General features: G+C 39.2%; 3 protein-coding genes, 1 non-coding gene and 4 pseudogenes across 7 annotated transcripts; 4 read left to right on the top strand and 4 right to left on the bottom strand.

Moving 5' to 3' along the window:
• Positions 1–44,792: 44,792 nt before the first annotated feature.
• Positions 44,793–47,310, top strand: LOC142427560 (eIF5-mimic protein 2 pseudogene; annotated as a pseudogene).
• Positions 47,311–51,615: 4,305 nt separating this feature from the next.
• Positions 51,616–51,722, bottom strand: LOC142438236 (U6 spliceosomal RNA). Its single transcript, XR_012782657.1, has one exon. It is a non-coding gene; the product is annotated as a U6 spliceosomal RNA (small nuclear RNA).
• A 5,982-nt stretch (positions 51,723–57,704) lies between these two features.
• NRDC (nardilysin convertase) lies at positions 57,705–138,365 on the top strand. Of its 2 annotated transcripts, XM_075555866.1 has the most exons (33): positions 57,705–58,120; positions 70,224–70,530; positions 73,045–73,178; positions 74,085–74,154; positions 74,310–74,391; positions 75,380–75,533; positions 86,104–86,177; positions 89,905–90,000; positions 97,581–97,703; positions 99,355–99,412; positions 103,057–103,130; positions 103,836–103,905; positions 105,688–105,765; positions 108,313–108,433; positions 108,512–108,570; positions 108,824–108,878; positions 113,638–113,742; positions 116,057–116,180; positions 116,696–116,782; positions 119,289–119,408; positions 120,195–120,246; positions 121,164–121,314; positions 129,715–129,842; positions 130,527–130,689; positions 132,741–132,772; positions 133,009–133,147; positions 135,261–135,308; positions 135,588–135,640; positions 136,132–136,215; positions 136,609–136,699; positions 136,913–137,029; positions 137,626–137,712; positions 137,811–138,365. In XM_075555866.1, exons 1-33 carry the CDS (start codon positions 57,777–57,779, stop codon positions 138,009–138,011), a joined length of 3,681 nt encoding a protein of 1,226 aa, XP_075411981.1. In that variant the 5' UTR covers positions 57,705–57,776; the 3' UTR covers positions 138,012–138,365. The 2 variants fall into 2 exon arrangements, with proteins under 2 accessions (XP_075411981.1, XP_075411986.1); XM_075555871.1 differs by lacking the exons at positions 73,045–73,178; positions 74,085–74,154 and having other exon boundaries at positions 57,706–58,120.
• Positions 83,028–85,261, top strand: LOC142428953 (homeobox protein NANOG-like; annotated as a pseudogene).
• Positions 114,385–114,549, bottom strand: LOC142438095 (U2 spliceosomal RNA; annotated as a pseudogene).
• On the top strand, positions 121,344–129,704 carry LOC142454706 (protein FAM89A pseudogene; annotated as a pseudogene).
• Positions 138,366–138,670: 305 nt separating the features above from the next.
• On the bottom strand, positions 138,671–285,567 carry OSBPL9 (oxysterol binding protein like 9). Of its 3 annotated transcripts, XM_075555882.1 has the most exons (24): positions 285,424–285,567; positions 256,595–256,645; positions 232,955–233,033; positions 206,122–206,198; positions 174,689–174,784; positions 174,425–174,472; positions 173,445–173,474; positions 172,680–172,730; positions 165,837–165,875; positions 161,956–162,046; positions 159,870–159,974; positions 157,343–157,502; positions 152,255–152,367; positions 152,051–152,169; positions 148,031–148,116; positions 146,762–146,933; positions 145,560–145,644; positions 144,885–144,995; positions 144,588–144,651; positions 144,345–144,485; positions 140,939–141,017; positions 140,462–140,553; positions 139,568–139,703; positions 138,671–139,321 (listed from the first exon to the last, which is right to left on the bottom strand). In XM_075555882.1, the coding sequence occupies exons 1-24, from the start codon at positions 285,532–285,534 to the stop codon at positions 139,247–139,249; spliced, it is 2,211 nt and encodes a 736-aa protein (XP_075411997.1). In that variant the 5' UTR covers positions 285,535–285,567; the 3' UTR covers positions 138,671–139,246. The 3 variants fall into 3 exon arrangements, with proteins under 3 accessions (XP_075411997.1, XP_075412000.1, XP_075411992.1); XM_075555885.1 differs by lacking the exon at positions 165,837–165,875; XM_075555877.1 differs by lacking the exon at positions 256,595–256,645 and having other exon boundaries at positions 285,424–285,555.
• Positions 222,344–222,782, bottom strand: LOC142435551 (small integral membrane protein 26-like). Its single transcript, XM_075539776.1, has one exon. It carries the CDS (start codon positions 222,765–222,767, stop codon positions 222,486–222,488), a length of 282 nt encoding a protein of 93 aa, XP_075395891.1. The 5' UTR covers positions 222,768–222,782; the 3' UTR covers positions 222,344–222,485.
• Positions 285,568–288,358: the final 2,791 nt, after the last annotated feature.

Here is a 288,358-nt window from a genome sequence, read left to right as displayed (position 1 = left end):
TTTCCTAGAACTGTAAATCTTTTCAGGACTAGATCTGGCTCCTGAAGTCATGACTGTGAAGCTTCATCATTTCTGAGTTTCTTATGCTGAAAAACAGACAAACACATAACAAAGATTCAAGAAGGCTACTCACAAGGACAAGATACACCAGAAATAACTTCAAAATGGGGTGGGGACAGAAAACATGGCAAGAGTACACCAAAAATTCGCTCCAAGAACTAAAGGCCACATACTCATACCACCTTCTCATCCTTCACTTTATCTGTGCAGAATGAGGGACTTAAACTGAGGGTCAGAAACTGGATCATTCCTTCTTTGTGTGCGGATTCTTCCTGACACCTTGTTGTCCTTTGAGGAGAAACTGGCCTTCTCTGGGAGCTGATGAAGTCTCTTTGACTGCTGAGTCCAGCCTTCAGCTTCAGGACTTGAACCCATAGCAACTTAGCCAACTCACATCTTTAAGAAATTTCTAGTGCAAACTCTTATAGCTGATCTTTCCTGTTTGGTGGTCAATCAATCCTTGCATCTTGAAAAATTTTGATTGTGAAGAAAGAGTGTGAGAAATTAGCTGTTTAAATCCCAACAAGAGGAGTTCCTAAATGCTTCCTCCCCACCCACTGTCATGGTCCCAATTCTACCTTACAAATCTGGCTAGACCAGAGGGTATACACTGGTACAGCTAGGAACTGGAACCACAGGGAATCTAGGACAGATGATCCCTTCAGGATCAGTGGTGAAAATGGGGATACCGGGAGGGTGGAAGGAGGGTGGATTGGAAAGGGGGAACCGATAACAGGGATCTACATATAACCTCCTCCCTGCGGGACGGACAATAGAAAAGTGGGTGAAGGGAGACGTCGGACAGTGCAAAATATGACAAAATAATAATTTATAAATTATCAAGGGTTCGTGGGGGAGCGGGGGTAAAATGAGGAGCTGGTGCTGGGGCCTTAAGTGTAGAGCAAGTGTTTTGAGAATGATGAGGGCAATGAATGTACAAATGTGCTTTGCACAATTGATATATGTATTGTGATAAGAGTTGTATGAGCCCCTAATAAAATGATTTAAAAAAACATAAATGAGTTTTGTATATGGATCTGTCTTGTATTTAGCCATCTATTTGTTTGTAAATACTTCAGAATTTTCTAGAAATGTAAGCATGCCATCTGCAAGTATAGAGCTTAACTTCTGTCGCAAAAAAAAAAAATCCCAACAAGAGGAACCTTACGGTCACATAAAGGAAAATACACGTCAAGGAAATGGGGAAAGAGTCTACTAGCAAATTGAGGTCTAATAAGACAAAAGTCAGTATTTACAGGGACAGAAAAGGGAGCCCCTGCCCTGCCTTCTAAGGGAATGAACAAAAGGGCCCTATGAAACAAGTTATGAACAAAGGACTTTGTGAGCATTGGCTTGGAAAACACCTTAACCTTGAAGTCAGGTCTTAGTGAAAATCCTGATGCAAGACTATACACAGAGCTAAGCCTCAGACCTTCTAAGATATCTGGTTCAGGACTATACTCAGAGCCAACCCTGGGACATTCTGAGACCTACTGACCCAGAGCAGCAACCCAAGTAAAACGAAAATGATTCATGAGAACCAAGAACTGACTGAGTAACTAATTAGAATGTTGATTGACCATTTGAAGAGCAGCAACTCCCTCGCATTTGAAGGTGCCATTTAAGAACTAGAAGCATTCCCTTAGACAATGTCCCCTCTCATCCCCCGAGGGGAACCTGCTTCACATCCAGAGTGAAGTGTATCTTATCTTTGCTTAAGTGGTCCCCTCTCACTTCATTTATTCCTTTTGAAATGACTCTATGTTTTAATAAAACAGTAGCTTAACTCTTAAAAAATAATAAAAAAGAATAGAAGGCCTCATCTTTGTCCTGGCAAAGCTGCCGGTGGTTGTGAACTGCTGACCTTGAGATTAGTAGCCCAACACATAACACACTACTCCACCAGGGCATCTTCTGAAAATCTAATGCTCAGAATTTCTAACACAATTGAAACTCCCAAATTCCTGCCTCTAACCACAGCAATGTACTACCTCTTTTTTAAAATCCCTCTTTAATGAATAAAATCACTAAGTGAAGGGAAAGAGACGGAATCAGTGAAATGACTCAAAGCCAAAACAAGTACTAAAGGGGAATCATAATTTAGGGGTCTCTGAGGAACTGACACTGGAATCTGTACCTGTTCTGAGGAAGTGATACTGGAATCTGTACCTATTCTGAGCTCCTGTGGACTGACTGGAGCCCTGGAGAAATGTCTGTAAAGGCTCATCTACAAAGTAACAAACTAATAAACAAAAGAAAAGACCAAAGCAGTTGACATGAAACTGATTCCAACTCATGACAAGAGCCTACACATTAGGTAAATCTACATTCCATAGGGATTTTAACAGCTGACTTTTTCCTGAAGTAGTCCTTTCTTCTCAGGTACCTCTAGGGGTTTTCAAAGCACCAACCTTTCATTTATCAGCCTAGCATGTTTCCTGTTTACACCATCCAAAATTAAAAATAATAAATAAATGCACTGCCTTTGAATTGGACAAAATAGAACAGCACCCTATAGGATTTCCTAGACTTGCATTGGAGTTATGAAAGCTGACTGCTACATCTTTCTCCCATGGAGTGGTTAGTGGGTTCGATCTGCTGACCTTTCTATTACTAGATAAGTGTTTACTCACTGTACCACCATGGCTCCTTTAGGATCCAAAGTAGATTACCGTATATACTCGTGTATAAGCCGAGATTTTCAGCACAAAAAATGTGCTGATAAACTGGGGTTCGGCTTATACATGGGTCAGTGGTACCCCAGCGAGGTGTAACATCTCGCTGCCCCCACCCCCTGTAACAGGACGAGCGCCCATTATCCCACTGACACTGCAGGGCTTTGAATGTTTGTTTACTCCCATATAACTAATCAGAACCGTCCTATGACGTGTATCTTTGAATAAGCCTTTTAAAGACCGTGTGCGAAGGATGTGGCATGAATGGATGTCATCTGGTCAAGCCCGACTAACAAAAGGAGAAAATCTCATGAAGCCTGACATAGAGTTAATAGCAAAGTGGGTTCGAGATGCATGGGAAGACATTCCAGAAGACATCATGGTGCGACATGCCTTCCAGAAATGTAGTCTTAGTAATGCTATGGATGGCAGTGAAGACTGCGCTTTGTATGAAAATGACAGCAGTGATGGTGATGACGGCAATCTCAGTGAGGACAGCGTCTATGATGACCTCACACCAGCTGAAGCTCTGCATTGGGATACGGATGATGATGAGGAATCCAGTTTTGAAGGATTTTAACTCTTTACATTGTAGCTTGGTTGCTGATTGAGCTCAGGAAATAGTACTCTTAAAGTATCATTGTTGATACCTTATTGTTTTTGTTGAACCTATTTTCCACTTACTGTGCTGGTTTACTAATGTTAAATGGCTTGTTGTCCTTTAATTTATGTTTTTTATTTAAAATAAATATTTAAATACATTACCCCACTGATGTCTCAATTGTTAGTAATTTTATTTTCATTTGTTTTGATTATTGAAACTCACCAATAGCTTCTGCATTTTCCACCCAAGGAGTATACTTGAGTCAATCAGTTTTTCTGGTTTCCCAGGTAATAATTAGGTGCCTCGGTTTATACTCGGGTCGGTTTATATTCGAGTATATACGGTAACCAAACTTAATGTCATTGAGTCAATTCTGACTCATGGCAACCTATAGGACAGGGTAGAACTACCCCTGTGGGTATCTGAGACATAACTCTTCAGGGGAATAGAAAGCCTCATCTTTCCCCTGCAAACGGACATGTGATTTCAAACTGATAACCTTGACCTAAGCAGCCCAAAGCATAACTCACTACACCACCAGAAGTCCTTATAAAGCAGTAAGGAGCAAGGTAAGTCTTAGAGGAATGTAGCACTGGGGTGGGGTCTTATCTTTCTTCAATTCTGCAGCTCTTTTGAGATCTGGGCAGGGGGATTCACTATCACTTCAAGAGCTGAGACTGGTGCTGGAGACGCAGCCCATTACATCACACGAGACAGTCTTCCTAAGCAGTTCGTTGCAGCTCTTGCAGGAGCAGAAGCAGAGAAAAGGATTCTCTCAACTCTTCACTTTTCTGCCCCCTCTGGTTTGGGCAGCTGTTCCAGGCTTTCTGGAACACTACAGAGTTTCTTTAAGAAACAAACTGTTAAGGGTCCTAGCCAGCTCCTTTGTCTTTGCCACCACTACAAAATATGCTCTTGGTAGGGGTGGGGCTGGGTGTCTCATTTCTTTCTCAACCCCCACATCATTATAGATTCTGGCACATTTGGGGTGTTCAATCACTATTTGCTGTGTGAAGAAAATTGGATGCACATTCTGAACAGATGGGATGATGCCTGCAATGGTGTGGATATTTTGGAAGGATGTTGAGAGGATGAGAAACCACAGTGAAGCTAGTCCTGGGGAAATGGGTTGTTTAGTTTCCATAAGTTAAAGCCCAAAGGCCTTACTTAAATGCTTTCCTAAAACCACTGCCATCTGTTTACTGGGAGAAGGCTTATCCTGATTTTCTTCATAGCTAAGTTGGAATCTGTACCCCAAGTCCACTATCAGGAACCTACCGGGACACTGTTTTTCCAAGCACCCAGTTTTGCAAGGGCTGCCTCGATTGTTAAGCCCAGGAAAGGGAGGCCTCTACCCCTTCCTGAATGGTATGCTCCAGCCTTTTAGAGTCAATATACAGAAGGCCATTGAATCAGTTGCTACCTGTCTAAATTAGATACTTAGGTTGTCTCTGTATAACTCAACAAACTGACTTTTTAAAAGAATAGTAGCTAAAAATACTTTCTCTTTCTACATATAAATACACATATATACAGAATGAATATATGTGTGTGTTTGTGTCTAGGTTTTACTCATCATTTAACAGATTTCTTTATAGTATATGAAAAATATGATCCCAGAAATGTTTCTTTTCCACAAACCTGCTCATCCTTAGCAGATTAGATTACAAATAAGTACCTCTTGGCTACTAGGATCAGGATCTTTCTTTCCTTCATCCACTCCCCTTAGCAAAGGATACCTCCTTTCAGGTAATCCAATTTTTCAAGCTTAGAGTTTGGTCAGCATAGAAATAACCATCCTATCAAGTCTTGTTATATTACAGTGTTAATAAACTACTCCCCTATTGAGATGATCTGTAAGATAATGACTTAATATGTCACTCCTCCAGAGGTTCTGATATTTAGCAGAAGTCCTCAGAAGGGGAAATTCCTAATGGGAGACTATCAATCACTGTGACAGACTAGCAGAAAATAATAATGAAATCCTTTGTCAGTACTTCATTAATTTACTCAACAGTGTACTAGGTCTTTTTATTCATTCATTGAATTAATAAGTACTTCTTCAGCAGGCACGGGATTATATGCTAGTGTATAGTGATAAAGTTTCTTTTTTCCCTTAGAAGTAATTTAAAACTACAAGAAGAAAGCAAACAATCCTTAAAAAGACCAGAAAAAAGGGAAAGATCAAAGCAGATATCAGAAGAGACTCTGAAACTTGCTATTATTGTAGAATAGTTAAAGCAGAATAAATGGTGAAGTCTACGAACTGAACAGAAAATTTCAAAGGGCAGCTCGAGAAGACAAAGTAAAATATTACATTGAAATGTGCAGACCTGGTGTTAGAAAACCAAAAAGGAAAAAGACGCTCAGTATATCTCAAGCTGAAAGAGCTAAAAAGCTTGAGATATACTCTGTGTTTTTATAATGCTAAAAGATTCTAAGGGGAAAATATTGAGTGATTCAGGAAACGTCAAAAGAAAATGGGAGGAATAAACAGAATTACTGTATCAAAAAGAACTAGCTGGCATTCAATTATTTCAAGAGGCAGCATATGATCAAAGAAGTTCAAACCTCACTGAAGGCATTAGCAAAAAATAAGGCTCCAGGAATTGATGGAATACCAAGAGAAATGTTTCAGCACACAGATGGAGCTCGGAAGCACCCACTTGTCTATGGCAAGAAATTAGGAAGACAGCTATCTGGCCAACTGACAGAAAGAGATCCATATTTGTACCCATTCCACAGAATGTGTAAATTGTCAAACACTATCATTAATATCACATGCAAATCAAATTTTGCTGAAGATTATCTGAGAATAGTTGCAGCAGCAGTACATTCACAAGGAACAACCAGAAAGTCAAGCTGGATTCAGAAGACATGGAACAAGAGATGTCATCATTGGGTCAAATAGATCTTGACTTAAAGCAAGATATACAAGAAAAAAAATGCTACATTATTTTATTGATTATGCAAAGGCATTCTACTATGTGGATCATAACCATTTATGGATAGCATTGAGAAGAATGGGAGTTCCCAAACATTTCACAGTTCTTATGTGGAATCTGTACATGGATCAAGAGGTAGTTGTTAAAAGGGAAAAAGGAAATATTGCATGCTTTAAAGTCATGTAAGGTGTGTGTCAGGGTTGGATCCTCTCACCATACTTATTCAATCTGCATGTTGAGTCAATAATCTGAGAAACTCAACTATATGAACTCGGCATCAGGATTAGACAAAGGTTTATTAACAACCTGCACTAAGCAGATGACACAACCTCGCTTGCTTCAGCAAGTGAGGAGAAATTGAAACACTTGCTGATGAAGATCAAGGAATTCAGACTTCAGTATGGATTACAATTCAGTGTACAAGGAAACAAAAATCCTCACAAGTGGACCAACAGGTAACATCGTGATAAATACGAGGGGTACCCCCCCCCCACTCCCCGCCAAACAGAATTGTACTGGGCAGAGCAGAGCTTTTTTCGTACCATGCATTTTTCCCATGAGTCAAGAATTGAGCAACTTGCTCTGAGTTAGTGCACCCAGTGGTGTCACCTGGGAAGGTTCTTTCTAGTCACAGTGAATTCTTTTTTTTTTTTTTTTACAGTGAATTCTTTTTGTAAAAGTAGTTTCACTTGAACCTCATTTTTGTGATGGTCAATTTAAGAGAACAACTTGCAGCTGTGAAATTTTGTTTTCTGCTTGGGAAAAATGCTACAGAAACTGTTGTGATGTTGAACACAGGTTACAAGGACAATGCTATGGGAAAAAATTGCTCGAGTGGTTTTCTCCTTTCAAAAAAGGTAAAATGTCAATTGATGACAAACCTCATTCTGACATCTGTCAACTTCCCAAATGGATGAAAATCTTGACTTGTGCATTTGGAGTTTATAGTTAGGGGTTCTGAGAAGATTTCATAACAGTGTGCAACAAAAAAGGCCTCATTTGTGCCAGATAGGCACTTGCTTTACCACCACAACAGCATACCTGCTCATACAGCTACCTCAGTGCACCAGTGTGGCAAAAAACAGCATGCCTCTCTTGCCCTATACAACCTGATTCACCTGATCTCACTCCATGGAACTTCTTTTTGTTTCCGCAAATGAAGAGGGACATGAAAAAGCAGCATATTTGGCGAGGTAGAAGAGTGAAGCAAAAAAATAAAAAATGAGGGAGGTGTTGTCAACTATCCAAACAGATGAGTTTGAAAAATGTTTCCAAGAATGGAATTGCAGATTTGGCAAATGTATTAAGTATAATGAAGGGTACTTTGAAGGTGATAAGGTTGTTTTGTAAAAAAAAAATCTAAATACATAGCTTTGAAAAAAAATTCATTTTGGGGGGAGGGGGGGTTACCTCCCCCTGTAGAGAAAAGATTGAAGCTGTCAATGATTTTCCCTTGCTTGGATCCATAATCAGTGCCAATGGAAGCAGAAGTCAAGAAATCAAATGGCAGATTGCATTGGATAAATCTGCTGCACAAGATCTTTTTAAATAATGATGAAGAGCAAGGATGTGACTTTGAGGGCTTATCTGCACCTGACCCAAATCATGGTTTTTTTAATTGCCTCAAATGCATGTGAAAGTTGGACGTGAGTAAGGAAGACCAAAGAAGAATTGATACATTTAAATTATGGTGCTGGTGAAGAATATTGAAGTACCATAGACTACCAAAAGAACAAACAAACCTGTTTTGGAAGAAGTACAGCCAGAATGCTCCTTTGAAGTGACGATGGCAAGACTTTTTCTCACGTACTTTGGACATGTTTTGAGGAGAGACCAGTCTCTAGAAATGAACATCATGCTTCGTAAAGTAGAAGAACAGCAAAAAACAGGAAAACCTTTGATGAGAAGAATTGATACAGTGTCTGCCACAATGAGCTCAAATGTGGCAACAATTGTGAGGATGGCACAGGACTGGGCAGTGTTTTGTTCTGTAACACATGGTGTCATTATGAGTTAGAATTGACTTGGTGGCACTTAACAACAACAATTAAAATGTCAATAATATTTAACATAAAACTATAACCAAATATAGTATCTTGGAATAAATCTAACAAAAGATGTATATATCCTCTAGGGAGAATTTTTTTTTAATTTTAACAATTTATTGGGGCTCATACAATTCTTTTCACAGTTCATACATATACATACATCAATTGTATAAAGCACATCTGTACAGTCTTTGCCCTAATCATTTTTTTCTCTTTTCTTCTTTTACATTTTATTAGGGACTCATACAACTCTTACCACAATCCATACATATACATACATCAATTGTATAAAGCACATCCATACATTCCCTGCCCCAATCATTCTCAAGGCATTTGCTCTCCACTTAAGCTAGGGAGAATATTATATAACTTTATTCAAAGACATTAAAGACCAAAATTAGATGAAAAGATGCACCACTGGTTCCAAGAGAACTGTGGTATTTAACAGAAATACCACACGTGGATGGCTTTAGTGTAAAATTATTCTCTCACAATTTAGGAGACTAGAAGTTCAAAGTCAGGGTACCACCTCTAGAGGAAGGCTTTCTGTCTCTGTCAGCTCTTTGTGTCCTTTCAACATCTGTGGGCCCTGCATCCCTTGGAGCTTTGCATGTACGTTGGCATCAGTCTTCCTGTGAATCTAGGAGGTTCTCAAAGTAAAGACCTCAGGTTCAAAGGCACACTCTGCTCCCAGCTTTCTTGGTGATAGTCAAGTCCTTTCTTCTCCACTTGCTTCTCAATCTTTTCGTCTCTTGTAAGATATAAAAGGTGATACAGACCACACTCCAGGAACACTCCCTTTATAACTAACTGGCCAGGGTTGTGGCCTGAATAATCTGATCACATCAGATTGCATTTGGGGGGATGATTATATCATTACATAATTTCCAAGGCACTAATTATCATGGTACAGTCAAGTTGACACACAAATATATTTGTATTGTTGTTGACACATATTTTAGAGAAGCACAATTCAATCCATGACAGTGAACTCACTGCTATACATTTTCAGTGATCATATGATTAATAAAAATAATCTAGAAAGATCTAATAATAAAGTGTTAAGAGTGGTAATTTCTTGGAAGTCAAATATGATGCTTATACTTTCTTGTTTCCATTTATCAAGTTTCTTATTTTTCACAATGCACATTTATGTGTTTCTAAAAAACAAATATTTAAAAGACACCAATTATCTTCAAAGTTATGCATAGTTCCAGTGAAATTATAATACAAATTCCAATAGGTTTTTTATGGAACTTAGCAAGCTGACTCTGAAGAGCAAAGACACTCTTAACAAAGAGCTCTACCCTCCAGATAATAAACCTTTATAATATATAAAGCAAAAAATAGGTAGGGAAGAATCAGCACAGATAAAGAAAAACATAGAGATTCCAGGGGAAAACTAATACATACGTGAAAACAAGATTTATGGTATAGAAAGCAAGTGCGAGTCAGTTCGGAAAGTATGAAGTACTAAAAATTGATTATCTATAGGAAAAATATTCATTTGGCTTCTACCTTACATTATACAAAAACATCAAATCCAGGTAGATTTAAGATGAAAATTCGAAAATTCTAAAGCTTATAGCATAATATAAAATAATAAAACGTTTAGAAGATAAAATAAAAGATATTTTATGATCTCAGGATAGATCAGTGTGTTAGTCTGGGTACTTTAGAGAAACAAATCCCCAGAAACTCATGTATAACAGAGAGTTTTATATAAAGGTTAGGTGCGCATCAAGAAAACATCCCAACCCAGTACTGCCCAAGTCCACAAATCTAACATTAACCCATTAACCCATATGTCTAACACCAATCCACAAAGTCCTCCTCCATCTCACAAAACACACACACTATGTTGCCAAATGCAGGAGAAAAGCCAAATCAGTGAATGTGTAAGCATCTCAGGGCTGGCAGGAGTCTCCACACAGCTACTCCAGCACCCAGGGCTGCATTAGGGTAGGTCCATGTGGAGGTCCAACCATCAGAAAGCAAGAGACCCAAGAACTAGAAAGGCGAGGCTCACTGACCCATTTATCCCTCGGCCTTTCAATTAACCCCACATGTGATTATCCGCCAGGTTTGCACAATAAACTACCACACTCAGACTTTCTTAATTAGAGATATACATGCAAATCATAAGGAAAATATATAAGTCCTATTTCATTAAAATTAACAACCTATATACCAAAAGATACCATTTTGATTTACAATACATAACTGACAAGAGAAATGCAGAAAAAAATTAAATAAATGGACAAAAGGAAAAAAAGCACTATTTCTCAGAAGAAGTAACATAAATGGCCCATAAATATCAAAAGATGTTGAATCTTGTGGGTAAACTGAATTAAGTTGAAACCATAGCAAGATATTATCAGGAAGTCTGGTAATACCAAGTGTCAGCGAGGATGTGGAGAACAGAAGCCCTCCCTTTAACAATGATTTGAATATAAATTAGACTTTGGAAAACAGTTTGGTACTCTGAATTAAAGTTTAAATTACACACGTCCTATGACCCTGCAATTGTGTGCACCTATGTGTCTGTAGGCAGGGAACCTGGTGGTGTGGTGGCTATGTGTCTGTAGGCAGGGAACCTGGTGGTGTGGTGGTTACACACTGAGCTGCAATCCGCATGGTCAGAAGTTGGAAACCACCAGCAGCAACTCCAGAAAATGACTGGGCTTTCTACTCCCATATAAACAGTTACAGTCTTGGAAGCCCACAGGGGTCGCTGTGAGTCAGCATTGACTCGAAGAGAGTGCACTTGGTTTGTTTTTGTTTGTTTAATGTGTCTGTATGTGAGGGTTTTTTTTAAAAATCCATGGAATTAAAAGCTAATTAACTATTTCCATGAACTATTAGAAGGCCATGTGTGTGTATGTGAATGTCCAGAGAAACATTGTTTTAAAAAAAACAACATTGAAAGCAGTCCAACTGTCCATAAACTATCCCACCCACTGCCATCAAGCCTATTTAGATTCAGTGACCCTCTCTCTGGCTTCTGATGCTATAAATCTTTATGGGAGCTGATAGCCTCATCTTTCTCCAATGGAGAGGCTTGTGGATTTATAGAAGGGATAAATACACTGTGGTAAATTCATACAATAGGTTGGGCTATTATATAGAACAGAATATGTGTGAACCAGAATTACAGCTATAAACTATTCTGGAGAAAACCAAGAGAGTCAAGCCTCAGAAGCACACAGAGTGTTGTAAACATAAACACGCAAAACTAAACAAGGCATGAGTATGTTTGGGCTGTCTGTCTTGGATCTTCAGAATCACCTTTTCCACACTACTCTAATTTCCAGGAGGCCAAGCTACATGGAACTCCAACAGCCTTCTTGACTCCTGGCTTCTGTTTAAGTTTGGTTGGCAGGAGGCAGCAGCAAGAGATTGGAGAAGTAGAGGAGAAAGGGATTAAGATACTCATTCTATGATAGCTTCCCCTGTGGCATCCTAGGAATCCCAGGGTGGTATAAATTGTTAAATGTACTCAGTTATCAACCAAAACATTGGACATGGGAGAGGGGGACATGGGGGAAAGCACGTGGGTGTTAACAAACCCAGGGACAAGGGAACAACAAGTGATCTAAAATCGATGACTAGGAGGATGTAGGAGGCCTTGTAGGGCTTGACTAAGGGCAACGTAACCGAGAGGAATTACTGAAACCCAAATGAAGGCTGAACATGATAGTGGGACAAGAGGAAAGTCAAAGGAAATAGAGGAACGAACTGGGAGGCAAAGGGCATTTATAGAGGTCTAAATGCAGGCATGCACATACATAAATATATTTATATATGACAATGGGCAAATAGATCTCTGTACATATATTTATAGGTTTAGTATTAAGCTAGCAGATGGACATTGGGCCTCCACTCAAGTACACCCTCAATGCAAGAACATTTTGTTCTATTAAACTGGCATTCCATGATGCTCACCTTCCCAACATGATCACTGAAGACAAAGCAAGTGCATAAGCAAATGTAGTGAAGAAAGCTGATGGTGCCTGCCCAACACAAGAAATAGTTTCTGGGGTCTTAAAGGCTTGAAGACAAATAAGCGGCCATCTAGCTGAGAAGCAACAAGGCCCACATGGTTGAAGCACAACAGTCTGGTGTGATCATGAGGTATTGATAGGATCAGGTATCAGGCATTAAAGACCCAGCACAAAAAATCATATCATTGTGAATGGGGGGGGGTGTCAGAGTGGAGAGTCAAAGCTCATCTGTAGGCAACTGAACATGCACTTATAGAAGGTTCAAGGGGAGGAGATGAGCCAGTCAGGGTGTTGTATGGCACTGTTGAAACATACAATTTTCCTCTAGTTCTTTAATGCTTCCTCACCCCCACCCCACCCCACCCCGCAATTCTACCTCGCAAATCTGGCTAGACCAAAGGATATATACTGGTACAAATAGGAACTGGAAACACAGGGAATCCAGGACAAATGGACTACTCAGGACCAGTGGTGAGAGTGGAAATACCAGGAGGGTGGAGGGAAGGTGGGGTAGAAAGGGGGAAATGATTACAAGGATCTACATATGACCTCCTCCCTGGGGGCTGGACAACAGAAAAGTGGGTTAAGGGAGACATCAGATAGTGTAAGACATGACAAAATAATAATTTATAAATTGTGAAGCGTTCATGAGGGAGGGAGGGAAGGGTGGGGAGGGAGGGAAGGGTGGGGAGGGAGGGAGGGAGAAAAAGAGAAGCTGATATCAAGGACTCAAGTAAAAAAAGATACTTTGAAAATGATGATGGCAACAACTGTACAAATGTGCTTTACACAATGGATGGATGGATGGATTGTGATAAAAGTTGTATGAGCCTCCAATAAAATGAATTTTTTGTAAAAAAGAAAGAAAACCCCATGGAGCTGGTCTCCAGGGACACCAAGGTCAATTGGCATACATGATCCACAAAGACTATGTTCTACATTCTACTTTGGTGAGTAGTCACCGGGCTTTTAAAGTTCATAACCAGCCATCTACGGTACACCTATGGGTCTCTCCCTGTCCTAAGGAAAAAAGAGTGACGAAAATACACATGAAACAGCCCAATGAACTCATGGACCATGCAAACATCAATTTCCATGACCCTGAAACCAGAAGAAGTAGTTGGTGCCCTATTACCACTCCCAACTGCTCTGAAGAATCACATTAGAAAGTCCTGGATTACAATGGAAGAGAAGAGTGTAACAAACTCAAAGTCATAAAAGAGGCCAGGCTTACTGGTCGACTAGAAATTGGTGGAATCCCTGAGACCATGAACATAAATCACCCTGCAGGTCTGCAACTGAACTCATCCCATGGCTCAGTTTTCAGCCAAGCAATAGATGCATCTCTAAGGGGAACACTAATGGCAGTGAGGTATGAAGTGTGAGTACACTTTGGAGTACACAGCATTTGACATCAGCAGGGCACCATTAACCCCAGGACAAAGTTCAGAAGGGTTAAGAAAGAAGGAAGAATGGAAACAGGAAACACGGAGGAAATGGGATACGTTATGTTACATGGCGGGGATTGCAAATGAAGCAAAATGTGTATGAAGTGTTGAATGGAAAGTTGATGATCTACTCTGTAAACTTTCACCCAATTCACAATAAAAGTTAAAAACTAGGAAAAGGAAAACCTGCGGAGCACAGTACTACTCTGACCTGTGGCACTGGAATGGATTTGAAGGCAACTGGTTTGTACCCTCCCAGTCCTGGAAATGGATGGTTACTAGGTGGGCTCCTAACCATGAGGTCAGGAGTTGGAAACCACCAGCTGCTTTGTGGAAGACAGAGGAGGCTTTCAACTCCTGCAGAGTTACTGTCTTGGAAACCCACAAGGGCAGTCTACCCTGTGCTTAAAGTTTCTCTATAAGTCGGAATCAACTCAATGGCAATGAGTGAGTTGTTGTATAGACTGTTGGGTTCGCTCCCCTAAATATGTCAGCTTCTATTATGTCTCTGACATTCAGAAACCAGGTCATCCCCTCCCACTTTAAGGGCTAAAGTGATAAGGATCACTGTTAGTGGCCTCAGGATAATAATCTGTTCCTATGCTTTTTCCATATTTGCTGCCAGCACCTTTGTAAATAGACCCTTTAATAAGCTCTCTTCAAATTACCCTAATTTGAATGTGCCATCTGTTTCCTGCCAGAACCCTGACTGATAGCAATATTGTTTAGGGATACACAGACGGTGTGGTAAACGTACAAAGAAAAGCAAGGGAATTATTAACAAAATTCAGGATAGTAGTTACCTCTGTGGTAGAGGGAAATGCGTTATTAAAAAGACCAGATGAGAGACTCATTAAGTACTGGTAATATTTTATTTCTTTAGCAAGGCAACTTGTAGTTATATATTTACTTTATGGTTATTCTTTAATATGGTCCCATATGTTGTAAGGAATCTGCTACATATGTTTCGCAATTAAAAAAAATACAATGAATTCCCACTAGAATGAAAGCTGTGAGAACAGAGGTGTGTCGTGCTGGTTCACTAGACCAGTACTGGTCCATGGTAAGTGCTTGATAGACGCAGTATGTGTTGAACTTTGACTGAATGGACATCCAAATAGCCCACCACCTCACCAATCCATGAAACAGGATTCAAGGCTCTTCACTCAGATGTCTTAAGAAGTCTAGCCCCCACTGCACTAGTCACAGTGAGCTTCCTTTATTCTTCCTCGTTGCACACTTCACACAGGCACAGGCAACTTCCCTTTCTTCTCGATGGTTGCCACCACGCTCTGTTCTGGGGGTATTCTGTCACGTTTCCACCTCACCCATTTCTCAATCTCGCTGAAAAATAGACATACACTCTCTCTTCACCTTTCTTTCTCCTTAGAGAGCAAACTCAAAACATTTTGCTTAAAGCAAAATTAAATATCCAATCAATTAATTCCCAATTATTGCTGGGAAGCAGAAACGTATAAAAAATAGGAAGATTTACAAAGGTCTTGGTTTCCAGTATATAATATGACGTCCTGATAGGGTATCAACGTTAGATTTCAGCTCTTCTATTTTAATTATTCTTTCTATGGTCTTGGTCAGTTTAGACCCTTCACTCTGGGGTGGCCCGTGAAGAAACAAATGTGGTGGAATGGCAGTAAGCAATTTGCTTTTCTGAGAACCTCTGTTGTTGGTTGCCATGGTGGCAATTTTGAGTCTTTGTGAGCCTCCACTCACCCGTGTGTGCAGAATAGAACTATTTACAGAAGCAGAATGCTTGGTGTCTTCCAAAATGCCTGTGGGTGGGTTCAAACCTCTAGCCTTTCAACTTGTAGTTAGGCACTAAGCTGTCTGTATGATCCAGGACCTCCCCTGAGAACCTCTAGTTCAGCATTTCTCAACCTGTGGGTTGTGAACCCTTTGGGGGTTGAACAACCTTTCACAGGGGTTGTCTGATTCAACAGTAACAAAATTACAGTTATGAAGTAGCAACAAAAATAGTTTTATGGTTGGGGGTTCACCACAGCATGAGGAACTGTGTTAAAGGGTAGCAGCATTAGGAAAGTTAAGAACCACTGCTCTAAGAGGTTATAAATCATTCTAAAAGTGATACATTGTAAACATTTTAATGTGCTTTATACTCCCTTCCCTTGTCTTTCTTCAATATCTATACTCCAATGGTACAGAGCAGCATATTTAAGAACAGGCAGATAGATAAGCATAAGCAAAACAAAACTCTAAATGAGCAGTTTCCAAATTGTTTCCCACAGAATAATAGTCCTCTAAGAATACTCCTTGTCTCTGCTACCTGCCCCCACAAAGAAGGTATGTTGAGTAAGGGGTAGGTAGATGGTTCTATGGTCAAGTGAATTTGTAAAATATTTTGAACTATATTACTGGCCAGTGCTTTTCAGGAGTGGATCACTGGTTCTCCTACTTAGGCTTAGTCTGGAAGCTGTAACTTGTCTATCATGGATGCTCCTGATGGAATTTAAATTACTGGTGGCACACCTTCCACCATCACAGCAACACAGAAGCTACCACAGATCTCACTATATCTATTACTAACAATTATCACTATAAGCAAAGAAAATAATGAAGTTGCTGAGGATACCATTTTACTTGGACCCACAATCAATGTTCATGGAAGCAGTAGTCATGTGCTGTAGAATACTGGGACTTTTGCCCCTGTGTTTTCAGGCTGCACAACATCCTTCATAGGCCACATCAGAAGGACACGATGTGGAAACCCCATAAGTGAATGGGCTGTACCTCAAACTCACCTGTATCCCTTGGCTTAAGTCTGAAACTACATGGTGTGCGAAGAAACAAAAGACAGCTATATCCAAGATATACGACTGGTGGTCCTTGGACTACCACATTATTTATTTACGACTTCAATGCCTTTCTTGCTTTATTAATATATGTATTAATCTGGTAGGCCTGGTTCTGCTACTGTCAATGAATCTTATTGAAAAGTTTTGCCTTATCCCCAAATCCCCACTGCATATATAAAAAGTGTCGATTTAATCTGTAAGTGTCAATAATTCATGTATTGCGGGTTGTAGCTAGCCTACATTTGTATAATCTTCTTTTCTCAACTGTCTTTTAAATCTTTACCTACCATTGGCTAAATTTATGATATTATCAACAGAATGACCTTATAATCCATGGAGAAAATTGATAATGTTCTTTAACATAAAAGGACAATGGTATCTCTAGAGTGAACAGAGGTATATATAAATAATATATATATGAGTATTTGGGGCTCACACTTAATTCTAACCCCAATCTAAGAACAATTAGCTCTGTTTGATATGCACCCTCAGGAAGAGATCACTGAATATATGGGTGCTGCAACAAAATGTGGTGAAGAAACTAGATGTTGCCAGGCTATCAGAAAGAATAGTGTCTGGGGTCTTAAAAGCTTGTCTTCAAACAAGCAGTCATATAAATGAGGTATCAGCTAAGTCCACATGGAAGAAGCACACCTGTGTGATCCAAGGATTGTAAATAATAAAACGCAAATCCAAAGGAGGAGATGGTATCAGAGCTTAAACTGTGAACCCCTGGTTTCCAGAAGGTTATGGATGCCAGTGGAAGCCCCAAATCCATTTGCTGGATCTCTGCATGGATTAAGCCTCCGGTAAACCATAGTCCAGGGATGTGAATAGCCCGGTTACCAGATAAAGAGTATTGCAGAGAGGCTTATAGTAGATTAAAATGTAACATCTGATTTGAATGGTTAAAATGTAGCATCTCATTTGATGCCCTTTTTGACACATCTAAATTTCCAGCGACACATGTGGATGGAGCTTCTGGGGAATCCCCAGTGAACATAGACCAGGGATGTAAGTAGCCCTGCCATCATACAGAGCTCATTGGAAACGGATTCCAACTGACAGAACTAGGCTAAAATGTAACAACTTATCATCTTTTCTCCTTTTGGACTCATTTTAAAGTTGTTCTAGTTTTTATTATTTTCTGTTTTCTTTCCAACTGGGGCTTTTCTCTATTTTTTTTTGTTATTGTTGTTAGTTTTTAACCCTACTTTGGTATTTTTTTTGGTATATGAAATACAGGCTGGGAGAATAGATAGAGACAGTAATTGGATTTAATGGTTTCTTGGAGGTTGGCAGAGGAGGTTGGGGAGAATAGGGAGCTAATAATGAGTACAAGAAAAAATAAAATGTTCTACAGTGATTGTGGTAATGATTGTACAACACTTCTTGATATGATTAAACCACCGAACTGTATGATATTTGGATTATATCCCAATAAAACTTCTATATTTAAAAAATTAAATTTTGCATTGGGAAAATCTGATGCAAAAGATCTCTGCATTGAGCAAATTTCCAGGAGATTTCCTGGAAAAGATCTCTTCAAAGTGTTAAAAAATAAAAATGTGACTTTGAAGACTAAGGTGTATCTGACTCAAGCAATGATATTTTCAATTATGTCATATGTAAATGAAAGCTGGGTAATAAATAAAGAACACTAAAGAAGAACTAATGCCTCTTAATTATGGTCTTGGTAAGGAATATTAAATATATCCTGCATTGCCAGAAGAATGAACAAATCTTTCTTGGAAGAAGTACAGCCAGAATGTTTCTTAGAAGGATGGCAAGACTTCATCTCACATGCGTTGGACATGTTATTAGGCAGGACCAGCTCCTGGAGAAGGACATGGTGCCTTAGTGAAGTAGAGGGTCAGTGAAAAAGAGAAAGATCATCAAGAGGGATTAACACATGGCTGCAACCTCAGGCTCAAACATAGTAACAATTGTGAGAATGGTACAGGATCTAGCGGTTTCATTTTGTTATACAAGGAATCTCTATGTGTTAGAATGAACTCAATGAACCACATTGTCCTCTTGAAGACTCCAAATATATGTCAGCAAATCAAAGAACCTGAGCACAACTTTTACTTTGTTTAACCCATGCTTCCTAAGTTTACTTGATCACTGAACCTTCTTGTGAACCTCATTAATATTCTGCTGAAGTCCTACTGAACACACTTTGGAGAAATACGGTCACAACCTCGCCCTTTCTCTTTCGCCTCATTTACACAATCCATCAATAATAGGCATATCATACTCCCAGGCTTATACATTTATCCAGTGGGACAACAAAACTAAAAAAATATGGATTAGTAAGCCATGATTCAATTCTACATAATTGAGCACTTACTTGGAGCAAAGCATTCTGCTAGGTGTTAGAAGTAGCCCAAAGGCATAGGGATAAAGGCCTAGTAAAGCTTGTAGGGATATATGGGGACTCTTACACCTTTTATAACAATGCATACATCGATTGCATCAAATACATTTGTACATATGTTGCCATCATCATTTTCAAACATTTTCTTTCTACTTGAGCCCTTGGTATCAGCTCCTCTTTTTTCCCTCCCTCCCACAACCTTCCACCCTCGTGAATCCTTGATAAATTATAAATTATTATTATTGTCATGTCTTATACCGTCTGTTGTCTCACTTCACGCACATTTCTGTTGTTCTTCCCCTCAGGGGTGGTGTGTGTGTGTTATATGTCAATCATTGCAATCAGTCCCCCCTTTTTCCTCCTTCTGCTCCGATCTTGCCCCTACCCTCCTGGTATTGCTACTCCCATTACTATTCCTGAGGGGTTTATCTGTCCTGGATTCTGTGTGTCGAGAGCTCTTCTCTGTTCCAGTGTACATGCTCTGGTCTAGCCGGATTTGTAAGGTATTACTGAGGGGACTAGGTTTTAATGAGGACTTTCCCAAAAATTTTGGGTTTTTTTATTGCTATACTTTTCCCACTATGTAACAGAAATTCTGACTCAAAATACTTAAGACTACTATATTCATTTTTAGTCTAAAAATAACATGGACTCTTTAATTTCAAGGAGAAGCTCAAAACATTGTACCATTGCTCTTGAGTCCATTCCATCTCATAGTGACCGCCTGTGTGTCAGGTAGAAGAACTGTGCTCTCGAGGGATTTCAATGGGTGATTGATTTTGTTTAGCAAGCAGGTCACTACAACCCTTTTGTCTGAGATGCCAATTGGTAGACATCAATCTAACCTTTCCTTGTGCTATAGAGCATGTTAAGTGAGTCCCCAAGGACTCACATGATGTAACTTTTGAATAAGAAGCAAGATCTTTGTACTCATAACCCTTTTGGCTTATTGAATTCAGATAGATGCTTTGTAGAAAATAAACTTGGAAAGACCTTAGTTTTGTTTTTCTTTTGCCTGTCACCATCTTGTTTATTTCTTTTTTTTTAAAACAATTTATTAGGGGCTCATACAACTCTTATCACAGTCCATACATATACATACATCAATTGTATAATGCACATCCGCACATTCTTTGCCCTAATCATTTTTTTCTCCTCTTTTCTTTTTTTACATTTTATTAGGGACTCATACAACTCTTATCACAATCCATACATATACATACATCAAGACCTTAGTTTTTATGAACACTTTTCTTTTGAATCCTTTTTTTTAGTGCTAAATAGTTTGACTTTATGACCTGAAGCAAATCTGTTCAGTTAAAGTTTCTTTTTTTTAAAAAAAACCATTTTATTAGGGACTCATACAACTCTTATCACAATCCATACATACATCAATTGTGTAAAGCACATCTGTACATTCTTTGCCCTCATTGTTTTCAAAGCATTTGCTCTCCACTTAAGCCCTTGACATCAGGTCCTCTTTTTTTCCCCTCCCTCCCTGTTCCCCATTCCCTCATGACCCCTTGATAATTTATAAATTATTATTTTGTCATATCTTGCCCTGTCTGATGTCTCCCTTAACCCACTTCTCTGTTGTCCATCCCCCAGGGAGGAGGTCACATGTAGATCCTTGTAATCGGTTCCCTCTTTCAAACCCACTTGCCCTTCCTCTGCCCTCCTAGTATCGCCCCTCACGCCACTGGTCCTGAAGGGATCATCCGCCCTGGATTCCCTGTGCCTCCAGCTCCTATCTGCACCTGTGTACATCCTCTGCTCTATCCAGACTCTCAAGGTAGAATTCGGATCATGGTAGTTGGGGAAGGAAGCATTTAGGAACTAGAGGAAAGCTTTCTAATCTTAAAGTGGCCCTTTGAGGGAATCACAGATGGACAAGCAAGGGAAGAGAGAGGTGTTTGTTTTTTCTCAGAATGAAGACAGATCTAACTAAGGCAGCCAAAGAGGGCTGCTGAGGACGTGTGTATGATGAAAGCAGATGAGGAAATCATTCATCCTGATGGGTGAGAAGGATTTGAATGGACAAAAGCTGGGGAGGTGGGCTGTGGGTAGAGTGGGGTGGGAGAATTCAGGCTGAGGAATTGCCCAAGGTGAGAGGAGAGGAGTAAGCGTGTTACCTGGCACAGGAAACAATGAGAACATATCTAGTGTGGGATTGCAATGCATTTGGCTGTGGAGATAAATGGTGGTGGTGGTGGTTGTTAGGTGCTATCAAGGTGGTTCTGACCCATAGCGACTTTATGCACAACAGAAGGAAACACTGCGCAGTCCTGTGTCAACCTCTGCTGTTGTTATGTTTAAGTCCATTGTGTCAATCCATCTCATTGAAGGTCTTCCTGTTGTTTGTTGAACTTCTTTTTTGACCAAGCATGATGTCCTTTTCCCAGGACTGGTCTCTTCTGATAACTTGCCCAAAATAAGTGAGATAAAGTCTCACTATCCTCACTTCTTAGGAGCATTAAACTGTGATTAAGTCTCAAATGTCAGAAGGTTTAAGAAAAAACAGGAAAGGTGGCAGAGATGGGAGTATTAAATTCCTAGGCCCATTTTGCAGACTACTGCACTAGGTTATTAACAGATCGATTTTATCATTGACTCTGGGACTAAGTTTCCCTGCTGCTTCTCAAGACTTAACCCCAACTTGCTCTAAATTTCAGTCTCTCATGATCTGCTGCATGGCAGTTCACAATACTATCTGTTCCAGCCAGGATAAGGATATGACACAGAATTCGAAGACACTTCTCCTGACTAGTAGATATTGAAGGGGACAGATATATATAAACCTCTAAATCTAATATTAGAGTGTCTGGCTGATGCAAACAGTTAAGTGCTTGACTGCTAATGCCAAAGTAGACAATTTAAACTCATCCAAAGACACCTTGGCTGATAGGCCTGGCCATCTCCTTATAAAATGTCACAACCTGGAAAGTTCTGAAGAGCAGGATCAGGATGGGCTAAAAACGACCAAAGATGGTCATAAAGATGACCACAGTACGGCAGACACCCAAAGGAAGGGAAGGGAAGGCTAGTCTATTCTGTGCAAGGGTCTTTAATCAGACTCTTCACAGAATAACATAGGGAGCTAACATTCCTAAATCCATGGAGTTGTCCCTTGTCCCTCAGGGTTTACTTATTGAATATTTCCTTTGTGCAGGACTGGGCAATGTTTCATTGTTATTCATCAGGTCCTTATGAGTCAGAGCTTAATGGACTCCAAGTTACAACTACATGTACCACACATATCACATATTAAGTTATTTTGTTCAGTTTTCACAAGAACTCCATGAGGTAGCTGTTCCTGGTCCCATTTTACAGATGAGGGAACTGAAAAATTTAAAGCCTCATCATATTTACAAAAAGTGTACAGGATTTAGGGAAACCCTTAAGAGACATTAAGTCCCCAAGTAGAAATCATTGCTTCTCCAAGGCCTGACAGGATGGAGTAATGACTAGAATGTGGACAGGGTAGATGTATGGAGAGGGCTTCCTCAGAGATGCAGACAAAGATCATCACATAGCGAGCCCACAGTGAGGAAGCCAGGGGATCAATATGTAGACCCCTCTTTACCCCTGATACTTGCTGCGATCTCCCAAAGCTAAACTCAACTGGAAGCCAGAGGCCAAAGAGCCTGTTGGGAGCCGTAAAAGTTCAGCCTTCTGAAATAAAGAATAAGTGGAGTAGGATGGAAAGTATGTGTGGAGAAACAAGCAGAAAATCTCCAGTACACCTTCCATCCAACCTTGTTTTCCTCCCTTCCCTAACCTGCAGCCAGAATGATCTCTCTAAAGCATGAAAGTGATCATGTCCTACCCCATCTTAGTACCCCTATCACTCTTAGGATAAGGTCCATAGTATTTAACCTGAAATGCAAGGCCTAGTGACATCTCCAGATTGCCTTCCAATTTTAACTATTTCCATTCTTCTGCCTTCCAGCCACAAGTAATTTCATTTAAATCTACAAGGGTATTGTGTTCTTTCTTTTCTTTTTTCTCTCTACCTTAGGTTTATTTGTACAAATAGCACCGGAGGACACCAGCTCCATGCAGATGGCAGCCCAGGAGTCACACCAGTATCCAGGGGTCATCCTCAGATGGAGAACTCTACTTTGCAGGAGCCTGGGCACCTTTGGGAGCTTGACCGGAGTCTAGGCACCTTTGGGAGCTTGACCGGGAGCCTGGGAACCTTTAGGAGCCTTGGCTGGAGTGTCAGCCTTGCTTTTTGCCTTGGCCTTGTGCTTGGGCTGGCAGAACCTCAGACTTTTGGCAATATGTGCCTGAGCCTGCTTGCCAAACTTGGGTTGGGCAATGTAGGACAGTCGATTGAGCTTGAGGTTGCTGCCCTTTGGATCTTAGCCTTGACATCTGTGGGATTCAGAAGAACCTTAATCGCCTTGGCGTGAGCATCCATGGCCTTGGCATTGTTGCCCTGAATGTTCTTCAGGTCCTTCTTGTGCTTCTTGGCAAAGTACATGTTCCTCAGCAACTTGAGTTCCGCCCTTTTAAGAGATGCATAGCATTGTGATCAGGGCTTTTTGATGCCATTTCTGTGCCATTTTCAAGGATTGGTTGTACATGGTGTGGTTCTTGGACTCTGCAATGTCTGTGCCAACACATTTGCTCTCAGCATCAGAGACCAGAAGAGGGAGAGGCGTGTTGTGTTTTCTTTGGCCCTTTGATGTCCTGGAAATGACCTTTCTTTTTCCATTCCCTTTCACTTGAGTAAGACCTATGCAGCCTTTATTTACCCTTAGAAATGAACAGGGCCTTGTTATTCAGTTGGATTTTGGGAAATATAAACTCTATTTCTGAGGCAACACTTTTCTGCAACCTGTAAGTGGTGGCACATTGAGGCTGATATTTGGTAACAACATCATCTTTTAAGTGGACTTTTGTGATTTTCTTCAAGTGTTAATCATAATAAGCACATAGCTTATAAGATCACGCTTGAAAGTAATAGAGTGGAAAAATTTAAGAACTTATCACAATATTCCTTCAAAGTGATTCTCACAATATTCCTTCAAAGTGGTTCTCTGAAAACAGTTAAGGCTTATTTATGTTCAAGAAACAAGTGCTTGGTTAGCTCAGATGGTTAGAGGGCGGTACTGATAACATCAAGGTCAAGATGTGGTCTCCTGTATGGGCCACATTTAAGTTTTAGGTGACATAGTGGAAACCACCAGCAGTCCAACAAGAAAAAAAATGAGACTTTCTGCTCCTGTACAAATTTACAGTCTCCATGGCCGGGACAGTTCTATTCTGTCCTTTAGGGTAACTATGAATCAAAATCAATTTGATGAGAGTGAATTTGGAGTTTGGGTATATCCTGGAAATACTGAGATGCTAAGATCTGTTGTTGTTGTTAAGTGCCATTGAGTTGGTTCTGACCCATAGCAACCCTATGCACAGCAGAACAAAACACTGCCCAGTTCTGTGCCAGCTTTACAGTTGTTCTTATGCTTTAGCCCACAGTTGCAGCCACTGTTGTTGAAGACCTTCCTCTTTTTTGCTGCCCCTCTATTTTACCAAACATAATGTCCTTTTTTGGGTACTGGTCTCTCCTGACAACATGTCCAAAGTACTTAAAATGAAATTAAGCCATTTTTGCCTCTAAGGAGCACTTGTCTGTCAGTTTGCCATCCTGCCGTGGTTTGTGTACTGCTGTGATGCTGGAAGCAACGTCACTGGTATCTCAAATGCTAGCAGGATCACTCAAAGTAAACAGGTCTCAGTAGAGCTTCCAGACTAAGAACAGACTATGAAGCAAAAATTGGTTAGTCACTTCGGAGGAAGTAGCTGCTGAAAACCTTATGCAAAGAATCGGAACATTGTCAGAAATTACAGACCTCACTAGGGTTGATCATTTGAATGAGATCCTTTGGGATTCTTGGGACAAATGATGAGTATGCCTTTCAAAGAGATGACTGGGTCTGTGAGATAAAAAGTCAGTTGCATGAACACATGAGCAAGAGTAAACAAAAAGCTTCCCCTGGCTTCTGAGTAGAAAGGTCAAGTGTTAGTTGTTATTCATTATTAATTCTAGATTAAAGAATGAAAAGAAAATAAAGTATATTAAAATTTGGGACTCATAACCACACAATTATCTGCACATTTTCTCTAAAGAGAAGTGACATTCATATTATTAAAGAATGTCTATTTGATTATTGAAGATATAGTTAGATTAATATATTTAATTTAATCTAACTATTTAAATGTTTTCAGTTTTTAAAAAATGGCAAACATACCATGAATTTAAAAAATTATTAATTGAGAGTTAATATAGCTATCATATCATTCCATAGTAAGTACACATGAATTGAGCCCCCAGTGCTTTCTCTTTGACCATAGCCAGGGATGTGCACACGTGAATAGCCTTGCTATCATGTAGTGTGCATGGAGAGTGGGGAATGGCCCACGTAGTTACATTGAAATTTAACACCTTAGTTTTTTATCTCCCTTTAAAATTGTTCTAGTTTTTAATATTTTCTACTTTATTTGCTATTGAGGCTTTTCACTATTTTATTTTCTTATTTTTGTTAGTTTTGGGGGGTTATTTTGTATGTTTTTCTGTATATGAAAGCCAGGATATGCAAATCTATAGAGACAATAAATGAATTAATGGTTTCTTGCGGGTAGGGCAGAAGAGTTTTGGGAAAATGAGTACAAGAGAGAAGAAAATATTCTAAAATTGATTGTGGTAATGATGATACAACTTTTCTTATATGACTTAACTACTGAATTATATAATATGCTGATTATATGTCTATAAAACTGTTTTTAAAATAGGTTGTGTGGAGATATTCATTGAAAAATGTCTATTGACTGTTTAAGGAACCATAGAGATACTTTGGGTTAAAATTTGGCTGCTTTCATAAGATTAATGTTCAAACCTACCAGCGGTTCCATAGGTCCATAGGAGAAAGATGAGGCTATCTGCTCCTATCAAGAGGTACAATTCTCAGAAACCTTAAGTAGCAGTTCCACTCTGTGCCACAGGGTCAAAATGAATAGGACCCCACAGCTCATGGATTTGTTTGGGGTATTAAAGGTATGCTTGTATATGTCTGACATCTTGGAAAAACAAAAACAACCCCACTCCTATGCCTAGCCCCATGCCCACACCACCCCATTCCTGGGAAAAACAAAGGCTCTCTTATGGGAGAGCATGGCAGTGGCTTAAAGGGAAATAGGACTTGTTTCGGCAAAACCCCATTTGAAAGACTCTTCCCTTTTTACCTGAAGTCCAGACTCCTGTTGAAGAACAGTATATTAATTCCTATGTCTCCATCTCCACCTTGTGGTTGATCAGGAAATCCTCCATTCCAGGATCAAGGGTTGATACTGAAGGTTTTCGTGGTCTTAGCATTTACTCTTCAGAGTTGACATATCCTTTGTGTCAGGCTCTTCAAGCACTGTTGCACTTAATTTTCACAGCAACTACATGAAGGATATATGCTATACTGAGGAGAAAGCCAAGGTTAAGAAAGTGTGGGGTAAGAGAACTTAAGACTTGTTCAAGACCACTCAACTGGAAGAGCTAGGACTTGAACCCAATCCCTTTTAAGTTTTTCTTTTCTTTCACAACTGCCTGTCTATATACTCACACAAACACCAGTCATATATATTTTTATTTCCTTTTAGAATATACTTGTACAACTATCATCTTTTCCAATCCTCATAAGAATGCTATTAAGTAAGAATATGCCTGAGGCTTAGAAAAATAAAATAACTTTGCCCTAGATCATGACTCTTAAATAGAGTCCTGCCACTACTATAATATGTTATTTCTCAAGTTGCCTTGGGATCACTCCTGACTTGTTCTCACTATTCTAGATCCTTTATGTTATTAAATAATTTATCTGAAGATGCATAAAAAAAGAAGTTAAGCTGTGTCATTACAGAATATAATTTCCCAGAAAGGAAAGAAACCCAAGATAATCAAAGTACTCCTAAATGAGAACATGACCTCAAAAGGCACAGTAGTCAAAAACAGCCTGGTGCAATGATAGCTATATAGTCCATTGGAACAGAGTAGACAACCTAGAAATAAGTTCACCCATCTACAGACAATTGATTTTTTGACAACGGGGTGCAATACATCAATTGGGGTCGAAGTCATCTCTTCAACAAATGGAGCTGGCAAAATTAGATATCCATGTGCAGAAAAATGACAGAACTAATACCTCACTCCTTAAACAAAATTGAAGTTAAAGTGGATCAAAGACCTGAATGTAGACACCAGAACTGTAAAGATCATCAACAAATAAATGAAGACAAACTTAAGGGACCTGATATGTGAAATAAACACACTATCAAATATAACGAACAAACAAATGTCCCATACACTCACAAAAAATTGAGGACTGAGACATTCTAAACAAAAAAGATTTAAGGTGCATGAAAATACTTCATCAAAAGAATCATAAGAGAGTCTAAATGTCTGAGGGAAAAATTAGGGCAATAATATATTGAACAAAGGACAGATCTCTAAAATCTACCGAAAACTATAACACTTTAACAAGAGCAAGGCAAATAATCCAATTTTAAAATGGGCACAGGACATGATAACAGGCAATCCAGGAGATCAACAAACATCAAAAAATGCTTGAGGTCACTAGCCACTCGAGATAAGCATATCAAAACCATGATGAGATACTACCCGACACCATCACTGCAAGCAAAGTTAAAATAAATAAACAAATAAAGGCTGGAGAGGGTGCAGAGTGATGGGAGTCATCTCACACCTTGCTAGTGGGAAAGCAGTGTGGTGCTTCCTCACACAATCAGGAGTAGAAATAGCACATGCCCTAGTAATCCCTCGACTGGGGATAGTTCCTAAAGAAATAAGAGACACGGTACAGAGATGAATATGCACCTGCATATTCATCACACACTATTCATAATAACACAAAGATGGAAAGAACTCAAATGCCCATCAGCGAGAGAATGGGCAAATAAACTTTGGTACACACATTACAACTCAAGTAAAGAAGGCCAAAAGCCTCGCAACTGAGCCAAAAGGTAACATGATAATAAACGGAGAGAAGATTGAAATTGTCAAAGATTTTGTCTTGCTTGGATCCACAATTGATGCTCATGGAAGCAGCAGTCAAGAGATCAAAAGGGGAGTTACATCGGGTAAATCTGCAATTATCTTACTTTGAGCACTAAGGTGCACCTGACCCAAGCCATGGAATCTTCACTTGCTTTATATGAAAGCATGTGAAAGTTGGATATGAAATAGAGAAAACTGAAGAAGGATTGATACATTTGAATTATGGTGCTAGAGAAGAATATTGAATGTCTCATGGACTACTAAATGACAAACAAGTCTGTCTTGTAAGTACAGCCAAAGTGCTCCTTAGAATTAAAGATGGTGAGCCTTTTTACATACTTTGAATATGTTGACAGGAGATACTAGTCCCTGAAGAAGGTCATATTTGGTAAAGTAGAGGGGCAGCGAAAAAGAGGAAGGCCCTCCAGGAGCTGGATGGACACAGTGGCGGCAACAATGGACTCAGGCATAAGAACAATTGTGAGGATGGCACAGGACCATGCAGTGTTTCATTCTGTTGTGCATAAGGTGGCTGGCTATGAGTCAGAACTAAATTTATGGCACCTAACAACAACAACACATATACACAATAGAATAGTATACATCCCTAAGGAATAATGTTGAAACTGTGAAACACCTCATGACGTGAATGAATTTGGAGGACATTATGCTGAGTGAAGTTAATAAACCACTAAGGGGCAGATCACTGTTATTATAGAAGGAAAAAAAAAAAAAGAAGTGCTTTCCGTACCAAAAGAAACAGATTATCATGGCTAACAGAGATGGGAGGAGAAGAAAGGGAAGAGGAAGCAAGCATAGGTTTCTCAAATTACTTGGCCTACCAACCCTTTTCAGAAAAAAAAAAAAAATTCAGCGCCCCAGAGCAATTAAAAACTGAGTAGGAGAGCCCATAAGCCAGGATAAAGTGCTTTTGCTACCCCCTTGAATTGTTCCAGTGTCCACCAGGGGGCGGTATTTCCCACTTTGGGAAACACTGGGCTACAGGACAGACTAAAGTGAAGGAGGAAGACAATAACTACAGGAGAGAGAAGGTATTTTAAAAGGATGAAGGCTCAGGGTAAGCTATCAGAAAGTTTCATTTTAATAAGCTGCTTAACTTATTGAATATAAAAATAATGAAGCAAAATGTGAACATCACCTAATTCACATTAAAGTTGTTTTGTTTTTAATAATATGATTTCCCAATAAGACACATACACAAATGAAGAAAGTACAAAACAAAGAGAAGACTTGGATGCTGGGAGATGAGCCATGTTAAGGGAAACTTTCTCAGATACTAGCACCACAGTGCATAATTTATTTTATTTTTAAACTTTCATTGTGATTTGAGTGAACGTTTTGAGCAAGTTGGTTTTTGATTCAACAATTCATTGACATTGATTGTAAATCCCCACAATGTACCTTTCACTTCCTTCCTGTGTTTCCTACTTCCAATCATCCTCCTTGCCTTCTGAGCTCCATCCCTGGGCAAACGCTGCTCTTTTAGTCTGGTGTGATTGATTGTTCAAGACGTATGTACTCTTCTGGCATTATTGTTAACCGTACTGGCCAACTTGGTACTGAAAGTTGAACTACAACATTGAGTTCACTTTGGGGCATCAGATGCCTAAGAGCCATAGTCTCGGATTTCACCAGTCTGTTAGACCAGGAAGTCTCATCTTTTTATTATTTTGAGTTTTGTAGCTGGGTACCATCTAGTCTTCTGGTTGTGAAGGCTTAGCTTCACATGGTCCATTAGTCCTTTGGATAAGTTGTTTCCAGGTATTCTTGATTTCCTTCACAATGCATGATTTAAATTTGCATTTTAGCATTGTTAAAAATTATTCCAATTCAGAGACTTTATCATTGTTTTAATTAATAAAAACTACTAAGATTAACTCTATTCAATGCCAAAGCTCTTCTGAATGGAATTGCTTCCACTGCAAAGATTTGCATTTTCAAGGCAGTTCATAAGCTTTGGACAATTTAGAAGAACAAATTAATATTGAAATTGCAGGCATTAGATATGGGTCTTAAGAGGAGCTATTACCTGTGAGAAATTGTGTAATGGAAAAGCTATGAGCAGCGCATGGGGCTGAACTTTGAATTCCTGCTCTACCATTTACTAGCTATGTATCCTTGGGCAAGTTACTTAATGTCAGGGGCTTTATTTTTTTGTTATTGTTTAATTTGTTGGATGAAAACCCAGTGTACTTAGAGAATGCTGATGATTTAAAACTTAAACTCTGGAGTAAGTGCGGAAGCCCTTTGGCCCAGGTCTGGGCTGCCGTGCTATCCCCGCTGGGCTGCCGCCTGCTCTATGCTGCTGCAATGGAACTCAGCTCTGAGTAGCCTCAGGAGAAGCAGCAGTGAGAGCTTTTAAGTGGAGCACGTGGTCCAAGCCCTGGTGGCATTCTCTAAGTCCGAGGAGAAACTGCTACTTAGAGATACTGGCTGGCGAATGCATGGCTCACTAAAGAGCTTCAGCATTCAGCACATCCATGCCTTTGAGCAGAAGACCCTGGCCCCAGAGCAGCCCTGTGACCCATGAACAGCAGAAAGATGTGCGGGGGCCTGCACCGCCATGAAACTTAGAATCTGGACACTCCCCACCCACCCAGAAAAAAACCTCTTTTTTTTCAGAGAAATAAAATTGCAAAAGTTAATGACATTAGTAAACAAAATTTTCTGTTGGCATCTGAGGGTTAATTTATAGTAGATGAAAGAACTGCTTATATGGTGACTCAAGGTATGAAAGCCTTCAATAAATCTTTTAGGAAGCTGAAACTTTGAAGAACATACCAGTTCCGACAGAATACTGCCCCTCTTCCAAGATGTCCTCATCTCAATTGCCAGAGCCTGTGACTATTTTAGGTGACAAAGGTGAATTAAGATCGTAGATGGAATTGAGATGGTTAATCAGCTGATCTTAAAATTGAGTATCCTGGTTTAGCAGGGTGGGATCAACATGATCACAAATATTCCTAAAAGTGGAAGAGGGTGTCAAAAGAAGATGTAATCCTGAAACCAAGACACAGAAAAAAATGTAATGTTGATTATGAAGTTGAGTCACAAGCCAAAGAATGTGAGCAGCATCTGGAATGCCACATGCCGGCATGGAGTAGGGAACCAGTGCAGAGGTCTGCAGGGCAGGCCCCAATCCTAACTATGTGGACACCTGCCTCTCGCCCCAGAAGAATTTATTTCAGAGGACAGCACTGAAAGCAAAGCTCAGGGAGAGGGACATGTCTGATCAGAGCACATGGGAGCAAATGAAGGGGGAGGAAGACAGAGTGGAGCACATCCTGACCACCAAGCCTTGAGGATGATATTCCCGCTCAGAGCAGCCAATGCACAGAGAGGACCATGTAGGCACTATGAGACACGACATCCCTCACTGACCCATAGCCCTACAGAAGAAAACACTGGAGACACAGTGTAGGAATTGTGCCTGATCTGATACCATCATGCCGAGGCAAAACACTAAGGGCATGCAACAAAACAGCAAGGGGAACAGAGTAATGAAGTCCCCAGGGAAAACCAAATATAGGCTTTGGGGCTATGGCTTGGCGCCCCATCAGACTCCACCAGAAAACTCCTAAAGGTCAACAAACAGTTCTTGAACTAACTACAGGTTTCTCTTTTTTGTTGTTGTTTTTTTTTTGTCATTGACTTTTTGTTGTTGTTGTTGTTTTCTTTTGTTGCTTTGTTTTGCTGTCTTGTTTTTGTGTGTGTTATTATCTCCGCAATCTTTCTAAATAAGATAAGCTGGATGAACAATCTGGAGGAGAAAACAACGGGACCGACGGTTCCAGCAGGACATGGGAGAGGGGGAGGTGGGGGGAAAGGAAGTGGTGTTAACAAACCCAGGGACAAGGGAACAAGTTATCCAAATTGGTGGTGAGGAGGGTGTAGGAGGCCTGGTAGAGCATAATCAAGGGTAATATAACCGAGAGGAACCAAATGAAGGCTGAGCATGGTAGTGGATGAGAGGAAAGTAAAAGAAAATAGAGGAAAGAATTAAGAGGCAAATGGGCATTTATAGAGGTCTAAATAAAGGCATTGACATATGTAAATATATTTATATATGACAATGGGGAAATAGGTCTATGTACATATATCTATAGGTTTAGTATTAAGGTAGCAAATGGACATTGGACCTCCACTCAAGTACCCCCTTAATGAAGAACACTTTGTTGTATTAAACTGGCATTCCACTATGCTCACCTTCCCGACATGATCACTGAAGACAAAGGGGTGCATAAGCAAATGTGGTGAAGAAAGATGATGGTGCCCAGCTATGAAAATAAATAGCTTCTGGGGTCTTAAAGGCTTGCAGGTAAACAAGTGGCCATCTAGCTCAGAAGCAACAAAGCCTACATGGAAGAAGCACACCAGCCTGTGTGATCACAAGGTGTTGAAGAGATCAGGTATCAGGCACCAAAGAACAAAAAAATCAAATCATTGTGAATGAGGGGAAGTGCAGTTTGGGAACCCAAGACCTATCTGTAGGCAATGGACATCCCCTTACAGAAGGGTCGCAGGGAGGAGGTGAGCCAGTCAGGGTGCAGTGTAGCAATGATGAAACAACTTTCCTTTCGTTCCTAAACGCTTCCTAACCCCCACTCACTGTCATGATTCCAATTCTACCTTACAAATCTGGCTAGACCAGAGGATGTACAGATAGGAACTGGAAACACAGGAATCCAGGACAGATGATCCCTTCAGAACCAGTGCACAGAGTGGTAAAACCTGGAGGGTGGAGAGAGGGTGGGGTAGAAAGAGGGAACCCATTACAAGGATCTACATATAAACCCCTCCCTGGAGGACGGACATCAGAAAAGTGGGTGAAAGGAGATGTCGGACAGTATAAGATATGACAAAATAATAATTTATAAATTATCAAGAATTGTCATGAAGCACAAATGAGATAGTGCATGTGTAGGTGTTAATTCAAAGCACTGGTGGTGAAGTGATTAAAGTACTCAGACGCTAATCAGATCCACTGTTTGAACCCACCTACCACTCTGTGAATTATGCATTGGGCTGCTAACCACAAGGTCAGCAGTTCGTAACCACCAACCGCTCCTTAGGAGGAAGATGGAGCTTTCAACTTCCATAAAGAGTTGAGTCTTGGAAACCCACAGGGGGCACTTATATCCTGTTCTAAAGGGTTGCTATGAGTCCGAGACCACTCTGTGGGAGAAAAATACAGTAATCTGCTTCTCTAAAGATTTACAGCCTTGGAAACCCTGTAGGGACAGGTCTGCTCTAGTTTGAAGGGAGCTATACATTGGAACCAACAAGGCAGCACTGGGTTTGGTTAGAGGTGGTTAATAAAGTAAAACATTATAGGAATGTAAAAAATGTTGTCTATGCTCTGGGTGGGTCAAACAACTATTAGCTGGAGGACTGACTGATTGAACCCACTCAGAGGTATCTTGAAAGACAGGTGTGGTGTTCTACTTCAGAAGGGTCACTGCCTTGAAAACCTTATGGAGCAGTTTTCTTCTGCATACTCTGGGCCACCATGAGTCAGAAAAAGCAATGGCAACAACAAGAAGGAGTTAATATTTATAGTACCTGTTACACAGTTGGCATGCAAGACATATTTGCTAAATGAGGTGAGTTATTCTCTGGCAGACTTTGGGAGGTAGTTATGTGATTGCAAAACTTGTGCTAGGTACTTTGAAGAGAGAAAGAAATCATATGTAGCATTTGTTTTTAAATGGTTGACAGTATAATCAGGGATATAACACAGTTATTAGAAGATTTACATAGAAAATCCAAAGATTTATCAGATAATAATACCAAAAAAAATCAAAAGGCAATATATGATCATGTCCCAAGGAAGAGTTACAAAGCATATGCACCCTGAGTTCTGGTATGGAAAAGGCATGGGCTGGAATTGTCAAAGATTTCCAGAAGCAGACAGGCCTTGAGTATTATCTTGGAAGATGTTGGTAGATGGAAAGCAATTGCTAATATTTGTTGTCTATTTACCACCTCTTTTCTCTTCACATTTTGAAGAATTATGTATTTAGTTGGGGGGATATTCCATCCAAAAAACCCAAGAGCCTATTTTAGTCTGTGAGGAGTAGGTCACAACACGAATTACATTCTTCTCCAGGCACAAGGATGTCCGTGTGTGCATATGTTTTTCACAAAAAGTTTTGTGATCACAAGTGTTGATAACTGAAATTTCATGCCCACCACTCTTAGGCCCTTTGTACTAGTCAGAATGGAAAACACAGAATTTAATCATTTGCTCTCAATGAAATCTCATGAAACTCTCAGGGAAATTTGCTTCTTTGTCTGCTTCATTCACTCATGTTGGTGAATATCTTTCCAGGGCACCCACAGTGCATGCATCTGAGGCCTTGCCACTGCACTACAACAATGCCTGCTCATGTCTGTCTTCCCCAGAAGATGGTGGGCGAGAGTCCAGGCTCACTCATCTCTCTCACTCTCAATGTTCAGCCAGCACCTGAATTCCAGTGGGGCCTCAGAAACCATTGGCTGATCAAATGACCACATCCATTCCTTCATCCTTGGTCTAGGGCAGTGGTTCTCAACCTTCCTAATGCTGCGACCCTTTAATACAGTTCCTCATGTTGTGGTGACCTCCCCAAACATAAAATGATTTTCGTTGCTACTTCATAACTGTCATTTTGCTACTATTATGAATTGGGCGATCCCTGTGAAAGGGTCATTCGACCCCCAAAGGGGTTGTGACCTAGAGATTGAACACCACTTGGCTAGGGGGCCTGAGCTCAAATGTGGGGGTTTGAGCTAATATTTTTAAATGGTGTAAAATATTAAAATTTCTACCAATATAGGCATGGGGTTTAATCATCAGTCTTCTGAAATAAAAAGGTCACTTCTTTTGGGAGAAGAAGGGAAGTTTGTGCAAATCACAGAAAAGCTCCCTTTGTCTGACACAGAACTGGGGCCTCTATCAACTCAATTCTTACATTTTCTCTCTGCGCTATATTAATTCTCCATTCATCCTACACAGTACTCCTCTGCTTAGGACCCAACAGTTCCCCATTGCATGAAGAATAAAATCCAAGCTCCTTTCTAGTGAAAAAAAAAAGACATCGATAATCAGCTCCAATATTTCAGGTGGTACTCTTTTTGCTTTCTTTGGTGATTTTTTTTCCTTTTTATTTGAAAATAATTTCAAACCTCAGAAAAATTAGAACAGTACAAAAAAGTTAATGATTTTTTTCCTGAAATCATTTGAAAGTAGGTTGCTGACATAACTCATCACCCATTAATTATTTAGTGTACATTTCCTACAAGGATATTCTCCCTCATAATCATATTACCCCTTCATAATCATATTATCCATTGCTGTCAACTCAATTCCAACTCAAAGGAACCCTATAGGAACAGAGTAGAACTACTCTGGTAGGGCTTCTAAGCCTATAATCATTACAGAAGCAGACCGCCACATCTTTATGCCACAGAATGGTTGGTGAGTTCAAACTGTCAATGGTTTGGTTCGCACCTGAGTACTTCCAATCAGAAAATTAGCATCAATGCATTACTAACATCTGATCCGCAGACACCATTCAATTTTAGCTAATTGTCCCAATAATGACTTGAACAGTATGCCTTAGTCGTGGCGCCTCATTTATCTTCAAAATGAAGAAGTTCTTTTGTGTTATTTTGCTTATATGACCTTGCTGGTTTGTTTTGTGTCACCAATTCTAGTTGATTCTGACTTATCATGACTGTTTATAAGAATTCCAAGGGTGTACATTTTTTTATGGGAGCAGTTAGTCTCACCTTTCACTTGTGGAGTAGGTGATGAATTTGAACCCCTGACCTTGCTGTTAGCAATCCAACACTTACCGGGTAGTGACACCAGGACTCCCTTTATTTTGTCCATGCCCCTTACTTTGGGTGTGTCTGATGTTTCCTAATGATGATTCAGGTTATGTGTTTTTATCAAGTATTGCACAGAAGTGAGACTGCTGTTTTTCTCTCAGGTTATGTGTTTTTATCAAGTATTGCACAGAAGTGAGACTGCTGTTTTTCTCCTTACATCAGATACCACTCTTTATAGCCTTATACCACTATCAGGTGGTAACAATTTCTATTTGACCCATAACATTAATCATTTTTATAGATTAAGTGGCATTTTCTAGGTCTTTCCATCGTAATTCTTTTCCCCTTTGTAATTGTGACGTCACAGAAGGTGTCATATCTGACCTCCTCTGGCTTCCTTATTGCCATGAGGCAGAGGTCAGATATGCCTCTACCCTCCACTCTTCTTTACCTGATTCTGACACCAGCCACTACTCCCAAGACACTCTACTGTCCTATAAGGTTCAGTAATTCGTAGCAATGGTCACGCAGACAAAATTCGGTTATGGGTTTGTTTGGTTGGTTGGTTTTAAAAGGTTGAGTAATATTCTCAAAGGCACACATCTAGGAATGGGCAGAGCCAAGTTATGGGGGTTTATTAGGAAAGTTAATAGCTATCGATACACAATAAGTCAGCATCAGTAAACAATGAGGGTGCAGTCACATTGGTCCACTGCAGTGCCTATCCTCAGCCAATGGCTAAGTCTCTTTGTAGTCCTCAGTTTCTCAGCATATAGTTCCTTGGCCTCTGCCTCTGTGGTCCAGGAAATCAGCCTGCTGGTCTCACAGTCTTATAGTCTTGGTACTGCTCCTCTATTTTACCTCAAGGTCTCCTTGCTTTGGCCTTCTGTATCAGCCTGGCTCCTTTGCTCTGTCCTGTGGTCTCTGAGTTGCAGCCTCTAGCCTCCACCACTTCAGAGAACAAACACGTTCCATTAGTGGTTCTCCTTCCTTTGTGGTCGTGGGTCTTTTCTATGTGTCTGAGATAGATCTTATACACAAAGAAATGGTTTTGTTGGAAGTATGATGCTTGTCTTTCAACAGGAAACAAAGAAGGGTGACTCGATTCAGATCCTCTAGTAAGGGAGAGCAAGAATATCAGCCTTCAGTATGGATTACACCTCAATGCCAAGAAGACCAAAATCCTCACAACTGGGCTAATAGATAACATGATAATGGAGAAAGGATTGAAGTTATCAAGGATTTCCAATCAATGCTTATGGAGGCAGGAGTCAAGAGGTCAAAAGACACATTGCACATGACCTTGTTAGAGCATTGAAAAGCAAGAATGCTACTTTGAGGACTAAGGTGTACATGACCCAAGCCATAGTGTTTTCAATTGCCTCATGTATGTGAAAGTTGGACAGTGAATAAAGAAGACTGAAGAAGAAACAGTGCATTTGGATTGTGGTGCTGGAGAAGAATATTGACAGTACCACAGACTGCAAAGAGAACAAAAAGGACCAAAAAAATCAGTCTTAGAAGTACAGCCATAGTGCTCCTTAAAGGAAAGGATGGCAAGACTTCATCTTACGTACTTTGGACGTGTTGTCAGGAAAGAACAATCTCTGGAGAAGGACATAATGTTTGGTAAAGAAGAGGAGCACAAAAAAGAGGAGGGCCTTCAAGGACTGACAGAATGGCTGCAGCAGTGGGTCAAGCATAAGAACAATGGTGAAAGGGCACAGGACTGCGCAATGTTTCCTTCTGCTGTGCATAAGGCTGCTATGAGTTGGAACTGACTTGATGACGTCTAACAACAACTAAGGTTGAGACTTAAACTCATCTTAATCCTGTCCATTATCACAGCATAGAACTCCTTACAAAATGGGACTGAAGCCACGGGCACAGAGACCAGAATTGGTAATACATCATATAAAGGATTATGGTTCGAAGGGCTGTAACAATTGATAACACCTCAGTAACTAATAAGTAGTTTGTTGAAAAAATACTTGAGACTAGGTGAATATTACATTCTTCTTCAAATCATCACTAAATATCTAAGTAGACAGATAGTTCCAGGCTAAATTAATTTTACAATTATAGTTAATCCCTTTTATATTTACCACTTGCACTTCATTAAACAAAAAAGCTTTCTCTTTTTCCACCAAATGAATGAAGGGGACTATGCAGATTGGGTGCATTCTTTGGTCCCAGAGATCCTGTCTACTGTAGCTCCTTAATCCAGGAGACAGAGCTATGAGACATGGTATGAGCAGAGGGAGCAGCACCTGGAACACAAGACTGAGCAATGGACTTCCCAGTCCCCAGAGCCAGTAAAGCTAACTGTCTCAGGCAAGAGGCTCCCTCACAGAGTGAGGTGCCTCCAGGCACTTAATTAGGGACCTAAGTTCGATGACCCACGAAGTTAGAGCAGAACACCTTCTGGGTAGGATTTATAGCACAGTGGAGTGTCCTATGGGATTTATCAGCAGCACTAAAAAGTTTTGCAACATTGTATAAGCAAGGCAGAGGACAAGGGTCATGTATATATGTATATATGTATGTGTGTATATGTACATATATACATATCTTGAGAGGGGAATAGAACTATATACTCATATCTATATGTTAAGAATTAAGGTTGCAGATGGAAATTGGGCCTCGACTCACGTTCTCTCTTAACACAAGAACATTTTGTTTTAACAATCCAGCATTCTGTGATGCTCACTTTCCCAACACGATCACTTAAGACAAAATGGGTACATAAACAAAAGTGGTGAAGAAAGACGACGGTGCCCAGCTATCAAAAGATACAGCATCTGGGGTCTTAAAGGCTTGAAGATAAAAAAGCAGCCATCTAGCTGAGAAGCAACAAAGTCCACATGGAAGAAGCACATCAGTATGTGTGATCATGAGATGTTGATGGAATCAGGTATCAGGCATCTAAGACCCAGAACAAAATCATACCCAATGTGAATGGGGCCGGGGTAGGGGGGCACATAAAATGGAGACCCAAAGCCCATCTGTAGAGAATTGGACATCCCCTCAACCTTACAAATCGAATTAGACCAGAGGATGCACACTGCTAAAGATAAGAGCCCACAACACAGGGTTCCAGGATAGATAAACCGCTCAGGGCCAACAAGGAGAGTAGAGATATCAGGAGAATTAGGGGGTTGAAGGGAATCGATCACAAGGATCAACCTATAACCCCCTACTTGGGGGACAAATAATGGAAAAGTGGGTGAGGGGCAACGGAGGACAATGTAAGATATGAAAATAATAATCTGTAAGTTATCAAGGGTTCGTGAGGGAGGACGGGAGGGGGAAGGAGGGAGAAGAAATGGGGAGCTGATATCAGGAGCTCAAGTGGGAAGAGAATGCTTTGAAAATGATGATAGCAGCAAATGTGCTTGACACACTGGATGAATGTATGGATTGTGATGAGATGTAAGAGCCCCCAATAAAAGTATTTTAAAAAAGAAAAATTGTTTTGAAAATTATGGCAACATATGTACAAATGTGCTTGACACACTGGATGAATGTATGGATTGTGATAAGAGCTGTATGAGCTCCCAATAAAATGATTTACAAAAATATTTTGGTGCCATGAGGGAGGGGGGAGAGGGAGGAAGGGGAAAAATGAGGAATTGATACCAAGAGCTCAAGTAGAAAGAAAATGTTTTGAGAATGATGATGACAACAGATTACAGATGTGCTTGACACAATGTTTGTATGTATGGATTGTGATAAGCATTGTATGAGCCCCCAATAAAATGATTTTTAAAAATATTTTTGTAAACCCTAAAATCAACACATTCAGCACTTTTATGGGCATAGGTGAACAGCCTGAAAAAAAATTTTGAGTCTCCCAAAGTGCATATTCTCAGCTGAGGCAGAAGATGATATTGCTCTGCCTTCTTGTTTCATCTCTCATACTGTAAACAGGTGTGTTTCATGGTCTAGTTCCTGCCACATTTTAGTGCTTTTTTGTTGGTTATTTTGCTATTTAAAATGGCCCCTGAGTCAATTTAGTAGTATTTAAACACTGATGAATTGAAGAGGAATGGCATCACATTAATTGTCAAAAAGATTATTTCATGATTTGTCTTGAAGAACAATGCTTAAAGAATCGAAGAAAAAATTCAAGCCTCAATTTAAAATATTGAAGAGGTCTATGGTCAAAATATTGAGCAATACAGGAAGCATCAAAAGACAACAGGGAGAATAAAGGAGGGAAGATAAAACAATGGACTGGATTGTTGACAAATATTAACTTGGGTGAAGTGAACGACAGTCCACAAGAAAGAAGAAAAATCAAGGAACAGGTGAAGGGCAAACTATTGAGGGGCTGATGAGTTAGTTTAAAATGTCAAAGATAGAGTTGATGATATAAAATGTGAACCCGTACTTCATTTGCAATCAAAGTCATTAAAAAAACAAAACGGAATATACAAGAGGTCACATGATCAAGAAGTCATCCAGCTTGCATTGCAGGCATTTGTAAACCAAGCTTCGGGGATTTATGGAATACTAATTGAGATGTCTTAGAACCAGACGCAGCACTACATGTGCTCACTTATCCCGTCAAGAATTTGGAACACAGTTACCTGGCCAACCGACGGGAAGACATCATATTTGTACCCATTTGAAAGAAAGACAACCCAGAGGAATAGGGGCATTATCAAACAGTATTATTAATAACACATGCACGTAAATTTTTGCTGAAAGTAATTTAAAATCAATTGAAAATAGTATGTGATCAAGGAGTTGCCAGAAATTCGTGCTGGATTCAGAAGAGGATATTAAATGAGGAGGATATCATTGCTGACATCAAAAGACCTGAAAGCAGAGAATATTAGAAAGATGCTTACTTGTGTGTGTATGTGTGTGTTTTATCATTTTATTGGGAGCTTGTACAACTCTTATCACAACTCATACATACATTCATTGTGTCAAGCACATTTGTACAATTGTTGCCATCATCACTCTCAAAACATTTTCTTTCTACTTGAGCCTTTGGTATCAGCTCCTCATTTTTTCCCTCTCTTCCCTATCCTCCCTCTTTCCTGAGCCCTTGATAATTTATAAATTATTATTTTTGCATGTCTTAAACTGATCAATGTCTCTCCATTCACTCACTTTTCTGTTGTCCATCCCCCAGGGAGAGGTTATATGCAGATTCTTGTGATTGGTTCCTTTTTTCTTCCACCATCCCCTTCCCCTCCTGGTATCACTATTCTCATTATTGGTTCTGAGGGGTTTATCTGTCCAGGATTCTCTTGCTTCCAGGTCTTATCTGTACAAGTGTACATGCTCTGGTCTAGCCAGTTTTGTAAGGTAGAATTGAGATCATGATAGTGTGTGTGTGTGTGTGTGTGTGTGTGAAATATTAAAGAACTAGAGGAAAGTTGTATGTTTCATTGGTGCTAACCTGTACCCTGACTGGCTCATCTCCTCCCTGTGACCCTTCTGTAAGGGGATGTCCAGTTGCCTACCAAGGGGTTTTGGTTCTCCACTCTAAACTCCCCGTCATTCACAATGATATTATTTTTTGTTCTGATGATGCTCAATACCTGATCCCATCAACATCTTATGATCACACAGGTGTGCTTCTTCCATGTGGACTTTGTTGCTTCTGAACTAGATGGCCGCTTGTTTATCTTCAAGCCTTTAAGACCCCAGATGCTATATCTTTTGATAGTTGGGCACCATCAACTTTCTTCACCACATTTGCTTCATTTGTCTTCAGCGATCGTGTTGAAAAGGTTAGCATCATGGAATGCCAGTTTAATGGAACAAAGTGTTCTTGCACTGAGGGAGTACTTGAGTGGAGGCCCAATGTCCATCTGCTACCTTAATACTAAACCTATAAATATATGCACATAGATATATTTCCCCATCCTCATATATATATTTACATATACATAGGTACATGCCTGTATTTAGACATCTATAAATGCCCTTTGCCTCCTAGTTCTTTCCTCTATTTCCTTTTACTTTCCTCTCGTCCCACTATCATGTTCAGCCTTCATTTGGGTTTCAATAATTCTTCTCGGTTACATTACCCTTGATCACACCCTACCAGCCTTCTATACCCTCCTCGCCATCGATTTTGGATCACTTGTTGTTCCCTTGTCCCTAGGTTTGTTAACACCCACTTCCTTTCCCCATCTCCCATGTCTCCCGGGAACTGTTGGTCCTGTTGTTTTATCCTCCAGATTGTTTATCCTGCCTATCTTATCTAAATAGACCTGCAGAGATAATAATATGCACAAAAAACAAGACAGAGCAAAACAAAGCAACAAAAGAAAACAACAACAAAAAACAAATGACAAAAAAAGAAAAGCCTGTAAATAGTTCAAGATCTGTTTTTTTACTGTTAGGAGTGTTTTCTGGTTGAGTCTGATGGGGTGCCACGTTCTGGCCCCAAAGTGTATTTTCGGTATTCCCTGGGGACTTGGTTGCTCTCCTCCCCTTGCTGTTCTGTTGCATACCCTTAGTGTTTTGATTCAGTGTGGTGGGGTCAGATTGGGCAAAATTCTCGCACTGTCTTCAGTGTGGTCTCCCATAGTGCTATGGGTCAGTGAGGGACGTCGTGTCTCATGGTGGGGCCGGCTTTATGACCTTCTCTGTGCATTGGTTGCTCTGAGCAGGCAAATCATTTCAGGATGTGTTCTACTCTTTCTTCCTCTCCCTTCATTTGATCCTGTGTGCTTGATCAGACATGTCCCTCTCCCTGAGCTGTAGCTTCAGTGCTGTCCTCTGAAGTGAATTCTTCTGTGGGGAAAGGGGGCTGTCCATGTAGTTGGGATTGGATCCGGTCCCTCAGACCTCTCTATTGGCTCCCTGCTTCATGCCAGTACACTTGTATTTTTATTTACTATGCAAAGGCATTCAATTGGTTAGATAAAATAAATTGATATAGCATCTGGGGTCTTAAAGACTTGAAAATAAACAAGCAGCCATCTAGCTCAGAAGCAACAAAGCCCACATGGAAGAAGCACACCAGCCTGTGCAATTATGAGGTGTCGAAGGGATCAGGTATCAGGCATCATCAAAACAAAAAAATCATATCATTGTGAATGAGGGGGAGTGTGGAGTAGAGACCCAAAGTCCATCTGTAGGCTATTGGACATTCCCTTACCGAAGGGTTGCGGGGAGCAGACGAGTCAGTCAGGGTGCAGTGTAGCAACCATGAAATATACAACTTTCCTCTAGTACCTAAAGGCTTCTTTCCCTCCACTATCATGATTCCAATTCTACCTTCCAAATCTGGCTAGACCAGAGGATGTACACTGGTACAGATAGGAACTGGAAACACAGGGAATCCAGGGAGTATGATCCCTTCAGGACCAGTGGTGTGAGTGGTGATACCGGGAAGGTGGAAGGAGGGTGGGGTGGAAAGGGGGAAATGATTACAAGGATCTACATATAACCTGCTCCCTGGGGGAACGGGCAACAGAAAATTGGGTGAAGTGATATGTTGGACAGTGCAAGAGATGACAAAATAAAAATTTATAAATTCTCAAAGGTTCATGAGGGAGGGAGGAACATGGAGGGAGGGGGAAAATGAGGAGCTAATGCCAGGGGCTTAACTGGAGAGCAAGTGTTTTGAGAATGAGGAGGGCAATGAATGTACAAATGTGCTTTACACAATTGATGTATGTATGGATTATGATAAGAGTTGTATGAGCCCCTAATAAAATTATTTTTAAAAATAAAAAAATTACAAATTATGTATAACATTGTGAATATGGGAATTTCAGTACACTTAATTGTACTCATGCGGAAATCCATATACACACCAAGAGGCAGTCATTTGAAAAGAACAGATGATGAACAATGATGAACATATAACCACGACACCCCCCACCCCAGGGTGATGAACAACAGAAACATGGGTGAAGGGAGACAGAAGATGGTGTAAGATATGACAATAATAATAATTTATAATTTATGAAGGGTTCACGAGGGTGGGAAACGGAGGGAAATAAAAGAGGAGCTGATACCAAAGGCTCAAGCAGAAAGAAAATGTTTTTAAAAGGATGATAGCAACAAATGTACAAATGTGCTTGATACAATGGATGTATGGATTTTTATAGGAATTGTAAGTCTCCAATAAAATGATTTATTAAAGTAAAAATAAAAAAGAACAGAGAGATTCTAAATGGTTTAAAATTAGAAAATGTGTGTCAGGGTTATATCCTTTCACCATACATATTTAGATTGAATTCTAAGTAAATAATCCAAGAAGTTGGAATCCAAATTTTCAAGTTGGACTATATAAAGAAAAATATATCATCAGAATTAGATGTAAACTTATTAGCAACGTGTGATAAATTCAGAGGACATACCTCACTTGCTGGAAACAATATTTAAAACACTGATGGAGATCAAAGAGTACAGCCTTTAGTATGGATTATACATCAGTATAAACATAACAGAAATTCTCACAATTGGACCAACAAACAAAACTGTGATGAAGAAAAGATTAAAGTGGTGATGGATTAAAATCCGCAGTCACAGCTCATGGGAATAGCAACCAAGAAATCAAATGAGATTTCATTGGGCAAATCTGCTGAAAACCACATATTTAAAGTGTTAAGAGCAAAGATATCACATTGAGAATTAAGGTGTGCCTGCCCCAAACCTTAATATTTTCAATGATCTGATATGCTTGTGAAAGCCAAGCAATGAATAAGGAAGACCAGAGAAGAACTGATGCCTTTCAGTTGTGATGTTGACAAAGAATACTGAATATTCCATAGAGTGTCAGAAGAATGACTAAAACCTGTTTTGTCTGAACAAAGTACAATCAGAATACTCCTTAGAATTCTCAATAAATGAAGATGTGGAGACCTTGTCTCATGTAGTTTGCACATGCTATCAGGAGGTACCAATCTCTAGAAATGGATATCATGCTTGGTAAAGTAGAAAGCCAGCAACAAAGAAGACCCTCAGTGAAATGAACCAATACAGTAGGTGCAAAAATGGCCTTAAACATGTCAACAATTGTGAGGATGGTAGAGGACTAAGCAGTATTTCTGTTTTGTTGTACATACAGTCTCTGTGATTTGGAACCTGCTTGATGGCACTTAACAACAATAACAAGCACTACTTAGTGTTCCGAAGGGCAAGAGGTTGTGAAATTCCTTGTGGAAGAACACACGTTAAATATGTTTTGTTCAGGCATATAGTGCTGTTAGTCATAAGTTAAATGTTAACGAATTTACAATATATATTAAATTGTCTTTACACAGAAATACAAAGTTATATTATCGTAAAGTAAAACAAAGTTACATTATTGATCAGTTGACAAAAATGTAAGCAGGGTGTGATAATTAAGGTTTTGTGTCCACTAGACTGAGTCAAAATTCTCAGTGGTGTGGTATGTAAGATATAGTAACCTTCTCCTTCAGGGTATGGCTTGCTTCTAATTTAAATGCTTCCTATGGAAAAACTTGCTTGCTTTTTTATTGGATCCAGATCCTGCTTCTTGCTCATCATCTGACCTCCAGTTCTTTGGATTGAGCGACCAGCCTGCTATAATGCCTGGACAGCCAGACATTTTACTTACTAACTTTGGATACATTCAACTCTGCAGTCAAAGCCTGCTGTCTCACGTACCGATCTTGGGTTCATCAGCTCCTGCAGCTATGTGAGTCAGACGTCTCCAGCCTGACACCTGACCCATGGATTTTGCACTTGCCTGCCTCTGTAACTGCATGAATCATTTACTTAATACAAACCTCTCTATATATGCATATAGAAGCTTTACAATTTTTTTCTTTAAAAACCTAGGCTAAGACACATAGAAATTCCCAGAAACCTAACCCAGTGTTTTTCCTAGAAGCAATGGCTTAGAATTTGCTAATTCAGTGTGTGTGGTGACTTTATAGAACATGGCTCACAAATAAGGAGAATCTGCATGTATACAGATTCACACAACAATGTACACACTCACATGCATCCACATCCATATTTGGTTTGATATCTATCTAGAGAAAACTATGAGTTTACCTTGATAACTCCAATTCTAAGTCCAGAACCATAGAATTCAATCTAATTTCCACCCTTTCCATATCTGTAGCTCCCTTTCCTCACAGTGAGAAACTTTGATACCAATAGCCTCAATATCTTTACTTCTTTAAGAAATTATCCTTGACCTGATGCAAGGGGCTTAAGTGGAGAGCAAATGCCTTGAGAATGATTGGGGCAGGGAATGTATGGATGTGCTTTATACAATTGATGTATGTATATGTATGGATGGTGATAAGAGTTGTATGAGTCCCTAATAAATTGTTAAAATTAAAAACAAGTTATTAAGTGCTACAAATACCTGGGAAAAGGTTTTGAAGATGAAGTTAAAAAGCTGCTTCTGTTCTTAAAGGGTTTTTCTGAATCAGAGAGGAACAAGCTGGCTATGTTGACTGGTATTCTTTTGGCTAATGGAACACTGAATGCATCTATTCTGAATAGCCTTTCTAATGAGAATTTGGTTAAAGAAGGGGTTTCAGCTGCATTTGCCGTGAAGCTTTTCAAGTCATGGATAAATGAGAAAGATATCAGTGCAGTAGCTGCAGTCTTAGGAAAGTCAGCATGGTCAATAGACTGGTGGGATTTTTTCCTGCCAATAAGCAAAGCGTCGAACACTTCACAAAGTATGTCACTGAGGCAGGCTTGAAAGAGCTTTCAGAATATGTTCGTAATCAGCAAACCATAAGAGCTCGTAAGGAACTCCAGAAAGAACTTCAGGAACAGATGTCCCATGGTGATCCGTTTAAGGATATAATTTTGTACGTCAAGGAGGAAATGAAAAAACAACAACGCCCCAGAACCAGTTGTCATCGGGATAATCTGGTCAAGTGTGATGAGTACTGTGGAATGGACAAAAAAAGAGGAGCCTGTAGCAGAGCAGGCCATCAAGCACTTGAAGCAATACAGCCCTCTCCTTGCTGCCTTCACTACTCAAGATCAGTCGGAGCTGACTGCTACTGAAGCTTCAGGAGTATTGCTATGACAACATTCATGTCACGAAAGCTTTCCAGAAAATAGTGGTGCTTTTTAATAAAGCTGAAGTCCTGAGTGAAGAGCCCATTCTGAAGTGGTGTAAGGATGCCCATGTTGCAAAGGGGCAAGTGTCTTCCTTGAGCAAATGAAAAAGTTTGTGGAGTGGCTCAAAATGCTGAAGAAGAATCTGAGTCTGAAGCTGAAGAAGGTGACTGAATTTTGAGACTACGTTCTCAGTAAAGCAAACAGGAATTGTTGATAAAATGTCATGTCTCATGTGTCCTGGTTTTTACATCTTCCTACCTCCTTATATCAAGTATGATATAAGGGCTTTCATGGCAAATTTTATTTTAACTGTTTCTATGGTTACTGGAAATGTTGGGTTTAATTTCTAAAACCATGTTTTAAGTAGCTACAGGAGCTATAGATTGGAATCTAATGTTGCATTAGTCTTTTCAGTTCTTTTACCTCCTGCATTTTCTACTATAATGTAATTTAAGGCCTTCCACAATAAACAGTTCACTTTATTCCCTGGGTTTTATATATAAACAATTTTCAAGATATGATTTGGTTAAAAAAACAATTTCTTATAAAAATTCTTTTGGCAACTTAAACTGTAAAAGTATCTCTCTCTCTCTCTCTCTCTCTCTCTCTCTCTCTCTCTCTCTCTATATATATATATATATATATATATATATATATATATATATATATATATATATATATATATATATATATAAATCATCCTTGTATCTAATCACCCTCCTATTGTCACTGGTCTCTTACTCCTGTTTTCCCACCCTGCTGTCTTCATCCTGCTTGAGCTGACACTCTGTATTATAATCTCACATACATGGTCGCCTTCCTCATACCGGTCATGCTCCAACTCCCCTCATCAGACTGCTCCTCTACAACCTGGGAGCAGGTACCCAGTTTGCTTACTACCACCTAATAGTTGTTAGACATACTATTCAGAAAGAAGCAAGCAGGCAAGCAGAGAACCAGATGTTCTTTCAATGATAGTTATGAATTTTATTTCCGAGATATGTTAATTATGGCATTTACTGCTTTGTATATTGCATTTAAAGGCTAGACTGTGATTAGTCATAACTGGAAACCATTATCAAATTAATTATCAAGAGTTGTTTATTCTAGGTACTTGATAACCGGCATGTAAAAGTTTAAAGAATATAATTTTGGGAATGAGATACACATGGTTGGTAATTTTGGTAGACATTTACATGCTGTGCAATTTTGTGCAAGTTATTTAACCTTTTTGAGGGAGTGTAAGAGACATGGGTTGTAGTAAATTAGTTAATCCAAGTAAACTTCTTTGTTCAAAGAGTTAGTTACTCTGGAAATGAAAGCTACTAGGCTTGTCTTCAAAACCCTCTCATTCCAGGAACTGTATCACAAATTTCATGTGATGTTATATCATATTTCAAAGAGAAAATGGAGGCTGGGGGCTGTCAGACAGGCACTCTTAAATTCCTGCTCTTTCCTCCTAACACCATTTAAAATCTTTGCTGCATGCACCTGGACCTGTGTCTCTTCCTCCCTGGCTGGCCCAATAATAAAAGTTTCCCCTCTAAGACTAACCTCTTTCTCTGTCTCAACACTTAACAACATCAAATGCCCCTCTTTTGGTACCATTAATTCATTCAATAGGTACTTACTGAATATCCACTGTGGGAAGCAGAAAGATTTCTCTCAAGTTGTCTCTCCTAAATATGTGTTAGACTTAGGACACTGCTTGCAGCTAATGATAAATGATTGTCAAGTTACCTCCCTGAAGGCAATCAGTTGCTAGACTACAGGTAGGCCCCACTCCCTGCTGTTGTGAACAATGGGCTACTTCTCCTTAAAGGCAGGTCAAACCTGCTCAATGACATTCAAAGTTAGGCTGCCATCCTGAATCTAGGATCCCCCAATCTTGTCACATCTTTACCCCTAGTCCCTCCTCCTCCTATTGCGTGTATATCCCTTGATTGTCCCCCTTCTCATTGGTATAAAACCTATAGTGCAACCCTCCCTGTGACGTCTCTACTTGTAATTAGTGGGTTTGCACTCCCCCAAAGGGGTATAAGCAATAAAGAGCTCTCAAGGGCACCCCTCTTGGTCTCTTGTCAGTTCCCTCTTTCCTCTCGTCCGCTCCCTGTTCCCTTTCTCTTTGTCCTCCTTCCCCTCCCCCTCTCTCCACGTGGACCACCAAGCAGGGCTGAGGTGAGCATGCTACCATGAAATGTGTTTGATTCCACTATTTCAATCTCTCTTCTATCTCTCATGCTCTCTATGACTTTAATATAATATTTACATATCTCAACCATACAATAGTGCCCATTGAACCCGCGATTAGTTGTGGGGTCTGGCCCCTCCAACCACAACCCACCATATACCAGTAATTGTTTTTGATTCTGAGTATATGGAGAGGTATAAGAAAGACAAAGTTCCAATTCTTACAGCAGAGATAGGTATGTAGACAATAAACTAATAGACAAAGAAATAATATAGTTTTAGGCAGTGGGTACTATTTTAGATAGAATTGTCAAAGAAGGCCTCTCTTTTAAAAAATAGTTTTATTGGGAGCTCATACAACTCTTATTACAATCCATACATACATCAATTGTGTCAAGCAAATTTGTTGTCCTCATCAGAAGGCCTCTCTTAATGGGTCATTTAAGTTGAGCTATGACTAATGAGAAGGACTCATTAAGAAAATCAAGAAAATAAAGATTAAGAAAAGTCTGAGGGAAGAACATTCCAGGCAGAGGAGCACAAGTAATGGGATAAAGGCAGACCACCTAAGTGTGTGAAGGACATTAGGAAAGGCCCTGTTCTGGAGTAGAGTGTAGAATGGTAGGTGAGATTGTAACTGTAGATAGACAAATCACTGAACTTTATTAGCCATAGCAAGCAAATATATGTTATTACAAGTGTGAAAAGAAAAACAGGGAGTGATATGACCTAATTTATAATTTTAGAAATCATTTTGTGTTTCTACACTTTCTTACTCAAGCAAGGATCTCTAAATTTGTGTCTTCAGAGCTGAGATGAAGAGCACTTAGCTAGATTTGAGATAAAATAAACTTTCATTTGACATTAAGTATTTTTCAGAGTCACTCATTTATTTTGAAGTTTGAATATTAAATTGTTATTGTTAGCTGCCACTGAGTCAGCTGCTCACTCGTGGTGACCTCATGTTAAGAGTAGAGCCGTTCCATGGGCATTTCTTGACTGTAATCTTAAAAGACAAAACAAAATTTTATGTTGTGAATTAGGTGGTGGTTTCTATATCAGATCATACTTTTTGTTTTCTACTTTAACAAAGTATCAAGTCTACCAATAACTTACTCTACTGCCCCACTTCTGCCCCCCCCCACGCCCCCCGTCTCTCTTTGGTTGGATATGCTACTCTCAAGGTCAGCAGTCTGAAACCACCAGTCACTGATCCAGAGAAAGATGAAACTTTCTATTCCTGTAATAGTTGCAGTCTCAGAAACCCAAAGATGCATCTCTATTCTGTCCTATCATGTGATGGCAGTGAATGTTGAATTATTGTCCCCTTCACTAAATTAGCACCTGTCTACCCTCTACCCTATTATTTTCTCTTCCTTCTCTTCCACTTCCAGTCTTTGTTATTGTTGTTGTTAGGTGTCATCGAGTTGGTTCCAACCCAGAGACCCTATGCACAAGGGAATGAAATACTACCCGGACCTCTGAGTCCAGTGATGCAGCCACTGTGTCAAGCCATCTTGTTGTGGGCCTTCCTCCTTTTCACTGGTCCTGTACTTTACTGAATGATGGCCTTTTACAGGGATTGGTTTATGCTGACAACATGTCCATGGTATGTAAGATGAAGCCTTGCCATCCTTGCTTCTAGGAGTACTCTGGCTGTACTTCTTCTAAAATAGACTTGTTTGTTCTTTTGGCAGTCCATGCATGGTACTTTCAATATTCCAGCATCAAAGTTCAAATGCATCGACTCTTCTTTGGTATTCCTTATTCAGTGTTCAACTTTTACATGTATATGGAGCCTTGAAACTACCATGGCTTGAGTCAGGCACACTTTAATCCTCAAAGTAACATTCTTGCTTTTCAATACTCTAAAGATATCTTTTGCACCCCTAAGCAAACAAAAAGCAAACTCCCATCAAGTTGATGCTGATTCATAGCGACCCTATAGGACAGGAAAAACGGGCTTTTATGAAAAAATTCACTGTGACCAGAAAGAACCTTCCCAAGTGATGCCACTGGGTGCGCTATCTCAGAGTGAGTTGCTCCATGCTTGCCATGCGGTGGGGGGAGTGAGGATGCATACTACGAAAGCTCCGCTCCTTCCAGCACAATTCTGTTTGGGGGAGGGTTACTCCCTTGTATTTATAGATTGCATTGGGTCATATTGACATTTTCACAATGTTAAGTCTTCCTAACCATGAACATGGAATATTTATGTAGGTCTCCATTTATGAAGGTCTCTCTCTTTTCTTTTTGTAGTATTTTATAGTTTTCTTTGTATTAGTCTTTTGTTTTTCTGGTTAGGTTATTCATCTTTTGTGTGGCTACTATAAATGTCATTATTTTCTTGATTTCTTTTTCAGAGCTCTCCTTGTTGCTACAGAAGAATCCAAGTGATTTTTGAATGTTAATCTTGTAGCCTGCCACATCACCAAATCTTTTAATTATTTTCAACCATTTTCTTGTTGAGTGTGGGTTTTTCTACAGAACAACCCCAAACACTTCATGTATTTGCATGTCATTCTTGTGCAGGGACCATGCTTATCTTCTCTATATTGTTCCTATTTTAGTATAGGTGCTACTGAAGTAGGCACTTGGTTGTAATCTTTATGGGAACAAGTTGCCTGGCGTTTCTTCTGTGTTACTGCTGAACCACCAACCTTTAGACTAGTAGCTGAATGCAAACTACTTGTACTACTTGGATTCCTAAATTCTTTCTAAAGGAGTATGCTTAGTAAGCAGAAATGTGAGGAGCCCTGATGGCATAGTGAGTTAAGTGTTGGGATTGTTAATCAGAACTCATCATTTCAAACTTACCAGCGGCTCTGAGGGGGAAAGCTGAGGCACTGTTTACTTAAAGATATAAAGCCTTGCAAAGCATATCAAGCAGTTCTACTTTGACCTGTAGTTAGAATTCACTTGACATGTTTTTAAAGATCGAAATATGTTTTTATAATCACATTAACCTCTTAGTTTGTTGTGAACATACTTGGCCTTTCAAGAGAAGTACTCCATTAAAAACATTCCTGCATCTACATTCCTGCTTCTTGACCTAGATACAAAGTTTTCAAATACAGAGAGCAATGAATGGGTGCAACACTTAATGACTAGAACACCAAAGGTATAATTTCTTAAGAGTGTGTGTGGGTTGTGGACAACATTGTGACCTAGATTTCTCTTCTTTTTATTCCTTCAGTCACAATTACCAGCCTCTTCAACCACCCCAAGCTCATGGTTATCTCACGTTGTCCAGTGTTTGCTTCAAAAAGAGGAAGTAAAATAAATCCATTCATAAAATGGGGTTAACTTTTCACTCCTTCCAAGGGTGTTACTGGAATTTAAGGAGAGGTTCTAGGGAGGAAAATGAATCACTAATGGAGGAATTAAAACGTACGGGAGATAATTTGGGGCTGGAGATTTTAATGAACTCATACCACTCCCAATTTATTTAACCTGGAATCAATATTCCTGATTTAATCTGATTTTTAAGTATAAAGAAGTGGAAAATGGGGTTACGAGTAATTTACCTTTGAATTTTTAGGCATAACCCTCAGATTCGTCACTCTGGGAGGTAGACAGATACTATATTGTCTAAAGTAAGTTTCAGAGGTAGGCTTCTAACAGAAATGATAGGTTTTTAATTTTTGTGATTTATGACCTTTACTAACATTGTAAGGAGGGATCAGTTATCACATTTGATGGGAGGGAAATCCTTAAAGTAAAAATGGGAAGGTTGGTGACATAGTGTATTACAAGTTTAAATTTACCAGTCACTCCATGGGAGAAAGATGATGATTTCTGTTCCCATAAAGATTTACAGCTCTGGAAACCCACAGGGGCAGTTCTAGTCTGCCCTGTAGGGCTATGATGGGAAGAGTTAAAGGGTATCTTCAACTTTAAAGTTGGAATGCAGATGGGAAAAAACCAAACATTTAAATATTCTAAAAGAATTTAGGTGAAAAGTTTATAAATTATAATTCATAGTCTTTAACTTTCTTGGACATCTCAAGATCTTATTAAGTTTCTAGTATGCCGATTTCTTAAAGAATGGCAACTGTTTGTTTCTTGTTTCTTAAGGAATACTCTCTCCCAAAAATGTAAGTACTCAAATAGAGTGTGGCAATTTCTAAATCATTTTCAGTGGAAAACATTAATTCTAGCTTGACAGTTTGGCTGTGCCTTGAAGTCACTGGTGGACTTCACTTGAGTAGGTCTTTATCTTGATATCTGATGGAGATAGACTAGAGGAGTACCTCTGTGGTGTCTTTCTAGGTGCGAACTTTTAAACAGGGAATCAGACATTTCTTACATTTATTATGGGATCAGAACTGCATTTTTTAAAAGTGACATTACATTCCTCTGGCTTTCCACCTACCACCTTAAGAAGGAAAACTTCTTAAATTCTTGTGAGGATTCTTTTACTTCTACGAGTTCCTTGTGGCTCAGTCCTTGGGCTTTTTTCCCCTTCCACTACCACCTATAAACCCATACACCTCAGACTTAAATCTAAAACTTAGGCCTCTTCTCTGAGCTCCAGAACTGATCTTCATGTGTGTGGCTTACAGATGACAAAACATGTCCCAAACTGAGCTAAGCTTCTTCCCCAGAACTTGCTTCTTTGTCAGTAAGGCATTCTAACAATGAATTAGAGATATTGGCATCATCATCTGTCTACTCAGAATTCTGTCTTTTTCATCCCCGACCCCATCAAAGAAATCACTGTCCAACCCCCACTTTCTACATACATCGTCTCGATCTGTACATTCATGTTTCAAAACTAAGTTATTACTTTAATAGCCTCTTTACTTTTCTCTTGAAGTTTTGTTCCCTCCCTCCAACATGATTAATATTTATAAATTAGTTGGAAACAATTTTAGTTATGTCTCCCCCTTTCATTTGTTCATTCATATATCGAGTACCTATAATGTGACAGACATTGTTATGGATGCTGTGAATCCTGTGATATACAAAACAGGGAAAGCAGTGACTTTTTATTCTTAGGAATATTTTATATGATCTTGGCCACTAATACCATAATCCATTGTTCCAAGCTTACAATAGTTTAGACATACAAGTCTACTTTTCACAGCCTTTGAACAACTCTATTCTTTTTTTTGTTGTTGTTTTTAGGGTGTTTTTATTTTTATTTATTTATTTAAAAATAATTTTCTTGGGGCTCGTACAACTCTTATCACAAATCCATACATATATCCATTGTGTCAAGCACATTTGTACATTTGTTGACCTCATCGTTCTCAAAATATTTGCTTTCTACTTGAGCCAGCCCTTGGTATCAGCTTTTCCCCCTCCCTCCTAGCTCCCTACCCCCTCCCTCATGAAACCTGATAATTTATAAACTATTTTGTCATATCTTACACTGTTCAACATCTCCCTTCACCCCCTTTCTGTTGTCCATCCCCCAGGGAGGAGATTATAGGTAGATCCCTGTAATCAGTTCCCCCTTTCTACCCCACCTTCCTTCCACCCTCCTGGGATCACCACTCTCAGCACTGGTTCTGAAGGGTTCATCTGTCCTGGATTCCCTGTGTTTCCAGTTCCTATTTGTACCAGTATATATCCTCTGATCTAGCCAGACTTGTAAGGTAGAATTGGGATCATGATAGTCAGGGTGGGGATGGGAGGAAGCATTTAAGAACTAGAGGAGAGAGCAAATGTTTTGAGAATGATGAGGGCAATGAATGTACAAATGTGCTTTATACAATTGATGTATGTATGGATTGTGATAAGAGTTGTATGCGCCCCTAATAAGACGATAAAAAAAAAGAACTAGAGGAAAGTTGTTTCATTATTGCTACATTACACCCTGACTGGCTCGTCTCCTCCTTGCAACCCTTCTGTAAGCAGGTGTCCAGTTGTCTACAGATGGGTTTTGGGTCTCCACTCTGCACTCCCCCTCATTCACAATGATAAGATTTTTTTGTTCTGATGATGCCTGATACCTGGTCCCTTCGACACTCGTGATCACACAGGCTGGTGTGCTTTTTCCATGTGGGCTTTATTGCTTCTGAGCTAGATGGCCGATTGCTTACCTTCAAGCCTTTTGAAGGCCGATTATTTACCTTCAAGCCTTTAAGACCCCAGATGCTATCTTTTGATAGCCGGGCACCACCAGCTTTCTTCACATCTGCTTATGCACCCATTTGCCTTCAGCGATCATGCTGGGAAGGTGAGTATTAGAACAATTCTATTCTTATAGAATAATTTCTAGAAATAATTTCTATATAGAATGATCTTATAGAAATTATATATTCAAAAAAATTAAAAAAAGAAATTATATATTCAAATGCTAGTTTAAATGTTTCGCCCCCCAAAAGAGGCACTCTCTTGACTACTCTAACTTCTTTAATATTGCTCCTTCTAGAAGGATTTATAATTATAAATTAAAAACAAAAACTTATGCTTGTTTATTGTCCATCTCTCCCATGAAGTCCTTTGGAAGTTCCACAGACCAGGGTCATATGTACCTTGTCCAATACTCTATTCCCAGTGTCTGGCACATACTCAGAGCTCAGTACATAGTTGTTGCTTGAATGAGTAAATTAATGGCTCTCTATGGAGCTTTATCATATTTCTGTAGCCTGGTAATCCTTTCTGTACGACCTAGAGGTGTCCTTTTAAAGTGGAAATACTAACAGGTCATACTAAGGATGTAGCCTCTCACCATGTCTACTTGGAGAATTTTAATGACTGGCTGAATTTGAAGATTTCTTAAGAACGTATGGCATTGCTGCTTTGGACCATAAAAGAAAGCAACAAACTCAAAGTACAGATTATAGTATGTCATTTCATGTATTTATTCAACATTTACTGCCTGACTGATTAATTATGTAGTGAGAAGCTATGCTACTAGAAATACAAAGGAAAAGCACTGTTCTGAAGAAAAGCAGTCTAATGGGAGTTGCTTAGTCTGAAAAATGATAGCTTCTTGAAAGGATAATTGGAAATTTAACCTGAAATACTCATTTTTTTCTTTCCCAACTAATTTACCTCAACTACCACTCTAGTTCAGGTTTTCATCATTGCTTCCCTCCTTCCAACTCCTTATCCTTTTTCAATTAACAAAGTATTTTAATAATTTCCCAGATCCTTATCCTTATCACACATTTTGTCTTCATAGCATTTATAGCTTTTGACTCTACTATTACTTATATACTACTTTGGACATGTTATCAGGAGAGACCAATCCTTGGAAAAGGACATCATGCTTGGTAAACTGGAGGGGCAGTGAAAAAGAGGAAGACCCTTGCGAAGTTATCTATCTCGTGTTTGCAACAATGGTCTCAACACAGCAACAATTGTGAGGATGGTGTTTCCTTCTGTTGTATCTCAGGTCGTTTTGAGTTGGAACTGATTGGACACCTAAAATCAACTAACTGTATAATTTATTTTACCCCCCCCCCCACTAGAATGTTAACTCCAACAAAGAATAATTGTTTTGTCCATCCTATTTCCTGTATATGGACCGCAAAGGACATGTAAGTTAGAGATGTGTAAGGTTGAGGTTTATTGACTGATAGGTGCTGAATCAGGCGTTTGTTAACAAACTTGGAATAACCCCAAATAGATCTCTTGCTTCAAGTTTTCCCCCATTTAGTCACATATAACTTTTATGTGCCCAAGTAACTTCCCTCAAGATGCTTTTGACACATGTCAAAGAAATGTGTGTTTCAAGTTTAGGTCACATTTTACGTGACTGTTCATCAAAATCTAGAAAAGGGTACTTGCGGCAATAACTTGACCTAAGGTAGCTAGCTGTTCAATAAATGTTGGTAGAGCAACGTTAGAAGACACAAGTTTAAAGTACTTTGGTGAAGTCGCCATCGATTCGATGGCACATGTCCGGTTTCAGGTTTTTTAAGTACCAAGGGCGAACAACAGGAGGGTTAGCCAGAGCTATAAGGACCGTAGCTGTTTCCGGCGCTCACCTCAGGTCAGCTCCAGAACAGCTTCCGCCCGGACGGGCAGGGAAACTTCCGGTGTTCGCTTTTTCACGTTAAGCCAAAGATTCTGCTCCGAGTCTGAGGGGGAAAAGTGCCCAAAACACAGCACAAATGGGGGGGGGTGTCGCAGTGGGGATGCATTGTCTGCACGCGCCTCTCGAAGTTCTCAGCTAGAGTATATTCTCTGCCGTAGAACAGTTTGCTCTCAGACGGAAGCTGCCTCCAGCCACCTCCCCTCAAACGTCATAAATGCTGCGCAGCCGTCTAGGAGCGCTTTTCCCGTCGTCCTCCGCTCCATTCCCCGCCTCTTCTTCCCTTTTCCCTCCCCGCCCACCCTAGGTTTCGAAGCGCTTTCTGGGCGCTCCCAGAATCCGGCCTGGCCCCTTCCGTTCCCCTTCGTCCCTTTTCCCATTGGCTGTTTATGTGCGCTTGTCTACTCTCTTGCTTTATGATTGGCTAAAATCAGACGCGTCATCGGCAACTGGGAGGAGGCGGGGAAGGGAGGAAGTTGGCGTGAGGCAGACCGGGTTGGGGGAGGAGCTCAGGCCTGACCTCCTCAGCGGCTGCGGCAGCACCAGCGCCGGCCGCCACCGCCTCTGAAAAGGGGAGGGGGAGGAGCGGCTGGGGAGTCAGAGGAAGGGGAGGACCCTGCGAAGAGGGATGCCGGGCGAGGCGGCCTGGTGGTGAATGCTGAGGAGAGTCACCGTTGCTGTAGTTCGTGCCGCCGGGAAGAAGTTCTGGTGGGAGGCCGGGCGGGAGCTCGCAGCACTGAGGAGAATCGAAGCGCGGGGTCGGTGCGAAGACTCTACCGCCACCAAACCCTCTCGTGCTCTGACCATGCCTGGAAGGAACAAGGCGAAGTCGACCTGCAGCTGTCCGGACCTGCAGCCCAATGGAGAGGATGTGGGCGAGAGCGGCCGGGTTGCCCGCTTAGGAGCCGATGAGTCTGAGGAGGAGGGACGGAGGGGGTCTGTCAGTAATGCCGGAGACCCAGAGATCGTCAAGTCCCCCAGCGACCCCAAGCAATACCGGTGAGGGAGGTGGCGTGGGGCTGCGGAAAAGGGTGCGGGCGCCTCGCCTGTCGCCGCCCTAGCTTCGGCTCTCCTTATCTGCGGAAGGAGCGAGGGGTCCTAACCCACATGCTTCTTGGGTGTTGGGATTAAGGGCAGTTGAGGCTTCCAGGTGGTGCCACATGGACAAGGGGAAGCTCTGGGGCTTCACGGGGAGTTGTCAGAGGCAGACTGGGAAGGGCCGTTCGAGTAGCTTGGACATTCGTTGGAGCCAGAATAGAGCTGTCTGGGAGGAAGGCAGGGCGGCTAGTTGTGGGGAGGGCGGGTGTCTTAGTCCTAGGATGCTATGAGGAGAGGGCACAGGAGTCAGATTGTAAATTTGGCGAAGAGGAGATTTAAAATTCACAAAGCTTTGAGGGGCCGCGTTTGGGATCCTAGTTGGCAGAAGATGAAGTGGATATTGTCTCCATGGAGTTAATTTAACCCCCAGACAGTTGGATGATCTCTTCCCAGGAATATGTTGGAGAGGACCTGGGGTCTCAGTTGGGTGAGCCCCAGAAACTTCGTTAGTTTCTTCCAGTGCTGACCTTCTCTGAGATTTATATAGGAAATCATCCAAACATCTTTAACTGGTGGCTCACTCCTTACCTGAGTTACTCTCCGAAGAGGAAGCTTATTTCACAGAATGTAGACTGTAATGTATTTGAAATAAATGATACATTTATAAGTTCGTATTCATTAAGTGGAAAGGTGGAGGAGGATTATAGGTCTGAATTTGTTAAAATGCTTTACAGTGTTGTAACAGGAAAGAAACGTTGAAAGCATCTTTTTACTCCCCATCTCATTTGAACAAAAATCCAGCTTGAGAAAGAAGTGAATTTGAAGTTTCAAACCAGTTCAGTTTCTTCTTTCACTCCACATCTAGAGAGGGGCAGTACACAGCTCTTATTATTTTCTCAGACTGCAGGGTCAGGAGATTGTTAATGTTTGGGCTTGCTTTTTGGTAATGTATAAATGAGCATGATAAACTTGATAAAAGGTGCCAAGATTTTGCTTTCCAGATTAAAATGTCTACCCCCACCATAAGACTACAAAAATAACTTAATTCTTATTATGTACTTTATATCATACTGTTCTGGTGGTGGTGGTGGTTTTCATACTGTTCTAATGGCTTTCAATATTTTATTTCATTCACTGAATTAAAATTTTCAGCAAATTTAGTTGGCAGATACTAATCCTCTCTATGTTTCAGGTGCTGAGCTATCTTAAATCTGAAATTATCCTGGGCACTAGATAAACAAATATGCTTAAAACTACATACTTTTAAGGCACTTAACAATGTAACAGAACAACACATACAAGACACACAAAAAGTAAAATTAGGGCACCAAAGTTTTCTAGAAGCTATCCTAGAAGGATGCACTAACTATATTGGGAAATAAAGTAAGGAATGATAAATTCCATCTGGGAAGAAAATTAGGGAAGACTTAAAGAGGAAATGATGCTTCCAAAGTGTCCTTTACATAACCTAGGTTTTTGTATTTCTATCATTATGATCAAATTGTTCCTTTTGGAGTCTAAGCTTTCTTTTAAAATGAAGAGAGTTAATTAGCATAGAGAAGTTATTCAATAAACCTCTTTTCAAAAGAGCAGATCTACTTTTACCTGTTTTATATATTAGCATTCCAATTAGATTTTTAAAGTAATGGGTTTGAATCTTTAAAGGTGAAAAATCTCAGGACTAGGTTTGAAGACTTATCTAGCCTACCGTATAGACTCCAACGTACCATATATACTCGTGGATAAACTGAGTTTCTCAGCACATTTTTAGTGCAGTTTTGTGGTAAAATTAGGTGCCTCTGCTGATATTCGTGTTGGCTTATACTTTATACAGTAATTTTATTTCCTTGGTTCTTTGTGACCAGAAATGTATGAGACATCTGCAGCCAGAAAGCTGAATTATCCTTCCAGGACTCACTCAGCTGTTTTATCTACGAAGTCGCTTCAGGCAGAACTAATCTTTCCTTCCACTACTGGTAAAATTAAAACAAAACATCATTCTTAACAAAAATTCTTTTTAATTCAAAAAACAAGATTTAACAAAACATTACGGAGGAATGATAAGTGCTCTTGCCGTAAGAAGCTTATAATCTAAAGTGACTGTCAGGGAGCAGCTACTGAATCTAAAATGCATGTCATGTAATAGGCAATAGGATATGTGTGCAGTTGTGCATTTATACTCACCTGTGTGACTACCTCTTTTCCTATGTACTAGTTGTATGACCTCGACCTGGCTAACGTTTCTCTAAGGCTAAGGACCATTGAGAATGCAGAAGAAGAGCAACCTATAAACAGGCAGTTTGGAAGCAGCAAGAGAAAAGCAGCTGGTAGTGTCTCCCCTGCCCCACCCACCCCCCTTTTTTTTTTTCAAATGAAGAACTGTTGGACTATATTGCTTTAAGGAGTGATCATTGTTACACAATATTGTGATAATGTCTCTTGGAGATAGCACCCAAGAAATTGGTCCCTAGCAAAATTAATTGGTCAGTAGTAAAATTAACTTCAAAGGAATGCTAGAGTGGCAGAAGCCAAAATGCATACAGATAAAGGCGTGAATAGAAAGCAGGAAATTTTATGCATGGAGGTAGACATTTTAAAGTTTGGTTTTAATGGGGAGTGGATGGAGGTTATAGGATAAAGCAGTACAGAGGTCAAAGGAAGGATTTTTATCCAAGATGGAAAAAACAAGTATATTTATTGCCTGAGAAAATCAGGGAGGGAAGATGGAGATACTGAAGATAACGAATAAAGCAAGGTAGGTGGAAGTGAGGTGACAGAATCAAGGACATACAAGGAGCGATTAGTTTATAGACTTTTCCTTTTCTCTCTCTGTAAAGTAGGCATTAATTTCTACACAGTGGTCCTCTGAGAAGTTACAGGAGAAGCCTGGAGTGGTGAAGGTTTGAAATAGCTAGTTTAGAGAATGGGTGAGTTATATACTTGTCTCTGAACTATAAATTGTGACTATATGCTTTCCTGTGCATTTTGAATTTATATACTTTATATGTTTAAAGTGGCATAGATAAAGGTTCTTGAGGAATGGGGAATAACTGTCCACGGAGAGCAAATTTGGCTTCTAATGGGTCGCTGGTGGGTGACTTGGCCTTTAGCTTAACAAGTGGAGAGGTACATGAGTCTTTTTAGCTTGGGCACAGTAGGAATTGGATTCTACCATATAGTGAGGGTTTTATTTAAAGAGTTGTATGGACTGACTGATAGCCAACAACTACTGCAACTTGTGAGTCAGAAGACTTGCCAGCTCTCTGTAGGCTGTATTGGCTTTATTTTGTGGGTTGTTTTAAATTCAGAGCTGTAGTTGGTCTGGGATAATTGGTGAAACTAAGGAATTTGCCCTTTTTTGCTTTTCCTAAATTTTCATCCAGGTCTGTTAGGCTGAAGTTCCAAACATGTTATAGAAGTGATTAGTAACAGAACATGGCCATAAAAGACTGACTAGTTCAAGGCTTGCATTTTGTTTGGTGTCTATTGCGTCAGTGCATAACAGACCAAAACACTGCCTAGCCCTACACTATTCCTCACAATTTTGTTATGTCAAAAGATGGCACTGTGGGGTTTCCCTTTGTCATTATGTAACTTCTCTCGAACAACCCTTTGACTTTAAGTATGTTTGCATTTAATTACGCAAGTCCGTCATGGTTTTAAATTCTAGTGACTGAAAGTGCCTTTTTTACAAAAGTGATTTGTTGTGGGATACTTTATTATAAAGAGAGTAATACCTATACTTATATCTTGGGTATGATTTGAAAAATAGGATTTGGTCTTTACTGTTATGTCAGGAGCATTAGAAGAATAACAATAAATGGAGACAGGTTGATTTAACTGGAGGAGGTGACAGGCATCCTTAGAAAATGACATTTTAGAAGACTAAAAACAAACATCTGTCTGTCTGAAAACGAGGTCTTGAAGACTAGTATTCCTTGGCATGGTTATAATTTGCGTATTACCTGATGGGTAGAAATTTCTATTTCCTCTATCATAAACATTGCTGTAGTAAATTTTATTGGCATATTTTTGCACATATGTGAGAGCATTTTCATAATAGATTGAGAAATTATTAAACTGTAGAATTTATATTAAATTAAGATTGCCATGTTCTATTAAATACTATCTTAGTGAGAATGTATAAAAATATCTTGATCCTTTTTTTTCCCTTATTTTTATTGACTACAAAGGATATTTGTTTGTAGGGAGATGATTATGTGATTGTTAGGTGCTATCTAGTCAGTTCCAATTCATAGCCACCCTCCCTGACCTGTGATAAAATGACACACTGCCTGCTCCTTCACCGTCCTCACAATCACTGCTATGATTGAATCCATTGTTGCAGGCACGGTGCCAATCCATCTTGTTGAGGGTCCTTTTTCAGCATTGGATAGCAATAAAATGAAAAATCTTTTGCTAACTTGCTGACAAAAACAATTTTAATTAGATGATATTTGACTTTCAAGGTACTCTGGTGGTTTAGTGGTTAAACACTTGGCTCTTAACCAAAAAGTTGGTTATTTAAAACTACCTGCAGCGCTGGGGAGAAAGATGTGGAAATCTACTTCTATAAAGATTCTAATGCCATTATGTTGATTCTGACTCATATAGGAAACAGTAGAATTGCCATTTGAGTTTCCAAGGCTATGTAAATCTTTACAGTAGAAGAAAGCCTTATCTTTCTTCTAGGAAGCAGCTGGTGGGTTGGAACTGCTAACTTGTGGTTAGCACCTCAGTGTGTAATGCACTACACTGCCAAGGCACCATAGAGTTCTTATGAGTCAGAATTGATACAGTGGCAGTACGTGGGTTAGTTTTATGAATAGCATCTTTGTTTTTCTTTCATGAAAAAAAGTTGGTCACTGTTGGTGTATAGAAAAGCTATTTGTTTTTGTTTATAGTTCTGTATTTTGACTAAGTTGCCAAACTTTTTATTACTAATAGGTTTGATTTTAGTAACTACTTGCTAGGTGATAATATCTTTTGCAGTGATTTGTTCCAACCTAATATTTGTGCACATATTTTATATGTTAGAGCATTCAATTTGCACTTTCAAAAACTTTTTTGTCATAAAATATTGTCATTTTAACTTTTTGAAAATGTAGCAAATATATATGTTATAAAGACCCACTGCCATTAAATCGATTCTAACTCATGATGATCCTAAAGGACAGAGTAGAACCGCTCGATAGGGTCTTTAAGGCTGTAATCTTTATGAAAACAGACTGCCACTTCTTTGTCCCACTGAGTGGGCTGGTGGGTTCAAACTGCTGATCTTTTGGGTAAGTGCCGAGTACTTTAAACACTATACCACCAGGGCTCTTTGTGTTATAGAACATTTGTGTGTTAACATTTTTACATGTCAGTGGCATTGGTTATATTCACCATATTATACAACCCTCACTGCAGCCCCTAGTATCTCTTTAGTCGACTTCTGTCTTTCTGAATTTGCCTATTGTTAACATTTCATATAAGTGGTATCAAAGTATTCGCCCTTTTGGTGCTGACTTATTTCACTAAGCATTGTTTCAAGATTCCTCCATGTTGTTGTATGCACCAGTACATAATTTCTTTATGTGGCTGAATAATTCCATTCTGTGTGTATTCTCTATTTTATGTATCCCTTTTCACAGACATTTGGATTGTTTGCACCTTTGACTAATGATTAATAATATGAACATTGGCATACACATCTGATGTAGTTACTAGTTTCATTTCTTTTGGATATATATCTAGCAGTGGAATTGATGAGTCATATGGAAATTCTGTGTTTTAACTTTTTGAGGAATTACCAAATTGTTTTTCACAGTAGATGTACCATTTTAAATTCCACTAGCAAAAAATGAGGGTTTAATTTCTCCCTATCTTTAATGCTTATTGTGGTTTTCTTTTATTTTTAAATATTAAAAAAATATGTTGTTATTGTTAGGTGCTATCAAGTCAGTTCAGACTCCAAGCCACCCATAGCACAACAAAACGAAACACTGCCTTGTCCTGTACCAGTCTCACAACCGTTCCCATGCTGAGGCCCATTGTTGCAGCCACAGCATTAGTCCATCTCCCAGAGGGCCACCTTCTCCTTTGCTGCCCCTTTACCAAACGTCCTTCTCCAGGAACTGGTCTCTCCTGACACTATATCCAAGGTATGTAAGACGAAGTCTTGCCATCCTTACCTCTAAGGGACACTCCTGTGCTTCTCAGAAGTGAGCTACCCTCAAACTCAAATTTACAGCCATCGAGTTAATTCTGACTTATAGTGGCCCTATAGGACAGGATAAAACTGCTCCCTCTGGGTTTCTAAGTCTGTGAATCTTTACAGGAATAGAAAGTCTCATCTTTCTCCTGAAGTACAGTTGATGGTTTTGAATTTCTGTCCTTGCCACTAGCAGCTCAGTAGATAATCCACTGTCAGCAGGGCTCCATAGCTACCCTAGTTAGTGTGAAATGGAATCTCATAGTGGCATTCATTTGCATTTCTCTAATGGTTAATGGAGCCTTGGCTGTGTAGTGGCTACTAACCACAAGGTCAGCAGTTCAAAACCATCTGCTATTCAAGGGGAGAAAGATAAGGTTTTATACTATAGTTACGTTTCAGGCACCCTCAGGCAGTTTTGTTTTGTCCTAAAGGATTGCTTTGAGTAAGCGTGGTGGTAGTGAGTTTGGGTTTTTTTTGAGTGCCTAATGTTGATGAGCATCTTTTCATGTGTTGGAAATTTGTATATTTTTGGAGAAAAATCTTAATTTCTTATTTTTAATTGGGCTGTTATGATTTTTGTTTTTGAGGTATAGCCATTCTTTACAGATTCTGCGTACTAAAGTCTTTATGAGGTATATGGTTTGAAAATAATTTTCTATAATTTTGTCTTCTCAATCTCTTAATTGTCTTTAGTTTTCTTGTAGTGTCTTTGAATGGCTTTGCTATTCAGGTATTGCTTCGTAAAATGATTTAGAAAGTACTCTTCCTCATTTGAGAAAGAATTTAATAAACCCATCCGCTGCCATTGAGCAATTCTGACTCATAGTGAGCCTATATAGGGTTCGAAGGCTGTAAATCTTACGGGAGCAGATAACTTAAACTGCCAACCTTACAGTTAATAGTTCAACACTTACCTATCAGCACCACCAGGTTTCATTTGAGAAAGATTGGTGTTAATTTGCCTTTAAATGCTTGGTAGAATTCACCTGTCACACTTTCTGGTCTTGGGCTTTTCTTTTTGGAGAAACTCTTGGTTACAGAAAGGAGCCCTGGGATGCGTAGAGGTTGGTAACAACAAAGTCAGCAATTAGAACCCACCAGCCACTCCTCGAGAGATAGGCGAGGCTTTCTACTCCTGTAACAAGTTATAGTCTTAGAAACCCTCAGGGACAGTGAGTGTGGTTTTTTGGTTTTGATTACAGCAAGAGCCTTGATGATGCTGTGGGATTACTATTGAGACTGCACATCTCAAAGTTGGTGATTTAAATCCACCAGAAAAATGAGGCTATTTGTTACCATAAAGATTCACAATCTCAGAAATCCTAAGGAGTAGTTCCTTTCTATCGTACAGGTCACTATGAGTTGGAATATATTCTATTAACAGTGGGGTAGGAATTTGGTTACTGAGGCAATCTCTAGGATTGTTATAGCTCTTTATTCTCTTTTCTATTTCTTATTGAATGATACTCATATGGCATATAGTCTTCTGTGAGTTTTGCATTCATTATTTTAAAGATTGTAGCTTGTTGCTGAATTATATATATCTGTTTCATAGTATAGTATTGTGTGAAAGAAATTCCTTTGTGAACATGCTGCTGTGTTTCCATTCTGCTCTCTGTGGACATTTGGGTTGCTTTTCAGTTTAATTAATAATTGAGCTTAATGTCTTGAGGCTCTCCCTCCTCATTTTATTTATTGATCTGGAGATTCCGCCTAGCAGGAAAAATCAGTATCTTATCACATGTTTAGGTTTGTCTTCCTATTTTCTTTATTAATCTGATCAAATTTGCATGTTGTATTCTAAATTTCATGTCTGTTAACAGCATTTTTCTGTTAGGATATTAAAAACAATCCCCAAAGAATCATTGTGTTAGTTTGGGTAGACTAGAGAAACAAATCCATGGACACACATATCTGTATAAGAAAGAGGTTTACGTACAAGAGCAATTGAAAACATCTTAGCCCAGTCCAGATCAAGTCCATAAGTCTGATATTAGTCCATATGTCCGATAGCAATCTATAAAGTCCTCTTCATACTCATGAAACACATGCAATGAAGCCAAATGCAGGATGATCACAAGCCAGTGGGTAGAAAGTCTTTGGGTCCAGTGGCATTGTAAGCATCTCAGCGCTGACAGGGGTCTCTCTGACTTCAGAAGTCTGGTTGCATCCATGTGGCTTGTCTTCTGCAATGTCTCCCAGGGAATAGCATAGAGAGAGAGGTGTCTCCTGCCTCCAAGAAGAAAGTACCAGATTTCCCAGAATTCTCAGAAGGCCATGCCCACACAGAAGTCTCATTGGCTATCTCCAGATTGGCAGCCTAGACTCCACTCCTGTTTATCCTTAAATTGACCCCAGATTAGGTGACTACCACAACCATGAAGATATTTTTTGTCATTTAAATATGATGTTTGATATAGAAAGATAATCTCTGTGAGTAGTGCTTCCATCTCGAGCCAAAGGTACCCTTCTGTGTCTTTCTTTGTATGTTATTTTTATTTTACTTGGTTCACTTTTTCTCAATTTAAGGACTCAAGTTAAGTATACTTTCTCTCACAAACCTTCCGAGACTTCTGCTTCCTAACCTGTGTCCTATACTGTATTGGTTTGGCTTGGTTGTCTCATAAAATTGTGTGCCTGGTACTGAAGAATGTCATTTTACTATTGTATTAAAGTATTTGGCAAATGCTTAATGAATAAATCCATGAAAGAATGAGTAGACTGGAGGGGGAAAATGTGGAGCTGATGCCAAGGACTTAAGTGGAAAGCAAATGTTTTGAGACTGATGAGGGCAATGAATGTACAAATGTGCTTTACACAATTGATGTATGTATGGATTGTGATAAGTTGTGTGAGCCCCCAATAAATTGATTTTAAAATATTTAAATACAAAAAAAAGAAAGAATGAGTAGAATGAAGCAAGAAGCAATCTATAATTGACTTTCGACTATCAAACTGGTATAAGAGTTTTACTAATTAGGATAACCTACAGGGCTCCCAGCCTGTGGAATTATATCTTCTCAGAGGCATAGCTGTTTCTTTAGGCTGTAAAAGCAACTTTGAAGACTGATAAAAAACAACACTTTATAGAAAAGGGAATCAACAGGATTTTAGTTTATGAGATTTTTTGCCTTAACAGTTAAAAACTGATCTGACTGTATTGTGTGGGGGAAAGGCCAGCCCCTCCCAACTCATCGCGGGCTCCATAGGTGCAATTATACAGTTGAGTTAAAGATTGCAATAAAGTCTTAGAGCACGAGATAGGAGAGAGTAAAATAAAGAAGTCACACACATTTCATGGTAGCATGCTCACCTCCTGGATGGCCATTATCCTACCAGCCAGGTCCGCACACAGTGTGGGTCAATGCGAGGTGGGGCGGAGACCCCGTTTATTGCTAACCAAGGCTTATATGGACTTGGGGGTGTGATTATAGGTAACCACATGTCACAGGAAGGGGCAGTACAGTAGGCATATCCATAATAGGAAGGGGATGTACAATAGGCATAAGAGTGACGGGATGAGCTAGGGCTGTGCACATAGGAAGGGGAGAGATTAGAGGTATGCATGTGACGAGATGGGTGGAGCCTGTAGGAGGCATCCTGCTGATCAAGGTGTTTACTAATGGGTGACCATTTAGTCTCCTGGTGCCTCTGTGTCTTTGCAGACAAAAGCCTTGCAAAATGACTGTTATTTGTAACTTTGCTGCTAAAAACATTGAGAGATAACTCAGTTATTTAAGATCTATTTGAGGCTCTCTTGAATCTTACATATCTGTGTGATTGTCTTTGAACCTAGTGCTTTTATTATTCTAAGGTTAAGAAACTGTGACTAGTTAAGTAACATTTGCATAGTTAAGAATGTTTTTTAAGTTCTTTGATGTTTGTTTTGTAGTCAATTCCATGTAAGAAGTATAAAAACCAAGCTTTGAATATACTCCATCAGATTGAAGTCCTCCCGAGCCCATGCTTTGTATATATCTCTTTCTTTTCCTTTCATCCGCACGCCTCATTTCGAAGCCAGCTTGATGCGGGATAGCTGTTCTAATCCCCCGCAGGAGCCTATATTAATGATGGTGGGCTAACCTTGGTCACCCTTGTGTGGGCTTGACCTCCCTGGACACTGGTGTCTGCTTGCTCTGGATGGCTGATAACACTTAGGGAGAATAACCCTTGACCTACTTCTGTTGACCTTCAAGTGTATAGTCATTCACCACATGTAGCAAGCAGCTAAGTTAGGCATATATTTGGGGGAGATGAGAAATTGCTCTGTTTCCCACATTGTATGTTGAAGGGTACATTTTTCTTAGGTTAAATGTTCTGGTATGGTTGGTTGGAGGCCAAGTGATGGAATTGGTCCATTTACTGTTTTTCTTCTAAAATTTTATTTTTTAATAAGTGAACATGTATTCATAGTACAAAATTCAAAAAATGCAAAATGAATATATGATCAAATGTCTCCCTCTCTTTTCTCTTTAATCAGAAATTGCCTTGGAGGTTCTCCCCAGGAGCAACCACTTTTATTACTTTAAAAAGAGCACTGCTTTTGTCTATGTCTGGATTTCCTAGTTTGACTGTATGTAGCACAAATACCACAGTTAGATGAAATTACAGAACAGAGATTTATTTACCCATGGTTCTAGAGGCTAAAATTCCAAACCAGGTTCTAAGTTGGTTCCTTGACTTGTAGATGATCTTAAATATATTTTTATCTATGAGTCTTAATCTGCTCTTTGTATAATTCAGAAGTGACTAGATTTATAACTCCCCTTTACTTGCAAGGGGGGCCCCAGTGGTGTAGTGATTATGCATTAGGCTTTAAACCACTAGAGTCTCCGAGGGAGAAAGATGAGGCAGCCTGTTCCTAGGCTTCCAACACATTTTGTCTAAATAAATCATTTTCTTGTGGGCTCTTAGAGCTCTTAAACCAACCCATACAGCAATTGTATCAAGGACATTTGTTGCCATCATCATTTCCCAAACATTTTCTGTCTACTTGAGCTCTTGGTATCAATTAGATTCTCTTTTTCTCCTCCCTCCCACCCTCATGAAACCTTGATAATTTATAAATTATTTTTATTTTAATATTTTACTCTGTTGTTGGTATAAGGGGGTATGGGGTGTTGTATGTTGATCATTACGATCTGTTCCCCTTTTTCTCCCTTCTCCCCCAGTCTTGCTCCTACCCTCATGGTATCACTACTGGCAATATTGGTCCTGAGGGGTTTATGTGTCCTGGATTCTGTGAGAGCTCTTAGCTGTAGCAGTGTACATACTCTGGTCTAGCCAGATTTGTAAGGTAGACTTGGGGTCATGTTAGTGGGGAGGGAGGAAACATTAAAGAATTAGAGGAATGTTGTGTATTTCTAGTCCCTTCCTTGTGATCCTCTGTGAGGGCATGTCCCATTATCTACAGATGGTCTTTGGGTCTCCATTCCAACTCCCTTTGTTCAAAGTGGTAGGTTGATTTGGGTCTTCTGATTCCTGATACCTGATCCCATCGATACCTTGTGCTCATAAGGGTTGGTGTGCTTCTTCCATGTGGATTTTGTTGCTTCCCTGATAGATGACTGCTTATTTAACTTCAGGCCTTTGAGACCCCAGACACTATATTTTGTAATAGCTGGGCACCATCAGCTCTCTTCACCATGTTAACTTATGAACCCATTTTGTCTTCAGCGATCGTGTTGAGAAGGTGAGCATCACAGAATGCCAGGTTATTAGAACAAAGTGTTCTTGCCTAACACATATTTTGAAGGACACAAATTAATTCAGAAGAGTCTCTGTGTATTTGGATTTTTTATTCCTCTAAGCTGATAACGTGATGGTATAGTGACTGACTCAAAATGTTTTGTGATCTTTTCTTAGATACATCAAATTAAAGAATGGCTTGCAGGCACTTTTGATTTCAGACCTAAGTAACATGGAAGGTAAAACAGGAGATGCAACAGATGATGAAGAGGAAGATGAAGAAGAAGAAGGAGAAGAAGATGATGATGAAGATGAAGATTCTGGAGCTGAAATAGAAGATGACGAAGAGGGTTTTGATGATGAAGATGAGTTTGATGATGACAATGAACATGATGATGATGATGATGATCTTGTTACTGAGGATAATGAATTGGAAGAATTAGAAGACAGAGCAGAAGCTAGAAAGAAAACGACTGAAAAACAGGTGTGGGTCATGTCCACTATATCTTTTTCTGATTTTGGAATTAATTTGGGATAAATTCTATACTCATGCTTTATATCTTAATGACAAAAAGGATGCACCTTTTGATCTTAAGTAACAGATCAATTAAAACCATTTTCTCTGATTATAAAAGTAATAAAATGCTTATTAAAGAAGCTAATAGAAAGTAAAGAAAAAAATATGAAAATCACTTATAATTCCATTTCTCAGAGGTAATCACAGATAATATCTAAATTTATGTGCATTTTTACATATTAATATGTTTTAAAAACAAAGTCATGGAGAAAGTTTAAAGAGGGAGGTGAGGAACTTCATGATTCTTAGCCAAGAACACAGTGCTATGCCTGAAGATACTGGAAAAAAGAATAATGTTACTGTAGAATCCTCCCCTGTCCTAGGGTACTTTTTATGTAGGTAAACAATTGTGATTTACTCTTCAAATGGGAGAGCAACAAAGGCCTGGGCAGACTAATAGAGCAAATTGGAAGCACAGAAATAGAAGGGGGAATTGATCTTAGTCTGACATATAATAGCAATCAATGAATAGTTAAATAGGGCTTGATATTGGGAATTTCTCTATTTAGAAGTATTTTGAAGAATGCCTCTTTTGCAGTTCAGAACATCTATATTAGAAGACAATATTTTGGAAGACAGTGCAGTGGAACTTAGGAGCATATATTTATTAAAGCTAGTATTTTCAATGTTGATATTACATTCAACATGTATAGTCTTCACTATATATAGAGCTATGCATGTAGGACTTAACATTTCAGATGGCATATATGATTTAAAAATTCAGATTATTAAGACTAAAGTTTAGATCTCATGGATTACACTTTAAAGTAGTCAATGCTAGGATATAGGGATGTGCAAACAATGTAATTGTTTTAAAATAAATCTCTTGATGTCATTATTCTTGGAAAATATTTTTATGGAAAATTGTGCCACATTTTTTATTCAGCTGTTGGAGGGTTTAAATCAGCTTTATAAGAAGCTAATTATCCGGTGCTACTCATATTATATATGTATAGGTTTTTGTATAGGTTGATTGGCCAAGTGATTTTAGTTTAGCAAGCAAAAGTCACAGAATAGAAAGTACACATACAGACAATGAGGAGATTTGAATTTGAATTCTGTGCTTATCTTTCTAAATGATATCTTCTCATTTTTTCACTTCTAAAACAAGAGGATTAGTTATTTAATTTTTGAGGTCTATTATACTAATTGTATTATAACTTTTAACCTAATATTTCCTATTAGCTTCTGTATCTATCTTTCAATCTATTAATAATTTCTTTTCATCTGTAAGTTAACTTTTTCTAGGCTTTGGAATTAATTCTATCTCCTGCTAACTAAGAAGCAAGGTTGTAGGATTAAACATTTCATTGGCAGTATAAGATTTTAAAATTGTTTTGACAGATGTTTTTGGCTAACACAATAAAACACTTAAAATTTATATTGTAATTTGTATCTCTCATGAACCTTTTGAAGCCCCTTCACACACTGAGTTTTCTTTGTACTAATTTTTATATGCCTAGGTTGTTAAAAATCTGGAACTTTATCTCTTCCATAAAGCAGCAAGGTCGATTCTAGTGACCATTAAGATAAAAACAAGCAAAAAAAAAATAGGCGTTGTTGCCGCTTTTCTTTCAGAAAACTCATTATTATATCTTTCCTTATAAACTATTGATAGCGAATTTTGTGGATCAATTTAGAAAGGAAAGGTGGAACCTAAAGTAGAATAAGAGGAGATCAAATTGTTGTGATTCAGAAGCAGTGGGCACATTAGTGAAAAGTCGGGTACATTAGTAAAGAGTCATGATTTTAACATTAGAAAACAGTTTTTACACATTGACTAAGGAATCACCTGGAAAAAGTACATTAGTCTAAATAGGAGATGGCTTTAGAGTGGTATCAGAGTCCTTGGGTTGAGTTAATGTGTTTGCTGCTAACTGAAAAATTGGTGATTCAAGACCATGTAGACCTTGCTACAAAGAAGTTGCTCACTAGGTCTACTCTGAGACATATGTGATTACTGTGAGTCACAAATGACATGTCATCATGTCAGTTGGGTGGCAGCTGTTTGGGATTTTTTTCTTCTAAGAATGGTACAGGTTTTTTGCAGTGATTTTGTGATTTAATTTTTTGTTTTGAAAAATGTAGACCTTGTGTAATGTAAATATGAGAATTAGCAAAGGAAATGAGAAGAAAACAATTTTGATGAGTTTCTGGGAGTCATTTAACTAAAGACATAAACTAATTTCTAAGCTATCTGTTTAATCCTCCTCCATTGCCCTGCTCCTGATAGGAAGTTGTTCTTGATCACAAAAACATGATGAAAAAGCCAGATTGAAATTTAAATACGGTATATATGACTTGTTCAGGGCTTTCTTAATTTCCAAGTATGAATTTCTTGGGTAGAAAATTCTCAAGTATAAACTTCTCAAGTATGAATTTCTTGGGTAGAAAATTCTCAAGTATGAATTTCTTTTCTAGCCATTGCAGAGCCTGTTTTTGCTGTGGTCAAAGCTGACTGATATACTCTGGTTTAAGTCAACTTATACAAAAATGTCTTCAACCCTGCTGGTCGAGACAAGAAAACTTAATGGGGTAGTTGGAGCTGAAAGCAGGTTAGGCAACTATTAAAAACATCACAGAACAGGTTAGACTGTGGTTTGAAGAAGTGAATATTTCTCTTGTTTTAAATGAGTTTATGGACCCAAGTCTTCAAGACATGGTCTATTTAAGTGAGGCTGTTTGGTTCTTCTAAAGACATTTTTTCATTTTCTGACACATGGTTAGACGTTCTTAAATACTTGCTCCTTTTTAAAAGTTATTTTCCTACGAGTGTAACCATTTACCTAAACAATCTGTTTCATTAAATCTGTTAGTCCTTTAAAATTACATTTATAAAATTGGAAAAAATAATTCAACTTCTTATGCTGAAAGATCCAAATTGACTTTTTTCCCCTTCCTGTCACGTGCCTTTTGATTTACATTGGCGTAATGGTATGTCCTAATCATTTTAAGTGTACAGCTTGGAGCAGCGCTTGCCCATTTGTTTTATTGTACTTAAAACTGATTTTTACCAAGATATTGGAGGACTATCTATTGATAAGTACTGTATGCTTTATATTATATCATCAGTAAGAAGTGAAGAACTAAAAAGCCTCTTTAGAATTTAGTTTTTTAATAGCTAAAGATTTTCTTTTCTAACCATTAATTTATTATTACCTTTGTTCGATAATTTCCTTGAAATGTTACTTTACTCTTTAATTAAACAATAAACATTTCTGAATAACATGTTGAGAGATTTCTCTTCTGGTAACTAAGTTACTTAACACAGAATTTTTAATTGCTTTGAGACTTTCAGAGATAATCTTGTTACTTCTTCAGATTTCCTCAATCTGCTAATCTTGCTAATCTAGGGAACAAACTTGATTCAGACTCCGAAGTGCTGACAGAAAATGATAGTTGGGTGGGCTCCCCAAGTCTGCCTTCCCCTTTTTGCTTTCTCTTTCTGCTTTTTCCATTAGGTCTGCACCTGTTCAGAATTTGGCAGGATGGCAAGAGGAGGAGCAGCAGGGTGAAACTGACACAGTTCTGGTGAGTTTCACTTTGCTGCTCCTCCTGATTCTCAGGGAAAGATTTTTGTTAGTTTCTGTTGGAAATCATCCATCTCTAAACAGATCCTAAAATGAATGAGATGCCAATATTAGTCCTTTAGAACTGATTCATTGTATGTGTTCTACTTACTCCAGTCCGCAGCTGCACTTTGTGTTGGAGTTGGGAGTTTTGCTGATCCGGATGACCTGCCAGGGCTGGCACACTTTTTGGAGCACAGTAAGATCTTTGTAAAATGTCATACCCAAGATTGTTTTCCCCCTCAAATTTGGGTACATTGATTTCAAGGATAGGTAATTGATTGGTAGAGGTATGGTACATTTACCAAGAGGGCTAAGAAAAAAACCTTTCATTTATGATTATCATAGTTGAAAACTTTAAAACTCTTGAGTATTTGCATTAAGTGAGGATTAGTATGAAGCCATTTAGAAAACAAAACAAAATTTGAAACCCTCAGTTTAATTACTGTATAAACCCTACTGCCTCAGAGAAACAGAGTAGAATTGCTCCATAGAGCTTCTGAGACTGTAAATGTGTACAGGAATAGCCATCCCCAACTTTCTCTTGCAGAGCAGTTGGTGGATTCAAACTATGGGCCTGTGGTTAGCTACCCAGTGCTTAACTCAAGGCACCAACAGGGCTCCTTCAATTTAATTACAAATATACCTGAATAAAACTTGTGTAGTGTAATACAGCTAAAATATTTCAATTTATATTTGTTTTTCTGAATTTTGTATTCATTTTTGATTGTTGTTGGTTTATTCTGTTTTAAAGTTTTATTGTCACATAATCCATATAATATACTTCAGTAGTTCAACCATAGTGTATTCCATTTTTATAAGGTACTTGAGGGTTAAGCTTTTTACCTTCTATGCTTTATAATAGCAATTTAATCTGAATATATGCCTGTTTACATTTTAATCTTTTTACAAATAAGTTTTATGTTTATTTGCCTTTTCATATCTCCTTTTACTGGTTTTTAAAAGTAATATGTGAGCATTATAAAAAACTCTCCATATAGAAACTTAATGAAGTAAGTATTCTTCACGATCTTTTTTTCCCCTTCATGATCTTATAAGGAAACAAAACCACTGTTAATGTGTTAGTCTGTTTCCTTTCAGCACTTGAACATTTTTGAGAAAGTTCATACTTATTAATAAAATATCATGGTGTCTTGTGTCTTTGACTTTGTGTTCTTTCCACTTAGTGGTATTCATGGGTAGTTTGAAATACCCCGATGAGAATGGGTTTGATGCCTTCCTGAAGAAACATGGTGGTAGTGACAATGCCTCAACTGATTGTGAACGTACAGTTTTCCAGTTTGATGTCCAGAGGAAGTATTTCAAAGAAGCCTTGGATAGGTAACGAATTCAAAATTAATTTCTTATTTTTTAAAAATCATTGGGGTCTTGTACAACTTATCACAGTCGATACATCCATCCATTGTGCCAAGCACATTTGTACATTTGTTGCCCTCATCATTCTCAAAACATTTGCTTTCTACTTTAGCCCTTGGTATCAGCTTCTCATTGTTTCTCCTCCCTCCCTGCTCTCCTCCCTCATGAACCCTTGATAATTTATAAATTATTATTATTTTGTCATATCTTACACTGTTTGATGCCTACCTTCACCTACTTCTAGGGAGGGGGTTATATGTAGATCCTTGTAATCAGTTCCCCCTTTCTACCCCACCTTCCCTCCATCCTCTTGGTATCCCCACTCACCAATGGTCCTGAAGGGTTCATCTGTCCTGGATTCCCTGTGTTGCCAGTTCCTCTCTGTACCAGTGGACATCCTCTAAGTCTAGCCAGATTTGTAAGGTAGAATTGGGATCATGATAGTGTGGGGGAGGACGCATTTAAGAACTAGAGGAAAGTTGTATATTTCAGTTTTGCTACACTGCACCCTGACTGGCTTGTTTCCTCCCTGCAACCCTTTTGTAAGGGGATGTTCAGTTGCCTACAGGTGGGCTTTGAGTCTCCACTCTGCACTCCCCCTCATTCACAATGATAAGATTTTTTGTTCTTTGATGTCTGATACCTGATCCCTTCAACATCTCGTGATCACACAGGCTGGTGTGCTTCTTCCATGTGGGCTTTGTTGCTTCTGAGCTACATGGCCGATTGCTTACCTTCAAGCCTGTAAGACCCCAGACACTTTATCTTTTGATAGCTGCGTACCATCAGCTTTCTTCACCACATTTGCTTATGCACCCGCTTTGTCATCAGTGATTGTATCGGGAAGGTGAGCATCACAGAATGCCAGTTTAATAGAACAAAGTTCTTGCATTGAGGAAGAACTGGAGTGGAGGCACAATGTCCATCTGCTACCTGAATACTAAACCTATAAATATATACACATAGATCTATCGTCATATATAAATATGTTTATATATGTACATGCCTTTATTTAGACTTCTGCCTTTTGCCTCCTAGTTCTTTCCTTTATTTCCTTTTACTTTCCTCTTGCTTCACTATTGTGCTCAGCCTTCATTTGGGTTTCAGTAATTCCTCTTGGTTACATTGCCCTTGATCAAGTTCTACCAGGCCCCTTAAACCCTTCTTGCCACTTATTTTGGATCACTTATTGTTGCCTTGTCCCTGGGTTTGTTAACTTCATATCCCCCACCTCCCCCTCTCCAATGTCCCCTCGGAACCGTTGGTCCCGTTTTCTCCTCCAGATTGTTTATTCCACCTATTCTTATCTAGATAGACATGCAAAGTGTATTTTAATTCTCTAGTATAACTTACAGATAAAAATCTTGGATGTATTGTTTGTTTTTAAATCATTTTATTGGCTCGTACATCTCATCACAATTCATACATCTATTGTGTCAAGAACATTTATACATTTGTGCTATGACTTTTCTTTTTAAGGAATACTAATACATAAAGGAAAGAGCAAACTATTAAAATACTTTTGTTCTAGTTTTACTTAATTATATAATAAATCATTGAGTTGTGAAAATCTATTCTCTGTGGACTCCCTTTTGGAGTTATTTTTTTCCTAATTTAGTAGAAAATGTGGAAAACAGAAGCAAAATAGTAAGATTACTACTAACTTTACAATCAAGAGATAACCTTGGTTACTGTTTTGCTACATCAAAGGAAAACAAAAAAAACCATACTCTCAAGTCGATTCTGACTCATAGCACCCCATAGGATAGAATAGAATTGCCCCATATAGTTTTCTGGGAAGCAGAGCCACATCTGTCTCCCATAGAACCTCAGGTGGGCTCCAGCCACCGATCACTGTCACTTCATTTTGTAATATTCAAAACAAAATAAAATGCATTGCCTTCAATTACGATTTTGACTCCTGCAACCCTATAGAACAGATAACTCTCCCATACGAGTTTCTAAGATGGTAGATATTTTGAGAAGCAGATTCTCCTTCAGAGTGTTCTTGGGTTCCAGTTAGTGAATGTTTGGTTAGCAGCTGAGTACATTAACTACTGTACCATCCTGGTTTTTTGGGTATGTAGCCACCTATATCTCTTTAATGTAATCATGATATTTTTAGTATATTTTGGAGCCAGTGTTTTTAGAAAGGTACCATAGCTTCAAATTGTCCATGGAAAAGTTCCCATATCTTTTTAGTCTTTCCACAACTTTTTGAAGCTTCCTCATAGAGCATTTTCTCATATCATTATGTAACTATTAAAAACTTAAAAATGACTATTAAAATATTTTAAATTATTGTATCTATATTATATGAGGTGCCCTGGTGGTGTAGTGGTTACGAGTTGGGCTCTAATCTACAAGGTTGGCAGTTTGAAACTACCAGCTACTGCTTGAGAGAATGACAGGTTTTTCTACTCCTTTAAACAGTTACAATCTCATAAACTCACAGGGGGATCACTATGAGTTAGCATTGACTTGATGGCAGTGAGTGTGGAGTGAATTACCACAGACTTATCACAAGTTTGCAGAACATAGTGTACACTGGGGGAAAAAGAAAGGAATGACTTTATACTGCATTCTATATGATTGTAAGATTGGAATATAAAACGAATTCTTGAGTTTGATCATCATAATATAAGTTTCTTAAGCACGGGAATTTTGTCTCTATAGCATTGAGAATTTGGTAGGTACTCAAATTAATATAATTTCTTTGTAGCAAAATTAGTATAAAATCACAAGACAAAATCACCAAAACATTTTTTAAGGCACAACAAAAATCTAATTTCTTACAGAAATTAATTGCCTCTTCCTTTAAAAGATGATTAATTAATTTTACTCTGAGAAATCTTTTGGATGAGTTCCTATAAATTGAAAGGGTGTGCTATTTATCTTTTTTTCCCCCAGAGATTATCATATATTATGTTTTTTTTCGATTAACATTACAGAACAACAATCAGTTTCATATACCCACTGAGAATTGTAGCCTAGTTGGCACATAAAATTATTTTTGTCACATACTACCCTGAAATATTTTATTTCTACTTTAGAAAAAATATTCAAGATGGATCCATTTTCTATTAAGTTAATATATACAACAAACTTTAAATTCATATATTAAATAAATAAGATAACTAAAATTAACTATCTTCTTGAATATAACAAATTAGAGTCCATAAAAATGAATAAGGACATAGAGAAGTGAAAATTTTGAATTCACCTGTGCTATGAGAAATTTGTTGTAATTTCCTTCATTGGAAACTAACATTAAATAAACTTTAAAGTATTCCCATATAAAATTGGTAAGAAATATATGCTCACAGTTAAGAAAAAAACACATAATTTCTTATCTTGAATTGATTGATTTTGTGTTTGTAAAAATTTTTCTTTTGCTACTCTGGAAGCTATAGTTAGCATTTCTAGAATTAGAAAAAGTGATCATTTCCTTGTTAAACCCCTCAAGTAAGATTCAGACTCAAGTTCTGGGTCTGCAAATTGTTGTTTCATAATATCAAGGCTTCTTTTTGACATGTCTTTTTCTTTTTAATGTTTTATATAATTAAAAAATAGATTATTCTAATGTTACTTACACTATTTTTTATTAAAGATAATTTTATTGGGGCTCTTACAACTCTTACTACAATCCATATATCAATTGTATCAGACATATTTGTACATAATATTGTCATTTTTTTCTAGACATTTACTTTCTATTGAGCCCTTGGTATCAGCTTCTCCTTTTTCCCTCCCTCCCCTTTGGCATTACTTTTAATGGAATAAATTTTCATGGGTTTTTGAACCTCCACATTCCCACTTTTCATGCTAAAACATCACAGAACCTCATTAAAATTGGCACACCTGTACTGATAATATTATTTATAAGAAACATGGCAGTTTTTCTTCATCAGTTATTCTATGAGTGTGTTCAATCAACTATTTTATAGCTTTGTGGATTGTATGCTTAGGGATATATTTGATGCTAGTTTATGCAATTAAACCTTTTAATTTCAAAATACCAAACAAGTACAGAGACAAAACCAGTGAAAGCAATGAAAATGAAGCTTCACATTATCTTTAGAAGATCAGGAATACTAAGAAGGGAGAAATTAGCTACATAACTATACAGATCATAGCGTGTGCGCTTTCATTTTTTAGTTCTTAACTGCCTCTTGTGTAGGTACCTTTCAATGGTTTCCACTAATAACTGTGTGCCAGAGTAGAGTAGAACTTCCCCAGAGTTTTGTTGGAACTTTCCCGTGGAACTACTGAGTGGGTTTGAACTGCCACTCTGTCAGTTAGCTTAACTATTATACGACTGGTCTTTATATGTGTGCACTAATTTTAAGCAGTAGCCATGTTGAATTCTTAAAACATTAAGGGAAACATTTGAGGAACTTTTAGGGCTATATCCACATATAAAGAAGGCAAAACGCCTCCTCCAAAAACCTAACATATTATTGGAATAGGAAAAGAACATGAATATGCAGTTCATATAAAAATGCTACTTAAACTGATGAAATACAGAGTACAGTGCATTACTGTTTTTCAACTCTCAGGTACAAATACTTTGATTATTATTAAATGTGTTAGGAAAGGTGTGAAGAAGGTGGTACTCATATACTTTAGGGGGGTTTGTAAATTGATATAAAGATTTATGTCTCTGAATCTCAGAGACTGTCACTGTTTACTGGAGTAGAAAGTCCTAACTTTTTTCTCAGGAGCAGCTGGTGGTTTTGAACTGCAGACCTTGTGGTTAGTAGCCCTACTTGTAACCACTAAGTCACCAGGTCTCCTTTTTTTATAAATAACTATGTTTTAAAGGATAAAATGAGCAACATTAATGGGATACTCGTTGGTATTAGAATAGCAGGAAGCCTTTAAAAATCTCGTTGTAAGTAAGTTTAGAAATTTATCTAAACAAAAACAGGATTTTATGTGTTTAATTTCTGTTGAAAAAAAGAATGATGCTTTCTTTGAAAGCATGACCATGCCAATTCTCTGATACTAAATCACTGGCATAATAGCATCTGCTTTCTAAGCTGTTCTTATGCCAGAATGCAGAAATGACACTGCTCAGGGACAGAGCTCAGCATTAGACAAATTAAAATTTTAATTTAATAAAAATTTTGAATTTTGATGTAGTGAAAGCTGCTATAACATCAGGAAAACTAAAAATTGAGCTAATACACACAATAGGAAAATAGGTCTGCCAATTCAGGGAGAGAAAATAGTCAGAAAAATTGCCAAGGATATGAAAAGACATTTCAGATGAAAGAAATAAAAATGATGATTTAAAAAAATACTCATAATTAAATGAAAATGAAAAATTCATTACATTAAAAAAATAGGAAAATAGGTCTGCCAATTCAGGGAGAGAAAATAGTCAGAAAAATTGCCAAGGATATGAAAAGACATTTCAGATGAAAGAAATAAAAATGATGATTTAAAAAAAATACTCATAATTAAATGAAAATGAAAAATTCATTACATTGAAAAATCATTTTATTAGGGGCTCATATAACTCTTACCACAATCCATACATACATCAATCGTGTAAAGCACATCTGTATATTCATTGCCTAAGTTCATTATATTTGTCGATTTGCCAAAGTTAAACTTTTTCTTGAAGAAGTTTGATGGAAAAAATATGTGTGTGTTTTTCTTTTCTTTTTGGCCACATATACCTGAGATTGTCATTCTCTTGAAATAGCAATAAAATTACTACCTGACAAAATTTTTTATTACGTAGTATATGTTTTCTCTTTGTGTTTTCCCTGATGACATGAACACCACATACATTGAATTGTTTTTGAGATCATGAACAATAATATAGGATGTCTGCAAGATTAGTCTTACTTTCTGTTGATTACTTACCCTAGAAATCATTGGAAAAAGATGGTCTGCATGTGCCTGTTAGATGTCATTAGCTGCCTTGTGGATGTTGTGTATTTGATCCTTATGTGACGAGTTTTGAGAATTAAATAAAAACAGTTACTATACTATTTATTCACGATTATTCATTTAATCATTACAATAATCACTTGCATAAAAGCCGACTCTGAATGACTACCTAGTAGCTCCAAAACCAAATTGTCATTCATTTGGTTCCAATTCATAGCAACCCTTTAGGACAGAGTAGAACTGCTCTTTTGTGGATTTCCAAGACTGTAAATCGTTATGGAAGCAACCTTCTGTGTAATGGTTGTTGAGCTTGAACTGCTGATCTTGTTGTTAGCAGCCTAATGAGCCACTCACCAGGTCACTGTATATCATCAGGACTCCATTTACCTTGCAGCTAGTTGTTACTTCATATCAAGCAGAAGTTAAACATTATTGGTAGTTTACTGGCTAGTCAATATCTGATTCATGACAGATATAATATGTGCACAGCAAAAGTATTCCATAGAGTTTTCAAGGCTGTGACTTTTAAGACAAAGCTCAGCATGTCTGTCTTCTGAGGCTTTTGGGGGTGGTTTTGGACTGTCAGCATTCTGGCTAATAGTTGAGTGCTGCTCATTTGTGTCACTTAGGGACATCTCTTTGAGAGTACCTCATATGCTAGTATTTTAGTTCACTTGGGGGCCCTGTCTAGCCATTGCAATGGATATTAGAACCTAGAGATAAATTATAAAACATTTAGGCAGCACAATTATAATGAAATGTACAAAGACCTAGAGTTAGAAAACCAAAAAGGAAGAACATGCTTAGCATATCTTAAACTGAAAGTACCAAAGAAAAAATCCAAGCCTTGGGTTGCAATATTGAAAGTTGCAGAAAGCATAAAAGGAAATGGAAGGAATGCACAGTCACTGTACCAAAATGAACTAGGCGACATCCAACCATTTCAGAGTTAGCATATAAGCAAGTGTCAATGTTATTAAGGGAAGAAGCCCAAGCTTCAAAAAGTATTCATCAAAAACAAGGTTACCAATTGAAATGATTCAACAAGCTGATGAAGCACTGGAAGTACTCACTTGTTTATGCCAAGCAATTTGGAAGACAGCTACCTGGTTGAGTGGAAGAGACCCATTATTTTTACCCATTCCAAAGAAAGGTGACCCAGTTGAATGTGTGAATTATAGACAGTATCATTAATACATATGCAAGTTTTTAAAATATTGCTGACATCAGATGGATCTTGGCCGAAAGCAGAGAATACCAGAAATATGTTAATATGTTTCATTGATTATGCAAAGGCATTTGACTGTGTAGATCAAAACGAACTATGGATAACTTTGAGAAAAATGGGCATTTCAGAACATTTCATTGTGCTTAAGTGTAATCTACACGTGGATCAAGAGTCAGTTGTGTGAACAGAACAGGGAATACTGCATGGTTTAAAATCAGGAAAGGAAAGATGTGCATCATGGTTGTATTCTCTCACCACACTTATTCAATATGTATGTTGAGCAGATCATCAGAGAGGCTTCATTGTGTTAAGAAGAATATGGCATCATGATGGGAGGAAGGTTTATTAACAATCAGCAATATACAGATAACGCAATCGTGCTTGCTGAAAATGACAAGGACTTGAAGCATCTGCTAATGAAGGATTGCTGTCTTCAGTGTGGATTACAATTCAATATAAATAAAACCAAAGTCCTCACAACTGGATCAATAGGTAACATTATAATAAACTGAGAATAAAGTCAGGAATTTAATTTTGCTTGGATTCACAATCAGTGCTCATGGAAGCAGCATTTGAGATCAAGTGATGCATTGTATTGGGTAAATCTGCATAAGATCGCTTACTGTGTTAAAAAGCAAGGTTACTTTGAGGACTAAGATATATCTGACTCAAGCCATGGTAATTTCCGTTGCCTCATATGTATGTGAAAGTTGGACAGTAAATAAAGAAGACTGAAGAAAATTGATGCACTGCCGTGCTGTTAAATAATATTGAAAGTACCATGGATTGCAAAATGAATAAAAATCTGCCCTGGAAGTACAGCCAAGAGTATTCCTTATAGGCAATGATGGTGAGACTTTGTCTCACATACTTTGGACATAGTATCAGGAAAGATCAGTCCCTGGGGAAGGCCATCATACTTGGTAAAGTGGAAGGGCAGCAAAAAAGAGAAAGACTCATGATGAGATGGATTGACACAGTGTGTTCAACAGTGCCCTCAAGAACAATTGTGAGGTTTGCACATGACTGGGCAGTGTGTCTTTATGTGGTATATAAGTTCACTTTGAGTTGGAACCTACTTGATAACATTTCTATAAATGAGTAATCTGATTATGTGATATGCATCTCAATCTATGTAAATTTTATAACATTGCTCAGAAAATATAGCTGTAGCCATAAATTTAAAGACTAATAGCTGTAACATTTTGATAGCTTAAATGTTTATTTACATTAAAAAACTTTTGAAATAACAATGTATAAGTTACCAAGGGCACATGAGGGAGAGGGAAGCAGGGAGGGAGGGGAAAAAAAAAGAGGACCTGATGCAAAGGGCTTAAGTAGAGAGCAAATGCTTTGAGAATGATTGGGGCAGGGAATGTGCAGATGTGCTTTATACAATTGATGTATGTATATGTATGGATTGTGATAAGAGTTGTGTGAGCCCCTAATGTTTAAAAAAAATAAAAAGCTTTTGACTTAAGTATAAAGCATTGATACATAAACGGTATATAAACAGTATATAACATTAAAACTGCATGGGGGCTTGGGATTAGGAAAAAGTATATGGACAGGCTCCTTAAGAAGCTCTTTTTTTCCCCTGGATTGGACTGATCCTGATGCTGTTGAGGCATTTTCTCTTCATTTTTCAGCTCTTTAATGCTTTATTTGGAGATTTTTATATTATCCATCCAGGAAGCCTTTAAGTCTAGAGTGTTAATTTGGTTGTTAGTTTATTTGTTTGGGTTTCTTTCTTTCATTTCCTTCTACTCAGCACCATCAATGTGGATGGAGCTTCTCCCCAAAGCCTTCCTGAAGCTTCTGACTCTAGAGACTCCACCAATAACTATGATTTTTGAGAGCTGAAGAAAATTATACAACCTTGCAGATGTCATCTGCTGAGGCACCTACTCAGAGACTGCCATCTCTTCTCTTCCTTCCTCCATGGGCCTGCTTCTTCAGGATAGCCCAGATCCTTCACCAGTCCCAGAGTACAACTGAAGAGAAGAGCCCAGTGAAGAAGGAAAGTAAGGGCAAGAAACAGAAGGTCTGAACTATGTTCTTTTATACCCAGCTGTGTATACTCAAAGGCCAATTTCAGAAACAGATGTTCTTCAGCCTCCGGCAGATAAAAGAACTTTCCAAAGTTCTGAATCTTAGCTACAAACAAGTTAAGTCCTGAGAATGAAATGTAAAAGATGGCAGAAAACTACCACCTGGTCAAAGAATGACCATGATGTGACTCAGAAGGTCTCTTCAACTACAGAATACCTAGATCTCTGTACTTCCCACCACCAAGGATGCTTGCTTTCTGGAAACCTTCTAATGTGGAGCAATCAGAGCTGGAATGACCAGAGTTGGAATAGTTAGGCTTGGAGCAACCAGACCTAGAATAGCAGCCAGGTGTGGAATAGCCATACGTGGTGCACTCAAGCCTGGGATAACCAATGCTGGAACAGTGTGTCCTGGAACAAACCTGTTTCAGAACTGTGGAAAGGAATTCCTGCTCTCCAGTTCCTGTCACCTGGAAGCTGTAAAAACTTTAGATTTCTTTTTAAAATGAGTCCATAAGCATACAGTCTGAAGATGTGTGAAGGTAGACATATAGTTCAATGTCAATCTGGAGAGTAACTACATTACTTCCTTTTTTGTAGGACTTCTCTCATAACTCTGCCCTGATAGCCTGGCTTTCCTTGTTCCTATTGTATGAGCTGATGGGTGGAGATTGTGGGTACAATTTAACCTCCCTGACGGTAATCCTGAGTGTGGCTTGGGGTAAATGTTAACTGTCAGAAGTGGTAACCCCGAGCCACACTCGGGATTACACTGCAGAGAAGTCCCTTAACCAAAGTTTAAATCACGGCCTCCTGACAGTTTACCTCGGTTGCTCTGGACAGCAAGATAAAACATGTCCCTGCCTATAAATAACTATATATAATACTACCTTGAATATCTTAACGGCGACCCATAGGATGGAGTAGAAACCTATGATTTCTAATCTTCACACAAGCAGTCGCCCTCACAGTGACTGGTGGCTTCTAAATGTTGACATTATATTAGCAGGCAGGCAGGCAGATAGATATTTTAACCACTTAACCACCGGACATTTATACTTAGGCTTTTTTTTTTTAATTAAAAGATCATTATTTTTTTATTGGGGGCTCTTCCAGCTATTACAACAAACCATACATCAATTTTATCAAACATATTTGTACATATGTTGCCATAATTATTTTCTGAACATTTACTTCTATTTGAGCCCTTGGTATCAGCTCCTGTAGGCTTTTTTTAAAAAATCTTGAACTTAATAAAAAATTTTAATTATAAAAAATAGATGTTGATTGATTAGAGGCTTTTACTGAACAGAAAAAGAAATCTCAGGGTTTTTTGTTTTGTTTTTTTCAGGTGGGCCCAATTCTTCATCCATCCACTAATGATCAGAGATGCAATTGACCGGGAAGTTGAAGCTGTTGATAGTGGTAAGAGAAATGCTTTATGTTTTCCCATAACTTTTAATTTTATTGAACTTCATTAACAGATTTACCATTCTTTCTTACTCCAAACTATTTGTTTATATCTTAAAGGATTGGATTGGACTATATGGGCCATGTTTATTGTTGAAGTCATTGTCTAATTTATGAAACCATTAAATGTAATGGAAGTCACTCAAAAGAATGATAGATTATAGTTTTCTAATTTTTTTAGGGTTCTACCATAATGTCTAATTTTTGGGGAGACATTATTCTTTAAACTATACTAGGTGTCAGAACTTTTTGTTCATTTATACTTTTTTGGTAGAAGAGAGATTTTCTCCGAGACTCTCTTTTTTCTTTTTAATCATTTCATTGGGGGCTCATACAGCTTATCGCAATCCATACATACATCCATGGTGTAAAGCGCATTTGTACATTTGTTGCCATCATCTTTCTCAAATGCTTTCTGCTTGATCCCTTGGTATCAGTTCATTTTTCCCCCTCCCTCTACTCCCTCCCTCATGAACCCTGGATAATTTATAAATTATTATTTTGTCATATCTTACACTATCCGATGTCTCCCTTCACCCACTTTTCTGTTGTCCACCCCCCAGGGAGGAGGTTATATGTAGATCCTTGAGATTGGTTCCCCCTTCCCACCCCACCCTCCATCCACCCTCGGTATCGCCAGTCTCAGCACTGGTTATGAAGGGTTCATCAGTCCTGGTTTCCCTGTGTTTCCAGTTCCTATCTGTACCAGTGTACATCCTCTGGTCTATCCAGATTTGTAAGGTAGAATGGGATCATGATGGTGGTGGAGGGGCACGGGTAAGCATTTAGAAACTAGAGGAAAGTTGTATGTTTCATCATTGCTACACTGCACCCCGACTGACTCATCTCCTCCCTGTGACCCTTCAGTTGCCTACAGATGGATCTTGGGTCCCCAATTTGTACTCCCCCTCATTCACAATGATTTGCTTTTTTGTTCTTTGATGTCTGATACCTCATCCCTTCAACACCTCGTGATCACACAGGCTGGTGTGCTTCTTCCATGTGGGCTTTGTTGCTTCTGAACTAGATGGCCGCTTGCTTACCTTCAAGCCTTTTAAGGCCCCAGATACTATATCTTTTGATAGCCAGGCATTATCAACTTTATTCACCATATTTGCTTGTGCACCCACTTTGTTTTCAGCAATCATGTTGGGAAGGTGAGCATCATGGAATGCCAGTTTAATACAACAAAGTGTTCTTACATTGAGGGAGTACTCAAGTGAGTGGAGGCCCAATGTCCATCTGCTACCTATTTCCTCATCCTCATATATAAATATATTTACATGCCTTTATTTAGACTTCTATAAATGCCCTTTGCCTTCTAGTTCTTTACTCTTATTTCTTTTTACTTTCCTCTCGTCCCACTATCATGTTCAGCCTTCATTTCGGTTTCATTACCCTTGGTCACATCCTACCATCCTCCTACACCCTCCTCACCACCAATTTGGGTCACTTGTTTCCTTGTCCCTGGGTTTATTAACACCACTTCCTTTCCTTCCACCTCCCCCTCTGCCATGTGTCACCCCGGAACCATTGGTCCCGTTGTTTTTTCCTCCAGATTGTTCATCCAACCTATCGTATTTAGACAGACCCGGAGACTTTCTTTTAAGTACCATCTTGATATTTTATAGCTTATTCTTTGTTACTTGTATGTATTGGTACTGTGTGGCTTGAATTTTGGTATTTTTTAAAATAGTTGTGGTAAAGGTTAAATGAAGAAACTAAACCCCTGCAGCTAAATGGATATATTGGATGGTGTAAGATATGCCCCCCAATCTATATATATAATAATAATAATATTTAATATAATAATAAAGGTTGGGGGGGCTAGCGTGAGGGTGAGAGGGGGGATAAAGGGGAGCTGATATCAAAGAGTTCAAGAAGAAAGAACATGTTTTGAAACTGATGATGGTAGCAATTGTACAATTATGCTTGATCTAATTGAATTATGAACTGTTACACCTGTAAGAGCTCCTAATAAAATGATTTATAAAAGAAAAGAAACTAAACACATGACCAGAAAATGCGTTTAATCTTATTTTGTGGCTGTTTCCTTTTTCTTTGGGATAGAAAAAATGATGATCATAAGGAAAAATGGTGTACATTACTGATGAGGCTTCATTTAGAGCTATATTACTAATATTCTCTAATTAGAGAATCCCAATATGTAATATTACTGTAGGTTGACCTGGCTTGCCTTATTTTAATATTAGATACATGCCATACTTTATGTGCTGGTGGTGGGGATTTCACTTTATATAGAGCAGACTTTTGACATTCAAATCGAGGCAAAATACTTGTGTTTATTCCTCCTTTTGTACTGTTTCTCTTCTTGACTAGATCAGTTGCCTCATACTAAATGATGTATTTATATTCACTAAGTTATAGATAGCTAGAAAAAGCAGCAGGAATTCAACAGATCTGTGTTGTACTTAGAAAATTGTTACTGTCTTTGGGCCTTAATTTATTGTAAATGTATTTGTTAAAGGCAATAAGGTGATTTTAGACTTTTCCTAACTATTAGTTCCTTGAAGTCAAGGACTATGCTTTCTTAAAAGAAAAACCCAAAACAATGGCCATAACTTTGTGAGCTGACCTCTTGCTTTGACATTAACTGGTCAAGTATATCCCTTTGGAAGCCACCATTTTTTTTGTTGTTGGTGGAAGGCACCCTTAACAAGTATATTACTGGGAGAACTTGTCTATAACCCATTCACTGATTGCTTTGTTTGGAGTAAACCCATAAATACATGAATAAGATCCTCAGTAGCAAGACTTTTTTATCTTAATACAATGTTGTATATCAATCACTATTGATCTTAAGAAAAGGAACTCTGTAACCTTTAAGTAGTAACCCAGTTCATTCCTTAGCCTTTGGTAACCTCTAATCTACTGGACATTTTATATAAGGATCATATGATATTTGTCCTTTTGTGCCTGGTACATTTTGTTTAATATGTCTTTAAGATTCATTCATGTTGTAATATATCAGAACTAAACTCCATTTTTTGATGGGCTGTATAGTATTTCATTGTATATGTGTACTGTAGTTTGTTTATTCATTGATCTGTTACTGGATGCTTGGGTTGTTAGTCCCTTTGGCTTTGGGATTAGTGCTGCAATATGCATTGTTGTATCTATGTCTATTTGCATTACTGGTTTCAATTCTCTTGGGTACTACTTGCCTAGGAGGGGAATTGTTGGGTCATGTGGCAGTTCTGTGTTTAGCTTTTTTAGGAACTGCCAAATTTTTGCACAGCTGCAGAGCTTTTGTTTTAACTGTCATTTTATTATCAACATAGTTGGCTTTGGAGGAAATTTAACAAAGTATATAACAAAGTTCCCAATTTAAAGAATTTGCTTTAACATAGTATTAACACTTTTATAATTAAGTCTTGGACATAGCAACTTAAAGCTGACATCTTTAGATATTAACTACTTTGTTTCATTTGAAAGATAGGCGGAAACCCCTAGAAGGTGAGTTTTCCTTCCCAAAGATATATAATGTGTTAAATCATACAGTCAGCTACTTAGATCAAATTCTCCATTTTAGCCTTATGATATTTTTCACCAAGTTAACTTTTATTATTTTCTTGCTTTACATCCCATAAACTTGAATTTCTAGGTAATAAAGCAGATGCTAAATTTCATTTTATTAATACTGTTCCTTTAAAATTGACAGAATATCAACTAGCCCGACCTTCTGATGCAAACAGAAAAGAAATGTTGTTTGGAAGTCTTGCTAGACCTGGACATCCTATGGGGAAATTTTTTTGGGGTAAGATGCTATAAAAATGATCCTGTTGTCATGTTTTCTAGCTAGGAAGATTGAGAATTAAAAAAAATTGATTAAAGAATTGAAAAACAAAGCAAAGTAGTTAGCTAGGTTTTAACTTTTTAAAAAATTATTATTACAAGATCATTTTATTGGGGACTCTTACAACTCTTGTTACAATCCACACATCGATTGCATCAAGTGTGTTTGTACATATGTTGCCTTCATTCTTTTCTACACATTTAGCTTTCTATCAAGCCCTTGGTATCAGCTCCTTTTTTTTATCTCCCTCCCCTTCCCACCCTTATAACCACTTGATAGTTTATAAATTATTATTATTTTCATTTCTCACACTGACCATGATCTCCCTTCCCCCATGTTTTCTGTTGTTCTTTCCTCTGGAGAGGGGTGTATAGTTATGTGTCGATCATTGCGATCAGTTCCCCCTTTCGCTCTTCCTCCTCCCTCCTTCCCCCTACCCTATCCCACTCTATTCCTGGTTTTAATCCCTTAATAGATCTTCAAATAGATAGCCTGCCTATATTAGGTTCAATTAGCATTGGGTTCTTAAATAGCAAAAATAGCACCTAGGGCAGGGCTCCTCAGACTTTGTAAACAGGGGGCCAGTTCACTGTCCCTCAGACTCGTTGGACTATAGTTTAAAAAAAAAACTATGAACAAATTCCTATGAACACTGCACATATATTATTTTGAAGTAAAATTAAAAAACAACAGGGCAAAAATACCCAGTGGCACGAATAAGTGTCCTCTGCGGTCCACAGTTTGAGGACCCCTGACCTAGGATGTGGTGGGTTAATGCTTTTAAGGCTCTAGCTATATTCTAACACAATGTTAATTATCTCATTTGATTATCAACAGCTTTATGAGAAATAGACTCCATTATTATATGCACTAGAGATAAACAGGTTTACAGAAGCTATGTAAGTTGCTTAAATCACACAGATAGTAAGTGGTAAATGTGGGATTTAAACCTCTGATGCTCTTATTATGGAGCATTTGTATTTATCAACAAAGATGTAGCAATGATTTCTCTAATAGTTTTTATCTATGACCTAATTTTTATTTGCTTAACTGATAGCTCTATTATTATTATGACTTTTTATTAAGAATTATTTAAGCTGCCATTGAATCAATTTTGACTCATAGTGACCTTATAGGATACAACTGCCCCTGTGGGTTTCTGAGATTGTAATGATTCTTTCCCCAAAATTAATTTAAAAAAATTTTATAAATCATTTTATTGGGGCTCATACAACTCTTATCACAATCCATACATACGTCAATTGAGTAAAGCACCCTTATACATTCATTGCCCTTATTTATCTCAAAATTCACCTTCCACATGGGTTCCTGGAATCTGTTCATTTTCCTTTTTTCCCTCCCCCTCCCTCACCGCTCCCCCCTCCCTCATGAACCCTTAATAATTTATAAATTATTATTTTATCTTATCTTACAAAGCCCGGCGTCTCCCTTTACCCACTTTCCTGTTGCCCATTCCCCCAGAGAGGATGTTATATGTAGATCCCTGAGATCGGTCCCCCTTTCTACACCCCTTTCCCTCCTGGTATCGCCACTCTCTCTGTTGGCCCTGAGGGGTTCATCTGTCTTAGATCCCTGTGTTTCCAGATCCCAACTGTACCGCTGTGCATCCTCTGGTCTAACTAGGTTTGCGAGGTAGAATTGGGATCACGATAATTGGGGGGAGGGAGCGTTTAAGAACTTGAGGAAGGTTTTGAGTTTCATTGTTGCTACACTGAACCCTGAGTGACTCAACTTCTCCCCACTATCCCTCTGCAAGGGATGTCCAGTTGTCTACAGATGGGCATTGGGTCCCCATCATGCAACCACCTCATTCACGGTGATGAGATTTTTTTTTCCCCTTGCCTTTGTTGCTCGAAACCTGGTCTCCTCGGCCCTTCATGATCACACATGTTGGTGTGCTGCTTCCATGTGGGCTTTGTTGCTTCTGGGCTAGATGACTGCTTCTTTCAAGCTTTTAAGTCCCCAGATGCTGTATTTCTCAATAGCCGGGCACCATAAGCCTTCTTCACCACACTTACTTGAGACTTGTTTGGAGGTTCTAGCAGGGGAGCGCAGCTATTCATTTATCCTTGACCGAAGGACGGTCTTCCTTCTTATCGGGGAAGGTCGTCCTCTTCAACCGAGCGCGCAGCTTCGGGAGGGACGCACATGGAGCGGTGAGGGAGGAAGGGGACACCCGCCTAGCCAGCCAGATATCCGAATCAACCCTGGCGATCAATGGGGTGACAGATGTCGCAGCCAGATCGCCCTCACATCCGCACCACACTTACTTATGCACACATTCGTCTTCAGCGTTTATGTGGGGAAGGTGATCACACAGTGATGGTTTTTGTTCTTTGGTGTCTGCTCCCTGATCCCTTCAATGCCTCATGTTCACTTAGGCTTGTGTGCTTCTTCCATGTGGGCTTTGTTGCTTCTGAGCTAGATTGTCGCTTGTTTGCCTACGAGCCTTTAAGACCCCAGATGCGATATCTTTTTGATAGCCAGGCACCATCAGCTTTATTCACCACATTTGCTTATGCACACGTCTGTCTTCAGTGATCATGTTGGGAAGGTATCATGGAATGACGGTTTAGCTGTACAAGGTGCTATTGTATTGAGGGAGTGTTCGTGGGGAGGCCCAATGTCCACCTGCTACCCTACTACTGAACCTATAAATATATGCACATAGGTTTATTTCCCCCATAACCATAAATATATTTACATATGTACATGTCTGTATTTAGGCTTCTTTGTATGCCCTTAGCCTCCTACTCCTTTCCTCTATTTCCTTACTCTTTCCTCCTGTCCCACTTGTCAGGGGAAGCCAGTCCCTAACACATCATTACGGGTCGGGTAGGCGCAATTGTACAGCGATAATAAGTAAAGATCATAGTAAAGTTACAGAGAGCATGAGAGATAGAAGTGAAGTATTGAAATAAATGGAGTCAGACACGATTCATGGTAGCATGCTCACCTCAGCCCCGCTTGATGGTCCACGTGGAGGGAGAGAGCTCTCTTTAATGCTAGCCCCGGCTTTTTATATTCTCCAGGGATGTACAATCCCCCTAATTACAGGTGAGTACATACTTCACAGGGAGGGGTTGTGCCATTGGTAATATCGTAATGAGAGGGGGTGGTCTAGGGACATACATGCAATACATGTGATAAGATGGGTGGATAACTTAACTTTGGATGTCACAGAGTCAATTTGGCCTGTTTCCTGACTCAGCTGATAGAGATCATTATTGGTAGGGTGAGAACGCTTGGTCGCAGGCCTCATAGAGGAATAGTTTATTGTCCCCAGTAGCAGGGAGTGAGGCCTGCCATATAGTCTGGTGACTAACTGTGCTTGGGGAGGATGTCTGTAAGTGTCTGACCTCCCCCCACACCCACTACCATGTATTGCCTTCATTCTGGTTTCAGTAATTCCTCTGTTACCTAGCACTTGGTCACTCCCTACCAATCCTCCTAGCCCCTCCCTCCACTGGTTTTGAACCACTCGTCGTTCCCTTGTCCCTGGGTTGGCCAATACCTCCTCCCTTCCCCTACTTCCTACACTCTCATGTCCCTCCAGGACTGTTGTTCCCACTGTTTTCTTCTCACATTGTTTGTCCAGCCTATCTTATCTAGGTGGACCTGCAGATATAGTAATATGTGCAAAAAAATGCAGATGGCTTTGACAGCACCCAAGTGGCACATAAGAACATGGCGTCGAAAGCAACACTGACACGCTGACAAACAAAAAAGCCACTGACATACAAAATTTAAAAGAAGAGAAAAATACAAAGCAAAAAGACAGCAAAAAAAAAAACAGAACAAAACCCAGAACAAAAACCTGTTAGCAGTTCGAGGTCTGTTTGTTGACCTTCAGGGGTTTTCCAGACGAGTCTGATGGGGTGCCTTGTCCATCCCCAAAGTCCATTCTTTATACTCCATCAGGACCTCCTTGCTCTGCTTCCCCCGACGCTCCATTGCACTCCCCCAGTGTTTTGCCTCAGTGTGGTGGAGTCATCTCAGTCGCACATCCCCCACTGTGTCTCAGGTGCTGTCCTGTGTAGGGCCATGGGTCAGTGCAGGATGTCACATCTTGCCGTGGGGCCTGCTGTATGGTCCTCTCTGTACAATGGGCCCTTTGAGCTGGGCTATCGTCCTCTGAGCTTGGTGGGCCCAGGTGTGCTCCGCTCCGTTCTTCCTCCTTCTTTGCTTTAGCTTCCTTCTGGGTGTGGTGTGGTAGGGTAGTTCCTTTCCCACACCAGACGATCAATTTTCATTTTCTGAGGTATTCCCTTCGATTGTGGGGGTCAGACTAATTCTGGTTGGGGTTGGCGTGTGGTCCAGTCTCTTTGTATATTCCTCTGCACTTTACGTTGCCCTCCTGGTTTGGCGTGTCATGGTGGGGTCCATATGCTTGTTCCAGTTCTGTGGGGATACAACCAATACTCTCCCCCAGGTGAGTTAGTACCTTGTTCCCCCCATGCAATCCACTCGGTTTCTCCCCACCCCGCTTCTCCCTCCATCTGCCCCACTTCCTCTTCTTTATGCTGGGCTCTCATGTACCTCCCTAGGTGTGGCCTGCCCTCCCTCCAACTATATATGCTTCCACCTATTTATTGCGAGATAGATGTTTATTCTTCTATTCCCGGCATGCTGATTGTACTTACCTCAGGGGACTCATGTTATACCTGTCCTTTTGAGTCTGGCTTACCTCGCTTAACATAATTCCTTCCAGCTCTTCCTACGAAACAACGTGTTTCATGTGCTCGTCCGTGCGTTTCAGTGCTGCATAGTACTCCAATGTGTGTATATGCCAAAGTTTACAAATCACCCATCTATCGATGGAAACTTAGACTGTTTCCAAGTCTTTGCGATTGTGAATTGTGCTGTAATAAATATTGGAGCGCATATGAGTGGTAGTGTTTTATTTGCTGCTTCCACCGGGTATATGCCCAGTAGAGGGATGGCTGGGTCATATGGTAGATCAATTTCCATTTTCTTTAAGTATTGCCAGATTGCTTTCCACAGTGGCTGTACAAATCTACTTGACCACCAGCAGTAAAGGAGGGTTCCTACTTCACCACAGCCCCTCCAACACTTGTTGCTCTCTGGTTTGCTGATTTGGACTAGCCTCAGGGGTGTTAGGTGATATCTCATGGTTGTTTTGATTTGCATTTCTCTGATGACTAAGGACCTGGAACACTTTCTCATATGCTTATTGACCATATAGGTTTCCTCCCTAGTGAAAGTTCTTTTTTTTAAATCATTTTATTGGGGGCTCATACAATTCTTATCACAATCCGTACATACATCCATTGTGTCAAGAACATATGTATATTTGTTGCCATCATCATTCTCAAGTGAAAGTTCTTTTCTGTTCTTTTGTCCACTTCCTTAGGGGGTTAACTGTTTTCCTCTTTTTGCAGGTCATGATGGTATTGTAGATTTCAGTAATGAGCCCTTTTCTGATGTGTCATTACTATAAATCCTCTCCCAGTCTGTGGGTTGTCTTGTCACCCTCTTGGTGAAGTCTTTGGAGGTACACAGGTGCTTTATTCTTATTAAATCCCATTTGTCGATTTCCAGTTCACCTGTGTGTGTACCCTTCCCTATTGCACTGAGCCTATGAGCTTGGTTAGTCCCAGTTTGATGGTCTTGATGGTTTGAGGCTTAACTTCTAGGTCTGTGATGCACCTTGAGTTTATTCTTGTGCATGGGTTGAGGCAAACGTCTTTTTTCATCTTTCTACATTTGGATATCCATTGTTTCCAGCACCACTTGTTAAAAAGGGCTTCCACTTCCCACTTGATGGTTTTGGGACCCTTGTCGAAGATCAGTTGTCTATATGCTGATGGTTTTACTCTTGGGCTTTCTATTCTTTTCCACTGGTCTGAGTGTCTGTCGTGCCAGTACTACGCTGTTTTGACCACTGTAGTTGTGTAATAGGCATTAAAATCGGGTAAGCGAGTCCTCCAACTGTGTCCTTCTTGAGGAGTTCTCTGCTAATTCTGGGTTTCTTCCCTCTCCGTATGAAATTGGTGGTCAGTTTTTCCACCTCTTTGAAGAAGGTTGATGGTATTTGAATTGGTGTAGCATTGAACTTGTAAAGTGCTTTAGATAGGACTGTCATCTTTACTATGTTGAGCCTTCCATTAAATTGTAATTCTTAACAGGAGTACAAAGCCTCTCATTTTTGTCCCATGGAGTTGCACTGGTGGTCTCAAACTGCTGGTTTTGCTGTCAGGGTTCCTAGAATTCAGTTATCTATATTAGCTATATGTATGTACTTTATAAATATAATCTTCTTAACCATAGAGTAGAGTTTAGGATTAATTTTTCTAAATTGTACATTATTCAAAAGGAATATTTATTTCCTGGACATTTTGTAAGGAACCCGGCTTGCACATTGACTGAATACTTGACTAAAATGTTGGCAGTTTGAACCTACCAGCCATTCCTCAGGAGAAAGATGTGGTAGTTTACTTCTCTTAATTCTGTGGCCTTGGAAATCATATGGGCCAGTTCTACTCTGTCCTATAGGATTGCCTTGAGTTAAAATTGACTTGATGGCAACTGTGTTAGTCTGGGTTGACTAGAGAAACAAATTCATAGCCACTCGTGTATAAAAGAGAACTTTATATCAAAGGGAAAATTGTACATTAAGAAAACATCCCATCCCAGCTCAATCAGGTCAAGTTCATAAATCTGACATTAGCCCATATGTCCATTATCAGTCTATAAATTCTTCAGATTCACGCTGCACATGGAATGCCACTGAATGTAGGAAGAAAGATCACAGGCCCGTGGGTTGAAAGTCTTGTTGATCCAGTGGTGGCAGAAGCCTCTCAGTGCTGGTGCGGGCTTCCCATGGCTCCTTCAGCTCCAAGGCTTTTGCTTAGCTCCATGTGTCTTGTCAGCAGGATTGTCTCACAGGGAGTATGTCTCTGTCCCACCTCCAGCGAACTATTTATCTCCTTAACTCCTCCAACCTGATTGACAGGCTAAACTCCACCTTTTCACTCTTAATAGTCTCAGATTGACAACAGATTGTGTAACTACCCCAGCTACTTTTTTTTAAATAACATTTTGTGGAATTCCATACATCTCGTATGGCTTCTTAATTTTTTTAAAAATTAAGAAAAATATTAAAATGACCAAATAAATAATAGTTCAATACTAGATAATTATTTAAACAAGGAATGCTTAAGTTATTATATTTGTTAAGGTATTATCAACCAGAATTAATCCTGTGTTAATAATAGTTGAATACTAGATGATTATTAAACAAGGAATGCTTAATTTATTAAATTTGTTGTTAAGGCATTATCAACCAGAATTAATCCTATGTGTTTAAAAAATACTTAAGAATTGTTTCTTGACCCCAGTAAACTTTTGTTTTATGGTAGTATTAATATTGCACACTGGTTCAATATTGTTGAGTCATTTGGATTATTTCATTGGTTATTTTTTGTACTAAATTATGCATTGTTGATGTAGATAACTTTGAACAAAGTGAATTTAGTTATTTCTGTATCTCTTTGCAGGAAATGCTGAGACTCTCAAACATGAACCAAAACGGAATAATATTGATACACATGCTAGACTAAGAGAATTCTGGATGCGCTACTACTCTGCTCATTATATGACGTTAGTGGTTCAGTCTAAAGGTAAATCAGTAGTGGCCCTTGGAATTAAAGCAAATGCGACTTGGGACATTTTCGCTGTGTCACAAAAGGTTGCTGTGAGCCAGAATGAAATCAATAACACTAAACAGCATTTGCCCTTACCTAGCTCCTTCATGCAGAGCCTCCTCTAACCCCAGACATTGTCTCTTGTCTTCTTCCCAGCAGTATTTCTACTGTCTGGAACTGTCCCTGGCACATCTGACTCCTCTTCTTTACCGAAGGCCTAGTAAAATAGCATGAGTAATTGCTGTAATCATGGCGATGACGACAGTATCTTAAATGTAAATGATAAATGCTACCACTCTTTGCCCTCTTTTATCATTCTCTTCATTGTCGTGCCGACTTTTTTTCTAGAAAGGAGTCATAACTTTCTTTTAACATTTCAACTTCTTGAAATTCAGTTGATTGCTAAACTATTCCTTTTTACATACCCTCTTTATAGTTTGCACTTAAAAAGGAACAATCCTCTTATCCTAATGTGATTCTCAGTTTTCTAAATGTTTGCCTGTACATTGTCAAAATTGAGATAAAAACTGAATTGACAAATATATAAAACATGTTTACATTTAGGATCAAAATGAGTCCAAAATTGACTTGAATATTAAGTTGTAGATATGCAAGGTAGATTACTGTGTTCAAATGTTGGATGCATATTTAGATCCCTTCTGCAATATTTGTTAAAATGAGAAGTATATATTCTTTATGTAATGTTAATTTATAATTATGTTTCTGAATAATTTTAGCCACATGTATTTCTGTTCAAGTAGGTATTTTATTTCTTTTGCAGTTTCTTCCTCTGTGATGACAAGTGCAAGATATTATTAGCGTTTCTTACATAATCCCTAATTTCTAAGAAATTATGTAATTTCTTACATAATTCATGTTTTATTTTTGATAAAAGAACTTTGTATAATCTGGATAGAATAGAATTTGGAGTTTTAACATTTATTGTGCCATTTAAGTCAAATACCTATATATAAATAGTATAGCTTTATATGTAGTATAATTTGCATCTTATACAATGGCTCTTCTTTATTGAGAATTAATAAAATTCATGTGCCTGGTAGAACTTCCAGAAATATTAATGAGTCTCTGGGATGAGCGGTTTGTTTTCCTTTTGGTTCATGTTTCACCACACATTGCAAAATAGTTTCTTAGATAGTACAAGAAACGTATCAAAAGGAGGTAGAGTCATGTACATAAAAACATTTTTTGGAGAAAGACATCAACAAATGCAAATGTGAAATTGCTGCTGAGAGACATGTGAAGAGGAGCAGTCAGTCTCGCGTTAGTCAGAAGTAGCCTTCCTTGAGGGAGTTTTAGAATAGGTGCAGGAGTATGGTGACATATTCTTTCTATTGGTTAACCCTTCAATTTAATGCTAAAAAGCTTTTTATAATATGTTGCTTTTTGTTGTTACCTGTGTGCTTTTTCTGACTATGCTAGTCAAGTGTTACTTGTCTTAAAATTTCTTACCTGCTTATAGCTTTTCTTGTTACTCATTACTGATTACGAAATGGCAAAAAATTCCCAAGTTAAAGTACCCCTTTGCTTTGTAGCTGAAGGTCTGTGAAAAAGCTAATGTTTTACGTACTTTGAATAATGATATATTTCCCTGTCTTCCTATCCCAAGAAACTCTGGATACTTTGGAAAAATGGGTGACTGAAATCTTCTCTGAAATACCCAACAAGTAAGACATTTATGTTTATAAAGTTCACACCTTTACAGCTAAGTGTGTGTCTTAGATAAACCCTAAAGGTATTTGCCTTGTTTAGTCTTTTAAATGGGTAATAACATTAGTACCTAAAGATCACATGACTTTTGAGTGAGATAACTAAGTCGCGAACTTGGATATCCTAGATTTAGTGATGTTCTTTAATAGTTTCTGTAATTCAAAAATAATATACTTTTAAACTTATAGTTAACATTTTGTCTTAATAAAATAACATATTTTATTAAGTCAGTTGTTGGGAACTTTTAACACTTTTCTCCTTCAAAGCATTAATCTTATAGGTGAAGGCTGATTTTCCATACTTTGTGGAATAGTACATTTTAGGTATACCAAATTACCTTTCATTAGAAATCATTTCTAATGAAAACTATTAAATAAAGAATAGCAAGTGATCTAAAATTGATGGCAAGGATGGCTTAGGATGCCTGGAGGTACTTGCTCAAGTGCATTGTAGCTGTGAGCAATTAATGAAAGCTGAATGAAGGTTGAGCATGTTAGTGGGACAAGAGGAAAGTAAAAGGAAATAGAGGAAAGAACTAGGAGGCAAAGGACATTTATAGAGGTATAAATCCAGGCACGTACATATGTAAACATATATCATTATAAACATATATATATAATGATAGGGACATAAATCTGTAAATATATGTTAAATATTAAGGTAGCAGATAGACCTTGGGTTTCTATTCAAGTACACCCTCAACACACGAACACTTTGTTCTAATAACCTGCCATTGTGTGATGCTTACATTCCTGACACGATTGCTGAAGACAAAATGGGTGCATAAGCAAATGTAACTGAGAAAGCTGATGGTGTTTAGCTATCAAACAATATAGATCTAGAGTGTTAAAGGTTTGAAGATAAACAAACAGCCATCAAGCTTGGAAGCAACAAAGTCCACATGGAGGAAGCACACCAGCCTGTGTGCTCATGAGAACTCGATGGGATCATTAATCAGAAGACCCAGAACAGTCATGTCTATGAAAACAATGGGGGGGAGGGGTTTGAGGTGGGCAGAGTTGAGATCCAAAGCCTATCTGTAGACAATTGGACATCCCCTCACAGAAGGGTTACAAGGAAGGGACGAGCCAGCCAGGGTAAAGTATAATACCAATGGAACATACAACATTCTTCTAGTTCCTTCATGCTTCCTCCTTGTGTTAGTCTGGGTAGACTAGAGAAACACATTCATGGACACTCATATTTGTATAAGAAAGAGCTTTATGGGGGAACCGATTACAAGGTTCTACATATAACCTCACTGGGGGATGGACAACCGAAAAGTGGATGAAGGGAGACATTGAAAAGTGCAAGATATGACAAAATAATAATTTGTAAATTATCAAGGGTTCATGAGGGAGTGGGGAGCAGGGAGGGAGAGGAAAAATGAGCTGATGCCAGGGCCTTGGGTGGAGAGCGGATGTTTTGAGAATGATGAGGGCAATGAATGTACAAATGTGCTTTACACAACTGATATAAGTATGGATTGTGATAAGGGTTGTATGAGCCCCTAATAAAACAAACCAAACAAAACTTAGAAAAAAGAGCTTTATATACAAGAATTGAATATTAAGAAAACATCAAGTCCATAAGTCTGATAATAGCCCATATGCAGTACCAATCTATGAAGTCACATGCACTGCCACCAAATGCAGGAATATCACAGGCCAGTAGGTTGGAGGTCTTGTGGATACAGTGGCATTGTAATTATCTCAGCACTGGCAGGGGTCTCCAAGTGCTTCCTTCAGCTCTGAAAGTCTGCCTCAGGGTACCTTCTCTTCAGAAATGTCTCACAGGGAGTGATCCTAGAGAGAGAGTGTCTCCTGCCTCCAAGGAAGAAATAAAGGAGTTCCCAGAATCCTCAGGAGAAGACCATGCCCACACAGAGGCCTCATTGGCTATGACCCTATTGACAGATTAGACTCTACCCCTTACACTCTTAATCCTCATATTGACACCAGATTATGTAACTAACACTTCCCCCCTCTATCATGATCCCAGTTCTGTCTTACAAATTGGCTAGACCAGAGCATGCATACTGGTACAGATAAGAGCTCTTAACACACAGAATCCAGGACAGATAAACACCTCAGGAACAATAATGGGAGTAATGATACCCATGAGGGTAGGGGGATCATGGGGGGAGAAAGGGGAAACTGCCCCTTCCCAAAAGGATTAACAACAGAAATGTGGTTGTAGGGAGAGAGTGGGATGAAAATAATATGTTATAAATTATTATGGGTTCGTGAGGGAGGGAGGGAAAAATGAGCTGATATCAAGGGGTTCAAGAAGAATGAAAATGGTTTGAAAAGAATGATGGCAACATATGTACAAATGTGCATGTATGGATTGTTATAAGAGCTGTGAGAGCCCCCAATAAAATGATTTTAAAAAAATACTATTAAGTGTTTTTCTTAATTGATCATTTTATTGGGGAGTCTTACAGATATTATAACAATCCATAAATCAATTATATAATGTGAACTTGTACAGATGCTGTGATCATCATTTTCTAAACATTTTTCTCCTTGAGCCTCTTGATATCAGCTCCTCTTTATTCCCTCCTATACTATTAAGTATTTCTTTGTTAACTTCAAATTATTAATCAAAATCATACTGCTACATCTTTGTTAACAAAGTACACACAACTTTTCATCATGAAAAACTTTCTTCTCACCCTTAGCAGTTTGTGTTTTAGTAAAATAAATAAGTTACCTCTGTGAGTTTTACTAGTTCTTTATTGTAAGATATATTTTATTTCAAATTAAAGGAAAAAAAAGTTAGAGTAATTTATAATAACACTTGATTGGTTGTTATTTTCTTGGTTTTATGTGAGTTCATACTAATATTTGGCAGACGTTTTTATGTATAGAAAAGTAAAGAAAACTTTGCCAATGTGTGCTATTTTTTTTACTAGAAAGTGAATATGACTCATGGAAATTTGAAATGTCAGATTAGAATGTTTTACTGTGAAATTTTACTAATAAAACTATAGAGGTACATTTAATAGCAGGCTTCATTAGACTCTTGTAATCCCTGATGAGCATTTAAATTTTTTCTCCAATATTGTTTACTATATTTAATACTAATTTGTATTTTTTTTCCCAGATAATAATTTGTGTTTTTTATGTGGAAGAAATTTTAAAGTTATAATATCTGTCAATCAGATTGGAAGTGCTTTTAGAGAGAGATCAAATCTTTTAGATAGCAGAGGACCCAAGATAACGCTTTATGTTTCATATTGTGCTTTATACCTTATAACTATTTATTGAATACATTTTTCCCTTCCAGAGTATGTTTTCTTTGGGAAATAACTGGAAGGAAAACTATAGTTGAAAGGGGCTTATAAATGCAGTAAATCTTGAGTAGGTCACATCAATCCATATCTTCGTTATGTTTTAAAGCCACTTGAGTTATTGAGACTGAAGTTAAAAATAGGTGTGGAGTAAGGATTTGAGGAATTTGCTGCCTGGAATACTTTCAAGCTGTATATCTATAGAATAGATTTTAAATACCTGTTGGCTAGATATCCCTAAAGATAATGTTTATAAAGGTGTTTGTTAATTGTAATCTATTTGCTTTTTGTTTGTTTTTTTTCCAGTGGGTTATCCAAACCAAACTTTGGCCATTTAATGGATCCATTTGACACACCAGCATTTAACAAACTTTATAGAGGTTCGTTTAAAAAAAATCCCCAAAGCCTTAAAATTGTTTGAAATAACTTTATTACAGTCTGAGGCTGCTTCAATTATGGCACTTTTTGGTCTCTCCCTCAATTGCCTAGCTGTTCACCTCTTCCTGTTGCCTGTCACTTTCTTCCTTTGATCAAGGACTGTTTTGTCACATCAGTCCTAGTCCATTCTTTCTAGGCTTCTTCCCAGAGACAACCTTATCCTGGATTGTACAACTTTGGATTTCATACTTATATAATCAAAGAATAATTGCACAGGGAAGAATCTTAGAGATAATTTAGCCCAACGCCTTTAAGGAACAGATTCAGAAACATTTCATTGTAAGGGATTTCCTTAAAGTAATTTAAGCCCCTACAGTAAGATGGTTGTAGGGCAGGATTTAGACTGGGTCTCCAGACTCTTTCTTGGTGCCAGCTTCTTTCTTGCAACAAGATATCCACTCTTAACAGCATTATATACTCTCATAGTTCTTTAATCCTTGCTTCTACTCACCTAAAAGAATTTTATAAAAATTGCATCATTCAAATTGGGAAATTGGCAACTTGAAATACATAATAAGTGCATTGTATGTATATCTTCTGTGTAATGGTGGACAAAATAAATTAGAAGAAGGTAATGGAAACATTCTGCAATACAGTAAAAGTAATAGAGGAATACTTATATCTATTTTCTTGAAAATATTTTTTAGTGGTTCCAATCAGAAAAATTCATGCTCTGACAATCACATGGGCACTTCCCCCTCAACAACAACATTATAGGTAAGTATTCAAGGACATGTTTATTACTTCAGTAGTTTTCTTAAAGCATGCTAAATATTTTAAATTGGGGGTTCTAAGTTTATAGATGTAGGTAATTTGATTAATTAGGACTTAACTATTGTTGGAGCTTTTATATATTTTAATTTTTATAGCAGAAGTTCATTATTTAAAACTAGTTGCCTTTTTCACATTGAAATAAAGTATCGTATTGTCAATACTAATGTTGCAAGTTATTTTCTTTAGTATTGGCAGTACAAAAACATAATATTAACTAATGCTTTATTAGGGTTGCTATGTATGGGTCAGAGCCAACTCAATGGTACCTAACAACTCCGATTTGACAGTGGCAACCATTTGATTTAATCTTATCAACAGTAAAATTGAGTAGTTTTGAGGCTGCCAAACAATTGGAATATATATCCCAAGAACTTTTTTAAGTTAGGGTAGGTTTATAAAAATTAGGAAAATGTTTTAATTTATCTATTAAAAGAGGACTTCAAACATTCTTAGAGACCGAATTCTAAATGGTGTTTTTTCTATAAACTTTTTAAAGATGATTTTCTCATGAGAAAAATGTTAATAACTTGAATACACTAATAAAAATCTGTAACAATTTATGAAACTACTACCAGTAACAACTTAAGGACACATGTACAAAGAAAGAGTACTATGTATTACTTGAGCCCAGAAAAAAACTTTGTTACTTGTATGTTGGAATATTCAATCAAGCTGAAAAAAGATGAAAAAAAAATCATGATTCTTCTCTCCAAAGATGCTTAACATTTTTGTGTGTTTCTAATCAGACTAACTTTTAAAAAAATGAAACGATAATTTTGTTGTTGTTTTCTTTTCAAGTGAAGCTATTATGGATTGTTGTTTTGTTTGGGATTTTTTTGTTTGTTTAACATGACTTTTATCGTGAAGCCATTTTGAATCCCCAATTGTGTGAATTTCTAATAGATTTTGGGGGATTCACCCTCCCCCACAAAGAAACACAGTGTTCATCCCTCCAAAGTTATTTTGTGTAGTAAAATTAGTTTCCTTCAGATATAATCATTGTATGTCTAGGTTCATTCATCATATTCTTTGTTCTTTTACACTAGTCTTGGTACATATATAACTAACACTTCTATTTTAGCAATTTTATGTAAGCTTTTGGAATCACTTCAAATAATTGAAATCATAATATTATATCTTGACTTTCAAGTATTTATCGAATTTAATTCTCTAACCTAATTTTGAAATTTAAGAATGCTTAGATTAAAAACTTTAGTTTTTGAGACACTTCTATTTTAATAAGCATGCATTTCCAAAATTATAGTGGAAGCCAATGGGAAAAGACATTTGGAATAATATATGTACAGCTACTCAGAACCATTATAGAACATAAAATAAAGCATTTTCATAAAAACTATACGAGTAGGTAGGCAAGAGAAGAAAAAGATTAAATTTCCTATTCCACATCTTTCATTTATTTAAAGGAAAATAAACTAAAACTAGAATCTAGGTTTTCTGACTCAGCACAGACATTTTACATGACCATAGAATAGAGCCTACAGTACTAGAAGTCTTTGCAGACAAATGGAATCATTTTTCAGATGAAGGAAGTTAAAGTTTACCACTTTTTCTAATTTTAGCTTGCTGATAAATTATTAAACTTTTGTTTAAATGGATTTGTGTGTAAATTTATTTTATTCTCAAATATATTTTATTAAGGAGAACATTTTTATGGTGCATTTTTACCTTAATTTTTTATTTCTGACCTTAACATTTTTTTTTAAGGGTGAAACCACTTCATTATATCTCTTGGCTGGTTGGGCATGAAGGCAAAGGCAGCATTCTTTCTTATCTTAGAAAAAAGTAAGTTTTCAATTAACAAGTACTTTTTGTTTAGACTCCTCAGAAAATATTAAACAATATTATTATATGTAAGTCATTCTATTCTCTTTTTATTATATGATAAGAAGCCTAGAATAAAATTTAATGCTTAATTCAGTCACTTTAATAGCCTAGACTAGCTGATGGTGCCTTACTATCAAAAGATATAGCATCTGGGGTCTTAAAGGCTTGAAGGTAAACCTGCAGCCATCTAGCTTAGAAGCAACAAAGCCCACAGGGAAGAAGCACACCAGCCTATGTGATCACGAGGTATTGAAGGGATCAGGCATCAGGCATCAAAGAACAAAAATATCATATCATTGTATGTTCACTTCCTTCATACAATGGATTGCTGTAGAAAAATAGGCGCATGGGCAAATGTGGTGAAAAAAAGCTGATCATGCCTGGTGATCAAAAGGTACAGCTTGTCTTAAAGGCAAACAAGCGGCCATCTAGCTGAGAAGCAACAAAGTATACATGGAAGAAGCACACGAGCCTGTGCGATCATGAGTTGTCGAAGGGATATCAACATCAAAAAACAAAAAATCATATCATGTGACTGAGGGGGAGTACGGAGTGGAGACCCAAAGCCCATCTGTAGGCAACTGGACATCCCCTTACAGAAGGGTTGCGGGGATAAGACGAGCCAGTCAGGGTGCCGTGTAGGAATGATGAAACCTACAACATGTCTTAAGAAAGTTCCTAAATGCTTCCTCACCCCCCCACTGCCATGAACCCAATTCTACCTTACAAATCTGGCTAGACCAGAGGATGTACACTGGTACAGATAGGAACTGGAAACACAGGGAATCCAGGACAGGTGATCCCTTCAGGACCTTACTGAACAGATCATTCGTGAAACTGCAAACAGTTTATGCAGACATGCTAGCAGAGTATTTCCTAATGCATATGAGTACCACCCACTTAAGTTGTCTGTAGCGAAATAAGTGAATATAACTTTGGGATTAAGACTAATAGATTCGCTGCTTGATTTTATATGCACGAATTAATTTGAGTATTTAAAGATAGATTAGTAATGTAAATAAATACTTTGAAACATTGATGTATATTAGAACATGTCAAAGAAAACTGAGCGCACATATGTCTTATACAAACTGCACAAAATACTTTGAGTTGTGCCCTATCTTTCTACCTTACTGAACTTCATTCGATTTTTGAATTTCTGTTATATTATCCATTAGTGATAGTCTCAAGGAACTCAGTTGACTGTCTAAATAGGAAAGGTATTTAGATATTTGAAGTATTTTAAAGCTATTCCTTAAAAAGCCTTGTTGTTCTCAATTTTAAACTGAAAGAACTACAGAAAAAATTCAAGCCTAGAGTTGCAATGTTGGAAGATTATGGCGACAATATTGACCGATGCATCAAAAGCAGATAGAAAGAATAAAGAAAATGACTGTACCAAAGAGAGTCTACACTCAACCATTTCACGAGGTAGTATGTGATCAAAACCCAGCAATACTAGAGAAAGACGTTCCAGCTGCATTGAAAGCGTAAGCCAAAAACAGGCCCTAGGAATTGATAGAACAGGATTGTTGAAATGTTTCAACTAGCTGAAACACTGGAAGCATTCACTGATCTATGACAAGAAATTTGGCAGATTTGAACCTGGCTGACTGGAACAGATCCGTATTTGTAACCATTGCAAAGAAAGGTGACGCAACAATATACAAATTCTAGAACAATATCACTGATGCACATATAAGTAAAATTTTGCTGCAGAGCATCCACCCACAGTTGCAGCAGTACATTGACGGAGCTGCTAGAGTTCAGGCAAGCTTGAGAAGATGACTTGTAACAAGGGATAGCATTGCTGTTGTCAGAAGGATGTTTGCTGATACCAGACAATATCATAAAGATGTTTACTTGTGTTTTATTAACTCTGCGAAGGCATTTAACTGTGTGGAACATAACAAACTATGGATAACTTTGAGAAAAATGGGAGTTCCAGAGCACTCCATTCCTGTGCCATGTGGAACCTGTACACGAATCAAAGTAATGCTGCATGATTATAATCCTGATAGGTGTGCATCAGGATTGTATCCTCTCACCATACTTAATCAATTTGTATGCTGAGCAAATCATCAGAGCAGCTTCATTACATGGAGAAAAATGTGGCATTAGGCACAATCTGCAATATGTAGATGTGTTCAGAAAAGGATTCTAAAATGCCTCCCAGCGATATTATTAGTATTTTTTGCTATTCATTTGTTAACAAGAATTACTATGGCTTCATAAAACTGGTAATGTTTTACTTTGTCATAATGAGTATTAGTGTTTCCATTAAACAAATAGGAATTTCTGCTGGCTTTTGTATTTACTACAGTTCCTTGGGAAGCTTTGTGTGTTTTTCTATTTGTCCATTTAAACTTACTGTCAAAAAGATTTTTACATCAAAGGCTTTGGGTTCTAGATTTTATATAGACAGCTTATCCATTTTCTAATTTGAAGAGTTTGTAGATTTATCAATCCCAATATATTAACCAGATTATTTTTTTCTTTCTGTAGGTGCTGGGCTCTTGCACTTTTTGGTGGAAATGGTGAGACGGGATTTGAGCAAAATTCTACATATTCAGTGTTCAGCATTTCTATAACATTGACTGATGAAGGTTATGAACACTTCTATGAGGTAAATAAGTAAAATGGAGGGTTTAAAAAATTTATAGGTGTCACACTATAGAAAATTAACCAGATGTTTTGTTTTTAGGTTGCTCATACTGTCTTCCAGTATTTAAAAATGCTACAGACGCTAGGCCCAGACAAAAGGTAATAAATACTCTTAAAATGAAGCCAGGAAGTACTTTTTAATTTTAAGACTGTCAGTAGCCATGCACTTATCCAGCCTTGATGGTTTTCAGGCAGTTTTATTTACCAGCTCTATATCCTTACCTTTCGACATGTGAGTGTGCACTAAAGATTTTGTTTACTTGGTTCGTTCTTATATTTTCATACCTCTCGCTGATGATTCTAGGGAAAAACTTCAATATGTCTGCCATTTATAATTTTACTTCTCTCACAGAATTTTTGAAGAGATTCAGAAAATTGAGGATAATGAATTTCATTACCAAGAACAGGTACTGAAAATCAAGTTCTTATCAAATGTATAACTGGTATGGATGGACTTTGTTTCTCTCCTTTTGAAGTTTCACTGGAGTTTTAATTCTGCTTCTCTTGTCATGTTATTTTCAAGCCAACCATAAGGCTTTTTGAAAGTGTTAACTCTTGTGTTTTGAGTATTTATATTGCATATCCGTAAGAGGACTAAGCATATAAACATAGATCATATTGTGTGACAATCATCTGCTCATCCCTGCATTAAATATTTATGAAGACTGACTATGGTATTTGATATTTGGGGAATTAAAATATTTTAAAGATATTCCACAAGGTTATTTATTACCATATGTAGTGTTAGAAACAGTGTATTTTGGGATTTGAGGAAAGAAGATAATTTTCCCTGAAGTCTAGCAGTAGGCCTAATCATTATCACTATTTTGAAATAGCACTGAATATAAATGATGTTTTAAGATAACTGCTACAAATACATTATGATACAAAAATATTTTTGATTCTATTGGCAATAAAGTCACAGATACAACTAATACGATGGTTTATTGCTTATATTCATAAACAAAAGAATAAGTAAATAAGAGGTCACTGAAAATAAAAAATGTAATTTCTTCCCAATAAATTCAATGACCCCTTGAATTTGTCCACTGACAACTTTATGTGGCTGTGTATAGTCTCTCGATTATGAACTCCTGGTTTATAACCAGTTTATAAAGCATATTCACATATCTATGGCTCATCACGGGCGACCATTCCCTGAATACATATTACTACATGAAAACAAGGTCAAAACTAAGCTTCCAGTTGCCGTTCACTCCTGTGCTGTCTCCTCTGTTGGATGAGTCTCTCCAGTTCCTTCTTGGTAAGACATTTCAAGGTCTCTTTATTGACTTCACCTCATTAGTAGTTTTTAATTCCCAACTCCCCTGCAAGTCTACAGTATCCCTTACTACGGACCTTCATTGAAAAGAATGAGCGCAAAACTTCATAAGCTAAGCCTATTACTAGAAAGTTAGAACAAATTAGGAGAATCTTTCTCTGCATGAAACATTAAATTCACTACAGTAGCTTAACATTTCTATTTTATAATTTCTGTGTGAAGCAATTTAAGAATTTCTCCAGACTTTTTTCTGGCATTCAGCAATAAAGGCAAATAGGAATGTGTTATTCAAACTATTCTATAGTATTAATTCTCAATTAAGAAATTTTAAAGTTGTATTTCCCACAGGAACTTGGCTTCTCTTCCAGCTGCATGTAGTAGTAATAAGCTATTTGAACCTAGAGAATGATGAGAAAGTTATTTAGTACTTTTCAGTAGGCAGAGAAGCAGGAATAATAATGTAGTAATTAGTAATACAAGGCATTGAGAATTTGTAATGAACACAAAAAATTAGAAATTAAACAAGTATTAGAAAAGTTGTAAAGAAATTAGAACCCTCACACATTACTTGAAAGAATATAAACTGGCACAGCATCTTTGGAAACTGGCAATTCTTCAGACTCACAACTTCCATTTCTAGTTATGTCAATAAGAGGATTGACAGCATACTCTTATGTCTACCCAAAATCTTGATGTAAGTGTCCCTAACATTATTATTCATAATTTGCACTATGATTATTCATAGTAGGTAAAAGTGGCAGCAACATAGTATCATTAATTAATGGGTCATTCTGCTACAACATGGATTAACCATGATAACATGCTAAGTGAAAGAAGCAAGGCATAAAAGGCCACAGATTATATAATTCCATTTATGTGAAATGTCCAGAACAGGAAAATGTATAGAGATATAAAATAGATTAGTGGTTACCAGTGGGTGAGTGAAGGGGAGAATAGGAATGACTTTTTATGGGTACAGAGTTTTTTTGGGTTGATGAAAATTCTGAAAGTATTGTTAAATTGGTGCAAATACATAATTTTGAATGTAAGTCAATTTTAGTATTTTAATTTTTTCTCAAAGGATTGTATTGAACCACACCACCCACACACAATATGTCTTCTCCATTGCCTTGGCACTACATATCTGTTTTTGGTGAGGGTTTTTAGTGTTTTCTTATAGGAAATACTTTGATCTCAGTTTTATAGCATATTGATTAGAGCAGTTAATGTAGAATGAAATGACTACTGAAAATAATTGGTCAAAGAAATTAGAACAGGATAGGAGTCATTTTAGAAAGTACTAACACATTAATTACTAGTTAACTTGTTGATTCAGAAATGTTTACTGAAATAGAGCAGAAAACCTATCACCAGCAAAACCCAAAAAGTAGCAGTAAATCTTATCTTTCCTTACTTTTTTCATTACTCTGTTATTTGGTGATAAGTAGATCTGGTGGCCTTGTCAGGTAAGGATTGGACTGCGAATCACAAGTTGGGTTGTTCAAACTTACTAGTTGCTTCACAGGAGAAAGATTTACAGACTGCATAGGCTTGCTATGAGTTGGAATTGGCTCAATGGCAATGGAGGTTTAGTGGTGGTTGTGTTTTTTTTTAATGTGCTTATATGGTATAGTAGTTAATGTGTACCTATGACCTCTAGTTTACCTCTCATCTCTTCATGAATAGAGTAACTTTGCTATTTTTCTATTAGATGAAAACAACTCACATTGTCTAACTGGGCATTGTGGTGTCATGGAAAGAGCACTTGCTGTTACTTTCAAACCAAGCCAAATCTATTACCATAAAGTTATTTGAACTCATAGTACCCTATAAGACAGAGGAGAACTCCACAGTGTTCCAAGGCTGTCACTCTTCACAGAAGCAGACTGTGTCATCTTTCTCATGTGTGGAGCAGTTGGTGGGTTCAAACTGATGGTCCTTCAGTTAACAGCCCAAAGCTTATCGTAGGCCACCAGGGCTCCCAACTAACTGATTATTTTAGGAGACTAGAATTTTAGTGTTTGTTTAGCACATCACTTCATTCTGCGTGTATGCCTTCACTTGTGAATCATAGAATTAGGTCCTTGATTTCTGAAAGACCTGTCATTTTAAGGTTCTGTGTATCTGGGAACCCAGTCAATACTTGAATTATTACTTTTATGGGGTGAATAATTTCATTTTAAGTCAGAGAACTTATAGTCACTGACTTTTAAATTAAGACAATATGCTCTTTATGACTGTCAAAATACTCAAAATACTCTAAAATACTCTAAAAGATACAGTTATTTGGTTCATGCTTACAAAAGGTTTTTAGGCGATAGGACTAATTTGTTGTTGAAGACCCCGTGTTGGGTACTTCACAGCCCTGTAGGGGCTCTTGGCATGTATTTACACTTGAATATGGTAATTGTTTCATGAAGAGGCTGTGACATATCTGAAACCTAGGGTCTTATAGAATTCAGACTGGGTGTAAGGAGGTTAAACTTAAGTTAATAGCTAATGTTTTTTGTTTAATTCTTTTTTTTTAAATCATTTTATTGGGGGCTCATATAACTCTTATCACAATCCATACATACATCAATTGTGTCAAGCACATCTATACATTCGTTGCCCTGATCATTCTCAAAACATTTGCTCTCCATCCAAATCCCTGGCATCAGCTCCTTATTTTTCCCCCTCCCTCCCTACCCCCCATGAACCCTTGATAACTTTATCAATTATTTTGTCATATCGTACATGGTCTGATGTCTCCCTTCACCCACTTTTCTGTTGTCCATCCCCTAGGGAGGAGGTTATATGTAGATTCTTATAATCGGTTCTCCCTTTCCACTCCACCCTCCTGGTATCACCACTCTCACCACTGGTCCTGAAGGGATCATCCATCCTGGATTCCCTGTGTTTCCAGTTTCTATCTGTACCAGTGTACATCCTCTGGTCTAGCCAGATTTGTAAGGTAAAATTGAGGTCATGATAGTGGGGAGTGAGGAAGCATTTAGGAACTAGAGGAAAGTTGTATGTTTCATCATTGCTACACTGCACCTTGACTGGCTCATCTCCTCCCCAAGACCCTTCTGTAAGGGGATGTCCAGTTGTCTCCAGATGGGTCTTAGGTCCCCAATCTGCACACCCCCTCATTCATAATGATCTGAATTTTTGTTCTTTTGATGTCTGATACCTGATCCCTTCGACATCTCGTGATCACACAGGCTGGTGTACTTTTTCCATGTGGGCTTTGTTTCTTCTGAGCTAGATGGCCAATTGTTTTACCTTTAAGACCCCATCTTTTGATAGCCGGGCACCATCAGCTTTCTTCACCACATTTACTTATGTATCCATTTGTCTTCAGCAATCGTATCGGGGAGGTGAGCACACAATGATATGATTTTTTTGTTCCTTGATACCTGATAACTGATCCCTTCGGCAACTCGTGATCACACAGGCTAGTGTGCTTCTTCCATGTGGGCTTTGTTGCTTCTGAGGTAGATGGCCGCTTGTTTACCTTCATGCCTTAAGACCCCAGACACTGTTTCTTTTGATGGCCGGGCATCATCAGCTTTCTTCACCACATTTGCTTATGCACCTGCTTTGTCTTCAGCGATCGTGTTGGGAAGGTGAGCATCATGGAATGCCAGTTTAATAGAACAAAAGTATTCTTACATTGAGGGAGTACTTGAGTGGAGGCCCTACCTTAATACTAACCAATAAATATATACACATTGATCTATTTCACTATCCTCTGTTTAATTCTTAATATCAGATTCTTAAGCTGTAACTATTGAGGTATTTGGTTATATTTATTTGGAAACGTTCAGGTTTTGTTTAATGCTTTGTAATTTATGTATAATTATAAGGGCCTGTTGTGACATAAGTTTCCCTCTTTATAGACAGATCCAGTTGAGTATGTGGAAAATATTTGTGAAAACATGCAGCTGTACCCAATGCAAGACTTTCTCACTGGAGATCAACTTCTTTTTGAATATCATCCAGATGTAAGTAAATTTCTAAAATTTGCTCTTAGGGATGAGGATGATGAAAAGTATAGGGACGTACCTATGAACTATGAAATGACGAAAACTTGCTTATGCTTAACCAGTTTATTTTGTTTTCATGAGTATAAGAACTATTAATAGTTTTATGGATTAGTTTCCATGATTCTTGCACGATACATTTTAGTATGAAAAGGGGAAAATCAAATTTTCTTTTTGAGTGTTGAAATATCTAAAATAGTTAAAGTAATTCAAAAGAATTTTGCGATTTAGTTGATCATACTCAACAGCATTTTAAATTTACCTTTTAATTTAAGAGGAGATTAAGAATAATCTGAATGTAAAACAATCATATTGAAGATATTTATCAAATAAGAAAGAAAAAAAACCAACTCTGAATTAGAAATAGTTGGTCAGGGTCTTCACTACACTCGAGGAGTAGGTCATATTACTTCATAAGAATGGCTTCAAATAGTTTGTGGAAGATTTTCATTATCATTTAATTCTATTTTTCCATGAACTTTTAAAATATTCCTCATTATGGGCCAAAGACCACCCAAGATAGTTTTACCTTTTAAAGAACTATTTGTCAATGTCTGGGGATAATTTTAGGTAGATGTACCTCAGTGGGTGCTATTAGCCTTTAGTGAGTAAAGGGTGAATATTTTACAATGCAGAAAATAGTCCCCCACAACAAAGAATTATTCAGCTCCAGGTTTTAGTGGTGCTGTGACTGAAAAACCTTGGTGTAAGGTATTCCAAAATGGTTTTATTTTACACTTGATCTTAGCCAAAAGGCCGAGAAGCGATTCAAAATGGTTTTATTTTAAAGTGAGGAAGACACATTATTCCCCCAAATGGTTGTGCCCAGGGCTCTACATTTTTGCTTCCAAACCCACCATTATTTTTTTCTAGATGAAATAATGTTACATGGTCATTGACATCTAAATCTAAGCCATAAAATCCTGAGTTTAGTTCATTTCATAATTAAGAGATTGTTGAAGGAAGGCTTTCAATTTGAGATTTAAATATTTTTTCTAATCTTTAAGTATGAGGTACAAGCAGTATCCAGATTATAAATAAGGTCAATTTGTTTTTCAATCTACAAGTTCAATATTTAAGTTAATCTTTATGATGAATCATTTCATATCTTCATTAGTCAAATGTTTGTCTTACTGGATCATATATAGTGTACCTTTCTATGCATTAAAAATACTTCTAGAGATATAAAACACTAATAATACAATAATAATAATGTTTTGACGTGTGTTAGAAAGTAACAATCATTTATTATTACTATTGATTATATGTTGCCCAAGTATTTTTGGTAACCCAAAAAATTGGTATCAGGTTTAGGCTTGAATTTAGGCAGGGGAACAACCAGACCCATCTCCTTCAGCCTCTTGGTTGTGGTAAAGTGTTGCCTGGCCAAGTAGTTCATAGTGAATTTGGGTCCTTGCCTGCCACCTTGCTTACTACTCATCCACAGGAAGGGTGTTGCCATCCCAGAGCTGGCCTAGAATGACAGCTGTGGGAGAGGTGCCAACCCACTGCCTGCATTACATGTCCTGTGTGCCCATCAGTAGGCCCCCTGCCTCTGAAGTGGGGTAGGGACCAGGTGGGTTCAGAGAGCATCTGCTTATCTGCTGCTGGCTGAGTCTGGAGTTAGGCCACCATTCCACCCCTTCCTTTGCACCACTCCTTGATTTGCACTGAGGAGAGACATAAAGGGTCTAGTTTAGAACTTGGGTTATATGGAAGTCAGAGTTTGTAACCCAGAAATTGCCTGTACATACCCAAGAATTAGTAAAAATACATAAATAATATATAGTGGTTAAGAATGTCTTTTTTAAAAAAAACCAGTATCTAAAACTTAGGTAGAACTATATTCTTGCCACTTCTGTGTTCTGTTCAACTTAATCTTTAAGTTAATTATTTCAACATTTACCTCTGAAGCCAAATGCCATTTTCTATAAAATGAGTATACCTTAGGCTTTTTTATTTTTAGGATTTTATGAAATAACATGTGCTAAATACTGCCTGGTATATAGCAAAGGTTCAGTAAATGACAGTTTTTGCTAATACTGTTGGTATGTAGAATTTGAGTTGAACCCTGTTTGTGTAGCATTATTATGAAATATGAAAACATTGATATATTTATGAAGCTTTGAGAATTTGAACACCTGACTATAGGTACTATGAGATCAAGTTGCTAAGATCTTGGGGTTACGTAACATAATTTGGCTTTACCATTCAGATAGAAATGTGTTGGATTAAAATTGTTTTGTGTTTGGGTCCTCTTCTACCCATATATTAGGTCATTGCCGAAGCCCTTAATCAGCTAGTTCCTCAAAAAGCAAATCTTGTTCTTCTGTCTGGTGCTAATGAGGGAAAATGCGACCTTAAGGAGAAGTGGTTTGGGACTCAGTATAGTATGCAAGGTAAAATAGTTTAACAATTTTCCTACACTTAGATGTGTCGGACTCGCCCGAGAATTTTCACATTGCAATAATTTTTACACCTTAACAAAAGTATAAGTTTTAAAAAATGTATTTTGACATGAAAACTATTTGTATTACTTTGAAGTAACTTGGTTTTTACTCTTTTTATATAACATATAAGGAGTGAAAAGGTTCTGTTTGTTTCCTTGACTTTTTCGTGGCAGAATTTTTAAAACTATTTACTGAGAAAAATGTCTCAAATGTCAGTGTGCATATGTATTTCCTGAAGACCTTATTAAAATAGAATCCAATTCAGTAGGTCTAGCGTGGGCCTTGAGATGCTGCAGTTCTAACAGGCTCCAAGATATTATCAATGCTATAGGCACCACACTTTGAGAGCAAGATTTTATTCAAAAGAATTGGTTTGTGAAGGCCTTTTGATGATTGGATTGTTATTAATTAAGAGATAATTGCATCTTTTACTAGGTCAGTTTTTTGTTCTTAATTCTCCACAGAAATTGAAACCTCTTGGACTGAACTGTGGAGTAGTAATTTTGAATTGAATTCAGAGCTGCATCTTCCAGCTGAAAACAAGTACATAGGTCAGTGAAATAATAATCATTTCATATGAACCATCTGGATACTGAAAAGCACCCACTTACATCATATATTATGTTTTATGAAATGTAAATTCATAAAATTTATATTTGAGCTTGTTAAATTCAATTTTTTTGTTTCGTTTTGTTGTTTACTTTTCCAAATAAGGAAACTTAAAGTTTAGAAAAGCAAAGTGATTGTCCAAGACTATTGAATTGATGAACTGAGGAATCAGGGCTTAAAACCTAATTCAAAGATTCTGCGAAACTCAAATTTTTTTCTTCCCCATCATTGATGATCCCTTCCCATATGCAACTTTCCTTAGGAATTGTAATTATCTTATCAACTTATTCTAGTGTTTCTAAAACTGCTGTTTGTAACCCCATTAAAGGGGTTAAATGTATTAAATAGGATTCTTTAGAGAGATAAAACCAGATTGCTTGTAATTATATATATATTTATAAAGATAGCTAACACAAGCAATGAACTGTTAAATTGTATATAGATAGTTAGATATATAATACAAGAAATGAATAGTTAAATTATAAAGTAGTAAAAATGGCTCAGTGCAACTCACTCCCATGAGAGAGTTGTGAGACACTAGCAGTCTTTCAAGTCTTGAGAGCTTCCAGGTTGTCCTCTGTAGAGAGAGAGAGAGAGAGAGCTAGGCTATCCCAGCACATACAGCAAACAGCAAGGCAGGTCACCAAACCGTCAGCCAGGTCACCAGTTGTAATGGGTTATACAAATAATGTTTAAGGTCAATGTAATTGAGTATGAAAAGTATTTTTAAAAACCCAACTAGACTGGAAAGTTGCAGAATGTTTCATTGTTTGGGGCAGGAGTGTACAGATTTGTAGGGGGTGGAGTGGGAGGGACTCCAAAAACTATGTGGACAAATCCCATTAGTTTGTAATTTTATTTTATCAATTACTTTTTAAAGTTCTTTCATATATTGAATGGATATTATTTTAAGAACTTTGTTTTAAAAAAATCATATCAATGTGAATGAGGGAAAGGGTGGAGTGGAGATCCAAAGCCCAACTGTAGACAATTGGCCATCCCCTTACAGAAGGGTCACAAGGAAGAGACGAGCCAGTCAGAGTGCAGTATTTAGCACTGATGAAACACTCACTTTCCTCTAGTTCTTTAATGCTCCCCGCCCCAACTATCATGATCCCAGTTCTACCTTAGAAATCTGGCTGGATCAAAGCATGTACACTGGTACAGATAAGATCTCATATAACACAGGAATCCAGGACATAAATCCTTGAGGACCAATGAGAGTGGCAATACCAGGAGGGGAAGGGGAAGGCGGGGGAGAAAAGGGGAACTGATCACAGTGATCGACATATAACCCCCTCCTAGAGTGATGGACAACAGAAAAGTGGGTGAAAGGTGGAAAGTCAGTGTAAGACATGAAAAAAATATATAATTATCAAGGGTTCATGATGGTGGGGGAGGGGAGAAATGAGCTGATACCAAGGGCTCAAGTTGAAAGAATGTTTTGAAAATGATGACGGCAACTTATATACAAACTTGACACAATGGGTATATATGGATTGTGAGAAGAACCCCCAATAAAATGCTTTTTAAAAGTGATTTGAAAAATAATACAATAAAATTAGAGGTTAAAACTTAGGAAAAGAAGAAAGAATACCCTGTGCTTTGTGTACTGTCACACATGGGAAATAATAAAGTCATTTAAAATCATCCTGAGGGGGAAAGAACTTTGTTTTAGATGGGTTATATGTGTGTTATCTCTCCACTATTTTGTAATGTAGAACCTATACTAACTGTGGTCTAGAGAGAAAAAAAAGGAAGACACTGAGTTAGATAAAATAATTCAAAGTTGTATATTGCCATATTAAATTTTTTTCTTAAAAATTATTTATAGATAATACAATTCATTTCTTAGACTTCAATCCTAAGTGACCCAGTTCTTTTTTTAATGTATAAACGTAGCCAACAGCTCCCCTCCTTTGCTTTTATGTTTCTCTACATTAACTTTTTGTTCCATAAATGTTGATGAAACACTTTGTTTTTATTAATTGAAATGCCAAGTTGGGGTTTGAGACAACCATTTCTAATTTTTCAAAATAGCCATGTAGCTGCCAGAAGACATTCCCATTCAAGAGTGTATTCATTCTTAAATTGCTCAATGAGGCCAGGCTTCAAAGAGTTCATGGAGAAATTGAATTAAAAGATAATTAAATTTTCTGTGAACCCTTTGAAGTCCTACCATACAACTGTCCTGACCAAAGAAAGTCATTCTCTGAATATTTTCTTTGAGAAAGGGAGCGAAACTTAATGTGAAAGGTGACTCAACATGACAAATTATGAACTATCAAGAGTTCATTTAAGGACAGATAATTTTTCTACTAATTTATTGAACTACAGTATTTGAGTTGCTTATTTTTGTCACAAAGACTAAGCCAGACTTCTGAAACCATATAAATCATGGGAATCCTCTTGAAATACCTGAATTAATAATTACTCTTCTTTTGGTAGCCACGGACTTCACATTGAAGGCTTTTGATTGCCCTGAGACAGAATACCCTGTTAAAATTGTGAACACACCAAAAGGTTGCCTGTGGTATAAGAAAGACAACAAGTTCAAAATTCCCAAAGGTAAAAAAAGGTTTTATTTTCCTTATGGAAGTGATATGAGTGTAGCAAATCTTTTGTATGTCATAGCAGATCTTTCCCTGTATCTATCTACCCTTTTACCCTTCCTTTTCTATTTGAAATAAAGACGTTTTTCTAGGCTTATCTATATTATTTATCCAGATACATGCTGCTCCCTTACTGTCACAGAAATTCGTGTAGACACTCCAGATTCCATTAAAAGATTAAAGATTCTAACCTAGAATGAAATTATGTTCTGTTATTTTTCTTTCAGTTATATGAAAGTAGACTGAAGTATCAGGCGATCTTAAAGAATTAGTGGTGTTATTTGAGCATTATTTATAAACCAGCTATGATAAATGCATCCCAAAGGAAATATTTCTTAGGCATTATAGTCTAGTCCAGCACTACAAATGTGAACTCTCTCCTGTTACCCTCTACCTCTTTTCTTTGCAGTTTAAAAGTTTAGGATATAGCTAAATGGATTCTAAAAGGCCTAGTCATGTATCATGATGGTTCAAGCTTTCTATTTTTTTGGGTTTTTTTCTGTTCTTATTTATGAAATGAAAATTTAAACAATTTGGAATTATATAAAATGTGGTTTGATGCCATTTGTTGGATATCTACAATCTCAAACACATCTTGAATTTGGAAGGTATTTCTAATATTTCCTGACTAGCTTACAAAAGTTTCTGAAAGTGTTCATAACTATTCCGCTTTCTTGGAAAGGCTTGCTATAACTTTTCTGGCATTATTATGTTTTCTTATTGACTTTCTGTTTTCTCTCAGCATATATACGTTTTCATCTGATCTCACCTTTGATACAGAAGTCTGCAGCAAAGTAAGGAATTGGCTTCTTTTTTTTAAAATTAAAACATCATTTCATTGGGGTCTCTTATGACAATTCATAAATCAATAGTATCAAGCATATATGTACATATGTTGCCATCATTATTTTCTAAACCTTTACTTTCTATTGAGCCCTTGGTATCAGCTCCTCTCCCCCCACCCCACCCTAGTGACCCCTTGATAAATTATAAATTATTATTATTTTCATATCTTACAGCAATCACTGTCTCTCCCTTCCTCTGCGGTTTCTGTTGTTCATCCCCTTAGGGAATGGGAGATAATGCGTGTATGGTTATGTGCTGATCATTGCAATTAGTTCCCCCCCTCTTCCCACCTTCCCCCTACCCTCCTGGTTTAGCTATTCCCATTCTTGTTCCTGGAGGAATTGCCTTATTTTCTAGGAAATAATTTTTTATTAAAAAACTAAATTTTGTTTTGTTTTATTTTGACTTATACTTTTTTCTTGTCATTGTTAATGCTATATTGCTTACTGGTTTGTTTTTACTTTTCCCTCAAAGCTCTGTGTATTGTGTACTAAACATTGACATGAAACATTAATGGAGTTTTGTTTACTCCTTTGTGTAGTACAGATATCATTTTCTCTGTAGGTATAGCATGGAAAGGATTGGGAAGCACTACAGCACGTCTCGAGTTGTTTCCAGCTCATAGAGGCCCTATAGGGTAGAATAGAACTGTCCCTGTGGGTTTATAGGCCTGCAGAAGGTAGAGTTCTAGAACTTAGTCCTGAGTAAGGTGCATTTACCTTTGAACTCTTAGTTTACAGTTTTATATACTGGAGTAGAAAATTAAAACTTTTCTAAAAGTGAAATTTCTTGCTTTAAATTGAAACAAAACGTCTTTTTTATTTCTTACCAACTGCTGATGTTATTCCCATTTTATACTTCCCAGTGTGGTCCTCTTTGATATCTTTGTCAACATCCTTACCCACAATCTTGCGGAACCAGCTTATGAAGCAGATGTGGCACAGCTGGAGTATAAACTGGTAGCTGGAGAACATGGTTTAATTATTCGAGTGAAAGGATTCAACCACAAACTACCTGTAAGTACAAATGCTCTGTTCCCTTATATAGAGCTCTAAGATACATTTGCTGACTTTCTAGCACCAAGAATGGCAAGAAGTAAAAGGTAATGTTCTTTAATGTGGATATCATGAGTTTTCTTGACCGTTGACAGCTGTTCTCACTTTTATGGGCAGTACATGACATACATTTCATTAAATGTTAGCAGTGCATGCAGAAATAGCCCCTGGTTTTGGCTTACTTTCACTTCTATTTCCTATCAGTGAAGCCAACACAGATATTTAGGACAGGTTTGAATTTAATTTCATACCATGCAACAATAAATTTAAAGTACCTGCGGTATTAATAAGGGACCCTGGTGGTGAAGTACCTTAGCATTCAGTTGTTAACCGAAAGGTCAATGGTATGAATCCGCCAGTTGCTCCATGTGGCAACCTATTTCCATAAAGGTTTACAGCCATCGATAGGTAGAAGCAGTTCTACTATATCCAATGTTCATTTAAACTTAACATTTTCATTTCCATGTTTTTTTTGTACTTTCCCCCATTGTTTTCAGTACTTGTATTTAGTTTTTCCAACAAGTTTATGAGCCTTTTAAAAAGCATATCTTTATCTTGTCTGAAATTTATCTCTTGACAAGAAATGAGCTCGAGAGATGCTTCATAAAAGTTCATGAGCAGGCAAACCTCTGAGGGGAACAATAACTTGAGTGGGCCATGCAAACCTTAGAATAGTCAAGTATATAAAATCAAAAGGGCAGCATTCACCCAAGGACAACTTGTGCAAGGGTTAGGAAAGAAGGGAGGAGGGGGATAAGTGATGGCACACTGAGAGAATTTCAATGAATAGAATGAAACAAAAATTGTATTAGATGTAAAGATGATGATCTGCTCTCTAAACCTTCACCCACTTCACACTATAAACTTACAAACAAGCAAAACGTAAAAGTTTAGAAAGCAAATATGTGGTGTACTAAGAAACTTAGACCATCAAATTCCAGGTAAAATAACATATTGTATTCAACAAATAAACTTATTACCTAGGTTTCTTGAGTAAATAGTTATTGTATTAATGTTTGAGGAACTAGGTTTGTACCTGAAAGAAAGTTCTAGGTGGAAAGGACCTTGCCAGAAGTTAGACATTTGCTAGGTGGGGATCAGTTCTATATTTTACCAAAAACCATAGACAAGAGTAAAACAATCACCTTAATAAAAATACTTCTTTTCCAGGAAACGAAGATTAGTCTTAGGAGGAGGCAGCACCATAGACTATTTTAATTTTGCCAATATAATGTACTTATTTGTTATTCATTTGAATTATTGAAAAGCAAAGAGGTTCTTTTGAGGATTAAGGTGCACCTCACCCAAGCCATGGTATTTTCAGTTGCTTCATATGCATGTGAAAGTTAGGCATTGACTAAGGAAGATTGAAGAAGAATCAATGCATTTAAATTATGGTGTCGTGAACAATATCAGAAGTACCGTGGACTGACGAAATAACAGCCAGAATGTTCCTTAGAGGCAAGGAAAGCAAGACTTTTTCTCACATACTTTGGAGAGACCAGTTCCAGGAACTGGTGATGCTTGGTGTGAAGTAGAGGAGGGGCAACTAAAAAGAGGAAATTTTTTGACAAGATGGATTGACATGGTAGCTGCAACAGTGGGTTCAGACTAAACCATTGTGAAGATGCTGCAGGACAGGGTAGTGTTTGGTTCTGTTATAAATAGGGTGCTATGCATCAGAACTGACTTGATGGCACCTAACAAGAACATTCATTAAATATAATGTGACTTAAGATATTAACCAAGTAGAAGCTTAATACAGTAGTTGTCATTTAGGGAAGTATGTTTTGAAATTACTTGGGAGAGCTTTTTAAAAATACAGACCATTAATATGGTTCATTTTATGAATCTTACCTACCCTTGACACTAAGTGACGTGTCAGCTAAGTCTGTATGGAAAAGGCACAGCAGCCACTGTCATTAAAGGATATTAACTATAAAATCCAAAATCAGAGGGGGAAGCTATATTAGCACTTAAATTCTGAGCATCCAGTTTGTAGAAGGCTGTATGGCTAACAGTGAAAGCCCAAAATCCATTTACAGAGTCCCTACACGGACTAAGCCACCATTGAATTCACTTAGTCTTTGACCAAGATGTGAATTTTATTGTCCCCAGATTTAGTTAGGTTAGAATTTAACATCCTACCATTTGTTTTCCCCTTTGGCCCATTTTTAACTTGGTTCAGGTTTTATTGCTTTTTGTTCTCTTTTGGGTTGAGGCTTTTCAATGTCATATTTTGTTGTTGGGTTTTATTTTTTAACGTGAAATTTCAGATAGTTAAACCTATAGAGACAGAAATTAGATGAACAGTTTTTTAGTTTGGTGAGAAATGGAAGCTACTAAAACCAAGAAAAAAATGTTCTAAAATGGATTGTGATAATGATTGCACAACTCTTTTTAATATATTTAACCTGTTAGATTATGTGATACATGAATCATATGTAAATAAAAACTGGTAAAAATAAAACCTCTAGATAAAAAAAGAGTGCTGTTTCACATAAAGAATGTAGATGCAAACATTTTAAAAGAATTAAATCCAACAATATAGCAAAAAGATTAATTCACCATGACCAGATATGCAAGAGTGATTCAATTCTAGGAAATTGATGAACATAGCTCATTATAAAGCAGTTTAAAGGAGAAACACAATATGCATAAACTGACAAATGTGAAATATAATTTAGTAAATTTCAGTGTCCATTCCCAATAAGTAAGGAAAGAGTAGTAGAAAGAGATTGTCATATATACTCGTGTATAAGCCAAGTTTTTCAGCACAAAAAAAATGGGGTTCAGTTTATACATGGGTCAGTGGTACCCAGTGAGGTGTAACATGTTACTGGGGTCCCCTGAGATAATGGGATGAGCTCCCGTTATCTCGTGGGTGATTGCCATTTCTCCGCTGTTCATTCAAAACCCTGCTGACACTGCAGAGCTTTGAATGTTTGTTTACTCACATCTAACCAATCAGAGCCGTCCTATGATGTGGACGGCTCCAATTCGCAGAAGCATCCGTAGTGATTCACTTAGCCAGCAGCTGAACTGGTAAGGATGTGTCTGTGGCTGCGCTCTGTCTCTCCCCTCTGGTCTCTGTGTTAATTCACATCCTGCATCCCCCTGTCCCCCCCTCATCCCCGCTAACATGGGTGGGGGGCATTACCATGAAAGTACTTTTTCAAAGTCTTTCTTTTATCCTATTAGAAATGGATACTCTTGAACCAGAACAAAAACGCTGGCCATATGAGGCTGGTTTCAAAATGAAGGTTGTGTCAAGAGCAGACGAGAGCAATAACAGTATTGCAAGTAGGGAATTCTGTGTTGACAAAAAGCAAGTGAGGGAGTGGCAGAAAATGAAGGCTGACTTGGAACAGATTCCAAAAGCTAAAAAAGGCTCATCATGGTTTAACGACTTTTTATGGGGCTCTAGAGAGTGAATTGCATAAATGGGTTATGGAGTGTCGTCAAAATAGTTACTGCGTAACACGCATGGGAATCCGCATCCGTGCTCTACAATGGCTAAGGATGACAAATATAAAGCACCAGGCATTGAAAAATTTTCCGCGTCAGCAGGATGGTGTACCCGCTTCATGAATAGGTTTGGCCTACTATGTTTGAGACAAAGAACAAAGATTTCCCAGAAATTGCCACAAAACTTTGAAGAAAAAATTGTTATTCCAGTCATTTATTATTAAACAAAGAAGGGTTTATAATTATGACCTGGAAGGTATTGGGAATATGGATGAAACTGCCATGACTTTTGATCTTCCAAGCAACAGAACTGCTGTGGCAAGTTTAGGAGAAAAAAACATTTTTCTCAGAACCACAGGAAATGAAAAAAAAAAAACAACACTTTACAGTTGTTCTATCATGTTTGGCTAATGGAACTAAGCTGCGTCCTGTCATTATTTTTAAAAGAAAGACCTTGCCTAAAAAGACCAATTTCCCACCAAGAATTACTGTGCGTGCACATGTTAAAGGCTGGATGGATGAAGACTGAACAAAAAAATGAGTGAAGAAATTTGGAACCGACGACCAAAACCAAGCAACCTTAAAAGAAAAAGCCATCCTTACTTGTTTGGGATATGTTCCGAGCCCACCTATCGGATTACATAAAAAAAATTGACAAAAGCTAGTAAAGTTACTTTAGCCGTTATTCCAGGTGGGCTTCCATCTGTACTGCAGCCTCTGGATGTATCTTTGAATAAGCCTTTTAAAGACCACGTGCGAAGGATGTGGCATGAATGGATGTCATCTGGTCAAGGCCGACTAACAAAAGGAGGAAATCTCAGGAAGCCTGACATAGAGTTAATAGCAAAGTGGGTTCGAGATGCATGGGAAGACATTCCAGAAGACATGGTGCGATGTGCCTTCCAGAAATATAGCATTAGTAATGCTATGGATGGCAGTGAAGACTGCGCTTTGTATGAAAATGACAGCAGTGATGGTGATGACGGCGATCTCAGTGAGGACAGTGTCTATAATGACTTCACAGCAGCTGAAGCTCTGCATTGGGATACGGATGATGATGAGGAATCCAGTTTTAAAGGATTTTAACTTATTACATTTTAGCTTGGTTGCTGATTGAGCTCAGGGAATAAGTACTCTTAAGGTATCATTGTTGATACCTTATTGTTTTTGTTGAACCTATTTTCCACTTACTGTGCTGGTTTACTAATGTTAAATGACTTGTCATTTTATTTATATTTTTTATTTAAAATAAATATTTAATACATTACCCCACTGATGTCTCAATTGTTAGTAATTTTATTTTCGTTTGTTTTGATTATTGAAACTCACCAATAGCTTCTGCATTTTCCATCCTAGGCTTATACTCAAGTCAATCAGTTTTTCTGGTTTCCCAGGTAATAATTAGGTATCTTGCCTTGTACTTGGGTTAGCTTATATTCAAGTATATACGGTAGGTACCTCGGCTTATATTCGAGTATATATGGTACTTAAAACATTTAATTAGAGGCGCCACAGCTGGGGCTTGCAGTGGAGCCCGCCTTCTGGCAAGTTCAGGTGGAAGCGGGATGAGCAGTTGGGCACTGCCAGCGTTTGTGGGCGCAGATGGCCCGGGAGGTGTGCAGGGTCTGCGGGTCCACGGGCTGCCACTGCTGCCCAAGAGCCTCAGTGGGCTTCTCCACTCTGCTTCGGGCGTGCGTCGCCCTCGTGGCTAGCAGCATCTGGAGTGGCTATGCGTGCAGAAGTCGTGCATCCCGGCCACGCTGGCCAAGCCCCCCAACTTGGATATGGCCTTGGCGCTGCTCTGCCAGGAGATGGTTGGACTCCCTCAGCTGGACATGTCCCTGCTTTGTCAACTCTACAGCCTCTATGAGTCAATTCATGAGTACAAAGGAGCATGCCAGGCAGCCTCCAGCCCAGACTGCTTGTACAAATTTGAAGACAGCTTCTTTGACGAAGAGGAAGAGTATTTCCAGGAGCAGAACCAGCTCAGTGATAGCAAGGAGCAGGAAGTCCTTCCGGATGGGATGTTGCCGATCTCGCCCATGTCCAGCAGTGACTGGATCATGGAATCCATTTAAGTTCCTCAGAACTGTGACTGGGGGGAAACCTTATGGTTGGACACACATCAGTACTTGCTTCTCCTCTTATAGATACACCTTTCGGGGCCCTTCTGTGCTTCTCCAGTGGATAGCCTGTGGGTTGGATACTGCCAGGTTAATAAGTGAGCATGCCCTCTCCATTAGCACACGTGGGCAATCTGCTTGATGGCTGGAGTTTCTGCTTAGGCGGACCTGGGTACTTGGCCATCAGTGTTTGTGACTGCATCTTGTTGGGAATCATCTGATACATTGATGAGAGTCTCCCCAATCTGCCTTAGTAGTGGGTGTTGGACTAGGGTGGTTATTGTGCCGGATAACTTCCTTACAACTTGTTGGACACCTTCTTGCCTCAAGGTTTGGATGTATGAATAGTAACATTTCACTGGTTCTCTCTCCTCAGGACCTTTTACAGCGAGTCTTACTATTTAAATGAGTTTCCAAGTCACTGTTCAGCTGTACTTATTTGTAAGCTGCATTACTAACTGTCCAAGCAAATCAGTGAAGGCTTTTTGCTCAAAAAGTAAACATCTCAGATTAGACCATTCAACTATTTCCCCCCCTGTTCATCAGAAAACTGAGGTCATTCTTTGTCCACCAGATATATGTAGGTGGAAAGCAAATATATTCAATGAAAAACTTGGTCAAACCCGTGTTTTTTCTTCTTCGTGGTAATACGGTAAATTTTTTGTTTTCAAAGATTCTGATGTAAACTAGTATATTTTGGATGTACTAGGATGTAAACTACCCTCCTCTTCATAAAACAATGGTTACCTTAAGCCTTAATATATTTATTAAACTACGCTATAGGCTAAAATTACTAAAAAAAATTTTTTTTCATTAAGAAATCACAGTTGCACCTATTACACTCAGTGTTGAAATGCTGAATGTTAATGCCAGGAACAAGCCAAGAATACTTACAGAATCCTTTATTCATCCAACATTTGGGGGAGGGGGGGCGTGGTGTAGGCTAGTTCAATAAAATGAAATGTTTGGTAATTTCTTTTGAAGAGAAAATGTGTTTTCCACTGCAGATTATATGATTGTATTGCTAGAAAACATAAGGTGGTGCTACTAAAATTTTTTTTTCTACTAAAATTTTTAAAGAGGGTTTGGTGTGATATATCTGGATGCTAGAATCAATATATCAAAAAATAGTATTTCTCCCTATATGAAGCCCTCGTGGTACTGACAGGTTGGTATTTCAAATCTAACAGCTTCTCTACAGGAGAAAGATATGGCGATCAACTTTTTAAAAATTTACAGCCTTAGAAGTCCTATGTGGTTTAGAATCAGCTTGATGACAGTGAGTTTCCCCCACCCCCCCACAGTTTGATTGGCAAATAATTTACATGTCACATAATTAAATAGTTCTATCATATCCCACAGATGAGTTTTTAAAAGTTCATATGAAAAGAAATGCCCATAAAATTATTTTAAAGGGGAAAATTGTTATTTTAAATTTGACAGTTTTTTTAAAACATTTTATTAGGGGCTCATACAACTCTTATCACAATCCACACATTACATACATCAATTATATAAAGCACATCCGTACATTCTTTGCTCTAATCACTCTCAAAGCACTTGCTCTCCACTTAAGCCCTTTGCATCAGGTCCTCTTTTTTTTTTTCCTTTCCTCCCCCCTCCCCCCTCCCTCACGAGCCCTTGATAATTTATAGATTGTTATTTTGTCATATCTTGCCCTATCCGGAGTCTCCCTTCCCCCCCTTCTCTGCCGTCCATCTCCCAGGGAGGAGGTCACATGTGGATCCTTGTAATCAGTTCCCCTTTTCCAACCCACTCACCCTCCACTCTCCCAACATCGCCCTTCACACCCCTGGTCCTAAAGGTATCGTCCACCCTGGATTCCCTGTGCCTCCAGCTACCATATGCACCAGTGTACAACCTCTGCCCTATCCAGTCCTGCAAGGTAGAATTCAGATCATGGTAGTTTGGGGGAGGAAGTATCCAGGATCTGGGGGAAAGCTGTGTTCTTCATCGGTACTACATCGCACCCTGACTGACCCATCTCCTCTCCTAAACCCCTTTATGAGGGGATCTCCAATGGTAGACACTTGGGCCTCGGGTCTCCACTCTGCACTTCCCCCTTCATTCACTATGGTATATATATATACACATATATATATATACACACATATATATATACATGCATATATATGTACATATTCTTTTTTTTTTTTTTTGCATGATGCCTTATTACCTGGTCCCTTTGGCACCTCGTAATTGCACCGGCTGGTGTGCTTCTTCCATGTGGGCTTTATTGCTTCTGAGCCAGATGGCCGCTTGTTCACCTTCAAGCCTTTAAGACCCCAGACACTATCTTTTTCGATAGCCGGGCACCATCAGCTTTCTTCGCCACATTTGCTTATGCACCCGTTTGTCTTTGGCGATCGTATCATGGAGGTGTGCAGCCAATGATATGATTTTTTATTCTTTGATGCCTGATAACTGATCCCTTCAAGACCACGCGATCACACAAGTTGTGTTCTTCCATGTGGGCTTTGTTGCTTCTGAGCTAGATGGCCGCTTGTTTACCTTCATGCCTTAAGACTCCAGACACTGTTTCTTTTGATTGCCGGGCATCATCAGCTTTCTTCATCACATTTGCTTATGCACCTGCTTTGAAATTTGACAGTTTTTTGAAGATATTTTTCCCCCCAGACACCTGGACCCATGTGGGATCCCCTGGTAAAACTAAAGGGAAACATTTTTCCCTCATAAAACTGGATTTCCATATTTTACCACTTAAAATGATTCTTTCTTTTCCTCTTAGCTACTGTTCCAGCTCATTATTGACTATTTAGCTGAGTTCAGTTCCACACCAGCTGTCTTTACGATGATAACGGAACAGTTGAAGAAGACGTACTTTAACATCCTCATTAAGCCGGAAACTCTGGCCAAGTGAGTATAAATGGTATCAACTTATGAGGGCCTGAAAGTATTTGTCTTCCTAAGGTCAGTGCAGGAGCCCTGGTGCCAAAAAGGGCTTATGTTGATGGTTCTAACCTACCACTGACAGAGTTCTACTCTGCCCTTAGGGGTGCTGCTGTCGACTCTGGTCAGAATTGACTTGATGTCAGGCTTTGAGTTTTGTTTGAGGGGTTTAGTGCGGGAGATGGGCCTGCAGTTTCCGCGTTGGTTTCAGACATGTTAGAATTGGGCTATTGTTTGGGGATTTAGTTCATAGAGTTAATTGGCTTTCTAACTCCAACTTAGTCTGTACGTAGGACTGCTGAAAGCAACCTGCTGGAATTAGTAAGAAGCTAAGAGTACAGAAGGATATTAGTTTAAATCGGTGTATGACTGGGCAAACTTGATTTTTCTGGCAACTTGACTCTTGTATTTAACATTTTACTTTGATTTTTTTCACTGCTACAAGTATTCATGAACAGATCAATAGAGAAAGCATGTAATTTAAAATGGGTTGTTTTTTTTGCAATTGGTGATATTGTTTTCCCATCTTAAATTGTGATGGAAATTGTCTTTTTTGAAACAGATTATATACAGGAAGTTGACCAAATAGTTGTTTATTCTGAAATTTTGTTTCTTATAACAAATACTAATTTTCTTTTTACCTCTGTACAGAGATGTGCGGCTTTTAATCCTGGAATATTCCCGTTGGTCTATGATTGATAAGTATCGAGCTTTGATGGATGGCCTCTCCCTTGAGTGTCTGCTGAGCTTCGTCAAAGAGTTCAAGTCCCAGTTCTTTGTTGAGGGCCTGGTACAAGGGAATGTCACAGGCACAGTGAGTGTGAGGTGCTCTGTTGCTCTCAGCCAGGTCTGAAGGCAGTTGGAGGTCCTGGAACTGCCTTAGTTCTTCCCAAAGGAGAAGTTCTTTATTTATTGCAGGCAATATTATTTGAGTCTATTTAGGAGGCAACCTGGCTATTCTGACAAAACTTCCTGTTACTGAAGGAGAGTGCCAATAACGGACCAAGACTTTGAGTGAAATGAGGCAAATATATGCTATTTATTGAAGATTGTGTATGGAAGCCAAAAACAGTTTAATATTGTTTAGACATTAAGTACTAGCAGATTGATTATCAGTTTAAACCCACTCAGTGGCACCTGAAAGACAGGCCTGGCAATCTGTTTGCAAAAGCTCACAGCCTTGAAAGCCCTGTGGAGCAAATCTCCTCTGTACATTTGGGTCACCAGGATCTATTTGATGACAACTAACAATATAGCAAAGGTTAAAGTGGGGGGGGGCACTGGTGAGAGAAACATACGTATATAAATTGGAAAAAGCTGTATGTCAAAACAAATAAGGGCAAAAAATTAAAAGATAATAGAATTTTCCCGTGAATCTTTTGAAACTCCTTTGTGTGATAAGTTTGTGTGTCAAGCCAAATAGCTTTGACTCTATCCTATAGATTTTTGATTAATAAAGATGACAGGGATGCCAGTTAAGAGACTTAAAACAGATGAAGTGAAAATGTAGCCTGGTCTAAGGTAAAAGAAAGGAAAAATTGGTGCTTAAGAAATAATGACGTATAGAAGGTGGCCGAAACTCACTGACTGATTAGATAAAGTAATAATGGAGAAGGAAGACTTTTATGATGGTGCATGGATTTCTGACTTAAACTATTGGGTTGGTGAAGGATTAGGAATGTGGAGTTTGGTCAAGTATTGAGCTGGGTTTATATCTAGGACCATGTAGCTAACAAGCCTCTTCTAACCAAGAGTGCTTGGGCTAGAAGGTACTCTCTCTAAGGTTTTTGGTAGTTGGTTATTTTACTTCATGGTGTTCCAGTGTCTCAGTACTGGGTTTTTGTTAGAACATACAAATGATCACTTGAGACTATGGCTGCAATACTTCCCACTTTCTTAAAATTCTCACTTCCTAAAACTTAACCACAGAAAAAAAGTTAAAAACCCACAGAAAGAAGTGTAGGAACTACTACATGCTCCTTCGAGCATAATGATAATTCTAGGCAGAGACTATTGGATCAGAGGACATCATAAGATGAATTTTGCCCGAAGTCAAAACCACTTAAGAGATGAGGTCATCTCTCCATTTCTTTAAAAAAAGACAAACCAAAAGCTGCCTTCTAGTTAATACTGACTTTACTTAATGATCCTATAGGACGGTGGTTCTCAACCTGTGGGTTACGACCCCTTTGGGGTTCGAATGACCCTTTCATAACAGTAGCCCAATGAAGTAGCAATGAAAATAATTTTATGGATGGGTGTCACCACAACATGAACTATATTAAAGGGTCGCAGCATTAGGAAAGTTGAAGACATCCTAGGTACAGACTATTGGACCAGAGGACGTCATGATGGATTGTCCAAAGTTGAAACCACTTAAGAGGGTCGTCCCTTGATTTCTTTAGAAAAAGACAAACCAACAACTGCCCTCAAGTTAATCCTGACTCAGCCCCTAGGGTTTTTGAAGCTGTAAATCTGGAGAAGATAGCCTGATCTTTCTCCCTCTGAATGGTTGGTGGAGTCAAACTGCTGATGCCAGCCTCTGATAATAATAGGCCCAGATTTCTAAAAGACACAATCACAATTGTCCAAGAGGTAAACTGGCACTCAACAATTATGTTGATCCAGTGGGGGAAGTATTGCAATGTATCGGTGAACAGGACACAGAGAAGGAGCTATTTAGTTTAAACGCTACTTAATATTCAGCAAATATAATCAACACTGAGTCAGTGAATGACTCGCCCAATCAATGAATGACTTGCCTAGTGTATTAATGCTGTACGAGTTTCCTCAACCATTAAAATATTAATAGTAGTTGGTTTTGGGTGTAAGGATGACCTAATCTAGTTTTCCTTTCCCTCCTAGGAGTCTATGGATTTCCTGAAATACGGTGTTGAGTAAGTATTAGTTTGAATTTTCTCTCTGGGAGTTTTGTGTTCTTACTAGTGGGATTCATTGAGTTACTACTGAGTTAATTAGTATTAAACCTGCAATTGAGATAATTCTTTTGGTAGATTTTCTTGAGGATGTATGATTCAGAAGAAATGGTGGAAGGGCTGGCCCTTCTCAACCTGTGGGTGTGGGTTAGAAAAGAAAGGCACAGTCTCAGAGACCCACCCTGATTCTCTTGCAGCAAGCTGAACTTCATCCCTCTGGAACAGGAGATGCCTGTGCAGTTCCAGGTGGTAGAACTTCCCCGTGGACACCACATATGCAAAGTGAAAGCCCTGAACAAGGGTGATGCGAACTCTGAAGTCACTGTGTACTACCAGGTCAGTTGGCCCCATAGCACCCAGCCATCCTCATGGATGCTTTTAAGCCTGGTGGGAGGCAGTACACCTCAAGGCCTTTTGTTTCAGGTTATTTGTCCTTTTGTAGCAGCTACATTTAAAAAGGTTGTTCCTGTAAGTGAAAAATAGGTTCTTTTCAGTCACAATGAGGTGTTGCTTTACTAGTCACCTAACCACTGATCAGAGGAACAGAGGGCAAAATGTGGATGAAAAGCAGCAGAGCATATTTTTTTGGGGAAAAAAAGAGACAAAAGTATATACCACCAAAAGCAAAGTCAACTGCTATCGAGTCATTTCTAATGCATAGTGACCCTAAGGGACAGGGTAGAGCTGACTCTGGGTTTCTGAGACTGTTCCTTTTTATGAGAATAGAAAGCCCTTTCTGACAACAGACAGATGAGCTATCATAATTAAAGCACCTGAGAGATAGTATTGTGACTTATGTTTTTGGCTGATAAATCAGAGGTTTAGTTCCTTACTTGCCTGAGGTCTTATCACCTGCAACTCTACTCCTTTTGCCCTTAGATCCTGTGCTTTTTCCACACCTGAACATTCTGAACATTTCTAACATTCTGAAAGGGTGGGATGGGACGTAAGATTTTTCCAATGGATCTCAATTTAGCCCATAACCTTCGTGTAAGCTGTATTTAGCCCCACCCACTTATAGGACTCAAGAGTATCTTTCCTAATTGTATGCTTGCTCTCAGACTTCTAAAATTCAGGGCTACTATAGTTGCTCTTACAGTACGACTTTCCCTGCACTACCCTTTCAGGTTCTGTAATGAACCCCTAGTTTGGACTTTGGTCACAGCTACATGGCCTCTATTACAGTGGGTTTGGTTTTTACTTAGCCTGTCACCTTCCTCATCATTTTGTTGTTTCTGACCCTGTTCCTGAGTGTTTTCCTCATTTTGTCTTGGTTCGAGTGTCAGAAGCAAATACTGTTCATCAAAGTTTAGCTGTGTCCAAGTTGCCTTAATGAATCCTTATTTTCAGGAGTCACTTTTTTGAAGTTGAGATGATCACATTTTAAACTCAGTGCTCTCAGTTGGGGCTCTTCTTAACCTGGCTTACATTTCTAGAGTCTGTGACTGCTTGCAACCCAAAGAAGAGTACTTCTCCAGAGTTTCCTACAAGAATGTCTATGGAGATGTTGCCTAATGATAATTAATTAGTAGTTTCTAATACAAACTGCTTTCTTTAGCAAACCATGTCTCACCGCAGTTTAAACTGTGAACTTTTCTGACAGGGTTTTGACTGGTTTTATCACAGGCCTTTTAATTAGTCAAACAGGAAATCTCTGTGTTGTCCAGTCAAGGCATCTAAGACACTTCTGAAGTAGGAAGGAATAGTCTGTGCCAGAGGCGCTGACACTGGAATGCATGAGCAATAACTTTGTTGGCTTCCTGTCTGCTTTCATTCTGGGGTCATTATTTGCTCTTTCCTCCAGGGCAACCAGTAGGTTTAGGCCCTGGAGTGTTTTTCCCTTCTATCAGCTGATTTAAGGCCCACGTGTGTGACTGCAGCAGCTCACTTTCCCCACCTAGGAATGGATCCAGATATTATTCATGATCCCTCCCCAAATATTTCCTGCTTTCCTCCTTTAGGACTTTGAACTTTAAAGTGTTTGATTTTAGAATGTGTCCCCTAAGAGTTACAGGTCCCATAAGAGTTAGGACAAGAGTTGAGAGGTCTAGGATTACTGGACTAACCTTCATGTCTACCTGCAGTTCTGTGCTAAATTGGGAATGTAGATGATCGAGAAAGATCCATGACTTCACAGATAATCAGACTAATAGGGAAGCAGATATGGAACCAAATAGTGACATATGGCAGTTGAGGGTATGGTTAACTCTTCTGAAGGAGTGAAGGTGGTGGTGGTAAAGATGCTTGAATGTGTGGTTCCCAGAAATAGCTAGAGTACCGTATACACTCGAGTATAAGCCCACCTGAAGATCAGGCCGAGCCACGTAATTGTACCACAAAAACTGTGTTAAAAATGTGCTGAAAAACTCGGCTTAGACACAAGAATACACCGTATCTAAAAACCCTATTAGCCACTTTTTCAGGTGTTCTGATCAAGTTCTCCTTTCAGTCAGGTGCCAGGAGTCTGAGAGAATACACTCTTATGGAGCTGCTTGTGGTAAGTGAGGAATTAAGAATCATGCTGTTAGAAGCCTGGCCTTTCAGGCTGGAAGTTAGGACTTCTTGGGGTAGTCAGAGTGCTATGATTGGGAGGAAAATAGTGTTCAGTGTGTCAGGTGGTCATTTAGTATTCTTACCTAGTGTCAAGTGTGGAGAGGGCGCATAGGCCACTTAGGAAGACATTAAGGGAGGCTAGAGATGGTGGGGCACTGTGGGAAAGACATACAGGTTTCTTTGCTGGGGAGAGTTAATTGATGGGTAATATGTTGAATTACAGATGCACATGGAAGAGCCTTGTTTTGACTTCCTTCGAACCAAGCAGACACTTGGGTAAGTCTTGTTAGCAAGGACAACTGTGCTCAAATAATGAGTCTAGAGTTGGCTTTATGGGCTGAAGCTTGTTTGAATAACTGAGCAGCTTCACTCAGTCTTTGGTGTTTTCATGTTTTAGTTGTGCCTACTACTATGTATACTCGAGTATAAACCGAGAGTATAAGCCGAGGCACCTAATATTAACTACAAAAACTGCATTAAAAATGTGTTGAAAAACTCAGCGTACTCAAGTATATACGGTAGTTAGAACTTTGGGATTTGGTTAGTTTTCAAGATTAGCAAGAGAAAATGGCTAGTCTGTGATTCTTGATGAGAGTATACCTTCAAAAAAAAGTTCACATATAGAACTCTGGTTTTCAGGTATAAACGGGATCCTCTCTCAAGACCTTCAAATCTAGGAAGGACATACAGAAACCTTCTTCTCACTCTTTTCTATTGCCTTTAAAGGTAGCGTCCTGAGCTTATAGAATTTATCCTTCTGGCTGTAGGTATCATGTCTACCCTACCTGTAGAAACACATCTGGGATTCTAGGATTTTCTGTCACCGTTGGGACTCAGGCAACTAAATACAAGTGAGTAAATGAGTATTATATGGGCCCAATTTGTTATTCCGGAGTACTCTAATACATAGAGGGTACATGTACTTATGGTATAAACTCAAGACCTTAAAACCCTGGTTTGGGGCTTTTATATGAGCTGGCCTCTAAGCCTAGTCCCCTAGGGGCGGACATAAGTCTTGTGGTCATTGTGTGGGGCAAGGGCCTGCCAGATACTGGGCAGGATATGGGTAAGAATTCCTCCCCATTCTCTACCAGCCTGGGAGCAGAATAATGAGGCTTGCAAAGAAAACATTTTAAAATAACTCTTTGCTGGAATACACCTTTACTTTCCTGGAAAAAGCCTTAACTCTCTTTTGCCTTCTGCTCCAGGTCTCTGATGACTTTTAATTGAATGTTTTATTTCAGCTCTGAAGTTGTTGATAAGAAGATAGAAGAGTTTCTTTCTAGCTTTGAGGAGAAGATTGAAAATCTCACCGAAGAGGCATTTAACACCCAGGTCTAGTTTTTGGCCCTTGGCGCATCAGTACTGGACACCTTTTTAAAAGCACTATATTGACCTGTTTTGGAACCTATGGCCCCCTATAATCTGTCATCTCCCAAACTTCCTCTATTGTGGGTCTATCACAAGCCAGCCTGGACAGTACCAGTGTCTTCCTGTGGGAGCTGTGTGATGCCATTGCCTGAAGGTCTGTCTTTCTGGTGACAACAGGTTACAGCTCTGATCAAGCTGAAGGAGTGTGAGGATACACACCTTGGAGAAGAAGTAGATAGGAACTGGAACGAAGTGGTGACACAGCAGTATCTCTTTGAACGCCTTGCCCATGAGGTAGTAACGCCATTTTCAAAACCAACCAGCAATGTGTGGAAGAGAAATCCTTTCCCAATTGTTAAGGCAATCTGGAGCTTTCAGACTGGCCGTGTTCAACCTTACACCCTTCTCCCCATCTCGAGGCAAAGCACTCTCACTTTGTCCTTTACCACAGCTGTAGAGCCCTCCCAAGAGTTCTGGGTCTTGGTATCCTCCAAGAATACATATAGCTCTGATAATGTTGATTAGTGATTAATAATTTACACCACATAAATTTGTAAGGTACAGAGGCGTTAATATCTTAACTCACTGTAAGGCAGTTTCATTAGCAGGACAAAGTTGTCTTCATCTGTTTGAGTAAGTTACCATGTAACTGAGGTGACACCAAGGTGGCTCACATTGCTTTTAGTAGTACTCCTAGTCATGTACGGAACCTACCTGCTCATCTGCTTTGATGGATCATTTCTTTAGAAGGTTGGGGACAAGTTCAAACTTGGGAGAATAAGTAAGCGAGCAGTACCAGGTTTGCCCGGTTGATCTCTCAAAAAAGATGCCCTCCAGTTGCGTTTTATAGCTTCTGTTTCTTTTTGTCTTACTACCCTGCCCCTTTTAAGATTGAAGCACTGAAGTCATTCTCAAAATCAGACCTGGTCAACTGGTTCAAGACTCATAGAGCAGGAAGTAAAATGCTTAGTGTTCATGTGAGTATGCTTAACTATTTCTCACCTTGCCCACTTAGCACTCATCAGGGAACTGAAACAGGCCTTTGTTCTCACCTTGAGTCTTTGAACCCTTTCAGGTTGTTGGGTATGGGAAATATGAGCTGGAAGATGACAATGCTCCCTCTGGCGAGGATTCCAACTGTTCTGATGGTGAAGTGATGCAGCTAACCTACCTGCCAACCTCTCCTCTGCTGGCAGATTCCACCGTCTCCATTACTGACATCAGGGCTTTCACATCAAGACTTAACCTTCTCCCCTACCACAAAATAGTCAAATAAACTGCAGTCTCGTTGGCCTGAAGCAATGTGTATTTAAAAATGTGTTTGTATTTTACAGTTACACTACTTTGCCTCAGGGCTTCTGTTGAATTTTTGCACTGGCTTCAAAGCAGTTGCTTGTCCCCACATTTTCTGTAGAGTCTTAACGATCCAGGGTAGCAGCTGGAAGAGAAATTAGCAGTGTGCCCACAAGAGTCCTGGCCTGTGTCCTCTCAGTTGAGAATCAAGTTGTGTGGGCCATCCTGGAGGAGCCCTATTGAACAGCTAAATTATTAACACCCAGCTACTCGGTACTAATCATTAATACTTGTTCTTTTAAATGTATTTCTAAATAAAGATAGTTCTGTATCTGTATTTCTCCATCAGAATGAGCCACTTGCTTCCTTTGCATTCCTTATTCTTTTAAGTGTGACGTTGGAAACAGCATCTACAATATCTCTTCTGGAACCCTGTAAAGCAGTAAGATGCTGTGTTTTTTAATAAATGGTGGTGAGCTCAATGAAGACTTGAGAACAGCTTGGTGTAGGGGTAAAAGAACCCAGAATCCATTAAACAGCGCTATTGGAAAGGGTCAGGGATGTATTATGATGACAAGCTAGCTCTGCAAAATAATTGGCTTGATGTTTAAAAGAAAAGAAACACATTAAAAGATTGGAAAAGTTACTTTATGAAGCCTTAAGTAGCACTGAATATAATTAAGCTGTGATCCAGAGTAAGATACAATGTAATAGTTCAATTCCAAAATAAAAGTTATAGATGAGTCTCATGAAATTTCCTAACACTTGATTTTAATAACCACTAATTTTCTAAAACAGAGGAATCATTATTTACAGATGGAGTATTATGCACAATTTTGCATCAAGTATACTTTGTGTGTATATATATATATGTGTGTGTGTATATATATATATATATATATTATAACCAAGATGATATGAACTAGGAAACGTCATATCAATAGCAGTACTAGAGTGCAGAGTTTGAGATAGGATTATAAATGCTTTTTCAAAGCTTAGGCATGTCGCCTGAGTTTCTTCTCAGGACTGAAGTCAAAATCCTAACTGTCAAAGAGAGCTTTTCTTGCTTTAAATTGTTCATCTGCTTCGGCAAGTCCAGTATCCCTGAGATAGGAACCACTGCAATAAGAAGGGAGTGAACAGCTTCTCCCAAAGGAAGATTGATTGATGTTTCATTATGCCTACTGCCCTGGTCACCACGGGTAAATGTTTCCCAATCTAGTGCTTGGCAGCACCCAGGCGCTTCAGTAATGGTTCATCATAAACCCAACATTCTCCATCTTCATGAAATAACTGTAAGAGAAAGGAAGAAAGATTCCATTACTCTTGTTATTCTGTATCCACAACCACCACCACCCCCCCCCCCACACACACACACACTCTCTCTCTCTCGACCTCCCTTCCTTCTTGAAATAAGCTTCAGGTAGGACCAGAGCTCATCCTGTTCATCATAAGTTATAGCTCAGGGCCCGGGGGAAGGGGGGGTGCGTGGGAGAAATGATTGGGAGATTAAAGTTTAATTCCCTCAAACTAACTTACCCTTGTCTCCCATTGAACTTCCTTCTCTTTCCTTTCCCGGGCTTCTGCTCTTTGTCTTTCTTCAAGCTTATGCTTTGCTTCAGTTGCTGCATCGATGTCTCTGATTTTTAAGTTGAAAGTGACGTCTTTCCAAAGGCTAAAGAAAAGAAATCAAGGTGTTAAGAACCTGATGAACAGAGAAGTTACAATCTTGAGAAAGAAAACCTAAAGCCAGTAGCTTCCAGTGCTGTAGCTCAGATGAACAATGGGCGAGACCCCAGAGAAAGAAATAGGGATGACATGTATATTGGATAGTGGACATAGAGATACCATAAAGACTATTAAATTAAGAAACAAGAAGTGGTGTAAAGATTTGTCAGACTCCCTTCACATAAGAGATCCTTTAACACTCAAAATAGGAACTTTAGCACATGACTCCTCATACTGCCAATGAGGGGGCTTACCAAAATTGTGGAACTATTCCATTTTTAATTCATTTTTTCCCATGAACTTTAAGCAAGCTCTGGATTTTACTTAGATCCTGATTCAAACAAAGTGAAAGAAAATTTTCTAACATTTTAGAGAATAGGAAAATTAAATGACAATTAGATAACTGGTATCAGTATTATTACATTTTATAAAATGCATGATAGTGAATTTTTAATCATACAGGTACAGAAATATTTAGGGGTAACAGATGATTTAAGGTGTTAAACAAAACATTAGTCCTCACAATTTGGTTAGTGCCAATTTCCCCCATTATCAGAAGTGAGGTGACTTAGTTAATTGTTACAGAACTAGTGGAGTGGAGGTAATGCACCCCACTTCTAAAAGCTGCCCCTGTCCTGTATGCAGGCAACAGGGTAAGCACCGCAACAGACAGCTTGCAATCGTCTAGTTACTATTACTCCTTACCAGCGGGATTCATACTCATTCTGATCTTCAAGCTTCCTCACTTTCTTCTTTATTATAGGCAACTTTTTGGTATCTATAAAGACTGTATTTTCCTAGAAAAGAGGTAGATGGATGTTTTATTCAAACTGTTTTTGTAGGAAACAGAAATTATCCAGACTCTTAGTAGATCTAATAATGAAGGTCCACATATGTAAACAATGAGTTTCAACAAACATTTCATTTTATAAACAGATGACACCTAATGATCGAGCTAACATTTATCGAATACTTTCTATGTTAGACACATTGTAAAGTGTTTCGAGAGTAAGCAGTGGAGTGACAAGAAATTCCACCTGACTAAGGGGGGGTGGGGTTGAGGGACTGCCTTGGAGAGATGACACTAAAGACGGTCTTACAGGTTAAAGGAAGGAACCAGAGGAAGGGATAACTTACAATTCAAGGCGGCCTAAAAAATGTGGGCAAAGTACAGATTCTTACCCCTGTTGCATATTTTGCGTACATGACACCATTCCATTCTCCTTCAATTGAGCAAAGAGACTTCTTATCATTTGGAGGACTAAACAAAAAGGGAAGCATTCATGTTAGTCTCAAACTGAGAATTACTTGAAGAAGCTTGTCAGGGTGGCCTACCCAGACCTTAAAAAAAAAAAAAAAATCCCCCAAACGCATTGCCACTGAGTCAACGCTGACTCATTAGCAAACTTATAGGACAAAACTCCCTCATGTGAAAATTAGTAGAAGAGCAACCACGAAGCCTTTGGCAAACGTGGCTTTAACAGAATGTAATTTCTTAGAACCGGTGGTTAGAATGAAGGTCCTGGGCAAGATGCTAAAGAACTCTAGGCCCCATGAACACAGTGGTATGGGTTGGGCAAGAGAGCCCTGTGCTGGGGCCATAAAAGACTGGGTATGGTCCTTGCCCTTAAACTATATAAAACCTGGGTGAGGAAATACTAAGACTCTATGGTAAGTGTTGTGGTAAGCATATGTGGGTGCTGGAGAACAAAGCCCAAACTGCTACTGCGGAAGAAGGCTTGGTTTAAGAATGTAATGTTAGATGCAGGTGTACCCGGCTCACGTTGAAAGGGAAACTAGGTCAAATGATGTAGTTTGAATTCTTTCCCTTTCCCTAAGAGAAGATCCACCCCCCTTCCTTAATAGCCCTGAAAGGCTTCAACTTGGATATTACAGCAGTCATTGAATTTGATAAGATAAAGCATTATTACATCAAAAGATAGGTTAGGAAGAGCAAGGCATATTAACAAAGGGCAGAAAGAAGTCAGAGACAAATGGGGGAGAGGGAGGAAAGCGGCTATGACTGGCTGAAATGCAAATGTCCTCCATGACTAGAGTTGGGGACAAGGGAAATAAAATAGTAGGAACCGAGGGAGAGACTATCTAGTATAGAGGACCTCAAAATGGGCTAACTCTTGGGGTTTCCCAAGACAAGCATCTTGAGAGGTCTACAAAATCAAAACTATTTTTATAATATTAAGACAGTCATCTGTACAGTGCTTTGCTGGGGCTATGTCACATGATACAGCAAGATTTAAATGAAAGAATTGAATGGTGTACCATTCAAGTCAGCTGTTAGATATCTGAAATAGACATTATCTCCATCACCGCAGTTACAAAAAGTTTTAGAAAATATCTGTACATAGTACTATTTTGCTACTTCTATATGAATTAATATTTTATATCTAATTTATAATACAGAAATATTCATGTAATTCACACACAACGTCATTGGTGGTCCTTAATAGATTTTAAGTAGAAAAGACTCATAAAAAAGCTTGGAGAGACTGGGTTAGTGCAACCAGGTACTGAAGTACAGGCCTCTAACCCACAGCCCTTTGAGGGTCCCTTTTCACTAAATTGTTCTGGTAGAACGTTCTCCTGTCACGCGGAGCACTGCAAAGCTGACATGCCCATGCCTCTGTGCTAGAAATTATTCCATCTTCTGCTTGGAGGTGGGGGCAGTGAAGTGGGGGGAGCACACCTACATTATGGAGGTTAACCTGTGCTGCTTGTTCTCTAAGTCCTGCTATTTTCTGACTATAACAAATTTCTAGATTTTAAATTGGTCCTTATTAAAATTCCTCTTGTGTGTGTGTGTGTACAATTGTTTTGGATCCTAACTCATACAAAAAGTGTCCCTGGAAAACCAGTTGCATGTCTGTCATGTAGACACGTTCCCAAAAAGGCCTTCCAGGGCAAAGCAAAGTCCCATGGGCTAGAGACCTAGATATCCCCCTTTCCAGGGAACCTGTCCAACTAGTTGCCCAGACAGCTTAATTTTTTTTCTGGCCCAAGAGCATCAAACAGAGCCAAGCAATTGCCTGCAGGGTATGCTGGCTACTAGCTTTTAGTGGCAGCTTGGGCAGGGGGTAGGGGAGAGGGGCAAAGATGAGGGGCAGTGAGTATGGCTATGAAGTTTGGGTGGGGAAGTGTGTGTCATAAACTTCATTATAAAGACTAGCTCATGGTCTTATCTGGCAAAAAGATCCAGGAACTCATGAACTATATGTTAGCTAGTTGCTGTGAGTGGCTCCGAGTCATTTCCAAATCTGTACACAACAGAATACAGGACTTGGTCCTGTGCCATTTCCAAATCTGTACACAACAGAATACAGGACTTGGTCCTGTGCCATCCTCGGAATTCCTGTTTCAGTCCATTGGTGCAGCCACTGTGTCAGTCCATCTCCGTGACAGACCTCTTTCACACTGACCCTCCACTTAAAGCTTGACTGCCCTCTGAAAAAGGGACTGTCACCTGCTCCTGGCTGTCTGTCTTTCAAGAAAGATTTGCACGATATTCTTTACCATCATAATGCGAAGATATTCAATCTTGATCCTCTTCTTTATTCATTGTCTAGCTTTTGCTGATTGCAAATAAGATAGTTTAGGCCAAGTCCTCGACGCATTATCTTTGCTTTTTTACATTTTAAAAGAACTTTTATAAAGAGATGGACCCAATGCTTATGACACTATTTCTTGACTGGGCTTCAAGAGCATTATAATTGTAGGTCCAAGTTAAATGAAATTCTTGGTAACTTCAATCTTCTTTCCATCTAACCGGATTTGTTATTTGCGGGTCCAGTTGAGGATTTTTGTTTATGCTGTGGAATAATCTAAAGATTTAGTCGTTGATCATCAGTATTTCAAATCCTCTTCACTTTAAGCAAGCAAGGCTGCGTCATCTGCATATTGTAGGCTAGTGAGACTTTAACTCAGATACTGAATTATTCATGTAGGTCTGCCTTTCAGAATAACAGCTCGTTTTACAGACTGCGTATGTACGATGGAAGGACACAATCCTAACACACACCTTTCCTGATTTCAAGTCACATCAGTTCTCTTTGAACAATAGCCTCTTTGTCTATGCACAGCTTCAGCATGAGCACAATTCAGTGTTTTGGAATTGACACTGTTGTGTTATCTCTAACAAATTATGATACACGTTGTTGAATGTAATTCCAGCCTGAAAGTCTGGTCTGGCAAATCCCCTGCCAATGTCCTGCTGCAAGTATTCTTGAATTATATTCAGCAAACTTTTACTTCTATGCAGAAATGACTCAATGACATTGAGTATTCCTCCCGTTTCATTTTGATCCTTTTTGCCCATTTACTCCTAGAAACTAATTAGGAAGGAGTTCACTAACCTGGAGAAAACCCTTTTAGTTCCCCATTTGCACATCAAGTTCCTGGTTAGAAGAACCCCAGTTCTGAATCCAGACATTAGGAGGACAAATGCCATGCATGATAGAAAGGAAATTTACAGACAGTATTTTTAAAACAGCCCATTTCTAATAGAAGTCATAGGTCAAGAGAAAGGAAAAGTATTTCAGAGAAGAGAGCGAAGGCAGAAAACCAAAATACCTACAAAATCTCAGCAGTAATTCTGTGCTTCTTTCCTCCATAAAAAGGTTTAGTGTGGAAGACGATGTTTGCACTATAGCCTGTTTTGGAACAATTAATATTGCATTCTCCTCCTAGCTCCACCCAGGGCACTGTGAGGATGGACCTGCAAAGTCACAAGTTTCCATTAAGAATGGTGGTTCAGAAGAAGGGTGGAAGTAGGAACTGCTCGTCATCAGAGGAGGCAGACACCGCACTCACTACTTGCCTTCCGTAACCATTGGGGAATGTGAGAATGTAGTGTTCATCATAGTCTAGACAAGAGACACAGCCTGTGGAGAGAAGGGATAGAATCGCTGGTGAATAGAATTAACAGGAGGCAAGTTTCCTTTGTTCAGTTGAGGGGATATTTTTCTATTTAAGGACAGCAAATCTTACCCCCTTATCCCAATATTTGCATGTATATATAACAATAACATAAAACTCTGGGGCCATTTTCTCTTACTAAACAAGTGTTCAGCATATACTAGAATAACTGCCGTCCACACCACATCCACAGACTCACCTTGCCCTATGTTGTGCACCCCAATTGACATCCCAAGGAATTTTGACTTGGTCCATATATGCGCATTGAATTGTATCTTCTTGTTAAAACACTCAGCATAAAAAGCTGAAACTGAATAAAAATTCTTTTCACTTAATGCACTCTACAACTATTGCCACCTTCCCAACTCCCTTAAGCCTGGGAAAAATTGGTTAAATAGAGAATCCTTTATCATTAATGCCTTTGCATCCAATACAAGAATTCACACAAGGCCATGTAGGCAGGAGCTGCCTGGAACATTAGGCAATGGCCAGTCCAGGAGGCTTAAAATCAAAAGGACTACTAAAGATTTTCCTGGGCAGCAAGTATGCCCTTTACCAACCTGAACCTGGGGCCTTAACACCAGACTGAGCCAACACAGTGTTGATGGTATGTACTATGTCTATTACACCAAGAATACACGTATATACCCTGTGCAGGACCTATACCTCAACTTTACAAACGGTCTCAATGTTGCTGAGGTTTCTACAGGGTATAACTCATACATGTCATATGTGTAAGATGGCTTTAAAGCAATAAAAATTGATTTGGGATTTCCCCTCTTATTTTGATAACCATCTTGCTTGATCTCAACTATGGACCTTTTAATGACCTATTTTAGACACACTTTGAGAGTAGAGGCACTCTGTAACTTACTGGGTGGATGATGGGAAACCTGTTCAGCCACAAAGGTTACACTGTTTTTAGAAACCCAGGGAACTGGTCCTTCTGAAACTAGTTCCTGCAAGCAAATAAAATAGCATTTTCTTTTTTCACATAGCAACAAAAGTAACACTACAGAGACTCAAATCACTGAGTCTGGCTCCCAAGGTAACTTTAATTTCTCCCATCACACTTCCAAAGCATCAGATACATATGATGGCACTGGATTATATCACTGGCTAGACTAGACGTGAGCGATTCTTGAAAGGACGGCTCATGGGCCCAGTACTGGGCAATTGCCAAAGAGTACCAAATGAATAGGAAGACCCAGCTGGCACCTGTCTTTAGAAACATGGGGCTCAGAAGAGGAAAGGTGGGGCTTCATGGTACTGACAGACACCAGGCACTGTGAGTTAGAGGGTTTTAATTTTTAAATAATTTCCTTGGGTCTTGGCAGTCAGCTTCCTGAAACTAAACCTCTAAATTTGGGAGCTTTGGGGCTCAGTTCTGGGTTACCTACTCTTCAGTAATGCGCCATCTTCTTGATGTGATATCATCCAAGCACAGGACTTAAATGGCATTAAAAACTACAAAAATCTCTGAAAACCGTATCCACACACACTTTAGATCTCCTGAAGTGCTTAGGTGACAACTCTTGGTTTGAAATCCCCACTTTTATGTTTAAAAGATTCTTCATGCTTTGTACTTCGCATTAATACTCTTTATTTTCCCTTCCCCAAATGGAATCGTTTAGTTTCAGTAAATGGCACCTACTGCAAAGGGCCCATGCAAAGACCTCATCCCTGATTCCCCACCCGCTTTTCCTTTACTTCCTCCAATCTATGGGTTCTATCTCCAGCTTTCTCTTGAAATCATGCTAACGCCATATCTATGGTCTCCTGGGTTTTTGCCCCTTTCCAAAACCATCATATTATTGTTTTCTAAACAAAACTGACAAAACATTAAATTATCATTATGCCCTGCAAGATCTCATTTAAAAATCACCACCCTCATCTCTTGACGCCCTTTTGTTTTGCTCACTATTTTGTTAACATGCTGATCCAGCAACAGTGCTCTATGGCCAGTGAGCATATTTACATCATTGCCTACATCGGTTATAATGTGCCTGCAAATGAAATTAAATCTTGAATCAGTATACAATGAAAGCTAATTTTAAAATGATATGTAGTACTCACTGCGTTCTCTTCAGTGTCATTTGGTAACGTCCAGTGACACTGAAAAATCTCACCCAAAATGGGGTTGTATGGTTTCTTGGCAACAGACCCTTTCCTTCCTGCGTGAAAGGCTGAGAGATACCACTTTACCACCTGCACCATACGGTCCTTGGGATCCTTCTGGTCACTAATGCTTAAGTAGAAAAGAAAAAGTCAGTGCCCTGCTTTGGACAGTAACCAAGCCTATGCCTCATTCCCCTGTGCTAGCCAGAGGTGCCAGGACAGGTGGAACCTCCAACTTTCTACTGTAAAAGACATACATGCAATTAATATGTATACAGTTAAATGCACAGACCCTAAGTTTGATGTTTTAATACATGTAGTTATTAATGAAATTAATAACCACTCCAGATAGGATTTATTTCCATTGCTGCAAAGTCTCTCTGAATGCCCCTATTCGAGCAATTCCCAATCCTTACACCTTGTGACAATTATTGCATAGGACTTCTAGTACCAGAGATTATTTTTGCTTGTTCCAGAATCTCATGTACTTTTAAATTGCCGACATTTGGGGATTTCCTAGATATTTCTAATGTGTTGACCTCTAATTTGGCCCTTTGCGATGATCACATATACTCTTATACTCTATAGTATTGCATTCATTTTAAGACTTGTTTTATAGCCCAGTACATGAGTTGTCTTGATGAATGTTCTATATGTATTTGGAAGAAGCTTGTGTTTTACAGTTGTTAAGTGTCATGTTTAGAAGGGTCAACTGAGTCAAGATGATATTTTTCTCAAATGTTCTCTAGTCTTCCTGCCTTTTCTTTTTTCTTTTTTTAAATTTTGAGGGCGCTATTTATTTAATCAGTTCCTTATGGATAAATTTCCAACTATAATTTTAGATGTTTTCTTTTTTTTTTTATTCAATTTTTGTTCTGCGTCCTTTAAAGCTTTGCTACTGTGTGCACAGGCATTTAGGATTCTTCTTTCATTTGGGTTTCAGAATATTTGGATCTCATTGAATGCTACGTTTGCTTTTTTTCCCTGTTTAGAAAGGCAGAAATCATCTTCATTATCTTCCTGTTAATGATAACAGGTCCTAACTGTCAGTCTGTTATAAAAGTCATGTAAGATGTGCTTTTGAAAAGTGGAGACCTATATAAGCAAAAAAAAAAAATCCAACGTTACTTTTATCCAGACAAAAGATAAGGAATTTGTCTGTTCTATGTAAGAAGAAAACAACTGAGAAACATCTTAAATAAGAAAGTACCGTGATAAGTCAAATACCTGACAAAGAGGTCCGGATGTGCAAAAAAGTCTGCATACATTTCTAAAAGAGATCTTCTTTCAAGAATAAATGTTGGAAGAACTACCTGAAAAAGACATAAATTTAACATTGATATCCCACTAAAGACAGACTGCTTAACTCTTTCTTAAAAATTCATAGTAATCAGTCATACCCACCCAGTATAGCCAGACTTACTATGATAGCTACTTTCCAAATGGTTCGGGATTCTTAACTTCCCATTCATCTGCCCAGTTGGAAATAAACAGCGGACCACTAAATTCAAGGTTAGATATCAATTAGGGCCCAACGTTAAAAGCTATGAGCTAAACGTGAGAATAATCCCTACATTTAAGTTAAATGTGGCATCATGCAAGAGATGTTCAAAGTGATCTGAACGTTTAAGAGAGGGAAAGATCATGTTGTGTTAGGGGGTCTTAAAAATCTTTTTAAAAAAACAACCAGACTCACTGTCAGCAAGTTAATTCGGACTCATAGTAACACTCTGACGGTGGCTTTCCAAGACTAGAAATCTTTATGGGAGCAGATGGGTTTATCTTTCTCCTTCAGAGTGGCTGGTAGTTTTTGATCTGCTAACCCTGTGGTCATCATGGTAACCCACGTAAATTGTCACTGCTTCTCTTAGAATGAGGCAGAGGGAGGATTCTTCCTTGGGGTGGCATTAGAGAAATGGAAGAGTGAGACTCCAAGTAACAACCCTATATAGGGTTTCCAAAATAGTAAATCTTTACAGGACAATGTGGTCTTTTGCTCATGGATCAGCTGGTGGGTTTGAACCACCAACCTTGCAATGGGCTCATTCTACCAGTTGGTGGACAAAAGAACTAGAAATGGGGAGTGAATGGCGTTAACCACTGGACTAAAGAGGCTGGATATAGAGAGAGTGCTGGTGGGAGAAAGATATGCTTGGAGGACAGATACCAAAGCTATCAGCTTTCAAATCTCTCTCTCTCTCTCTCTGTGTGTGTGTGTGTGTGTGTGTGTGTGAGTGAGAGAGAGAGAGATTGTGTCAAGCACATTTGTACATATGTTGCATCATCATTCTCAAAACATTTGCTTTCTACTTGAGCCCTTTGTATCAGCTCATTTTCCCCTCCCTTCCGGCAACCCCTCTCTCATGAACCCTTGATAATTTATAAATTATTTTATCATGCCTTACACTATCTGACGTCCCCATCACCCACTTTTCTGTTGTCCGTCCCCCCAGGGAGGGTATATATAGATCCTTATGATCAGTTTCCCCTTTATACCCCACCTTCCCCTCCTGTTATGGCTACTCTCATTATTGGTCCTGAGAGGTTAATCTGTCCTTGATTCCCTGTGTTTCCAGCTCTTATCTATACTGGTGTACATCCTCTGGTCTAGCTGGCTATATAAGGTAGAATTGGGATCATGATAATGGTGTGGGGGGGGAGAAATGCATTAAAGAACTAGCAGAAATTTGTATGTTCCATCACTGCTATACCCAGTAAATATTTTCCTTCCATAGAACATGGGTATGCATAACCGGAATATGGTTAGATTGGTGGGTAAACTTATGGATTGACTCCTACAACTTTTAAAGAACATAGAATCTATAAACCACCAAGGTAAGAATGCAAAAGAACAAAACCAGAGGCTTGTTTCTTTGAATGCAATAGAGAAAAATACTTGTAAACACAACCCTCAAAACTCAACAAAAAATGGTGCCTACCATACTTTAATGCACACAGTGCACCCCGCTGATGCCTATTTGCCTGAATCTCCTTACTCTGTGAGGGATTTCTGTGAGTGCACTAAGTAAGCCAAGTTTGGGCATAGCAGCGCTCCTGGAGACACATTCAGTTGACAAACATACAGAGCGCTTGATATCTGAGTAAAACGATGGTATGCTAATAGAAAAATAAAACAGGAATTGAACTGGCAATGCTCAAACAAGAAGGAACAAGTATATACACACCAGAGTTCCATTTCACTTATAATCAAAGGGAAAAAACATCCCACACACAAAGTTATACTTGAGTACAGTCATTCAGAAAGTAATCTTCAGGATCTTGTCAACTGTAGTTTTAGCACTACACTGTGTCATGTCAATTCTGAAAAAGCGGCTCAAACAGTGGGGAAAGGACACTGGAGTAGGCTGTCTCTCACTGGTTCAAGTGCTCTCGCTTCTGTCAGGAAGAGCAGTTAATTGCTCTGCTTCATTGAGTTGTTCTGAAGACAAAGTAAGATAAATGGCTGCGACGTCCCAGGTCTCCCAAACACTACAATGTTTGTGGAAAGTTTGTCTTTCCAAAAGGAGTAAGACATAAGAAAATATTTCCATAGATGGAAAACATGAAAGGGCTTCAAAAAGTTCATGGAAACACAGAATGAAATAGCAATGAAAATTTTTCAGAGCATTTTGAAACTCATACACAGGAGCTCTGGTGGCACCGAAGGTTAAGTTCTCAGCTGCTAACAGAACACATTATTAGTTCTAAATCGCGGCTCTAGTGTGCCATGGTGTACTGCTGTCCTGGCTCCAATGGAATGAAATGTTGCCTATCCTTTCTCATGGTTATTTGAGTTGTTTCAGCCACTGTGTCCATCCAGCTTGAGGTTTGTTTTTTTAAACTCTGACGCTCCAAACCTGGTGTCCTTCAGGGACTGGTACCTCTTGATAACACCTTCAAAGTGTGAGAGCGTTGCTATCCTCCCTTGTAAAGAATATTCCAACTGTACTTCTTCCAAGCCAGATCTGTCCTGTCTTTGGGTGGGCCATGGCATATTTAATATTCTTTGTCAACACCAGCAGGCTGCAACATCTTTCTCCACAGAGCAGCTGGTGTGTTTGCTAACCCCTTTTGTTCAGAATTTGCGTTTTTTAGCTACTGCAAGACCCTAAAAGATTAAGTGACCTTTTGGGAATTTAAATGACTGTGTCTGTTGAGGGGGACCTTACTACATCAAGAAGTACTTAAAGCAGAGAGTACATATCCTTTGGACCTGGGGACCCTGTGCAGAAAACCTCCCGAACAAAACCTTTCTCACACTGCTGCTGACCAACTGAATGCTGGATGGAACTAGTCTCCCTCTTGGCCTCCCATCATAGCAGGCTCAGTGTTGCTTAAGCAACTTTTAGATTGGTCTTGGACACTGGGGACTAAAACCAACTTAGCAGGAAGTAAAAAGAATAGCTTTTGAAGTTTTGAAGCGACAATTCTGCTCTAGCCAGTTAAGTAAGCTCAGCATCACTGAAACAATTCTGGGACAACCTCCTGCAGAACACTTTCCTGGTGCCTTCCTGGCAAGAATGTTGGACTTTTAAAAAATGTAATACTATCCTGGTGTTTCTGTCCTCATTTAGTTTGGGGTAAAATGTTTCATTACAGACAGCTGCAAGAGAGTGTTCTGGGTCAGTAATTGTTCAGAATGGTACTCTAAATACAAAGCCCAAACGAAGCTCGCTACTGATAACAAGACGACATCTAGCACGAGCGCCCATTGGGCAGAACAAAAGAGCCTAAATTGTGTTTAAAACTTGAAAGCGGCTACAGCTAAATGAATATTTAATTAAATAAATAGGAATGGCAGCTATTGATGCTGAAAGGTCCTTGACAAGTGACAAGATTGCAGGTGCTGAAATCTTAGTTCTGTCCCACAGAATAGGATCTTGAGTCTAATCACCACTGTAATTCCTGACCTATAAAATAGAGTTAACAGTAACAGATACTTTTCAGTCCTGTGGTAAGAAATCAATGGGAGCCTCCGATAAAATTATTAAAAAAGAAAAAAAAAATCAATGGGAGGATGAGGCTTCTAGCACAAAGGCAGAGGTTCAAAGGCACCACACATCCCTCTTCCTCCAGATCAAGTGGGGCTTCTTTAGAGGTGCAGACTGCAATTCCAGTTCAGACCACAGCATCTCCTGAACACACACAAGGGGGCTTCAAAAAGACCATTACAGTGTAATGACACGACCTCTTCCAACCCCCACAAATACTTTTTTGAGTTGGCAAATGCCCACTTTTGACTCTTACCTTAGTAAGATCCATTCCAAGCCGAACCTGGGACAAGATGTGCATGATAACACTCTTGTGCTCTTCCACAGAACCTGCCTCCCCTTCATCATCTCTATCGTCATGGGAATCAAAAAGGTCTAAAATAAAACAAATCTAAGATTGGTGATGAATTGGAGAAGTTTTTAAGGGGAAGAAAAATTTGAGTTCTCAAAAACCACTTACCAGCATCGCTGGTTCCGTTGGACAAGGAAGAATTAAGGGATTCTGTGGTGTCTGGGCGCTTCAGACTGTTTCCCGAGCTGCTGTGTGTCAAGACTGAAGCAGATCCAGAGGAACTAAAAAAATAACCAATTTCTTAGGAGATTCAGAATCATCAAAAAATGTTAGCTCTCACAGCTACTTAAAAGCAAGGTATGCAGATAGAAACACAGTAGACACTGAAGAGTTAGCTGGTTACATAAACTCACACTTATGTTCTCCACTGCCCTCCCAGTGCCACCCTCATCCCAGGACTGTCGATTGGTGTAAAATCTGGTGATCTGATCTCTTGTCACGTGCTCTGTGCACAGTGTGTACTCACCCCATGCCATACTGCAAAGGCAAGTCATGAAGTTCATTAAAAATAAGATTTTCCCCTCTGTATTTAAAACTAAAAATTCAAGTTAGCTATTGCGTTCTATTACCTAACGATAGCTATGTGAAAGTTCTTGGCAACAATTGCAGAACCGCAGCGCAGCAACAGCCTATGACTTAGTCTCATTTACGTCTTTGAGATCCTTTGGTAAAAGTTCCCCATGGAATTAACATTCTTCCAACTCATTAAAAAAACTGCATTTGAAATTATAAAACAAGAAGACATACAATTTTTACAACTAAATGTTTAACAAATTGCATTGTAAGCTGGTTTACAAGATCTAGGGAATCGTCTTCTGTACTCTGTCATACCTGTTATATAACTTTCCTAGGATTAGGGTCGCTATAGGGTCATTAGGAACCAAAGTCAACTTAATGGCAGTGAGTGAGGATTAATATTTACATATAAATATAATAATCAGAAAATCAAATCGTTTATGTATAAAAATAGAAACCAAACTTCTCCTATTACAGGTGTTATTTGGAGCAGTACATAAACATAACAATCAGGCTTGGTACAAATCTATAGGTGGGAAACATTACTATGTATACTAATGAAAACATCGTTTGCCCTGGTTACTTACCTTCTTTTGATCTATTTTTCAAAAATCCTTAGGTAACTAAATATTGCTTCTTTGATAATTTAGCAGTATACATCACAAGGCACTGTAACTAATGTCTACCTCACCAGTTTTGAGAGCCAATGGGAATATGAGTAAAAGACCTAGGTAAGAGAAATCAGACGACTGTTAAAGACCAAGGCTGCAGGAAAATTGTCTTTAAACTGTTTTGTGGCTCTTTGACACATCATCAAAATAGAATCAATCTTTTAAATAAATTGCTCTAAACCCCCATGTCCTATAAAACGTAATGCTTATTTTAGATGCAATTCCAGACCTATTTTTGCTGTGTTTCCTCCTTATCCAGGATTTGAACCCAGAGCTAGGCCAAGTGAAAGAAATGTTTCATAGGTTCAAATGGAGGGGTGTTTGGACACAAAAAACCATGTAAATAGGAAATTCCCAGACATTCTGTAAATTAACTCATTCAGGCCAAGTGATTTAAATAAGGTCACCACATGACTTCATTTACCACAAAAATTTCATGTAGCCAAAGACCCATCTTTATTGATCAATAAGATCAATCAAGATCATCAATAAGGTCCACCAAAAAGTTTAAAGCTTCAAACTTAGTTACAAAAAATAACAAATTATTGAGTACCTAATAGATGCCAAACACTTATGCATGGATCTCGATCCTCGCCTGGAACCCTATATGAGGTCCCTGTGAGAGCGCCGCTAACCTGATGGCAGTGGGCTTGGTTTCCAGTACTCCACATTACATTAAAAAACAAAACACTGCCGGTGACTCAATTCTAATTCATAGCGACCCAATAGGTACAACTGCCTCAGTGTGCATGTGTGGTTCAGGGACGGAGGTGGGTTGAGAAAGAGAGAGAGGACACTGAGAAATAGAAAACTAGTGGGGTGGCAGCTAATGGCCCTCCAAGTGTCAGAAATTCAAATGCCTGTAGAGGGCAAGCAGAAAACATAAATATGTGAACAAGGCCAGGTTGTAAGACATTATGGAACTAGAGCCAGTGTATCTGATTAGAAAGAATTTAGGCTCACTGAAAACGAAATAAAGTAAATAAATTAATAAAACATGGTGCTAACCACATAAAACATCTTTAGCCCCTACCAGTTTGGGAATCTGGATCAGTGCAGAAAGGAAGAGGGATTAAGGGAGAAAGGGTACCCACTGGGACTAACTGGACATAAAATGGGTTACCTCTGACTGAACGGAGGTCTGTGAACTGGGTATTTGCTATAGGACAGGTACTGAAGCTCAGAAGAGCTTCATGAAAAAGAGAAAAGGGAATCGCCTGAAAGACTGTGGACAAGCCCACTGTATGTACAAAGGGTAAGCATTAAAAAACAAGCATTTACTTCATAAGGATTTTTTGAAAAACCCTGACACTGGAGCCAGAGACTAACAGAGATGTACCAGGCCTTATTACCACGCTTTCACCGAATACTGTTAAAATAACTTTTAGAGGAAGGATAAAGTAAGTAGTAAATTTCCTGGCAAGCTATTTATGATAGTACTTTGTTCAGAATAATAGTAGTCTAGCATAGAAACTTGCCCTTAATTCTGTTGAACAAAAAAAGGCCATTAATAATTGCACTATCCCAAAAATTCAAACACTACACAGGACAACACTGGAGACACCAAGCGGGCAGCGTGTCTGGTCTGACCCCCTCCTCACAGTGGGGTGAAAAGAAGAGAGCATAGAGAGACTCGTGACTCAGGGCGCAGCACTTGGTACGAGAAGGGGGGGGCTGATAGTAATGAAAGCTGCATAGCCCCCCTTGAGGGGGACGGATAACAGAACTGTAGGTAAAGGGGTACATCAGACAGTGTAAGATATCAAATAAAATAAATATATATTAAGGGTTCACAAGGATGGTAGGGTGGGGAGGGAGGAAATAAAAAGGATCTGATATCAAGGGACTCAAGGAGAAAGATGTTTGAAAATAATGGCAGCACCTATACAAGTTCACTTGATATAATTGATTACAAATTGTTAAAATATTTGTAAGAGCCCTCAATAAACTGATTACAAAATTTTAAAAAATTAATAAAAAGTTCATAATGAACTAGAAGTACTAAGTGGAAAAAAAAACTTTCAAAATTGGAGTAGTCTATTACTGTTAGCAATTGTCAAGGACCTACACACAGCAGAACAAAACTCTACCTTAGTCTATGTCAACTCCATGATCAGCTGGGGAGCTAACTGTCCTACCACTTAAAAATTACAACCATCAAACTCACAAGTAGAGACCATGACATCTGAGCAGAGACCTGCCAGGTGGGAGGCACCAGCCAAAGGAAAACCTGGAGGAAGATAGATCCAGGAGGGGCCAGCCAGTGCAAAGTATTGGGGTGGGAGATGTGATGTGTCCAACGAATAAAACCAAATCCAAACTCACTGCCATTAAGTCTGTTACGACTCATAGCAACCCGACAGGACAGAGTGGAGCTGCCCCTGTGGGTTTCTCAGACTGTAAATCTTTATGGGAATAGAAAGCCTCATCTTTCTCCCGTGGAATTACTATTGGTTTTGAACTGCTGGCCTTGTGGTTAGCAGCCCAATGTGTAACCCTTACACAACTGCTCCTACAAAATTTCTATTAGTAAATTGTTAACAGTGATGTCATAACAGTTTACTTCCCTCCCATCACACTATATTAAGAAACCAATGAGCTAAACCAAATCCCTTCTGTTAAATTGACCTTGAAGTTGTAGGCTGACACCTTCATTTCTTAACTCAATACCCATTTAACAGTATGCATTCAACTAGACCACATTCCCCCAATGGAAAGCTGAGTTTGCGCTGCCAAAAAAACAAAAAACAAAAGCCATGAACCAATAGTCATTTTCCTTATAAATGGCTTTCGAGTAGTTGAGATGTGATTATATAAATTGAACCATGAATAAGGAAGAATGCACAAGAATTGTGCATCTGAATTAGTTTGGCATTTCCCTCTAACCTAATGCTATGATTTCGGCTCACCAACTTTCTGAATATACTACTAGGTTTTGGCTCCTCTTTCTACCTCTACTTTCACATCACTATACTTATGCTGTGGATGAAGGAGCTGTCTCAGAAACCCTATCGAAGGTTCCTCCCTGTGAGTTGGAATCAACTCGATGGCAGTGGGTTTGCTTTTGCTTTTTTGGGCACTCAGTGCTACATTTAAAAACCAAATACTGCCTCTCTTAAGTCAGTTTTGATTCACAGCAAAGCTGCAAGACAGAGCAGAACTGCCCCAGAGCATTTCCAGGGCTGTCGACCCTTCCACAGACTGCCTATCTCCCTCTCTCCCCCATGGAGGGACTGGTGAGCTCCTTGCTTCCAGCAAAACTGTCATCCTCAAATGCAAATCTAACCAGCAACTGCTATCACTCACACGTTCAAAATGTTTAGAGTAAAAGACCTTTAATGATCCGGCTTTTCTCAACCCATTTGATCTCACTTTATTTTTTAGTTCATTTCTTTTAAACAAACATAACATGCAAACGTTACAATACACTGCATGTATTCCCTCACCTTTAAAAAAGGAAAAAAGTTCAAGCTCCTTTCTCTTTCTGAAACAGGTTTCCTCCCTATATGCCTCCATTCCTCCTCTTTCGACTCATCCACACATCTCACCTTAGGATTCTATCTTTGAGGCACCAAGATGCTGCGCTAACTTCTCAACACTTAACAATCCTCCCAAAGCTTTCTGGGCTTATCCTTACTCCAGCGACTATTATAAAGGTTGTTCCCACAACAGCACAGGGACTAGCTCTTTGTCACTACAGTGGCTTCCCAGCTAATGACCTCACATTGGACCTGCTCCTAAGGTTGGTGCTGGAGAGTACTAGCCTGAGGTCAGCACATGACATCCTTGAAGACACTACCTAGTCCATTTGGGTGATGGCAGAAGGAAAACTACTCCTTACACTGAACTGATCGGACTCAATGTGCCCATTAAAACGAAGTTGTCTTTTTTTACTTTCCAAAATAACAGCTATTAGAGCAGTTTTGTCATTAACACCCGTCTCAAAATCAAATTACATTTTTAAAAACTAGGAGAGTCATTTAAATACATACTTTGTTCATCTACTTACTCTATTAAGCGCTTTGGGGAGGAGCCACTTTGATGAAATTCATCAGCATCATAGAATTCATCCTCACTGCTAGAGTAAGAGAACTCTGGGACTGTGTTTGGAGACAAGTTGACATGACTGGGAGAGGTTAGACTGCTACTAGGTGGTGAGTGTCCGCTGCCTAGGAGTTAAAAGGGTCTTCATTAGGGGTAAATGACAGTGGTAGAGGGAAAGACATTTCATTAAGATGACAGAAGTTTCTTCTTTGTAAAGAAACCCAAACCTTTAGCAAAGGGCAAATATTATGCATGCATAGGGACAACACCTTCGAAATAAATGAAATAATCCTTTGTCCTTATTCCATAGCTAAAGATCAATTTATCCTACATGAAGAAGGAAGCGCTCAGTTATATGTAAATTATGTGGAAATCTAGTGTTGGGCAGTCAATTGTGGGTACTAAGCGCCAGATGACAAGCCTCTGGTTTTATACCGCACACAAGTTTTAAACTTCATTATTTAAATTGCTTTATCAACACTTTCCCAAGAACTTCAAACAAGACAGCAATTGATTTTTTTCCTTTCCAAATTAAGACAAACTGTTTACACTGTTAAGTATTAAAGACCAAAAATAAGACTATCTTTCTTAATTCAAATTTTACAATGGGCTATTAGCTGAAACCACATGGTGATTTTCCCTAACTCCACATAAGCTCTACTCAGGACAGACAGTGCTAAGGCTGCCCGATGTGTAGGTTGGGGTCAGGGTGTTAGGTGTTATCTATCCCTTACCTCCCTAAGAATAGTTCTGACTTTGGTCCCCAAAGATAGAGACAAAGATGCTCCCCCTGCTCCCTGGTTTTTCACTGTATAGGTAACTCAGTATCAATAAAATTAGTTTTAAAACAAGAAATAAATCTAATAGCTGACACTGATGGTGTATCCCTGTAAATTAGAAGAAAAATAAAGACCACAAGTCTAAGCCAGTTAGGGCCCTGGTGGCACACTGGTTCCATCACCTGACTGCTCCTTGAAAACTCCACGCTCACACCCACCAGCTGCTTTGCATGAGAAACCCATTGCAATGTGCCTCTATCAACATACAGCTTTGGGGTCCACTAGGGTAGTACAACCTCCCCTACGTAGCTAGCATGAGGAGTCAACAGCATCCGGTTTGCAGCTGTTTACACCAATTACAAATAAATTAAGATGCAGCATCTTGGTTTTTATAAAAATTGGCAAATCAGTAAAAGAGGCACACATCTAACCTAAAGAAATACAGTTGGTCTCCAGGTTACAAACGCCAATTTACTGACGAGGACTTACCTTTTAATGCGGGGTTTTAAACTGGAACTAGAACCTTTACAACCTGGGTGATTCCTTCAAGTCAGTAACCGAATTATGGATTAAATCACAGATAGGTGATCCGATTATTGGTAAGGCTGTGGAAAGCCACACACATTCAAAGCACTGTGGTTTCACTATGCTAGGGTGGGGGAGTAGCTATCTTTGAAGCTATTCTTAAGTGTTCTGTTAATTTGCCCTCTTTTGGAAAAGATTGAACCAATCCCTACAAGCAATAAATTCCTAGGCACAATCACATTGACTTGCTGCTTCAGGCTTCAGACCTTTTTATTCCAAAGAAGAAAGCAAACAGAACTCTAGGCATCTGGTTTGACCTACAAATTCTTAAAGATACAGCTAGGAACGGGTCTCAGGAGTGGTAACCCAGGGGCTTTCTGTACTCCTCTTTCAAAAGCATTGCTTATAATAGAAAAATATTCAAAACAGGCGTTGCCTCAAAACAAAAACTCACTGCCATGAATCAATGCCAACTCAGAGTGACCCAATAGGACAGGGTAGAACTGCCCCTGTGAGGTTCTGAGACTAACGTTTTACAGGAGTAGAAAGCTCCTTCTGCCTCCCATGAAGCAGCTGGTGACCCTGTGGTTAGCAGACCCAAGTGTAACCAGTACACCACCAGGGCTCCCAGTAACACCTAGTCAAAAGAATCCTGCAGCCAAGTGTATCAACATGGGAACTAAAGTAGCTCACTTACGTTAAAACAACAATAAAAACACACAGCACAGAGGTGTATGTGGACATCTGGGAATAGAAATGCAGGGGGGGGGGGGGTAAAGAGGACGTTCAGCGTTTATTTTGTGTGCTTCTCTATTGTCTTGCCTTTTCTACAAGACGTATACAAAGGGCTTCAAAAGGTTCATGGGAAAATGGAATTAAAAGTTAATAGAATTTTTCCATGAACTTTTTGAATCTCCAGATATAGACAAGTCTGACTTTTCAAAAAGTCAATATGGATTTCCAAAATAAATCTTACAGGTAAATAAAATCCTCAGACCTGCTGTGTTTTTATTTAAATTATAATTAATTACTAAAAGTTTCTGGTTTACAAAGTTAGTTTTCCTGTGTCAAAGTATAATGATAAAACTAAGATATTTCCAACAAATGTATACAACACACTTCCCCATCATAAATCTCAAATGCTAGTTAGGGATTAAGAGAAGTAAAAGAATCACACAAATCTGATACCTGTACTATTTGGCGTTGGAGTCTGATGACGTCCCAGAGTAGCCAATACAGGTCCAACTGGTAGGGAGGATGGACGCTGCTCTGACTTACACAACTGAGCAGGTTCTAGAAAATGTGGACAAGTGAAAAATGTTAAGAGAAACAGCAAAATACACACAGTACTGACTATGATTGGTTGGGATATAAAATCCTAGAGATCAGTAATTTCTGAAATTACATTCCATTCAGCCAAGTTCCATGTTACTCTTTACTCTGACCTCTCAGTGATGATGTGCTACAGATTACTGTGTAAAAATATAAGCAAGGCACCAAGCGACTAGCTAAGGTCAGCCAGCCTGGCAACAGCTCTACAAAACCAACAAATGCTCTGACAGCGTATTTCCGAATCTCAACCACGGAAAATGTGAGATGAGGCACATGCCCACTCTATGATCCCCTGTGAACGATTAAGTTCACTCTAAAGCCGTAAAAAAAATAAAACTTTTTTTTAAAAGACAAACTTTAACTATTCATTGAAAATATTTGCTCTTTTATGTTAACTACCTCATTGTTAAGAACACAGAAATGCAGGCTGAAATGAAATGATAAAAGGAGCCACCGTGTGGAGTGTTAGACCCTCTTTACCAATGCCGATAGAGTATGCATCCCTCTGTAAAGAGCCCTGCCCTGGTGGTGAGGCAGGTTAGAGGCAGGTTAGGGACTGGGCTGCTAAGCACACACTTAGCTGTTCCAAGGGAGAAAAAGATAAAGTGATCTGGTTCAGGGAAGACTTAAAATCTTAGAAAGCCCTGTCTGGGCTGCTACAAGCTGAACTGACTGAATGAACAACAGGGGGCCGGTGCCAGGGCGGCATCCTGGACTCAGGGCCCCCCTGCCCCTCAGATCAGCGTGGGACTACACTGGGTCTTTAGTAACGCCTTTTCAGAAGACTGCCAGCTCTTTCTTCTGAAAGGCCTCTGGCTGGGCTTGACTCTTCCTTGTGGTCAGCAACAGAGGCATTGTGCCATCCAGGGTCTCCACACTTGATCACTGAGCACGCACACATTTCATTCTGTCCTTTCTCTTAAATATACATAAACCATTTATATTATTTAGATATGTAAAGGGCATCTTAAATAATGAGTACCTTAATTACATTCAAGTAGACCAAGGTACATCAATTATTCCCCAATTTTGGCCCACAATGAATTCAAATCTCAGTAACCGTATTTCTCTTCTACCTCAGTTTGAAAATGCAAACTCCTTTGATAGTATTTCAAAAGTCAATGCCAAAAAAACACCTATTTTTTGGCCAGTTCATTTTTAACGACAGGAGGACAAGCAGTATTGCTACTAAGGAGTCCAGCTCATGCACTCATGGGTTGATTTATTTATTAAAGTGTTAGACATGTTGCTGGCTGTCAGCAAGTTCTCTCAGTAACAAACTTGTGGGAAGTTTGGCTAAAGTGCCATTAAAAAAAAGGGCGGGGTGGGGGCGGATCTAATCAAAACAGCAATTTGGAGGGGATCTTCTAGGCCCATTAAATTCACGGTGGAGAGGTCGTTCATGTGATGGCAAATGCTTTTCTTGACAGATTTTCTCCAAGGACACAGGATGAACAAAGGAGCTTGTTATGAATTTTCACAGAAACTGGAAAGTTGAATTAATGAGAAAATGGCCAAGAGAGCTGGGCTGAGGAAGTGCTCCATCGTGACAACGTGCCTGTTCATTCTTTGATGGTGGCCAGGGATCTGTCCTCGGAGAATCTCACTGGGAAACTTTACCCCATCCACCCTGAGCGGTCCCGTCTGGCTTCTTGCCCTCCACCTGGAAAACTCAAAGCACCTTAAAAGGAAGACAATTTGAGTCTCTCCTCAAGGATGCTAAAACTGATATTTGGACAGGGTGTAATTTCAAAAGTGCAGAATTCACTGGGAGGGAAAGGTTGGACAGATGGGAACTATTCGTAGCAATACTCTTTGATCGCCCTCAAACACATTTTATGATTCCTGTTTAAAAAAGATTAAAAGATCTCTTAAAGATAGCCACACACATTAATTTTTCTCATCAATGGATCTTATGAAATATTTTTTACAAATACTACACCTGAAGGTAAGACCGTCTGGGAAGGCATTGTGCTTATCACAGGTTCCAAGGGACTAGGTTGATAGATTGCATCTACAGGATTGATAGTGCTCTGAGATAAAGAAACACAGAATGGTTACTTTTAATTAAGTGTCTGTTTTAAGCTGACCCTCCCAAACCTATGAAAAGCTCACATTTGTCAGCAAAATCCTGAGAGTAGCGATCGAGGTATGTCGGTCAAGATGCAAGAGAGACATAAAACATCCTTTCGAACACAAGTCTAAGAATTTCTTTCAACTCCATCACATAGCATGAAGAAGGGTAAGCTGAGTGGGAATCCTGTAAGGAAGCTTTAGAAGGTGTGGGGAGTCTTTAGGAAGCCCAATCAAATCATTTCTTGCTTCAATGCAATGCTTCTCAAAATGTTTAATTCACCACACACGTGGTTTGTCTATTAAACATGGAGAAGTTTTCTCTTGATTTGGTGTTAATGAACATTAGCCTAGTACTAGCTAATGTACTTGCATAATAGGATCTTAACTTTCCTTATCTATTTCAGCACTGTGCTATGCCCAGAGCCCAGTTTTAAGGTCACTAGAGGTAAAAGATGTACTTCCTAATTAAGAGTGGGAGACCTTCTGTCGGAAGATTTAGAACATGAAAAATATACATCCTAAACAACGTGTATGTACAATTTTGGGGAGAGGGGTGCATACATTTCTTTAATTACAAGGCAAAATTTTTTCTGATGGATGACAACATTTTAAAAACAAGAGTTCAAAAATGATTATGCTTTTTTTAATCAGGGGTGCATGGAGTGGGGATGGGGAGGAAACAGCAGAATTTCAAACTATGGGTTTTACCACTTTCAAACTAAACAGGACATAAACCATGAAATAAATATAGGGGGAAAAGTAAAAAAAGAGTTCTTCAATTATTCATGGATCTGGGCCACTGAGCTTCAGATAAATATGTGGTAGAGTTTAATGGCAGAAAACAACACATTATCTTGGCTTCAAAGGAAATACTTGATGAAGAAGGACAAAATGTATATGTATAATCCTGGAAGTGCCTACAATGAAAACTGAGAGAAAGTTGGTCTTGTAACAGCCTCATTGAACGTGTACGTTAGACAATGAACCTGAAGCGCAGGTGTCCTCAAACTGTGTCCGCCACGGACACTGATCCGGCCCGCCGGGGGTTTCTGCCCCGTTTGTTTTTTTTACTTCAAAATAAGGTATGTGCAGTGTGCACAGGTATTTGTTCATAGTTTTTTTTAAAAAACTATAGTCTGGCCCTCCAACGGTCTGAGGGACAGTGAACTGAACCCTGTTTAAACAGTTTGAGGAGCCCTGCTGTAGAGACTGGCACAAAGCCACTTCCGGAGATCTGTCAGCCAAATAGTAGATTGGTTTATAAAAGAAACAATGCCTGTGAACAAGGTCTTCCTTAAAATAATCATCTCTGAGACCAAGTGGTCCACATTTACCCACAACAAAGGTGGAAGGGAGCAGAAGGGAGATGAATGGAAACACAGACTGGAGATGATGGGAAGACAACCCGTGAAAACAGTTAACTATGTCACAGAACCGTCTGCAGAAACCTGATCAACTGGAACCTAATTTGCTATACAATCTTTCACCTAAAACACAGTAAGTAACCATCTACACATATTATGTTGAAATCATTAAATTACATCTTTTAGACTAAGCTATTCCAACACAAGAATTCTGATTCATGTCACCATAATATGCCTGGCCTAAATATTGACACTAGAAAATAAACTAAAAATACTAGTAATCAAAAAGTTAGTAATGTGAAGTAAGGCAGGCTTTGAAGCATAACGAAGAGCACAGAAACTGGAACCCACCACATTCCCAGTTTCTTTGACTGCTCTATCCAGACCTTGATATGTCCTTGTTATAGACGGCCCTCAGTTTCTCTCTTGTGGCTTTCCAATTCTTAAATAAGATCATTCAAAAACTAGACCTCCAGATGCCAGAGCAGCTGTAATAAGGGAACCAGTGACTCTGCAAGCCCCCGAGCTATTCTTAAAGCTAATCCTGTGTTGTACAAATGCTTGAAAAACACCAAAGCCCACCACAAACACTTTGATCCAAAGGAATGAAAACTTATATAAGGAAAATCACTGAAGAGACTAAGAAATAAAGTAACTGTTACCAGAATTCTATTTTGGACAAAATCTTTTGTTTTGCAGATAAGATATAAGCATTTAATTTTTTAAAAAATGGAAGAAAGAAAACATGCCCTTATTCTGTATTCAGTCTACAATCCATGGCCATACAACTTCAGGATAATATGTCAAATTACATTAATTTTGCTTATAAAATGAGTATACAGAGCCTAAAAAATACAAGCAAATAATAACCCTTGATGCTAATCTGCTGGGATAACATTAATAAATAAAATTTACAAGTATACAACATTGCCATGTATAACATGTAATAATTATAAATATCTATGTGTACGCAAACCTAGCATTTATTTTCTGACTACTAGATGCTCTATTCTTTACAAGCAACCTCTGAGGTAAACGAGTCACTTTTCCAGATGAGGAGATCATGCTCAGTAATTTGTCCAAGGGCCCACAGCTACTGAGCAGCGCAGTTATACCCAGGCAGGCTGGTCCAGGGCTTTTATCAGGAACAATTCCTTTAAAATAAAGGGTTTCAACCAAGAAAACCCTATAGTTTCTGATCAAATAATCCAAGGATTTTGTTTACTACAAGTTTAGATTTTCCAATTGTAACGTTTTCAAATATTTTTATGATTTATAAAATATTACCCATTTTTAAACATAATGTAATGAACTTTGCACTAAAGGATAAAAAAATCTTTCAATTTTCCTTAAGAGACTGTAGGAACTAGACAAACCATATACAATCCTTTCCCTGTGAGGCTTACATAAAATCCAATGCTGCCTGGGAAGAGAGGTTATATCTATATTATATATTTGTATTATACTGTATGTTGAACTCTCTTTGAACAGAAAAATGAAAATTCCAATGCTCTTAATTCAAATGTTAAAATGCGTTTAATAGTAATGCAAACCAGAAAGATTTGTTTTTCATTTCAACATGCTCATTCTTTGAAGCCTAATCACGAGCTGGCTCTGAAGATTTTTTTCCACATGTACAGAAGTCAGTGCTACTTCTTACCCATCCCGGCTTTAGAGGTAGGCCAGTTTAACCCCTCAGGGATTGGTACATCTCAGGGAAAATAGGCCACTTCCGTCTAAGCATCAATCATTCGGTTCCTATAAAACTAAAGCACTCACATTCCAAACCTTCAGAGTCTAACTTTCCAGCTGGAAGATTATAAGGTCAATAAAGTAATAAAGGAAGAAAGAGTAAATAAGCAAATGGCCATAAAAGTGAGAGAATTCACACTGTAAGTAATTCCAAGAAAAATGGAGTTACACCACACAAATGAGTGCTGATAATACACAAAATCAAGAAATAAGAGAAAAATAAGTACACAGATTTAGATATAATGCATTACAATACTATGCCCTTGCCCCTTTGCTTGCATCTGAGAAAAAGGCTTGCCAAGAAACGTAGCATTGTGAATTATGCCTGATTTAGTCACAAAAGCTGAGGTTATTATACCATGATTAACTTTTCGAGTTAACACATGCAAAGTGATTTAAATGGGACAAATGCTCAGAAAACAAATTTAAGACTGTCATTTCCCTCCAAGTGATTGCTGAAAGATGGTCACTTGAGCAAAAAGAAGATTGCAACAGTCGATAACAAAAAGCAGTGATTAAGTGGAAAGAGGAATTTGCGTTGAAAATGAGGAGAAACTCAGGCCTCTGCTGACATGACTGGTTAAATGTGCTGCAGAAGTCAAGGGAAACAAAGAGATTAGATTAAACTTACTATAATTCCATCTGCGTGCTGTTCCGCATTACACTGGTCCTTAAGGAAAAATGTTAGAAATATTAACTTCATTCTTTCATTTAAGGAACGCCTAGTGTACTTTCTTTCCTCTAAAGAAAGCGTATTGTACTCATTATACTAGTGAATAATGATTTTGGAACACTATTTTTCCACTTCCACTAAGCTGTTAATTCTACTGAACATTCCTAATCAATTATTATTAGATAGGTATGCAACAATGAACACCAAAAATTATCTCATTTCTAGATAGGCATATAAATTATGTTCACTTGAAAATATTGAATTGCCTGGTGCTGCCAGTTATTAAACTGGAAAGAGACAAGGAGCCCTGATGGCTGAGCTTGGGCTGCTAAGCACAAAGTCAGCAGTTTGAAACCACCAGTCTCTGTGAGGAAGAAAAACAGGGTTTTCTATTCCATAAAGAGTTTACAGTATTGATTTATATTAATTTAGGATTATGCACCGCCTAACAGACTGTCATGGAGTAAATTCTGGCAAACTGACCCTACAAACCCAAACCCAAATCCCTGCCTCCCTCCGGGTCAACAGCGGATTCTGAGGAGGGCTGGTCCTAGAGAGCAGGGAAGAACAGAGGAGCATGTGTTTCCCACACTGTAACTCTTTACAGTTTGGTCTTGCTCCCACAGAGCGGCTGATGCAGTTTCAAACTGCCGACCTTGCAAGATAGCAGCCCAAGGTGTAACCACTATGCCACCAGGGCTCTTTAAAGGATAGAACAGAATGGCTCCTTAGGGTTTCCGAGACTCTGAACTTGACAGGAACTGGAAGCCTCACCTTTTCCCCAAGGAGCAGCTGGTGGGTTTGAACCACTGGGCAACCTTGGGGTGAGCAGTTCGAATGATTAAACTGCTATGCCAACATGACTCCTTCATTTAGTACTAAAGGCCCAAGACTTCTGCATCTGACCTTTACAGTAAGCTATGCCAACTCGCACTGGACTCTAACGGGATTACAACCGAATAGCTACTGGGCACAGAATTTTATCAATGTTTTCCTAAGCATGTGCTCATTCCAGTAAACACAACCGCTATCTAGATGGAATGATGATACAGTAGCTAACAAGGCTCGGCAGACATTTCAGATATTAATTCATTTGCACAATGTGGGTACATTGCCATTATCCCCATTACCAGTTGATTCTGACTCATAACAGCCTCTCTGGGTTTCTGCAAGTTTATCCTCAGAGGGGACACACACATACACACACACACACACACACACACACACACACACACACAGAGACGCTTTACTTCCTCAACTCCCCACTTGCTCTGTGTACAGTGAGGATTCTCTGTAAGCCAGGAAGAGCCAGTATAAATTGGGTATTAGCTAGAAGCATGATATAGCAAATAGCTACATCCAGTCCTTTCCCAATATGAATGACAGAAAAATTAAACAAGCACTCCAAAGCAAAAGAAAGATCATGTGGACAGTTACTATTAATCTATGTCACGGATTCCTTAAGGGAAATCCTACAGAGAGGAAAACAACTACTACTGGTGGGTGGAAGGGATCTTTCCTTTAGCATTATACGGAAACACTATTGGGAAGTTATTGCCTTTGGGTGGAAATCAACCTTTGGTTTGGGTTTTAAACATAATACCAAAGTTATAGGTATTGTATCTTTAACTGCCAACATTAATCAAAAATGTACAATTTGAAGGGGCTAATTAAAACAATTTAGAGACCATTTTCTTAGAATTAACATAGGCTGAAAACTCCTGTCCTTAAATAGACCTGTTTATAAGGCTGGCCCTTGCCTGGCACCTGGGAACTTGGATTTCTGAAATGAAAGAGAGTAGCTCATTGTGCCTAACCTGTGCAAACACTGCAGCCTGTCCTGCCGACCTGTTTCCTTCGGGAAGCCTGCACTCGTGGTAAGTGCTAGGCAGAGTGCCTATGGAACAAGCTCCAATTAAGAGCGTGCCTCTGAGTTTCTAAGCAGCTTCTTTCTCGGCACACTCCAGTGTACTTCTGCCACTGTCTTAGGGTACTTCCTCTTGAGACCCAGCTACCAGGCTGTGTGAAAACAAACAGGTTGGAGGAAGGCCTTAGGGAGAAGCAGCTCGGAGTCCCAGCCCAACAAATAGTCATCATTACACAAAAGAGCCCTGCTCAATAAAGGGAAACATGCAGAGCAGGTTTCTCATACACTGCACTTTCTGGAGGAGCCGTGGAGGCAGGGCGGATGGATAGTTGCCCCCTGCAACTACTACTCTGAGAAAATCTTGACACTGTAAGCCAAAGTGTCCCTTGAAGTCACCGTAAAACCAGTCACTAGTTAAGCTCGCCCAGTAGACAAGGCCTGCTGCTCTTTGAGATGGGTATGGGGTCACAGGGACCACAGCGTTCATGAGGTAGGAGCAACTCAGAAACGGAGCAGGACCCGCAGAATGGAATCACACGCAGTGAAGGCCACCAACAGAAACAAAGCGGGAGTGTACACAGTACTAGCAGACTACACGGGACTCTTTTTGAGTTTGGATCACTGAGGAAGGACAACTGAGACAAAAACGGAGAGAGGGGTTGCACACACACTGGAAGAATGGAATCCACATCACTGAATTGTACAAGGAGAAACTTAAATCAGTGTACAAATATTCTCAACAACAAAATAAAACTTAGATTAACAGTGGCTAGCCTCAACAAGCCGCCACAATCAATAGAATACACAAAATGGATCCTCATGTTTTTAACGAGGCAGAATATTGTTGTTAGGTGCCCTCGAGCTGGTTCCAATGCACAGCACCTCTACAGACAGCAGAAGGCAACGTGCCTGCCCGGCACCACTCTCAGTCTGCTGAGCCCACTGCTGCAGCTTCAGACGCTGTCGTGCAATGAGCTTTCTGCTATATACCCAGCCACTTTCAAATCATATGAACCAAAAATAAATACATGCAGTGAGGAAGGAAAATTTCTAATTCAAGCCTGGTGTGACAATAAATAAGTCTGGGATAATGTCGAGGTTGAGAAAGAAATTGGATGCTTCCCTCATAAAACACTAAAAAAAGTGAATTTATCCCATACCATGATCTTTCAACCCACAACCGTGAAAGAATTTACAAATTCTGTATCAGATTTGTGGCTTGTATCCAGAATACAAGGGGCTTCATCAGAAAGTTTGTGGAAAACATCTAATATCTTTGATTCTATTTTTCCATGAACTCTTTTGAAGCTTATTATATAAACAACTCTCATAACCCAACAATAAAAAGCTTAATTCAAATAAAATAAGGGCAAAGGAGGTGCATACACATTTCTCTGAAGAAGGTCTCTGTCTCTGGCCAGAGAACTCACAGTTCTGGAAGGGTACTGCCGACCTGTGTGAGTGCAGCACCCACTAATCATGTGGACGCAGTTACATCCCAAGCTTATAGGCAACTAACTCCTACTGGCCCTGTAAGGTGATGCAAACTTGCCCTCACTCTGAAATGATTGAACTAACCCTCCTTCCCCACCTCCCAAATAACCAAAATCGCTGTCATCCAGTAGATTCAGACTCATAGTGGCCTGCATGAAATGGAATTTCTCTAATATCAACATGTGAAGTTGTTGCTTTAAACTTTAGATCCTCCCCAGTTATTTTCAATGCAACAAATATGTACTTAGGTTTTATTACACACATAGTACTAAGCGCATTATAAATAATACTTGCTGTAAGCCTAACAAAATCAGTACAAAGCAAGTACTACTATTTTCCCCATTGTGTGTAGGAGGAAATCAAGGATCAGGCAGGACACAGACACCTGCTCAAGTGGTAGCGCATGGATTCAAACCGAGGCAACCTGGTTCTGAGCCCCTGCTCTTCAAACATTATGCTGTCCTCTCCTCTCTTCATTATCTTAATCACAGATTAACTGTGATTTCTGAAAGATTCATTTATTGGGATGTTCATTACATCACACTCCAAGTTATTATGGAGATGGCAGAATTTTAAAAAGCATACATATAAATGTTAAACCACGAAACCATTAAAACGTATACAGCAAAAATGCACTCAAAATTCACTATTTATCTAATAGGCGATTATAATAGGCACTGAAGATACAATGGTAAATAAGATGAAGTTTCAAGGAGAGTACATCTAAAGAGTACACAGGTAATAAACAAATATATACATTAGGCTAGTAATATAAAGCCATAGGAGAAAGGGAGACAGGGGTGGGGTGGTGGTAGCGAAAAAGTCTCTTCAAAGAGATGGTCTGTGGGCAGAAATTTAAGTCTAATGAGAGTGGGAAATACACCAGGTGCAAATCCTAAAGCAGAAAAAGACAGGGCCTACTTGAGAATAACTAGATTAGGCAAGAGCAGAGATTCTCAATTGATGTAAATCTTTATATTTCATACCAAGTACAGTGACAGGACCTTTACAAGAATCGGTTCCCCAAAAAATCTGACCTACGGCCTCCTTTTCAGAAACAAACAAGTTAACAAACTCAACATCCCCGACCCCTGTCAATTAAAATCTTTGGTACCATAAGCCCATATCCCGGATAAAATAAAGGTACCTGCTTTCCCAGCACCCCATCTGGTTAGGAGTATTGCCCACCTTGGGAAACACTGATGAAGAGGAAGTGAACAGGCAAGTGACATGGTAAGATTTACGCTTAAATTAAGTTCATAGAAATACTCATGTGGGAGAGGGGGAATAAAAAAAAAGAAATACTCGTGTTTGACCTTGAAGTTAGCAGCTACATGCTTTAATCATGGTGACAACAGACTCTAGTTCAGGGTACATACATAGTTTGAGGGTTTCGTTCACACATAAATAAAATTTCCCCTGGAAAAACATAAAAAGCCAAACTCCATTTACCTCGCCCTAGGAGTTACCTAGGAGTGATGACGGCACGGTGGTTGCTGATAGCAAACGTCAGCAATTCAAAACCACCAGCTACCCAGAGGGAGAGAGATGAGGCTTTCTATGTCCTAAGTGTTAGTCTGGGAAACCCACAGGAAAGTTCTTCCCTGTCCTCAACGGTCCCTCTAAATAAGAATCAACTCGATGGCAATGAGAAAGTAGTTACCTATTCTGAAGAATGTTGAAATGTACATTAAACGAGACTAAAATAAAGAGGTTAAACTATAGAAAGTTCTAAAGATGAGCATCAGTTAGTTTGAATCAAAAGTCATTCCAATGACAAGATGAGCATGATCTACCTTATGACTTTATATTCAAGGAGCCCTGGTGGCATGGTAGGCTAAGTGAGCTGCGAATAGCAAAGACAGCAGTTGACATTCACCAGCCATTGTTCAAGCAAAGGGAGACATGCTATCTCCATAAAGATCTGTTGTAGCCTTGAAACCTTACGCTACCATCCTATAACGTTACCATGACAGCTGTAGGTTTGGCTAATATCCCAATATATCAGTTATATTCTTTTATATTCAAAGATCTTTAGATATTTCTAATTTAAAATATTTAGATTGTATTCAAAATATTTAGAATTTGAGGGTCAAGATGCACCTGGACCCAAACTATGATGTCTAATGTGAAAGCTGAACAATAAATAAGGAAGACCAGAGAAGAACCCATGGTTCGGGTTACAGTATCAGTGAAGAACACTGAATACCCCATGAACTTCCGATCAACAAATCTGTCTTGGAGGAAGTACAGCCAGAAAGCTCCTTAGAAGCAAGGTTGTTACCTTGATGACTAAAGCGTGACTGACCTAAGCCATGGTATTTCTAAGAGTTTCATATACATGTGAAAGTTGGACACTGAATATGAAAGACCTAAGAATCGATGTATTTGAATTATGGTGCTAGTGGAGAATACCGAAGGTAGCATGGACTTGCAAAATAAAAATAAACAGTCTTGGAAGAAGTACAACTAGAAAGCTCCTGAGGAGAGAGGATGGCAACACTTTGTCTCGAGTACTGTGAACATGTTATCCGAGGCCGTCCCAGGAAAAGGGACTCCTGCTTGCTAAGGTAGAAGGGTGACAGTAAAAGGAAGACCTCCGATGATAAGGATCCACAGTGACTGCACGATCAGCTCCTTCGGTTTACAAGCTGCTTGTGCATTTGGACTAAATCAAATGCATTACCCTGTCCTATTACATCCTTAATAATGCTAAGTAAAACACTTACATGCAACTGATTACGTAAAATGGGGTGGTAATTAAAAGTCCAAGCAAGCAGTTTTCTATCTTGGATGCTCAACTGCTCACCCACAGCCATCTAGTGACTAGCTACAAACACTGATGTACAGTCAAGACAGAAATAATGAAAAATAATTTTAACTCTTAAAGTCTGTCGAAAAAATTCAGGCAGCAAATTGTGCAATTAAGTTAATTAAAACAAAATTTCTCAGAAAGCTAATAATACCCAAACATTTTTAAAACTCAAAATTAAAAATATTTTATTTAAAAAATAAGAACAGATATTTAAGTACTTCATTAAAGTATACAGCACCAGAAAAAACTCCATCAAAGAAAACATTTCAAAGCATCTCCATTGTGTACTTAGAGATAAATAAAAGAATGCCACCAAAACACAGTCTTTAGATTTGAGATAATTTTTCAGTATGAGTTTTATAAAATGTCTGTTTGAAGCAGTACTAAAAATTCATAAAACAGAAGGAAAGGACAAGCCACTCAAACACCTATGCACATTTCTTTCCCAGCTTGAAATTCTCTTGTCGAAGCCGACACACGCAGGGAAGAGACCAGCTAAATCTCATACTTGTTCTCTTGTACAAGAAACCTCACAATACAGATCAGTAGGGAAACAGACACTTCAGAACTGAAGTTTTTAAATGTTCAAATCCACTAAGTGAAATCAAAAGAAAAATTTACTTACTTTAGCAATCTGCAGCAACACAATGCAGTGTTTGATTGATTCTACCATGCTCTACAAAACCAAAACACTCATTAGAATCTTTGCACATAGGATATGTTGTTAAAGCTTAAAATATAAAAGTTACACAGTACAAGGTTTAAATTTATATTAGGTGAGAAGCGTTCAATGGCCAATGTTATTCATTAGTAATTCTATGAAATGTTAAAGAATGACAAAACAGTACTTATTTTACACAGAGTAACATCAAAATTGTTTTTCAACACCTTTAAACAGAATGGCTTGGGAGTCTGGCTTCCAAATTCTTGTATCAATGGCAGCAACCAAAGTATAAATTTATAATAAAATTACTCCAAACACGTAAGTATGAAGAATGGAAATGATCCTGGCAAATTATGTGGAGGCCTGAAAATGTTTTGCCTGTTTTCAAATATTTTCACCAAAATACAAAACTCATTAGCAGCCCAAAACATAAATTCAGAAGGGCAGTACAGTAGAAAACCTGAATCACTGTCTAATGATAAGAGAGAGAATATACTTTGGGCAGGGATGCTGTCTTTTATCCAAAGACCTCAGACAAGAGCACAAAAAGGTAAAATGATACGTACATAAAGTCAATGTCTGCCAATTAAAGGGATTATATTGTTTAAATTTCTTTGGAAAATAACACAGTTCTTAAAACACTCTAGATAAAAAATTGCAAGATAATTAAAATTTTAATAGCTCATGGTAATAGCAGCAGCTTCCCAAAATCAGTTGGGAACTTACATTTGTTGTCTCTTTGAGAGTTTCAATTTTCTGTAAGAAATAAGTTTAAGCAAAAATAATTAGAAGCACAAAAGGCTATCTTTGTTTCTAACTGGTAATTCATCTAAAGAATTTTGCCAAAATACACTCACTACTATATGTAAGCGTATGCAAGCTCGAATGGGAGGTGATTTTAGTTAATTTCAGTATCTATTAAATTAAAAAATTATATATCCAGACATTTTATAGATTAACCGTTCTTTGGAAAATTCATGTGAGTCAATTCAAGATTTGTAAGAATTAAAACCTCTTATTTTTTACTTGAGGAAAAAGTACCTCTCTCTATAAACATCACTATATGATTTTTAAAATGCTCACATTTTCGCAAAGGAGCCCCCAGTAGCACGGCCACATAAGTGCTGAATCGCTAACTGCGATGCTACTCCCCAGTCACTCGAAGAGAGCGGAGGCGGTCTGCTCGTGTAAAGAATTAGAAAGCCTTGGACATTGTGGGTAGCATGGTCACTAGAGTTCGAATAGGCCTGAGAATGGTGAATTTTATATTTTAGTATCTTCTTAAGGAGGAAAACAATGCGCTGACTAAAAAATTTTTTTTTAATTTAAAGGCAGTGCTTAAACTGTGTAATAGGTAGCTGAGGAGGACTATTTAAAAGCAATATTTATTTTTGATTCTTTATCGGTGGCTACTTACTATGTTTATTCTGAATATTCTTAACAATGGGTTTATTAGTATCTGAAAAGGTTATCAATAAAATTTAATAAAATTGGTAGTTTAAATTACAAAGGGCAGTGAGTGAAAACTTTGTACATTACCCTTTGAAGCAGAAATCTACCAGAAAACTCTCATTAAGGTCCCGAGAGCAGTAGGATTATAATAGATCAAACAGTCAAACACTCAACTCTTTGTTATTTCTGCAAAGGACTCTTGATTTAAAAAAACTAAACAAAAACAAACCCAAAGTCATGATTACATAAGTTACCTTTCTCTGTTCATCATCTTTGCAGTTTTGAAGTTTGTCATCAAAAAGCTACAGAATAAAAAAAGTTAGCAGTGAGATACATGACTACAGATATGCATTAACAATGAAAAAAAAACTTTAGTTCTTAAATTCATGTATTCCAGAGATGCTTTATATGTATTTTCACATTAATTATCAAGCAACTATTTTTGCGCAAAATCAAGCTTAGGTAACAGTATTTATTATTCTTTATAGCAATCCAATATATAAACTAATCTGCCATACCTTTAATTGTTCTATCAAAATTTGTAGGTAAGCATCCGCCTCTGTAAGTTTCTTATCAAAGTCTTGGACACTAGGAACAAATCCCGAATCTAAACCCTAGGAAAAAAGAAAAAAATGTAATTAATCTCGCAGTGTACAGAAAACATTTAAGGATACACAAAATCCCTTTATAGATAGATATTTCAAGCTGTAAAGGGAAAACAACATTTGCATACCAGAAAAAAAACAACAACCCCAAAAAGGTCTATTTTAGGCTATCTAAATTCACCACAAATTTCCTGGCCCAACTTCTAGCACTACTTCCCCTTTTCATCAATCGGAGGCTGCCAAGCACCTCCACAACAACAGGGATAATTTAACTAAAAGGATATATACAAAACAATCAGGATTCCTTCCTGTTTTATCTTTACATTTTATTAACTCATTCTTCCAGGCCCTTTAAATACTAATTTTAGAGTCTCAGTATGTTGGCCTGTTCTCTTAGCACGCTAACCTGTTAAAGTTTTTCTCCCTCCGGCCCTATAGGCAAAGAAAAATGGAGGGTGGGGATGATGAAAAATCAAGTCGATTCTGACTCAAATCAAACCCTATCAGGATTTGCTCTGCCCCTGTGGGTTTGTGACTGTGAACTCTCTGCAAAGTAAAAAAGCTTCATCTTTCTCCTGAGGAACAGCTGGTGGTTTCAAACTACTGTCCTTGTGGTTAACAAGCCAACATGTAACCCACTACCCCATCGGGGACCTTGAACTTCCTACTTCTTCTCTGATGAAGCCAGCACTTCTCCTTCAATTTCTCCAACTGCTTGGCTTGAACATTACACTCGGGACACAGTGTGAATGTTCATGTATTGATCTAAAGGATCCCCTAGTTCTCGTTCAGCAGTCCAGTGTTTACATATACCACTCTTTTGGTAACTTACAATTTTTAGCTTCAAGAACACAAAATTCCTGTTTTAATTTTGTTCAAAATTAAATGAAATGATTTCGTTTTCAATTTTCTCTGACTCAAAAGCAAATATCCTAGATGTCAACAGCAAAGTAGCTTAAGAACGGATGATTTTTATTTATTTTTTAGTTATGCAATTGAGCAGGAAAAAAGTCAGGACCCAAAACATCACAGTCTGAACCCAGCGTGGTTCAGCATACTCCCTTCAAATGTGACCCTCACTAACCTTATCTCAATGGCCAGAGTATACCCATCAATTTCACACTCTCCATTTAAGTCAGCTAAAGTCAAGTATTTTACATTGTATCTACACTTCAGATCTGCAACACTTTTTAATCACTGTGAAAAAACACTTTCACTTCCAATTATCTCCAAACACCAAATGGAGACTGCATGATATTACGAAAACAACAAAGGTTAGCTGGCACACACACCGAGTTACAGACTGCAGCTCAACCACTAACAAGCTGTCTGACCAGGAGCAAGATAAGCAATAGGTCTCTAAGATTCTTGTCTCTCTTACCTGCCATTATTAGTACTACAGTTACTATACTTCTATTAGAGACCTATTCCTGATACTATCAATCACTATTGCTATTTCTCCTAAAATAAAACTCAAATTCTGAATCCAAATCTTAAAAACCCAAGTTCTATGATGATCAAGTGAGAATTCAACTTATATCTTGCAATTTCTCTTCACCCCCATCAAAAATTCAAAGGTGATAACGCCATAGCATCTTAGGATTTGCTTGTTATAATTTTACACTCATGTAAAGAGAATTCATGAAGTGAGTACTGAAAGTCATTCCAAGTAAGAGATATTATGTATAAAAACAATGCTTGAAAGAAAAAAACACAATAATGTAAGCAAAATTCAGACATTTTTCTAAGAGGTAAAGAATCTGAATGGGGCAAAATTATCTTTTAGTATCTTCCCTCTTTTGAATAGAATTAATTAATCTAATTAATATCTCTTTTACTAAGTTGCTATCCAATTTAAAAGCTTCTAGGAATAATGGTAATCAAATTTAAATTACTGGGATATGATACCCACCAAAATTAACACTTCCATGTTGCTGCATCATATGAATTGACTGTGGTTTTTTTTCTTGATCTGTATCTAAATAGTCTTCTATGACCCCCTTCACATCACCTACGTCCGAGATCTACTCACCAATCTACCTTTCGTTAGCTGAAGTATATGAGGAACATTATGATAACTTATAATAGTCCACAGTAGTCCACAAATCTTTAGTGTACTTAGAAAATTTATCATTGTTCAGGTTAGACAGTTTTTCACCTGAGACCAAATCAATAACCACACTCACTATCATCAAGTAGATTATGATTCATGGCTACCCTATTGTAATATCCCTTCTTTCATCCCTCGTTCTTGCTACTGAAATTTGTTCCTTCCTTTCTTTGGTTAGGTTTGCCAGTGGTCTGTAGATTCGGTTTATCCTTTCAAAGAACCACTTTTAGCAACATTTTTCCCATAGTTTTCTGATTTTCCCTCTCCTGAATCTCAGCTCTGATTTTTATTATTTCTTTTCTTTTGCTATTAGTAGGATTGTCCTGTTAACTCTGCTCTAGTTGTTGTAAATTTTAAGCCAGCATATCAACCATGAGTCTCCCTTCTTTTTTCAGGTGTGCATGTATTGCTATGAAACTGCCTCTGAAAACTGCCTTTGCTGTGCCCATTACACCGTGTTCGCATTCTCGTTTATAGAAATTTCCTAATTTCATCTCTGATCTGGGCCAGTATGCACTCCTTTTGCAGTAGAGAGTTATTCATCCTCCAATTGTTTGCTCTTGTTTTCTTCATCTTCCTTTTGTTGATTCCCAGCCTTATGGCACAGTGGTCAGAGAGAGATCTGTATATCAATGTGCTTAAATTCGTGTAGATTTGCCTTATGCCCCAGCATGTGGTCTATCTTCGAATATGTGCCAGGTGGGCTTAAGAAGAATGTGAGGGTTTGTTTTATCTGGATGAAAAGCTCTGTAAATATCTATCAGGTCAAATTGTCTAATTGTAGTGTTTAGATCTCTTCTTGGCTTCCCCATAGGACAGAGTACAACTGCCCCTGTGGGTTTCCACGGCTGTTAATTGTGTATGGGTATAGAAAGCCTCATATGGAGGAGCAAGCTGGTGGTTTTGATATACTGATCTTTCAGTTTGCAGCCCAATAAGCACCCACTACACCACCAGGGCTTCTGCACTAGGATACAGGTTCCCAAATTTATTTGACCTACTGCTCCCTTTCATTAAAACAAAAGAAAAAATTGCCCAGCATACCCCTAACAATAAAACCCTTTTTGTATTGCAGCCTATAATCCAGAATAAAGAATAAAGGTATTTATTTCTGTAGTCGAGTCCCCTGCCCTAGGTACTGCCCACTTCTGTAAACACTGTAGCAGGAGAAAATACCATAAAGTTTAGCTTTCAGGTAAGTTTCGCTATACTCATCTTCTGTGACTGACAAGGAAACAAAGTCACCTAGGCCAATGTAGCAAACTCACAAAAGGAGCTACTACTAATCTTTAACGTCATTTCATCATTCCCTGAATATCTCCAGAGATGAGGCACTTATTCCTTTCAAATATACTATTTTAAAGAAATTTCCATAAAGCCATACTGATTCCTCTTTCTGTTTTACCAGTCAGAATATAAAGGCACTACATAGTCATATGAACGTGTTTAAAAGTTTTATTTTAAAACATCATAAAAGTAGGCTTGTCTTCCTTTGAAAGGACCTGAGAGGGAAAAGCAGATCCTTTAGGATGCTTGACTTCATACTCTTACAGTGACACCTTACTCCAGCTCTTAAGAACAAGTAGGCTAAGAGGCCAGCAGCTCTGCATGTGCCCTATCTGACACTGACAGCACTTGATCTTAATTCTTGAACTGGCTGACTTCTCCAAAGTACTAAAAACTCCAGGGAGGCAGGAACTGCATCAGCGCGGCTAGCTCGGTGTGGAATGAATACAGCAGGCACTGCTCAAAGGGCATTTGTATCATGGCAATTGTTGGTGCAGTTAATCAGTCTTTCCCAAGACCTCTCCCTGTGTCCTGTCTTTCTGTTTTGCTTTCTATCCCTTTCCAACTATTCCCTCACTCTCTTTTTCCTCTTCTTTTTGCCCATGTCCTTCAATAGCAACCAAAGTGATTACCACAAAAACTGCACTTTTCACTTGGAGGCAAAGAGGCTGCGACCCTAATTTACTATGTTCACTGATGAGTCATAACACTAATAATATTGGATGATTTCTGTAGGAATTCATTTAAAGCATAAGCACAACTGTTGTAGAGAAATAATAGGATGTTATCAGAATATATACAGTCTGGAAAATAATAACAGAACAACAGGATAAAGCAGTCTGTGAAATAACATAAAATAAGATTATAATGGAACCAATATTATAAAATTTGGCAGCTATGTAAAGAAAAATATCACCTTATGTGGCACATATGCTAAAAGCAATAGTTTTTAAGAATATTTTGCCACTTAAGAAAGTAGATGCACACAATTAAAACTGTCAAGTCCACACTGTTAGAATCTATGTATCGTATACACTTGAGTATATGCCGACCCGAATATCAGCCAAGGCACCTAATTTTACCACAAAAACTACATTAAAAATGTGCTGAAGAACTCGGCTTATGCACGAGTATATACAGAATCTAGTTTAAAACATGGATGTGTCTAGCTAGATAAAAGCATCTGGCCCACTGTACGGGGGATTCATAAAACAATGCCTAGACTGGTAGAAAATGTCCAATTACCTGGTGGGACTTCTTGCCATATTTCGAGTACTCTAAGTAGTACCGCGTTTCTCTTCTAGAAGGTGCTTCCAAGCTAACAAATGATAACTAAATAAATTCCTACTGCTGACTTTAGATAGGGCAAGGGACTACTTATACGTTATGTATACACAGCACAATGCTGCACCCCATTAAAAGAATAGGACAGGGAAAATTCTTAAAACAGTCAGAAGTACACTGACTTTCAGCTACTTTTGAGAGACATGGGGAGCAATGTCTGAGGCAGTAAGAACATTTAAGAAGATGAGTAACAGTGGAGGGATAGCTGTCAAAGGGGGTCACAGTCTTCTGGAGATCAGAATCAGGAAATTAATAATTTATGATAACTCAAAAATTTTAGAATAATGTACACTGGAAAAGACTATGGCTGTGTAATAAATAACATTGTCCAAAAAAAATCACAAATGCTTTCATATCAAATTTTATTTCACATTAAAAACTTTAAAGGACCTCGTACATAGTCTGTAACTCAGTGTTTCTTTATGCAGGTCAAGGTAATGGGACAGAAATAAATTACTTCATGTAACTCTTTTAGGCTAAGCTCAGAATAAGAAAACAGTGAATTATCAACAGAACTGTACAAGAAAATAACAGTTTAAGGTTTTATTTAACAAAGGACAAATCCCAAAGAAAGGAAACCTCATAATGAAAAATAAATGGCATGAATCTGACAAAAGTCGATGATTAAAAGAAAAAAATTTTTCATAGCACATGCCCTGTAATTAAAGTAATGAGAACTTTGCAGAAAAGGCATTTTTGGTAAAATATAAATGTGTCTGGAGAGCTGATGTTCACAATTAGCAATTTGAGATGACATGCATCACAGATAAAGCTTTCATCTAATGAAAGAAATAGAGGGCATACTTACAATTGAATGACTTACAATTATTTTTGAAAATTCAAGAACTGGAGAGATACCAGAAGACTGGAAAAAAGCAAGTGTAGTACTGATCTTCCATAAAGGTAAGGAAAAGAGAGAATAAAAAGTTACCATGCTGTGAGTCTGACATCAATCATAAAGTAAAGGAATAGGAGGGAGGGGACACAACACACACACAAAATAATTATACAGAGGAAAAGCAAGTACATGTGCAAGTTAGCAGGCTTTAAAAAGAGGGGAGCAGGGCGGTGCTATGCCAAAAGAAGGTATGATCTTTCTGTTCCTTAGAAATTTAAATTTAGCAAATTCAAGCTCTTAGAGTAATAACTCCATTTTATCTCCTTGCCAAATGACTTAAAGTTGGACTAATAAGGAAAAGATATATTCAGAAAACTTCAAGTATTAAGACCAGGACACCATGTGAGGTGTATGCGTGTGTGATTTTCCTGGACTACTGAAAATGTGGAAATCTTTTCTAACCTCTCTTGTCCTTGTGGCTTCTCCATGTCAGCCAAGGGAAGAACAGGATTTAGTGGTTGGTACAGGGAGGTTGGGAGGGTCTGAATTTCTCTCGATTCTTAATCTTAAATAATCAATTGGACTAAGGATTGTCACTTCAAAATTAGGCCCATAAAATTACTAAACCCTTTCCTCCACTATACCTTCAAGAAGGTATTTTTACACTTAGATCAATGACCTGATAAACTAAGGCAACTCACCAATTAGGTCCTTTTTTCCCTTTTAAATCATTTTATTGGGGGCTCGTACAATTCCTATCACAATCCATACATAGCTCCATTGTGCCAAGAATTTAGGTCCTTTTTTGTAGCACCGTAGCTACAAGCTATTTTACCAAAAACTGCTATGCAGGCCACAAATGCCTTAAAAGGCAAGGTCTTTTTCTATAACTTCAAGTGAGTACTTTTAATAGCATGGAAGCACACACAACATGCGTTAAAATGCATGTTCAGATTAGTAAGCACACCGCTAGTCACTATCGGGTAGTTCATTTCCCCATCACAACGTAAGTAAAATACATAGAAAGTGACCCCGTTTACTTGGGTGTGTTTCTCGTTGAGATTACAACCCAACTGAACTTTTCTAGTTAATCAAAGCAGAAGTTGACAGAAGTCCTGGATAAGGGCACTAACAGGAAGCCAAAAATATCTGAAGGAGCTTGACTGAGTGAAAATGAATACAAGGTTTCTACCAGACTCGTGAATTTTAAAATTCTGAACCTGCAACTTAATTACCCAGGTGATGTGACCAGGTTACATGATTAGCCATTTCTATTTTCTCATCTATGAGGTAGATATAAAAATAAATGCCAGGCAAGATACTGGCTAGATGAAATCGTATCATGTAAAGTAACACACCGGTCGGTGGTTTGCCTCCCTTTCTAACTTGGAACCTTACACAGCCAGGGTTTTCCACTGTAGCCTCAGGGGGAAAACAAACAGTAAATGAGCGCTGAAGAAAAATAGTAATTTTTAAAAGAATAACAATAAATCAAAGAAACTGAAAAACAGCTAAAAAAAAAGTCTACTATGAGATATTCAGAGAGACGCAGCCTTAGCCACAAAACCAACACAGTATTTATTACCTTGGTAACAAAAGAAGTGTTCTTTTCATTCATAAACAACACCAAAAAAAACCCTGGTATTTGAACACCCACTTATTCCTTGATAAAACAGAATTGCTTTCACCTTGAAATTAATAAAAAATAATTTATGCATATTACATTTCAATGTTTTTTATGTGAATTGCTCATATTTATTTGTGAAAGAAATTTGATGCTTTGCCAAACAGGAATCAGACACAGACACCAGTGTCAAAATTCACATGAACTTTGATTGTAGTTCTTAGCAATTATTTATTTTTCATCTGATACGGACACTCTTGTGTAATCTTTTGATTTAAAGAACAAAACATTATTGCTTCCATACAATGATTTATTTACTCAAACAACTCAACAATAAAAGCTTATGACTTGTACCTTTTTCCTTTATCTAAATCTTTTGATGGCTTATCTTTCCAAATGACTCTCAAATTATTCAATAAGTGATATAAATTTGTCAAACTAAAAGCAGTAATAATTATGGGTGATGTTTGCATAACATGGTTAATGTAATTGATATCACTATATTAAATGTAAAATTGACAAATGTTACATCATACATATATATATTTACAACAATAAAAAAATTAAAAATCCTAATTTGCATGGGGAAATCCCTGATTGTGCTTGTCATCCCAGCAAAACTATTAGAAGCAGTCTCTCATTCTCAAAGGCACCCATATGTGTACAATAAATTATATAATCATCGACTCTATAATGGATGTAACTAGCATTCTGAAGATGCCTCAAAAGGCATAATATATTAAGACTGCCTGATGATTCAGAAATGGAGCAAATAACTTTTAAAATAACAACATCCAATGTAAAGCATGTATTTACAGGATCTGAACTCAGGAGCAAATTATAGGAATAAAACAAATACTAGACTTAAGTCAATTAACACTGAATGCTTACCTTATGCTAGATAAGCAGGAACACAAAGCTGCATTTTTAAAGTTACTTTACACACACACACACACACACACACACATCTGGAATAAAACACCATTGCAGTAGGGAAAGGGAACATCTGAAACAGGGATCCTTAATTTTTTTAAATAAACTTTATACATTGATGTCTTTTGTCCTTTCACAGGCATACCCTTCTTTTACAATTCAATTTCACAAGCCTAATGTGTAAAATATTCCGAGATTTTGCAAGGTATAAATGTTTTTTTCAAAATTTTAGGTGTTTTGGCAAGCACATTCTTTTAAAAATGTTAGGGTTTAAAAATAAACCCTAAAATGCCTCAACAGAGTTAATTTGACAATAATGCAACTACTCAGACACACGGCCTAAGCAAAATAAAATACAAAACAATTTACCGCAACATTTAAAAGGTAAAGCGCATAGTAACCAAAAAGTACTTAATGCAGTAATCACCACTCTGCTAAAACAAACGAAAGCTAAGACGAATGGTCAGTATAACAAAACAGAATAGCTAAGGTTTCTGTACACATCCTTCTTTCTGCCAACATGATCATGACTCAACATTCAAAACAAATCCATATAAAGAACCAAACCGCCTCCATCACTCCATCTAACAAAGCATTGTTTTGTGCTCATGTAGAGCTGGCACTCACCCAACACTTTTCCTGAGACATTCCAGTTGGTATGACTACTAGCTGTACTTTTCTTCACTGTTCTAAATAAACGATCTAAATAAACTGAAAAGGTTCCTAGTATGGAAGGAAAACATGAGGTTCCTCCTCAAACTCAGATTACTGCTCACCATGCAGTTTAACAACATCGCAGAAAGCAAAGCCTCACCATTTAAAAGAATATACACACACACACACACACCCAACACAAAAGCCCCAAAGCTTTAAAGTATGTTTACTGAGAAATTTGCTATCCAACTATAAGAGAAAAGTATATTGAACAGGCAAATTCTTAAACTAAGTCTTTTTATTTAATGGTGAAGACTTTTAATATAACCACAAAATTCTCATAGAACTGTGTGAAAATTTTGATAATGAAATGTTTTCAAAAACAAAATTTGGTGCCCTGTATTGCACAACCTGACACTTAAAATTAAACAATGCCCAAAGGGAGTTGGCTGATAAACTAGTCAGACCAAGAGATAATCAATACTAAATGGCATGTACTCTGCACAAAACAAACAAAAAAATCTGAACTGAAAGCAGGAGATTCCACAAGTGGTTATTATTTAACCCATAGATATTAAATATGCCAGTGTGGGGTTTTTTGTTTTGTATAGTTGAGTTTAACAACTTGTGAATATAAGTTAAATGGAAGGAAAAATAGGCTTCATTTTTGCTAAAGTTCTAAGAAACTACCCTGATATTCTAAAACAGAGCAAGAATATATGCTCCAAAGGACAAGATTTTGCATTGTTCACTACTGTCCTTTCCCAGGGCATGCTTGGTTTATAGTGCGCACTCAATAAGATGCTAGACTGAATTAAGGGAGTCTGCATGGTGTTCTTTGGAACTGAAGCATGTAAAAGTAAAAAGAAATCAAGAATTATTAAGTTCTTTTATAAATGAGAGTACTAATTTTAAAAATCATAAAAATATTATGTTTTATCCCCACATCATGAGTATCTTTTACCACATCATGAGTATCTTTTAATCTAACAGTTTTTAAGGGGATAAAGAGAAATATATTGAAATAAATGGTAGTTGATTTTTGACCAAGGATAATTGATTTGTTCCTCTAAAAACTCATTCTTTCAGGCCACACTTGTCCACAAGTACATTTTCCCCATCTGTACACATACTACCCAGGGCTTTCCAGAGCCCTGATGGTGGTATTATGGGTAAACACTGGATTGCTAACTGCAAAGTCAGCGTTTCAAGCCTACCAACTGCTCCTCAGAAAAAAGATAAGCCTTTCTTCCCCCCTGAAGACTTACAACCCCCAGAAACCTTATATAGGGCCAATATGTGTCAAAATCAACTTGATGGCAGTAAGTTTATCATCACTCTGAGCCTTAAAATACATTGTTACAGCAATCATTAATCCACTGGACATTTCTTCTGTAACACTGTGCTGGATGCTTCCGCGATGTCCACATGAAGCAAGTAGATTCCGTTTCAAACCCCGTAGAGATAAGCATACCTGTGTCTAACATAACTGATTCAGTGTGTAAAAATAAATACCGTATTAGAAGAAAAGTACTAAGAGATCCAAGGGGGGGAGTTCAAAGAGAAGTTTCACATTTGAGATTGTAAAATTTGGAGACTTGAGGAGGGGAAGAACCCTGCAGTGGTGGGGCTCTGGTAAGCAACAGCTAAGCCAGCAGGCTATTTGCACTTTTCTTCAATGAGGGAGGACAGTATGCATCCACCAAGGGATGCTAAGGCACCCGGGGATTAGGAGCGCCCTTTACCACTCCAAACCTGAAAGAAACCACGGCACCATAGAATAGGACATCAGGGGTCAAGATATCGCCACTTCCAGACTGTATGACGGCAAGAAAGGCACAGGAGAAACACCCCCAAAAGATCTGTTTCCACTGCCATATCTTGCTGCTGCTTTCCATTGGCTAAATCCAACCAGATTTGGCCAGCGGTCAAATGAACCCCATGTGAGCCAGACAGTGGAGGTCAGCTTCCTAAAGCACAGAGCAGAGACAGGTGGGGAGGGGAAAGAAAAATGGATAACCAGAAAAGGCACGTCGCTACACTGGGCAACTGGTATAAGCAGAGAGGTTGAACAGCACGAGAGGATCATATTGGAACAATATTCTCTTAGACAATTATGTAAGATGATCCAGGTGCTTGGGTATGAACCGAAATCAAAATCTGTGGCTGAACTAAAAAAAGACCTGGGGTTTGGGGGGCAGGACAGGCAACTAGCAGAAAAGGGCTCACCAGGAGGGCAGCGCTTTGATTCTCTTTGGGAGCCATCTGGGCTGTATTCTGCTTATTCTAATCTCTAGCTGTGTGACCTTGGCAAGTCACCTTGCTTTCCTGAGGCTTTTCCTCCACAATAAAAGACACTACACTTTGATGAGAAGTTTAAGGTACCTTCCAAGTTCTTAGGATTCTGCAAAGGGTGTATTTCCAGATAAATAGCAAATGTTCACTAGGGTAAGTAGATGCTTCACTGGGATGGGGGGGGGGAGGAGGCACTGGAGTTCAATTTCACTTACATAGAGACACCACAGGGTAATGACTGTGCAAACTCTTCTTGATATGATGGAACTATTGAATTGTGTGATATGTGGATTAGGTGCCAATAAAACTTTGTTTAAAAAAAAAAGACACCACAGAACTCAACTTAAAAATGCACCCAGATACTTCAATACTACGATGGCAAAGAATGCTGAAACACAAGCAAAGCTGTATCATTTAATGTAACCTTGAAAGGGAAAAAGACTAATAAAGCCATATATTTTTTTAAAATTTTAAAAAAACACAGGAGTAAGCGAAATAATTTGGTTGAGGCAGCATATTTTGGAAGAAAATAAAATGAGTGACCCAGTCAATATGGTACAGAAATAAAGTTATTAAAGTGTCTCCAGAAATAATGAACTCCCGTGCGAGAACTACAGCCCTATCATTGACTATTTCTTGTGTATGCATGTGGGCACACAGACACACTTCCATTCATTCGTGACACAAACATTTATTGAATATTATGTGCCAAGCACTATGGTGGGGACTTCAAAGAGTTCATAGAAAATGTACTTTATGGCAAACTATGACCAAGTATTGATTTTCTTTTTTTGTAAAAAATAAACTTGTTCTAATTTTTTATAATATAAGGGGGTACCCCAAAACAAAAACAAACAAAATACATGGATTTTTTCAAAGCTATGAATTTTTCCCCCCCGAAAACAACCGTACCACCTTCGAAGTACTCTCCATTACACTTAATACACTTGTCAAATCTGCAATTTCATTCTTGGTAACATTTTTCAAACTCATCCATTTGGATATCTAACAAAGCCTCCCTCGTTTTTTCTTCACCTCTTCTATGTTAAATAGCTATTTTTTCATGTCCCTCTTCATTCACGGAAACAAAAAGAAGTCATCAGATGAAGTCAAGTGAGTTAGGTGTGTGGTGCAATAGAGGTTTGCTGTTTTTGTTTCTGCCAAAAAGTAGCTGCATGAGCAGGTACAATGTCATGGTGGCAAAACAAGTCCCCATTTGCTTTTTTGCTATCTTTTCAAAACCTCTGGCTAGGAAAGCTTGATGAGCAGTTTGACCTGGTGGAACAAACTCCAAATGCACTACAGTCAACATTTTTGACTATTCGGGAAATGACAGTGTCCAGAATGAGGTTTGTCAATCGACATTTCACCTTTCTGAAATGAGAAAACCATTCCTACACTAGAGTTTTTCCCACAGCGCTATCCTTGTAAGCTGTGTTCAACATCACAACAGATTCTGCGGCATCCCCCCCAAAAAAAAGCAGGAAAAAAAATTCACAACCACATGTTCATGCTGCTCTCTTAAATTGACCAACACAAAAAAATGAGGTCTGAGCAAAACTGCTTTTACGAAAAAATTCACTGTGACCAGAGATGTCACTGGGTGCACTAATTCAGAGCAAGTTGCTCAATGCTCACACAGTGGGGGAAAAGTGCACACTATGAAAGTTCCGCCCAGCAGTTTTCCGAATTTTTTTGGGGGGGGTACAGCCTCGTATGTCTGAACAGGATCGAGTTTCGGGTACTAAAAAGGAGTATGGCATCAGTTTGAAAAGAGCTATCAGAGCAACCTAAAAAAGAACACACCTCTGCCACCAAGTCATTTCTGACTCAGTGACATTAATATAATTTCCAAGACTATAACCTTATTGGAGCAGATAGGCTCTTCTTTCCCCAGAGGGCCAGGTGGTAGATATGAACCACATATCTTTTGGTTAGCAGCCCAGCACCTAACCCAAATTGCCACTAGGGCTCCACATCACAGCAACCTAAATTCTGCTGTGATTGTGGCAAAACAAACACCAAATTTATAATGATGCTTAGGTGAGAGATTGGTCAAGTCACTGATGTGTTACGGGTGCAATGCTTCAAGGAGATAGGTTTATAATGGACACCTCATTTTATGATGACGATGTAGAAGATGAAGGCGGCAGCAGTAAACCATCCTGATCAATTCATAAGCAGACAATTAACCTTGTTACACCTTAACTGGGGAGGACCACCAATTTACAGTGGAAACAACCAACATCAGGGACATCTCCAATCTCCAATTGGTTCAGCTTAGACAATTTTGACTGGAAAATTAAAAGGAACATAAACTTTCCACTCATGGGTGCCAAAACTGTTGTGTCCGTATCAGCTGCTGGGAAGAACACAAGAGGTTTTTCAATTTAAACAAGTGGACCAAGAACCTGAAGCATTTCTTGGAAAAATGTAACAGATAAAACGGCTCTACCAATGCATTCCTGAAGACAGAGCACAAGTAAAACAATTCAATAGTTCAATCATATCAAAGAGTTCAAAGCATTTTGGCTGTTGACTTTCTGGAATCAAAGGACAATAAGATCTGATTTTTACAGGAGTGTTTTGCGAAAGTTAGCACTTCTCCACCGAGACAATGTTCATTCCTTTCACCCAAGCAGGGCAATTGTGCAAGTTTCAATGGAAGATAATTAAGCATCCACTTTAAAATACTAATCTTAAATCTTTACACCCAATTGTTCTTCAGTTCAGATTTAAAAGACTGTATTGACCTGGTTAAATTCTCAGGGCCTTCAGTTCTTAATGATAGACTAAATGGCTAGAACCATTGAACTTGGCTAGTCTTGAACTTCACAGCACTTCTGTTGAGAAAAAATGTTTATACACAACCCATATATTTATATATACCTATCTTTTAATTCCATTGTCCATGAAATATTGAAGTCTTTTGTATCATATTCAAAGGACATTCGTAAATACATTAGATAGCAAATCAGCTAAAATTTCACCCCTTCCCTCTCTCTAGCTAGCAATACACTATTTTTTCCTGATACTAACAATATCACAGAACCAATTTATACCAAGTCAGAAGAGACTTAATGGCAACAGGGTTTTTTTGTTTGTTTGCTAATGTTAATATTCTTACAACTACATTAGAGCTACCATATATACTCGAAAAACTGGAGTTCGGCTTATACACGGGTCAGTGTACCCCAGCAAGGTGTAACAGCTCGGTGCCCCCCACCCCCAGGTAACGGGACTAACGCCCATTATCTCCGCTGTTCATTCAAAGCCCCACTAACTCTGCAGGGCTTTGAATATTTGTTTACTCACATCTAACCAATCAGAGCCATCCTATGACGTGTATCTTTGAATACGCCTTTTAAAGACCATGTGCGAAGGATGTGGCATGAATGGATGTCATCTGGTCAAGGCCGACTAACAAAAGGAGGAAATCTCATGAACCCTGACATAGAGTTAATAGCAAAGTGGGTTCAAGATGCATGGGAAGACATTCCAGAAGACATGATGCGATGTGCCTTCCAGAAATGTAGTATTACACTGGTGCATATGGGAGCTGGAGGCACAGGGATCCAGGGTGGACGATACCATCAGGACCAGGGTTGTGAGGGGCGATGTTGGGAGAGTAGATGGTGAGTGGGTTGGAAAGGGGGAACTGACTACAAGGATCCACATGTGACCTCCTCCCTGGGAGATGGACGGCAGAGAAGGGGGGGAAGGGAGACTCCGCATAGGGCAAGATATGACAAAATAACAATCTATAAATTATCAAGGGCTCATGAGGGAGGGTGGAGCGGGGAGGGAGGGGGAAAAAAAGAGGACCTGATACAAAGGGCTTAAGTGGAGAGCGAATGCTTTGAAAATGATTAGGGCAAAGAATGTATGGATGTGCTTTATACAATTGATGTATGTATATGTATGGATTGTGATAAGAGTTGTATGAGCCCCTAATAAAATGTAAAAAAAAACAAACTGTAAGAGCCCCCAATAAAATGATCTTTAAATTAAACAAAAAAGAAATGTAGTATTAGTAATGCTATAGATGGCATTGAAGACTGCACTTTGTATGAAAATGACAGCAGTGATGGCGATGACAGCGATCTCAGTGAGGACAGCGTCTATGATGACTTCACACCAGCTGAAGCTCTGCATTGGGATACAGATATAGTTTTGAAGGATTTCAACTCTTTACATTTTAGCTTGGTTGCTGATTGAGCTCAGGGAATAGTAAGTACTCTTAAGGTATTGTTGATACCTTATTGTTTTTGTTGAACCTATTTTCCACTTACTGTGATTTACTAATGTTAAATGACTTGTCCTTTTACTTATGGTTTTTATTTAAAATAAATATTTAAATACATTACCCCACTGATGTCTCAATTTTTACTAATTTTATTTTCATTTGTTTTGATTATTAAAACTCACCAATAGCTTCTGCATTTTCCACCCTAGGTTTATACTCAAGTCAATCAGTTTTTCTGGTTTCCCAGGTAATAATTAGGTACCTCGGCTTATACTCGGGTTGGCTTATATTCAAGTATATACGGTATGTAGACTTGAGGGTATTTATCTGGGAATCTGCCTACCATTTTTAACATTGTTTCTAAACATTTTCTCCAATCCCCACTCCTTTCCCGTAGCAACTAGTGAGCTAATTAGTGACACAGAGACCATTTCTGATTCTCAGGATATAAACCTGATTCCAGCACAACTAAGCCAAATTTGCACACACTTAGAATATTACCAAATCACTTACTTTCACCATTTAACAAGTATCTGTTGACCACTTACTTAAGCACTCGACTAGGTGCAATGGCCTAGTACTACAAAGATTAGCAAAAAGCCCAAGATCTATACTGCAAAACTTACACATATGACCAAAAAAATTAGTTTCAACCAGAGCTAAAAGGGGGTAGGGAGTCCTGGTGGGTTGAGTTGGGCTGATACGTGCAAGGTCAGCTGTTCAAAACCACACGTCTCTCCATGGGAGAAAGCTGGGGTTTCTACTGTAAAGAATAGCAGTCTCAGAAACATACCGTGCTGTCATTTCCCATAAGGTCACTGTTGTTTGGAACGGACACTCTGGCAGTGATTTGGGGTTGGGGTATGCCAGGTTCTAAATAGGAAACAGTTCAGGGCAGAAGTGGATGACTTGGGTGGAGCTCCAGGGGCTGAGGGCATGAGTTCAGAGAATCCAAGAAGCTGGACCACACAATGAGTCTCCAAGGACAAGCTAGGCAGTTGGTGACGGAGGACACTAACAAGAGATTTTGAAGCACGTCTGTGACGGAATAAAATTTGGGGGAATAAAGAGTAAAGCAAGTCCAGTGATTACAAGACTGTTGTAAAAGTCTAGCCGAGAGGTATCGTTTGTGGGGTCAACTAACACAATATCCCCCGGGGTGGAGCTTGAAAAAGGGAGAAATAATCCTAGAGCTAATTCAACAAGATTTGGTGACTGGACATGGAAAATAAAGGAGATGGAAAATAGTTTTCATCAACTAACTGCCTGCGTGAGCGGTAGGACTTTTAAGGAGTGTAGGACTTTTTCTTCATTGCCATCAAGTGGATTCGGACTCATAATGACCCATTAAGGCAGGGCAGGCAGAACTGCCCCTGTGGGTTTTCTAAAGCTTCTTCTTAACTTCTGCATAGAGGCTGGTGGTTTCAAACTGTTGACCGTATGGTTAGCTAACAGCCTAACTTGTAGCCACTACGCCACCAGGGCTTCTTTAGGGAGGGATGTCAACTAATTTTGTTTTCCATCATAGTCGTCTTTATTTGTCCTCTTAAATACAACCTTCTGCTAAGTATACTGTTATAGCATACATAAAGCTATGTCTTAAGAATCACTATAAATGTTATTCCTGGGCAGCAGAAAGTTGAGATAGTGCTAGAGCTCAGTATCTCCCAAAGAACATCTAGAATCTGCCTTTTGGAATAAAAGCCTAATTTCAGTTTGTTTTTTCTTGCCTTCTTATTTCAATCAACAGAGTGCAAATGAAGCAGGCTGCTTCTTCAGGCGCAGGGCATAGTGCTAAGGTAATGTGTTCTGGCCGAATCAGTTTCACAATCTGAACTAAATTCCCTACTGACCATTACTGGAGCTGCCAGCTAAGTGTGAGCTGCTAACTTCAAGGTCAGGAGTTCACCCTGAAGGAGTAAAGGAGGCTCTGCTCCTGTGCAGATTTACATCTTCCAAAACCGTCTAGAGGGGTCACTCTAAGTGACTCAATGGCAGTGGGTTGGATTGATGGCAGTGGTTCGATGAGTGTTAAATACCATCGTTTACATTAAAAAGAAATCATACCATTAAGAACTTTGGAAATACCAGTGATGTAAGCAGTAGCCTTTGCAGTCTATTTATTAAAGAACAGTGTGGTCTCGGTCAGAACCAAACTCAAGGCACTTTAGAAACCGATACTGCTTCTCAGTTATCTCCTGTTTTCCACTCTAAGCTCTCAGACTAAACACCTGGTCCTCAGTAACGTATACCTTCGCTCCACATGGCAAGGTATTGGGGTATTTTTGCCTCGCTGCACTACACAAAAAGTAAAAGTAAATGAAACGACACTAAGGCTTTAACACCTACTCAGTTTTATACAGGCAATCAATCCTCTGAGAGATGACTCATGGCTAACTGCATGAGAATTTTCAATTTTAAGGTTCATTACAAAAGCTCTAAACCTGTGACTCCCTCCTACTATCCAATGATCCCCTCTCGGGTTTCTCCTCTAAGAAACTAGGAAACCACTACTTTGTTTTTAATACGACCAAAAGTAAACCGTTTAAGGGCAGGCCATCAATAAAACAAACCTAATGTTACCTTAAATTAGCAAAAATAAGTTTCCTTCTTTAAAATACTTCTCTAACACACTCAACAAAAGTACTTGTGTAGTATGAGTGCCGCAACAAGCGCATACGGTTCTATTCAGCGGGCTCAACTCTCCATACCTGAGCTGGGCCAAACCTAAACCTGTCCCTTATTGATAGGAACCCAGATAACTATTTCCAAGTTCTCACTATTTTAGCATAAGATATCCCCAAAGCATAAAGTCACTTCTTTCTCCATACACAGACACAGATAACATCCACAATTTCACGCAAACACAGGGCCAGTCAAGAAGACAGTGGCAAACAGAACAAACACAAATGATGTCTGGCCTGCAACTCCAGATTCTATTAATGGGCAATTGATCAAAAACAAACTTTTCATATTACGAAAACGCTTAACTCTGCGTTTAAAAGCATAACATGCGACAGTTTTCTAAAGTCAAAAAGAAAGAAAAGAGTTTTGCGAAAGTGATTCACTTCCAAGTCCGGTTTGGCAGTGAAGGGACTCCGGGGGAAGAGAAGGCCCCTACCCTCACGCCGCCTCCGCCTCGTCGCGGCTGAGGAAGTGGGAGCTCCCGCGCGGGGGGGGGCCGGGGCCGCCGACGTCCTACGCACCCCGAGCGCAGCGAGGGAGGCAGAAGCCGCCGGCAGACGTTCGCGCCCTGGCCTGGCCCGGGACAAGCAGCAGCAAGCCGCCCCTCTCCCGGCCCCGGAGGGTACTCACTCCGCAAGTGGCCAGCAAGAAAGCCATTCGCCAGGGCCCCGGCCCTCCGTGCCTCGGGGGAGCACGCCTCTTCCTCCCCGCACCACGGGCCCGGCAGAGGGACAGTGGTCCAGCCGCAGAGCCGGCCTGCACCCTTTCCCACCCCTCGAGTGCAGGAGCCGCCCCGATTGGTTAGCCCTGCCAGCTTCCGGGCAAAGAGACCCCTGGCGATTGGCCATGGGTCACCTGCTGTAGGGAGGTGAGCGGCCGCCCATTGGCGGTTGGGCCAGTTTTGGGTGGAGAGGCTGAGGAGAGCGGGCGGGAGTGGCCCTCCGATGGCCCCACGCCCGGACCCGACTGCGCCCGCCCGCCGGCCCGCGAGGACCCGACCTCACCTACCCGGCCGCGTCCTGGCGGGGCCGGAGCTCTCACCTTGGGAGCAGGGGGCTGGCATCACGCGCGCTCCGCCAGCACGGGCTCTTCCAGACACTGGGCCTCTGTCCCGCCGCGCCGGCCCCGCCCCCAGGATGGGAGGTTGTTAGTCCAGGGAGCTGAGCTTGGCAGAAAGGCTCAGGTCCCACAAATTCCCAGTGGGTTGCGACTGGGGAAAATCCTAGTCCCAGACCTAGCGTGCACCTACACACTGCAGCTTCTAGCTCATCATCACCGATATTCTGGCCACTGTAGAGCCTGGGCCAAGAAATTTCATCTTGCAAAGTGATTTTACTTCCTGAAAGTTGTTTGTGTCGCACTGGGGAAAGGGAGGGGGTGGGGAGGTTGAGAATAGATATATCAATAAACAGCGGGGGGGTGCGTTTGTTTTTATATTATTTATCAGGTGAGACATCGTGGGCCTGCTGTTGTGCTTCATCGGAATAAGGAATGTGAGTGGTTCGTTAAGATGCTTCACAGATAGATTAACTTCAAGTTAATCCTCTTAAAGGATCTAAGAGGGCATAGAAATAAAAAAAAATCGAAAGTGGAGGAAACCAGAGATAACAGTGATAGGTCAATTAATCGGGAAAAGTATCTTTTTCTGCTTTTGCTAGTTTTCCTTATGGTTATCTGTAGTTTTAAAAACCTGTACCCCCTACAAAAACTAGCATAGTATATACTGTATAAAAGGGTCAATAAATGCATTGTGCTTACATAAATTCAACAATATTGTTTTGTGTAAATGCTTCAAAATATACAATGCCACGGGACCCACTCAAAACCTGGTCCCTATAACTCAGTATACGAAACCAACACGATCTTCAAATATTCAAACCCACTGCCATCAAATCCATGCCAACTCATAGCCCTGCATAGAGTTTCTGACTATTTGTAAATCTTTAAAGGAGCAGACAACGTCCTTCCCACAGCACAGCTGTTGGTGGGTTTGAACCATTGGCCTTGTGGCCCAGCAACAGCAATGGGCCCCTTCCATCCTAATATGCAAAACCATAAATTTAGCAGTTCCCCTTAGCACAGTCCTCACTCCACACGAAACTCGTCAAATCCTGTCACTTTCCCCTTCCTAATACACAAACCTCAACTCTCAATTCTATTTCTCTCCATCAACACCTCCCTACCATATAACCCAGCCTCTTGCAATCGCTGACGTCTTCTTGAATCTGCTACCTTGACCCCTACATTCAATTCTCAGATCTGACACAGTAGTTACACATTTGGGGTGCTGACTGAAAAGTCAGCAGTTCAAAACCAGCAGTAGTTCTGTAGAAGACAAGGCTTTCTACTCCTGTGAAGTCACAGTGTAGGGCTCAACGGCAATGAAAGTAGCCAATAGTAGTATTCCCCAAACCATTTCAAGACACCTCATTACTGCCCATCTTCAGTTAAAGAACTTCAAGGGCACCATCCAGTTGGGCTTAGCAAATAATTTACAATCTCTAACAATGACCTGCAAGGTGCAGCCCCTTACCTAACCCTTAACTCCCAAATACACTGCCAAGGAGTTGATTCTGACTCATAGTGACCCAGAGGGCAGGTTGGAACTGCTCTTGTGAATTTCCAGCTGTAACTCTTAATAGAAGTAAAAAAGCCTCATTTTTTACCTTGTCAGTCCTCATTTTCCACCCTCCACACAATGGCTATTTTCCAAGTTTCTTTAATTTGCCATGCACCTTCCAACTTCAGGGACTTTGCATGTGCTTTTCTATTATTCCCTTGACACCAATCCCAAGTCTTCCCTGAGTTAACTTCTACTCAGGGAAGGTTCTTCATAATGGGTTGTGTGTTGGTCTGCTGACCCTAAGGGCAGCAGTTGGTGAGCTCCAGTCACTCGGCGGAGACTGAAGACTGAGTCTTGGAAACCCACAGGGGCAGTTATACTCTACTCTGTCTTATAGGACTGCTATGGATCGGAATTGACTCGATGGCAGTAAGTTCGGCCTATTTCAAATCTTTTTGTTATATGCATGTCCTTACAGATCTTGTAACTTTATGGAATTTATAACAGCTGTGGTTTTACATCTGTCTTATTCTTTCTAATCAACTTTTTTCCTTTTTAAGCTAAAGATCCTATCTCATTCTGTTTAACCCTATATTCTTATTATTTCATAGGATGCCTGGCACATAATAGGTGGTCAATACTGAGTTTCCTACTATAAATTACTCTAGCACTCTAGCAATAAATATCAATTGTGATAAATATACAATGAATTATAAATAGAAATGGAGAAAAAATACAGTAATGTTACCAGGTGAACAAAGTCAGTGTCTAACCTTCACTAAAGCCCTTTAAATTTTTCCTTTAATATTTGCTTTTATAACAGTTAATTTTATACATGGCAGCCTTAGGGACTTGATTCCATATTAGCTGATCAAACAGTTCTCCCGGCCTGAAAAAAGCCTACATCTCAAATTCCATATTGTTTGACCCTATAAAAGGCATAGTACTTATGTAATCCATGTTACCACTCCTTCCACACGCTATTTCCTATCTCCCTAGCTAGACAGAAAGACCCATGAGGGCATCCAGGGTTTTGTACCAACAGTGCCTAGCAAAATGTCAGATTTTTTAAGTGTCCACCAATCTCCTACCATTAGTAGTTTTAAAATGGAAAGCACTGTCATTTTGACAGTATAGAAAGTCAAATAAAAAAATGAGTCGCAATTGGCCCAAGGGTTCAGAACCGTGGAGAGTATTTTTTTATGACTGCCTCTGAACAATGATACTGAGTTTTCCTCAGCTGCATCCAGCTGACCCTTGAGCAGTGCTGGGTTGATTTGTGTTGCCACTGCAGCTAGCTCGTGTTGCTCAAGCGCTGTGCGCCAGAGGTTCGGAGGGATGGTTAGCATCACCTGGCCTGGCGTGAAGCTGCTACTCGTAAAACAAGGGGGCACCACACAAGTAACGCACAGCAACTCTACAAGACGGCGTAGAACTGTCTTGGTGAGTTTCTGAGACTGTGACCCTTTAAGGGAGTAGAAAGCTGTTTTCTTCCTCAGAGTGGCAAGTGGTTTCGAAACGCTGTCCTTGCGATCACAAGCCAACACATAACCAACCACTACGCCACAGGACTCCCACCCTATCAACAAGAGGGGTGGAGATGGAAGCAGGGGGAGATGGCAACAGAGTTACACATGTAGTCACACAATTGAAATCCACCTTGTAATACGTGTTAGGCTGCTAATCACAAGGTCAGCTGTTTGAAACCACCAGCTGCTCTGAGGAGAAAGATGAGGCTTTCTGTTTCCAAAAAGATTTCTCTGTCCCATAATCACATTGTATCTGAATTGATTTGATGGCAGTGGTTTATGTTCGACTTACTTATCTAAAGAGGTTATGGTCATAGTCCAATGTTCATATTTTCAGTTTAATACTATTTCAGGTAACCTATTTGTTATAGCTGTAAAATTCTCAGTTCCCTGATCCTAGTGTCCAAGTCCACTGCCAAAGGTGACCTGTGTGTTGCTATAATGCTGGATGCTAAGGCACCAGGATTTGGGGTCACCCATAGTGGACAGGCTCCAAGATAGATTAGGAAGAAATGCCTAGTAGTCAACTTCTGAAAATCAGTGAAAACCTTTTGCAGTCTCAAAAGAGCATTGTGTATGGTGAAGGGACAGTCGACAAATGCATGGGAGTCCCACCCTTGGTGCGGTACACTGATATAGCAGTGGCCACAGAGGAAGGGAGCATGTTGAGAATGCAGACAAGGCAAGACAGGCAAGGCTCCATTGTCTAGTGTAAAAAACATGGAGCATTTATTATGAAAAGTAATTATATAGCTCAAAAGAATATTTTGGTCCAAGCAGCTATGGTACTTCGAAACAAATTTGGCAACTCAATGTTTTACATAAAATTTATAAGTAATTTTAGTAGAAAACAAAATAATCATAAATCTATATAAGAAAACTGATTTCTAACACATTAGTAATCAAAAGAATCATTGAACAGCTTAACTAAGGCTGTAGTGTAAACTCCCAAATCAAATCCACAGCTATCAACTTGATTTTGACTCACAGTGACCCTACATAGGGCTTCCAAAGCTGCACATTTTGGGGGAGCACATAGCCTCATTTTCTCTTGTGGAGCAGCTGGTGGGTTTGAACCACCAAACATGTGGTTATTAATCCAATGCTTGCCTGACAGCACTATCAGGGCTCCTTAAACTCAAAAACCAAACTCCTTGCCATCAAGTTATAGAACAGAAAAGAACTGCCCCGTATCGTTTTCAAGACTGCATACCTTAATGGGAGTAGAAAGCCTGATGGTTTTGAACTGCTGAAATTGCAGTTAGTAGCCCAATTCATAACCTACTCCGCCACTAGGGCTCTTTAGATAGCTAAGTTAATGATTACCTAATTTCTTTGTTCAGGATTTAAAAGCATAAAATGTAGTGATCAGAAAATATAAACACAATTAAAAAAATCAAAACACGAAATTCAATAGGAATCGAGGGAGGTCTTTAAAATGGCAAGAAGCCCTCAGTCAAAAGCAGACAAACTCTACCAGCAGCTACTAACGTGAAAAGAAAACTCTACAGAATACAAATGCTATTTTCAGAATTCAAGTTGCTTCCAGACAACCCAATGATGTTAGCTAAGAAAAGTCACCGTCTCCTCTGATGTCATCTTCGCCATTGTGTCTTTAATATCCACTGGCACGAGGTTGGCATGTATTAGGTGATTAATAAAGTGGCTGCTGAATTAATGAGACACTAGGTACCATGCTGTGAAAGTAGCAGGATACGCGATTAAAGAAGTTGAAAATGGCTTCTGTAAACTGCAAAACAGAAAACGGAAGAGCTGGAGGGGCACTGCTTTTCTATATGAGCCTCTGAGTAGCATTCAATTAAAAACATTCTGTAGGTATTGTTGCCCTGATTTTTATAGGTAGAAATCTGAATTAGTTCCTTAATTTTTTTCTGAAACATCTGTGTTTGCAAATTTGGCTCCTCACCAAAGGATGGGTGAAATTCCTGGGTATTTTAATTAGTTTCATTGTAAATGCTCCATCTTTTACCCACCCCTTCTTTCAGTACTAGAAAAACATAAACTCATTGTTATTGAGTCCTAGCGTACTGTAGGACAGTGTAGAACTAACCCCCATGGGTTTCCAAGACTGTAACTCTTTACAGGTGTAGAAAATCTTTCTCCTGAGGGGTGGCTGGTGGGTTCGAACGGCTACCCTAATGGTTAGCAGCCTAACTGGTAACCACAATGCACCAGGGCTCCCTCAGTAGTTGGACAGAAGTTAACAAATGAGAGCTACATGGTTTATCCTTAGGGAGAGAATATGGAAATGGCTACTATTTTTATTTTGTGTGTGAAAATAGAAAAATTAATACAATACTAATCCAAGGATGTGAAGATTAAATATATTCCAAATACCAAACTTTTCCAAGATGTAATACCACCCCATTTACCCATTTAACCACCTTTCTTCCCCTGAGTATATGCCTTCACCTCCCCGGGTTCTGAAATTCGCTCCAAGCACCCACAGAACTCATGAAACAGTAAGGAGGTGGCTAACGTCGTTGTGGGTACTGTTAGTCTCAAATCCCAAGTTCAGATGTCCCTCCGGAGGATCCTGCTCTTCCACCAGGCTGCAGAAGCTGGTGAGGTCAGGTTAGGTGGTCCAGCACAACTCAAATCCAAGAACCAGAGCTCAGGCAGAGCCAAGCCAAATGCAGGGTCCAGAGCCAGAAGCGAAATACGTTCTCAAGTTAAAGCAACTCTCCTAGCTTCAACCAATGCTCAAGCAGGAAGGCGAGTCACAACTCCTTGAAGGAGTTTGGTTCTTTCAGCAGACCATGCTCCCAAGGAAGCAAATAGGTGGTGACTGGAGTCCTATGCTCCACTAAAGAGAAGACTCCAAATACATCCCACCTCTCCAGTTCATTAGCATATAAAGAACGTCCTCTAAAATGACAATATGGCTGCAGACATAGAGGCCAGAGTTCACAAAACATCACAAAATGGGTTAATTTTAAAAGGGGGGGAAGGGAAAGTTACTGTTAGAAGGATCACATTAAGTCATATTCTGCATTTCAATGATTCTACATTGTAAAAAAATGTAACAAGTATGTATTGCTTATGTCATTACTTTATTGCCATAAAAATTAGAACCCTCATGGTTTTTATAGTTTCCTTTCTACTAGACTGAATTCATAAAAGGATAATGTATAATATATTCACATTTATATCCTCTGCATCTAATGAAGTGCATGGAACAAAGTGCTCAATAATATTTGTCAAGTAACTGTCTGAATTATCTGTAGGTTCTGAATTGAGCATGCATTACTTTAAGATTTAAGCTTTATTTTTATAAAGTGGAGGCATGAAAATATACAGTAAATTGATAAGATTTCTTTAAGAACATATGAGAATAATTTTTGTAAAGAATAAACTTCAGTTATTTATAAAACAGGATCATCTATTCTTTATTGTTTCCTAAGAGTTCATGATGAACAGGACACACTGGCACCTAAGAAGAAGGAATCCTCGCATGCAATATCTCAATTTAGGGGCCAGAAATTCCTCTGGCCTCCTTAATAGCAATGACAGTGTCAGCAGCTCTCCAGGGAACTTTTCTTTGTTACTTGGAAACCCAACTTATGCGGCCAGTTCTCCCTACCACTTTACCTGTGGAAGAACTGACACCTCTAAATTACAATCATTCCTTTGGGAACCGAGTGACTTCAAGGGAGAAAAACAAACACATCTATTTGTCTAGGAGATATGGAACAAAAGAAATCTAATGAAGCCAAAGGAAGCAACATGGTAGTAGTTAGCAGATCTTTACAGCCTGAGAAATTGAAATTTTCAAACTGCTAATCTTCAGAAAAACACATAAAAGTCTCCATTAACCCAAGTTACCTGGACACTGAAGCCAAATGAGGGTAAAGTCAGGGTATTTTAATATTAGAGATTAATTCCTCAGCTTTTCTCTCCTAAATTGTACCTTGAATATTAAATCTTTCGCTGTCATAAATGTTCAGCAGGTATGTAATTATCATACTATATTATGTTCTTTGGGGGGGAGGGGGCCTTCAGAATGGCTCTACTGGTTTTCTAGCTTTGACAATGATTTGCAATATGAATTACACCACATCTCCTTTATGTTTGTCCCAAAGATTGAATGACAGATTTGGTTGGTATGACTCCTCACAGCCTCTCGTTTCCCTGTAGCACCGCTGCTGAGCCATATTCTTACACAAGCTACCATGTCCTTTTTCTCTAGGGCAGCGGTTCTCAACCTGGAGGTCATGACCCCTTTGGGGGTCGAACAACCGTTTCACAAGGGTCGCCCAATTCATAACAGTAGCAAAATGAGAGTTATGAAGTAGCAACAAAAATAATGTTATAGTTGGGGGTCACCACAACAGGAGGACCTGTGTTAGAGGGTCTCGACATTAGGAAGTTGAGAACCGCTGCTCTAGGAGCTTAAGCTCAATGCCAGTGGCTAGTAAACAAGTAGTAGAAGGGAAATTATAAAGTAATAAGACAGTAGCAATGAAACTCCAAATGGAAAGTCACCCAAGATAGAGTCTATAGTCACCTATCTAAACTCTTCAAAATGCTTAGTCCTATTTCTTGGTCCAAAGAATAATCACAGAAACCATTTGATATGAAATATTTAAACATCAATTCATTTACAGCATAAAGCAGAACACTTACGCTCTATAACTCAAAGCATGTACAGTAGTGTTGTCAAAGGAAACTATGTCACTCTAAATTGTTGTTTAATTCCTGATAATCTATGAATATTAATGAAACTATACACTGAATGAGCTTAGAAACAACCTTAAAACCAAGTACCAATCAATTCATTTCCATTGTTTGTGTTTTATAATCAACTTGGCACCAAGCACTTTAGTTGTCATAGAAGAGTTTGAGAGACGGCAATGAAGTATACTGAGAAGTGAATGCCAAATGACTTAATGGTATGTCAAGTTCTACATACAACTGTATAGAAGTTTCCCAGAAGTTAGAGTAGATGGAAGTGAGAATATGATGGAGTCACTGCATTCCACATAGGGCAAATTGAAAAGAACCTATATCCTTATAGTACCGTTTCATACTGTAGGTTCAAGTTTATTGTTTGCTCCAATCTTATACCATTGATCCCCTAGGCAAAGTAATAACATCATATCCAAATCAGATTAATGTTCATTTAATTCCTTTGTGTTTTTGTATTTTTTCTTTTGTATATAAACCACAGTTGCATAAAACTATAAACATAATAAAATTTATACCTGCTTTTATGTTTGCCACATTTCAGTATCCCACTTTGGTGCAAAAAAAACACGCATTCTCAGTTTTGGTTTTTTTTGGCCAATTACAACCTCCCTGCCACATGTATTTTCTGCAAGCTCACTATGTGAGTTGTGGTCAATTGATTAAGATGACCATTGTACCCATAATCCCTTGTGTGATGTCAAGTCTAGCCTCTATGCCTTTGGCTAGAATCCCATTTTTGGAGGGAGTTCTGTTATGCTAATGTTTCCTTCTGGTTGAGCATAAGTCCAAACCTACTCCCTAGCATCTAATCACAACAAAGGATAGGCAGAAGGTAGGATATATTCTGAGTCTCACTTTACTGGTAGGCATGACTAAATCACAAACCACCTTTGGCTTCCTTGGGGGTATGGTCTGCTGAAAGACAGATACCCTACGTTGATCGAAGCCATTCCTTTTGGGACCTGCCTTTCTAAATGAGCACTGGTGGAAGGAGAATTGATTTCATCTGTTTTGCAGTCTTGTGAAAGAGTAAGTAAGATCTTAGGGACGGTTATTGAAACTTTGGATTTTGGAATGATTGCACCCACAACCACATGAGCAACTTCCTTAAAGTGTCCTGAGCTCTGTGAGCTGTTGTATCCAATCTCAGAACCCAGGGAAGTGAGGACATATACTGAGAGGAGTGGGGTGGGAGTTGGGGATGGAGTAGGGAAGAATGGTACAGTATCTTTAAAAAGTTTGACATTGGGAACCTCCCTGGGACTACTAGTGGCATAGTGGTTACATGTGGGGCTGCTGGCCACAGGTCAGAGTTCACAACCATCAGCCACTCTGAGGGAGGAAGACAAGACTCTACAGAGCTATGGTCTCAGAAACCCATTCGGGCAATTCTGCCCTGTCGCTTTTGAGTCTGAATTGAATCAACGATAGTGAGGGTGGTGGTGGTGGGTTGTTTTTAAGCTAAAAGAAAACAACTTTGCGGATAGTACAGCACCAGGTAGTGTTTGATTTGGTTGTACATAAGGGGCACTAGAAGTCGAAACCGATTCCATGACACCTAATAACAACTTAAATAAATATATAACAATAGCTTTAAATGATTAGGGCAAAGAATGTACAGATGTGCTTGACACAATTGACGTATGTATATGCATGGATTGTGATAAGAGTTGTATGAGCCCCTAATAAAATGTTTAAAAAAAATAGCTTTAAACCCCAGCTCAAGGCCCAGGATATCTGTTACCTTACAGCTTAGCAGGCTTATCAAAATGGTGGGGGTACAGGGAAAGGTAACCGATATGCTGGGCCTTGAATGACTGGAAAGGGCTAAGAGAGAGAAATTTGAAGACTGGAGCAGGTGCAGGCTCGAAAGCAACAGCATGGATCCAGAAATAGCACAGGCAGTTTGCACTGAACACCTGAACTGGGGTTGCGGCAAAGATAGCCCAAGTGAGAGATGGCAGCAAATGATTCTGTAACTGCAGGGCCCCCAGGTCTGGCAGGTCGGAAGGGATCACCTATAGAGATTCTCAGCTTTCAAACCTCAATGGCTCAGCGAATACTGCTGTCATGAACAGAAACAGAAAACATTAGGTAAAGAGGTGGGGACAGGAGAAAAGCTCAGCATTGGCCATGTTCAGTTTGAAAGAGAAGGAGATAGCTAACTGGTAAAATGTAAAAGGTAAAATTATAGGTCTAATGATGCAAATCCAAAGAGATAAAGCAATGGGGTGGGGTGGGGTGTCGACGTCATAAAAGTGCTAGGTGAACCCATCGCAGTGAGGGCTGCTAGATGGAGTAAAGCTGCAACCTAATAGGAAGCATCATGCAGTCAAGACTATAAGTGAAGTGTTAATACTGGGCAAGAGTAAGAATTTATTTTTTCTTTCAAATGTAAGGAGAGGGGAGGGAGGGGAAAAAATGAAGAGCTGATACCAAGGGCTCAAGCAGAAAGCAAATGTTTTGAGAATAATGATGGCAACAAATGTACAAATGTGCTTGACACAATGGATGTATGTGTGGATTGTGTTAAGAGTTGTACGAGCCCCCAATAAATGATTTTTTTAAAAAAACATTTTATTAGGGGCTCATACATCAATTGTATAAAGCATATCTGTACATTCTTTGCCCTAATCACAATAAAATGATTTTTTAAGAAGATAACAAAAGAAAAAAATATGGGGAGAGAAATTATAGGCGAAGTCACAAATTTTTTTCCATAAAGAAGGGATCACATTAAAAAAATAGCAACAACAAAAAAAAGGAGGGATCAGGTTGTGCAGTAATTTGATAAAGTAGTACTCATGAGAAAGATCCCACTGTGGGGATTCAGGGAGCTATGGTGGTGTGGTGGGTTGTGCATTAGGCTACTAACCATAAGGTCATCCGTTCGAACCCACCAGCTGTTACGCAGAAACCAGATGAAACCCAAAGGGATAGTTCTACTCCATCCTATAGGGTCACTATGAGTCAGAATCAACTCAATTGCAGTGGTTTTTTTTTTCAGTGGTGGGGATTCAATTAGAAATCACCAAGACGTCAATAAGACTTTTGAAGTAATGGATATACAATTAAAGTCACACAAAACTGCAATGAAGCCTTATTGATTTTGTGACCCCTGTATTGAAGCCCTGGTAACATAGTGATTATGGGCTGGGCTGCTAACTGCATGGTCAGCAGCCATTGTGAGAGAGAAATATAAGGCTTTCTACTCCCGTAAAGAGATACAGTCCGAGAAGCCCACAGGGGCAGTTCTAGCCTGTCTTACAAAGTGGCTACCTGTTAGAATCAACGCAATAGCAGTGACTTTAGGGTTTAGTATGAGAGTCAGGAGAGCTGATGGAATTACATATTAGACTGCTAACCTCAAGGTCAACAGTTCAAAACCACCTGCTACTGAGGGAAAAAGATGAGGCTTTCTATTCCTATTAAGTCTATGAAACCCACAATGGCAATTCTACTCTGTCCTACTGGGTCACTATGAGTCATAATTGAATCCATAGCAGTAAGCTTGAGTTTTTGAGTATTTGTATTTAAATTAAAAACATATATTTTTAAAATTCTGTGCACTAGTTTTACCATTTTGTCTTATCAAACTAATTCCTGGTATTGAATAGAGAGAAAAATGGTGTTCCGGACGTTCCTGTTGTGTCAGCCAGCACTTTCTTTCCCCATTCTGACCTTGAATTGAGGGAATTGCCTATTAACTAACCAGCAATGTATTTGCTAATGTGACCACAATGAATGGACTTCTCTGGGCTTGGGAGTCCTTACAACGTGAAACTAAAATGGCTGCAATCATCTTGCCATCACAAGAGCAGAATTTATCTGAAAATTATGTCAGCCAGAGACACTAGAACCTAGAAATAGAGATTGATTATCTGGGTCTTCTAACATCAAACCATGCCTAACTTGTTAAACTAGTTCGGATTTTGTTTTTTCTCCCTGTCATCCCCTATGGTAACAGCCAACTCCTAGAAAAAGGTTAGCTCGATGTTTTGGCAATTGTCTAATGTTATGCATAATCATATAGTTCAGATGTGTCAATAAGCAACTATGTATCCACTGCCTTTCTAGCGTATAGTGAACCTACAAGGCAAAAAAGAACTGCTCTATAAAGTTTCCAAGGCCATAAACCTTTACAGAAGCAGACTGCCCCTCATCCTCCTGGAGCACTGGGTGGGTTTGAACCACTGCTCTGTGGATTAGTGGAACATCTAACCTACTACCTCACCAGACTTCTATAACCAATCACAGACACTAAATAAACAAGTGACACTGGCACATTTTGTTGTGACATTTCATTTTCAACATTGCCTTGAGTAATCTTGTCTCTGGACAAAAATCATTATTTTACATTCCAGAAAGTAAGAATGACATTACTATATATAATCATACTAGAGAAAAGTTAAAAAATGAACAACTCAGAAATTGAAAGTTCTCATCACACCTCATCACAATTATTTAAAAAACTAAAGAAATCAATAAAAACTAACAAGTTATTCAGAAGTCGCGTAAAGACCCTTACTTGCAGCTGGAGAGTATGTCGAAGAATTGTTTCTTCTAAGGCATGGATCCACTTCTCTCGCTCATCAGCATCACGAGCTGAAATAAAAGAATATAAAAATTAAAACCTTCCTTTTTCCATGTCTCCATGTTTGGAAGTAAAATTTTAAAACCACGAGGCTAGCAGGAAAGTTTTCAGTTGTACCATTTCTTTAGTGTGATCTATTGAACTATTCTTTCCAGATTAATAATCTACTTGCAACAACTTGTCTCAAAAATAGTAACTTTTTCCAGAAGGGTCCAATCTTGCCTCCATGCCATGCTAAGCTGGTATGGGGGCTTCTGCACTCAGGTGCTCCTCTCCTCTTCCTCTGCTGGTCCTACATGTTGGCTGTGGAAACCCTGAAGCCCAACACTGAGAGCTGGTGGCTCACATAACAGCACCATCTGGGAGCTGCAGGCCACGTTCAAAATCAACCTAAGGACCGATGGTGCCCAAGGGCACCATGAAGATGTTTATTTCTGGTATTAGAGACTTGAAGCTTACTAAAGATGGCAATGTGCCACTTCATGAAATTAAAATTCAGCATCCAGCAGGAGAATAGTGCTGGACAAGGCAATTTTCTGCTTTGCTGAACATGCAGTTTCCATGAGTCAGAGTCTACTAAACATCAACTATCAACAAGCCACAAGAAGCAGACTCTAAAACCACTACAATGTCTTACCATTCTTGACCCATTGCTTAGAAATCAGTTCTACTAAAGTCCCATTTTCTTCTCTTTGAAGCAAAGAGCAGCTATGAATAAATTACTGCTTGTTTGCAAAAGGAAGTGGTTACCTGCCTGTTCTGTAATGGATGTAAAAAGAAGAATTACTCCCTCTAATCAGGAAGACCTACTTTTCTCTGAAAGTTATTGTGAAACAAAAACATTACACAAGAACCATGTTTACAAGATTAAGTGCTGAGACACTTTGTTCAAATGTCTATTTGGCTCCAATCAGGCACTCTGTTGGGTACAGCATGGAAAAGACAATGCATGATCTCAAGTACCTTGCCGTCTCGTGGGTAGTACAATCACTTGATTGACTAGTGCACTGCTTAGTGATACAGTGCTTCATTGATTCTAATAGTCTCTAATATCTTTACTAAGTAAAAACCTATTCATTCTTCTAGCTTTAGGTCACTTTCTCCAACAAGTTGCTCAGATAAAAGGACAGAATTCCGTTCTTAAAATTAACTCAAATATTCTAATACTCAAGATAGTAATACATAAGTACACACCATTCATAAGTAACACCTACTCCCCATTTAACCGACTATCTGGTTATCTGATAGAATAAAAATCTATTACCCAACTATCTGATTCATTAGCAATATACATTTAGCAAAAATGAATGTCAAAATGCAAGGCAAGGAGAGGATGTGATGGTTAAGCTTATGTGCCAATTTAATTTGTCTGGCCCATGATACTCAGTGGTTATAAAAACGTTTAAATTGGCAGTTGTGTAATGATTTAAATTAAGTACTGATGTAGTCGTCTTCCATTTGGTGATCTGGTCTTTGGAAGCTAACTTTATGTGTCCATAAAGGAAGGTATACTAATCAGTATCCTAGGTAGTGTTGTTAAGCACCATTAAGTCAGCCCCTGACCCATAGATATCCTATGAACAACAGAATGAAACACTGCACAGTCCTGGACCAACCTCACCATTGTTCCTATGTCTGAGCCCATTGATGTAGCCACTGAGTCAGTCCATCTTGTCGAGGGCCTTCCCCTTTTTTGCTGTCCCTTCCCTATACCAAACATGATGTCCTTCTCCAGAGACTGGTCTCCGAGAAGATGTCCAAATGACATGACCACAGCATATAAGACAAAGTCTTGCCATGCTTGCGCTCTGCCCTTACTTTTCCCAAGACAGACTGAGTTGTCCTTTCAGAGTCCGTGGTACTGTCAATATTCTCCAGCACCACCATTCAAATACATATTTATTTAACAGTCTTTCTTATTCAATGTCCAGCTTTCACATGCACATGATGCAATGGAAAATACCACGGCTTGGGTCAGGCTCACCATAGTCCTCAAAGTAACATCCTTGCTCTTCAATACTCTAAAGAAGTCTTACGCACCAGATTTACCTAAGGCGATACGTCTTTTGATCTCTTGACTGCTGCTTCCATGAGCATTGATTGTGGATCCAAGCAAGACAAAATTCTTGACCACTTCAACTTTTCCTCCATTTATCATGTTATATTGGTCCAGTTGTGAAGAGTTTGATCTCCATACATTGAGTTGTAAACCGTACTGTGGGCTGCAAACCTTGATCTTCATCAGAAAGGCCTTCACTTCCTCCTCACTTTCAACAAGCAAGTTTGGGACATCTGCATACCACAGGTTAATTAAGCCTTCCTCCAATCCTGATGCCATACTCTTCTTCACATAATCCAGCATCTCAGATGATTTGCTCAGGAAGTATGGTGAGAGCACACAAGCCTGGTGCACAGCTTTCCTGATTTTAAACCATGCGGTGTCCCCTTACTCAGTTTGTACAACTACCTTCTGATCCATGTACAACTTCCGAATGAGCACAATGGAGAGAATGGAATTCCCATTCTCTGCAAGGTTATCCACAGATTATTACGGTCCACACACAGTGAAACACAAGTAAACATCTTTCTAGTAGTCTCTGCGTTAGGTCCTAGAGATACAAATTTTATACTAGTTTATAGCTTTTTAGCAATATACTGAGTCCCAGAACTACTTTTTCCAGTCTTATTTCTCAATATATTTGTCCATGAACTAATTTTTTATTAAAAGATCATTTTGTTGGGGGGCTCTGACAGCTCTTTATTACAATCCATACATCAATTGTATTGCACATATTTGTACATATGTTGCCATCATTATTTTCTAGAGTTATTTTCTGTTGAGCCCTGGATATCAGCTCCTCTTTGTTCCTCCCCCCCTGTCCATGAACTCTCTTATGGGAGCTATATTGTGCATACTGTTCACACAACTCACAATTTCTAGGTTTATGTGCAAGTTGTTCTCTCAGCTAGAATGCCCGAGCCCCAACTCTATTTGTGTAAACAATAAAAGTTAAATCTATTGGGCAGTCCTTTTGTGACAGTATAGGTCCAAACACATAACACATATTAACTAATTTAATTTTAGAGTATTATAATTACTATGATCATTGCACTGGGAAAATCTGCTGCACAAGACCTCTTTAGAAAAGCAAGGATGGGAGCATAGACGGTGAGTGGGTTGGAAAGGGGGAACTGATTACAAGGATCTACATGTGACCTCCTCCCTGGGGGATGGACAACAGAGAAGGGGGTGAAGGGAGACACCAGATAGGGCAAGATATGACAAAATAATAATCTATAAACTATCAAGGGCTCATGAGGGAGGGGGGAGCGGGGAGGGAGGTGGATAAAAAAGGACCTGATGCAAAGGGCTTAAGTGGAGAGCAAATGCTTTGAAAATGATGAGGGCAAAGAATATACAGATGTGCTTTATACAATTGATGTATGTATATGTATGGATTGTGATAAGAGTTGTATGAGCCCCTAATAAAATGTTTAGAAAAAAGAAAAGCAAGGATGTTACTTTGAGGGCCAAGGTGCACCTGAGCCAAGTCATGGTACTTTCAGTCAACTCACATGCATGTAAAAATTGGACACTGAATACAAGAAAGGCTAAAGAAAGGTCAATACGTTTGAATTATGGTGCTGGTGAAGAATATTGAAAGGACCATGGGCTGCCAAGAGAACAAACAGAATTTTCTTGGAAGAAGTACAACCAGGATGCACCTTATACAAATTGGGAAGGTTGGAGAGACTACATCATGTACTTTGGACATATTCTCAGGAAAGACCAGACCCTGGAGCAAGACATCATGCTTGGTAAAGGAGGAAAGCAGTGAAAAAGAGAAAGACCTTCTACAAGATGCACGGACACAGTGGATGCATCCATGGGCTCAAACATCAGAACAACTGTGAGGATGGTGCAGGACTGAGCAATGTTTTATTCTGCTGTCCACAGGGCTGCAGTGAGTCAGAACTGATTGGAAGGCATCCAACAACAATGACGTTATTATGATGGTGTTTATTTTATAGAAAAGTTTCATAATTGTCAACTGTATCCCAGCATACCATAGCAAACAGCAAATAGCTCAGTAAGCTTCAAGCAATCTGGTAAATAAGTTTTACCATACTCTTCTTTAGAGAATGTAGACCTTTCCACACTATGGAGAGTCTATGAAAAGAACAAAACCCTAGGCTCGGGAAACATAGGTACAAACCCAAGCTTCCCTACTTGTGCTAGGCTGGGCTGTGTAGGCAAACAAAATCAGCGACACTGATATGTACAGGTAACAAGCAGGAAGTGGATGGAGCCTCCGGTGAATCCCCTCCGACCACAGAGCAGGGGTGGGAGGAGCCTTGCTCTCGATCATGCAGGGGCAGTGGAAAGTGAGTTATTGCAGAGGCAGTTAGATTAAAATTTAACACCTTATCATTTTAACCCATTTAAAATTTGGTTTACTTTTTTGTATTTTCTACTTTCTTTTCAATTGAGGTTTTTTGCCGTTTTACTTTGTTATTGTTGTTTTGGAATGCTTTTCTGTATATGAAATCTAGGAGAAGTAAATCTACAGAGATAGTAACTGGATTAATGGTTTCTTGGGGGTATGGAGGGGGAGCTGGGGGAAATGGGGAGCTAAGAGCAATGAGTACAGGAAAGAAAATGTTCTAAAATTGATGTGGTGATGATTTTACAACCGTTAATATGATTGGCCTATTGAATTGTATGATATGTGAATTATATGCCAATAACGGTGTTTTAGGGAAAAAAAGTAATTTTATATTATGAAGATGTCCCATCCCAGTCCAACTCAAGTCCATGGGTTCAATGATAGCGAATCCCTTTTCAGACGCACGCAGCTACAAGGCAATGAAACCGAAAAGTAAAGCCGGAAGCAGGGATCTCACAGGTCAGTGGGTGCAGTTGCAAGGTTGGTGGAAACACAGCAGGGCACTGACATCTCCCAGAGTCGATGACCTACATGGGGCTGCCCCTGAAGGCAGACGCCGAACCAAGCAAGCGGGGAGGCAAAGGGAGAGAGAGAATGAGAGTTTGCAGTGTTTCTGTGCTGTGACCTGATAGAAAGGTTGGACTCCACCCTTTCCCTTTCATCCAGGTACAAGCTGGCATACAATCTACCTGCCATGCTACTTTATTACTAGTTGACTGCAGGCAGTTGGTACTCAACAGCTCTGAATTGTAGTCACTTATTTCCAAAGAGGCTCATAGTGGCTGCAGTCTCATAGATCTATTGTGAAAGTTAAGTGAAAGAAAATACATAAGACCAATGAGGTCAAAAGGCCCTCGAGGGCCGAGGTATTTGTGTGAGCACACTAGGCCAGTATCTGCAGGGTTCTGTGCTGACACGTGCACTGAAGATGCAGCGCGATGGTGGTCAAACAACGGGCACCTCACCACAAAACCAGCAATGGCACTAAAACTTGCAAGGGTCACTGTGTCCTTCACCATTAGCTCCGTGTAGAGGGGGAAATGCCTGCTTTGCTTATGAATGCCCTTGGAGAAGCTGTAAACTGCATCTCCACCCAACTTACGGACATGCCTTTAAAATATCCTATGTGACAGAGGGAAAGGAGGCATGAAGCCCTTGCCCTACATATTAAGTTACTTGTCTCAAAGAAAAGCACGGTGCAATTGTCTGAATTGTGAACTCAATTGGCCTTTTTTCCCTCTCTCTCCATAAAAACACTTTCACTTGAAAGAACTGCCAAACTATATTTTTCACATTTTGGAATTAACAGACATTTTCCTGAAAATGAACGGTTATTCTGTTGTCTTAAGGAAAACTGGCAGAATTTTTGCCAATTACGTAATTCAAGCTTCCAGGCAAGCATTAGGTTTTGAGATACTTGTATTCCCCAGCTATAGGACCTTAACAGATTCCCAAGGATCCTTAAAGACTGCTCTGATGAGATCAGTGACAATATCAACAAATTTAACTTTTTACGTCAAATGCCATTGTTGTTAGGTGACTGTGTTAGGCCAGGTTGACTAAAGAAACAAACCCAGTGATACTCATATATGTGTTATAAGAAGAGTTTTATATGAAGGCGTAATTGTGTATTAAGAAAGAATCCCAGTCCAGTCCAAATCAAGTCCATCAATCCTATACTAGTCCATAAGTCCCTCTAACTCACACAACCACATGCAATGAAGCAGGATACAGGAAGATCACAGACCCGTAGGTGCAAAGTTGCAGGGGTGCAAGGTCAGTGGAAACATGACAAGGTTCTTCCCCGGCAGCTTTCAGGGTCCTCTAACAGGAAAGGTGAAGTCAGAGAGAGAGCAAGATTCCCTGAGTCCTTTTAATGAGAAGGCCATGTCCATAAGGAGGCACCATCAGGCTATGACCTGATTGACAGGTTAACTATCACCCCTACACATTTATATATCTTCAAGTTGACATGTGAGCTAGGTAGTTTATTGTGCCAACCTGGCCGATAAACAGATGTGGGGTTATAATTGAAAGGCGGAAGGATAGATGGCTCTATGAGCCTCACCTTTCTAGTTTTCAGGTCTCTTACTTTGTGATGGTCGGACCAGGGTGTAGTTGCCTTAGCCTGTTCCCTGCTTCAGCTGGCAAGGCTCACTTCCTGCAAGATATCCGCAAGGAGAAGCCACATGGACTTACACCAATGCAGCCCTGGTGCTGGAGCAGACGTGTGGAGACCCCTGCCAGCACTGACATGCTTACGTGTTCATTGATTTGGCTTTCCTCCTGCAGCCAGCATCACTGCACATGTTTTGTGAAACGGAGGAGGACTTTGTGGATTGGTGTCGGACATATGGGTTAATGTTGGACTTAACTTGGGCAGCATTGGGTTGAGATGTTTTCTTGACGTGCACTTAACCTTTATATAAAACTCTCTTATACGTGAGTTTCTGTGGATTTATTTCTCTAAAGTATCCAGACTAACACAATATGAAATTATGTAACTCAACAAATGCCACTGAATACATTCCGACCCATAGTGACTTTATGCAAAACAGAACGAAAAACTGAACAGGCCTTCACCATCTTCACAATTGTTCCTATGTAAGAGCCCATTGCTGCAGCCTCTGTGTCAATTTCTCTTGAGGGCCTTCCTCTTTTTTGCTGTCCTTTTATCAAGCATGATGTTCTTCCCCAAGGACTGGTCTCTCCTAACTACATGTCCAAAGTATGAAAGACAAAGTCCAACCATCCTTGCCTGTAAGGAGCCCTCTGACCTTTCTTCTTCCAATACAGATCTGTTTGTCCTTTTAGCAGTCCATGGTACTTTCAATATTCTTCTCCAGCACCACAATTCAAATGCATATATTCTTCTATGGTCTTCCTTATTCAGTGTCTAACTTTCACATGCATATGATACAATGGGAAATACCACAGCTTGGCCCAGCCTCACCTTAGTCCTCAAAGTAACACCCTTGCTTTTCAATACTCTGAAGAGCTCTTGTGTGGCAGATTTACCCAATGAAGCTCATTTTTTGATCTCTTGTCTGCTGCTTCCATGAGCACTGCTTGTGGATCCACGCAAGACAAAAATCCTTGACAACTTCAACCTTTTCCCCACTTATCATCATGTTACCTATTGGTGCAGTTGTGAGGGCTGTGATCTTTACACTGAGTTGTAATCATACTGAAGACTGCAATCTTTGATCTTCATGGGCAAGTGCTTCAGGTCTTCTTTGCTTTCAGCAAGCAAGGTGTCATCTGCACATATCAAGTTTTTTAATAAGCCTTCCTGCAGTCCTGATGCCACGTTCTTCTTCATATAAGCTAGATTCTTTGATTATTTGCTCAGCATGCAGACTGCATAAGTACAGTAAGAGGATAAAACCCTTATGCACACCTTTAGGGATTTTAAACCATGAAGTATTCCCTTGTTCTATTCCCACAAATGCCTCTTAATCCACGTACAAGTTCTGCTTGATCAAAATGAAGCCCCTACATGAGGAAAGATTCCAAGGTGTTTAAATTCCGTTTTCCACAGTCCTTTTGAAGCCACCTTGCATAATGAAATTTATCAATGTTTAAAAGAGCTTTATAAACTCTCAAAGTCAAATATTTATCAAATGACCAATCTATGATATTACAGAAACATACACAGGGTAATATGTCTATTCAAAGTATAAAACAGACACATGAATTTTAATATAATGAAAGTTTGAGAATTTCATTGAAATTTTGTCAGAATCCACATAGAAACCAATCTTTAATAAACTATCTCTTGTTATGAGACTACACACACAAATGTGTAAGTTGGAGAGCTATATTTCTACATATATATTTGTGTGTTTGTATAACCATAATTGTAGTGGAGTACACGGGGAAACTGTAAATGTTTCCTGGCCATGACTATAGTCTTGCAAAACACCAAGGTCAACTGGCCTAAAAAGAGTCCACAAGGGCAATGCTCAGCATCCTACTTTAGTATGGAATGACGAGGCTCTTAAAAGCTTGTGAGTGACAATATAAGGGGGCATCTGTTGGTCTCTCCCCTTTCTGGATAAAAAAAAGAGTGAAGAAAATTAAAAAGATACAAGGAAATACTTAAGTCTAAAATACTAATGAACCACATGGATCTCAGCTTCCAAGACCTTGGGGCCACCAAAAGAAATGCATGGTATTCAGCAACCACTGCTGATCACTCTAAAAGGAATCACTGAAGGAAGCCCTGAATAGAGTGAGAGAAAGGCATGGAGCAAAACTCAAAATACTAGAAAGGACCAGGCTTGCGAGTTTGATGGAGACTTGCTGAATCAACCCAGACAATGGCTCTTGAAGCCTGGAACTGAACTCACTAGTGCGGCTCAACTCTGAGTTGTCATTAGATAGGCCACTAGAGTGAGCGATACCACCAGTGAGGTGCACTCTTTGGAACAACCAACCACATGAGGTTGGAAGGGCAGGATTTAACTAAGGCAGCACGCTCAAAAGGATAAGCAAGGAGGACAAATGGAAACCGTGAACACAGAAAGTGAGAGGGGTGTTATTGCATCATGAGGTTTGCAATCAACGTCATGAATCAAAGTGTGAATGAACTCTTGAATGAAAAAACAATTTGCTCTGTAAACTTTTGCTTAAATCATAATTTTAAAAACAACAAAGAAACTACCACTTCTTGAATTTTGGTGAAATATCAAAGAATAGCCACAATTATATAAAAAGGTTTTAAAACACGACTCTCTTTTCTAACTACTTATCTGTATGAGGACCTGTGGTGGTTACATAATTTCATGCCAACTTGATAAATAAGTATAGAGGTGGAGTCTAGCTTGTCAATGAGGTCACAGCTTCATGATACCTCCCTGTGAGTGTGGGCTTCTCTGGAGAATTCTGGGAACTTTCTCTCTTTTGATTCTGCCATAAGAAGAGGCAGATCGATCTCTCTCTCTCCCTGTTGAGGAGTCACACAGACACCCATGCCAGCGCTGAAATGCTACCACCGGCATTGGATCCACAAAACTTTTTCACCCACTGGCCTGTGATCTTCCTGCATTCAGCATCATTGCATGTACAGTGTGAGTCTGAAGAGGAATTTATGGACTAGCATCAGACATATGAGCTAATATCAGACTTATGGATTTGATCTGGACTGGACTGGAATGTTTTCTCAATATATAATTATTCTTTGGTGTACAGCTCTCTCTTATACACGAGTCTCCCTGGATTTGTTTCTCTAGTCAACCCAGCCTAAGAGGACCTATTTTTCTTCATATACTTTAACCTAAACAAGATATCATAATAGGTTGAATGCTGCAGTAGTTAGGGAAATAAAAGACATTCTATGTCCAATGATCTTCCATTACAATAAAGAGCGAGACAAAAATGTAAAGAAAGAGTCAGGAGGAGGAGTGAAGGTAGGAAACACAGGTAGATGGGATAAATGGTGTCACATTGAGGGTAATGCAATGAATGGGATCAAGCGAACTATGGATGAGTTGTTGAATGTAAAACTGATTATCTGTTCTATAAACAATCACCCAACACAAAAAAAGGCTTTGCCAAATGTTATTTGTGTAATAGGCTTGTGATTTTTAAATAATTAAAGTTTCCTCTCAATAGTTTAAGATTTTTTATTTGAGATTTCCTTGACAAATTTTAAAGAAAGTCCTGAAACTTTAAAAGTTTGGAAATTGCTGGTATATATATAGCATATTATTTTTTATTGCTTCCTCCAGTAAGACATAAACTCCTAGAAAGAAGAAGCCTATCAGACTCGTTATTTGTTATATTTCTGTTAGGTGCTGCTGAATCAGTTCTAATTCATAGCAAAGCAAACCTATATACAACAGAACAAAGCACTGCCCGGTCCTGAGTCAACATTGCAATCGTGTGACCACTGTGTCAATCCACCTCATTGAGTGCCTTCCTCTTTCTCAATGACCCTCTACGTTAGCAAATAGGATGTCCTTCTCCAGAGACTGCTCTGTCCTGACAACATGCCCAAAGTATGTGAGAAGAAATCTTGCCATCCTCGTTTCTAAGGAACATTCTGACTGGACTTCTTTCTAGACCGGATTGTTTGTTTTTTTGGCAGTCCATGGTGCTTTCAATAGTCTTTGCCAACATCATAATTCAAATGCACCAATTGTTCTATGGTCTTCCTTAGTAAATGTCCAACTTTAACATGCATGAGGTGATGGAAAATACAATGCCTAGAGTCACACACACCTTACTTCCCGTCCTTCCTCAACACTTTAAGAGGTTTCGTGCAATATATTGGCTCCAGTGCAATCTGCCATTTGATTTCTTGAATGCTGCTTCCATAAGCATTGCCTGTGAATCCAAGTAAAATGAAATTCTTGCTGTTGTATCTCTAGCACTAACAAGATGTCTTACATGTGTTGGATGCTCTTTATCTTTGGGGGAATACATAATGGATGGATGTTGAATAGAAACATAACATTCAAATAATTAGATGGTTTGAAGTGTCACTGCCTGTAATTTGGAACAGGTTTGAATATGTTGAATAGTAGTGGGTATGTTTTAAATAGAGTAAGGAAGAGGTGAGCTGTAGAGAGAAACGGGCCAGACGACATCACTCTAAGTCTGAGATAATCTAAACCAATGTTTTGGGAGTCAGAAGGCTGAAAATTCATAAACAGAGGAGAGAGAAATACGTGTCTAGGTGCCTTACTGTGCTTTGCACAGACTTTTAAATAAAATTTTGTTTACATTCTTGTCCACTTCCTTTGCTCAGTGATGAATCCTTGAGATGTGGGATGAAATCTGATCTATATTTTCTTAATTCTCAACATATGCTTGGTACTGATAATCACAATTATTGGACAGATGGTTATCTCTTCAGAGAGATTTCCCTACCAGCATACACTAAAACCTGCCCCATATTCTCCGTATACAGTTTTCTTTCCTCCATTGAATACATTCCTCCTAACAAATGTATTTATTTAGGTTATTATTTGTTGTTTGTCCTTGCCTCTGTAAAGTAAGTGTCACAAGGACAGGAGTCTTTATTTATTGACTGATGTATCCGAAGTCCCTAGAGTCTTGCCAGGTAAACGATGCTCAATAAGTATTTGCTGAATGAGGAAGGAAGATACATTGATGTAACTCTCCAGTGCACATCTCTTTCTTACATTTGGAGTTCAAAAATAGGTTGGGATTCCTAGTAAATCACTATTTTGGTTTAATAGTCTATTAAAACTATAATAATTGGCTCAATCAAAGATTTATAAATACTTTTAGCTAAAGGCTCCAAAACTGTCTAGTAAAACACAAGCAAATATTTACAAATGTGTTTCTTCCCCCACAACTTCTGCTTTGACAATCTGAAGCAATTTTGTGCTTCTCCTGGACAGAGACAGCATTGTATTGGGCAAAGCAGATACAGATTAATGAGTTCTCTTCCAGTCATTCTACAAAAAAATTGTGTTTCTAAATCAAACTATCCCCAGTTGATGAAAATCTTCACCAAATGTAGTCTAATAATTTTAGCTCATATAGGAGATGTTTCATACTTCCAGGTTTTAGCAAAGGCATAATCTTAGATGATCCAATGCTCTTTAATATTGAACTTCAGGAAAAAATGGTTTTTCAAAATTCAAGACTTATACGGAGGATGTAAGAAAATGAAGTCATGAATAAAAGGTCTTTAGAGAGCATACTGACCAGAGTGATTTGGCACAACAGAAAGCAGGAAAGGGGACATTTAGAAGGTATAGGAAGAGTAAAGGGAGAGAGTTCCTAAAAACTTGAATCAGACCAAACTGGGTAAACTGAGTGGATGGAAAAGCTGTTCTACAACCTAGAGACTCTAAGAGGAAAAAAACGTTTGGGAGACGGTGGGTTGTAAATAAAAATTATTTTAAATTTTTTTGAAGATTCTCAGAAGGAAAAACAGAGGAAGAAATGTGGTTTATACATCAATAGACAAGACTTTGATTACTACAGAGGGCAGGGATGGGTGGAAACAGAGAGGGAAGGGGTAGTTGATAAAATGCTTCATGGGGTGTGGGGTGTAACCTCCATATTCCTTATACCTCAGATTTAAATATTGGTCTGAGTGGCTAAAAAAGGAAGACAAGTAAAACTGAAGTGGTCTTGGAGTCTTTAATGACCTACAAGTTCATTTCAAACATAGAAAAAAGATAGGATTCTCAGCATCAATTAATCCTGAAATTTGGTAAACCTAACCTCCTAAAGAATCATGATTATCGGAAATGTAGCAGAGTTTATTAATTAACTGTAACTGCTCAAATAAATGTTATTAGATGTTATTCCCTTTCCAGAAAACAATAAATTATATCTTTACCGCATACTGGGCAAGATGGAGAAGGGACAGAAAGGATGTCCTTTCTGAGAAGCCAAAGCCTAGTTTCGGTTCATGAGGGGAAATATAGAACCTCATATACACTTTCACTATTTAACAAGATGAAGACTGTTCGAAAGAGAAAAATGATGTTACAGAATCAATCAACTTTTGAGTGAGACAATGAAAGAAAAGAAAATGTAACACATGTTGGGAAATTCAGGAAGAAAACCAAAGCAAGGGAAATAAAATCTATTCATAAAACAGGAGAATTCGCTGGCTCACTCTCTTGTCCCCTCCAGGGCATGTACCAAAATAGATGTGACCTAACAAAGAGACAGAACCATATTAAGAATAAAAAATTATGAGTAATTTGTATTACTTTAAATAAAATGCTTAGAGTTTTCTGAAAATAGATTCTATTCCTTACACACTGGGAGTGGGAGGAAGCCCATATTAAGTATAAAAACTATGATTGGCTTGTTACTTAAAATATTTCAGAGTTTTCTGAAAATAGATTTTATTCCTCACACACTGGGGTGGGAAGCCCTAGACAAAAAACATATGCATGTGCAAACATCTCTTCAAGGAACAACGTGGAGTGGAAGCACGTCTGCATGTAATGTTCCTAATGGGCCTTTCCAGAGGTTGCATTCTTGGCCTCAGTAGTTCTCCGAGGTATTTACTCAGAGCAGAGGGCTGGCAGTAAGGCTTCTTTCTTCCTTCTCTGTGTTTAGTCAGAAGCCATAAGTTCCTATCTTCTATTTGCTTCATAAAGCATATATGAGGGGGTACCCTCCAAAAAACAGATTATTTTCAAAGCTATGTATTTAAAAAAAATTTTTTTAGAACCTTATCACGTTCAAAGTACTCTCCATTACACCTAATACACCTGTCAAATCTGCTATTCCATTCTTGGAAACATTTTTCAAATGCATCTGTTTGATGGCTGAGAGCACCTCCCTTGTTATTTTCTTTACCTCTTCTACATCGTCAAATTGCTGTCCTTTCAAATCCCTCTTTCTCACAGAAACAAAAAGAAGTCACACGGAACAAGGTCAGGTGGAGTAAGGTGAGTGGGGCCAAGAGAGGCATGCTGGTTTTTTTTTTGCCAAAAACTGGCACACTGAGATGGCTGTGTGAGCAGATGCATTGTCATGGTGGCAAAACCAGTCCCCCATGTGCCACAAATCAGGCTTTTGTCTCACACTGTTAGACAATCTTTTCGGAACCCTAAATAGAAAGCTGATTAACAGTGTGACCTGGTGGAACAAACTCCAAATGCACTATCCCCCTCACATAAAAATTTTTTTTTTTTTTTAAAAAGCATCATCATGATCTTTGATTTCACTTGACAAGCTTTTTTGGGTGAGGTGAAGATGGCATCTTCCCTGGCTTGACTGATGTTTGCTTTCGGGGTCATAAGAACAGCACCATGTCTCCTCAACAGTAATGACCTTGGGGAAAAAAAAGGCTGGGTTGCTCTGGAGCTGTTCTTTCAAAGCCCAGCATGTGTCTTCTGTTCTTTTTCCTGGTCAGTCAGAACCCGAGGCACAATCTCACAGCAAGCCTTCTCCTTCCCAAATCTTCCCTTACAATTCGCTAAACTGAGCTCCAACACAGTCCAGATCACTTCTCCATCTCTTCACTGGTCTGTTGCTGCCAGTCTTCGAGTACAAGTGCACAGATTTTGTCTACATTTTCATTGGTTTGGGAAACTGATGGACGTCCAGCATAAGGTTTGTCAACAATCAACATTTCACCATTTTTGGGATGAGAAAAACCACTCGTACACTTGAGTTTTTCCCACAGTGCTGTTCTTTTAAGTTGTGTTCAACATCATAACCGTTTCTGTGGCATTTTTCCCAGGCAGGAAACAAAATTTCACAGCCACATGCTGTTATCTTAAATTGGTCATCACAAAAAAACAGGTTCTAGCGAAACTACTTTTATGAAAAAATTTACTGTGACCAGAGAGCGCCTTCCCAGATGACGCCATTGGGTGCACTAACTCAAGAGTGAGTTGCTAGAAGTTCTCTTAGAGGGAAAAATGTACTACAAAAGCTCTGCCAGTGGAGTTTTTTCTGGTTTGCTTTGGGGGGGTAGGAGCCCCCTCATATTCTAAAACCAAGAATGCAGTATAAAACTCAGGTCTAACCCCATACTTTAGCCCTAACTAATAAAGTATGATTTAGATACAGTAACATTTAGCTCTTCATTTGAAGAGCAGTTTTCATGTAATTATTTGAATATATATTCTGTCATTCTTTTAACTAGTTAACAACAAAAAGCAACAGAAAAATTAAGTTTCAATAAGTGTTTATAAATAAGAAAAAAGATACACCAGTGAAATCCAAACTTTATAATAGGACAAGTTACCAATTCATGCAGCCAGTTACATTTGTTCATTTACTGTCCTAGAGGTGTAGGGGTTATGTGTTTGAGTCCATCAGCTGCCACATGGGAGAAAGATGAGGCTTTCTGCTCCTGAGAAGATTTACAGCCTCTGAAACCCTAGGCAGCAGTTCTACTATATCCTATCAGGTCTCTAGTAGTCAGAATAGACCAAATGGCAGTAGGTTTTGGTTTAAAAAATTATGACATCTAATTAGACAAATATACACATGCATACACACACACACGAGGGGTCAAACAAGTGACTGAGATACAAGGCCAGAAAATGTTCCAGAGGAAGAAATGCTTCTAGAAATACCTGAAAATAAATTCATTCACTTTATATGTAAGTCCCTTCAGTAGTTTAAGAAAGAGATGAAAGAAACTACAGACAAAATGAAAGTAAACACATACAAAACCCCAGAAAATTAAGGAAAATAATACAAGAAAAATTAACAAACACCCCTCAAAAAAAAACACAAATTAGAAATTAAGAATATTAATACTAAACATTCACAAATATGAAGTATAAAAACAAAGGCATAGGATTAAATCAACATGAGACAGAATTTGCTACATTGAAATGTCAAATGTCTTAATAATAATCTTGTTAGAGGAAAAATCAGAAAAAGAATAGCAATATCAAAAATGAAACCAAAGAAAGTCTAAGAATTATGTGGCAAACCATCTAGAGAAAACAATTTATATATGACTGGAATTCCAGAACAGAAGAGGCAAAAGAAAACACCAAGGAAAGTATTGAAGGTTTGTTGGAAGAAACTATCCTAATATGAAAGACAAGAAGATATGCATTCGAGAGGCTCAATGAGCCTCAAATCGGTCAGAACCCAAAAGAAAATCACTAAGACATAATCACACTTTCCAAAACCAAAGATAAATCAAAAGTGTACAAAACAGATTCAGAAAAGTTACCTACAAATAAAATCCTAGAAAATGAAACTCTGATTTCTTTTTTTTTAGTGTTCTTCAGGAAATATTTATTGAGTATTATTAGATTACCGTTTACAGCTAAATTAGATGTATGTACTTCTTACAACCATAAAACTGTTTTCAAAGCATTTATCACATTTGCAGGCTGAACCACTCGTCAGGTTTCAGAATTCAGCCATCAGTCATGATTCTGCACCAGGGCCACCAGTCCACGATTTCAAAGAGTTGTAGATTCTCTCAGGAAGTGGAACAAAATCGTCTCTGTATGTGACTATCGTCTCCACATAAAACCCTTTTGGGGGCTCAGGTAGTTCAACCGGCGAAACGTCCTTTTGCTCAACTTTATCTGGGAGCTTGTTCTTTTCCCGGCCAAACAAAAACATGGAGCCGAACACAGTCCAGGCGCCCATGCCGTAGACTAAGGACATCCGCCGGTACCAGGCTAAGGCCTGGTTGTTACGCATCGCTGCGACCCGGACAAACCTTGAAACTCTGATTTCTTAACAGAAATCAAGGAGGGAAAAAGACAATGAAATGTCACTATGAAAAACCTGAAAGAAAAAAATAATTATCAACCAAGAATTATATATCTGGTAAAACTGTCCCTCAGACATAATGGTAAAATTAGTGCATTCCCAGATAAATAGAAATTATAAGGATTTGTAAAAAGCAGACCATCCTTCAGACAGAGAACCAACAATGCATGACAGGCAACAACTGGAGATTAAAACATGTGGCAACATCACCTAAAAATCAAGCTAGATATAAAACTGAAAAACCAAAATCACTGTCATCAAGTCATTTCTGGCTCACAGCGATCCCACAGAGCAGAACAAACACTGCCCAGCCACGGCCCTCAACTGTTCCCACATTTGACCCATTGGCGCAGTCACTGTGCCATTCCAGCTCACTACAGTCTTCCTCATTTTTACTGACCCTCTACTGTGGGGCATAATGTCTTCCTCTAGGGACTGGACCCTCCTAATGACTTATTCAAAGTGAGCATCCTTGCTTCAGAGGAGAATTTGAGCTCTACTCCCAAGACAGATTTGTTCATTTTTCTGGCAGTCAATTGGATATTTAGTATTCATCACCAACGCCATAATCCAAAGGCATCGATTCTTCCCCAGTCTTCCTTATTCACTGTCCTGGCTTTCAAATACAATATGAGGTGATTGGGGGAAAAAACCATGGGTCAGGTGCACTATAGTCCTCAAAGTGACATTTTTGTTCTTTAGCATTTGAAAAAGTCTTACGGAGTAGATTTGAATTGTGGTGCTGGAGAAGAATACTGAAAGTACCATGGACTGCTAAAAGGACAAACAGATCTGTCTTGGAAAAAGTCAGCCCGAGTGCTCCTTAGAGGCAAGGATGGTGAGACTTCATCTTACATACTTTAGTAAGGTGACCAGATTTTAACATTGGTAAAGCGGGACACCACTGACCGGTGGGGGGAAGGGGGGTGTTCTTGATTAAAAATTTGGTCTATATGGAGCAACAAAAATTTTCATAGAATGCAAAAACAGTATTTTTAAATTTCAACATAAGTATAATTTTAAAATATAATACATTAAAATTATGTATAGTATTTTATTCTTTGGCATATTTCTCATTTGAGTGAATTTTTAGTAGATTGATGTCATTGTTTAAAAAAGGTCATGACATTTTTCACAAGAATTTGTTAAATTATATTTCACACATAAAATGGCTTTCAAAGTCTCAACAGTTAATTGTGATTTTTCTGATGTCCACAGGTTGTTAATGAGTTTTCCTCTAATCCTCTAATTGTGTTCTTGTTCCTATAGTCCAATTTCTTGGATTATGTGCTTAGCATATATAGTTTCAATAAATATGGTGAAAGGATATAATCCTGGCACATATCCTTCCTGATTTTAAACTATGAAGTATTCATATTCCTTTGTTCTATTAAAATGACCACTTCTTGTTCTAAGTACAGGTTCTACATGAGCACAATCAAGTGTTCTGGAATTTCCATTCGCTACAAAGTTATCCATTAATTGGTTATAATCTACATAGGAGAATGCCTCTGTGTAGTCAATAAAATACAAGTAAATATCTTTCTGATATTCTCTCTTTTCAGTCAAGATCCATGTGATAATAGTAAAGATACCTCTCATTCCACATCCTCTTCTGAATTTGGCTTGAATTTCTGGCAGTTCCCAACTATTTTTAATTATGTTAATGAATCAGAGGAAACTAATATACCACTTTTTTGTTGGTGGTGAAATTTTATAATATTAATTCTACAACTTCAGACACAGGTCTAAGATAAATGACTCAAAAACTCATCAGACCCCACTTTCCATGAAAGACGGAATAATTAGACAGAACTCAACAAATATACAATCTGAGCAGCACAAATAATTAACTTGACTTCATAGACAGATACGTAACATTCCACTCATCAAGAGCATAATGTTCATTTATTTCCACTATACCTTGAACATTCTACAAAACAGACCATATGTTAGGTCAAAAAGCAAGTCTACGTAAAAGTTAAAACACAAAAATATTACAAAACACCTTCTCGGATCACAATACTATAAATTTAGAAGTCAACAATGGAAAGATCAAGTGGGGGGAAAAAATCAAAGACATGGAAACTAAATAACATTCATTTAGTCTGTAATAAAAAATAAATAACTCCTTGAATCAAGTGAGAAGGAAAACATAAAATTTCTGGGACACAGAAAAACTGTGCCAGTAAATAATTTATACCAATATATGCATACACCAAAAAGAAAGAACCAATAAATAAAACAAGAGAACAAATCAGTAATAGCAGGAATTGGTTTTTTGAAAGGATTTTAAAATTAACAATCACTGGCAAGTTTGGTTTTAAAAAGGAAAAGATGCAAACAATACAAGTAACAAATGCAAGAGGTGACAATACCATAGATCCAACTGAGATATAAAGGATAATACCAGAATACTAAGGAGAATTGTACTCCAAAGATTTGAAAACCTAGAAGACACAGAACAATTTCTAGAAACACACTGCCTACCAAAACTAACAGTCTTGAAGTAGATAATTTGAATAGACTTAATCAAAAAAGAAGTAATAGAACAGGTTACTAAAACAACATAAATAAATAAAAATCCCAAGTCACCAACTTTATATGAAGAACAAAATAGGCTTCAATTCTACCTGATGTCAAAATCACAGTCACAGTAATTAAAACAGCCTACTTTTGGTGCAATGGCAGACACAACGAGTAACAGAACAAAATTTAGACCCAAAGAGCCAGACCATATACTTATGAACAGCAGGCCTTTGATAAATGGCCAAAATCCATTAAATGGAGAGAGTCCCTTTAACAAATGTGGCTAGCAAAACTGAATATCCATTTGCAGAAACATGATATAAGATCAATTTAGCTATTATTACATTTGGTCTTTAATTAATCTAGAGTTAGTTTTGTAGATGGAGAGATAAATGGTTCTATTAGTCTATGTGTTTGTCATTATACCAATATCAAACTGTTTTGTTCTTCATATAAAGTTGGCAATTAGTGTTTCCACCTCTGAAGAATAATATTGGACTCGGGATTTGGATTGCCTTATATCTATACATTATTTCGGGTTGTTTTGACATTTTCACAATGTTAAGACTTCCTAAAATGTAATAATAGATACATGTATAATATGCCCTTCTATTTTTTGTATGTTTCTCTTACTTTCTTAAGTGTTTTGATGCATACATACACTTAATTTTTAGGAGGTCCTAATTTATGCCATTTATTAGGGCCTCAGAGTTTGCCTTCTATTTTTTATCTGTTGATCTTAATATGCTCTAATATATGGTATAAATACACTATCAAACATGTTTTAGAATCCACACAAGCAAGAGACAAACTAGACTGAGACCTTCTATAAATTAAATATCTATGTACATCAAAAGTAAAAAGAGAACTTAAAGGCTGAGAAAAAAGCATTTGGCAATAACATACCAGAAAATTCCTAAAATTCATAGAAAACTTCAACACCTCAAAAACAAAATAAAACTATTTGAAAATGGGCAGATGACATGAACAGACGTTCACCAAAAATGATATTCATGCGGCCAAAAAATACATGAGGAAATGCCCACAGTCATTAGCCATTAGAGAGATGCAACTCAAAACAATAAGAAGTTATTTCAAACCAGTATTAATAGCAAAATTAAAAAAAAACAAACAGAAACCATGGATGATTAAAAGGATGTTATGAGACAGGAAACCTTATAGATGGCTGGTGGGACTACAAAATGGTGCAGCCACTATGGAAAATGGTATGGCATTTCTTTAAAACTTGGAAACAGACATACCATATGACCCAGCAATACTTGCTATGTATCCCAAAGAAAGAAAATCCACAACACAAAGGGAAATATGCAGGCCATGTTCACTGCAGCACTAACCACAGCAGCAAAAAGACAGAAGCCGTCTAGATGCCCAGCATCTAGAAAGGATAAACAGACCGGCTCATACACTAATATTACGCAACATTAAAGAACAATGACAGATTGGTGAAACACCTCATAACATGGATGAACATGTAGGATATTATACTGAATAAGATTAGTCAATTGAAAAGGGGCACATATTGTATGAGACCACGATTGTAAAAAATCAAGAAAAGGTTTACACACAGAAAGAATAATTTGTCAAAGATTACCAGGGGTGAAGAGGGAGAGAGGTAACTAGAGGTTAGGCATATATTAACTTGGGTGAAGGGAAAGGCAATATATAAAAAGGGGGAGGTGAGTGGAAAATGATCAAGCAAAGGAAACACTGGGAGGAGCTTAAGAGTTAAAAGCAACAAAGGTAAGTACTATTGCACGAGTATGCAATATATGCAATAACAATACTAACACATGGATACACAGTGGATACATGGATACATAGTGGATGCATGGATACATAGTACTAACAGTACTAACACATGGATACATAGGCACATATAGAACAAGGGGAGAAAACGGAATGGGATTTACATCCACAAATATACAGAGATCTGACAGACAACATTTGTGTATATGCATTTATATGTGCTGCTAATACATCCACAAATACAGTAGAGCATACAAGGGGCAAAGTTATGAAAGCATATGAACTATAAGCAAACACTCTGAAGGACTGAGTCCCTGGGCTTAGAGGCTCACGGTTATACTCTTGGGAAACACCCCAGTCAACGATGTGGCCTAACATAGCCCACAAAGACAATGTTCGACATCCTATTGTGGTGAGTAGTGAATGGGATCATGGAAGCTTGTGAGGGGCCAGCTGAGGCACAATTACTGGTCAGTGTGTGGAGAAAGGAAAAAGCAAAGAGGCCAAGAAACCAGGAGTACAGAAGACAAATGGACCACAAGGAAAATTAAAGAGGCAAGGAAACAATGAATCCAAAAGACAAAAGGATAATGTGCACCCCAGCCTCCTCAACCCTGAGCTAGAAGAACCAGCTACTACTGATGATAACTCAAAACCAACAGATCCTGGATAAAGTAGGGAGGTGGCGGGGAAGGGGATGTGGAACACAACTCAATAAAAAAAACCAGGCTTCCTCATCTTCTGCTTGTAAAATATCCCCAGGACTAGAGCTGTGAGATATCCCTCATGCTTGAAACTGAACTCTCCCCCATAGTCCAACTTCCAGCCAAATGACAGGCCTGTAAGGTCAACAGCAATAAGGAGCTACACATTCCTTAGGAAAATCAACTGTAAGAGATCACAGATGAAAACAGTCAACACAGAGAAGAAATAGGAAGACCGCTGTTAAACTGTAGGGGTTGAAACCAATGTTATGAATCGAAACATGAATTTCTCTCTGTAAACTTTCAGCCAAATCACAATAAAAAGTTTAAAAGTTAAAAGAGAGAGAGAGAATGGAATCAGTTTAGAAATTATAATGCTGAGGTCATTTTTCAACCAAGACAGAAAAGTTCTGTTGATTGATGTTAATGCACTAGTTACCTTATACTACTACACTGTTCAACAGAACTTTTCTGATTTACATACTTTCTTTCACCATAACATCAAACACTGAACTGATTTCTAGAAAGTGTGCATTTTAATAGATGAAAGAACTCTAATGAACTGAGTTGAAAAAGTCTCAGACTGACGACAGATGACTTCCACTAAGTACTTCCTGAAAGTACATGTAAACATTTTCCCTGTTAGCTTGTTATTTTGCCTTACAAGACTTGTGTTTTGAGTATGTTCAACTAAATATGCAAACAAAATTCCACACTGGAAATTATTTTGATGAACATACTGCTTAAAGTATGCCCTCAGAAAAGTCTTTGGAAGTGAAGGATTATCTTATTAAATAATTACATACATGTTCTTAATTTTCATCTTTCAAAAAACTCAGGTTGTTTCACATACCAGGTTTGCTTAAGGTAAAAACACCATTTCTATAGGCATTACCAGTTAGACACAATAAGACCCAAGCCCTGTAGGGCAAACCATACTGGGTAAAAGGGTGATAGGCAATCACCTACCTATAGACCTTTCCATACACTTCTTGTTCCTATGGATGAAAGGCCCAGGATCCTAGCAAAGGGAAATGCCTTAGCTGTGCCTTATGTTCTCTCCTCTACTCTAAGTTGCCTTCTCAAGGTCATAGATCCTACAGTTCTCCTCCTACTCTCCCGCATCACCAATTTTCCTCATTACTGAGCCCCCACCAACAGCGCGCACCTGCGCGCGCACACACACACTCACCCTTAAAACACAATCTGAGTTCCTTCTGCAACTCTCTCCAGCTGTTTTGTCCCTTACCTTCCCTTGACAATAGAACATGACAGCCCTATCTATACTATCTTAAAATTACACTGTTGGTGGTTGCCATGGAGTTCATTCCAGCTTCCAGCAAACCCCTGTGTGTAGAGGGTTGTGACATTAGAAATAATCTCTAGGCCTGTTCCCGGAGATGCCTGCCTCTATGTGGGTTCAAACTGGCAAGCTTTTGTTAAATTAGTAGAGAGCTTGACTATTGGAGCCACTTAGGAACGCCTCTTAAAATTGCACTGTTTTAAAATTACCCCTCTTAAGCTTATTAGTGAGTTCCTTTGTTAAATCCTGTGATTGCTCCTCAGTCCTCTGCCAGCAGCATTTGGGACACTTGCTAATCCCTCTCTCCTCTAGAAACACTTGGCTTTCCCTGGGTTCCTCTTCCTTTGTGGTTGTTTTTTTATCTTGATGGCCCTGCATCACCTTTCTGCTTTCTAAACAAATGCGGGAGGGCCCCAGGACTCCATACTTACATCTCTGCTGGATGACCATCACTCGCTAAGTCTCCCGGCTGGAAATACCAAGCATATGCCAATGCCGCCCCCAATTACTTCCCCAGCTCAGATTTCCTGGAACTCCAGGGTTCAGCTGCCTACTTGACATCTCCATTTGGATATTTGATAAACATCTAAAACTTGGTTAATATATATGTCAAAACTAAGTTCCTGGTTCCAAGCTCCCTCCCCTTACCCCCACCCCACCCCCACCAAGCAGTTCCTCTTGAAGTCTGTCTTGCCCATCTAATTAATGTTGCTCATACTCTATAAATTCCTGCTATCAGTCTTAGACCTTTCTGTCACATGCTTCAACTAGCTTCAAAACAGATACACCATCTTTCAGTGGACTATTACTTAGCAAAAGAAAAGGGAAGTAACCACAAATAGATGCAATGATATGGATGAATATTTCAAAATAGTACATGGAAATTCAATCAGTGGTTGCCTGGGCCTGGGAGCAGGAGTGGGGATTGGTTGAAATGAGCATAAAGGAATCTTTGAGGGTGACAGAAAGGAAAAAATTAAAAGTTTTCTATTTTGATTGTGGGGGACACCTACATGAGTAAATAAATGGCAAAACTCATAGAACTATATAATACTTACATTTAATTATATGGTAACTATACCTCAATAAAGTGGGATAGATACACACTACCTTCCAACACTCACTGACGCAGCAGTGAGCGCTCCAACAATGTTGAACAGCATCTTCCTTCTGGATTTCAATACTAGTTTCCTGACTAGTTTCCCTGCCTCTGGCCTTGCTTGCCCTGCCTTGTACACTCAGCACAGTGGCCAGGGTGACCGGGTTAAAAGCATAAATCACATCATGTCACGTCTCTGCTCAGAACCCTCTAGTGGCTTCTCCTCTCAGATAAAGTCAATGTCCTCATTGTGATTTATAAGGCTCTGTCCCTGACGGCTAGCTGCACTCCAACCAGCGCTGTTCTTCCACTACTGCGTGCTCCCTTTGCACTTACTGGCCCCTCTGGCTTAGATGACGCAATCCTTCCTTCTCTCCCAACATAGCCACGTGGTCGGTCCCTCATTTCCTGCGGGTCTCTGACTTAAAGGCACCGTCCCAATGAGCCTGTCCACCTTATCTAAAATTTCAGCACCCCACTTTGGCCTTACTTCTACTTAATTTTCTCCTTTCCTGCTTTTCCCCCTTCTCAGCACATATAATTTTCTAATTTACTTATATTTTACTAATTTTCCTATTTATTGGCATTCTCCTGTACCATAATGGGTAGGCTACGCGGGAAAGAAATTTTACTTGTTTTTTGACCACTGTATCCCTAGAGCTTAAAATAATATCCAAAATAGATGTAAATGAATAAATTAATGTAACTGAACAAATTCTAGCTTTCCCTTTAACATTACTGACAGTAAAAGGAATTTGTTTTATAGATGTAATAACTGATATTTGCTTTCAAAAATGATGGCATATTAATAAAAACTTTTAACACATTTAAAAGAATGTAATATATCAGGCAAACTGTCTTCAATTCTAATCAAGGAAATAAGATCCACTATCACTGAGAACTTTTTACATTTGCATAGTTTTTTTTAAAGTAAGGGCTGAAGAAAGTGAAATAACCCTTATGATTATCAAAAATTAGATGCAGTCTTTTTGGGTCCTTTGCAAAAGGCAGATAACCTCATGTCTCCCGAGTGGCCCATAACTATGACAATAGAAAAACAACAGCCTGGCAGTCTCAGATTTAATTTTTTTTTAATTTGCATAACTCTTGTTTATCCTTACCATTGAAAAGTATTGCTTACAGGAATTGCTCACTTTACCTGCAAGCCACATAAATAAAGTAGCGTCAAAGGGGAAGTAAGTTTAATATGAGCTATTTAACAGTAAATCAGAAGGGAAAGGTGTCCTGCTCTATAGGTCTGAGTCTCTTCTTTAAAGAAGCAAACAATGCAGCTCTTGGAGTCCAACGGAGGTGTCTCCTTAGTAACTGCAGAGGAGAGGATTCATATTGCAGCCCTCACCTGCATCCAGCAGCTCTTATTTGAACACGTTAAAGTGCTCCCCTTCGTTCAAGGAGAGTCCCAGTGGGTGGGAATAGAAGCAGCACTACATATCGGTCATCAAAATAAGGAACTTAAGGTTTCACAAAAGGATTAGAAATACTTTATGAAGTTTAAATGGAATGAAAATTTGGGGGCAGCATCACTATTTAAGCAGCTCTAAATAAATTCAGCATAAATGTTAAGGAAAAAATACTGCAGCTCTCACTAATTTTTATTACATAAAAGCTGTCCTTTTCATTTCTATATCAATTTAAGCACAGACAATAAAGAAAATAACTATAATATACTGTGCTAGCACAGAAAGATAATAGTTGCCTGAAAACCTGGCATAGCACTTTCTAACCAAAAACATTTCAAAGCTAAAATTAAGCAGCATCATTTACTTAGTGTTTTTTGGGTTGTTGGTTTTTTGTTTTTTTTTGAATACATAGCATCTATCACTTCATTTCTACTTCAAAGAAAGTAAAACCCCTCCAAACCTTCTCATTTCTAAGTTTTTTTTTTCTGGACTGCTTTGAATATATAAAATAGTTTTTTCTAAATAAGCAAATTAAAAAAACATTGGTACTAAAGCTAGCAGGCACTGGTACTAGAAGAGAAGTACATGAGAAAAGGAGCAATAAAATGGGGTTTTAGTCCCTGGTTTCGAGTTCTCAAAGCAAGATTAAATGAGAATGATCAGACAGAACCTTACCCTTTCTACCGGTGAACCATAGCATGCAATGCCGAAACACAGCAGTGACAGATGGCATTGGTGGTGTTAACTCTACAAATGGATAACAGCAGAGAAATGACGACTGGCAGACAAGACACAGAAATGCAGGTGAAATGAATGCAAACTTGCAGTTCTTGAAGCAAAGCAAGACCTTTAAACTAAAGGTTGCCACTAGCTTCAATTGAATTTCTACTTCAAGTTTACGCAAATACTGCAACCTTCTCAATCAGTCTTACTCTTCATGCAGTACAGACACAGACTCCTCAATAAAGAAGATCAGCAACCTTCTGTAAACATAAGCCAGCAGCAGCAGCAGCCCATTACTCTCCCTTTACTGATTTTTATCCTTTAAATTTTTAATCTCCAATTGCAGTCACATCCACAGTCGTTTCAAAATAGATCTGTATCCACTGCAGACGGATACAAATCCCTGCCTAACCTGCAGTACCACTTCATCCAGAATGTTCCTGTGCACTCGTTCATGCAGGATCTGGTGCAAAAGCATTCAAGTAATCCACAAACAACCCACAAGAGAAGGACAGAAGCAGTTGGGGCTATGAACAGAAGAAGAAAAAAAAGCTTTCCGTTCAGCTCACCCTGGAAATGGAAGGTTTTCTGATCAACAGTTATTGTGAAGGTGCTGTCGTCCTCATCGTCTATACCAATCACAGCTCCCTGTGAAACAAAGAGCAAAATCCCAATAAGGCAAACAATGACATCAGCAATTTTCACTACTGCTACAGCCCTGGAATGTTCAATGCACCCAAGACACTGGAAGCCGGCTAGACGTAGTAAAGGGGAGTCAGAGACTCTAGTTTTGTTTGAGGAGGAAGAATTAACAGGGAGGGGATCACAGAGCACCATGGTACTCCGCATGTAAGCAGTGGGCGTGAGGGGGGGATGGGGGCTGAGGACACACACAAGGTGAATCTGGAATGTGAGAGGCAGCCACTAAGCCTTTCTCTGTTTAGACTGCTCTCTAGCACACGGCTCAGAACCTGCCCCTCACTCCATTGTTGTGAGGCTCAAAGGAGGCAGGTGCTCTTCACTGGACTGCTTCTATGTCATGCCTTCAGGGCAGAAATGCCAGGGGACACTGGCTTTAAAACACTCCCCCAATCACATCTTCCAGTGCTCCCATCACCACTCAAACATCCCTCCACTCCTGTAGCTTCCATACTACACTGTCATTGGTATGTTTATATATATGTTTGTTTCCTCCCACGAAGTGCTATAGGGTCTTAGAAGCCAAGTGTTATTTTATTTATCTTGACACACGGTCCCCAAATGTACACTCAATATATTTTAAAAATAAAAACATGAACAACTCTCAGGGGGCACAAGGGATTGCTGAACCACACATACAAATTGTTTGTTTGGGGAAGATGACTCTCAAAACCAAACCCTTACTGCCAGCGAGCTGATTCCAGCTCATAGTGACCGATAGGGCAGAACAGGACTGTTAACTTTTGGGTTTCAGGCTGTACATCTTTTCGGGAGCAGAAAGCCTCGTTTTTCCCTCAAAGTGGTGGGAGGGTTTAAACTGCTGACCTTGTTGATAGGGTAGATTTTAAACCTTTTTTCCCCTCATATTCAACAACATGTACCCTATTAAGACAGTGTAAATCAAGAAGGAAGATAGGAAGCTACGCAGAATCCTGGTGAGGGTAAAGAATAAGTGCCTTAAGCACAGCAGCCTAGCAAACAAGGAATAGGACAAGTGTCCAAGGTTGGTGACAAGACAAGTCATATGCCACATACCAAAGACCTTAAAAATAGGGGGGGTGAAAAGACTCGAGGGGTCAAAAATGCCCAACCCTGTGGAAAAAAAGTTAGAGGACTCTTCCTGTTCCAAGGAGTCCTGATGGCAGTGTGGGTGGCGTGCTGGGCTGCTAACTGTAAGGTCAGCAGTTTGACCCTGCTCGGGGCTCTGTGAGAGCAAGATGGGGCATTCCGCTTCTCCACCCTCGGAAACCCACTGGCAGTCCACTCTGCCCCGTGGGACTGCTGTGCGTCACATGGACTTCATGCCACTGCTGCTGTTATTCCTAGTCCAGGAAGACTCGGCAATGGAGCCCAAACAGTCCGTCCGTTTTCACAGAGGCTGCCTGGGTGACCCCCAGATCCTATCAGTGTGAATTATCTTAGTTATTCTTCAATTCAGATTAGTTTGGAATTTGTGCCTCCATTGGAAGAAAAGTGTTCCCAGAGAGTATTATGATTGACTGGGGGGTCACACAAGAGTCAATGGCAGAACTAGGAGCCGATCACCCTTGGCAAGCTGCCTCCCTATTCCATGACACCCAATACATGCATGGGGAACAGATAACTTCATTATTATAGTTAAATGAATTAACCTACTAGCTTATGATATACAAAATATCTAAAGGTTCACAGCTAAATACCAAAGCATCATGCTGGATAAAACTCTAGACTATGGAACGATCATCCCTGCCCTCCAGGTACTCCATTCCAGTGCCAAAGACAGACAAGCAAAGAAGCATGTTAGGAAAAAGTGAACTTCACAGAGATGAACCTTAGAAACACTGCACTCTATGAGAGAAGTGTGGCACAAAGGATGCCATACGGTGTCACTCCATAGCTATTAAATGTCCTGACGAGGCAAGCCCATAGGGGAAGTACAGCCAGAATGCGTCTTAGAAAAGAGGATGATGAGACTTCATCTCACATATCTGGTACATGTCAGGAGAGACCCGTCCCTGGAAAAGTCCGTCATGCTTGGTAAAATAGAAAGTCAGCAAAAAAAGGGGGGGGGGGGGAGACCCTCAATGAGCTGGACTGGTACAGTGGCTGCAACAAGGAAGTGACAACCGTGAGGATGCAGTAGCAGCAGTTTCGTGAGGTCGCTGAATTGGAACCACCTTGACAGCATCTAACAACAACAGGGCTGGGAGCCAACACTGGGTGAAATGCAGAAAGGCTGCTAATATTTTCTTTAAGCAGTCATGAAACGTTCTAAGATTGTGGTGATGCTTGCACAATTCTGAGTATACTAACACTATCCAATTAAACCCTTTAATGGGCTAACTGTGTAGTATGTGAATGATGTCTCAATAGATTTGTAACTCACTCGACCCCTAAATGTCCTAAGATAAGTTCTCTCGTCAAGGAGACTTGGTGACAGTAGTAGATAAGCAGTGGATGGCTAACTGCAGGGTCAGGGATTCAAATCCACCAGCCACTTTGTGGAAAACTGCTGAAGATATATGCTCGTGTATAAATTTACAACCTTGGAAACCTTAACAGCGTTACTATGAAATGGAGTCAATGTGATTGCAGTGGGTTTTACTTACTTAGTCAACAGATAGAAAGTTCTAAGTTCTATGCGTGTCCTCTCTCACTCCATTACCACAAGTGTGCTCATGACACCTCTGAATTACTTTATCAAGTTCACGAACTCTTCTTCATCCTCACTGCTACTGCCCTAGTGCGGCCTCTCCTCACTTCTCACTTAATACCACCATCGGTCTGCCTTCAGTCTAGCCCCCTTCTAGTCTGTGGCCCTTGCTATTGCTAAGGTAGCAGTTCCAAAGCACAGACTCTTACAGGAGACCGAGATGTTTAGAATCTTCATTAACACTCTATGAACACTTAGATAAAGCCAAAATTCCTTCATGGTGGCTGTCAAGACTATTCAGAACCTGCATGGGGCTTAGGATCATAGTCTTGGGGAAACAACTATGTCAAATAATGTAACGCTGTTTACGAAGACGATGTCCTACATCCTACTGTGGTAAGGAAGGGACTGGGGTCTTAAAAACTAGTGAGAAGTCATCTCAGGTGCAGCTAAGAATCTTTCCTATGCAGAATTGAGGAGTGAAGAAAATCGGGCTCAAGAAAATAACCAATCCAAAGCTTATGCAACAAGGCCAGAAGAACTAGGTGGTTCCTGGCTACCTCATAGAGACCATGTAATGTCCAGGGCAGATGGGGAAAATGTAGAACAAAAACCATATTAAAAAAAAACAGACTTATTGACTGTGGCCCTTAAACACTCCTCAAACCTAGAACTAGAGCCACCTCCAAGGACCACTTTGAAACCAAACAATAGACAGGCCTGGGAAGTGAAAAATATCACTCAGGAGAAACATGCTCTTTAGAACAATTAACCATATGAGACCAAATGGCCTCAAATGCTCCACAGCATTTGCCCCCAAACAAGCTCAAGCAGGCAGGAAGCAGGCAGGAAGTACGGATGAATAGGGGACCAGGGAGGAAGCATGGAAGGATGCTATTACACTGGGGGGCTCTGTAACTAATGTTGCAAAACAAAATACTTAGCTATTGTTGATCAGAAAACTTTCACCCAACTCCATCATCGACAAAAAAATCTTTCCATTGCCACTACCACCATGCTTCTTTTCCATCTCACAGAGGCCCCATTTATACTCAGCCTCAACAATCCTTTGACACCCTGAAAAAATAACCACTACATAATGTCCCTCTTGTACATCCTTACCTCCTTCAGCACAATTCCCTGCCAAAGCAAAACCTCATGGCTCTCTTTAGTCGCCATCTCTCCCTCCAGCTGTTTTCACAAGCGCTTTTTGAAAACTGGCCCAGCTCAAGGTCAATATCCTAACCTTTCATCCACTCCTGCAATCCGGCTGCGTTCAACACTGCAGCAAACTGCTCTCACACAAGTGTCCCACCAGCACTTCAGCCATTCCCTCAGGCATCTGCAGCTGCTATTTCTTCCCCAAGCCTTCTCCTGGTCTTACTTTCCCGGCGCTCTGTCTGGTCCCTCTCAGCTCCGACCATTCCTTCTTGGGCTCCTGAACAGGTTCTCATTCTCCTCTCATCCTTTGGTTTGTCCTTAACTTGTCTTCTCATTAAATTCCTGGCTGCTTTCAATCCTCAGTTGGCCTCAACTACTTTGGTATCCATAGTTTTTACTTTTACAGACCCGAAGACTCTAACAACAACAACAAAAAATCCTTTCTGCAGAAAAAAACACGCCCACACTGCTTTATAAACAAGGAGGATGGCAGACCCAGGAAGCCTGGTCATGGACCCTCAGAAGGATCACAACAGATTGAGGATTCCCGATTCATACTGTTAATGATTCCAAAATTAATTCCTCCTGCGTTCCAGTCCTCACAGGAGTACTCAACTCCGTGTGGATGTCTCACCACCCAATCAGCTCTTGCCGTTGGATGAACTCTGACTCAGATGTGTCAATAGAACTGTGTTTCAAAAGGTTTTCAATTTGGGGGGAAAAGATTACCAGGTCTTTCTTCCAGGTGCCTCAGCAGGGGCTCTCACCTTCAATCTTCCTAAGTACATTAACGGTACGCACCATCCACTGTCTCTAAAGCGTTGATGGCTATTCAAATTCAACACACCTGAAAAGGAATTAATTCCTCTCTGCAACAAACCGTGTTCCTTTGTTTGTGGTCTCTTATACTGGTTATGGTAATAACACATTCCAATTACATAAACTAGAAACATGAGCGCTCACCCTTGCCTTCTCTGTTTCCTAGATAGATACCTGGATGAAAAGCAAACTCATGGGCTCCCACAAACACGCCCCTTCTCTAGTGTTCTCCAGCTCTTTAAAGAGCCTGATTGCTTCTCAATTTCCCTAATTGTAAATGCGGGCAGTGACCCCAATACCTTCCTGCTGCGTCTCTGTTCACAATCAGTACAACGCTGACATTTTCGACTCAGTTACTATCAAGTTCTCAATTAGGCATATTCTCCCTAACCCATAGAGTTACCACATGGCCTTCCTAATACACGAATATTTGATCTGTTTTCCTGTTTAAAACCCTGAATGACTCTTTATTAACAAGCTGGACTTCAGAAACATTTCAATCTCCATGTCCTTCACAACCTATATGGGAAACAATATTTCATTCTGGTCTGTGCCCCTTCCTACTCAAAGGCTTCTTTGAGGAATTTAAAACTTAATGGTGTTCCATGCCAACTGGGTCTTGACATAAACTGAGGGTTCTTCAAGGTATATATGCATAATTCATCTGACACGCTGGCCTTCCAGTTTCTTAATTTCTTCAACTCCAGTCACGCATTTCTCATGGCAATACTACAAATTTGTACTGTTCAACTCAACAACTACGAGCTATACAGACATGTTAGAATTTCAACTAAGTAAAATTTAAAACTCAGTTCTTTAGTCACACTAGTCCTATTTCAAGTGACTAGTTTACTGGAAACCACAGATAAAGAACATTTTCATCACCACAGAAAGTTCTACTGAGCAACACTGTCCTAGGCTCTGCTATCACAGAGAACTCAGCCAATTATGACACACTGAACAGAGTAGAACAGCCCCAATGGGTCCCAAGACTGGAAATCTTTACATGAGTAGTTAGCCTCACTTTTCTCCCTCAGAGCAGCTGCTAGGTTTAAACCAATGACCTTGTGATTACAGCTCAAAGCTTAACCCACGCTGCTAGCAGTGCACCATATCATAGATAACTTGGCCATAACAAATAACTATTACATTTTACATATACTCTCTCATTTTAAGCATACAATCATAGGTATACAGCTAAATGCACAGAAAATCTCCCTGCAATTCTTTCTAATCTTTAACCTAGCACTTCATCCAAGAAGTAACTACTAGCATGGGCTCTAACATTGCAAGTAAGTTTGTTTTTTTGTCATTATGCTTAATGCAAATACTCATATCACATACTCTTTTTTGTGCTTGGCTTCTTTCACTCAACATAGTGTTTGTGAGATTCAACCGTGTTGTTGCCCATAGTAATAATCTGTTCATTTTCATTTCTATGTACAGTATTCTTTGGTATCGATACACCAACTTACTTATCCATTGTATTACAAATGGACATTTAGGTTGTTTCCAGGTTTAGATTATTAAGATAATGCTGCTATGAAAATAGCCTGATCATATCTTTTGATCCATCTATCTTACATATATTTCTATTAGATACAAACAGCGGTGAACTTGCTAGGTATGCATAGGTCATCTTTACCAAGCACTATCGAACAGTTGTCCTTAGTGAGTGTGCCAATTACACTGGCATCCACTGAAACCTCTTCCAGCAAGTTGGTTCTGACTCCTTGAAACCCTACAGGATAGAGTAAAACTACTCTGTGTGTCTAAGACTAGAAATCGTTACAGGGGAAGGCAGCCTCCTCATCACCTTTGTCCTAGGAAGCAGCTAGGGGTCTGACCACAGTGCACAAAAGTTTCAACTGTTCTAGTTCTTTACTAACATTTTACTTCAGGCATCTTGGCAGGCAAGTAGTGGTATCTCATAGTGATTTTAATTTGAATTTCCCTGAAAATTAATGTATCATTTCATGCTTACTGTGTTATTTAAATATTCTCTTTTGTGAAATAAAGCTTCTCACCTACAAATAAAACTGCACTTTTTCTAGTGATTTATTGAAATTCTTTACATATTGTGGATATAAACAGTCCATTGGTCTTGACCGCCTTTGAACTCTCACAGTGATTGGGTTATTCTTCTTATTGTCATATAATTCACATATCACACAACAGTTCAATCACAGCAGGAGTGGTACAATCATGACCACAATCAGTTTTAGAATACTTTCTTCACGCTTGCACTCGTCATTAGGTCCCCATTTCCCCCAACGTCCCTGCCACACCACCAGTTACTGTCTCTATAGATTGACCTAGCCTGGATTTTATATGCAGAAAATATTAAACAAAAACTAACAAATAACAGTAACAAAGTAGAACAGATAAAAATAGAATCTAAAAAGAAGTAGACAATATTAAAAACTAGAACAAATTTAAATGGATCATAAAGGAGATCAAAATGAAAGGTTGCTAATTTTTTTATGGGATAAGTTCTTTTTAAAAATTGTTTTATTAGGGGCTCATACAATTCTTATCACAATCTATACATACATCAGTTGTGTAAAGCACATTTGTACATTCATTGCCCTCATCACTCTCAAAACATTTGCTCTCCACTTAAGCCCCTGGCATCAGGTCCTCATTTTTTCGCCGCCCTCCCCACTCCCCCTTCCCTCATGAACCCTTGATAATTTATAAATTTTTATTTTGTAAAATCTTGCCCTGTCCAACATCTCCCTTCATCCACTTTTCTGTTGTCCGTCCCCCAGGGAGGAGGTCACCTGTAGATCCTTGTAATCGGTTCCCTCTTTCCAACCCACTCTCCCTCTAGGTTCCCAGTATCACCACTCACACCCGGGGTCCTGAAGGTATCATCCACCCTGGATTCCCTGTGTTTCCAGTTCATATCTGCACCAGTGTACATCCTCTGGTCTAGCCAGACTTGCAAGGTAGAATTGGGATCATGATAGGGGGACAGGGGGGTAAAGGGAGGAAGCATTTAAGAAGTAGAGGAAAGTTGTATTTTTCATCATTGCTACATCGCACCGACTGGCTTGTCTCCTCCCCAAGACCCTTCTGTAAGAGGATATCCAGTGGCCGACAGATGGGCTTTGGGTCTCCCCTATGCACTTCCCCGCTCATTCACTATGCTAAGTTTTTTTTGTTCTGATGATGCCTGATACTTGATCCCTTCAACACCTCGTGATCGATCGCACAGGCTGGTGTGCTTCTTCCATGTGGGCTTTGTTGCTTCTGAGCTAGATAGCCGCTCGTTTACCTTCAAGCCTTTAAGACCCCAGACGCTATCTCTTTTGATAGCCGGGCACCATCAGCTTCACCACATTTGCTTATTCACCCAGTTGTCTTCAGCGATCGTATCATGGAGGTAAGCACACAATGATATGATTTTTTGTTATTTGATGCCTGATAACTGATCCCTTCAGCACCTCATGTTCACACAGGCTGGTGTGCTTCTTCCATATGGGTTTTGTTGCTTTTGAGCTAGATGGCCACTTCTTTACCTTCAAGCCTTTAAGACCCCAGAAGCTATATCTTTCGATAGCGGGGCACCATCAGCTTTCTTCACCACATTTGCTTATTCACCCGCTTTGTCGCCAGCGGTTGTGTCAGGAAGGTGAGCATCATAGAATGCCAAGTTAATAGAAGAAAAGTACTCTTGCACTGAGGGAGCACTTGAGTGGAGGCCCAAGGTCTCTCTGCTACCTTAATACTAAACCTACAAATATAGACACATAGATCTATTTCCCCATCCTCATATATAAATATATGTGCATATGTACATGTCTTTATCTAGACCTCTAAAAATGCCCTTTGCCTCCCAGGAAAGGGTGCTAAATTTTAACCTAACCGCATCTGCAACAATCCACTTTCCAATGCATTCTGTATGACAGCAAGGATCCTCACACCCCAACTGGGCTATTCTTGGCCATTTATAAAATTTAAGAGTCAGCTCGATAAATTATACACACAAATGTAAACTTACTAAGAGAGTGGCTGGACTAACTAGGAATGAACAGGAGTAAGTCATATATTTAGGTCTTTAAATTAAAATCAAATGAATGGGTTTGGTTTTTAGTTAATTACAGTAATGCTTTTTTTTCCTGGTCCTGCCTTTTATTAAGATTTGTTCTTAGGTAAGTGGTGTTTTAAAGAGGTTGCCCAAGCAATTTAAGAATTCTTTGTTTTTAAAAATATTTGAAACATAATTTTTATTGTGATTTTATATCTATCAATTTTGCTAAACTTATCAATTCTAATCATAAATCTATAGGTTCTTTAGAATTTCCCACATATCTAATTACATTGTTATAATGTAATTTTTTCCATTCTATTTTTTATATCATATTTTGTTTTCCTGCTTTATTCATTGGATAGAATTGTCACTATACCCATGGCAAAAAAAAGTGGAACACAAATGGTGAGAGTATCCTTTTCCCATTATTGGCCTCTCTCATATTTCACATTGTAGCTATGTTAAAAAAAACAACACAAATCTACTCTCCTTGAGTCATCGATAACACCAACAATCAAAAACAACAAAAGCAAGCCTAAAGTAAAAACTCTACCCTTATTGTTGTGCTTTCTTACCTAATGATTCTCCTACATTCAAACCCGTAATTGGTTCCTTTCCCCTTGACATGATGAAAAAGAATCCATTCTTCTATTAAAAATCCAGGTTCCTCACTCATGCACCATCTCCTGGCATCTTTCCATGGATCTCCTACTCTACCAATCTCTTTCTGCTTTTTCCCAATATTTACACATGCTCAAGTCTGAACCCTTTTTAAGGATAAAAACAACAAAAAAGCCCAACAATCTGAATTCCATGTCCTCTTCTAGCAATTGCCTTTACTCTCCACTTTTGGGAAGGATATATGAGGAGTTACCCCCCCCCCCCCAAAAAAATTGAATTAAGTTGGGTGGAACTTACATAGTATGATTTTTTTTCCCACTAGGTGAGCAACTCACTCTGAGTACACCCACTGGTGTCGCCTAGGAAGGTTCTCTCAGATCACAGTGAATTTTTTCGTAAAAGCAGTTTTGCTCAAACCTCATTTTTTTTGGTGATGGCTGATTTATGAAAACAGCTTGCAGCTGTGAAATTTTGTTTCCGGATCAGGATAAATGCCATAGAAACTGTTGTGATGTTGAACACAGCTTACAAGGACAGTACTATGGGAAGTGCATGAGTGGTTTTCTCTTTTCAAAAAAGGTGAAATGTCAATTGATGATAAACCTCCCTCTAGATGTCCATCAACTTCCCAAATGATGAAAATATTGACTCCTAGTGCATCTGGAGTTCATTCCATCAGGTCAAACTGTTAATCAAGCTTTCTAATTAGAGGTTCTGAAAAGATAGCCAAACAATGTGGGACAAAAAAAGGCCTGTTTGTGGCAGGTGGGGACTGGTTTTGCCACCACAACAATGCACCTACTCACACAGCCATCTCAGTGTGCCAGTTTGGGGGTGAGGGGACAGCATGCCTCTCTTTCTCCAAGCACCTGACTTCACTCCATGTGACTTCTATTTGTTTCTATGAATGAAGGAGGGACATAAAAGGACAGCAACTTGATGACATAGAAGACAAAGCGGGGGCATAAGCAAATGTGGTGAAGAAAGCTGATGGTGCCTGGCTATCAAAAGATATAGCAAAAAAAAAGAACAGAAAAAGATATAGCATCTGGAATCTTAAAGGCCTGAAGATAAACAAGCAGCCATCTGGCTGAGAAGCAACAAAGCCCACATAGAAGAAGCGCACCAGCCTGTGTGATCATGAGGTGCCGATGGATCAGGTATCAGCCATCAAAGACCCAGATCAAAAATTAATGTGACTGAGGACGGCAGTGTGGAGTGGAGGCCCAAAGCCAAACTATAAGGAATTTGACATCCCCTTACAGAAGGGTTGTGGGGAGAAGACGGGTCAGTCAGGGTGCAGTATAGAATGGATAAAACATACAGCTTTCCTCTGGTTCTTTAATGCTTCCTCCCCCCAACTATCATGACTCTAATTCTACCTTACAAATCTGGCTAGACCAGAGCATGCACATGGGTACAGATAAGAGCTGGAAACACAGGGAATCCAGAACAGATAAACTCCTTGGGACCAATATTGAGAGTAGTGATATCAGAAGGGGAAGGGGAAGGTGTGGGGAGAAAGGAGGTACTGATCACAATGACCTACCTATAACTAACCCCCTCCCAGGGGGTTCAAGACAGTTCAAGACTATCTGATAATAATTTATAAATTATTAATACAATGGCAGCATATGTACAAATGTGCTTGACACAATGGATGGATGGATGGATTGTGATGAGTTGTACATGCTCCCAATAAAATGATTTTTTTAAAAGAGGTGAAGGAAAAAATGAGGGCAGTGCTGCCAGCTATCCACACAGATGAGTTTGAAAAATGTTCCCAAGAATAGCAGATTTGACAAATAGTATTAAGTGTAATGGACAGTACTTTGAAGGTTATGTTGTTTTGTAAAAAAAATAATTAAATACATAGTTTGAAATTTTTTCTGGGTTTTTTTTGGAGAGGTATCCCTTCATATAACCACATAAATGGCTCCTCTCCTTCACCTCCAGACACAGTAACTATATGTCCAGATTTGCCTAGATTACCTCTGATAGTCTAGTATAATGATGAACAAATCCTCTCTTTCATAATGGTTCTAGTTTAAGGAACAGAGTCACCCTACCGAAGCCTACCATAAAACCCCTCAGTGATCTGCTCTAAACCTACCTCTCCAGTCTCAACTCTGACCAAATTTTACAATCGAGACCGAAAGAATTGCTTGAGGCTTACCAACTGCCCCAAAACTTCATGTTTCCTTTGTCTGAAAAATCCTTACTTTTTCTTTACCTGGGGTTAGACTACTTTTTGTATCAAAGAAAGCAAAGTTCTCTTTGATAGCCTTATATGGAATGGTATTCTATTGCTAAGCAAAATTCTCTGCTAAGCCAACCTACCAAAATAGCAGAGGTTTTTTTTATTTCAAGTTCTACTTTTATGACCTATTTTGCAAACATAATGAACACAGAGATGACTTTCAGTGAATTCTCAAGGCTTCTATTCTGATGTTCCAGACGGCCAGCCTTTCACATTGTTAGCCCCTGGGCTCAGCAAGGTAGCTGCTGCGCCAGGACCACATATCCGGGTTCCAGGTAGCAAACAACTGAGCTACACCATTTTGTTCAGCCAGGTAAATTTTATGACTTGCCCTCTTCCTTCTTCTACACAAATCGACATATTTCAGACATGAATCATACTTTTGGTGTTAAAGATAGAAAGATAAATTTGCTTTCATGACATGAAAAACAAAATATAATTTTGGCTATTTTGAGGCCAATTTCCCTTTAAAAATTGAAAGAGGGAAAAAAGTGGGCTGGTGAACCAACTCCAAAGCTAACAGAAAAGGAATGACACCCCCTTCTGGACAGAGATTGCTTCTGCAGCTCCTCAAGGGTGTTGACAGTGCTGAGAACACACAAGCTCGGCTATTCCCTCTGGCATTCTGCTGCCAATGGTTTCCCTCGCTGCTGAAATAGCTAAGATGACTCTACACTCACATAATGAAGGAGTTTCAAAACGTTTGTAGACATATTGAGTTTTTCCATGAAGTTGTTGAAGTCCCTGTGTATATTTTAATAAACAGATTTAGGCAGAACAAATTATTCTTGTATAAAGAATAGGATGTTGAGGTTTAAAGAACTGAAAATATTTACCCAAGGCCCTACTCTTAAATGGCAAGATAACTTAGGTCTTGCAACTCCTGATACTAAACTCTGTCTAACAGTCATTGTAACCAAAAGCGATAGGTAACACATTTATTAAATACCTCATAGAAAAAGTCAAGAAATTGAGCAACATATTGCAAATCTGCTGCACAAGACCTCCTTAAAAAGTTTTAAAGCAAAAACATGTCACTCTGAAGACGAAGATGCACCTGACCCAAACCATGGTATTTCGGTTGCCTCTATTAATAAGGAAGACCACAGGAGAACTGATGCATTTGCATTATGTGATTGGCAAAAAATACTGCATAAACCATGAACTAGCAGAATAAACACAACTGTCTTGGTAAAAGGAAGGACCACTTCTTGGTGAAGGACTTTGTGCTTCCCAAAGCAGAAGGTCAGTGATGAAGAGGATGCCCTTCAATAAGGCAGATGGACCCGATGGCAGCAGCAAAGGACTTAAGCACAATAACCTTATGAGGATGGCATGACATCACACATTTCAATCTGTTGTACAAGAACCCACACGGATTCCACAGCACCTAACAACAATCATTAGGTCAGAAGCTATAAAAAGAAAGGATAATAAGCATCTGTGCCTTAAGACATAAGTCTAGATGCATAAGAGGTAGGTCAACAATATAGTAGGAAGAACTGGGGCTACAGGAACATATGGAAGGCTTGAGGCCCAGTCAGCTCACCACACGGAAGAAGCTTCTGCTTTGGCCATACCTAAGTGAAGGCCATGTGTCCCCATCCCACTCTTCCTCCACAACCAGAGGTGATGGCTCTCCTGGAGCTGGTACAATATGAATCTCGCCATGTATGAACACCATAGAACTTGTTTTTAACTTAGGCCTGCCGTTAGTCTTTAAATGTTTTACAATTTTTCTCTTTCAAAGGCATGCATTTATCTTACAAAATATATAATCAGGCAATAAAGTTGTTATTATTAAGAATAGAATTATTTTTAATAACTTTTTCAATTGGGTGGAAATAGGAACACAACTACATCTTGCATATTGATCTCATATCCAAAATCTGTGGTTTGTCATTAAAATAGCTTTTCTGCAGACTTTGTCCATTTTCTTTTCTGTTGATAGTCATATCATACGCAAATACCAAATGCCTACTAATTTCTTCTAATGCTATTTTTTAATACTTTTTCTTGTACCCAGTTTGCTAAGAGTTTGAGTACAGTGTAGAAATACCATATGCATATAATGATAATTTTGATTTTTCCTTCTAAGCCTTATATCTTTTGGATCTTTTTTTTCTTCCAAGCATCACTAGGACCAGTACAATGGTGCGCAGAAGCAGACACCTCTATCTTACTGCTGATTTTCAAGAGAATGCTTCTACTCTCACACTATTATGTATATTCAAGTAATTTAACAAATATCCTGTATTTAATAAATATCAGGTAAAAGATGTTCTCTTCTATTCCTTGTTTACTTAGATCTTAAATGTACATTTCATTTTATTCACCTTTTTTTCCTGTGTTTATTCAAATGGTCATATAATTTTTCTTACTTTGTCAGTATGTTAAATTCATTTTAAAATGAGCATTGTAGTATTTACAAAATAAACCCAATTTAGTCATTACACTTTGGCTTATTAAACATTACTGGGGATGCTTTATTATAGTTTGTTCAGCACTTTGGTATCTGCAATAAGGGACACTAGTCTTAAAATGTCCATTTTTATAATGACTCTGTGTGAGTGATTTTATATCAAGGTTATAACAGCACCATAAGATTAGTAGAGTTCTCTTTATTTTTAATCTCAGAAAAGCATGGTTTTCTTTTCCTAGGTTTGGCAAAACTTAACTAGTACTTTTTTGTAAATCATTAGAAATATATAGTGATACAGTTTTTTTAATGGTTCTGCCGTTTTAAGTTTTCTGTTTATCTTTTAGTTAATTCTAGTGGTTTGTAGTTTTCCAGGATACTATACATTTTCACATAAATTTTTAATTTACTGGCATAAAGTTATACAATTTTTCATCTCTACTACTTTTTTCATTCTTTATCTTATTTTCGTATATATTTGTTTTCTCTCCAAAATACTCACTTGTGTTATTCTTCCAGTTGGTTCCTACCCCTAGCGACCCTCTGAATAAGAGAACAAAGCCCTGTGTGGTGCTGTGCCATCCTTGCATTTGTTCCTAACCCGGGGCCCAGTTTTTGCAGCCATGTTGTCAGTCCAGCTCATTGAGCGTCTTGCTCTTTTTGCTGCCCCTCCACTTTACCAAGCATGATGTCCTTCTCCAGGGACTGGTCTCCCTGACAACTTATCCAAAGTGTGTAAGACAAAGTCTTGCCATCCTTGCCTCCAAGGAGCGCTGTCCATTCTTCCAAGACAGATCGGTTTGTCCTTTCAGCAGACCATGGTACTTTCAACATTCTTCTCCAGCACCACCATTCAAATGAATCGATTCTTCTTCAGTCTTCCTTATTCAATGTCCAGCTTTCACATGCATGTGACGCAAACCACAAAACATCCATGCACTGATCAGAGATTAAACAGATGTTGATAAGTTGCCAAAGAACGGATCTTTTCAGTGTCAAGTTTAAAGAGAAGAAATGAAGTTTGCAAGAATGACATTGATTGTACATCCTGTGCCAAAAATATTAGAAAATCTATACATGCTATAGAGCCACTGAAACTAGGTACTAGCAGAAGTCATTGTTAAAACCATGAACAATTTGTCATGGCATACTGATGACCCATTTTGTGAAGGATTGAAAGAACAGCGACCAGTTGGCATATTCTTTGGGAATGATAGTCAATGCAATGCCCACCAGAATGGGTAAAGGGAATACACAACTTCATCAGTCTGGGTCAAAGAGTTATATTAAGGCATATACAATTTAGTAGCTTTCAAAAACTCACAATACATTAAACATTAAAACTCTGCTGCTCACAAGTAGGAGAACTTGGAAAAGGGGGAATCATTGCATAAGCATTACTGAGTTTCAGTTAAGGGTGATTGAAAGAGTTAGCCTGCTATGAATCAGAATGCTGGAAGTATAACATACCGTACATACTCGACTGTAAGCCGACCCAAGTATAAGCCAAGGTACCTAATTGTTACCTGGGAAACCAGAAGAACTGACTGGCTCAAGTATAAACCTAGGGTGGGAAATGCAGGATGTGGATTAAGACAGAGACCAGAGGGGAGAGATGGAGCGCAGCCACAGACACATCCTTACAAGTTCAGCTGCCAGCATAAGTGAATCACTACGGGTGCTTCTGCGAATTGGAGCTGTCCATGTCATAGGACGGCTCTGATTGGTTAGATGTGAGTAAACAAACATTCAAAGCCCTGCAGTGTCAGCAGGGCTTTGAATGAACATCAGAGGAACGGCAATCACCCACAAGATGTTACACCTCGCTGGGGTACCACTGACCCATGTATAAGCCGAACCCATTTTTCAGCACATTTTTTGTGCTGAAAAACCTCGGCTTATACATGAGTATATACAGAAATTTAAAATTTAACTTGTTAAAACCCCAAAATGTAACAGCCCTCTCCTGTGCTGTAAAAAATTCTTATAAGCTGAGTCAGTAAGGATGTTCTTCCTCAAGAACACAGCAAGCAAGGGTATTAAGATAAGCAGCCAGGAATGTTTTAAAAAAAGATCCTAATAAATTCCAAATCCTGTGTTTGGGTACTGTTTAATCAATTAATTTGTTATTCAAGTTATGAGTAAATAGCATGATGCTCATTTCTCAGATAGGAAACTAGGGTTTAGTGCTTTATAAATGAGTTGTCCATTACAGTCATAAAGTGAGAAAGTTGGCAGAATCCAGATTTGAAATCCGTATTTTAGACACTTTTTTGCCACTAATCCCCCCTAACTTTCCAATGTTGCCATTTTTACTATTTTGCAAACATTTCCTAAAATATTTTATTCTGACAGGTATGTGTGGGGGTGGGGTGGGGTGGGATGGGTTGGGGTTGGAGTATCAGATTCAAGGAGTAAAGCATTAAAGAACCAGAGGAAAGCTGAAACATACAGCTTTCCTCTGCCTCTTTAATGCTTCTTCCCCCCACTATCATGACCTAATTCTACCTTACAAATCTGGCTAGACCAGAGCATGCACATGGGTACAGATAAGAGCTGGAAACACAGGGAATCCAGGACAGATAAACTCCTCAAGACCAATATTGAGAGTAGTGATTGAGAGTAGTGATACTGAGGACCAATATTGAGAGTAGTGGGGGCAGAAAGGGGAAACTGAATTGATCACAATGACCTACCTATAACCCCCCTCCCAGGGAGATGGAAAACAGACAAGGGGGTAAAAGAAGACATCAGACAGTGCAGGACATGAAAAAAATAATAAGTTATAAATTATTAAGGGAGGGAAGGAAGGGGAGGGAGAAGAAAAATGAAGAGCTGATACCAAGGGCCCAAATAGAAAATGCTTCGAAAAGGATGATGGTAATATATGTGCAAATGTGCTTGACACAATGAGTGGATGTATGGATTGTGATGAGTTGTATGAGCCCCCAATAAAATGATTTATAATAAAAATAATTAAACATCAACTTTCTGTTAAGGCAATGGCACCACCTAGTGGCCCATATTTTCACACTTTGCAGTGAATGGGGATAAAGTGGTTCTTTAGCTTTTTCTCCACTGCATCTGGACTATTTTACAAGGTACGCTGTGTCTGCTCTCCTAGTCGAGAGGAATGGTAGCTTGGCAAAATTAAGAACAGAGTTTGGGAAGGAGAAAGACCAAGCTTCAATATTTAATATGTGTCCTGGATAAATTACTAAAAATGGCTTGAGTTCAAATCTCATTCATAAAATGAAATAATACCATTTACAGGAGAGGGTTTGAGCAGTGTCTGAGACATAGAGTTGTTTCCTCAATAACTCCTGGCTCCGTTCTCTATTCTTTTACTGGTCTTTCGCTTTGTTTCTTTTTTCCTAGAAAATATACCGTACTACTGATCATATGTTTGCAATAAACAAATCTCATCCTTTAGCACAGAAACCACAACTCTCTGCCATCTAGTCAATTCTGACTCATGGCGACCCTATAGCACAGCATACAACTGTCCCTTGTGCGTTTCCAAGACTGTCACTGATAATTTATGGCAGTAGAAAGCCATGCTGGACCTGATGCAAGGGGCTTAAGTGGAGAGCAAATGCTTTGAGAATGATTGGGGCAGGGAATGTATGGATGTGCTTTATACAATTGATGTATGTATATGTATGGATGGTGATAAGAGTTGTATGGGTCCCTAATAAAATGTAAAAAAAGAAAAGAGGAGAAAAAAATGATTAGGGCAGGGACTGTACAGATGTGCTTTATACAATTGATGTATGTATATGTATGAACTGTGATAAGAATTGTATGAGCCCCTAATAAATTGTTAAAATTAAAAAAAAAGAAAAAGAAAATGATTAGGGCAAAGAATGTACAGATGTGTTTTATACAATTGATGTATGTATATGTATGGATTGTGATAAGAGTTGTATGAGCCCCTAATAAAATGTTTTTTAATAAAAAAAAAAAACAAAAAAAAAGAAAGCCATGCTGAGCAGCCCAATGTGTAACGCGCTAGGCCCCCAGGGCTCTTCATGACAGTGAACTCAAATTCCCCAACATTTAGTCCGGGTTTTTATACCTATGCAAAATCAACACTAAGCTACATTGGTTTTTGCTTTGCTTTATTTTCGATACCTTCATGTGCGTGAGGAAACAAGTTAACACATAGTACAATGTTATAAGTGCTTTCATGGCCAAAAGTGACTAATGTGAAAGGTACATGGGGGAGAGCCTAACTTGTTAGAAGGATGAGGATCAGGAAGACTTTCACAGAAATTACATTTTTAGGGTGATCTCATTCCTGACATAGAAAAAAATAAGTCAAAAGCAATGAGTGATGAACACAGCGAAAAATCAGGAAGAAGTGCAGTATGAATATAGGATAGCTAGATAGGGTTTATTGTAGGGAACCAGTTCTGTACTGTTGTCACCAGTATATCACTAAAATATACTCCATGCCAGACTCCATACATGCATAATTGCTAATCCTCACTACAGCCCTTCAATGTGATACAATGTTATCTTCATAGAGGTTAGGAAATGTGCCGATGTCGCTGAGTCGGGGAGGGGGAGGGAGCGGTGGGGACAAGGGGAGCAAGATTTGGTTCCAGACCGCTCGGCTTCCTCTTGCCACACTAGTCTTTACCAAATCTGGCTGCACGACTCAGTCCCCTGAAAAATATGTTGAAAAATAAGGGTTCCAGAAGCCACCCCTAAAATAACAGGTCTAAATGGTAGGGCTATTTTTAACAAATTCTCTAGATGTTTCTTAAGCAGGAAAGCTATTTGGCTTTTTTGAAATACCACAAAACCTCTTAAAACATATGCTAACCTCGACTACACTGCTGCTATTATGTATCAACTATGCGCCAGGTGCCTACTGTCCACAGTTTTTTGCAAGAAAAGTATTGTAATCCCTACTTCAAACAAAAGGAAGCTTTCAAGCTCAGGAAGCTGGGCACAACATGGGATTCTGAGACAGGCATATCCAGTTCCTCTGGCATACTACATATATGACAGGCAGAATTCTGATCTCCAATAACACATGAATCTGTATAATCTCCCTTCTTGGGATAATGACTACTACTGGGGTGATTATGTTACATTATATGGCAAATAACCTAATCTAATCACGAGATGCTTTAAAAGTAAAAGTTTTTTTCCATTTGCTACCAAAAAGGGAAGCAAAAAAAGAAGGAAAATATTGAGGTGACCATGGACAGCTGACCCATTCTGTCTCCTGGTGATGCTATAAAGACACAAAAGAACTGCCTCATAGGGTTTCCCAGGATGTAAATCCCCACAGGAGCGAGCTGCCACATCTTCCTTTCACAAACCGCTGACTTTTCAGATGGCAATTGAGTGCTTAACAACTATGCCTAGGCTCCATAGTGAGAGCACAAAAACTCACTCCCACTCATGTGTGTTTGGAGACCGGTAACTCTTTACTATAGGAACAAAAAGCCTTATCTTTCTGCCCTGGAGCAGCCAGCTGGTGGTTTCAAATTGCTGACCTTGTTGTTAGCTGCCCAGTCAATGCATAACGCACTATGCCACCTGAGCACTCTCATCTGATCTCACTGCCACCGAATCAATGTTGACTCAGAATGACCTTATAGGACAGGGTAGAACCCCTGTGAGCTTCTAAGACTAACTCTACAGGAGTAGAAAGTCCTATTTTTCTTCCCACAGAGCAGCTAGTGGTTTCACACTGCTGACCTTTCAGATCACAGCCCAACTTGTAACCACTACGCTACCAAGGCTTTGAATGAAAACACTAGCAGAATTCAATTATTATCTTATGAGGAGATGGCAAGACACATGGCTGAAGTAAGTGCACCTTATGGAAGCTTAGAAGCAGCTAATAGCCAAGACAGGAGATGGGGACCTCGGTCATAACAATTACAAGAAATTAAATTCTGCCAACAACCTGGATGAGCTTGAAATAAATTATTCTTCAGAGCCTCAAGACAAGACCCCGTCCAGCAAGGTCAACATCTTGGTATTAGCCTTGTGAAACACCTTATGGAGTGAACACTGACTTCTGACATTCCCAACAGTGAGATAACGTGATTTTGTCTTAATAGAATGCATTATCTGGAAAACTGCAAAGTATAAGCAAAGAATCGAGCATGTATCTTGCCTACTTGACTGTACCCCCGGGTAAACACATAATAAACGGAGAAAAGCTCTCCTTACCGAATTATTTCTAACAGTATATTTTGAACCCCCAATGAATTTGGTAAAAAGGAACCCTGGTGACAAAAGTGTTAAGTCACTGGTCCTCAACTTTCCTAATGCCAAGACCCTTTAGTACAGTTCCTTGTGTGGTGGTGACCCCCAACCATAAAATTATTTTCCTTGCTACTTCATAACTGTCATTTTGCTACTGTTATGAATCGTCATGTAATTTGATATGCAGGATGTATTTTCATTGTTACAAATTAAACATCATTAAAGCATAGCGATTAATCACAAAACAATATGTAATTATACATTGTGAAATATTTATTTCTAAAGACAAAAAATTAAATTTTGTCTTGAAGCATGGTGTAGCACGGGTAACAGTCTTCACACCGGGTACTCGTAGGTGGGCATATCTGCGTGTGATGGACTCACCCGGAGAAATATAGAAGAGCAGAGTCTCGGTTCCTAAGACCATTGAAGTAAGTGTTTTCCAATGGTCTTAGGTGACCCCTGTGAAAGGTTCAGTCAGCCCCCAAAGGGGTCGTGACCCACAGATTGAGAACTGCTGGGTTAAGTGGTTAGCCTTTAACCAAAATGTTCTGAGTCTTTATCCACCCAAAGGCTCCCTGGGAGAAGTACCTGTCATGTACGCCTGTGAAAAATATCTGAAGGCAGAAAAGCAGTGGAGTCAAGAACAAGCAGAAGAAATAAAAGGTGTAGCTAATTACCTCCGTGAACAACCGCTTCCTTTGCCATGAGTCCAGAAGAAATAGATGGCACCCAGTTGCCATTACTAAACATTTTTGTCAAAGAATCCATAGAATACTGATCAAAAGGGAAAAAATTACAATAAAATTTCAAATTCTCAGACACTATAATTTCTGGACAAAACAACTGCCACGAGATAATCTTTAAACCTTAAACCAAAAATATCCCCTGACGACATCTTAAAACTGAACAATAGTTTAACTAGTAAAAAACGGTCTGCCTTGAACATTTTAAGTCTATTTATAGGAGATCAAACTGACAAGAGTAACTCATAAGACAAGGTGCCTTAGTGGGCAGCCAGTTGATATTAATGACGGATGGACTCAAAACGGAAAGGGAGAATTGGCTGCATAATTCCAAGAATATAACAAGTCACTAAACTGTACAAACTACAGAACTGATGCATGCTTTTCTGATTTTATTTCTTGTTCTTTTCTCAATTAACAACAAGTAAGATCTAAAAGGAAAAAAATTATTAAATGGGACCGTTCCACTCCATTACATAGGTCTAAATCAATGTTGACGGCACCTAACAATAACAAATTGAGTATCAAAAATCAGACACATGTGCCTCTCAATAAAAGAACATACCTCTACCTATTGTCTTGTTAAAAGTCTTTTAACAAAGCCTCTAATCCAGTCTTTGGATCCAGCTGCAATATGCAAGAAAAACAAGAGAACAGAGTAGGGGAATGTGTAATTGTACCATGAGTACGTAATCTCTAAAATTCAGACTGACAATCTCCTACAAAGGATGTGCATTCTTCAATTAATAAATTGTAAAGAAAGCATCAAGCTCTTTAATGGACAAATAACAACAACAAAAATAGGCGCCCTTGGGTGATGAATTTATTTTAAAAATACAAGAAGTGATTATTCTGTCAGAATAGTGGTTATTTTAGGAGGGAGCTGTCATTTGAATAGGGCACCTGGAAAGTCTTCAGAGTCAGCTGGCAAACTTCTATTTCTTAACCTAGATGGTAGGTTTAATAATTAATTAAGCAATATTTAAAAGCAAAAACAAAGCTAGTCCATTAGATGCAAGAACGAGACAGTGGCCCAATTCCAGCTTGAATTCAACTGTAGATCAAATTCAATACAACTCTGCCAAAGTCTTCAACTGAGCCTAGCGCAAGCCAAAAAAGCAGCTAATACCAGACTGAATGGTAACTTGGGTCAATAGCAAGTGCTTAGAAAAGCAATTAGACCAAGAAGACAAAGAGAAACAAATAAAGTAAACTGTAGAGAATAACATGAATTTTCAAAACTCTGTATGCTGCTGATGACCATCTGTTAAAAACAGACCTCATTTCCGTCCTACTCATCAGTCATATTCCTATTCAGTGCCCGAATTTTTCCATTATAATTTGTTTACTTTCTCAGAGAATTTTCTGAATTCTACAGAGACTGCTCATAAAGGCAAGAGTATGCTTACCAACCATATCACATTTTCAGAAATAAGGCTGTAGGAAAAAGATGGCAGCAAAACAGCCAGTGGGACCTGAAAAAGGCTACTAGAGGCTGGCTCATCTGGTTGTGACAGAGACAGGGCCTTCTTAAAAAACCCCAAACTCACGACTATTGAATCGATGCGGACTGATAGCAACACCCTGTGGGTACCTGAGACTAACAGTCAGTCTCCTCGGAGAGGCTGGGGGTTTCCAACTGCTGACCTTGTGGATAGCAGCCCAATTCGTAACCACGATGCCAACAGGGCTCCTTTTCCAAGACTTAGTGTAAGAAACAAAAAAGACATGCTTTTGTACACCCCCTCTCATTTATCAACAATCTTGTTACCCAACATTTCACTTTTACAACAAAACTTAAAGATCTACTACACAACTATTTCGCACATTAACTACGTATGTCAGGCACTAACAAATGCTGAGGTGCCAGATGAGAGTAATAGGGGCTGTGAGGAGTAAGTTCATATGTCCACTTGGCTAAGCCATGAGTCTCACTGTTTTGGCAGTTATGTAATGAGGTGATTAGGCAGTTACATAATGATGTAGTTGTCCTCTTTTTTGTGATCTCATAAGGTCATCCTCTGGTTTTGAATAACTACCTAGTCTCGAACTTAATCATTTTGATAAGGGAGGAGAGAGTGCAGTGATTAAATATTAAAATAATATTTTAGATATGCTGAGCAATGCAAACTACATTACTAAATTTAACTTTCCGTTTCCTTTTACTTTTTTAATGTAATTTTTCCCCTGGTGGCTACCAAAAAATTTTTAGTTACAGTTGTGCCTGGCATTATATTTCTACAGTTTTATGCTATCTAGATTATTAGTAAATATCAAGATGAACAAAGTAGTTACAGTAGAAAATTTCAGAGTTTCTTTCTACTGCTTCCCGTATATGTTTAAAAAAAAAGTCTGTAGCTGTATTAATTCATGAATGCAACAGTAAATCATAGGCCAAGAGCTGAGTTCTACTCCGGGTTCTGGCAATGACTAGCAATTACTTTAGGGAAATCATGTCTCCTTTCTGAGCTTTAGCTTCCAGTCCCAACATAGGAAGGATGCTAATCTTCAATGCTTTCAATAATATATAAGTACTTTTTTCTTTCTGTTACAAATTGGTTTTGACAGAGATTAATACTTACTCTGAGTCTAACACATCCTCTGCGTGAGCCTCTCATCATTTTGTCTTTGGACTAAAAAAGAAAAAAAAATTTAATGAGTACGACGTTAACAGGCTGATAGTTTTTAAGAATCATCTGGGGTTAAAAGACCAGATTCACAATAATATGCACCCCTCTTTCCACTCACCATCACTCCAAATAAACCTCTTGGATAGGGGATGAATAGGTTTCAAAACGAAGAGGTTTATAGTCTACACAAGGACAACTAAGTGTAAAATTAATGTACATCTCTGTAGAAGCCCTGGTTGTATTTGCAAGCAGGGCTGCTAACCACCAGGTCAGCAGTGTGAACCCACCAGCTACTCCTTAGGAGAAAGGTAAGACCTACACCTGTAAAAATTACAGCCTGGGAAATCCAAAGGGGCAGTTCTACTCTGTCCCATAGGGTTGCCTGAGTCAGAATTAAGTCAGTGTCATTGAGTTTGGCTTTAATATATGGAATTTAAATTGTGGAATCTGTCAAAGTACAAAATCCATTCTTCCTTTAGGCGTCTTAACTCCAGTCCAATGTTTTCCATTCTGGCTGTACAACCAAGAACACTCCTTAGAGGCAAGAATGGTGAGGTACTTTGGACGTGTTGTCAGGAGAGACCAGTCCGTGGAGAAGGACATCGTGCTTGGTAGGGAGGCAGTGAAAAAGAGAAAGGTCCTGGCCAAGATAGATTGACGCAGTGGCTGCAACCAAGGGCTTGACCAAAAGAACAATTGTGAGGGGCACACAGGACAAGGCCGTGTGTCAATCTGAGCTGACTCAACGGTACCTAGCAACAGCATAGCTCACATTTTAGAGAGTTTTAAAATCATCAGGAAGGTTAAGAATTACTCCCGATGACTCTGACAGATACTTGGAGAAATAATGGAGGTGCTTTGTTTCTTTACAATTCCCCAACTAGGTCACTTTTTTTTTTTTTTTTTTTTTGGTTCTCTCTAACTTCCCATTCTCATTCTAGAGTGCTTTTGCCCCTGATTTTCTGCCTTTCTGTTACTCATCAGGTGCCTCCTGTAGGAGAAAAAGCGTAACAAAGTTACATTGGATTATGATTTAAAGAAAAACTGTTTCACTTTAAACTATGGGTATCTAACATTTAAGGTCTTGAGCCAAAGAATGAAGTACTGGTTCTTCATTTTGTTCTACTTATAAAAATAAGAAGAAAAACATATTTTAGGACAAAATTCTCAATTCTGAACAGAACCAAAAAAACTTACAAATAAAATACTTAGAGAAAATACAGTTAAATAAACAAAGAAAAATCCCTAAGCATTTACTAGTTCTTTATTCAGAAGGTTTCTTTCACTGGCCATATTTTTCCCTAGAAGGAGATCTCCTTATCTTCCTGCCTTCTTTGTCTCCAGTCCCTTCTCCACAGGCTGTAGCCAGACAAGGGTCTTTTCAAAATACAATTCTGATCAGCTCATTTCCTTGATTAAAAAGCAAAAGAAAACTTTTATGCTTCAACATGGCTCCTTGGCTAGAATGCAAATTTCCCAATTTACCCTCCACAGAGACTCTGGCTCTTTATCCATAAAGTGCCTATGCCCCTATGTTTCTACCACGCTGGCTTTTCCATTCCCCGAAGCTAACAATTTAAATTCGATCTTTCCAGTGCCTGAAGGAGCCCTGGTGGTGGTGTGGATTATGATACGAGTTGGGCCACAGACTTTGCTGTTAGTAGTTCACACTTACTAGCTGTTCAATTCCAGAAATCCAGTCCTATAAGGTTGTTTTGAGTCAGAATTGATTTGACAGAATATGAGTTATTTTGTGAGAGAAATATCTTTATTCATCCACCCTTCATTCTTTTACTGGTTAATTCCTACTCATTCTTCAGTTGCCTAAAATGGGAAGCTTTATCTGGATGCTTTGGATTTGGTAATCTACCACCTCCATCACCCACACAATGTTCTCTTGATAGTGCTGTGGGGAAAGTTCAAGTTCCCTGGACTTCTCAAAGTTCCCCTTAAAAACCCTAGTATTCCAAAAACATTTTCACATACCATTGGATTAGATCTGTTATTTTCCTAATTAAGCTAATTGCTCTGTTCTGAAAGGGGATTAAAAACATCTTTTCCTAGAAAATGCCAAATGGTTATAGCCTGTAGGAGGTCCTTGGGCTAAATCCCCAAGGTACAGGAAAATGGAGAGATAACTTCCTAAGCAATTATATGTAAAAGAGATGAAACTCCAGAATTTGGAAACTTCTCTAGGTTGTGAAAAGCTTAAGACACTGAGGCTACCTGGCTCCTCGAAAGACTTTATTTACATATAAAAAAGTTGGAATTAGATTCAAGCTTATATCTTCCAAGGCCACTCTTTCCCCATCATAGAGGAAAAAAAGTTCCCTTTTTATTTTTTATTAAAAGATCATTTTATTGGAGACTCTTACAGCTCCTATAACAATCCATACATCCATTGTGTCAATCATATTTATACATAAATTGCCATCATTATATTTTAAACATTTACTTTCTATTAACCCTTTGGTATCAGCTCCTCTTTTTTCCCTCCCTCACCTATTAAGAATCTAAGAGAGCCCTGATTGTGTAATGGTTACACATTGGGCTGGCAACTGCAAAATCAACAGTTCCAAACCACCAGCTGCTTATCGGGAGAAAGATGAGGCTTTCTACTTCCATAAAGAATTACAGTCTTGGAAACTCAAAGGGGAAGTTCTACCCTGCCCAATAGGGTCAGTAAGTCAGAATCAACCAGATGGCAGTGTGTTTGGTTTTATTAAGAGTCTGTGTAATAATAACAATGAGTACAAGGAAGAAAATGTTCTAAAATTGATTGTAGAAATGATTATACAACTCCTTGACATGATTCAACTATATAAAATTGATACAGATATAATATTCATATACCTGGTTAATAAACTGATGTAAATACATGTAGATAGGAGGAGCAGAAAAAATAGGAACCAAGAGCAGTCTCAAAAAAACAAAGTCTGGCTATTCATACTCAGCTGGCCTGGTTCTTATTGCTTCACCCTAAGAATAAGGAATGGGACAAGGGGTGTGGTGTCTGGCACACTTATTTAAAATTCTGTATCTGATTGAATTATTGAATCATATGATATGTGGATTACCATATATACTCCAGTATAAGCCGACCCTATTATCAGTCAAGGCACCTAATTTTACCACAAAAACTGCATTAAAAATGTGCTGAAAGAGTTCACAATTGCAAGGAGTTGGAAACAACCCAAATTTCCATCAACTGATGAGTGGATAAAAAACTGGTACACACATACAATGGAGTACTACGCATCGCTAAAAAGCAGTGATGAACATATGAAGCACATAGTCCCATGGGAAGAACTGGAGGAAATCATGCTAAGCGAAGTAAGCCAAGCACAAAAGGACAAGTACAACATGACTCCGCTGAGGTAAGCTTCAAAACAATTTTTTAAAAAGGCAAAAGGGGCATAAGGAAAAAGCTACTATATGAAAACATTCCTGGGGTGAGAACCAGGCAGTATGGCAGGGGCCAGAGCAAATCCAGGGGTACATATGGTAGCCAACTAAAAAAGAAGGTGGGGAGAGGAAAAAAAGAAATGGATAACGGGGGCACAGGGCACTAACTCACCCAAAGGGAGGGTATTGTTTATATCTCCACAGGTAAAGAGGGACTAGACTTCAACCCTGTGCTCCAAGATATGAATGCAACATACTGGTATGGAGTAAGGAACCAGTGGAAAGGTCTGAGGGGCCGGCCCCAATCCCAACTACATGGACACCTGCCCTTCTCCCACCCCCCAAAGAATTTACTTCAGAGGACAGCAATGAAGTTGAAGCTCAAGAAGAGGGACATATCTGATCAGAGCACATGGGAGTAAATGAAAGGGGAGGAAGACAGAGTGGAGCACATCCTGGACCACCAAGCCTTGAGGACAATATTCCCGCTCAGAGCAGCCAATCCAGAGAAAAGATCATATGACCGGCCCCACTATGAGACACAACATCCCTCACTGACACCATATACCTACAGGGGACAACACTGAAGACACAGTGTGGGAATTGCGCCCAATCTGACCCCACCACACCACGCAACAGAACAGCAAGGGGAACAGAGTAATGAAGTAATGAAGTCCCCAGGGAATACCAAAAATACTTTGGGACCAGGGCTTGGCGCCCAATCAGACTCGACCAGAAAACACTCCTAAAGGTCCTTGAACTAACTACAAGCTTTTCTTTTTGTTGTTGTTGTGTGTGTGGGGGGGGGGGGACTGGCTTTTTGTTGTTGTTGTTTTATTTTCTTTTGTTGCTTGGTTTTGTTGTCTTGTTTTCGTGCATGTTATCTCTGCAGGTCAGTCTATATAAAATAGGCTGGATGAACAATCTGGAAGAGCAAACAACGGACCAACAGTTCCAGGGAGACATGAGAGAGGGGGAGATGAGGGGAAAGGGCAGTAGTGTTAACAAACCCAGGGACAAGGGAACAACAAGTGATCCAAAACATTAGTGAGGAGGGTGTAGGTGGCCTGGTAGGGTGTGACCAAGGGTAATGTAACTGTGAGGAATCCGTGAAACCTAAATGAAAGCTGAGCATGATAGTGGGACAGGAGGAAAATAAAAGGAAATAGAGGAAAGAGTTAGGAGGCAAAGGGCATTTACAGAGGTCTAAATAAAGGCATGTTCATATATAAATATATTTATGAGGATGGGGAAATAGATCTATGTGCATATATGTATAGGTTTAGTATTAAGATAGCAGATGAACATTGGGCCTCCACTCAAGTACTCTCTCAATGCAAGAATACTTGGTTCTATTAAACTGGCATTTCATGATGCTCACCTTCCCAACACAATCGCTAAAGACAAAGCGGGGGCACAAGCAAATGTAGTGAAGAAAGCTGATGAAGCCCGGCTACCAAAAGATATAGTGTCTAGGGTCTTAAAGACTTGAAGGTAAACAAGTGGCCATCTAGCTGAGAAGCAACATAGCCCACATGGAAGAAGCACACCAGCCTGTGTGATCACGAAGTATCGAACGGATGTGGTATCAGGCATCAAAGAACAAAAAAAAAATCATATAATTGTGAATGAGGTGGAGTATGGAGTGAGGACCCAAAGCCCATCTGTAGGCAACTGGACATCCCCTTACAGAAGGGTTGTGGGAAGGAGATGAGCCAGTCAGGGCGCAGTGTAGCAACGATGAAACATACAACTTTCCTCTAGTTCTTAAACGCTTCCCCCTACCACCACCCCACTATCATGATCTCAATTTTACCTTACAAACCTGGCTAGACCAGAGGATGTACACTGGTACAGATAAGAACTGGAAACACAAGGAATCCAGAACAGACGATCCCTTCAGGACCAGTGGTGAGAGTGGTGATACCAGGAGAGTGGAGGGAGGGTGGGGAGGAAAGGGGGAACTGATTACAAGGATCTACATATAACCTCCTCCCTGGGGAATGGACAACAGAAAAGTGGGTGAAGGGAGATGTCGGACAGTGTAAGACATGACAAAATAATAATTTATTATCAAGGGTTCATGAGGGAGGGGAAAGCTGAGAGGGAGAGGGTAAAAATGAGGAGCTGATGCCAGGGGCTTAAGTGGAGAGCAAATGTTTTAAGAATGATGAGGGCAATGAATGTACAAATGTGCTTTACACAATTGATGTACGTATGGATTGTGATAAGAGTTGTATGAGCCCCTAATAAAACGATTTTAAAAAACCATGTAAGTACTTAAACGATATTAACTAATTCTGAAATCATGTATTTTATGTTTGTCATCCCTGCCACCTATAAATTCTAGGAGAAGAATAACCTAGTACAGAGTGGACACAAGTTGCACTAGGGGCACAATGAGTTAAGCGGCATAATGGTAACTGAAGGGTCTGTGGTTTGAACCCCCAGCTGTTCTACTCGGGTCCTGTAAGGTCACGCTAAGTCAGCAGTGGCTCAAGGGTACACAACAGCATGCCTCTTAGTGGTACAAATGGTTAAGCATGCAGACACAGGCTGAGTCAACGACAGCTGGTTCAAGTATGGGTTTATAGAGTAGAATAAAAAATATTTGTTGGATGAATGATACAAAAGAATATATACACGAGGGGGGCTTCAAAACGTTCATGAAAAATGGAATTAAAAAGATAGTAAAAATTTTCTGTGAATTTTTTGAAGCCCCCAGCACACTCAGAGCAGAGAGCTAGGTAAAATTTCAATTACAATTAGTCCATAACCTAATATGTTATTGTCAACAGTCAGTGTTCTGAAACTTCTCTTATTTTGCCAAAGGGCAAATTAAGTTTCCTAAGTTTGAGTCTGTTATTAGCATTCTGTGATGCTCCCCTTTCTAACATGATCACCGAAGACAAAATGGGTGCATAAGCCAATGTGAAGAAAGCTGATGGTGCCCGGCTATCAAAAGGTATAGTGTCTGGGGTCTTAAAGGCTTGAAGATAAACAAGCAGCCATCTAGCTGAGAAGCAACAAAGCCCACATGGAAGAAGCACACCAGCCTATGTGATCATGAAGTGCTGATGGAATCAGTTACCAGGCATCAAAGACCCAGAACAAAAAAATCATGTTGATGTGAATGACAGGGAGCACAGAGTAGAGGCCCAAAGACCATCCATAGCCAATTGGACATTCCCTCACAGAAGTGTCAGAAGAAAGAGACGAGCCAGTCAGGGTGCCGTATAGCACAGCGAAACACATAACATTCCTCTAGTTCTTTAATGCTCCCACCCCCCACTATTATGACCCCAATTCTAACTTACAAATCTGGCTAGACCAGAGCATGTACCTGAATGCAGATAAGAGCTGGAAATACAGGGAATCCAGGACAGATAACCCTCTCAGGACCAATAATGAGAATAGCAATACCAGGAGGGTAAGAGGAAGGTGCGGGAGGGGGTTGGGGAGGAGGGGGTGGAAGGGCCCTTGTCCTTTACACCACCATCTTCATACCTGCTGACACTTACCTATAAGCTAGTCATTTTTCCCCCAAGAAAATTTCTAAGGAATGCTGGTAACCCCAACATACTAACCACTCTTCGTGAGAACTCTTAGGATGTCTGAGATTTCTTGTTTCTTGCCAGAGTGAAAATCAATTTATTCTGTAGATCTAAAAACAGATATTTACCTGAGCATTGACTGCTACTCCAGGAAGCCAAGAACAGAGTAGAGTCTACAACCTCAACTGTATTGAAAACATAGGACATTTATTAATTCGTGCTGAGAAGTAACTAGGATGAGGGTAAGGCAGGAGGCTGGGGGTAGAGAAAAGCTTCTGATTAACTGTGTAACAAATAACAGTTTGTGTGGGAAAATGAAAACCGGGTAGAGAGTATATGCGGACAAATTATCTATGCTCATAATTAAGAAGCGTGTAAGGCTAGGATTCTGGTGGAGGGAGGCCTTCACATTTGTGAGTTGGAGATTAATCCCAATCACATTCTAATTAAAAATAATTCCCTGCAATATCTCCCCATAATAGTGCTACTACAATATTTCTTATAAGTACATAGCTGATCACTATGCAGCTGGCAGTCCTTACCTATTGGAGCAGACATGTTTCTATTGTTCTCCCCCACACAGAGGACAATCAACTCCCTTCTACCTGCCCCAGTACTGGTATCTAGGGTTCAGACACTTCCCACCTTGTTACCTAGGTGACTGACTGTGCTTGATGAGGCCTACTAGTCCCAAGACTATATATACCTGTTGGAGAAGACACTCACTCTCTCTCTCTCTTGTTCTCTGAGCTTCAACTCTTAAAGTTCTCTGACATTCAGGTTCCTCATTTGAAAAATGAGGTATCATCTACCCTCATAAGATTAATGCAAGTACTGAGTGAGTATAAATACATTACTTAGGCCAGGGTATGGCACAGAAAACATAAGGTTAGTGATGCCCCTTTCTGTTTCTCCCTTACATACAACAAACAGAAATCCTCTGAACCCTTCACTAAACTTAGTTAACTCTAGACGCATCTGACCATGACCTTGTTTCATGCATGTCTCCTACCATCAAACCCACCAAGCTATGGGGCAGTTCATGGCAGTGCTACTTTGGTTGCTATAGGATTGCTAACAGTCAGAACTGATTCAACAGCACACAACAACCATCAATAGAAAGATGTCTGAGGGTGGCACAAAACACTCAGCTGCTACTGAAAGGCTGACAGTTCACCTCTACTTCTCCAACCATAATGTCCTCTTCCAGCAATGGATCCCTCCTAATGACGTATCCAGAGCCTGGTGCGTTTAAATGCCAAAGTCAGCAGTTCAAACCCAGCAGCTCCTCCGTGGGACAACGTTGAAGCTTTCCACTCCTATAAAGATTTACAGTTCTACTCTGTCCTACAGGGTTGCTGTGATATGTCGAAAGCAAGTGACTCAATGTTCTCTTGTGAATTCACGGGTTTTCACTGGCTAATTTTCAGAAGTAGGTCGCCAACACCATTCTTCCTAGTCTGTCTTAGTCTAGAAGTTCCTGATACCTATCCAACATGTGTGACCCTACTGGTATTTGAAATAAAGGTAGCTAAGCTAGCAGCACCAGAGAACACACAAGCCACACAATATGATAAACTGACAGATGGGAGGTGGTGAGAGAAAAATAGATAGTACTGTCAAGAATTCTACGAAGATGTACTGCTTATAACAATTTCTAAATAAGCGACAGCAAAACACCCAATGTTGTGATTTCCTTTCTTAGAGAAGACACAGATCCCTAAGCCATCCTGACAGTATGAGGAGGTTTCAAAAAGTTCGTGGAAAAAATCCATTATCTTTTAATTTCATTTTCCCTGAAACTTTTGAAGTCCCCTCATATTTCATGCACCACATGGCCTGCACTAGTTACTACCTTATAAACACAAAGTAGCCTAAAAATGTAACTGTTCTACCAAGAAAACCTACACAATACCAATAAAAACTTTCAGGAGTCAAAAACTGCATGAGTGAAAGAATGTTCCCCATCATTCACTCCTCTAATTATTATGAATAACTCCTTTATCCCTTTCCCTCTACATTTAGAGGACCTATTTATTTGTTTGTTTGTTTATTAGTTTGTTTATTTATTTAGGACAGTATATATAATCAATACACTAACAGTGATGTTAGGAGTCCTCTCAAAGTTAAAGATACACATGCCATTAGAGATATAATTTAGACCAAATGTAAGAAATAGACAAGCCTGGAGGTCTAAAAGTATCAAGAAGTATTAATAGAGTATCACTAAGGTAGTCAACCAGAAAGCTGCAAGAAAAGTTTTACTGAACCAAAAAGTAGACTTGTTTAGTTTTTCCACAAACATTTTGAAACTCCTTCATTATCTATATAATAAAACTAATACTCCTTGGCCTGCTTTTACTCATAAATTCAGCATCTAACCAGGTAACCTAGCAGATGTACAAGATTCTTAACAGTTAGATTTCTCACTGTGAATTAAGAAATTAGGATCGTAGTACATAAATGATTACAACATATATTACTCAGTATTATTCTATGTTAAATTCAGCCATAAACATTAGTGTATTTTGCCCAAAATTAACATTTATTGAGTACTTACTATATGTTAGCCAGCCCTAATGGCAAAGTAAATTTCACATTTGGATAAAAGGTTGGTAACTAGAAGTTTGGCAGTTTACACCCATAAGGAGCAACTGGTGAAAGCAGGAAAAATATATGGCAGTCTACTTGACACAATGGATGTACATATGGTTTGTGGTAAGAGCTCCCAATAAAATGCTTTAAAAAAAAACTGTACAGCTTTGGTAACCGGATGGAGCATTTATAGAGTTGCAATGAGTTGGAATCCACCTACAAGCAACAGGTTTGGTTTGGGTTGGTTACTGTTTGCTAATACTTTTATTTCTCACACTGATCTTAAAATATGGGTTCCTATATTGGGCCTCCACTAAACTACTCCCTCAATGCAAGAATACTTGTTTCTATTAAACTGGCAATCCATGATGATCACCTTCCCGACACAAACGCTGAAGACAAAGTGGGTGCATAAGCAAATGTGGTGAAGAAAGCTGATGGTGCCTGGCTATCAAAAGGCATAGCATCTGGAGTCTTAAAGGCTTGAAGGTAAACAAGTGGCCATCTAGCTCAGAAGCAACAAAGCCCACATGAAAGAAGTACACCAGCCTGCATGCTCACAGGTGCTTAAGGGATCAGTTATCAGGCATCAAAGAACAAAAAATCATATCGTTGTATGCCAACCTCCCTGATTCGACTGCTGAAGACAAAGTGGCTGCATAAGCAAATGTGGTGAAGAAAGCTGATGGTGCCTGGCTATCAAAAGATATAGCATCTGGGGTCTTAAAGGCTTGAAGGTAAACAAGCGGCCATCTAGCTCAGAAGCAACAAAGTCCATATGGAAGAAGTACACCAGCCTGTGAGATCACGAAGTGTTGAAGGGATCAGGTATCAGGCATCATAAGAACAAAAAATCTTACCATAGTGAATTAGGTGGGGGAGAGCGGAGTGGAGACCCAAAGCCCATTTGTAGGCCACTGGAGATCCCCTTGCAGAGGGTTCTCGGGGAGGAGACGAGACGGTCAGGGTGCGATGTAGCAACGATGAAACAAATAAATTTCCTCGAGTTCCTAAATGCTTCCTCCCCCCAAACTATCATGATCCCAATTCTACCATGCAAGTCTGGCCAGACCAGAGGATGTACACTGGTACAGATAGGAACTGAAAATGCAGGGAATCTAGGGCAGATGATGCCTTTAGGACAAGTGGTGTGAGTGGCGATACTGGGAGGGTGGAGGGAAAGAAGGAACTGATTACAAGGATCTACATGAGACCTCCTCCCTCAGGGAGGGACAACAGAGAAGTGGGTGAAGGGAGATGTCGGACAGGGCAAGATAGGACAAAATAATAATTTATAAATTATAAAGGATTCATGAGGGAGGGGGGAGCAGGGAGGGCGGGGAAAAAATGAGGACCTGATGCCAGGGGCTTAAGTGGAGAGCAAATGTTTTGAGAATGATGAGGGCAATGAATGTACAAATGCGCTTTACACAATTGATGTATGTATGGATTGTGATAAGAGTTGTATGAACCCCTAATAAAACGATTTTTTAAAAGTTAGAAGACCATACTAAATAATTCACCACATTCAAATAAAAGAAAGAAAACTGATGGTGCCCGGCTATCAAAAGATATAGCGTCTGGGGGTCTTAAAGGTAAACAAACAGCCATCTAGCTCAGAAGCAACAAAGCCCACATGGAAGAAGCACACCAGCCTGTGCAATCACGAGGTGTTGAAGGGATCAGGTATCAGGCATCATCAAAACAAAAACTCTTATCTTTTCGAATGAGAGGAAGAGACCCAAAGTCTATCTGTAAGCAACTGTACATACTCTTACGGAAGGGTCCCAGGGAGGAGACAAGCCAGTCAGGGTGTAGTGTAGCAATAATGAAGCATACAACTTTCCTCTAGTTCCTAAATGCTTCCTCCAGCCCCCCCCCCCCGCCCTTATTATCATGATCCCAATTCTACCTTACAAATCTGGCTACACCTGAGGATGCACACTGGTCCAGATAGGAACCGGAACCACAGGGAATCCAGGGCAGATGATCCTTTCAGGACCAGTGGTGAGAATGATGATACCGGGAGGGTGGGGTGGAAAGAGGGAACCGATTATAAGGATCTACATATAACCTCCCTGGGGGACGGACAACAGAAAAATGGGTGAAGGGAGATGTTGGACAGTGCAAGATATGACAAAATAATAATTTATAAATTATCAAGGATTCTTGAGGGAGGGGGAAGCGGGGAGGGAGGGGGGAAAATAAGGAGCTGATGCCAGGGGCTTAAGTGGAGAGCAAATGTTTTAAGAATGATGAGGGCAATGAATGTACAAATGTGCTTTACACATTGATATATGTATGGATTGTGATAAGAGTTGTATGAGCCCCTAATAAAATGATTATATATATATATATATATACATAGAGAGAGAGAGAGAGAGAATAAGGTGGGAGGAGGAAGGGAGGAAAGAGGAACCGATCACAATGATAGACACATAATCCCCACCTCACCCCAGGGGGATTAACAACAGAACCATGGGTGAAAGGAAGACAGCAATTTATGTAAGATATGAAAACAATAATAATTTATAATTTTATCACAGGGTCACTAGGAGAGGAGGGGGGAGGGGGGAAAGAGCTGATACCAAGGGCTCAAATAGAAGGCAAATGTTTAGAAAATGATGACGGCAACATGTACAAATAGGTTTGAGGCAATTAATATCTGGAATGTTATAAGAGTTATAAGCACTCCTAATAAAATGATTGTGTTCTTTGACAAATACCATCCTCATTTCTAAGAAGCCCTCATGGCATAATGAATTACACATGGGGCTGCTAACTGAAAGGTCTGCAGTTCAAACTCACCAGTCATTCTGTGAGATAAAAATAAGGATTCTGCTCCTGTAAATATCTTTAGCCTCTGAAACCCAAAGAAGCCAGTTCTACTCTGTCCTATAGGGTCACTATGAGTCAGAATTGACTCACCAGCAGTGAGTAACACCAATTTTATAAGCAGTCCTGTGGCATAATGGTGCCGCACGTTGAGGTGCTAACCACAAGGTCAACTGTTTGAATCTACTAATCACTCTGAGGAAGAGAGGAGGCTGCCTTATCCTGTAAAAATCTAAAAGTCTGGGGAAACCCAAAGGGGCAAGTCTACTCTGCCCTACAGGGTCACTATGAATTGTAAATAACTCAATGTACATGAGTTCAGTTATTTGGTTATACTCATTTTATAAATGATGAATCAAAAGCTCAAGTAAGTTAAATAACTTGCCCATGGAGTCATAGATAGTAAGCAGGAGAGAGAAACTCACACCCAGATCTGACTCCAAAAAAAATGAAGAAACCAAAGTCACTTTAAAAATAGGTACCTTTTAAGCCTCTCTTAAAATTTTGAAAAATCAGAATTTCAGCCCAACAGACCACTGGAGAGAACCAATTTCGTGGGGTTCAAATTAGCACAGGTATGATAAATTGGACTGTTGTATCCTTTCTAAAATTAAATATTAAATAATAAACATTGACCTGAAGAATACCTGATGGTGTAGTGTAGTGGGTTACTCACTGGGTTGCTAACCACAAGGTCAGCAGTTCAAACCCAACAGTCACACTCTGAGAGAAAGATTTTTACAGTCTCAGAAACCCACAGGGGTAGTTCTACTCTGTCCAATGGGTCACAATGAGTCAAAATTGACTCCGTGGCAGTGAGTTGGAATTTGTGGGTAACTGGAAGTTTCATAAGTGATTTATATAACATGTTAATAATATATGCTAGAGTTGACAGCAGATTTTCTATTTGTTTTGTTTTGTTTCTCAAATACTATTAAGTACCTGTGAAATGCTTTCCTATGAAGCTGACTGAAAGAAATGATGGAGGGGGTGTTAAACTCTGGAGGGGGTTGTCCTTGAATATTAGTATTTCTCCCACCAAAATGTGAGATAATAGAACACTCCAGTTAATCCTCTGTAATGATCCAATTTCATTTTTCTATCAATACTGCTAAAAAACAGTTTCCCTTATTTGGAAGACTCAATATCCAAAATAATAAGAAAGTTACTAAAATAGCAAGAAGAGTACTACATAATAAGTTATTATATATAAAGAGTACTATATAACATGGAAGATATTGAAATAGCAAGAAAGGTGCTTTAAAAATTAAAAGAAGATAGGACAGCTCACAAATGTTCTGGTTAACAAGCTGGAACCACGGAATTTTGAATTTTTAGTTCTGGTTCAGGGATACATTCCGTTGGTACCAATCTAAATGCTCCTTAATCAAATTTGTAATTCAAATTCAAAATAAATTTTTGCAAGATACTTAAAATAGTTCCTAGAAACCCATAAGGACAGTTTTGCCAGGTCCTATAGGGTCACTAAGCGTCAGCATCAACTTGAAGACAATGAGTGAGATTAGCTAAGAGAAGCCCATAAAATGCAGTATGTGATTAAAAGACATTGTTTTAAATTCACAGAACAAGAAACCATGTAAATGTATGAGATTACTTTCTTAAAGAATCTCTCTCAAAGGTGGAGTTCACCAGAAAGTAGAATTATGAAAGAGAAGAAGGAAGTAAGTCATAAATTCAATACCTCTGGCAACGGGTTTAAAGGACTTTCAAGGGCTTAAGAAGTTAATGATCTACAGTTAACATATTTTTTAAAAGGCAATTCAAGATCACTCCTTTATCAAGTCTAATTTTACTTCAAAATTTATAGGCTTTCGAAAAATAGAAATGAAGCAGAAGAGTTAAGATGCAAGTACAAAATGGCTGATTTGTCATGTAGGCTATCATCTATCAGATATTAACACTTCCTCTTCTTCTGAGTCAAGGTGGAGTTCTTTGGAAGAGTATGCCACTATCTCTCTGTGGTCACGCCAGTATGACTATACAAAACCTCACTCAATGCATTCTGAGACTTGGGATCTGTGCCTTATCCTCGTCTTACCAAACTGGAACCAATGGGAGAGAGTCCTTTATCTTTATCCTTGGCAAGGCTATTAAATCTCTTACATCTTTTATCTAAAATGAGTTTTCACTTTTTAATTTCTAAAAACTTTGCATTATTTTTTATAAGTGCCTGTACAGAAAGATGTGCATTTCATTGTAATAATGAGATAAGAGATGTGTCACTTGTCGGTAGACTGTTGATGACTGAGGATTAACATAATTAAAAAAAACTTTTATTGGGGGCTCTTACATCTCTTATCACAATTCACACATTCATCTATTATGTCAAGCACATTTGTACATATGTTGCCATCATCACTTTCAAAGCTTTTTCTACTTAAACCCTTGATATCAGCTCATTTCCACCCTCCCACCCAACCCTCCCTCCCTCCCTCATGAACCCTTGATAAGTTATAGATTATTATTTTCATATCTTATATTGTCCTCTGTCACCCTTCACCCACTTTTCTGCTGTTTGTCTCCCTCGGAGGGGGTTACATGTTGATCCTTGTGAATGAGTCTCCTTTTCTCCCTCCACTTTTCCCTTATCCTCCTGGTATTTCTATTCTCATTGTTGGTCCTGATGGTTTTATCTATCCTGGATTCCTTGTGTTGCAGGCTCTTACATGTCCTGTGTACATGTTCTGGTCTAGTCCAATTTGTAAGGTAGAGTTGAGGTCATCATAGTTGGAGGGAGGAAGCATTAAAGATCTAAAGGAAAGTTGTACGTTTCATCAGTGCTATACTGCACCCTGACTGGCTAGTCTCTTCCTTGTGGCCCTTCTGTAAGGGGATATCAAATTGTCTATAGATGAGCTTTGAGTCTCCACGCTACTCCACGCCACCCCACCCATATTCACATTGGTATGATTTTTGTTCTGGGTTTTAGATGCCTGATACCTGATCCCATTGACACCTCACGACCACACAGACTGGTGTGCTTCATCCATGTAGGCTTTGTTGCTTCCCTGCATGGTGGCCGCTTGCTTATCTTCAAGGCTTTAAGACCCAAGACACTGTATCTTTTGATAGCTGGACACCATCAGTTTTCTTCACATTTGCTTATGTACCCATTTTGTCTTCAGCTATCATTATCAGGAAGGTAAGCATCACAGAATGCTGGATTATTAGAACAAAGTGTTCTTGTGTTGAAGAGTACTTGAGTTGAGGGCCAATGTCCATCTGCTACCTTAATTCTTAACATATAGATATATGTACATAGATCCATTTCCCTATCGTTATATATCAATATATTTACATATATACACACCTGTATTTAGACCTCTGTAAATGCCCTTTCCTCTTGTCCCACGATCATGTTCAGCCTTCATTCGGGTTTAGGGAATCCTCACAGTTACATTGCCCTTGGTTAAGCCCCACTAGGCATCCTATGCCCTTCTCTCCACTGATTTTAGTTCACTTGTTCCCTTGTCCCTGCGTTGGATTAACATCATTTCAATCATTACTAAACGAATCCAAAATCCTATGCTTGAAAGTTATTCAACTTGGAGTTAGAAGATGACCATACAAGAAGTGATTATGTGATCTTCTTAGATCTCAATTTTTTAATTATGTAAACTCACTGCCATTGAGTCCATTCTGACGCATAATATCCCTATATATAGGGTTTCCATCGCTCTGTAAATCTTTATGGTAGCAGTAAACCTCATTTTTCTCCCTCAGAGCAACTGGTAAGTTTGAACTACCAACCTTGAGCTTAGCAGCCCAATACTTTAACCAACAGTGCTATCAGGGCTTCTTTAATTATATAAAAAGAATAATTTCATTTACTTCACAATATTGTTAATTCTATAAATATTGACTGAGCACACACTAAGTGCTAATGTAAGGTTTTGTGCGTGATTTAAAATATTAATACATCACTTGGGTGGCTAGAGATGATGGTGGTTTACATATATTATTGTGGAAAATGGGAGTTCATATTGTGTAAGAAAAACAGAAGTGGATATAAGGCTTAATGATATATGTTTAACACTATCTAGAAAACACTTGGTACAGTGATTGATATATTACAGAGGTTTGTGGCATATTTTATCTTCCAAAAGGCCACAATATTTCCCATCCCACATGCTCTCTTAGAACCTTGCCACATCTCCAAGAAGAGGTGGAGTCTATTTCTCGTGGACAATAGAATGATCTTGTCAACTGTTATTCATGAACTTGGCATCACTGTATCTTTTAAATATATTACTTTGAGTTATCTGCTTATTAAAAGTAATTTTACTTAATAAAATCTTCCTTGGAAGAAAAATAAGAAACCTGCAGCATGGGCCCCTTATCAGTCTTCAACATTTAGCACTATAGGGACCTTCTATTCTAGCATCACAAAGAACAGAGGTATCAATCTCCCAATGCCAGATGGCAGAGATCTCATTAAGCAAGGATAAGGAAAAAATGTTATATTTTTTTCATTTTGCCACTGAAAGAAATACAATACAGAACAGTACAACAAATCACACAAAACTGTAGCCAAATAATTTTGGTTATAGAATATGATGCATACAATTATTTGACTTGTATAAGGTGTGCACAAATGTGGATATTGAAACGCAAGGTTCCTAGGAAAGCTATCCTCCAAAATATTAATAGACGGTAGAGAATTCAGATAACACTTTCATTTTCTTCTTCCTACTCTAACTTTCACTGTCCTTGGATTTTTTTTTAACTAAGAATGTGTTGTCATCTCATGAATAATAAAACTATTATTGTAAGCTTTAAAAGAAAGAGCATTAATGTAATAAAACACTGTGGAGATAGCTCCATTATGATTAAGAGTGAAAAAACACCCACTGGTTTTAAAAACAAAGATATCACTGGAGACCTGCCAAAAGTTTCGGTGGATGTGGAGGTAAAAAAGGGAGCTGCAGTGAATGTAAATGGGAGAGTAGAGACAATGAAGAAAGCTCTTTCAACAGTTCTGCCTGTCTTGAAGAAATGAGGTTGGGACTGTAAGGAAATGGCACGAGGGATATATGGCTGACCTCTGGCTACAGAAAGGAAAAGGAGAATTCAACTGCACACCAACCAAGGCTGACTGTCGCAGACAAGAGATCAGACACGCTTCCAGCCTCCATCCCTTCTTTATCCTAGTCTGACATCAACATCTCTCCCAGGACACTACTTCTCTGTCGGGTTCAGTAAGTTGCTGCAATGGTGATGTAGAAATCACAGACAATACTCACAATTAAAAGATTAGGAAAGCGAACAAGTTACAGGAGCCCTGGTGTTGTAATGGGTTACATATTGGGCTGTGTGTTACTCTGGGTAGACTAGAGAAACAAATCCATGAACACATATATGTGTATAAGAAAGAGATTTATATATGAGAGCAATTGAACAATGAGAAAACATCCCAGCCCAGATCAAGTCCATAAGTCTGATATTAGCCTTTATGTCCAATACCAATCTATAAAGTCCTCTTCAGACTCGCAAAACACATGCAATGGCGCCGAATGTAGAAGATCACAGGTCAGTGGGTAGAAAGTGTTTGGATCCAGTGGCATTGGAAACATCTCAGCACTGGCAGGGGTCTTTGCATGGCTCTCTGCATACAAAGCTGCATTAGGGTGGGTCCATGTGTCTTGTCAGCTGCTTTGTCTCCCAGGGTATGTCAGAGAGAGAAATGTCTCCCACCTCCAAGGAGGAAATACCAAAATTGCTTTGGGGGAAGGCTATGCCCACACAGAAGTCTCATTGGCTATATGCTGACTGATAGGCTAGACTCCACCCCTACACGCTTAATCCTTAAATTGACAATTACATAATTACCACAGGCTGCTAAGGACAAGGTCACTGGTTTGAAACCACCAGTCATTCCAGGGAAGAAAGATGAGGCTTTCTTATTCCTATAAAGATTAAACCTCCCAGAAACCACAAGGGGTAGTTCTAACTCTGTTCTCAAGGGTTGCTAGGAGTCAGAATTGACTTGAGAGCAGTGAGCTTGCGTTTTTTTGAAGGAGTATATAGATGAAATGTACAATATGCATAAATGAACTATTTAGTAATACAGAAAAATGAAGAACTGAATTAGCTACATCATAGATGAAGTGTGAAAGATCTTCGACAAGATAGATTGATCCAGTGGCTATGACAATGAACTCAAACTTAAGAGCCATTATGAGGATGACACAGGAGCAGGCAGTGCTTCATGTGTTGTACAGGGGGTTCCTACGTGTCAGAACGGATTTGATGGCACCTAACAACAGCACGGAGAAAGTAGCTTGGGGGTTAGTAGACTAGAACAAGGGAATGAATACTGCATAGCTTCAAAGCAGGAAAGGTGTGTCAGGGTTGTACCTCTCACCTTATGTGCTCAATCTGTATGCTGAGCAAATCGTCAGAGAAGCTAGATTCTATGAAGAAGAGTGCAGCAACTGGAAGGCTTATTAACAACCTGCGTATGCAGAAGACACAAAGTCAGGAGGAATTGATGCACTTGCTGACGAAGAGCGGGCATTACAGTCTTCAGTATGGATTACAAGTCAATGCTAAGAAAGAGCAAAGTCCTTACAACTGAACCAATAGCAAACACCATGTTAAATGGAGAAAAGGTTGAATTTTTCAAGAATTTTGTCTTACTTGGATCCATAATCAATGCTCATGGAAGCAGCAGTCAAGAGATCAAACGACTTATTAGGTTAATCTGGTATTCAAGACCTCTTTAGAGTATTGAAAAGAAAGGATGTTACTTTGAGGACTAAGGTGTGCCTGGTCCAAGCTATGGTATTCATCAATGCATCATTTGCATGTGAAAATTGAACATTGATTAAGAAGGACTGTAGAATAGATGCATTTGAATTTTGGCACTGGAGAAGAATATTGAAAGTACCATGGACTGCTAAAAGGACAAACTGATCTGTGTTGGAAGAAGTCAGGCCAGATTGTTCCTTAGCGGCAAGGATGGCAAGACTTCACCTTACATACTTTAAACCTGTCAGGAGAGATCAGTCCTTGGAGAAGGACACCATAGTTGGTAAAGAGGAAGGCCCTCGATGAAGTGGATGGACACAGTGGCTGCACCAACAGGCTCAGGCAGAGGAACAAGTGTGAGGATGGCGCAGGACCATATAGTGCTTTGTTCTGTTGTGCATAGTGCTGCTACAGGTCGCAGCCAACTCTATGGCACTTAACAACAACAGTACTGGTGATGGGGCACTGGGAAGAAGTGGGAACGACTATCAATAGGTACAGTGTTTGTTTTGGGGTGATGAAACTTTTCTACAATTGACTGTGGTAATGGTTGCATAAATTCTAAGAACATACTAAAACCATCAAATGTATACTTTAAATATGTTAATTATGTGATACATTAATTAAACCACAATAAAACTGGCATATTAAAAATAAAAAGCAACAAAAAAATAAAAAGCAACAGGCAACACAAATATTAACTAAAATTTTCTGTATGAGGTTTTAAAACTAAGATGTGCAACTGTATTGCAAAAGAAGAGTAGAGTAATATTAAAACTCTTAGAAATAAACTGAGAAAGTTAGTAGAAAGGAAAAATATGAAGACAGTGGGGGACAGGGTGAGAATGATAAAGGAAATAGGAGAGAAAAATCTACAGTTCAAGGTCCTTGGTAAAATCGAGCAGATACAACCTAGCACCCTGAAAGATTGCCTCTTCCATTACGACAAGGGAAGACTGGATGAGATGAGGTAAGAGTCCAAAGAAATCAGATGCCTACCAAATGGACTCTCTTATCTGGGAAGGGTGGCATCTCCTACGAGTAATGGGGAAAAGAGAAGGAAGGATATTGTAAAGGCAGCTGACAGAGTGACAGAGTAAATATTCTCCCAATATTTCATCCATGAGATAAATTTGTTTCATCTACTATCTCATAATAATACGGCTAAAAATAAAACATAAGTAGATACTAAAAAAGTAGAAACTGAAATTATAGCAATAATTATATAATACTTCTTAGTATGGTTTCCCTATTAGATGATTGAACTACTGACTGTATTGTATGTGAATCACAGAGCTATAAAACTGTTTTTAAAAAGAGCTGCGTGATGGACCTCGAGTCAGCAAGTGGAGTGCGGGTTTAGGAGGGAGGCAGACGCAGAGGCGGCAGGGTGGCTGTGAAGTCAAGGAGCCCATATGGAAAAAGAAGGTTGGGAAATGTGGTAGCAAATGTGCGATTCTGCCGGATGTAATTCAACTATGGAATGATTTGACATAAATATATTAATCCCAATTTAAAAAGATTACATTATAAAAAGGGAGGATTTAATCTGAACAAAATTGGCAAATAGAAAATCAGCTTTCATAATGATTTTAACATTGTCACGTGAATGAAAACAAACACTAATTATGCATACCTCAAAACACTCTGAAATAAATTCTCTTTTTCAAGGAAGTTCAAACGAGCCTTAAGAAGATAATCCTTTACAATAAAGTAGTGAGGCTGGAAACGACTGAACTGGCCATTGTTTGTGATTTGTTTCCCCTCTCCATACAGTAAAAGGAATTCAGTCTTTATCTAAATCACATGTACAGTGTTGTAGTTTAGGTTGGGATTATATAACTATTTGGAAACCTACTCCCATATCAATTGCCAAATATTGTAGTGGCATATTTTTTTAAAACTCAATGATTTGTCTTCCCCAAATCATTAATGTTAGTTACCATAAATTGATTACAACTCATGGCAAACCCATACATGCAGAGAACCGCTCAATAGAGTTTGCAAGGCTGTGACCTCTCAGAAGCAGATCGCCACGTCTGTTTTCCAACACACTTCTGAGTGGGTTTGAATCACCAACACTTCAGCTACAGTAACCAAATGCTTATTCACTTGTTCAATCCAGGGACTGCCCCAAGTCATTATCCATAGCAAAAGTGCCTGCAAAAGCAGGTTTCCAATATTGCACAAAAAGCCAAAGATTCTACACAGTCTTACAGGTTCTAGGTGATTAAACAAGAACCACTATTGTTAACATGCTCAGGAAGGTTGTACTATTATCAGTAAAAAAAAAAGTGCACATTTTTTGTTTGTTTTTTCTGCAAAACTTCCAAGTTGCCTTTTGCACCTCACCGATAAGCCGTAGCTTAACAGCCACTGGAACATTCTATTCACTACAAGAACAATGTGCCACAGACAGGAGTTTACAGGCTTGTTGGATAAAGAATGTACTGGCGATATGGTTAGTTAATTTTAACAGATGTAAAATTATTAAATACTCAAAGAATTATATGCACAAGGCTCAGTAGTTTGAGAAAAGGGAGAAAATGTTTCCCAATATGGAGATATTACCTACAGAGAGGTGTGCTGGCCCAGTCCAGAATAAATACAAAAGCTGATAGCTATACTTTATCCTGGATTATGGGTGATAGTACAAAGTTTTTAATTGCTGAAATGTAAAGTGAGGGGGGTGTGTGTGTTAGTCTGGGTACTCCAAAACACTGGGTGGGGCTTATCTTTTCAGAGCCTTCTTTTAAGGCGTGTTTTAAACCCCTTTAAAGATCAAATTTTAATGGCTCCAAGCAAGTGGGCTTACAAACTCTCTATTTTCATACTTCCCAATAATCATTTGTATCAATCATTACATCAATAATCATAAGCAGAAGAAATTAGTATAAACAAAGTAGAATCAGAACCTAAACTCAATCCTTAAAACAGTTATGTTCAAGCCATAGCTACTTATCATAATCCTTATCTAAACTATTCTATTGACACAAAATATGGGATTAGGCCTCTGACAGCATCAAGCCAGAGCCAGGCTGTCAGCCATTTTTCCTAAGAAGCCCTGAGAAATTCAAGGGGTGATTCTGTCCCGAGCTCATTAATACATCAATCACATTCATTTTCACCATTTTAAACAGGAGTAACCAAAAACAACAATGAAACAAAATAATCAAAACTTTAACTTCCCATATTCTTTCCAGAAAACGCAGTAAACTGCATGGACATATCTAACTTCTGGCTAGCCAAAGAAACACTACCACTAGTGAGAGGTCACACAAACATCCACTCTCCATCTTTATGATTTGTTTTTCTAATACCCCACTCCCAGTACCATAATGTGTTAGTCTGGGTAGACAAGAGAAACAAATTCACAGACACTCATATATGTATAAGGAAGAGTTTTATATATACAAGAACAACTGAATATTGAGAAAACATTCCAGCTCAGTCCCTGCGAGACATTCTTGTTAACAAGCCACATGGAGACAGGCTGACGGCAGCCAGAGCCTCGGAGCTGGAGAAGCCAGCACTGAGACGCTTATAATGCCACTGGATCCACAAGACTTTCCACCCACTGGCCTGTGATTATCTTGCATTAGGCATCACAGCATGTGTTTCGTGAGTCTGAAGAGGAATTTATAGATTGGTATCAGACATATGGGCTAATACTGGACTAATGGGCTTGATCTGGACTGGGTGGGCTGAGATGTTTTCTCAATATTCAATTGCTCTTGTATATAAAGCTTTTTTCTGAGTGTCTATGAACTTGTTTCTAGTCCACCCAGACTAACACCGGGTGGGTGCTGGGTAATTTTTTTCTGTACAGAGGGAAGTAGGTCAGATAAATTTGGGAACCTATGGGTTATTCAGGAAAGCAAGTGAAAATAAGATACAAAATTTCCACACATTTCTTCCTATTCATACTGCTCAGTTTTCTTTTGAGGGCAATTAAGATTTGATGCAATTTTGTTGTTTTTGTTCTTTTTATAATTCTAAAGTCACTTTATTAATTAGGACTATTAAAAATTATCCTATAAATCTAAGTTTTCCATTAAAATCCTATTTGAGATAGTCAAGAATAGTTTATTTAGAAAAGTATCAACTTAATTCTGTTTGATAAGAACTATGCTGAGCTGAGTAGCAGGAGACACAGGAACAAAATGATCATAATCTTAGTTTCCGCCCAGATGGAACAACCATGGCTCCATCGGTTAGCCCCTGTGTCGTTTTAAGGAGGCGGACAGTCTGACAGCAACCCATGACAGGTAGGGACTGGAATGAAAAGCTTTCATTCTTTTTTCCCTCTCAGTGTCACCAGCCCTTTTGCTTAGTTATACGAACCCCCAATAAAATGATTTTTAAAAATAACTATGCTGAATTTAATTTTTAGAAGAATCTCAGATTACCTCATTTACATCTTTAAGAATGATATATATAATTAAGCTCTTCTAAAACCTAAAACCCCAAAATTAATTAGCTGATTTTTGATCACCTTCCTGACATTTCTCAAGACTGCCAAATATATTTAAATTTGACAGTCATAACAGTGTGTTTAAAATGCAAAGTCATCGAGTCTCTTCCAGTCAGGGCTTAATAGCAAAAAACCTGATTTCACAAATAACCCCTTTTACAAGGCTACGCAGAGTAACCCAAGTAATTTATTGTTTCACTGTTGATTTTCTCTCCAAAATGTTATTTAAAATTTTTTTAAAAACAAGAAAAGTTAAAGATTCCTGGATTGTGACTAAAACAAATTTTATAATTTCAATTAATTCTTCACACAACCTGATTAACCCTTAACTTTTGCCCTCCCCTTTTGCTATCAAGTTGATTCCGACTCATAGTGACCCTAAAAAACAGAGGAGAACTGCCCCCATTGGTTTCCAAATGTGGTAGTTACATAATTTCACGTGTCAACTTGATATATGAAAGTGTAGGGGTGGAGTCTAGGCTGTCAATCAGGTCACAGCCTGATGGTGACTCCTTGTGGACATGGCCTTTTCAGAAGGAAATTCCCGGGTCCTTCTCTCTCCACTCCCCTCCGCTGCTTTCACCTTCCCATTGAAGCCACTCTGAGACCCTGATGGTGGCTATAGCCCTGGAGATGCGTCCACTGACACTGGATCCACAAGACTTTTTACCCAAGGCTTGTGATCTTCCTGCATTCTGCATCATTGCTTGTGACTGCCTGAGTCTGAAGAGGGATTTGTGGACTAGTATCACACTTATGGACTTGAGTTGGACTGGGCTGGGCTTGTTTTCCTGAAATATAAAGCGTCTTAATATAAAGCTTCCTCCTACACATTTATGAGTATCATTGGATTTGTTTCTCCAGTCAACCTGGCCGAACACACCAGACTGCAACTCTTTACGGCAGCATTAAGCTGCTTCTATCAAGGAGCGGCTAGTGGCTGCAAACTGCTCACCTTACAGTTAGTAGCCACTCATCACCCACTTTCCAGGGCTCCAACTTGCCCTCCAGTTGTCCAGGGCCATTGTTCTAAATCATTATATGCCCTCCTCACTGACAGGATAGTTAGGTTCCAAATACCAGGTAATTATGCATAATCAGCAGATTCTTTTACTATTGTTGTAAATGTAAAATGTTGGATAACGAGATAGCCAGTAAGTTAGAAGGTATATCACACTCATTAACCCATCTTCATTTTTAATATTGTTCCCCTCACTACAACATTGAATCATATTCTTGTCATATGAGGCAGTCTCTTCAACTCTCTAGCCCTTTTCATAACCAAATGTCATCAGTAATCTACTCACTGTTTCTACTTCTTACCTCCTGTTTATGCTTCAAGTCACTTTGATAAGCCTTTCACACATCTACCAACCACCCCATAAACTAATCTAAGGCCATCAAAAATGTCCAAATTGATGATTCCAAAGGATTAATTTTAGATCTCATCAATCAATTCTCTCACCAGTATTCAAGATAACGCACTGTTCCCTCTTACACTCCCATGACTGCCACATTCTTCTGTGTTTTCCTATTCCATCTTTGATTTCATTCTCTATGCAAAGATTCTCCCCTCTGCTTAATCCTGAAGTGCAATTGTGGTTGTTTAAAATCTGCCCACAAATTCCTTGGTATTCCTTTAAAGAAAAGCCAAAAACTCACTGCCATCTAGTCAATGCCAACTCACAGCGACCCTATAGGACAGGGTGAAACTGCCTGAGTTTCCAAAATTGTAACTCTTAACAGGGGCAGAAAGCCCCATCGTTCTCCCTCTGAGCTGCTGGTGACTAAGGACTACAATAAGGCAGAAGTAATGATCTGGGACTTCTGAGACTAAGTCATAAAAGGTATTGCAGCTTCTTCCTTCCTTTCAGCAACTTTGAGCAACACCCTCGCTGCAACCTCATGGGCGACCCTGTGCCACAACCACTCAGCTAAACCACCCCAAAATTCCTGACCCAGAAACTACTTGATAATATACAAAGGGGGGGCTTCAAAGAGTTCATGGAAAAGTTTCATTATCTCTTCAATCCGTTTTCCCCTAAACTTTTTGAAGTCACCTCATGTCTGTTGTATCAAGATGCTTTTATTTTGGTACGATTTGTTACACATCATTAGATAACAAAGTCAGTGTGTTTCCCAGAGCCCTAGCCAAGGCCTTCTGCTCTTTTCACTCATTGTCTCAACTCTCCATATGGATAAAGCTCAGATTTGCCACAGTTTTTTGTCCATACCCACATACTCAATCATCTAAACCTGTTTTAGGAGCAGGTTACACATTGGGCTGCTCACCAAAAAGCTAGCAGTTCAAACCCACCAAATGCTCCATGGGAAAAAGCTGGGGTTCTCAGTTCCCATGAAGATTTGCAGCAGTGTTTCCCAAAGCAGTGGCACCACCCCCAGGGGGACTCTACAACAATCCAGAATGGGTGCACTTTATCCTGGACTATGACTACAGCATGGAAGTTGATTTCAAATGTGTCTCCCACTTTGCCTTTAGGTAAATATCTATACGGTATCTATCTTTTCTGGACCTATTCTCTTAGGAACTGGCCTTGCATTTGACTATTGCTGTAATTTAAATAATTGATGGTCCAAATGCACCCAGCAGTGCCACAGATGAAAGGCTAAGTGATCTACTTCAATAAAGATTACACACACACACACACACACACCACACACGCAAAATGGAGCAATTCCACTCTGTTCATGGGGCCCCAAGAAGTTTTTATCAGTTTATTTTCACAAATGGTACATATTTCTCTGCTGTTTTTCTACAGGCAAATACTTTTACATAGAAGAAAACACCACTTCTAAATAGCCATTAGTGAGAAATATGATACCTCCTTCCCCTGGCAAGGATGTTATTGTATAATCTAGTTTGTAGCCTCAGAAGGGAAGAGAAACATTAAGGAGAATGTGTGGGGGTGGGGAGGTGAATTCAAAGTATATAAAAACCATTACTGTTAAGAACCAGTGGACAAAGAAAAACCTGTCCAAGGACTCAGGGACTTAAAAGGCAAGGAGGCAGAAAAATGACAGACTAAAGGTAGGAAAAAAAAAACAGGAAAAAGAAAGAATCTATATTCCCAATAATTCCACCTGAAACTCCTCAATAAGGCTCATAAGAGCCCTGGTGTGGGTGGTTTGAGCCCACCAGCTGCTCTGCAGGAGAAAGATTAGGATGTGTACTTACTTCCTACAGGAGTACAAGTCTCAGAAACCCAAAGGGGCAGTTCTACTCTGTCCTATAGGATCACTATGATTTGGAAGCAATTCAATGGCAGTCTATTATTCCCTACCCCTTCCCAAAAGTGGTCCTAGATTCAGACCCACAAAAATAATGGGATTCGGAATTTAATTTCAAATTACTCACTGAAATTACCCGATATTAAACAGGTTGACTATTACATTATCTGGCATTCAGTATTACTCAAGTACCTGAGCCATAGGATTTCATAATTCCAGATTTCAAGGTACAATGCCAAACTGCCTCCTTTTTCCTTTGAAAAATTATGTAGAGAAAAACAGATAGTTGAAGGGATGTTGGAATTAATACTTTTCATTCTTGCAGGTGTGCTTTAGTAACTCACAGCAAACACGTTTTTCCTTCTTCTAGGGAAAGTGCAGCCCTGTTGGCATAACGGTTACAAGTTGGACCCCTAATCTCTAGGTCAGTCGTTCAAAAACATCAGTCACTCTTAAGCTTTTTACTCCCTTAACGAGTTCCAGTCTCGGAAACCTACAGAGGCAGTTCTACCCTGACTTTGGGGTCGCATGAGTCAGAATCAACTTGATGGCATGAGTTTGGAGGGTTTATTTGGAGCAAAAGTGAAATTTTGTAAAAGTCCCACAACTAAAAAAATTTGGATTCTGACTAACACTTTCTGCTAGCTACAAGATCTTGAGCAAATTATTTTAAAGCCTAGAGACTCAGGTTCAAAAAATGTAAAATGGGAATATAAACTAGGGATAATAAATGCCTACTTCATAGACTTATTGTGAGAAAAAAATTAGGAGTCCCACTAGACTAAAATATAAGCTCCAAGAGGCAAAACAGTGAAAGTCTGCATCTCTCTTCTTGCTCCGCTCTCTCACGCGCGCGCGCTTTTTCACACACACACACACACACACACACACACACACGCATGTGAGCATTTAACCCGAAGCAATAATTAACACATAGTAGGTGCACAATAAAAATTTTAATTCGTGAATACACATCTACTCCAACAATACTAAGCCTTCTTCCATAACTCCTGCCCGCTCGCCCTATTATTTCCTAAAGCCTTCGGGACATCCTATTCTGTCCTATGAAGTGGTTTTCTCCCTCTCATTAGCCATTATTAACTACCTATCATTCAGAGAAGTAACTTATCCCTATGACCGCCCACCCTCCATTTCTAACGTGACGGGCGTGGAGGGGGTAGTCAGAATATAAGGGACACAGCAATTCAACGACTTGTCTGTCCCTGGCCGCTGACTCCTGGCAAACGCGGGGAAGCCCTCGGCTCGGCTGGCTCCCGCAGATACCTTTCCGAGGACATCGCACTGTGCCTATCGCTCCCTGCTGACCAGGGCCCCTCTCGCGCAGGAGGGAACCCTCCGCTCTCCCAAGTTCAGGCACAGATGGCCCTGGCCTCCATAAATGGAGAGCGAGGGCCCTGCCCAGACGGAGGGGCTTCAGGCTAGCGACCTTAGCACCCGGGCGGCCCGGCTGGCGTTCTCCAGACGCTGGACGCCAGCGAGAGGGGCGCGGCCGCCCGCACGGCCGGGAGAGACAGCATAAAGTCCACGACTCCGCGAGAGACGGCCATCGCCGCGTGACCCACCACGTTGCACCGCAGCTCCGGCGCCCGCGGCTCGCCGGCAACCCCTCCCGCCCGACCCCTGCTTCCCTGGGGACCCTGAAAAGAAAAGCCACTCGTCCCCAAGCCAGAAATCAGCCAGCCAGTGCCTGCTCATTGGCTGATGCCGCATCTCCTTCACCTTCATTGGCCATCTGGGTGCAAAGCCCTCCTCCACGAGGGAACCCCTTTCGTACGGCGGCACCCCTAGCCTAGCAACCTCAGCCCGCGCCCCGAAACGGCGCACCCCACTCCCCCGGAGCCGCACGGGCTGCCGGGCGCCGCGCGCGGGGCACTCACCGTGTAGTAGGAGAGCAGCCCCGCGTTGTAGTCGAGCACGAACCAGCGATACTGCCAGCCCTTCATCACGTTAGTCCACTTGCTGAGCGGCCCCTCCATGATGGACGCCATCTTGTGAGCCGCCAATGACAACAAACGGCCTGACGTCACTCACGTATAAGGGCTGGAGCATGCGGGGGCGGGGCCGGGATGGGGCGGGGCCGTCGCGGGTGGGCGGGGCTAGCGGCTGCTGGGCGTGGACGTGGACGACCCCACCCGCCCGCCCGCCGGCAGCGAGCTGCTCCGACCAGCTCTCCTTGGGCGCTTCGTGTGTGCTGCGTTCTGTGAAGAACACGGGCGGAAGGCTGCTATTATTTATTAACCCACGTCATTTGACTGGCCCTGGTGATATGTCTTACACTTCCCAAGAACTGCGTCCCTGATCATCAGTTTTACGCCACAAAGTCAGACATTTAATAAATATTTATTCTTTTGTGCTAGACTCCCTTTGTGGTCTTAGGAAGACAGCAGCGCCTTCAGGGGGTGGGCAAAGGCAGACAAAATAAACTGTACATTGAAATTGGTGCGTTCTGTGGAGAGTGCCCTCAACGAGATTGATTGGCACAGTGGCTGAAACAATAGGCAAGTATAGGAACAGTTGCGGGGATGGCGCAGGACCCCAGCAGTGTCGCGTTCTGGTGTGCATAAGGTTGCTCTGAGTCTGAACGGACTCGACGACACCTAACAACACCATGGACACAATTTAATCAAGAAAAGGGATAGAGAGTGTGGATTGCAACTCTAAACTGGATGGTCCGGAAAAACCTGAATAAGACGAGAACTTTGCAGCAGAAACCTGAGAACGTGAGGGAGAGAGCCATGTGGGTAGCTGGTCTTTTCAGGAGGAAGGAGTAAACGCAAGGAGTGAATCCGGCATATTGAAACAGGTCGATGTGAGCCAGGGAAAAAGTAGTAGGAGATAGGTCAAGAAGAAAGGTCAGATCCCTATACGGCCTACCAGGAAGTTATAGCCAGACATTGTTCAAAGTCCTAGGTACACAACAATGAACAGATCACACAAATTCCTTGCTCTCCAAGAGCTGTGGTTCTAATGAGGGGAAGCAAACACAAAGCAAGTAAACAAGAAAAAGATCTAATACTGATAAACACTTTGCAGGAAATTAAAGGAATTGATGTGCTAGAAAGCCAATGGGTGGTTGTTTTATATAGAATGATCAAAGGGTTCTTTGAGAATGTGGCATTTAAACTGAGACCTGAAGGATAAGAAAGAGCAAGCATGCAAATGTTCAATGAGTTGAGAATGGAAATGAGACAGAGGCTTGGGGGCTGGAGGTGGAGGTAAAATCAAGGGAGAGGTTTTCCTTGTCCTCGCTTATCTTTTTTAGATTCAATATTCAAGAGCATGTTTTCATGCCAAGGGATCTGTTCTGGAAGAAGGAAAGAAACTGATGACATTGGAAAGAAAGAGAATTGTAGCAATGACATCCTTGACCATGTCAGAGAGGTGAAGATTTCCAGCCCAAGCCTCAGGGTTGGCCTTTGATGGAAGCAGAGACACTTCATCTATAATAACAAGCTTGAGCGCAGAGTATAGGTTCAGCTGTCAGTGGGCTGGTCGTTTGGCTTTGGAAAGTTGAATGAGGTTCTTTCTTCTCTTTCCTAAAACATGCATGGCATGTCTCAAGCTAAAAGGCCTGAAGAAAAATAGAAGCCTCGGGTTGAAATAGTAAAGGATCTGCAGGGTCGGTCGGCCCCAATCCCAACTATGTGGACCCCCACCCCCGGAAGAATGCACTTCAGAGGACAGCACACAGGAGAAACCAAGAAGGAAGGAGAGTGAGTGGAACACACAATGTCCCACCAAGCCCCGAGGATGATGTTCCTGATCAGAGCAGACAGTGCACAAAAAGGACCATAGGGCTGACCCCAGCATGAGACATGACGTCCCTCACTGAACCATAGCATTATGGGGACAACACTGGAGACACAGTGTGCCCAATCTGACCCCATCACACAGGGGCGAAACACTAAGGGCATGCAACATAGCAGCAAGGGGAGCAAAACATTGAAGTCCCCAGGGAATACCAAAAATAGACTGGGGATAAAGTATCAGACTCAACTGAAAAACACTAGGTCAAAAAACAGACCTGGAACTATGTATAGGCTTTTCCTTTTTTTTTTTGTCATTGGCTTTCTTTTTTGTTGTTTTTGTTGTTATTTTGTTTTTTGTTTGTTTTGTCTTCCTTTGTTGTTTTGTTTGACTTTGCCTTGTTTCTGCACTTATTAATGTCTCTGCATGTCTATTTAGATAAGATAGGCGGGATAAACAATTCAGAGAAGAAAACAACATGACAGACAGTTCCAGGGGCCACAGGAAAAGGGAAGGTGGGAGAAAGGAATTGGGGTGGTCAACCAACCCAGGGACAAGGGAACAACAAGTGAACTAAAATCAATGGAAAGAAGAGCATAGGATGCCCAGTGGGGCTTAATCAAGGGCAATGTAACAGCGAGGAATTACTGAAACCCAAATGAAGGTCAAACATGACAGTGGAACAAGAGGAAAGTAAAAGTAAATAGAGGAAAGAACTAGGAGGCAAAGGACATTTATAGAGGTCTAAATACAGGTGTGTATATACGTAAATATATTTATATATAATGATAAAGAATAGATCTATGTACTTCAATTTATATGTTAATTATTAAGGTAGCAGATGGACATTGGGCCTCAACTCAAGTACTCCCTAGTAGAAAGAAAATGCTTTGAAAATGATGATGGCAACATATGTACAAATGTGCTTGACACAATGAATGTATGTATGGATTGTGATAAGAGCTGTAAAAGCCCACAATAAAATTATTTAATAGAAAAAGAAATAGTAAGGGCGTCTATGGATAATATAATGAATGGTGCAAGAAGCATCAAAAGAAGGTGGAA

Source organism: Tenrec ecaudatus, chromosome 1, assembly GCF_050624435.1.
Source record: "Tenrec ecaudatus isolate mTenEca1 chromosome 1, mTenEca1.hap1, whole genome shotgun sequence".
NCBI lineage: Eukaryota > Metazoa > Chordata > Mammalia > Afrosoricida > Tenrecidae > Tenrec > Tenrec ecaudatus.
The sequence above is the reverse complement of the archived record's forward strand: the minus strand, read 5'-3'. Positions and strand labels throughout refer to the sequence as shown.

Excerpts from the sequence above, each read along its gene's own strand:
- NRDC (XM_075555866.1), top strand. The coding sequence starts at position 57,777 with ATGCTGAGGAGAGTCACCGTTGCTGTAGTTCGTGCCGCCGGGAAGAAG. Across the intron at positions 90,001-97,580 it reads TATGGGGAAATTTTTTTGGG|GAAATGCTGAGACTCTCAAA; the intron begins GTAAGATGCTAT and ends ATCTCTTTGCAG. Across the intron at positions 119,409-120,194 it reads CAAGTTCAAAATTCCCAAAG|CATATATACGTTTTCATCTG; the intron begins GTAAAAAAAGGT and ends GTTTTCTCTCAG.
- LOC142435551 (XM_075539776.1), bottom strand. The coding sequence starts at position 222,767 with ATGCGTAACAACCAGGCCTTAGCCTGGTACCGGCGGATGTCCTTAGTC.
- OSBPL9 (XM_075555882.1), bottom strand. The coding sequence starts at position 285,534 with ATGGCGTCCATCATGGAGGGGCCGCTCAGCAAGTGGACTAACGTGATG. Across the intron at positions 174,785-206,121 it reads GACATACTCTCCAGCTGCAA|GGTTTAGATTCGGGATTTGT; the intron begins GTAAGGGTCTTT and ends CTTTTTTCCTAG. Across the intron at positions 146,934-148,030 it reads CATCCGGACCTCTTTGTCAG|CATTAGTGACCAGAAGGATC; the intron begins GTATTTGACTTA and ends TTTCTACTTAAG.